At 45.3% G+C, this 288358-nt stretch overlaps 2 protein-coding genes and 1 pseudogene across 3 annotated transcripts; 2 read left to right on the forward strand and 1 right to left on the reverse strand.

Moving 5' to 3' along the window:
* Positions 1–1479: 1479 nt before the first annotated feature.
* LOC138292028 (resistin-like) lies at positions 1480–18882 on the forward strand. Of its 2 annotated transcripts, none has more exons than XM_069230356.1 (4): positions 1480–1580; positions 4223–4348; positions 14686–14763; positions 18138–18882. In XM_069230356.1, exons 2-4 carry the CDS (start codon positions 4228–4230, stop codon positions 18269–18271), a joined length of 333 nt encoding a protein of 110 aa, XP_069086457.1. In that variant the 5' UTR covers positions 1480–1580; positions 4223–4227; the 3' UTR covers positions 18272–18882. The 2 variants fall into 2 exon arrangements, with proteins under 2 accessions (XP_069086457.1, XP_069086456.1); XM_069230355.1 differs by having other exon boundaries at positions 1522–1657.
* A 14666-nt stretch (positions 18883–33548) lies between these two features.
* On the forward strand, positions 33549–154096 carry LOC138292030 (tRNA methyltransferase 10 homolog C-like; annotated as a pseudogene).
* LOC138292031 (resistin-like) lies at positions 71945–131807 on the reverse strand. The gene is made up of 4 exons (XM_069230357.1): positions 131713–131807; positions 125068–125204; positions 115270–115347; positions 71945–72246 (listed from the first exon to the last, which is right to left on the reverse strand). Exons 2-4 carry the CDS (start codon positions 125183–125185, stop codon positions 72113–72115), a joined length of 330 nt encoding a protein of 109 aa, XP_069086458.1. The 5' UTR covers positions 125186–125204; positions 131713–131807; the 3' UTR covers positions 71945–72112.
* Positions 154097–288358: the final 134262 nt, after the last annotated feature.

A 288358-nucleotide genomic window follows, 5' to 3' on the forward strand; every position in this document is an offset into this window, starting at 1 on the left:
CGCTGTACTAAAATGGATTCACTACTTTCTCTCCCCAGCTTATTTCAGATACGTTGTCTTCCCCGTGCCCGCATTTATCTTATACCCAGTCCAACAAGCCAAGAGGTCCGGCCCTGCCTCCAGCCGTTTTATAGATACATATCCAACTCGTAGCAGAAGTGGGCTTTGAGTTTATGAACTATGCTGATGATACACAGATCTTCCGCATGGATAAAACCTTCAAGCCCTCTAGGGATAACTCGTCCTTCTGTGGCTGCATGGTGACCGAGACAATGGTTAAAAAGACGTTCTCATGTACAATTCCACTAAACTTTGATTGTGTTTCCTGCCTATATTCCCTCTAACAGGGAAACTGGGCCCTTCTCCAGAGAATCTAGCTGATGCCGGCCAGATCGGAGTACATCGAAGCATATGTGCTTAAGAAATCCAGCATTGCCACTAAAACATTTATTAAGACTGCACAAAGCTACTGTCGGTTCATGACTAGAAGCCCCGTCAGGGCACACAGTGCGCCTGTCCTGGAGGCTGGAGCAACAGCATTGGTTGCATGTCCTAAAATCTGTTCAAGCCAAGATGTTACATACAGCGAATGAGGGGTGAATGCAAAAGGAATATGGAGGCTCGAACTTTAATAACCACCTGCTCGTCCAGTGCAAATCTGGCCATCGTCCAATGTGGTCACTGCTCACATGGGTGCAAGAGTTATTTCATATTCTATAAACTCAGATTCAGAGATTTTTAATGCACCAAGTAAAATGACACTCTGATGTTCAGGTTCTCGTCCTGCCACATCAAAAAGGCCTTTTTCTAGGGCGAGCATTTGTTGGCAATTTGGTGCCCTTTTGTGGCCACTTTTGGTGGTACAGTAAGGAAGCCGTTTTATTGGTCTTAGTGTACCACCGTGCCCGATTTTCAGGCAGCTCACAAGTGGAACAATTTACCTTTGAATTTACAAATATCTCCTTTTAATTGTTGTTATGCTAACGGTTGAAATCTTGGCTATTTAAGTCAAATGGGCACAGAACTCGGCTGTTATATAAATCAGTTAGCGCCAAGAGGTCGCATTTTGATGTTATATCAGTTTATGAAATAAAGTAACCTGCCCCTTTGTCACCAGGTTATATTTATCCTGCGTTACTACCCTCAGTGCTTATTGGGTAACATGCTGACGCCCTTCATAAAACATCTGAACAAAGTAGATAAACAAACGAATTGGCAATTTCTTGAGGAACAGACAGGGCAGACTGACGCAGTGGCTGCTAACCTGATGTTATCACTCCCACTTTATTCTAAAATATCCCCATACCACCCGATAAACAGGCTCGTTTAAGGCGGTGTAGTAACATTGACCTATTCCCTTACAAAAGGACAAGGGGAAGTGAAGAGTGGCTGTTAGTTTTGGAACATTTTCAAGCATAAGATTACCTGTGTTTTATTAGTGCGTTGAATGTGCTGACTTTAATCTAATACCCGGCTCCTTCCCCCTCCGCCCCACAAGGGCGTACTATTTAAGGAGGAGGCAGAGGCTTGTGGGAGGCAGGAGAGAGCGCACTGAGAGCAGCACGAACCCCCAGCACTGGGTAAGCTTACACTCTGGGAAAGGACTGGCCACAGAGGAGGATGCCTTCTTCAGCCCCGTGGGGTGGTGTGGCCTTTGGTGCGTAAATATTGGAATATAAGACCATTATATTTCGTAGCTGGTTTGTGTTACCTGCTGCTATCCGAGCTACCGCTACAACACAGGGAGCGCCCACACACTATACCTCTTTCTTGGTGGGAGTACTCTTTCAGACTGTGCGGCTCCATGCCCTTCCTGCCTACTCTCTTCAGTCCGTCTGCTGTCTTCCAAGCAGTGGACTGCACAGTCTTGTTCTCTGCTCTTCAGCATCTCTGGAAAGGATCTTTTCTAATTTTAGCTTCATATATCCATTGTCTCTAAGGCTAATTCTTCGTCCTCCCCATTTCCTCTCTTTATGGAGTGCCCTGGCGTCTGTCCTCGCCCCTCTTCTCTTTTCTAACTGCACTTCTCTCCTCCCTGAGATTATCCCTTCTTTCAACCTTTCTCACCCTCTCAAAGCGGATGATGTCCAGCCGTTTATCTCATTTTGCTCTTTCCCACCCATTATTCAGGACACAATTTTCTTCTGTCTGCATTAAACTCCTTGATGGCCTTTCAAGGCACCTTACATTAGCTACGACTGAGACCCTTGTCTCTAATGCAACCTCCTCTCTCCTGCTTTCCCTCTTCTCTTCTTGAATATTTCCTCCTTGACATCAGTCACAGAAGACTTCATTTACACCAGACTGTCTTTTTTCCTCCGTATATTTCTGCTTTCTTCCTCCATCTTTTCACCTTCTGAACTTTACATTTTTCTCTGGGTTCATCTACGGTTGACACTGCAAGGAATGAGACTCTTCATTCTCACTCTGATTCTGTGGCATCTTGACTATTTTCTCACTTCACTGATCCTCCCTCGTGCACACTTTTCAGTGTACCCCCTGAATATCAAAACAACAAAATCGAGAACTGAATCTGAAAAATAAAATAGCGGCAAATAACTAAGGGCTTGATGTAGAGTTTTGCCGTATTAGAGTGCCATTATATCCTATGGAACTTGTAATACAGTGGATGGGATATCTGTGTGACAAAGTAATGCCTCTGCCACTCTAAAGCTAGCCAAAAGTCTAGATTTTCTATACCTAACTCCACATATATGTACCTACAAGGTACATATAGCTTCAAGGCACATAGATGTGTAGTTAGGAAAAGAGAATCTGTACTTCTCCATATTCACCTACTTTTTATTAGGTTGTCCCTTGATATTCTCTCAATATTCTTTTACCACAATATTGTTGGTATTGATATTCAGTAGTACAGCCACACATGGTACTTCTTTTATCTTTCTTCCCTTTGTTCTGCTTTATAGCTCAGGCTGGTTTCCCCACCTTCCTCCTACTACACCCTCCTACTTCAAATCTTTTGCACTTCTTGCTTCTAACCTGTGGAACTCCATCCCTTTGTCTGTACATTCCTCTCCCCGTCCACGTTTTCGGGTCCTCCTTGACGTGTCATCTCCTTCATAACGCTCTCCCCGGCAGTTTTCAGTCTTCCCCTTCGTTTGTTTTTTGTGTACAGCCACTGACATTGATCTGATTCTCAGTAATGCACTGTGACCATCCACTTCCTCCATGTATCCCTACATCCTCCCATTCATCTATCTTATCTTTAAGTCTATCCCTCACTGCCTCCTATCTATCTATCTATCTATCTATCTATCTATCTATCTATCTATCTATCTATCTATCTATCTATCTAGCTATCTATCTATCTATCTATCTCACTTTAAATAGTAATTTATTCTATCTAATCAGCTTCATAATAACCCTAATTTGTACTACTGTCCCTTCGTCGGTATCGTGAAGCTTGCTGTGGTGTAAATGAATTCCACAACTGATCATTGAAAGACTGTCTCTTATTGTGCTGCACTTAAGGTACAGATGGGTGTTTTGTTCCAAATTTATAGCACTGACTGTTTCTCTACACTGGTGCATTAGAGCCCTGTACAGTACAGACACCTGTAATATTGCACTGTTAACCTAGCGTCAGTTTTTTCCTGTTTGCTCACCTTGTCCTTGAGCTGTATAAGTGCACAGCACAGCATCTTGAACTGTGGGACCCCCTCTTCTTCTGACAGTGAGAAACACAAATCAGTGCCCCATCCCGTCTAATACTGGGATCCACAAACATTTATTTGATTCTTTTCCAGTTCTAGGTCCCCCAGGTCTGTAGCTGATTTATTTCAATTATGTGGGGCACCGGATGTGGACACCTTGACATTCCAAATCTGGGTCCCCAAGATGTCCATCCTGGCCTATTCCAGAAGTAGAACCTGTTGACCTGTGCACCATCCCTTTGAAAATGGGGCCCAAACCTATCCTGCTCCAGTGTGTTTGCCTGCAGACATGTCCTCTACCGCATACTTGTTATTTGCCACATTGCCAGGATCTCCAGACCCTCCCTGCACCCTGTCCTGTTTCAGTGCTTTTCCACCAGTTCTGCACCCTAGCCTACCCAGCCATACAGAATTACTTCCTGCAGAGCAGTTGTATTTTATGTTACCTGCAAGTCACACACACTCCCCAGATTTCTGCGGAGAAGGAACACACCATGGGACCTGCAGAGCTCCCTTTTGATCACGGTTTGCAATTTCTTCTTTTGCAGAAACAATGAAGTCAGCCATCTTCCTGGGTGTTGTCCTTCTTCTACTACCTGGCTTCCTGGCAGCCTGTAGTGAATGTTGCTCATTCAAAGACCTCGAGAACTTACAGAGCCTTATAACATCCATGGGTAAGGAAGTGTGAAGCTCAGCTCATCACTGCATTGACTTTATTGAGTGATGTGCAACTAGGGAAGTGGATTTAGAGCAGGGGTCTCCAACCTTTTCCAAATTAAGAGATACATTTGCTCAATGAAAATCGGGCCGAGCTACTAGCATATTTTATCCATGGATGTCACTTAGGAGTCACCAGGGGTCGCAGCTGCAACCCCTGGCTTGGCCCTTGAGACCCCTGGCACTGTCTTGTGACCCCTGGCTTCAGAGGTGGCAAAAGCAATGCCAGAAACACAGTGGTAGCACGCCGTTATGGAAGTTGGCTCGGTCTCCTTTCTCTTTGTTTTCTCTAATTTTTTATGACACTGATAGTGTATAATGTTTAATTAGTCACTACTAGTGTAATAAAAAAATGGAGTACAATTAGCTGGATTGGACCCTCCCTCACAGCTGAGCCAAACAAAAAAGGTGCTTTTAAATGTATGTTGTGCGCGTGCTTGAGGGTGAGTGTGTGTGCAAGTGTGAGTGTGTGTATGTGTAAGCATGTGATTGTGAGAGAAATTGAAAGTCAAAATGGATGTGTGACGTCACTTCTGCTACCCCTGGCATTTTGGTGAATCAACGTTCATGATTTTATCACTGTGAAATAGTGACAACACGTGTTAACATTACACCATGACCACACTAAGCAGTATTATTAGTGGTGACCACCCAAGTATTCCAGACAAAGCACAACATAGCCTCAACATCCACACTGGACAAACCAAGATTCTGAAGTCTAACACAGCCGGCACAACTGTTGTCACTCTGGCAGGTGAAGCAATGGAAGCGGTTGAGGCCTTCACCTACCTGATCAGTGAAATAGACAAGCAGAGTGGCACATATGCCAATGCCATGGCAAGAATCAGCACAGCAAGGGCTGCCTTGGAGGATCTGGAGCTCCAAGGACCTAACTCTGCAAACCAAGATCAGGTTTTTTAACACCAATGTAAAATCAGTCCCTCTGTATGGAGCTGAAACTTGGAGGACAACAGTGACCACCATCAACAAGGTCCAGACCATCAGCAATTCCTGTCTGAGGAAAATCCTCTGACCAAATACCATCAGTAACAATGACCTACGACAGCACACTTTCCAACTCACTGATCATGAACAAATCCTGAAAAGACACTGGGGCTGGATAGGTCACGCCCTCTGCAAGACCTCATCAAACACCACCAGGCAAGCCCTCACCTGGAACTCTCAAGGGAAAAGGAAAAAAGGGAGGTCAAGAAACACTTAGCACAAAGACCACAAGGCTGACTGCAAGGAGATGGGTTACACCTCGAGTCAGATTGAAAGAAAAGTCCAGGACAGAGAAGACTGGAGAGGCATGGTTGATGGCATATACCACAGGAAGACTAACAGGCACATGTACCTAGTAAGTAAGCATTCCAGGCAAGGTTACCAGAAGAAATGGTAGGAAACCTTATCTCAATGTTAAATGTCTCCACTTCACTAGTGAAGTGACTTTCAAATCATCACATGCTCTGCTGCACAAACGATACAGCGAGACCAGTGAGTTCCTTCCAGCTTGAATTGTCACTTGGCTATCAACTTTAAACGCGTTTTAGAACTGCAATATGTTGTCTTCATCAGCATGTTAGTTTTTGAAAATACACATATTTGTTCGATAAAATACCACTTTCTATTTTGGGCATAGAAACTACATTTTCCAGAATAAAAAACTTTTCTGAAAAAACATGATTTTTGCCGTTAAAATATCAGTTTTTATTTTTAGAAAGTACAGAATCCCCAAATATTAGTACTGCCATTTACAAATGCCTCACATGGACAGATTTGCTTAAGGTGCCCAGATATTACAATCATAGGTCAGGGATGTCCATCGTAACACCAAGGATGCCTATGTTTATGCCAATAGTGCACACCATTATACCAGGGCCACCAATGTGCCAAGGCTGGACACTATCATATCCAGTTTGCCCACTGTATACCTATCAAGCCATTGTTACAGAAGGAACAGTCACCATTCTCTCAGGGGTGGCTAAATGTAGGCCAGCCATGCTTTTACTATGTCAGTGATGGTAGCCTGCATGGCACAACTAGACTCAAAAATGCACATAATAGCCAAGGATGACCATTATTATGCCATGGGCATTATTATGCCATGAACGGACATATGTTCACCAGAGATAAAACCCCTTATGACATGGACAAGCACACACATTTGACAGTCCTTGACACTAGACGTAGCCTCCGGGAAACAACACCATTTATTAAGGAAGGAGACAATGTCAGACAGACACACACATAAAAGATTGCAGATTAAGCTATTATCATTTTTTCCTCAGGATTCAAACCCTGCTTCTTGGGCTGATCATGCCCCAATCTAAACAAATTTTCACTCTGGTTCCTGCAGTCCCACACTTTGGTGGGTCAGCACTGATTACTACTATCACTCTTCTTTGATAACACATTGTTCTCATATGTCCTGTGATTGACAGAGCAGGGCTTATAACATGGCCAGTCTCCTTGTGACTTAGAATTAGAGTGGATACAGAGGTTCATGTGGCAGACCCTATAATCCAACACAGTTTGTGTTTGAGTGCTATTAAAAGGCTCTGCTATTTCTTTGGCTGGCTTCCACTCTAAGGGGTTTGAGTGAATGGGGCTGCCTTGTTTTATATGCATAGGTTAGGATTGTCTTCACCTCTGGGAGCTACTTTCAGAGTGCTGGTGAGCTACCAGTAGCTCCTAAGCTACTCGTTGGAGACCCCTGGTTTAGAGTGAGTGAGTACCATTTGTGCATACTTTTAGCACTCCCGTCCCAAACTCCCATTTAATACCCTCATTCAGCCAAGCATCCCAGTCTCTTTAACCTCTAGATCACTGCACCACACCTCTCTTTTTTAGTTAGATACAACATTAATGTTAGCCATTTTATAAAGCTTTCTGGCACTAAGGAAATCCCCCAATGTCGAGATTAGTTATGTCTTATGCCAAAGAGGATATACTTCCCAGGAGTTTTGCACAACACCCTACACTGTCTTCATGCCCCCAAACAAATTACCTGCTCGTTATATCAGTCTGCCTTTTAAACCCCATTGATTTCAATTTTTCAATTTGCGTTTTTGTTTCTGCATGTGTACGACTGTTTACTTGCTAACATTTCAACTTTACATAGTTTGCTTTACCCTGTTAGATAGGTATGGGAAGGAAACATTTTTTTAAATAATAATTGAAGGAACTCTTTTTTTCCTTATTAGGCCACCGCTGTATGCTGCAGTTACACAACATAAAGGCTTCTGTTCTTCCTTGTCTTGATTCCAGCTCATGCCTCTCTCTTCCACCACCCTGCATTACCTCATCTCATTCTTACAGGATCATTTTCATCCCTCCTTACTTACTTTGTCACCAATTTCCTATTCTCCTCCTTCTTTCTCACTTTTTTCCATTTCTCTCTTTTGCTCTGAGTCAAAGTCTCAAGATGAAAAATAAGCCCTGTTTCCCAAAAACAAGAGCCACTGCCCACCATTTGTAGCCACCGGCACACATTATTTTCTGGTTCAGGGCATCTCTCTTCCCTTACACACCTCAATAGGGCCAAGCCTGCTATAAGAATTAGAGGGGGAAAGTGAAAGTTGAACGGGAAAGAGAACCTTCAGAGGAGCCATGAGCACATTGGCTTAGGGCACGAAAATACCAATTTAATTCCAGAACAGTGGTGCAGCAGTTTCAGCACGCAAAGGCTCAAGAATTCTTACTAACCAATGAACAGGAAGAGAAAGCCTGACATGTTCTAACTAGTGCCTTTCTATGACTCATTGCTGACTCCACTGTTGGATACAAGTGGATTCCAAGAGATGGGGACATTTAATGATAAAATGGAAACAAACTTAAAACCTGACATTATGGGAATTGCAGCTGTTCCTAGTCAAACTTTCAATATTCGCCTCAGTGAGCATAGAGTAGGCCGAACTCAGCGGGCACCTTTGAATCTGAAAAGTGCCCATCATCCTCTGGTGCACTGATTGGCACATCTTGAACTAATAAGGGAGAGAAGCTAATTTCTCAGTTGGCCAATACATTTTGAAGTAATTCCGATTTAACTGCCGCTGATCATTAGTGTCAAGGTTTAGAAGCACAGTTAGTTCTTTTAGGATGCACTAACAGTGCTTAATTTGTAAAATATTAAGTGACGGGCCAAACTGTTAAAGGTGAGCATGCTGAATGCCAGAGCTATCTAGTCTTGAGTGCACTACATTCCCCTTTCTTCCACCACCAAACACACACTGCCTCTTTATACCATACTTGCAGCTCTCTTTTCAAACAAACTTTTTTCTTATGTCCTTATTGGAGGCGGCATGTTCTAGCTGGCTGAGGCAAGGGCCAAGCCAGAAAGAATCTACCACTCCCATCAGGGGTGGGTGATTACACTCACTGTACAACCTGCGCTTACCCTTGTGTAGCTTGACACTGAGCAGTCAGGCTTATCAGAGGTGTAATGTGTAAAGGATTGGCATAGCATTTTCACACAATAAATGCACCGAGGGTCACAAAAGGAACTTCCCACGAGGTGTATGTAAATAAAGTTTATTTTCAACACACATTTGTTAACGCCATATAAACATCATGTATCTCAGGGCATAAATCACATTAGGAAATATCACTAGCAGTACACTTTGAGATAGATCCCTCTTTCCCACAGCACCCTCATGCGGTGCAAAGTGTTATCAGTGCAAGACCCATCTAACAGTTATTCAAATTCAATCCCATACAGTTGTAGGATGCAGCTGGGTTCACACGATAGCGGTAATAGGTACACATAGGTAATTATAACATTTTTAAATAGCCTCGTGGTCCACAGGCTGCACGGGTAAAACCAATATCAAACTTAATACAAATTTATCAAGAATCAACGTGTAGGGCAACACCGCCGTGAAGTGTTGTTAGTAGGCAGTCACTCCCACACATTCACTCAGCACTAATTCCCAGTGCTGCAGATATGATGAGGGACACTGATAGCCAGCTGGTCAATCGATTTTCAACTAACCTCGACTACCCCACGGACTGGAGTTGAAGGAAATCTTCCCATACCCGGACACTAGGCCGATCCCGGCTGGAGTTACACTTATTCAGGGCACCGGGTAAAAGCTAGGAGGATGGATAACAGGCAGTTTCAGGTGGCAGTTGACATATGGAGGTTTAAGCACCCCTCAGGAAGTTCAGTCAAGGGTCACCCCACCGTGTCTCCAGGCACTTGCCTAATTCTGTGAAGCTCAAGGGGGAAGGGTCACCACGTCTTAAGACCTACTTCCGATCGCTCTCAGAAGTGTTCTGTAGTCCACTCACTTACTCTTACCACCCAGGCTTGCTCCGTCAGTACAATCTGGTATCAAGGAATTGTCAGGGCTGGATGGGGAAATGGCGGCTGGTCTGGAGGGCACAGAGGGCGGCAAAAGGAGCAATCGATAAGTGAGAGATGAAGCAGAGGAGCCTCTCGGAAGGAGGAGGTGCCCCATAGGACACATGGTGAACAAATTTGCACCCAGGAAATCCAGGCACTCCGGAACACAAATTTGCTACCCTGTGCCTCCCAGGAAATTAGGCACAAGTCTGGTGTACAATGACTTGAGTCACACCAGGCAGCTCCGGTCATACAAACGAAGAGTTACCAATTCCATACCTCCTTGGAAATGAGATACAAGTCTGGTGTGCAATGACTTAAGTCGCACCAGACAATTCTGATCACACACACAGGCCCATGTTCAGGAGTGCCACATGAGGTAGAATGCAGCACTACTACAGGTATGACCCCACCTCCGAGGATCGCGGCCTGTGAGTCAGACACAGCACTCAAAGAGCATGCAGTTGGTGTGTTGCACAAGAAAACTACGGCACAATTGACAAAGTGGGCCATGTGGGAACCCGCAACCTGTGAATTCGCTCACCACCCTCAAGATGATTATGCGTGCCGAGGCCCGACAATGCAAGGCCACACGCCTGGAATGTGTTGGAGTGTAGGTTTTATAATCAAAATTAACATGAAATGTTTGCAAATTAATGTATAATGATGCTGCATAGAAAATGTATTAATGTGCTTTTAACCTACGTGTGTGAGATGTGCCCACGGGGAGTGGCCACCAATGTATGCGATGATAAATGAAATTGACTAATAATGGATTGTTGACGTACTAATGTATGGTTCTGTTTTAGTATTAAGAGTTATATGATGAGGTTTTGCTAAATTAATCACTAGGCCTTAGTTAACATGAGTCGGGGCCTAGCTGCCCAGCCTCATATTAAATGTGTTTTTCTAACGTGCAATGTGGTATCTTGCTGAAGGACATGTAGCCATACTTTTCCAGAAGATGTGTGTAACCGTAGTAAATTCTTTCTCATGAGACTCGACTTGCTCAAGGAGACATTCTTGCCGAAAGCAACAGTGTAAACTTGCAACAGGTACAAGGTCGCCTGAACTGGTATGGACAATGGAACTACTGACTGGGACCGCGAGAATAAAAATTTGTACCTGACATTCTACCTGTTGGAGACGTCAATTACAGGAGCCAATAAACTAAGTGAGAACTGTTCTAAAGTGACAATCCTAATGAGGTGACGAGCTACTTATTGGTTGGAGATAATGATGCACAACAATTTACCCAATTGGAAATTAGGGGACTGTACAACAAGATTGTTATAACCCTGTGTCACAAGGAGAAATCAGCCATTACCAGACTCTTACCCCTATTCTCACCTGTTACTTCGAGTGACGTTTGTCTTTTACTCTTCAAACCATCCTTACCTTTTGTCTTGCCCGATTCATGCTTTTCCTCCTCATGAGGGAAGTGTCCCTTATTGCCTGTCTTGCTGAACTTTGCTGTGTTTCCTGGCTGATGGTGCATCAACTGATGTCCTGAGGACGAAGACTGGCTCTGTATGCTGACCCATTATGGAGGGTAACTATTTAATGATGAAATTGTAATTGTCTGTTTGCCTTTTCTTTCTAGGTACCAACTGCTCTTTTGATAGAGACCATAGTCAGATGTTTTCTAAATTTGTGTTCCTAAATTGTTTTGCATGAAGCCCAACATGCTAATACTAATTTTAGGTTAGTAAGGGGTTCACTGAACGGACGCAAATAGACAAATGACTGAATCTATGCTTTGTTTAATAATGTGCTAATGATGCTCTACTAAGATTAATCCATATTGACGTCATGCTTTGTTCTAATGTTTATGATTTTTGCTTTGATTAAATCTTATTCGAGTTGTCATATTGTTATATTGTTGATGTGTTTTCTGGTTTTGAGACTAATAAACTTACTAGTAGAGTGTAACAAATAGGGAATAAATATCATAAACCTTACTAAATTCTGTGTGGTTATTCATGACTGAAAGGTCATGTTGGGTTTGGATTCTCATTAATGTCATTAACTAATTTGATTGATTTGCTATTGTGATTATTGATGGTGTTATTGATTTATTGATTGAGATGTTGATTAGTTAGCTCGTCCTAAGGTGTCTCCAATCAGGGTCAAAAGATTAATTGGCCTAAAAGTAAATTAGCTAGGACGGGACGCGTTATCAAATGCAGGCAGTTCCTTTAGGGCTCCGCACCAGGCAATTCGGCCTCTAGGCACAACACTTGATTCCACACTCACGCTGCTGCTTCCAGGTGGGATCCACTAGACAATGTAGGCAGTTAAGAGAGCACCGCTCTCCAGGTGTCACAGGTAGAAGGTGTAGATCCCTCGTGGGAGGTCTATGATGTCCCTGAGACTTCCACCAGAGAACAGGGGGCAAGCCATCAATCCCTTGGAGAACACACTTCTGGGTGCCACACAGCAGCAGCCAGTCCCTGTGCACAAATGATTTATCTGGCAGTGTGCAGCACGCAATACAGTATCTCCGGTCCTGCGTCCCCACAAGCGTATATCTAGTTTGTTGCAGTGTGGCACCAGTAGTTATACTTTAGTGTGCCTTTGAAGTCGGGGAGGTTCAGAGGGATCCCCTTTGAGCCACAGATGTCTCCCCAGACATGGGTGTCCTTGTGCACATAGAAGCCTACATTGGCAGGCTGGACACATTTTTAAGAACAACAGAGGTGCCAGTGTGGACTTGTGTAAGAACACCATAGGTGCAACTGCGCACACCTAGGTCTACTATGACAGGTTGGACACATGTTTAAAAACACCATAGGTACCAGTGTGCAAACACAGGCCTGCTATGACAGGCTGGACTCATGCTTAAGAACACCATGGGTGCAAGTGCACACAGACAGGCTTGCTATGACAGGCTCAGCAACCTTGGGAAACAATAGTGGGTACGTTTGCTCACACTGGCCAGCCCCCTCACAGGTAGGAAAGGCACACACACTTTCATACTGTACTTACAGTGGGTAGGTGCCCAGGGCACTAAGGCCACTAAATATAGAATAAGCTAAACCTATAGGAAGAGCCGATCCCCTAGGAAGGGGAAACCCACGTGGGGGTTCTTCCCTACAAGGGCTTGGGACAACCATGTGTACCTGCCCAGTCATTCGTCTACCACCTGCTCCGCCCTTCAGTGGGTGCTCTAGGGATAGCGAAGGGCCCACTCAGGATTATATACAGAGTTAGAAGTACCATCCTGAGCACAAGCACAACTGCACCTCCACAGGTCTGCATTGTCAGACCGGATACATGCTTGACAGCCTATTCTGGTGGTTGGCTCACTCAGTGCAGCATTCTACTAATAGTCAGTGCCGTACCTGCCCCAGGTATGTGGTATACCTTTTTACAGGGCACTGCTGGGTACAGCGCCTGAACCAATCACATAAGCACCCTTTCCTGGCTTGTGTAGGAGGGCTAGAAGCAAAGGTGATGGAGGGTACTGCAGCACCCCCCAAAATAACCATGCTGGAGTTCAGAAGGTGAAGGACGATAAAGATGCCTTTACCTTTAGTATTTACCTTGTCACATTTGTGTCACGTTCAAAGACGAAGGTCAAATGTCAACTATGTCTTCTGATAAATTGCTGATTATTCAGAAACTGGTGTTTATTTTCATTTCTTTGACTGTAAAAATAGAGGACATAGGTGACAGTCTTGCTGGGTCACAGGAAGTGAAATGAAAGACCGTAGGATGTCATTTCAGTTGTTTTGTAACACATAACATAATTTAATTACCTGTAAAATAAAGCACATTGTTTTGCAATTCTGAAGGGTGATGGTTACAAAGACTTTGATAGGCTCACAACAAATCTAGACACTTTAGTTGGTGAAGAACAAATTATAAATATTTGCTGAAACCCGATTCCCACACATTATTGTTTGCATAGTATATAGTTTTACCAGTGAAACTGGCCCTTTCAACAGAAAATGTGCTGTCTTTAAATGGCAGCGCACTACCACAACTGCGCTTCAAAATGCACCATCAACTACATACTACACCCTTACCACTCTTCTACTTAATGGACATTGCTCATTTGCTACACTTGTTTTTTGTGTGATGCTTAGGTTTTTCACAATCCGCAATCCTTATAAATTCAGTGATATAACATTAATGGCAGCACCCCTACTCTGAAAATTGTTCCAGCACCTCACTCATTCACTCTCCCTACAACCACTCTTCAGCATTACTGCTGCCATCCATCCACCCTTAATTCATGCACCCATCCACCCTCACTGCACTCATCCATCCACGTTCACCCAACTCACCCACATATTCCATCATGGATACACCCCATACCATCACTGCTCTCAAACACCCACCATCACTGCACTCAAACCATACACCATCACAGGTTGTTTCCTCCACAAACTCAATCATCCACCATTTTTATACTCACCCATTATACCTCATTATATGCAGCCCTCCATAGTCACACCACTTCTCCATGCTCATACTCACCCCTCATCTTCACTTCACCATCCTTCACACTCGCACATGCTTAATTGATTCAACCCTAGCATTTACGGTATATATTCTTGCACTCCCAGCTCCTTGACCTCCACACCATCAAATTTCCATCTTCTACACACTCCCTAGTACTACACCCTTTCCCGCCATCTCACAACCTATCTTTTCTCCTGCCCACCATTAAATCCCTCTTTACATACATTTGTTCATGTGCACTTCCAGCCCTTGCTTTTGACACTTTATCCCAAATGCACACTGTTCCTGCGCTCTCTACACTCAACACAATTGTACATCACTCTCCTGCACTCACTCTACAGTCCCTCACTTCCATGTTATACACACTGTTCCTGCCCTGCTCCTGCACTCTTGCCAAACTCTCCCATCTCTACTGTTTGCGAAGCGCCAAATATGAACATTTTGTGACTTGGACCCTTTTCATGTTTTGAATTTCAGCTCCTGCCATTTTGAAAGAAGTCAGAACTGAATGCATCGAAATCAGTGCACGCGGTGCTCTGGCGACCTGTCCCTCAGGTGAGAGTCAGCAGCAGTTATATGCCTCACACATGGGGTTGTGCCCAGGTGCCCTTCCATTTCAGTAGGTAAATTAATGGCCTGTAACTCTGGAACACTGACCAGGATCCCAGAGATTTCATGTAGAAAACGAAAGCTACAAAAACATTATGGTATACAGCAGAGTAAACCAATGATGAAGGCTAGCAGAGCTTCTAGCTGAAAAGGTGAGCCGAGGAGGCTAGCCTATAGGATGATTACCAGAAAAGCTAAGCAGAAGAGGCTATCAGATCATTTTAACACTAGAGGTTTCCCGTCTGAGGCTACCAGAGGAGCCGTGCAGAAGAGGCTAGCAGAGCAGACTAGAAGAAGAGGCTGTCAGAGAAGGGTAGCAGAGGACACAGTAGAGCAAGGAAAGCTAGCAGAGGAAGCAAGTGCAGAAGACTAAGGAGCCTAACAGAAGAGGAAAGTACGAAAGACTAATCAGTGTAATACAAAAGGCGAGCAGAGGAAGTTAGCGGCAAAGGCTGGTGGGGTACGCCAGTAGAGATGGAAAGCAAAGGTGCTAACAGGGAAGAAGACTAGCAGACAAAATATCAGGATTACGCTGGTTCTAGGAGAGGCACCTAGCAGAAGAAGCTAGCAATAAAAGCCAGTGCAGGACACAAGCACTGGAGACTAGGAGAGGACAGCCATGCCTAGTAGATGAGGTCAGCAGCAGAGGCTATCTGAGGAGGCTAGTAGGGAGGCTAAGAAGAAAAAGAATCTAGCAGACGAAGCTAATAGAGGGTACTGTCAAGGGCAGCTAAGCACAGGCGACTAGCCCACCATACAGTTCACATAACTATGACTAACACCGCTCTGTTCGCCATCACTTTGGGACCTTTCTCTTGGGGGGCAGGGGATTTCTTGAGTCTCAGTCCTTCATATCTAGGGCGCTCGGCGCAGTCAGGCAGAAGCCAGAAGTCCATCTCACTTGCAGTTTGATAACTTATGGAAAAGGTTGAGGGCTCCGCCACTCCCCAGACGTTTGAGCTTCATTTGCATTATTGGTGGTCTGTGTGAAGTGAACTAATGATGGAATGAATGAGCAAGAACTCAGGACTAACCTGTGCCCCGCTAGATGAAGGCTCTTCGCAGTTGTTCTGGGCTCTCTTTAGTTGTGATTTGTGGGAAATGTTTAAATCACTCTGGCTGATCTCCAACCAACAAGTCACAGAGGTGAATGGCTATATACCTATGTGTCACTCACGTTGCCATGCTTGGTAACAGAGTATTTTTCTTGCTTGGCCAGACCCCGGACTCCAATCAGATGTAAACTTGATGAGCTTTGTATTCTGGTGACCAATAATATGAGACTATTCAGATCTATGGGTACAAGACTCTGTGCCAGTTCTTACCATTACGTTCCACAGCTGTCAAGCTGATGTGTTTCGTATCCTGTGTCAATTCTGAGAGTTCCTCTAGACCTCGGATGACAGGCCCTGTGTTTCTACTCCTGGTGGTAGATTTTTAAGGTCATTCTGAGTTGTTCAGTAAATGTCAAATTGTGAGATACTGTTTGTGTTCCGTATTTGCCATATTAAGTTAACTGTGCTCTGGCCACCGACCTTTCGCAACACAAATTTCTCACGGAATAACCTGGAGGGATTTGAACAGGGAAAACATGTAGTAAAGTAGGAAATATATGCACTTTTCCTGGTTGGTGAGACAGAATAAACATATTATCCCCCCATTCTAACAGTAATAGTCTAAACCAACCGGGTTAAACTGCACAGCATTAAAACCCCAATATGCAGTAAAAGCATTTCACTCAGGCAGCTGGTGATTCTTCTCTCCGGATCTTAATGAGGCGCTGACATCCCTTTGTTAAAGTCTGTGCACCCAGCCAGACCTATATTACTTGATCTTTGATCTTTGGATATCCTCAAGCCTAGGAATCGACAAATATTAATGTGCCACCCATACAAATGCATGCATTCCTAGAGACAAGAGGGTTTTAATCCCTGTATTATTATTCCATCAACCCCTTCATGCTTGTCAACAAAGGACTTTCCATATCTATACTAGTCCCCGGAGTGCATCTACCATTGAAGGTAATAAACTGATATAAATGTGCCAGTCCCCTGAGTCCATCTAACCAGAAGTGAAAGGATCCATAGCCCTGTGCCAGTACCTTGACCTATCCCATGCCATGAGTGACAGACACTGTTTCTGTCGTTATACATGCATCATTGTACATTGAACTATGCTTCCTGTTATAGGCAGATATATGTATATAGGGAGAAAAACACCACAAGATGCAGTTCTATATCAAACCATTTAATATTTCTGCTTCTATGTACAATTAGGTGCCTTATATAGAGGTGTTCATGCCTGTTACTGAAACTTTAGTAAATGTCATGTACATGTATATGTTTGTATAAGTTAATTTCAGTTATTTGATAAAAAGAAAACATATTTGCATACTTCACCACAAGAGACATGTGCACGGCAGACAATGTGAAAATTGCTGCTGCCATGTACATATGGGTATTTGTATGGAGGGATTTAGTCCAGCTGCTAAAGCTTTACCAAATTTCAACTGTATATTTATGTATAAGTTAATTTCCAGTTCCTTATGAAAAATACTCCCTCACCTTTGTCCCATCCATCCTCACTCTGTCTCATCTCAAACCTTTTTGCCAAATTTGAAGTCTCAAACATCCTTCTCAAACTTCCCGCTCCTTTTTAGCCAATTCATCAAACTAACATACCCACATGACCACTACTTACAAAAACAACTCACTTCTTCCCCTCTTTCCATCCGTTCCCATCATTCTATCCCTAACCTAAACTACACTAAACACACAGGAAATCAAGAGCGCAAACCTAACACAGCTAAACTACAAGAAAAAAAGAAAGTGCCTATTACTAATCTACTATCTTTTAAGATCTAATTCTGGGTTCCAGAGTAGCGTGCTACCCACCGCAAAGCTCCTTAATGCCTCATCAGGGGTAGTAAGTGCTATATAAATACAAGTTACAATTTACAGTTACAATTTTCAAGACCAAGAAGTTCTGGAAGTGAAAGGTTCAACATACCTTGATCCCTCTAATCTGAGAGGTGAAATGTTTTGTTTCATTGTGTTAACCTCTGAGCACAGGCAGATGTAAAAGTGTTCAGCTCTCCCGTAAGCCCCTCCACTGAGAGATGCAGGCTCTATACATCCTATGTTCCCTTGAGTCTCTCAGTTGCTCTCTAAGGCTCTTGAGCCATAGGTATGAAATAAAAATGTACCTTTTTATTGAACCACTCATGTGATTCAGCTGTCTGCCCCCTACTTTCCAGCTTTTGAATATATTAAGCACATTGATATTGCCTTGTCTAATCATATTGTCTTTTCTCTCTGCAGGTTACACACCCTATGCATGTGCCTGTGGGATGGGCTGCGGATCCTGGGACATTAGAGACAAACAGACCTGTCACTGCCAGTGCGCTAACATTGACTGGACAAATGCTCACTGCTGCAAGATTGTTGCAAACTAATCCAAACTATCTCTAGATTTCTCAGTTTAGGATGACTTTGGTTTATCACCCTTATACGTTAGCTGAGTAGAATGCATAAATAGAATCTACCAGCAGTAATTGCTGTTATGTTTCTAACTACTGCAGAAAGGAATTGTATTGCTTTTCATTCCGGAGTATGTTTGTATTCCATGCTCTTCAGTCCAAATACTTCATCTTTGGTAAATTGTTTGAATACTTGAAAACATGTGTTCATGCCATTTTACCACCATGGTTAAGGTTAAATGCATAGACTTTAAAAATACATTTCACCCCCTGAATCTTCTACCTTGGTTTGGTCATTGGGAGATATACACTTCCACTTATCTTCATTTGTAGACCTTAAGTGTCAGGCAGCACTAAAAAGGAAAGGCTTTTCCATCTAGCTTGTGTAGTCTCAAAGGCTGTCACTCTAAAAGAATGTAATTTAAACCCCACCCTTCTTATGCATGCCCAATGCCTGTCAATGATGTGTTGTAGGCAATGTTGCATACAAAAATATGTTGCTAAGGACAATTTAGTTAAGTAATTTGCGGGATTTACCTTTCCAGAATTCCATTCTTCTGAATAAAGCCAATCACTTTAATTATCAATGAATTATTATTGTGATTTGGGGACTGAATGTGTGCTTGTCATTGTATGCAGGGTGGAATGTCCACTTTCAAATCAGTGTCATTTAGAGTTTATGAACTTTTGTTATTTTTCAACCCTCATCCTGGTGTTCTGTTCTAATTGTAGCTTTATTTGAAGAACCCTCTCAGTACGCATCCATGTTGCCCCATTGTATATTTTTGTTTTTGAACAGTGACAACAAACTCCAGAACCACATGTGACTAAGGATGCCCTAGACAGAGCTACAATGTTATTTACATGCCTATGTGCTGCAGTTTACATACATATTCATAAACTAACATGCTTCTTACTATTAACTGTAGTGCACTGAAAGAATGATTGAATAAGAAAATAATGTGATGGCTCGATATGGCGATAGTGATGTTTTGGTATTGGAAAAGGGATTTCAAAAAGAAGTTTGCCTGTTGATTGTGAACAACAAGGATAAGCTGAAGAAAGTTCTATTGCTGATGTATCAATCCTGTTCTCTTGTAAGACTTTATTTGGAATCCCTGTATGGGACTGCCCAAAATCTGAATTCATCAGATGTATCTTTGATGTTAAGTGAGCCTCTGCCAAAGGGCTCACTGGACTATATGTCAGAGCCTTGTGAAGCACAGAAGACACAGCTTCCCAAATGAAGATAAACACTCAAAGGTTCAAAGTATCTAGATCATGCAAGTGCTAAAGCTCTCTCTCACAGTGCACAAACAACAACTTCATAAACATGTAAAGAACACCCTGTAGCAGTCCCCAACCTCTTTATGTGTCTATCTCTATTTTCAGGCTATATGGTTGGGACACTGTAACACTTATTATTCCCTACAAACTCTCAATGAGGCCTAAGTAATTAGTACATAAAGTTCATCTGTGACAGCGATTTACAGGCAAAAGTTGAAAGATTTGTTCTGGTGGCCAGTTATTTTTTGAAGAATTACGATAACTAGTTAAGCAGTGTGCAATATTGAGAAATAGCAAAAGACTCAGGCAATCTTGCATCTGGTGGAGATGTCTCAGATTGTATGAGAGAGTTTGGTATTGGATAGTGTTGCTTCAAAAGATGTTTTGGGAAGGACTGGGTGACTTGTCCCAAAAAATGTTTTAGAAAGGACTGGATCAATAACCATGTAGACTAGATGTCAACATGGTTGTTGATTCCACTTACAGAAGAATGGCAGTTGAAATTGTGAAAAATGGTGCAAGAGAAGGTATGACTGCAGTTTGGTAAGGCTGCTTTGGTGTGACTGTGCACCCAAGAGCATTGTAAGTGACAAAGGTGTTCAGGTAATGTCCAGGTGTAGAAAGGGCATCCTGGAAATGTATGGAATCAAGCACACACGTGGCTTAGTATCAGCCCGGTAGAAATGGACTAGCCGAGCATGCAAACAAGGTCAGCAAAGAAGGCCTGTAGCTGAGGCTGGCATGCAGTAGAGGGCTGAACCGAAGGAGGATTATATAAAATAGAACCAACATACAAAACGATTCTGAATACAACTGTGAGACATACTCCATTCTAGTTAACACGAGGGAAGATGCTCATTGCTGCACCAATGTAGAGGAGGGGAAAGGTTAACATTGATCAAAAGAAGTTGTTGAATGCAGTAATTGCCAAACAGCAGGCTACAATGAGTGTGAAGTCCAAAAGACACATGCTTCAATGGATGGTAATGCCTGCTCGAAAATAGAGCAACACTGAGCTCAGTCGGTTTGAGTCTGAGAAGAAAATGATTTTGAGACTTGGCTCTCCTACATGAAGCAATGCTGCAGAAGAGCTTTGAGAAGAATAAGAAGGTTAGGCCTCATTTGCCTGGGTTGGCTTGGCAAAAGCACTCATAGCCAAATTAGTGAAATAATTAATCCTGATATGGAGATAATTGAGATAGAAAATGAAGATTTAGAGTGGGATTTTTTAAGGTATTTACCTAGTTTATTACCATGATACCCTCTCTCTGTCACTGCAGCAATGCACGTAGACTTTCTGCCTCAAGGCCCCCTCTCCAAACAAAAGGAATCAAATGTAAATAGGCTGATGTCCCAATATGAGATATCAAGATCATGCCAAACGGGAAAGCAGCAGGCCCTGACGACCTCTCAAACAAGATGTAGAAGAACATTATAGAAAGTCTAGTCCCCAAACTCACAACTCCTTTTAATAACATTCCGGGTGACCTTGCAGTTCCTGCCATGTTTAAGATGGGGAATCCGGTAATATTCACTAAATCAGATAATGATAAGACCAAGTACACATCCGATTGGTCGGTCAGTCTGCTGAATTCTGACTATAAAGCATAAATAAATATTTTGACAATAGTTGGCACACTTGCTCTCTTCTATAGTCAGGACAAGCAAGCAAACTGGATTTATTCTATGTTGCTTCTAGGCCAGCAACGATCACTGCACAATTGGGGCTATTGACTATGTTGCAACAACCAAATTCAATTTAACCCTTTTAATACTACTTGCAGGGTTTTGCCCCAGGATATTGAATTCAGAATATTGTGGGGTCATAATATCGACACTTAAATGTTGAGGACCAAATATCATGAAGGTAAGGAAATATAGAAAGGTATATATATATATATATATATATATATATATATATATATATATATTTATATGATTTTCTCTCAGGAATCCTGCCCCAATTCACAGTCTTTACTCTCGGGCAAATACAGGAGACAGCATAAACCAGCACAGAAACAAATTGCTATTTCCCAAAAAGTTTTGTATTTTTTTATTTCATACAACAGAAGGCCGCCCGCCAGCCCAGCGGGAAACACCCTTCCACAAGGATGCCGGCTCCGAATGGAGCCGGCGGAGTGGAAGGGGTGCGACGGGTGCAGTTGCACCCGTCGCGATTTTCAGTGTCTGCATCGCAGACACTGAAAATCTTGGTGGGGCCCTGTTACGGGGGCCCCACGACACCCCATACCGCCATCCTGTGCCTGGCGGCCAAAACCGCCAGGGACAGGATGGCGGTATGGGGGTCGGAATCCCCATGGCGGCGCAGCAAGCTGCGCCGCCATGGAGGATTCCCCAGGGCAGCGGAAAACCGGCGGTACACCGCCGGTTTTCCGTTTCTGACCGCGGCTGTACCGCTGCGGTCAGAATGCCCAAGGGAGCACCGCCAGCCTGTTGGCGGTGCTCCCGCGGTCCCCGGCCCTGGTGGTTTTTACCGCCAGGGTCAGAATGACCCTCTTAGTTTCGATAGGAAAGGCATTTTTTTACTTGCCTACCTATATCTTTGGCGCCTGCTGACGAATTTTCACTACATTTTCTAAAAAAAATTGACACTTACGTCAGCTGCTGTCTGGAAAGTTTTGGGGTGATCCGTCATTCGGGGTACGAAAAAAAGAGGGATCCCAAAATGTGTTTTCTCCATTTTAATTCCTATAGGGATTTTGAATAGGAATAGCACCTGAACCACTGGATGGAATTACCCAAAATTTGGCAGAAAGGTAGATCTAGGTCCAGAAAGCAACCTTTTTGTTATTTGGTGTAAATCTGTTCAGTCGGTTTTGAAATATTGAAGAAAAAAGAAATATGGATATATAAGGACACGAAGGCCCCGCAAACGCTCCCGATCTCCTGCTGAGATCTGATTGGTTACCAATACTTCAACAAGTGTTGGCAGCCATTATGGGACAAGGTTTCAGTCGAGTCCCTGTAAAAAATGTAAAAAATAAGAAAAGTAGCCAAGGTAGAGACAACATGACCCCTTAGCTCTGGTTCTAGGGTCCCAGAGGGACCCTCGCAGGACAAAAAAGCATTAAAAAAAAAAAATAATGCTGCAAATTTATGACTGGGTCACGAATTTGTGGGGTTCAGGTCCAGGGGGCATGTCAAAAATAAGGAGGGTGGTGCACAGGGACCCTCTCCTAGGCTTGCTGAAGCCCCAGTGACTGCCACCTCCCCAGGGCCAAACATACAATGAAACGCAGCCCCAGGGAGTCCCTACCCAGGGCTTTAAACTAAAATAAATGCAGGGGACCAAGTGACCCCCGCATCCCCTGAGACCGCCACCCCCGGGCTTTAAAAATAATTAAGGGGGTGGCGTGAAACCCCCCTCACAGCCCTGGGGACTGCCACCTCCCTGGGGCTTGAAACTAAAATGAATGCTGGGGCCATGCAGCCCTGTAGGAGGCTGGCCTGGTTTGTAGTCGGTACCTTGGGTACTTACACCAGGTTCAGTTATCCCTTATTAGCGAAATGTAGTAGTGTTCTAGCAGCTTAGGCTGCTAGAGATAGCTATAGCAGAGCAGCTTAGACTGAACTAGGTGACATACAAAGCTCCTGCAATATCGCTTACAGTTACACAGTACTTATACACAAGTAAAGACAATACTCAGTGTTACTAAAAATAAAGGTATTTATTTGAGTGACACAGTACCAAAAATATCTTAGAGACAATATTCCTTCTGGAGATAAGCATTATACACAATAGATGCACTAGACACCAAAATTAGACAAGTAAATAGTCATAGAACAATGCAAACAGTAGGAAATCCTGTAGTATACAATGGGAGAAAATAGGTCTTTAGGCAACACTAACCATATACTAAGAAAGTGGAATGCGAATCACGAATTCCCCCCTAGACAAGTGTAGTGTGTGCAGAATCGCTGGGAAAGTAAGAATACAGTAAAGATAAGTAAATTACCCCACCCCAGAGCCCAGAAAAGTAGGAGTAAAGTGCTGCAAGTTTCCTTAGGACACTTTACACCTCATTTTTGGGATTTGCAGCAGCCAACCAAGTGTGCAAAAAACAACTGCTGGATTATTGGACCTGAAGACCTGCAAAGGAAGGGGACCAAGTCCAGAAGCCAAAAGAAGTTCCGGAAAGGACAGGAGCCCCTGCCAACCCAGAAGAGGGTGCAAAAGAAGAGTCCCTGGTTAGTCGAAGGCTGCAGAAATGCACCCCAGGAAGATGCTAGTGGGTTGCTGCATGATGCAAAAGATGTTTCACGGCGTGAAGATCATTGCAGATGAGATTTCGTGTTGGAAGGCACCAACAAGCCTTGGCTTTGACAAACGTGCGTTTTGCGTCAAAATGGTACTTGGATCCAGGAGAGACCTAGGGGCATCAACTCTGTGTGAGGAGGAAGAGGGGGCTCTCAGCACTTTAGAGAGCCCTGAGGATGCCAGCCAGCACCCCCAGAAGCTGCAGCATCTGGGTTCAAAGGAGGTGCAAGATGAGTTGATGCAGCACAACAAAAGAAGGTCCCACACCAACGGAAAACAATTCAGCGAGTTGAGGGTCGCAGGATGGAGTGCTGGGGAACTGGGCCAGGCTGTGCACAAAGGAATTTTGCAAAGAGTGCACAGAGATCTCAGGAGGCGAGGAAGACGCAGTACACAGGGGTACCATCGCTTTTGGGGAAGGCACAGTCTTACCTCCTCCAAATTGCGTCAGCAGGACCTCAGGACGGTCTATGTCGAAGATGTCCACCCTTAGTGTCCTTAGGAGTAAGCTTGTCGCTGTGAGAGGAGTCCCAAGGTACTGGTCATCGTCTTGCATGGTGCCTGTTTGGAGCAGGGGAGTGACTCTGTCACTCCATGGGACATTTCTTCAGTCCTTCTGGTGCAGGATGAAGACAGGGAGTCCCCAAAGCGCGCACACAGTGGAAACTGTTGTAGTTGCTGACTGGAGCTGAGGTTGCTGAAGAAAAGTGTCTCTTGTAGACACTTTGTTGCAGTTACAGCGTTTCCTGGAGCAGTCTGCGGTTGATCTGAGGTCAGAAGAGTCTGAAGTTGTTGCAGAGGATTCCTGAAGTAAACTTGCAAGCAGAATCTGAAGAGAACCCACAGGAGAGACCCTAAATAGACCTAGAGGGGGATTGGCTACCTTGTCAGCTAAGGACCTATCAGGAGGGGTCTCTGGTGTCACCTGCTGGCACTGGCCACTCAGAGGCCTCCAGAGTGCCCCCACACCTTGCAAAGCAAGATGGCTGAAGTCTGGGACACACTGGAGGAGCTCTGGGCACCACCCCTGGGGTGGTGATGGACAGGGGAGTGGTCACTACCCTTTCCTTTGTCCAGTTTCGCACCAGAGCAGGGGAGAAGGGGTCCCTGAACCGGTGTAGACTGGTTTATGCAAGGAGGGCACCATCTGTGCCCTTCAAAGCATTTCCAGAGGCTGGGGGAGGCTACTCCTCCCCAGCATGTAGCACCTATTTCCAAAGGGAGAGGGTGTAACACCCGGATCTCAGAGGAAATGTTTGTTCTGCCTTCCTGAAACTGGTCTGCCCAGACCCCAGGAGGGCATAACCCTGTCTGTGAGGTGGCAGCAGCTGTAGCTGCAGTGCAAGCCTCAGAGAGCTGGTTTGGCAGTACTGGGGGTCCATGGTGGAGCCCCCAGGATGCATGGAATTGGCTCCCCAATACCATATTTGGAATGGGGGGGACAGTTCCATGATCTTAGACATGTTACATGGCCATATTCGGAGTTCCCATTGTGAAGCTACTTATAGGTATTGACCTATATGTAGTGCCAGCGTGTAATGGTGTTCCCGCACTCACAAAGTCTGGGAAAATGGCCCTGAACTATGTGGGGGCACCTTTGATAGTGCAAGGGTGCCGTCGCACTTAGTAACTTTGCACCGAACCTTCAGCAAGTGAAGGTTAGACATATAGGTGACCTACAATTTACTTAAGTGCAGTGAAAATGTCTGTGAAAAAACGTGTGCGTTATTTCACGCAGGCTGCAATGGCAGACCTGTGCAAGGGTTTGTCTGAGCTCCGTATGGGTGGCAAAAGAAATGCTGCAGCCCATATGCCCCTAGTGACTTTATATAGCTTAATGATGAAAGAAGCTCTATATAGTAAGGTCAATTCAATGCCCTGGGTACCTAGGTACCATATACTAGGGACTTATAAGGGGGCTCCAGTATGCCAATTGAAATTGGCAAATATAGTCACTGGCCTCCAGTGACAAATTTAAAAGCAGACAGAGCATAAGTACTGAGGTTCTGGTTAGCAGAGCCTCAGTGACACAGTTATGCACTACACAGGCATACACATTAGGCCACAAACTATGAGCACTGGGTTCCTGGCTATCAGGATCCAAGTAAGACAGGCAAAACACACTGACATATAGGTTGTTATCTATGAACACTGGGGTCCTGACTAGCAGAATCCCAGTGACACAGTAAAAACACACTGACAACACTCAAAAGTGGGGTTAACCATACTAGAAAGAGGCTACTTTCCTACAAGTCCCCCGCAGCACTGGGGTGCCACCTCCTCAGGAATTTAAACATAATTAAGGGGGGGGCATGTCATCCCCCGCACAGCCCTGGGGACTGCCACCTCCCTAGGTCTTTAAACATAATTTATAAGAAGGGAGTCCGTCATGGACCCCCTTCACAGGGGGCCACTACCTTCTCAGAGCTAGTTCACGTTGGAGGGGGCCCACATGGCCTCCCTTGAGAAGTCAAAGATGGCCCTGGAGACTGCCATCTCCTAGGGCTGGTTCCTGCTATGTCCTGGGGTGCCCACTCCCAGGACATAGCTGTTTGCTTTTGATTGGTAGGAGCTGAGACCACCCACCAAGCAAAAGCAAACAAAGTAAACTTTCTGCAAGCAGGAGCTGTCAAACAGCTTCTGCTTGCTGAAAGCAGGTTTTTCATCTGTTTCCCTTCATGCAAATAAGTGTGCAGGGAAGCAGATGAAAACATTGCTCCCCTTATTTAAAGCAGCTCCCTGCTTGTGGGAGTGATGGCGGCTCTTGCAGGACGTGGGGAGCTGGTTAGGACCGCGGGAGCCTTGAGGCTCTTCCTGCGGTCCTGTCACTCTCTCTCTATCTTCCATCCCATAATGGGATAGAAGAGAGAGATAGCCATTACAATGGTTTCTCCATGCAATGACTTAGACTAGTAAGATGTTTAGAACAAATGTTATAGTTAACTTTGGATGCAGAGCAGAACATAATCACTTCTGGCCTAATGGTCAAGGGCTTGTGCTGTCACTCAGTAGGCTGAAGGTTCAAATCCTCGTATTGCTTGGCAGTGTTTGTTTATTAACTTGTGTTTTGACTGTTAAGCCTTCCTAGTAATGGAACATTCAATGTTTTTTTTACAATCACATATGTGGATTGACTGTCATTGGTATGTTTGGAAGCATCACAGTAGGGAGTCACATATGGTCTCCAGTTAAGGTCACAGACCCTCACAATGAAAGTTGGGATTCGACTTCAAGTGGGTCCCTGGTCATTTTCCTCCTTTAATTTCTTTTAAACTTCAAAAGTTTAAGGTTCATACTGAAAGGTGATCTAATTCTTTTTACTGACAAATACATTTTTTTTCAATTTGTCCAGAAATATCTAATTCTAAGAGTATCATTCATCAAAAGATAAAAAAAACTCTCTATCTCTTTCCCTCTCTTTCTCTCTCTCTCAATTTCACTCTTTCAATATATTTATCCTTTCTCCTACTCACACACCCACTCAGACTCTTATGCACCCATTTGCAGACCCACTCAGACACTGACACACCCACTCACAGATCCATTCACATGTCACACATCCACTCACAGACCCACTCACATACCCACTGAGACCCTCACGCACCCACTCACGGACCCACTCAGATAGTGACGCACCCACTCACAGACCAACTCACACACTGATACACCCCTTATAGGCCCATTCACATCCACTCACATATTCACTCACATATTCACTCGGACCCTCGCACACCCACTCACAGACTCTCTCAGACCCTCATGGACCCACTCACAGACCCACTCAGACTCTCACGCACCAACTCACAGACTCAGTCAGACACTGATGCACCCACTCACAGACCCCATGAGACACTGACACAGCCACTCATAAACCCACTCAGATGTCACATATCCACTCACAGAACCACTCAGACCCCCACACACCCACACTCAGACACATACTCCCACACACACCTATTTTCACACCCAATGAGACAGACCCTTCAGTCTTGTGCAGCTTGGAGTTGGGTGTTTATAGGAGGTTGGCTACTGGGGTTGCCTGCCGCCAGGCCCTACGGCCATCTCCTGCTGCGCACAGCTGAAGGCTGCATGGCGGAGGTTGGATTGATGTATAGAAATTAAAATTACTTTACATTAAAAAAACATAAAAATTCACTGAAAGAACCAAGGGTTACAGGGACGGTATAGTTAGGAAAATAGAATTTAAAAAAACATGGGAATTCACTTAAAAAAACAAAGGTTACACGGACGTTATAGTTAAACTCACTTAAACATACAAAATCATAGAAATTCAGCTGCCATAGTTTGAGTTATCTCAAGTAACTACGGGCCAGATGTAGCAAAGGTTTTTACCCATTCTGTGTCTATGGGAAAAAGTGTTCGTACATATGGCCCCATAACTCATGGCCGAAAGTAACTATAACTCGCCCCCGCCATGCACTGTTTTTTCGTCAAAAATGTTACTGCAAATATTACATTGATATTATCAAAGATGTCAAGAGTGCTGTAATTTGTGGCGGTAATTAGCAGTGCATGGCAAGGGTGCTAGTTATAGTTATCTTAGGGCATGAGTTATAGTTACTTGAGGTAACCCTAAATATAACAGGTGGATTTATATGGTTTTGTACATTTGAAATGTGAGCCTAACTATAACGTCCCTGGAACCTTTGATTTTTTAAGTGAATTTATAGACATATATTTATATATATATATAATATATATATAGTCCAAGTACTTAGATGTGGAAATAAGGATATTTAAATCTTACTTATAAGCACTAACCATAACAATATTTTGGTCCTCATTTTTTGGTTCTCGTCATTGTGGCCCTGAAATACTTCTGTCCTTGATATTTTGACATACAACCACTCTCAGAGGAGCCTTTTGACGTTGTAACTGGAACACTTTATTTTTCAATCTTAAATGTATGGGGTTTATGGGGTTTTCCTCCCAGTTCACCAGGTTGCTTCTTTCTTTCTAGGAACGTTTTCTTTTGGAGTGTAATGAGAGGCATTATTCAGGGGTACCCATTTTCCCTCAATTTCCTGGTTTTTAAACAGATTCCCTTGCCAGGAAGACCGTGGGCCACTGTGTGGTATAGGGCCTAGCAACATTCCATCGCCACATTAGTGTCATTTTTTTACACTAATGTGGCTTTGGAAGGCCAAAAGATGCTGCTCCATATTTACAAACCGGCACAATGCTTGCATTGTGCCACTTTGTAACCCATTGCGCCACATTATGCCTGCGCCAGGCATAATGTATGCAAGGGGGGCGTCCCGGCTCTAGAGGGGCAATAAAATGCCGCAAAGAAATCTAAGAGATTTGTTTGCATCATTTTTATCTGCATTTTTAACGTCTGCTAAGATCAGGCGTTAAAGGGAGGCTCCTTAATGGGAGGTTCCCATTGTTTTCAATGGGCCTCTGGGTGCTTTGTAGGATTAGCGTCAAAAAATTTTACGCTTATCCTGCAGAGCACTGGACTAGCATAAAAATGCATGTTGCTAGTACCCCTGACTACCGCCATGGTGCGCCGTATTTGAAAAACAGAGCACACATGGTGGCGTTAGGGGGTGCTAAGGGCCGCAAGAAAAGTGGCACTGCACTAGGCGTAGTGCCCCTTTTCATAAATCTGCCCGTATGTGTTTTTAAAAAGGTCAGAGCTCGAGTGTTCGAAGGCCTTTTCCAAATTTGTTCCCACAGAGGCAGAAAACCTAGGATGAAAAAAGTTGCTTATTTCCATTGCGAAAAACTCCATATCTCCCGGACAAGATGGCTAATTCTGACCTTTACGCTCATGCCCAGGAAGGGTTCTGGAACCTCAACAAATACAGGAAAGTGGGAACTTAATACCTTTTTAACTATTTAATAGTGTTAAAGGATCTGACACTTATTTTTAATATTTATAAATAAGAAGTTATTTTGATTTGTATAATGAGACTGGGGAGACTGTCAAACGTTTCGATTTGTTTTCTTTTTACTGCGAATTCAGCAAAGACAACACCTGAAGGTTGTAAGTGCCTTAACTCGTATTGTATTGAAAAATGTATAGAGAAGAGCAGTAGTTGACATGGAAAAGAACCATAGAGGGCAATATCAACTTAGTGGGAGAAGTGAAGAAGAAACATGTAATATCCTTGATGCCAAAAAGGTGCAGATGACAAGATCTAGCAACAGAGAACATTTGAGTGGATTCATTCATGGAAAAATAAAAAAAGAAGCCAAGGTTACGGGCAGCAAAAGACAAGGAAATAGGAACAGAGGAGAACTATAACAAGAGGGGATGGAGACTATGTCAGAGACAGGATATTGGTCTTCTTTAGAGTGAAAACATTGAGCAATTCAGAGTTCCACAACAGACAGTCAAGAAGAGATGCTGGGGTGAGGCAATAAAAGAAGTTAAGCAAGCATTGGCAAAGCCAATATCTCTCGCCTAGGCAATAGTATTTGTTTTGGCAATGTGCTTTAACCATGTTGTACACCAGTATGGCTGCTGTTGAGCATAAAATGTAGTGTTGTTAAGTGATGTAGAGTTGAGTGGAGGTAATTAGAGTGGAGTGGATTAGAGTGGAATGGATGGGATTAGAGTGGACTAGAGTGTAGAGGATTAGAATGCAGTAGATTAGAGTTGATTGGAATGGAGTTGAGTGTATTTGAATGGAATGGACTATGGTGGAATAAATTACAGTGGAGTGGACTACACTGGAGTGGAGTGGATAACAATGGATTCCAGTGCAGTGGATTGGAGTGGATTACAGTGTAGTGAATTACTGTGGATTACTGTAGAGTGGATTGGGGTTGATTAAAGTGGAGTGGATTACAGTACACTGGAGTGGGTTACAGCGGATTACAATGGAGTGGATTACAGTGGAATAGACAACAGTGAATTACAGTAGATTACAGTGAAGGTGAGTGTATTGACGTGGATTAGAGTGGATTACAGTGCATTACAAATGGAGTAGATTTTAGTGGATTATGGTGGGTTACAGTGAAGCGGATTGGAATTGATTACTGCAAAGAGGAATGGATTGCAGTGGATTACAGTGGAGTGGATTGCAGTATATTACAGTGGAGTGAATTGGAGTGGATTACAGTGGAGTGGAATACAATGGAGTGTCTCACCTTGGAGTGGTTTACAGAGGAGTGGTTTACAGTGTATTACAATGCAGTAGATTTTAGTGGATTATGGTGAGTTACAGTGAAGTGGATTGGAATTGACAACTGCAAAGTGGAATGGATTGCAGTGGATTGGAGTGGATTACAGTGGAGTGGATTGCAGTGTATTACAGTGGAGTGGATTACAGTGGAGTGGAATACAATGGAGTGGCTCACATTGGAGTAGTTTACAGAGGAGTGGTTTACAGTGGAAAGAAAGAAAACAATTTAGAAAGTACAAATGGACACATATAAATGCATATTCCCAAAATAAATACAATTTACACCAGCTAAGGCACCCATATGAAATAAACTTAGCGTATGTTTATAAAGGAGACAATAAAAAAAATCTATTGTGTATGTTTAAAAACTACAGCATGAGATGCATGCAGCGCACCATGGTTGCTGCATGAGGACGAGTTGCACCACATCCACGAGCTGCCACAGGGCTAGCCACCTTGCCATGGCGAGCAGAGTGGGGGCGGGAGGGTCAGGAATTAGTGGCTGCAGTTACAGAGCAGTGGGACGGAGTCAGCAGCACCTCCTTTTAGCATTCATTTTTTATTGTGCGAATAAGTAAGTCAATTCACAGCACCACGAGCGTGAGCCCAAAGGAGACATAAGCGAGCTGACGAATGCCATGAGCGTGAAGCAGACACACAAAAGGAAGCAGAAGTTCACTTGAAACGTATCAGCAAAAGTGCAATTATCTATGTAACAGGGTCGATGTCATGCAAAGCGCTTGACTACTGCCCATTGAGATCACGCTGCCTACAAAATAAAAAGAAAAAGTAGTTCAGAGACCATACGGAAAACATGGAGCCTCGTATGTTTTCGGTAGTTGGCTGGTGCGCTCGAAGAGGCCTAAACACCGGAGAAGGCATGACGTATGCATGCCTTTCACTAATGAAATCAAGCGAATTTTAAAAGGCAAGCCCACAAACCAACCAAACTGATGGGCATGGTTAAAAGCCCCCAGAGACATTATAATAGCGACAGAGCGCTTTGCGCGCTCAATCTTAAAAAAGTAGCTTCCATAAACAAAGCTTTGGAAGGGCACGAGCAATTGAGTGATGCTGTGTGGGAGAGTTCAAAACACGAAAAGGAGACAATCTATTGTTTGCTTAGAAGTGACATCGGACACAACAAATTTAAAGCAGTGGTGGGCTGAGAGCCCACTGATGGTAAACAAAATGTCTCAAAGAGAGATAGCATTGCACTTTATAGGCAAGTCCTGAATAGAGAAAAAGATTTGAGAGTCATCTGCATAAATGTGTAAGGTGAAACTGAAAGAAGAGACAATTGAACCAAGAAGTATATAATAAGGGAAAAGAATAAAGGTCCCAAGACTATGCCTGGCAGTACATCATACAGAATGGGATTAGATGAAAGGGCATCGTTTTCTGAAGACTGAGAAGCAAAATAAAGAAGGTTAAGTATGTAACCATTTCCAAGCATTTCCAGCAAGATCCAGATTCAACAGAGTGAATAGGAATAGTATAATCTACAGCAGTGAACCTTAACATCTCATCCATGGACTCCTGGGAATCCGCGACCATACTCAAGGAGTGCAAAGCTGTTTAAAAAAATAAATAATAGCAGATGAATAAAGTATACATGAATAAAAACGCAGAACTAAAAATTACAAATATTAAATGGCTATGTACACGTCAAGGAATTTGAAACTGGATGCTAAAAATTAGGTTGGCGTTCTTTGCAGGAGTAGCACAATTACATCAAATGGAATGTAGTATGAATGAATGGTAACCTCAAATATACCACTGATAAATAGCTACAAAAAGGAAAGCATTGGAGCAAAAAGAGACAAAATTGAATCCTAGTGAACAGCATATCGCTCCCTCTTTTACAAATGAAATTGCATGTTTTAAACACTTCAACCTTCAGATTAACATTTTTATTTTTACATATGAATTTTGCTGAATTAAATAAAATTATTTTTTATAATTTATGTTTTTATTTAATGTGCACATTTTTTTAGGTTTAAAACATAGAAATCGCTTAGCTGGCTGACCCCAGTCTCCAGTAGTGACTCACTGAGGGTCCACAGAAGACAACGATCTGATCTACAGTTTCAAATGTAGCAAAGGAATAGAGCAAAATACAAATAGAAGTATGTTTGTAGTGATAAACTTGAAGTAAATAATTAGCAACAGAGGGAAGTGCTATCTCAGAAGTGAACAAACCAGAGTAAAATCCAGATTGAACAGGGGAGAGAAGATTCTTTGACTGGAAAAAGTGGAAAGTTGAGTTATGACAAAGCATTTAAGAAACTTAGAAAGATGAGAATTTATATCGGTAACATTTTACAAGGTCATTGGCGTCCAATCCAAGGTTTTAGAGAAAAGTAAGAACAGTAGTTATTTTAAAAAAGATGGAAAGATTCCAGATGACAGAGAAGAGAAGAGATGTAAAGTGTCCTGTCCTTTTACACTCTTTTGCGGGGTTTTCTCCCTCACCCAAAATGGCCGCCATCCTTTTCCAATGTCTTAGCGTTTGGTCCTACTTCGCTGTCCTCTGCTCTCCTTTACGTTTTTTCCAACCCCTTTTTAGATTTTGTGACCCTTTCTAACACATATAAGACCTACCCGAAGTACATACTACTGATTTTGCAACACAAGCTTCACCCGGTTACGGCGTTATAGGTAAGATTTAGCACTCCGATTATCTTGATCACCGTAGGTTGTTTTTTATAACTTGTCCCATAGTCCCTTAGTCTCCTCGTCTCTTGTGGGTTCACCTATTTCCATATTACCGGCTACGTTACTTGCCAACAAGCTACTGCAATTATTACTCTGTTTTCGAGTTTACTGCTCGTTATTTAGGCCAGCCTTTTTTTTTTTTTTTTACTTCACCGCTTTTTAATATAGCGTTTATTTCACATTTTCACTTGTGTGTTTTTTCATGTGCGTTATTCCTAGTGTTTTATGCTTTTACACGGACTCTTGTGCCGTGCCTTACTCACTACTACCCCTATAGCCTCTACTTTATGTTTTTATATTAATCTATGCCTCCCCTTGCTTTCAGGACTTTAGCAGGACTTACCTTGGTCCTGTGAAATACATTACTGATTTAATTCTGGACACGACCTTTCACTACCATGTGATTTTTGAATTTAGCCCTTTTTCCCTACACCAACTGGAATCTCAGGTACCTCTACCATACCTTACCCTTCCCTACATCCCCCTTTAGTTTAATTGCCTGCCTTTCATTTACCTGACAGTTTTTTGTCCTTTCTCTCTTACTTTCCAGCAGTACTGTCTGTGCTTACCTCTACTCGATATCTTCCCTAATTTGCATTTATCTTAGGTAGGTCCTAGTCCGTCTGTTTTCCTTACCGTACTCACGCACGAGTACTTTGTTTCACTTGTTATTATTGTGACGGCTTTTACACTAGTTATGGGCACTGTATATGTTTTTTCCAATCTCGGCATACCGCATGCCTACACCTTTGATCTCACAGGCATGTCTCATCCTAATTTATGAAGTGGGGATGTGTGTGTGCAATTCTTTTCTGATGTTTTTTCTTATATTCGACTACTTTGCTTTCAATTCACGATGGTGCTGTCTCTTTTTTAGCTAAAATCTTTGTACTTCCATTGCCATGTCTGTTTACAACTTAATTTTACACTACTTACCTGGATCACTTACCAACACTTTTTGCATATAGTTCTATGTTTTCACTTGACTAGTCGAACAAAATATATATTGTATGTACATCTTTTACAACCTTGAAGAAGTCACGTTGTGACAAAACAAGTGTTGGCTGTGCTTGATGGAGTTGTTATTCTACTCTCAAGACTGTTGTTCCAAATAAAGAAACAGTGATTCACTTTATTTACTGACGGATTCTTCATATATCTTAATTTACTGGTTTACTGCTTTACTATTTTATACTTTGTGTGCTGTGGTCGGCTTTGTCTTTTGTCGCTTGTGTATATGGATACACATCATTTGTGCAAACGGGTAGTGAGGCACTTGATCACTTGCACCATCTGCTACTTCTAAAAAACAGATTCACTTATATCATTTGGTTACCTACAGGAGGTGAAGTACTTTATACCACCACTACCCGTATTAGCTTTGTTCTGGGCTTTTTATGCCATGTGTGGTAACTTGCACTCTTGACCCCATTACTATATTACTTCTTTTGTTTCCTTCACACTATTTCTGTTTGTGTCAGACATGGCTTCCTTTGATGACAATCATGACACTTTGGCAGCTGAGTTATTTTCCAAAAAACCTAGGGCTACCAACCCCAATAGCAATGTGTCGTACAAGAAGGACTTAGAGAAACATTTGTCAGACTCAAAAGATTAAAAAAGCAGGAACTCTCTAGATGGTGGGATGCCACCACACTTAAATGGTATATAGAACTCAAACAAGTCCCCCGGGCCTACGGGTGATTATTTTTCCTTCATTTGATGACCTAGACCCGGACCTCCTAGGGGAATGGGAACACTTGATTTCCTCATCTTCGATTGGAATGATGAACATTCTCATTAGAAATGCGGACAGGAAAACGGACAAACTCCTTCTAGACATTGCCACCTTAGAACAAGAGATCAAAAATTTGAATCTCCCTGAGGCAACTGAAAAAAAACAATATCATTTTGAGAGAAGTACTTAATACCCATCAACTATATATCAAAGATAAAAAAATGAAAGAACTTACTAGGGACGAGAATGACTACTTAAATGGCCGTATTTATACCTTTGCATGCAAATTTGACCAAATAAACAATAATACCAATTTAAGGATGCCTGACACTAACCTTACCAATGTGTCAGCCCCCAGCAGCTTGTCAGATGTTTCCAGCATCTCCAGCAACAATTTGGATTCTCTTTTTGAAGGGACCTCGGTGAACCCACCAACTCCCGGGGTACCCATCCTTCTTCTTTTTTAGAGGAACTAACACGTTACAGAAAGGGTATACGACAGAATTACAACAGACCAAATCCAAGTCCAAACCCACCCGTAGGTGGGGGAAGAAACACAATATTAGACAAAAGGGAGGGTGTGGCAACATGCTCGATCACAAAAAAATCAGAGAACATGAAAAAAAATCAAACTTCATGTGAAATTACAATGGATCATGATACTGTTCAGGTTATCAATCTGTCTACCTTAACCTTGTCTATTGATGAAATAAATGTTTTGAAAAAAGGCTTGGGCTTCGGTCCTGTTTCCCAACCTGACTTTACTGATATACACGTTGTCCTCTTTAAATATGTACTCCATTTGAAACTTAGAAAGTTTTTCTTGGACAAACCAATACGCAACCTAAACTCTGCTTTACCACTTCGCTCATGTAACAGGACAATAAGAGATATACAAGATATCCATATCATTTTGTCCTTGGACCCTTTGACACCTGTAATCCCTAGTTTTGAGGAACTCTTGATCCATTTAGATATTCAGCCTAACCTGAATCTTGACAGTGGTCTTAGACCCAAATCTACCTGCACTCCTAACTTACCACCTGATAACAACATAGATGTCTTCTACCAAGCAGTTAGTGCTGATCTCCTAACACTTGAAGATGAACTCAGGACACACGCTCCCACATACAAAAACAACCTCAGTCAAATGGAACTTAAGGCACTCAAAAAACTCACATCCTGCTCCGACATTGTTATTAGAGAGGCGGACAAAGGGGGAAATGTGGTTGTCATGGACAGCGGACTATATGTTTGAAATTTACAGACAATTGAATGACACATCAGCTTACATACGCCTACCTGACAATCCCCTTCCTAGGATTACTAGTGCAACGAACAACAGACTGACCTATTGGAAAAATCTGTGCCTTCTTTCTGACTATGAATACAGATACATGCACAATAACACACCACAAACACTTTGCATTTATATTTTACCCAAAGTTCACAAACCTGGGATTTTCCCCCCAGGTAGACCTATCATTTCAGGCATTGGTTCACCTACAGAACACATTTCAGAGTACATTGACTCCTTTCTTCAACCATTGGTATGGAATTTACCCTCTTTTATTCAGGACACGAGGGACTTACTCTGCCAACTTGAAGATGAGGATTAGACTGATGATTGTTGTTTTGTTAGCCTAGACGTCAACTCACTTTACACATCCATTCCCTTAGAACGGGGTCTGGAACTTCTAGCAATGGCACTTGCAGATAGAGACGCAACACTTTTCGAACATACTCAAATGTTACTTGACCTCACACGACTAGTTCTAGAAACAATTTTTTCCTTCATGAGCGGCATTGGTACCAACAAAGCCAAGGGGTGGCAATGGGAGCCAAATTCTCACCTTCTTATGCAAACCTTTACATGGGTCAATTTGAAAAACAACATCTCTGGCCTAACTGTCCTACTAAAATTACCCAACACATTCTTTTCTGGGGGAGATATATTGATGACATACTCGCCATCTGGACGGGTAACAGCCAGGACCTTGACACACTGATAGAACATCTTAATTCCAATGACTATAATTTGGTCTTTACACACAAAGCGGACTGTGCCCAAATGGAGTTCCTTGATCTCCTTCTTTATATTTCTAACAACAAGATTGACTCCAAAATATACAGAAAACCTACTGCATGCAATTCTATTCTACATGCACTCAGTGCACATCCCATTGCCCAGATTAGGCCATTCCATTTGGCGAAATGGTAAGCACTCGACGTAATTGTAGTGACAATGATATCTTTACACAGGAGATGAAAATACTAGCTCAACGTTTCCGCAATTGGGGATACCCAGAAGACACATTCTCTACTGCCAGTAAATGTATAGCTTCCAAACAACGGCATTCCCTTCTCATTAAAAAATAAAAAAAACCTAACACCAAGAGAAAAAAGGTTATTTCCTTTGTTACCAGATTCAGTCCTGTTAGCAAATCTCTGTTTCATATATTCAAGAAACATTGGCACCTTTTACTTTTAGACCCTGGGCTAGGGAGTGTTATTGGCAAAACACCCTCAATTATACACAGCAGGGGTCATACCCTGAGAAACATCCGCTGTCCCATCTTTATTTCACCTCTCACTCATACTCATCCTCAAACATGGTTCCCTACCAAACCTGTTGGTTTCCACAAATGTGTCTGTTGCGTCTCATGTCAACTGGCTCTCAACAAAACTTTGACTTTTACATACAACACAGGGGTCACCTACCATGTCAGACATTTCATTAACTGCAACACTAGATACATTGTTTACTGCATTATCTGTGTTTGTGGACTCATTTACGTGGGTAGTACGATTCGCCCTCTGAAAGAACGCATACAAGAACAAATCAGAGCAATCAGAAATCATAATGCTACCTATCCCCTTGCCACACACTTCAACACACTACATGAAGAAATAAACATTCTCAACATCAGATTTCACGGCATCACTCATGTATCCACATCACCCAGGTTGGGGGATAGACCTAAAGAATTACGTAAGTGTGAGGCCAAATGGATACTTAAACTGCGGGCCGTTGAAAAAGGCCTTAATATTGACAGGGAATTACATGTGTTCCTTACCTGACAACTTTCCCCTGTAATATATCTGTGGCCACTTCATACACTGGATCCTTAAATTGTGTACATACTGTTAACACCCTCTTTGTTAATACCCAATTCATTTTAGGAGAATACACATGTATTACATATTTAATATTGTGTAGTAATTTCATTTGTTCAACCGCTTTGTTTAAATGGTATGAGCACTATGCTCACTGCAGACATAGGGGGTTATTCTAACTTTGGAGGAGGTGTTAATCCGTCCCAAAAGTGACGGGAAAGTGACGGATTTACCACCAGCCGTATTACGAGTCCATTATATCCTATGGAACTCGTAATACGGCTGGTGGTATATCCGTCACTTTACTGTCACTTTTGGGACGGATTAACACTCCTCCAAAGTTAGAATAACCCCCTTACTGTTATTTACAATGTTCTTTATGTCCGTATTGTAACACTTGCTGTTGTTAATCAAGTAGTTACAGTACTATCTTACTCTTTGTATAAATGTTTACTATGGTTATCAAGTTTTGTATTAGTTACCCAATCTGATGTACTTACTCCGTGCCCTTTCTTGGACAATGACATTTTATATGTGTACCTGTTATCTACATTACTCTGACTTACTTTACTATGTAGGGCTGATTGTCTCACTAGTAGGTACTTCATCTTATGTACCTATCCTTTGTCACGAACATTTTTGCCACTGGTACTTTTGCTCTCTTGTTCTTATGGATTTCCACTTTTAACATTTCTCTATCCTGTCCTTTTACACTCTTTTGCAGGGTTTTCTCTCTCACCCAAAATGGCCACCATCCTTTTCCAATGTCTTAGCGTTTGGTCCTACTTCGCTGTCCTCTGCTCTCCTTTACGTTCTTTCCAACCCCCTTTTCGATTTGGTGACCCTTTCTAACACATATAAGACCTACACGAGCACTGTGTTGCCACATACTACTGATTTTGCAACACAAGCTTCACCCGGTTACGGCGTTATAGGTAAGATTTAGCACCCTGATTTTCTTGATCACCGCAGCCTATTTTTTATTACTTGTCCCATAGTCCCTTAGTCTCCTCGTCTCTTGCGGGTCCACCTATTTACTTATTACCGGCTACATTACTTGCCAACATGCTTCCACCATTATTACTCTGTTTTCAAGTTTACTGCTCGTTATTTAGGACAGCCTTTTTTATTTTGTTTTTACTTCACCACTTTTCAATATAGCGTTTATTTCACATTTTCACTTGTGTGTTTTTTCATGTGCGTTATTCCTAGCGTTTTATGCTTTTACACAGACTCTCGCGCCGTGCCTTACTCACTACTACCCCTATAGCCTCTACTTTATGTTTTATTTTAAGCTATGCCTCCCCTGGCTTTCAGGACTTTACCAAGACTTGCCATGGTCCTGTGAAATACATTACCGATTTCATTCTGGACACGACCTTTCACTACCATGTGATTTGTGAATTTAGCCCTTTTTCTCTACACCAACTGGAATCTCAGGTAACTCTACCATACCTTACCCTCCCCTACATCCCCCTTTAGTTTAATTGCCTGCCTTTCATTTACCTGACAACTTTTTGTCCTTTCTCTTTTACTTTCCAGCAGTACTGTCTGCGCTTACCTCTACTCGATATCTTCCCTAATTTGCATTTATCATAGGTAGGTCCTAGTCCGTCTGTTTTCCTTACCGTACTCACGCATGAGTACTTTGTTTCACTTCTTATTATTGTGACGGCTTTTACACTAGTTATGGGCACTGTATATATTTTTTCCAATCTCCGCATACCGCATGCCTACACCTTTGATCTCACAGGCATGTCTTATCCTAATTTATGAAGTGGGGATGTGTGTGTGCACTTCTTTTCTGATGTTTTTTCTTATATTCGACTACTTCGCTTTCAATTCGCGATGGTGCTGTCTCTTTTTTCGTAAAAATCTTTGTACTTCCATTGCCATGTCTGTTTACAACTTAATTTTACACTACTTACCTGGATCACTTACCAACACTTTTTGCACATAGTTCAATGTTTTCACTTGACTAGTCGAACAACATATATATTGTATGTACATCTTTTACAGCCTTGAAGAAGTCACGTTGTGACGAAACACGTGTTGGCTGTGCTTGATGGAGTTGTTATTCTACTCTCAAGACTGTTGTTCAAAATAAAGAAACAGTGATTCACTTTATTTACCAACAAATTCTTCATATATCTTAATTTACTGGTTTACTATTTTATACTTTGTGTGCTGTGGTCAGCTTTGTCTTTTGACACTTATCATTGTTTTCTGAATTAATTAGTGATTATAAGAGTATGACCTATTTTGGCATGAAAACTGTAATAATTACTTTTCCACAACTGCAAATATACTTTTTCTATAATTCTTGCAATTTTAAATAAGTTTTTAAGTTGTGAACAGCTTTATACATAGCAGGTTCGACAACAGACAAACTGGAGCCCTGCATTAATCTGTTGGCCTGATCTAGGTGAGAGGTCCTATTTGAAACATACAGATTTAGCAAAGTGCAAGTGTGAAAAATTGATTGAGGTCATTTAAAGTATGTATCCGGACGAGTAACAGTACCCCTGGTCTTTCTTGTATCCAGACCAAAGTTTCCCAGAGTGGAGCTATTATCAGAGTTAACAGAGCGGGGTCAATGTCCACTGTCCACTGTTTTGACGGAGGATAGACCTGTCCACACTGTCCACACTGTCAAACACTGCATTGAAGATCAATCTACGCTTGAGATCAGCCAAAAGTTCTCCTCTAAGCAATGTACTTTAGGTGTTCAGTACTTTTCTGGATGGTGTTATATCAATTTTGGAAACATTCATTCTATTCCCTATTCTTTCTCACTTGGGATTGAATCCCATCCGTTTCTCTAATGTGCCTGTTAAAAAATCTTATATTGTGCCCTAACACTCTATCAAGTGGCTTGGCTTACTCAGTAAGCCATTGTAGTAATTTAGGTCTTTCCTGGTAACTACTGCAGAACACAGGTTCATTCACTTGCCCAACTTGCGTGGCTCAGCACAGATCTCTTTGCTTCACAGTGCCTCGTTTTTCCCTCAATTCCAAATTTGACAGCATGTACAATCCTAAATGATTTAAAAACTCACCTGGAAACTATGAATTTCAATATATATCATGTAATGAATTTCATCAATTTAATGTATTTAAAACATTAATCTAAAATTTGCAATGCAACGGGTCTCGTGTTTGCTCGATTTATAGCTGTTAACATTGTAAATTCCTAACTGGACTTTTCTTGCCACTTTATTACAAAATTAAAAGCAAAAGAATTGACATAAGCAAGCTGATTCAAAGCGGCATGGCCTCCATGCGGATGAGCGAGAATGAGAGACAAAAAAAGAAAAAGAAGCTCACTTGCAGTCAAACTTATTGGCAATTGTGCAATTATCTATGTAACAGGGGCAGTGGAGGGACAATGTAAAGCATTTACCAATGATAACAAAAGACTCTGGACAAGGCGGTAGCTCGCGGGCCCCGGAGGCAGGTGCAGGCCGGATCGGACCTGTCATTGCCAGTGGGCTAACGTAGCCCTAGTTCGAATTCAGGCGGTCACCGAGGGTCAGCAGCCATTGGTTGCTAGGTGATTGGCTTGGGCGCCTGGGCAGGAATCATGGGCAGCCACACCAGTTAAATAACGAGCAGAGCTATCTGATTGCTCTCTTTTCCACTCCTGGCTGCCCTGGTGACTGTGGACGCGCCCCCTCCCCTTCTTTAGACCAGATTTCTTGTTTTTCCACCCTCCCATCCCTGTATTAAGTCCAATGGGGGCAGAGGAGGAGTCATGTTTGGCCACAAAAAACAGGTAGACACCTTGGCATCAAGGATACAAGTGCAGGCGAATTCAGGATGGAATCAATTTTAAGCCTTTAACTGAAGCCGGTCTTTATTGAAAGGCTGTGGACGTCCGCTACTGCGATTGTCCATAGCTGGCCAGGGTACTCCATCACACGGCCCTGGGGATACTGGGGGATGGTGGGCTGCGCCAGGAGACCGAGGCATGGCCCGATTGACAAGGCCCATCTCCCAATGGGTGCCAGGGGGAGTCCCATGTATTGGGTTGCTCTGGCATGGTTGTTTGGGGGACCAGCTGTCATGCTGGCCCAAGCTCCCTCTTTCTTAAGGGGACAAGTGAGTTTGCCTTGTAAAGGACAGTTTATTGAGGGACCAGTAGGGTTTCATCCCAGGTCAAATTCAATGCAATCAGTCAATGACACAAGGGGCCTGGGGAGTGGTTAACCATGACTCCTCATGTATTTGGTATTTGCTGGGAATTGTTCATATATTGGTATTGAATATTTGCTAGGAATTTCATGTATTAGTTATGTACATGTAATAATTACAATGCTATTCTGTACATATTGAAACAACATGAGAAAGAAAATTTGTAGTGTTTATGAGATGTAATAAATACGTCCGGAGAATGTTTTCTTCTCTAACGCAATGATGGCATCTTGTATTGTGTCCTTGCAGAATCAGTCGTGGATGTGTGGATGTTTAATGTTTGAGTGGTTGAGATATGACCGGTCTCGCTGCGGTTTCCCACATGTTGAAAGGCAAGCCCATGAACGAGTGAAAGTGATGGGCGTGCGGTGGGCGTGGTTAAAAGCCCACAGATAGATTACAACACATCAGAGCGCTTGCGCGCTCGACCTAAAAATTATTAAACATTTTTTTCTTTCTATTGTACTTTACACATCATCACACAAATGATTTACAGAACCCTTCTTTCAATGGCTGGGCTTTGCTTCTGTTACCCTATACATTTTGCAACTTCTTCACTTCACCTATACTTCAGCTTTGGAGAGGAGGGCCATCCCCATCTCTTCCTTTGGATGATACTGACCTCCTCTGGCCTTTTAACACAGAGGTCGTCAATTCAGGCAAAAACTCTCCTCTCCTAACACGAATTTTAAATAGGGAAAAGCAAGAGACTGAACACACAGAAAATTGATAAATTAAAGGTCAGCAGCAAGGAGAATAATAAAACAAGCATTAGCAAAACCAATATACTTTAAAAGGAAATCATGTAATTTTATTTATATATTTATCAAATATATGCAGTGGGCATCAAACGTTTAGAAGTAATAAAAGTCAAAATGCCACCATCTAAAGTAGGCATGCAAATATTTGCAAAATATAAAAGTAAAAATTGACCAATTTTGAAAATTCATCATCATCACACACAAGCTTTATTCTGTAATTTTTAACCATCAAAGAAATACAATCACAACAGCTCAAATATAAAGTATACATAGTAAAACCGGAGAAAATAATTTAAAAAGAGGAATTAAAAAACATGTATACTAAAAGTCCTTGCATGCTTCCCCTCAGTGCTATTTAGCCAACTAAACCCATCTCTCTTTCTCGTCCTCATTAGCGTCTAGTAAAAGATCACAGTAATTATAAAAAGTGTTATATATAGCCAAGAAATAAATAAGTTAAAATCTATAATCACTTAAAATAATTTTGGCTTTTTAGATAACGTGTGCTTATATGCCAAGCGGTCACAAGGAACTTGCTAACCGCACAAACTAAAGGGGTAGAAGTGTCCCTCATCATCAGCCTCAAAGCATCTTTGCAGTGTTTCATGCCCATATTCCTACAAGCTGGACGGAGCCACTTCAGCCGAGCAATCCCGTAAGCAGGACAAATAATCTTAATTTCAAAACAAAATGAAAGCAGAGATTGTCCCACCACCCTTTGCACTGATGTGAACTGCTGCATATATGTACAAGCTCCATGGTTAGAGCCTCAGAGCCAATGGCTGGAATGGGCTGACCCATGTGATGGAATGTTTATGTAGTTTTAAGAAAGACTCCAACTTTTTGGTAAAAACTGTGGTTGTATCCCACAACCCTTCATAACCAGAGCAGCAGTAATACGGTAATATCAGATGTACTTTTATCTCAGAATGACTTCCTTTTCCTTTGCGTTCCAATTAACTCAACTGTTGCATGATAAGTAAGTAATGGGCACTGGATGACTGGAGCTCTGATAATAATCCGCTAACCCAGGGGTTACTGGGCGTATACCGCCTCACTGCAGTCAGCACAAGCCTCTACCCTCCCCCAGGGGAAAATTTTACATCTGGGGAGAGGGAAGGAGACAGAAAGGCACAGGATACACCAGTGATCTCTTACATGTCTTGTGAATTGAAACGTGCAAGAGTCTCTCTCTGTTGGTCTTTTAGCAGTGGATTTTCTGTCTAGGTTAGAGATCATCCTTCGGTTGACTGCTTGAGGCAATGCCCATTTAAGAAAAATCCAAGTCAGATGATATTTCATACATATGTTTTGTGTATTGTTGGCAGGAGTTTAAATTAGGAGATTAGGTCTGGTAGAGGGCCAATGTTAAAGAGGAGGTCAAACTGTTAGGCACATTAGTTGCGTATCTAATGGAGAGACCTGGAAGTATAAAGTGAGATAATGATCTGTCTGATAGAAAAGATTAAATCGGCTTCAATTCAGTTCTAATATTGGGAAGTCTCTGTAGAAGCTTGGAATGATGAACAGTTTCAAAGGCATGTTTGTACTCCCATCTAGATATTTGTCTTAAAGGAGATCTTTTAATCTTTTTGTCTAAAACGTCTGTTATTGTCAAGACATTAGAAGGACCTCTTGTTTCAAAACATGTTTGCTTTAGGGAGGGTTTTGCATAAGACATTGCTTTGTAGATAACTATATTCAATGACTTGTTGACAATTCTGGCTGGATTGTCTACAGAGCTATTCAAGAGGACAATGATCTACTGTTCTGCTGGCCTACAAGTGTTTGCAGCATTGATCAAGTATTCTATGGTCAAGAGGTTAAAAATGATCAGTTGCTTTCATGTTTTGCTTTCTGGTGAGCTGAGGTCTGCTACTGGAATTGTGGTTGAGCAGGGGAAAGGCTAGGAGGGAGGCAGACACTGATGGGTGGCAAGTAATTCAGGTGTGCAAGGGTCAGAGGTGAGAAGGCCTTTTGCTGTGTTGCCAAGGAACCAAGATGTTCTAATGCATTACCACTTACTACAGTTGGCTGAGCCTTTTTCTTTTCACTCTTCTGGTGGTACTTTTGTTTATGACCTGGATTACCCTCACCAGGTCTAAAGGCTCCTTCACTGCTCTCCCTATTCAGATTTATTGGCCCATTTGATGGGCTCCTGGCTAATGTCAGCTCTCCAGGCTGCAGCTCAGCTCTCTAAGACATAGGGCATGTTTCCCTGAGCGAATGCAGACATCGGGTCATGTGGTTCATTACCTTTATCCATAAAACATCAGATTTACAGGCATCAACTATACTGTACATGTACAGAGTGAAAAGAACGTAAGAGAAAACATAATATTGCCTGAACATGCTTTTTGGGACACGAATGTCCCTGCAATGTGTACCGCCAGATTGTCCTGTTTGGAGTGGCAAACTGTGATCAACTGGCATCTCAGTTTTTGATTTTGGCACTAGCCTCATGCCAATCTAGCATATGCGCCAAGGCCCATGCTGTCCTTTAATGATACTGAGGTCCTGGACCTGCCCTATGACCTGGGGGGGTCTACCAAGCATGCCCTCATTTCGCTGACCATGGTTTACTGGCCCTATTGCATGTTTAGAATTTACATTGATGGTGCAGCATAGCATTTTCTGTGAATCCATTGTCATGAACTTGTCTCATCTGTGTCAGAGAAATACAGGCCTATCGGCCCCACAAGTGTAAAGTTCTGCTTCAATGCTCTGGCCCTAATCTTTGGGATAACATGCCAAATGTATGTTAAGCATGTTTATGTATTTATTTATGTGTTACATGCAATATGTGCTTGAGACGTGTGCTGCCAAAGCACACAGAGACCTGAGTTGTACTGAAACTGTATCAAAAGGTCTGTATTGAACTGATCACAAGCATTAATGAGCTGGGGTATCTATCGCTGGGACTTGATTTGCGTTGCTCAAATCTCTCTAACCTTACAGAGACATGCTTAGACCGACAAGAAGAGGGAATCCTGGAATATAGGAAAAGGAGAGTGTTATCCCAAGGTGCAGTAGCCCAAGTGGCAGTGTATATTATAGTACCTGCTACCATTACCTAGGGTGGTATTCCATTTTAGGTGTGTGTTTTTAAGTACTCTTTTAATTCAAGTAAAACACTGTGCTGGGCTGACAGGTATTATGCTTATGTGTGACTGAGTTCTGAGATTGTACACCCCCACACTACCTCCCTGAGCCTATGATTAATGGGTAGTATTTGGCCTAGTGTACAGAGCCATAGTTGTGTGGATTACGGAACATCAGAGGCAAAAGACCCTAGCCCGCAAGGCCAGAGCCCCATAGCCCTTGCTTCCTTTATGGCCCCCTGAATGGGGTGTGACAGATGCTCTGATTGAAAGGCTATGTGTTCAAACTGACCAGCTGTGCACTGTATGCCTCCTAACTCACACTATCTATCTATCTATCTATCTATCTATCTATCTATCTATCTATCTATCTATCTATCTATCCAAGTCTTCTCACCCAATTAGATAAGAAATCAAGACGCTAGGCGAATAGTTCCAAAATATATTAAAGCAGAAATAAATGGAATTCCATTTATTTCTGCTTTAATATATTTTGGAACTATTCGCCTAGCGTCTTGATTTCTTATCTAATTGGGTGAGAAGACTTGGACATAATTTATGGGATTCCCGATCCCATATCAAGACCGCCACTTTTGAGCCTTAACAATGAGGGGACCATGGATGCAGCTAGGAAGGATGCAAGATTCTTGATACTAAAGGCATTCAATGAAAACAATGAAAACAAAATGATTTCGAATAAAACTAATTGTTATACAAACCACTTCACTGATTCAGTACTCCAGAACACATGACATAACACCATTCATTATTCTCCAAACGTTAGTGTACTTGATTAGTATCAGAAGAATTTTTGAGCACCTTCAAGGATGTCTTTCAGTACTTCTGAGACTTACTTTTTGGGTCTGGTCTGACAGCGCAGCTGTCACTAGAGCTTGTGTGATCAACAGAAAAATAGCTTTAAGGAACACTACTGAGAGTGTGTGTTGGCTCTGCCCATGTTGTTTACCTTGAATACAGCACTTGATTGCGTAGGCATTTTGTGCTGCTGCCAAACAAGAGTGCTTGCGGCAATGCTATAGGCTCAGGAAGAGTGTTTTCTTGCCTAACATGGCTGAGCAATAAAACGTAATAACCTGGCAATGTGCAAGAGGAAGACTCCTCAATCATGCTCTGATAGTACTGGCTAAGACTATTGCTCTGTTAGCCAGCAGAAGTATGAATGGTAGAAGAATTGGTGAATAGAGCTTGTCATTAAAGGGATTTCCTTCATCCAAAATTGCTGTTGGGTCCAATAGCTTCTTGCCAGCCCCCCCTCCTGCACCAAACCATAGCCTCAGTTTGCTCTCCTAACTGCACTGGCTCCTCTACAAACAACTCCCGCACCAGCCCCAACAACCTCAGCTAGTTCTCTCCAGTAGCAGCTCCTGCAGCACACTTATGCAATTTAATCCTATGGCATATAGATGCTGGCCTACATTGAGGCTTCAAGAACAGCAAAAGCAGGATTTGGTCACAGGTGACCCTGAACCCAATTCCTTCACAGCAGCCTTTCTGAAGGGGAACAAGGATCAGGTACAACACGTACATCTATAGTGTGTGCCCATCCACACCACACCCTTGGGCTGAAGGCCCCACACAATTCTCTCACCAGCCACAGCCTCAGATGCTGTGCTCCCCTTCCTGCAGTGTTCACCTGCTTTTCCCTCCTGTATCACATCCCACTCCCTCCCAGCTGAGCCCCACAACCTGAGTCTGATCTAAACTCCCACACCACACCAGCTCCCACAGACTCTCCCTAATGTACCATCCCACAGCCTCTGTATACTCTTCCCTCTTACACCAGCCTGGTTGAAGATGAAACTGAATAGGCATCTATTACTTCAAGAAGAGCAGAAGGTCTTGTAGGTGCATTTGTAGACATATGTGCATGTTCACAAGTTTTGGGTAGTTTAGCTGTAAGTGCTGGTGACTGAGTGGTGTGCAAGGTAAATGGTGTAAGTACTGAGTGAAATGTGTGTTAATGTTAGTGCAGGGTCAGTGGTGTGGCCATGTGAGAGCAGGGTGACCATTGTGTCCATGGAAGGGGAGGGTGAGCATTGTAATTGATGAGTGGATTGATGCTTGGTAAGCAGGTCTTTGGGAGTAACTTAAACTAGGATTATTGTGCCATCAATCAGAGATATAGATTGAAGAACATACATTACCATGTGATCCTGCATCAAAATGTCAGATTTTGGACATGCCTAAATTTGTTTTTCTATAGGTGGGAGAGCCAATGAAGGCCAGAGTCACATACTGAGCTCTAACTCCGAGAGATGCATTCTTGGAACTCCAACCCACGTCTGCCACACACTTCTTTTGTCAATCACTCAATCCACTATCCCTTCATCTAGCAGCTAACGTGTGCAATGTGAAATCAGGATACCTGGGATAAAACAGTTTACCCACTTGACAAAATTGGCTGACTCTAGACCTTATTTCACTGTGCCTCCTTTTCTTTTATTATCACACTTGTGAGTACCTTAACAAACTTAAGTTTATGACGTATGCTTTACATAAGCCAAAAATGATGCTTCATATGCTAGCAGTCTACACATGATAACTTTCTTGCACCTTGGTTTATTAATAGCATCCTCATCAGAGGCATCAATGTTTTTAGGTTTATGTTTAGAAACTATGAGATAGATTTACTAAAAATTCATGCAAAGCCACACAGCTGCATTGCATGAGAGGGCAGGGCAGTGTCATATTGTTTAAGATATGGCACGTTCTTGGTCTTTCCCTAGCACTGGTGCAACAGTGCAAAGGTATTTGTACCATGTCTAACATAGGTTTTGTACTGGTAGGGCACCATTCCAGTACAAAATACCATACAGAGACAAACTTCTAAACTTTTCCTACTTCGGATGCGTATTGTACAGTGCAACCTACATGCAAAATTAGTTTGGAGAACCTAAAATAATTCTCCTTTTCAACACCTGCCTCAAAGGGCCTTTTTTGGTGCAAAGCCCTCTCTGCTAATACTATAATATAGGGCGTTGCATCAAAAAACATGGAACCATTGGATACCCATGCACTGCTCTCGGAACGCTCCCTTTACAAAAAGTAAAGGAAAGCAGCGCAAAGCGCTGCCTTGTGTTACTTTCAGGCAACTTTCAAAAGATGCAAAGTAAATTCCAAATAAACATTTTACATCAGTGTGTGTTACTTTTGTGACACAAACCTGGCACAGAATGTTAATAAATATGCCCCTAAGATTTCTCATAAAAGACATTTAATGCAGCAGTGAATTCTAGTGTTCTGAATTCAAACACTTTTCAATTAAAGAATATTCTTTTTGAGTTTTGAGGAGTCTTTAGCACATTTTTCCATGACCATTTTTATACCATGCAGAGGGCTTAGTTTGTGTATTGGCGCTTAGAAAGAAACAAGCCATGCCATTTAGGTAGGTCTCTGATCGCCCGCCTGCTTGGGCAGCGATAGCCATTACAAGAGTTGGGAGGCAGGGGGCATAAGAAGTGTAAACACAAACACAAAGGATTGTTAATTGATGTTCCTTTGAAGACGTGTGAAATACTTTGAATGTGTCTGAGGCATCAGCCCCAGCCCAGCCCAAGAAGCGAGTCTGTCTTGGAATCTGATCCTGCAACAGCCCGGGCTGCAGCAGACAACTGGAGTGGCTAAAGCCCTTTCAGCTCAATGGGCGTTGCACGCTTGTGCCAGGTTAATGGGCGGGGGTACAGTGGACGTAGGTAATCTAATTATTAACTTTGGATCCATCTGGGGGTCTGATTTCATTCTGCACGTTCTGTACACGCCCCTTATTCATACACACTCACATAACATGGAATCAAGTCTTATCTTATATCGGCCTCTCGGTTGGCTGCATGTCACCGAGGGCAAGCTGGTTGAGGGCGGGTCTCTATATCTTTCCATAAGGCTCAGGACAGCTCAAAAAACAATAAAAGCATGATCATGCAAGACCTTGCCATCCTACAAATATATCAGGATAGCCAGGGGTAGGTGTCTTTAAAAAACGAGGTTTCACAATCACGCACCTCATGTATAGGTAAATGCAAACACAGATAATTGGGAACCTGAAGCAAAGGACTTGTGGCATTACGACTGACCTTCTGTCAATCCCTTTAATGCTCAACCAGGAATCAACCATTGGCAAAGTCTATAGGTCTCGCCTATGCGAGGTCTATTGGCTTGATCAATGTTTTTTAGGCATGTTGCATAGCAGCGAGGCCACTGTGTAACATAGCTGAAAGTAAGAAAACGAATGCGCTATGACGCAGCCAACACTGGTCACGTTATAGCCCTTTTTTTTTTTTTAAACTTTCAGTTATGTTGCACAGCGGCCCCACTGCTATGCAGTATGGCTAAAAATATTGACAAAGCCAATGGATCTCGTATAGGCGAGAACTATTGGCTTTTTCAATGCTTGTTCAGCTTACCAGATGCTCCAAAGGTCACTGCAGTATTTACTAGGAGGCCGCACCAGGAGAACCAGGACTTCAGAGTAGCACAAGGGAACTAGAGTCTTTCAGTAATGTAGGATTTCATAAAAGTCCAACAGGAGAAACCTTGAGTAGTGGCAAAATTGAGAGACTGAAGGGGAAGAAAATGTGCAGAGAGAGAAGGAGAAAAACAAAAAATGTGCAGGAACTGTTACAGTGAACGAACTAACATGAACAAGAATGATACAACCAAGGTAGTTGCAGCGCAGCATGGTTCTTGTACGTCTGGGGCTTTGTAGGAAACTGGGGTATTATGCAGTGATACTGGTTAGGCTTCACTCTGTGATACTCTCACAACACCCCAAAGATGGTCCTTAGATTCAACATAATAAATTCTTAGCTCAGACCTGGTAGAGTGGCAAAGAGCAGTCAGCCTTTACTAGAGAAAATTGTTAAGCATTTCAGAGTACTAACATGGACACTTAGTAATTGACATGACTCAAAAGAAATCCAACACCAATTTATAATAATAAAGCAGATTTTATATTAATTTTAGACACCAAATGAAGCAAATCAGAAATGTATACCCAGAGTTATGGATTTTCAAGTGTGAAATAAATCGGTACATTTACCAGCTTTCAAACTTTACCATTGTGGCAAATGGGAAAAGTCCCTAGTGACAATCGGTCACATGCAGGGTGAGTTCAAGAGAATCCACTTGGAGTTAAGGTGATGCAGGCCCCAGGCTGCGACAGTCAGACCAATTTTACCTGGCTCATGGGGCTGGGATGCAGAGGTGTCCCGGCTCCCCTTGGTGCTGAACACAGGAACCACGGGTGCTAAAAAAGAAGACTAGTGACACTCGGCCACTTGCAGATTGAGTTCGGGGGAGACCACACAGGTTAAGTTTGCTTGGTACCTTGGACCAGGATTCACCAGGAAGAATAGCTCTACCTACCTTCAGCATCTCAGGAGCAGAGGTGTGCTTGGTAAACCAATGCAACTGCTGCTATGTAGTACTCGAAATTGGAGTAAGGCTGCAGACCTTTTCTGTTTGTTGAGTCCACTCCATTCTGCATCACTAGCGTTCCCTTTTTGTTTGTGCCGGCATTGTTCTATTGTATCTGCCCTGCTGTGGAGCTCAGATTCTTCTTTAGGCAAGGTGCTGAACTGGAGCTGCGGTTCCTGTCTTTACCACTGTGATGATGTGGGTGAGGAAGCAGGTGCAAAAAACTCAACAATGGAGCCACTGGTAACATTGTAGTAGGTGTGTCCTTGGGTTGCAGTGTCGAGTAAAGGTTGTGATGACCAGAATGGCCACCAACAAGCCTTGTCAGTGGTAGGATGGAGAAAAAGATACATAGCCTTCCGGAGTTCCAGTGGAAAATGGTAGCTGGCTGTAACTTAGCAAGGAGTTGGACTACATGCCCCACAATGCACTGGACCAACTGCTCTTGGGTTACTCCTTGGAGGTCCCAATAGCCAGCCCTCCTTCAGTTCCGGTAGGTATGTTTCACCTTTGGTGTGCAGGGGACTAGTGCCACTAGTCCAAGGGAGTCTGGTTTTGCCTGTAGCTCACAAAGGGTTCCCTTTTGCTGGTGGAATCAAACTTTGCTCCAGGACAAGTCGCATTCAAGCAGTTCCAGAAAGGTTGCCACAGGTCCAAGATATCAGGCCTTTGGTTTGTGCAGGTTTCTGTTGTCGTTGATGCGAGTCTCCTTCTGTTCTTTCTTCACAAGTTGTTGCAGATCTGAGGTTCTGGTGCCAGGGGTGCTCCTTAAATACTAGATTTAAAGGTGTTTGGGATGTAGGGGCAGGTCATGAATGGGCTACTAGCCAGGCAGCAAATTGGCCCGTGGGGGACCACATCTGGTGGGTTGTGGTACTTTTTCTACCTATAACTCTCAATTTTACCATGTTTCAGGATGGCAGATGTTTTCCTCAGCTGTACAGACCAGGTAGCCCACCCTAGAGGTGTGACTACCTTTCTGGGGGTGTATGCAATCACACATCTGCCCAGGGGGGTCAGAATCCTGTTTTGGCAGCCGCAGGTGCGAGCCAGAGCACAGGAAAACTGGGGCAACAATGTGGGCATCAACTAAGGTTGCCACCTAGGTACATGCCACATCACACTTGAAATTAGATTTGTGTCAAGAGTGAGAAGGCACGTTGTTTGGTACCAAACGACCCATTTGGCCGTAACATAATGGAGATGACGAACTCAGATTGCCCGGGTGCCAGTCCATGTTATCCTATGAACCACATTTCATTTCTGGTAGCCTTTAATGTAAAAGCCACTAAATGGACATAGAAGATTGCACCTACATTTCCACACTTTTAATATAATGCACTCTGCGCTCTAGGCTCAGGAGGCCTACTTTAGCGGGAACTGACATATATTAAAGATAGTGCTTTGGCTGTGCCAAACATGGTGTGGGCACAGTTGAAGTTGAGCAGCTTACACCACTCCTGCAGTGGCAGACTCGCTGTCAGTAGTTGACTTGGGTCACTCAAGGTGGCACAAACAGTGCTTCAGGACCTGTTGACCCCTTTTAAAGCCATGCCCTAGGCACCACTGGTACAATATAATAGGGACTTATTAAGGGTGTTTAATTGCTTGCCAACTGGGGACACAAATTCACATATACTAATTGAGGGAGAGAGCGGTGGCGGTACTAGGGCCTGATTGGCAGGCTCCAGTGCCTTTTCAGAGTCATAAACCAGCAGCTCGTAGTCCAAATGGGGGTGGAAAGTGGGAGGAAACCTGGTAAAAGTGTGTTTTCCTACAACTTTGAAGTGCCTTGGAAGTGATGAGTAAGATACTCCTGAAGCTGTGATTGGCCTGGCCTAGTACTTGCCTGTAATGCCTTCCTTCGACTCAGCCCCAGTTTCCAAATGTCAATATGTCATCCTTTCCAGCCCTTCCAACTGCTGGAAGTGTTTCTGCGCTACCTCTCTCTTTTAATGTGCTCTCTACCCTGTGGCTCTTCTTTATTGAGCCCTGATAAATACCTAAAAGAAATATAAAACACAGTTGGTTTAAAAACAGTATTGGTCCAAGGTAGTGCTTAATTTGCAATGAAGTAAGATCCAGGGCCCAGTTCAGGACACCACTGCAGCTTGCACCTCTCATCGCCCCTGCCAGCGCTGTCAGTGTCAGTACCAATACAAATACTAACCATGGCACTCCTACAAGTGAGACAATTCAGACTATTCCAGGCCAGCAAAAAACTATTACAAAGAGTGTTATGTATGACTCCCCATTACTCCTCTCTTCCTGCATAGCAGTTGAAAGCAGGGGATACATAGCATAAAACAATAGGTGGGTAAAAAGTGAATTACTGTTTTGTTTTCTCACCTGAGTTTCTGAATGACATCGTGATAAATCAAGCTTTGCTCTCATTGTCCCTTTAATCTCACTCAAAACTCTTCAGTGAAAAACATTTCTTTAATGCACTGGTACCCATGTATAATTCTATATTTATTGTATATTGAATAATTAAATACTCTGTTCAGGGACGTTGTGAATGCCATTCTTTGGCAGCTAAAGTGGGGTTGGAATGCTTGTTGGGCCTCTTCTGTCTGCAGCTCGGCAGAAAAAGACTCATAGTTTATCTGAAATGGTTGGTCGTTAAGTGAGTGAAAGGATGGATAGATGGATGTGTGAATGAAAGGGTGGATGGTTGGGTGAGTGAAAGAATGGGTGTAAGGATGGCTGAGTGAAAGGATGGATGGTTGAGTGATAAAGTGGATGGATGTCTGAAGGGTGGATGGATGGATGGACAGGTGGATAAATGGATGGCTGGAGAGTGAAAGGGAGGATGGATAGACGGAGTGAAAGGGAGAATGGACGGAGAGATGAGCAAAAGGATGGATGGCTGAGTGAAAGAATGGATGGAGTGGTGGATGAGTGAAAGCATAGATGGATGAGTGAAAGGGTAAATGGATAGGTGGATGAATGGGAAGAAGAGTGGATGGCTCAGTAAAAGGGTAAATGGATTAGTGAAAAGTAGGGGGGATGGCTGGATGGATGGATGGACGGAGTAATAGGTTTGATTGATAGGTTTGGTGGCTGGGTTTGGAGATGGTTGGATAGGTTAGGATATGGATGCATGGGTAGATAGACAGTGAGAATGATTAAAGAGTGAATGACGAGTGAAAGAATGAATGGATGACAGAATGTAAAGGTGAAATGGTGGATATCAGTGGGTGGATGGAAGAATGAAAGGATGAATGGATAGATGCATTGATGGTCAAGACAAGAGAGCTCATCTGAGGATGGTTGAAATGACTTGCTTCTCTTATTTGGGGCCCTAAGAACTTTAGTTTAAAGTGGGAGATATTTGAACTTTCTGGGCACTCCTTTGACTGTTGATGGGATCACGTCACTAATCGACAAACAACACCACCATGTGGTAGACTGTTGAGGTGTTGAGAAATAAGTGCTGGTGCCAACCACTTGCTCATATTTAAGCACTGCTCCAGGGTCCTTAGTGTAAGTGCAGTAAAGGAAAAGAGGGGCTTTACCTATTTAGGTGCCATTGTACTCTGGTTGGGTTGGGAACTATAAAGGTTTCTGAGAAAAGAGTCAAGGCTCTGAATTAACTTCGAAGCTGCTCCGGTGCCAGCGAGTCTGGTGTGTGCGAGTGGGCTTTGAGAATTGAGCAGATGCACCTTCACCAGTATTCATAGCAATGAATACAAATAAGAGGGCTGACTGCCCACACCATAATCACAATGGGAATCCATGATATTGTTCCCCTCATCGTCCTTGCTGCTGTACTTCAGAGACAGGACAACATTATTCCTTTGCAAGGGAGAGATATGTATTGAAACAAAATCACCAGGTCCACACTCCCCAGCATCTCCACTGTGGCACAACACACCACATTAGTCAAATGTTCTGCGTTAGTGGTAGAGGCTTCATGAGTGGACAGGCAGGTGTAACACATCCTTAGTGGGTGCTTGGAGACCACCAAATAAGTCCTTGTTGTGGTCTGAGTCATAACTACAATCTCCCCAATCCCTTACTGCAGACTCTTCCCTCCTCCATCTCTCCTTTGTACTCATCCCAAACCTCAGTTTACTGCTATGACCTCCCAAATAACACTTTCTAAACTCTTCCCTCTTTTATCCCTCCATTATCTTATTCAGTCCAACTAACCGACTAACATGTCTACTGCTCAAATTAACTCATATTTCCCTATGCTAATTCAACACTAACCCTTTTGGATTCTGGAGTAGTGGGCTACTCACTGAAAAGCGCTTTGACGCCTTGTCAGGGGTAGTAAGTGCTATATAAATACAATTACAATAAACAGCTTTCTCTGAATTCCCAATGAAGCATTGATGTGCATTGAATAGTTTTCCCTTGGCCCATCTATGTAATCTTGGCATCTATGCAAGGACTCTAATTAATAAGCTGATGCTATTTTTCCACATTGTTTCACACGACCTGAAGGTAGTAGATAAGAGCTAGTGCCAGACAGTGACAACGCAGAGCAGGTAGTGCCATGTTTAAGGTCATGTCATTCCATCAGAAAGAGGCAGGGCACCCTTTGACCACTTTGTGCATTGGTTCCACCTGAGGCCTACTCCCATCTATGAAACCTTAACATCATGTGTGCAAATTTCCTGGGTGAAAGACAGGGCAGAACCTTCAGGCTAGGATTGTAGAGCTCTTGTGGGAACAGACTGTTTTTCACATAAGAGAAATTTGGAACAGGTTACCTTTATAATTTTGCAACAAACGTAGGTTAATCTTCAAAGGTATGGGGATATGTTGACTTGCGAGGTGACATTCCAAGACTCCATAGGGGCCAAATGCAAAGCACACATGAAGTTAGCACTTATTTGTCTTTAGTGCAGTCATGCACCTCCCTTGCTTACTTCACTTGACTCAGAAAGAGTAGAAGTATCCACACTCTTTTAAAGCGACAACTCATTTCTCCAGCAGCACCACCCTGGTCACGCACTAGCATGTGCAAACCCCCTTACACAAACACACAGCATACATGCACGTCCACTGATAGTATCATGTACATGCACAGGTACTTACACCCATTAAAAAGCACAAACACAAACCTGAAAAAAACACTGTCATGCACAAATGTGCGTACATACATGCAAAAACACTCAAGCAGGCACTCCTACTCACACCCACTAACATGCACAGATCCCCACACACATACACTAGTACACATCTTCATACACCCAGACGAACACACTTCACATACATATACACAGACACACTGAAACCTAGGCAAAAAGAGACTCACAAATACATACATACACAAAGCCACATGTCATTTTCAGTTTTCACAACTACGGTTCGTCAATAGCTGGAAAAGGTAGCTAGAACCATTTAGGGTTGGTTTGCCCTATATGGTGATAGCTTCCAGTAGCCACTATGCCATTAGAAAAAATATTCTACATTTACGAAGCAGGTGTCTGCAGAAAACAGGCCACTGAGACTGAGAAGAAAGCCCACTCCAAGACCCCACCCCACCTTTGCACACAGTGACATTTTATTTTTAGAAACTGATTTGTCTGATACCGCCAAGACATGATGAGAGTGTATCTAGGTGTATGCAGATTGAAATCGCAAAAAAGAATGACTATAACAGCACTGAGAGAAGACAGAACTAACAAGCATTGGCAAATCCAACAGGTCGTGCCTATAGAAAAGGTATTGGCTTCGCAATGTGTTTTTGCCATGTTGTACACCATTGTGGCTGCTGTTCAGCATGGCAAAATGTTAGTTGTTTTGACTGTTAGAGTGGAGTGGAGGATTAGTGTCGTAGATTAGATTTGTTGGAGTACAGTGTTATAGAGTGGAGTAGGGGAGTAGAGTGTCATAGAGTTGAGTAGAGGGGAGGAAAGTTAAGTGGTTCAGTGGTAGAGAGTGTCATAGAGTGCAGTGTCGTACAGTGGAGTGGTGCAGAGTGAAGTGGGGTGGTATAGGATGGAGTGGGTTGTAGTGGATTGAGGTAGTGGGCTGGATTGGATTAGAGTGGAGTGGATTGGATTGGGCTAGAGTGATGTGGATTGAGAGGACTGGGTTGGATTGGAGTGGGGTGGACTGAAATGGGGGTTGGGTGGATTGGACTGGGTGAATTGGGGTGGGGTGGATTAGTTTAGATTGGGGTGGGTGGGGTGGCTGGGTTGAACTGGAGTAATAGGACTTGGGTAGGGTGGATTGAATTGGAGTGAGGTGGGTTGGAGTGGGGTGGCTTGGAGTGGAGTGAACTGGAGTTAGGTGGATTAGACTGAACTGGAATGGGGTGGATTGGAGTGGGGTGGATTGGACTAGAGTGGTTTGAATTGACTGGAGTAGGGTGAACTGGACTTGAGTGGGTGGATTGAGGTGGGGTGGATGGAACTAGGGTGGATTGGATTGGGGTAGTGTGGTGTGGATTGGAGAATATTGGACTGGAGTGGACTGGGATAGATTAGAGTGGCGAGGGGTGGATTGGAGTTGAGTGGGCTGGTATGGAGTGAGGTTGACAGGATGTGGTGGATTGGATTGGCATGGGTAGGGTGGATTGGATTGAATTGAATTGGATTGGGTTGGATTAGGGTGGAAATGATTGGGGTAGATTGTATTGGAGTGGGGTGGATTAAAGTGGGGGTAGAATGAAGTGGGTGGACTGACTGGAGTGGGTGTGTTGGAGTGGGATGCGTTGGAGTGGGTGGACTGATTGGAGTGGGATGGATTGGATTTGGTGGACTGGATTAAAGTGGGGTGGACTGTGGTGGATTGCACTGGAGTGTAGTGGGGTGGATTGGAGTGGGGTGCATTGGATTGGTGTGGTGTGAATTTGACTGAAATGAGCTGCATTAAGGTAGTTTGCTGGAAGAGGATGGATTGGATTGGAGCTGGTGGATTAAGATGGGCTGGGTTGGACTGGAGTGGGGTGGATTAAGGTGAATTGGATTGGAACATGATGGATTGGAGGACAGTGGGTGGTTTGGAGTGGGGTGGAGTGGATTTGAGTGGGTGGGTTGGACTGTTTGGGATGGGGTGGATTGGACTGGTGTGAGTAGACTGGACTGGAGTGGGGTGGAATGGACTGGGGTGGGTTGGGCTTGAGTGGGGTCGATTGGACTGGAGTTGGCTGGGTTGGACTGGATTGGAGTGGGATGGGGTGGATTGCAGTGAACTGGATTGGAGTGAGGTGAAGTGGGGTGAGTGTACTGGACTGGTGTGAAGTGGATTGGATTTGAGTAGAGTAGATTGGATTGGATTGGTGTGGGTTAGATTGGATTGGAGTGGGGTGGAGTGTGGTGAATTGGAGTGGGGAGAACTGGGATGTAGTGGGGTGGATTGGAATGTGGTGAGGTGGATTGGTTTGGAGTGGGGCAGTTAGGAGTGGGGTGGATTGGAGTGGGGCACATTATTTGGACTGTAGTGGGGTAGATTGTTTTTGATCCGAATAGGCACATTGCAGTGGGGAAGATTGTTTTGGCTTGAGAAAAAGGACATAAGATTGGAAGAATGTTGGCAAGGAAAGGGACACTAAATTGAATTAGAAGAGATGAGATGGAAGGTTTTAAAGTGATCTGAATTTAAGTGGAAACTGTGGGGATTCTTCCTATGATAGTTAAGATTGATGGACTTATTAAGTGTTACTGATGAAGATGGATATTTAATGTAGTGTGGAGTTTTGCAGGTGTCCCCTGTCGATCAGTCCTGAGGAAGACCATTAATTGGCCCAAGAGCGTGAGCGGGTGGAAACGTCAACGGTGATGCTCTAGCCTGGATTTGGTTTTACTTTTGAAGAGGATTAATTGGGGATATCAATCTGTTCATGAAATAATATTGTGATTCAATGTGGTTGAAGGAGTAACCAACAGGCTGTTTTATGACATATTTTTTAAGTGTATTGTTTTAAATTGTTTAATCAGAATTCGATAATTTCCTATTCTTTCTGAAACACAAGCACTTGATCTTAATTGCACTTGGTTCTGTCCTGTTTCTTCTTTTTTGTGGAGATATGATGGGGGACTGTACAAATTGTATTTATATGAAGAAAACATATATGTGATATTTATAATAAATAAATGTTCCTTGGAATGATTGAATGGTAATCTTGTATGTGTATGTATGAGGGGTGAGGTGACTGCGCTCACAATTTGTTCCTAGAGGTTCATGTTGTTTTTGTAATATTGGATGGGAGTGGGGCAGATTGTTTTGGATTTCAGAGGGGAAGATTTATGTGGGTGGATTGAAGTGGGGCAGATTGTTTTGGATTGAAGTGGGGCAGATTGCTTTGGACTGGAGTGGGGCACACTGCAGTGGCACAGATTGTTTTGGATTGGAGTGGGTGCACATTTTTTGATTTGGAGTGGTGCAAATTGTTTTTATTGGAGTGAGGCAGAATGTTTTTGGATTGGAATGGAGCAGATTGGAGTGGAGCGGATTGTTTTGGATTGGAATGGGACAGATTGGAGTGGGGCAGATTGGAGTAGGGTGGGGGAGATTGTTTTGGATTGGAGTATGGCAGATTGCAGTAGGGTAACAAGTTTAAGCCTGAAATGGAGCAGATTGTTTTAGATTGGCATGGAGTAGATTGAAGTTTGGCAGATTGCTATTGATTGGATTGGAGTGGAGCAGATTGTTTTGGATTGGAATAGGTCAGAATGTTTTGGATTGGAGTGGCGCAGATTGGAGTGTGGCAAAGTGGTTTGGATTTGAGTGGGGCAGATTATATTGGATTGGAGTGGGGTCGATTGGAGTGGGGCAGATTGATTTGGATTGAAGGGTGGCAGATTTGTATGGGGAAGACTGTTTTAAATTGGAGTGGATCAGATTGAAGTGGCGCATATTGAAGTGAGGTAAATTGTTTTGGATTGGGGTGGGTCAGATTGTTTTGGATTGGAGTGGAGCAGATTGTTTTGGATTGGGGTGGGTCAGATTGGAGTGGGACAGATTGTTTTAGATTGCCGTGGGAAAAATGTCTTGGATTGGTATGGGGCAGATCGGAGCAGGGCAGATTGTTTTGGTTTGGAGTGGGTCAGATTGTTTTGGATTGCAGTGGGTCAGATTTGTGTGGGTTTGGTAGATTGGGGTGAATTTGGGTGAGTGGTTTGGATTGGAGTGGGGTGGGGTGGATTGGATTGGTCTGAAGTGGATTGGATTGAGTGGGGTAGATTAGATTAAGTGGGTTGAAGTGGTGTGGGTGAGGTCGGGTGAATTTGACTGGGCAGATTGGATTGGAGTGAGGTGGATTGGAGTGTACTGCATGGTTAGGTTTTAAAGTACTATTTCAGAAATTACACATAAGAAAGAAACAAAGTCACTTTGCAACATTTAGAACATGATAATCGTCATCATTTGAGAACAGTGCCCACGAATAAAAAACCATGTGCTCAAAGTGAGAAAAAAAGTATTGGAAAAATAAAAGAAACAAGGTAATTAAAGAAAATAAAACTTTGCAAGTTTGTTTATCCTGCTGGGCAAGTTTTTGCCAGTGACACACCTTCTGTTTGCAGGACCGTAGAAGTTAAAAAGAGGTACCTCAATCACGTCAGGAGCAGCGGACAGGCACTGATTAAGCTGAATCAATCAGTGCTTGGTCCTTGCTCTAGAGACAGGAACAGAAATCATGCTATGGCTGTAGTGACCAATTCGAAGGCTGGTAAGAGGAGTGCCATGGAAGCCAACAAATGGTAAGCAACAGATGGGCTCTAAGCCCACTGTAAGATTCCAATAGTCTCAAAAAGGCAGTGAATGCACTGTCTAGCCGAGACCTAAAAAGTGCCTAAACATCAGGAGCAAGAGTGCACAAAAGGAATGTCTAGAGTTTCTCAGTCACGAGAGAAGGCTAAAAAAAAAAATTAGATTGACCCACAAACTTTGAATGATTTGTGGAGCAGTGGTGAGTCCTTTTATATCGTTGAGCAAGAAACAGAAAGTATAGTGGCAATCTTTTACTTGTCTCCTAGCAATGGTCATTAATTGCCAGTAGCTACCAGAAGATGGGCTCTGGCACATCAGTAGATTGCGGCATAGAATACATTTGCACAGCTAAGAGCAAACCACCATATTGGCATCTTACAGGAGACTCTGCAGGCACCAAAGACCTCAGTCACCCCTAGCCCACAATATCTGAGAATCACAGCAACAAGGGGGAGGTGCTTTACTGCCCAAGCAGTCCTTGGAAAGAGAGGAACATGTAATGTCAGTGTGCCCTATATGCACTGGAACCCTATTACCTCATAAGAACCCAACATGACGTAAATTCTAAGGGGACGCTACGGGGATGCACCAGACCTGTATTCTGCTCACTGGGGTGCAACAGTAGAGAGGCACATGTGCAAGCAGGTAAGGGGGGGGGAGTACAGAGGTTGGGAGAAAAAGCAGTGGCGAGCAGGAAGGGTAAGCAACAGGTGAGAACAAGTGGAGTGGGGGGAGGAGAAGCACTTGAGCAAGAAAGCAATGCAGGAATAAACAAGGGTAACAGGAATATGGAGGAGGGCGGGAGAAGCACATAGATGACAGACAGCAACATAGAGTGCAGGGAAAGCGAAGTGCATGAGGGAGACAGATGAAAAAGCTTGCACTCTCATGGAACATTTAAATGAAAAGAAAAAAGTAGTGACTGAAAAGCAAACACTGGAAGCACAGAAGAAGGCCAATTGAAAGTGATGGTAAAGAGGCACTATTCTATGGGAATTAAAACACAATATTATCAAGCTGGGACAGGAAAGCCAACCGATGGTAAGCAATTGGCAGCCTCTGTATTTCTTGGTAAGCTCACAATATGTCTTGCAACAGAGTGTGCATGCACCATCTAGTAGGCAGTACCACAGCCTCACTCCTTCCACGGGCGATGAAACAATGAGGTGCATACCTGGGGAAGGCAGGGTGGCTGAAGCAGCTAGACCTTGGATGCCACTAGACCTTGGCTGCCTTTCACCTTGGCTGCTGGCCCTGGCAGCAGGCTTGTGAAATCAGAAGCTAACCCCACTGTTGGTATATTTAGATGGATATTCTGAGTGCTGGGTGCCCTGTCATGCACGCTTTACACATTTTCCTATTGACACGCAAATATTACTAAAACCACAGTGAGTATAAAACTGTTGGCAAACCACCTTAAAAACAGCCCACGCCTCTTGATGTAAAAGTATATTTCTAAACCTGGACCTTGAACACTCATTTAAACAGCTCAGAACTGCTATCCATCTTTAAAAAGCTGATTATAGGCCTCTTATTCTCTGCTTCTTCTAAGTTTTAACATAGAGCTTAGAAGAAAAGGTAGGGTGTTAAAATGACAGGAACGTTATCAACCATGTTAGGAATGTTTATATTGTTTTCGTTGGCCATGTCATGCATTCCAAAAAACAATTTCTCATTCTGTGTGGTTATCGTTCATATTTTATGCATTAGAATTGGATTTTAGAAATAAACATTTTAAACATTTATCCTGTTTTTGTTACTGCTGTTTTCAGTGTCTCATTTGTTTACGAAAGATAGTTTGGGATTCCATTGAGTCCTTGAACTCATCTAGTGAGATTAATCATGAGAAATAAACACTGCCCTCACAGTATTGCTCTGTGGGTGGTGTACAGTTCACAGTCCATCTGTATTCTCTCATTCGCGTTGGTGCATTGAACTAAGTCCTTGCATTAAGGGGTTAGAAATCCAACCCTTGCAGCTCTGGGCGGGGAGCCCTGATTGTGACAGCTCAAATGGCAGGTGTGAATCCTGACGGGGCTAGTTCATCCCTCCATCTTTTTAAATCAATCAATGGAGTGTTTTGTAGGTCGTAATTTATATTCAGTGATTGCGACATTAATCATCATTATGATTTATGGGAGAAAGTACACCTTGCCGTACAGTATCGCTAGGAGTTCCATGGCCACGAAGAGGAACAATGCTAAAGGCTGAGTTCCTTCATAAGTCATGGATTTCCGAGATGACTTGCAATATCCTTTTAAAGTAAAATAGAGGGTATCTTATTTCTTAAAATACATGGTCAGGCATAATCCTTCCCAAAAATCACTTAATCTTTGGTGTCTTGGTTTTTCATATGAAAGAAATAGGATGCAAAACTGAACACACCAAAAACAGCTAGTAATTTCCATCAAAAGGATTATTAGAATCTGTTTAATGTAAATCAGATTAAAAAATCTTGTAGCTCCGAATGCGTGGAAATATGTAGAGTTCCTATCGTTCCTGTAATGACCTACAGCATGGACAAATTAAATATTCTGCCATAAACATAGATATCTCTTTTTTGCTGATCACTTTTTCTTTTTAGAAAACACATAGAAGTAAAAGCCGGGCACTCCTCCCCTCTTTAAACTGCATCTGTAATTCTGTTCCCCAGCTGCCTTTCACCTTGGCTGCTAGCTCTGGCAGCAGGCTTGTGATATCAGAAGCCAACTGTATAAGTTACATTTGAGCAGCTATGTGTTTTCTTTATTACGGGTCTAGTGACATCACAAGTCGCCTGTCATAACGAAATTAGAGATGGGCTTCGATACAGAGTTGCAGTTGCCCATGTATTATAATAATATAAATGGACAAAGTGGAGGACAAGTCTCTCATTTCTCTGAGGAATTAAGAGATTATCAGTTTCACCATCAGCAAATTTCAAACATTCAAGCGATGAGTGCAACCAATAAGTTTCAGACAGACATTCACGCCATCTTGTTCAATTCGATAAGGGAGACCCAATCCAAACAATCATAACTTGCGATAGGTAAGTCTGTTTCATATTACACGTTTAAGGGAATGTGTTGCAAATCGATAATTAAAGCCCTGGCTATGAGGCAAGTTGTAGCTACAAGATCCAAAATGCCTTTCACAATGCATTGACAACCGGAATGTCTTCCTTTCCTCTTAAATGTAGTAATTGTCTCTGCATCGTAAAATAGTCTATTACTAAAACATGTGACTGTAAACATTTGGCAGAAAGTATTGTAAATGTATCAGTTTGTGTGTTGTATCCCTGGCTTTATCGTGGTTGTGAACTCTTAACTCTTAATCGATGCTCAGTTTTTGAATAGCCAACTTCTTTGTTGATACAATGTTAAAAAAAACTCTTCATGGAAAGCTGTTCTCCGGGCCCAAAGTAGCAAGAGCAATCTGGGTGTGCTGTCAAATGGGGTAGACACAGAACTTGTGGCGTACTAAATACTGCAGTACGATTATTAAAGCACTCAGAGGCTGCTGGGCTTAGACTGTGCTCATTGGAGACTTTTATCTACGTGTCCTAGGGTTTATCTTACTATCGGTCCCAATACTGAGCACCAAGCAGTCGTGGCTGGTGACTGAGAAAAGTGGCGGGGAGGGGGGGACAAAAATAAAATATATATGTTTTTTTAAAACCACCTTCTCCGGATGGCTGCACCACCGCTCTCTGCCGCGCTTCAGGCACAGGCTCCCAGCCTGCCCTGCGGCCAATCATGACGCTGCTCAGAGCAGCGTTATGATTGGCTGGTGTGCCCTGGCTGGGCGCTCCAACACAAACTGGGAGCCTGGGCTTGCTCGCTCCAACCTGGCAACAAAGTGCTGGTTTGGAGAGAGCCCTTATGCGCATGTGTGTTTGGTCGGCCAAACATACATGGCCCGCCCCTTTAAAAATAAAATGATAATAAACATTGTTCATTATTGTTTTCTTTTTTAAAGTTTGCAGCACCTGCTGGTGGCAGGGGCGACTTTCCTCTGCCAAATCCGAGGAGTCGTCCCTGGCACCAAGTTACACCTCTTTGGCACTTGACCCTCAGATTATGGGTATACTCCCACACCTTCCAAAGTAGTATGTGATCTGGCCATCTACTTAGATTCTGACCTCTCTGTTGGACACCAGATCTCCGAAGTGGCTAGTCCTGTTTCTGATAACTGAAGATTTTGAAGAAGATACTGCCCTATATTGATACCAACTGCCACGGCTCTGTCAGTATTTGTGTGATTTCACCTGCAATATGTGAACTCTTGCTATCCAGGCTCCCTGAATAAGCTCTAGAGGTGGATTCAATAGGTGCAGAACTCAACACCATGATTTATCAAAGGTATGCATTATCTTGACCACATTTGCCCAGTCTGGAATACCTCCATTGGCTGCCCATTCAGAAAATAGTTCTTTTCAAAGTACTGGTAATAGTCCACAGGTTATTTCATGGATATACATCTCATTTTGTGGGGTCCAAACTTCAGCTCCGTCATCTCCTGTGCACTCTAGACTCCTCTAGTCAGTTTTAATTGGACATTCAAAAAACCAGAACAGTTTAGTTTGCTGATGGGGCAATGGCCATTGGTGACATTTCAAAATGGTGGGTCTTAAAAGGTGTGGTTGAGTGTTATGTCACTAGGGAAGCCTGTTGGGCAACAGGGGAGTTTGAGCCCCCCTCCTAATCTGAGAAAGCAAAGAAAAATGAAATTTAGGGGGGATGAGGAAAGAAATTAGACTTTGATTTTAACCAAACCATAACCACTGGATCTAGCTTGATTTTTATGCATCTTTATTTGCAGGGGGAAATATTATCTGGAATGTAACCCAGATAAGAAAATATAAGGGTTTCAGTTTAATGATAGCCACTGGGCCACTGGGACTCTCAGCACCAATCAAGTCTGAGGGAGTCCGTGAGTGCCAATCTCGTGCATCTAGCTGTGGAAGGACATCCCGTTGTAGGGTATTAGAATTGGGATATAATGTAATTTGACTCAGATGAAGATGAGATGCTCTTTCTTCTAAAAAGGGGACATTTCCCCAAATTGCATGTCACCCCATGCCAAGTTTTGAGGTCAGGGAAATATCTGATGCATGAATTTGTTGTTGTTTCCTGGTGCACTGTGCGTGTTCCTTCACACAAATAATATGGAAATAGAACGTTCGCATACGCCAAATTAAAGCTCCATTAAACATCTACATTTTCAACGTGAAATTCGTAACTACTGTTCATCAAACTTGACACTTGCAAGCACAAGCGATTTCAAGGAGGCTTTTCAAAACGTGGAAAAGGTGAGTCAGAAAGGGAAAGTTATAATTAAGATAAGAATTTAATTTCTTTGTTAAGGTGTGAGATTGTTTAGGTGGAATCATGGACTGCAATCCTCAGCTGCATTAAGTTCAATTCAAATTCTCACAGTAATTTACCCATTGTTCATAGAACCTGTAGTTTATATTTAATTCATAAAACCCTAAGGTGTTGTGTCACCCTTCTTACATTGTTCAATGTAAGGGAATTCATCTCTGTGTTGTGGCGTATGGGTTGAATGGTATCCTGTCATATTTTAATTCTGAACACGCAAATGGAAACTGTAGTTGATGTTTGTGAAATGATTTTATAGCGCATCAATTTTGTGTGAGGGTAGGTGTTTTTTTTTTTTGTGTGCCAGAAAAGTCTGCATAATTTAAATTTATATTACACGCACATGTTGAAGGTCTCAGAGGCACAAACCTTTGCTCAAGCATCGCCTGAGACAGGTTTGAAAGAAATAGTTTCATGGCCTACGTGTTCTTTTAAACCAGTCATCTGAGAGTATTTCATGTGACTTTGAACATGTGAGCAGCGGTTGCTCCTCCGCAGTGGCGGAGAAGCGTTGCCCCACTGGCTCAGAGCCAGTAGTTGAAAAATAAAACAATATTTTATTATCCTTTTATTTTTCAGCTGCTGGCTGAGCCAGCATGTGCAGGGAGGGGCAGTGCTGAGCCAAGGAGTGGGGAGGAGGAGTAGAGTAGTGGTGTGCATTTAACACTTAAGTTCACTAGTCAGTTTGGCTGGCCATTCTAGGCTGACCAAAGAGACAGGCGCAGATGGGTTTCTCCAACCCAGCTGTATTCCACAGACTCCTTGTGCCTGTGTAAGAGGTAAACCAGTCCCCTCAGGCCAATCACCACGCTGCTCTCATGCATGGTAATAGCAGGAGAGCAGCATGGGGATAGCACAGGGAGCCTCTGCTGCTCTCCTAGGAACTGCTGGGACCAGAAAGCAGAGGAGCGCGAGGCGGCAGAAAGCACCAGGAAAGTGTTTTTTTTTTTTTTTTTTAATTATCAAACCCCGCTCCCCCTGCACTTCCCCTGTGCCCTCTCCACCCACCCCACTACTTTAAATTTGTGTTGGTCGCCACTGCATGTGGGGCCGAATTCATAGACAGAAGAGAGCACAAAAATCAACTTCTCGTTAGCTGTAATCATTTTATGAATGAGAAGACTCAAGTAACTGCATTTGTGGTTGCCAGGAATTTACAACCCTATTCATACAGCACTGGGCAAACCTCAGGGCTTATAAGTCAGCCTCAGTAAGTCTTTCTCAGTTAAGCCTCAACTTGTTATGTCTTTTCCACCCATGATTGCCTTATGCGCAATGTGTTGGGTATGAAGAAGGACACAGTAGCAAGGGATAGAAAATGGCCAATGACTGCATTGCTTCAAGTAAAGTCATGCACTGATTGGCCACGTTCTGTGACCCCAAACCATTCCGTCCCTACGCTGTCAAGAGGCTACTAGAACTAGGCCTACTGACATCCTTGAGTCAATACAAACGCTGTTCCCTTGCTGTTTATATTAAAATAACAGTATGAGAGCAGCATTAGGATTGGCTTGAGCAGGAACAACCAGCACTCCTTAGGAGACTGGGTAGGCTGCAACTGTGATCCCCAGCTCACTACCTTTTGCAGGTAGTAGAGACCTCCAGTGTGCATGTCTGGCTGGTCACAGAAATACACCCATCCAACCCGACGTGCACATTTTACTTACGCCCGCAGTAGACCAAGCCTGCTGTGCTCTCAATAATGAATCCCTACCCTGCCTGCATCCTCATGATGATTCTTCACCGGTAGCCTGCCTGCAGGGTGCACTGTAACTCAACCCAGTCAGCCCACGGCTACAAATAAACCAAAATTAACATTATTTAATATTTTTGTATTTTAATTTATATTTTTAATACTGGGACCGGAGGGCAGCAAATACAGATGGTCAACATCCCAACTCTCCCCTTAAGGAATCATCCCTGTGATAGGGCCTATTTAGTAGCAGCAGCTAGGAAATGGAACAAACTTTCAGTTTATCTTCTTTCAATGCCTTCATTGCTCATTTTTCAAAAGACACAGAAAACTTTTCTTTTCACCCTATCTCATTAAACTTTGTCCGAATTTATCTGTTAGATTAAGTTTTGTGGTTTTCACTATAGCACCATGCACCCACAGCCCCACCTCAGTCCTAATGGATTAAACTCTAATAATCATATACCACTTGGCACGCCTTCTATTCCAGGATACCATTAAGCCACCTTTCTACAACTACCTTAATGATTTCCTTATGTTCATTACTGTATAATCCTTCATGGCCAACAATCAATCTTCCTTCTCCAACTCCTTCTCCAATACCAAAGCAATACTACTGACATGTCTGTCTATTAAATAGTTTTTTCATTTACACCATCTTAACACTTTTTAACAAACAAACAGCTTTCAAATTACTTTTTTCCTCAATGAATGCCATGTTGTAGTTGTGCTCCCATACATTTATCAGCCATCTCAAAATCCCAGCAGAAATGCCGCTATATAAAAGTGTAGCTCTTTCCAGGGTGTCCTCGGAAATCATAGATCTGGAGTTTCTTGAAAAAGTGAAAATCCAAACAGTGGGATGTGTACTGAGAGAATATAATCATCATCAATAAATCCCTTGACAGAGCCACGTCTGGCACAGCACACCAGGCCAAGGACTCAACAGTACCAAAAGTTCCCAATCAATACTTGGCACTTCCTTCAGAGTAGACATTCCACTTCACGTACAGTGACAAGTGCTAATTCTGTAACAATGAAATATTAATTATCAGAGGACTCTCTGTTTATTTAGAAAATAGATTTTCAAAAAGAAAAACACAGCAAAGCTCTTAACCAAATTGTCATTAAAAGGGTGTAAACAATGAATGTACTGTTGAACCTGCACAGGTAGGCGAGATGTGACAGGCCTTTCTCTTACAGTTTCAGTTATTTGGTCAGCATACGTAGACATAAGGTCATAGGTTCTGCAGAGCACCCCAAGGTTTCACACTATCCCCTGTCACATTTACTCTCTGCATGTAGCCCCTTGGAGCTCTACTCACAGATAACAACATTACTATACTGATGATATATAACTCTACTTGAAAATCTCTTCTGCTTCAGAAATCCAGTACCTCAAACAATGCCTGCAGCTCCTCCAGACCTGGATGCCCAGGGCCTACCTGAAGTTCAACCCAACCAAGACAGAATTCCAGCTCTTTGCCAAGAACAACAAGAAATAAATAGTACATACTTTGATCAACTACATTAACCTTGAAGGTTTCAGAACCCAACTTTCAACCAATGCCAGGTTTCAAAGCCCACCTTTCACCCAATGTCTTGCCCAATAACTTGGGTTCTCCCTGGACATCAACCTCACTCTCAAGGAACACATTGCAATAAACCAAGATGGCCTGGCTCCAGCTCTTTTTTCCAATGAAAATAAAACCATTTCTTCCAGAAAGTGACTTCAGAACTGCTGATCAGACCCTTGTACTCTTGCATCTGAGTGGTGGCAATGTCCCACTCCACGGCCTTCTATATTCCACGCACTGTTCAAGTAAATCCTACATGATGTAGCATGTCTCACTCAGAGCCTGAAGCAATATGGTCACATCATCCCCATTCTGATGAAATTCCATTGGTTCGCCTTACTGGCCGCACCATCGGTAAAATCAGCGGAATCATTTTCAAAGCCATCATGACCAGTTATCCAATTTATCTTGCAGACAAGCTCATCATCTCTCTTCACTCTCAACACACTTGCAGCCAAGACACAATCAGACTGGAAGAACTGTCAAAAAGGAAAAAGAAGGCAGGAGGGATTTTCAATCTATGCATTCCTGATCTCGATCAACATCCCTTTATCCATCAGGACCACCACAGCACTGCACCAATTTAGGAAAGAGTTGCAGACATAACTCTTTAAAGAAAACTAGATCACAGTGCAGTAACAGTCCACAAACCAGCATCCTCTCCCTCACTTACTGACTGTATGCTTTCCTTCGTGCAAGTAGAGCATCAGACAGAGATGTGGTGGTCTGACATCAGACCAGAAAGTTCCTGTACTCTTTGTCTGAGGAATTGCAAGTGGAGGCACATGACCCCATGTTTGTGGGTGACAATAAAGATGATCAGATCCACATTCAGTGCAGCACTTAGGTTGTATTATTTACTTTCTATTACTATTTTTAATGGTAACTGACTTCTGTTGCAGAGTCTGAATATACTACATTTTGGTCCTAAGGAATGCCACACACACGTCCTAGTAGAGTTTTATACTGGCAGAAACGTGTCACTCTTTTCATAACTGCTGGATTAATGTCACGTCTTTCTCATATTTTAATATACCCTTGGCTACATTTAATAAAGTGTTCTCTTATTCCACCAAGATGTACTTTGAATCTTTGCACCACCTACACTACACTCTACCAGACTTAGCTACACCCTGTTAGCTACGTAGGGCCCTACCTTTAACATAAAACCTGAAAAGTTCCTCACCAACTGGGAGTTGTGGCCCACACCACTGACCTTTGGAATGTGGTATGAGGAGGTACCCAATGATGAAGTATGCTACCTAAGGGTGGGTGAGGGTTTCCATCCTTAATATCAATAGGCATTCTAGTTTTGCAACCTATTCAATGTGACTGCTTCTATAGACGATGCGTTGTTTTGTTGTGCTGTGGCATTGTGATGGGAATCATGCATCTTTCATATCCCATTGGATCCCCTTTGTGACAAGACCCTTTTCAAAAACAGGCACAGAATACTGCTTTAGGTTACCTAAGGGTCAGGAAGGTCACAAGGACAGGAACATTATATTTTCATGTAACTGACAGAGGATGAAATACACGAAAAATCAATAAAACTTTTGAAATTAAGGGCAAGAGATACACATTTTAATTCATAGAAACCACACCGCCTTATAAATCAGTAGATACAAACACCCAAGAAATAAATTGGATACATTAATTCATCCTAATGAGCAAGTTGTGATAAAGTGTAGGTAGCCTAGACAGAGAGGCAGAAAAAGAGATAGGCTGGTTTATTTTGCAACAATCTTGCAGCAGTGAGCATTGGTCCAGTCTATATTATTGCACTGGCAGTGACAGGTCTGTTTGTCTCTGATGTCCCAGGAGCCACAGGCCATCCCACACGCACAGGCGTAAGGAGTGTAATCTGCAGAGAAAAAGGATAAACCTGTTAGAAAAGGCAGTCTGAAAGTGCTCAGGATATCTGCATGTTTGGGAATACAAAAAGAATACTGAATGGCTTAAGTGGAGGGTCACTTAAAAAATACAATATCTTTGAAACCTGCTTTTTTTAAATTAATGTTATGGTAGCAGGCAAGGCAACACTTTTCACCACTAGTGCAAGATACCACCGTTTTTGGTTCAGCAAATCCATATAGAGCCTGCCTCCTAGAGGCTACTTAGGCTCACAGATAAACAAAACAGCAAATCAAAACGGTTATATGATGTTACAATAGATGCCTTTACCATATCGCTTTTACCATGAATGCCTTTAACATGCAGATGCCTTCTACACACATGCCAAATCCTTGCTTGATAAGTATTTTTGAAAGTAAGTAAAATCCCTATATATATATGTGTGTGTATAATTAATATAAGCTCTGCCTTTTTAAATTACTCCTAACTTTCCTTTAACACTACCCACCACTAAACCTTAAAATTACTTATGCCGCCTTTTAAAACTACCCACCTTGAAACTCAAAATGTAATATCTAATTTAAATATTCTTTTTTAGGGGGGGCACCTAAAACCACCCTTTTTAATTTACTGCTAACTTCCCTTTACCACCACCCACCCCTAAGCCCTGAAATTATCTATACTTATCTCAACCACTACCTACCCTTAAACTCTAAAATTAATTCTAACCCCTTTAAGCCCTGTCCACCCCTAAACTCCAAAATTACCCTTAGTACTCTTTACCACTAGCCACCAGTAAAACCTAAACTTAGCCTTACCTCTTTTGTAGAATGCATATATAACCAAACTCACAGTGTACTGCTGGGGGGCTGCAGAACTCCGACAGTGACGAAGGTAGCTCTGCGCCATGAGCTGCTGCAACATGAATTCAGCTTCTTTGCCGCTTTGTAAAAAAAAAAAAAAGTTGTGGCACTCCAGGGGTACAGATTGCAGTCATTCATTCACAAAGCTGAGAACTCGTCAATGCGTTTCGGATTCTGACTGTGCGTTTGTAACAGCAAGTTCTCCGCTTTCTGAATAAATTACTGCAATCTGTCCCCTTGGAGAGCCATGATTTCTTTTTACGAAGTGATACAGAAGCTGAATACATATACAGTATTTATATGTGTGTGTGTACATATATACATATATATATTTATATGGCAGTTGCCACTAGCTGGTTATAGTTAGAACTTAGGCCCAGATGTAGGAACCGTTTTGCATGTCGCAATCTGTGAAAAACGCAGTTTGCGACATGCAAAACGGCCATCGCGATGCTGATTCACATTTTGCGAGTCGGTACCAACTCGCAAAATGTGAATACGACTCGCAAATAGGAAGGGGTGTTCCCTTCCTTTTTGCGACCCGCACAGCAATTCGCAGTTAACACCTACTTGAAGTGGGTGGTAACTCATTCGCAAACGGGAAGGGGTCCCATGGTGAATGTCGCTGAAAATATTTTTTCAGAGCAGGCAGTGGTCCAATGGACCACTGCCTACTCTGAAAAAATTAAACCAAATGGTTGCATTATTTTTTTGAATTGCAACTCGTTTTCCTTTAAGGAAAACGGGCTGCAATAAAAAAATAAAAAAACTGCTTTATTAAAAAAGCAGTCACAGACATGGAGGTCTGCTGTCTCCAGCAGGCCACCATCCCTGTGAGTGCAGGGACTCGCTATGGGGTCGCAAATTGCGACCCACCTCATTAATAGTCATGAGGTGGGTCTTTGCGACCCCATAGCGAGTCGCAGAAGGTGTCTGAGACACCTTTCTGCATACAATTTTGCAAGTTGCAAATTGTTATTCGGTCTGACTCGCAATTTGCAAGTCGCAAAATTTTCTGTTGCTACATCTGGCCCCTAGTTTCTATAGAAAAAGCGTTTATGTTTTGCTAATAACTTTGACCCTGTTTGATGACTCTTCACAAAATTCTCTAAAAAAGGTGTCAAGTTAGGTCTTGTTGCGCAATGAAAGTTTCTGGGTGATCCGTCAAGTGGGGGCCAAGAAAAAGGAGGGTAAATAAAAGTGATTTTCCCATGATAATTCCCACAGGGATTTTAGACACCACTGCAGCCTGAACCGCTGAATGAAATTACACCGAATTTTGGAATTACACCAAATTTGGCAGCAAGGTAGCTCTTGGTCCAGAAAGTGCCTTTGTTTTATTTGGTGTAAATCCATTCAATAGTTTTGGAGCTATTAAAGAAACACCAAATGTGTATATCTAGCGGCGCAAACACTTCAGGAATCCTCCCCATCACGTGGATACATTTGATTGTCTGCCTACACTTCAACCACTGGCAGCCATTTAGAAACTCGGCTTCAGCCGAATCTCAAAAACAAATGTAAAAAAACAGAAAAGGGTGCAGGGCACACTTACCCTAACCACATAGCCTTGGCACAAGTGTCCTTCTGGGGCCACACCAGGGCAAAAAAAAAATATATTTTTAATTTACTGCGAAATTTGCAAATATTCATTAATTTCGCTTTGAATTCAAGAAAAAAAAGAACAAGCAAAGGCTCCCTCACTTGTTGTAATTGTAGCCACCAGGTGGGCAGTGCAGAACGCCCCCCAGGTCCCGGGGACCACCACCTCCCCGAGACTACAAGAATTCAAAACATGGTGGGGGCGTGCAGTCCCCCACTGGACACCGGGAACCACCACCTCCATGTGATTACATGAAAAAAATGGTTATGGGTGCCATGCTGACCCCACACCCCTGGGGGACCACCACCTCCCTGGGGCTGCAATTAAATAAAAAGAGCGAGCCAGCGCAGACCCTCCGGCCCCGGGGACCACCACCTGTCTGAGGCCAATTTGCTTTTTACAAAGAAGGAGGTGACCACCACCCCCCACGGCCAGCTCTTGCTACCTCCTGAGGTGCACGCCCTCAGGAGGTAGCTGTTTGCTTTTGCTTGGTGGGAGCAGTGACAGCTCCGCCTAACAAGCAAAAGCAAACACTCAGCATCCAGCAAGCGGGAGGTGTGAAAATGCTCCTGCTTGATGGAAGCTGCATTTTCATCTCTTTCCCTGCCTGCAGACATGCAGGCAGAGAAAGGGCAGAAACTATTGCTCCTGCACGCAGGGCGTAGCATTTTTAGCAGCTCCCTGCATGTTGGAGCAATGCCGGCTTCTGCAGGAGAAGGGGAGCCGGCTGGGACCGCTGGGGTCTTGATGCTCCTTCGCAGTCCTCTAATCTTCCTTACTTCATTCACATGGCCAAGGCAAAGCAAGGTGTTTTCTATGCATTTCAACCATGAGCAGTTATCTGTAATCTTTGATGGAGGTGTATGCATCCTTGCTTTTTGGAGCGCAATATCTCATGTAGTGTCTGCGAGGACTAGGTTCTTTCTTGCCATCTGCTGCTGAGATGAGAGATTATGGCCCATATTTATACTTTTTTAGCACCACATTTGTACCGCGTTTTGACGCAAAAACGGCGCAAACTTACAAAATACAATGGTATGTTGTAAATTTGCGATGCTTTTGTGTCAAAAAATGTCGCAAATGCAGCCCAAAAAAAGTATAAATATGGGCCTATGTTCAGAACTTTTGAAAACTACAAGTGTGTAAACTTGCATAGAAGACCCACCCATTTGACACCACTCCATATATATTATTGATATGCAGCGAATTCTCTCCATTTTTCCTGAAAGATGGAGAGCTTACTAAAAGGACCCCCGGTGTTTGCATTTCCCACCAATTTTGGAGATGCATTTTTGATGCATAGGAACATGCTCCCATCTCCACCAAAGAAGCAGTTCATGAGTGCTGTGAGGTAGGCTGCAGGGCCTGGCAGCAAGTCAAACCCTGTGGCCAAACCCTGCAGTGCAGCGCTGGGTGGTTATAGGAGATTGGCAGCAGGGCTTGGTCACAGGATAAACCCTGTGGCAAACCCCTGCCACACAAGGCCATACATGGCACAAGGTTGCATGGTTCTAGGGTGTTGGCCACAGGGCTAGGCCAAAAACCGTGCATGGTGGTGGTTGGAATAACAAAGTAATTAAAATTACTTTACATTAAAAAAAACTATAGAAATTCACTGAAAAAAACAAAGGTTAGAGGGACATTATAGTGAGGTTCTGAATTTACTTGCACACAACTATAGAAATTCAGCAGTTATAGTTATGGTTAATTGAAGTAACTATAACTCATGCTCTAAGGCAACCATAACTCGAGTTTCTGCCATACACCGTTTTCTCCTCAATAACTTTACTTCAAATATTAAATTGAGATTATTAATGATGTTATCAGAGATGTTACGAATGTTGTATCATGTGGGGTAATTAGCAGCGCAAGGCGAGGGCACAAGTTATAATTACCTTAGGGCATGAGTTACTTCAGCAAACCATAACTATAACTGCTGAACTTCTTTGGTTTTGTGTATGTAAAATCTGAGCCTAATTGTAACGTCCCTGTAACCTTTGTTTTTTTCAGTGAATATATTCATAAAACCAAAGCAATTTAGCAGTTATAGTTATCTGAGCTAACTAAAAATTATGCCCATGCAATGCACTGCTTATGACCTCACATAGTACATCACTCATGACATGGTCAGTGACATCACTGATGACATCTCAAATGACATCCCTGATTGTAAGTGTTTTGCAAACGTTTCTGAGACTTAAAGATGTATACTAAGCTACTGCATAAGTTAAATTACTATTCTCTCCTTACTACTAATGAGTGATACTATTTTTAACATATGTCATCTGAGTTGATGTGTGACTGTCTATATCAGTATATGAGTGGGTGTCTGAAAGGCTGCATGGGTGAGTGAGTGGCTGCATGGATCTGTCTGTGGGTGAGTGACTGGGTGTATGGCTTTGTGAGTAGGTTTGTGAGTAGTTTTCAGAGTGTGTGCATGGTTGTATGGGTGTGTGAGTGGCTATATGAGTGGTTGTATGAGTGTGTGAGTAGTTGTATGGGTGTTTGAGTGGCTGTGTGAGTGGTTGTATGGGTGTGTGAGTAGGTGTCTGAGTAGCTGTGTGGGTCTGTGAGTGTGTGTGTGAGTGGTTGTATGGGTGTGTGAGTGGTTTTATGGGTGTGAGCCATTTTGGGGGCGTGTGAGTGGTTGTATGCTTGTGTGAGTGATTGTATAGGTCTGAGAGTGGTTGTGTCAGTGGTTGTGTGGGTTTGTGAGTGGGTGTGTGAGTCGTTTTGAAGGTGTATGAGTGGGTTTGTGAGAAGTTGCATGTGCCTGTAAGTAGGTGTGTGGGTGTAGGGGTGTGTGACTGGTTGTGTGAGTAGTTGAATGGATCTATGAGTGGGTGTGTGAGTGGTTCTACTGGTGTGTGACATGTGGATGATGTTATCAGTGATGTCATTTGATATCTCATCAGAGATGTCGTCAGTGATGTCACTGACCATGTCATGAATGATGTAATATGTGAGTTTATAAGAAGAGCATTGCGGGCGTAAGTTATAGTTAGCTCAGGTAACTATAACTGCTGAATTTCTACGGTTTTCTGTGTCCAAAATCTGAGCCTAAACGTAACTCCCATGTAACCTTTGGTTTTTTTCAGTGAATTTCTGAGTTTTTTTTAATTCTATATCCTTACTATAATGTCCCTGTAACCTATGTTTTTTTCCGTGAATTTCTAGTTTTTTTTTTAATGCTATTTCCTAACTATAACGTCCCTGTAGCCTCTGTTTTTTTGTGAATTTTAAAGGTTTTTTAAAAATGTATTTTATTTCCTAACTGAAACCTGTAATCTTTGAGAGTGGGTGTGCGAGTGACTGTATGGGTCTGTGAGTGGTTTTGTGGGTGCGTGAATGGGTGTGTGAGTGGTTGTATGGGTCGGTGAGTGGGAGTGGGAGAGACTGTATAGGTCATTGAGTGGGTGTGTGAGTGGCTGCATGGGTCTATGAGTGGGTGCGTGACTAGCTGTATGGGTTTTTGACTGGGTGTGTGAGTGGCCATATGGGTCTGTGAGTGGGTGTCTGAATGTCTGTATGGGTAATGAGTCGGTTTGTGAGTAGTTTTGAGACTGTGTGAGTGTGTGTGCCCCCCAACAGTAATGTGACACGATGAAAGAAGGACAGAATGCACAAGCTAGTATGATAGCCCTGGTGGTCAGTGTCCCTGCTGCTTAAGTCCGAGTCTGGAATGGCACAACATAGTTAGATGGCCAAACATTGGATACATTTAGTCGTTTTCTTGGGCTGGCACTTATAATGGTTATGTCTACGTACTTGAGTAGACTTTTCACATGTGCCCACCTTGAAGTAACTGTGAACCTACTTGAGTTTCATTTCCTTCCTTTTTTCATTTTTAGACAAAAAACGGGACATTTGTTCACAATGATGACACTCATATATGGGAACAGCTATATTGATGTTCACTTTTTTACCTCAAAAAGTTAGTTATTGTTCTTGAGGTATTAATGTTGCAAGTAGATATGATTAATCTATGTTTGCAGAGTGACATAGGCATAATCAGACCCTTCTTTAGTGTCCATTCTTAGGCGCATTTTTTCTTTTTTCTTTAGGAAGCATGGCGAATTGCCTGGAAGTCCCTTCATAAGAGGAAACAAACCTCCCGACAGGTGGTAAGCCCATGTAAAATAAATATATGTTCTTTCTTGTTGTCCCTCTCAGACGGTTTCTCTCTTATAAACGAACTATATTAAATTCCCTTGCCTTCTTCATTTTTGTACTTATATTTGACTTTTGCACAATATGTAAGGTTTTTTATAAAAAAAAAACAAGAGCAACATTTTTCAATGCTTTTTGTTTTTATTCCAGGCTTCAAAGACGTACAGGACACAATGAATAAGTAAGTGAGTATATCTCACTAGCAGCATACCTGTACGATAATACTCTTGACACTATTTTTTGAACAGAGAAGATCATGTATAGTCCTGAAGAAGCGCCAAGAGATCTGTTAAGACGTAAGTAGGAGCAAAACATGTTGATTCACTTGGCAGTGACAAAAGTAGCACTTCCAATCACTTTTTTGGAAGAGTAAAGGGACATTATTCCCCCTAACTCTCAGTGTTGTTTTTAATCTTGACCAACATCCCCCATCATTAAGTAAAAGGAGTTTTATTTTTTAGGATAGTTGAATCAATTTTATTTCACGTTCACTTTGCACCTTTTTCTTCTCTCCACTGTTTTGACTCAATTCAGAAGTTGGCCTAGTGACCCCTTCGAGGGTCCCGTCAGACATTGCAGTGCCAGTCTGGCGTGGAGCAAGCCTGATGATGATACATGAGGGCCCTTGCTTCTGAAAGGGCTCTTACTTCTGATTTACTTCTATCTCAAACGAAGTTTCTTTGGCACTAATTGTAGTCTTCTTTTGGAACTGTCTACCTTTTTTTGACAATATTGTGATAACAGGGAGGTCATACACTGGACCAATTCAACCTCCTGGTCCCCCCTTTTTTTGTGAGTTTGAGCGCAGCAGGTCAGCTGTGGGATTTTTCTGTAAAAACTGGGCATGAAAAATTTCCAAGGTCTGAGTTATGATGATAATATGGTTGATGCCATCCTCCAGACACCCTCCATTCTGGGAATGGATTTTTCAGGACTAACCAGGACCTAAAAGAAGACTGGGAAAAATGTACTTCCCTTAAGAGAGACTTGATTAAGACAGTTTTACATGGCACGATAATGACAGAATATTTGAGAGCGTATATAGCCCCTAGCGGACTAATCGTTTCAAATGTGCCCAGGATCTTTTTACAAGATCTTTTGTTTAGAACTGATTGGGCACAAATACCTTGGAAGTGTACCAGAGATTGGATGGTACTTATCGTCAACACCTCCAAGAGATTGGCAGAATCGATTACAGTTGAGATCAATATAGCGGGAGTCTACCATAAAAACATTAGTGACGCTGGCTTTTAAAAGTCGAATATCAGAGATAAATACAGAGTTAAATGAAAATAAGGAGTATTTGACACAACAGAAGATCACAAAATTACAGAAAGATATTTCAAGATTCAGTAAATAAAAAATCTATCCATATATTCGAGAAGACTTTGAAGGAGATACAGCATCACGGTCCTCGTAAGAGTCTGTCTCTACAAAGAAAAGTAATCAGAAGTCGAGCATTAGCTACTCTTCCGATGGATGGAGCACTGATGATGGGACACCACAACCATACTACAATTTCCCACATTTCCAAATGCAGCAAGCTCCTATGTGGCAACCACCATACCCTTTTTACCAACCACGCCCTGTGCTACCCTACCCCCCTTTTTTAGGCAGAGGCTGGGGCAGAGGAAGAGGCAGGCGCAGAGGAAGAGGAAGGCACATCCACTGGTCACCACAAGAATCACAGATGGTGACCCGGAGCCAAGGCAAAGTCTCGACAGCGAGAACTTAGTTGTGAATTTATCAATGAGATCTCTTACTAGAGAAGAGAACTTTGTTCTCAATAACGGCTTAGGGTTTGTCCCTACTCCTAAAGACGATCTATTCAGAACAAATTGTGAATTGGCCAATTTCTTCAGAAAAATTAGACAACATTTTTTCTTTCAAGATAAACCAATGGAGTCTCGTTTGGAAGATACTGGCCTAAGAACACCCTCAACTTTCCTTCCACCAGCATCATCGGTTCCATGTGAGGTCATGGCCTTTGAAAAAGTAGTGATGCTAGATGTCCAGAGACTACAAACTAAACGACATTTCAACAACATCACTACAAAAGAGAGATTAGTTTTGAAAACTCTTCGAGAAGATCAGTCAATTATCATAAAACCAGCAGACAAGGGAGGAGCCATAGTGGTTTAAGATGCATCATCTTACAGAACAGAATGATTACGCTTATTAAGTGATTCGACCCACTACACCTCTATTGCACATGATCCAACTGAAAGACTGCAACGTCAGATACGATCCCAGATTCATGAGGCAGTTTAGAACTCATGGATATCACAAAGAGAGGCAGAGTTTTTGGATATCAAAAATCCACGTATCCCATACTTTTATTGTCTACATAAGATCCATAAGAATGTCCGACCACCTCCGGGCCGCCCCATTGTGTCAGCTATAGGGTCATTGCTGGAACCTCTGTCCATCTTTTGCGATGCATTTTTACAGCCAATTGTCAGAAAATCATCCACCTTTTTGAAAGACACCAAAGTGATATTAAATCTGATTGAGTCTATAAATGCAACGGAAACAGTACAGGCTTTGATCACTCTTGATGTCGAATCCCTGTATACAAATATCCCACAACAAGATACTTTACCAGTGCTTTTTATTATGCAATGTGCCACCATTGCATTGACAGAGAACTTCTTTCAATTTGAAGAACAAATATACCATCAGATCCATGGCACATCAATGGGAAGTACTTTCGCTCCAAGTTTGACCTGTCTATATGTTTATAACTTTTAACAACAATTTGTTCTCAATACAACCAATCCTTTTTATGAGAACATCAGAATATGGAAGAGATACATTGACAACATTCTAATTATCTGGCAGGGAGACATCCGACTAGTCTCCTCCCTGACAGATTGGATTAATAATCTGGATCCTTTCTTGAGGTTTACATCTACGGTCTCCACAGAGAGTATTTCATTTCTAGACTTGACAATTTCCATAGTCAGCAGCAAGTTAAAATCATGCACTTATCATAAAGAGACGGATCAAAATAGTTTTCTCTTAAATGATAGCTACCACCCGAAGGCCTTATGAGACAATCTGCCTTTTGGCCAATTCCTGGGATTGTGCTGGAATTGTAGAAGTGTGTCCATTTTTGAACAACAAGCTAATGATTTATCACAAAAACTATTAAAAAGGCATTTTCCCTCTAGAATTATCAATGCAGCAAGAAAACTAGCTTGCACTAATAATAGAGAAACTTTACTTGCGACAAATCCAAAAAATACTGTGTCTCGCATAATCTGTGTGTCAACTTTCTCGCCGATTGCCAATTCTTTGAAAAAGGTGATTAAAAAACATTGGACTATTCTTACCAACGGCGGTACAGACATACCCAGACCACTATTTGCTTTTAGGAGAACATCTAACATTAAGGACTCAGTGGTACACACGAGACCAGTCTCCACCAACAAGACCAGCGATATAAATCGACTGTGGTCTTTACCACCGGTTAAAGAACATTTTCCATGTGGAAACTGCAATGTTTGTCCATTGACCGAACGTATTAAAGTGGTCCCTTTAGAACCTATTGGGCTGTGGCATCTTAATAAACATACTAATTGTAATACTACAAACTGTATCTATATGATCCGCTGTCCATGTGGACTACGCTATATAGGAATGACGTCAAGACCAGTGAAGATCTGGATCAATAATCACAGGAGTAATATCCGATGTGGTCGATTGACAACAAAACTGAGCACTCATTATCTGAATGCAAAACACACACCTGATGACCTGTGGTGGATCGTATTAGAAGTTGTGCAATCACCAACAAGAATACTGTTACTAATCGAACAACGTTGGGTGTTTAGATTGGGCACACACATTGTGGGGCTGAACGATGAGATACCCCGGTTAAGTGTTGCAGGGAGTTATGGAAAATGAGATGACTCACCTAATATAAAAAACTTTTTTATACAGAAATGTTTTCAAAAAAGTTTTTCCTTCAAAAATCCTTTCTAGCTAAATCTAGCAGTCATGTTCAGTATTTATTAGTGACTCTGTTTATCTATAGGTTGCGCAACATCTGTAAATAATTAGAAAATAGAAAATTACTGTCCAATTGGTTCAACTTGTGACTGAAGAACTAGCACCAAAAAAAAAAAAACTTTTTGGAGATGTTATTAGGCGCCCTAATTGCTAGTCTTGAGCCTGACTAATTTCTGAAGCATGTGGAGTTATACTCCAGCAATTTGGGATCTACTATGTAAAAACCAGAATCAACATATTTCCCCCTTTTTTTTATTTTATTTCATATATATAAAAAAAAATCTTCTTTTTCTTTCTCCCTTTTTGTGAAGGGTTATTAAAATATGTTAAACTTTTACTAAAGACAAGCTTCCCACTAAATATAGTGGGTAATCTGTCTTCGGTGTCCACATCTCGGGTGCCATCAGTAAGTTCGGGCATTTGTTAGTCCTTTTTCTGGTTCACCAGCTCATTTAGTCCTTCTTTTGTTTTTGTTCCCCCAAGCTGGTTGGTGATTGGACGGCACATCGGAGCTCGTCCTACATCACCCGGCAACGGTGTCTCCTTCCTAGTTTAGGAGATCCGAGGAATCCCAGACCGAGTCTGGAATGTCACAATATAGTTAGATGGCCAAACCTACTTGACTTTCATTTCCTTCCTTTTTTCATTTTTGGACAAAAAATGCGCCATTTGTTCAAAATGATAATGCCGATTTACACTCATATATGGGAACAGCTATATTGATGTTCACTTTTTTACCTCAAAAAGTTAGTTATTGTTCTTGAGGTGTTAATGTTGCAAGTAGATATGATTAATCTAGGTTTGCAGAGTGATGTAGGAATAATCAGACCTTTCTTTAGTGTCCATTCTTGGGCTAATTTTTTCTTTTTTCCTTAGGAAGCATGGCAAATTGCCTGGAAGTCCCTTTATAAGAGGGAAAAACCTCCACAACAGGTGGTAAGCCCATGTAAAATAAATATACGTTCTTCCTTGTTGTCCCTCTCAGACGGTTTCTCTCTTATAAATGAAATGTATTAAATTCCCTTGCCTTCTTCATTTTTGTGTTTATATTTGACTTTTGCACAATATGCAATGTGTTTTATAAAAAAGACACTAGCAACATTTTTCAATGCTTTTTGTTTTTATTCCAGGCTTCAAAGATGTGCAGGACACAATGAATAAGTAAGTGAGTATTTCTGACTAGCAGCATACCTGTACAATATTACTCTTGTCACTATGTTTTGAACAGAGAAGATTATGGCCCTCATTACAACCCTGGCGGTAAGTGCTGCTTACCGCCGTGCAGTAGACCGCCAACATACCGCTGCCGCCGCGGAATTCCACTACAGCTATTACCACCCACAGCTCGGAATCCGCCATAATCCTGACACCCACACAAGTCCGCCACACCAAAGGTCCGTGATAAACTGACGATACCACAACCGACACCGTCACGCCAACAGGAATACGGCCACACTATCACGACCCACGAATCCACGTGGCGGTCTTTCAACCGCGGTATTCCATTGGCGGTACACACCGCCGCACTCAAAATACACACACATTTACAAAACACAACCACATTGGACAATTCGAAATACACACACCTGACACACATACACACACCACAGACACACACATACACACACAATCCAATATAAAACACACATCACCCACAAACCCTTACTACCAGAATTCTGAAACCACACCAGAGAGAAACACCACCATAAACAACACCAGCATCCACAGACACACAACACCATCACTTACACAACATCCACGCACCTCAAACAACACACAACAACACATCCCCTCACACATCACAACACACACCACCTCACACATCACCCACACCACATCATGGCACCTCAAAGACACCCCAGGTTCTCTGAGGAGGGGATCAGGGTCATGGTGGAGGAAATCATCTGGGTAGAGCCACAGCTATTCGGATCACAGGTGCAGCACACCTCCATTGCAAGAAAGATGGAGCTCTGGTGCAGAATAGTCGACAGGGTCAACGCAGTGGGACAGCACCCCAGAAAACAGGATGACATCAGGGAGAGGTGGAACAACCTATGGGGGAAGGTGCATTCCGTGGTCTCCAGACACCAGATTGCTGTACAGAGGACTGGCGGTGGACCCCCACCTCCTCCCCCACAACTAATAACATGGGAGGAGCAGGTCTTGGCAATACTGCATCCTGAGGGCCTCGCATGAGTAGCAGGAGGACTGGACTCTGGTAAGTCAAAGCTTTACTATTATATCCCCCACCCTACCTGCATGTCATCACATACTCCCACCCTCACCCCCATCACTCCAACACCTCACATATGCCCCACTATCACAATCCACCCATCCCAATACCAAGCCCTCCATGCAACACCAAAGCATGGACACCCATCACCAAAGCATGTCCACTACAGATACCCACACAGACCCCAAACCAAATATCACACAAGGACCAAGACAAGAATGCAAACACTGGACTACGGGTCACTCATCCATTTCACACAAAGACACACACAGATGCAATAATCATGCCTTTATACCCCTGCAGGACCCCAACCCAACGTCACCGGACAGGAGGTACCAGACATATCCAGTCCCCCCACAGAAGAGACCCACTGTGATGACAGCAGCTCTGCACAACTGGATCTAGATGACCAGCCCGGCCCATCAGGGACCTCGGGACAGTCGGTTCCCCTGACACTGGCACAAGCCACCACAGACCCTCCCCCCTCAGGAAACACCTGCACAGCGCCCAGCCAGCGGGCTTATCCCTCTGTCCCCAGGACACATCAATCAGCAGTGTGTCCACCACTACAGGGAACCCAGGCAAACCCACCAACCCAAGAAAATCAGGGACCTGGGGGCAGTGACAGTGGGCACACGGTTCAGGGGACAGAGGCTCAGGAAAACAGGGAAACTGGGAGGACTGCTGTGCGACAGGGGGAGGACAGGCCCAGACAACCCACTCTCCACGAGGCCCTCTCCAACATCATGGGAACTTACCATCATTCCCAGGAAACGATGGCAACGGTACTGGCCAAGTTTCAGAAGACCCAGTGGCTGTAGGAGGAACACTATCTGGGGATCAGGGAGGACCTGAAGTCCATAAACAACACCCTGGTCACCATTGCAGGGACCTTAACACCAGGAGGGACACTGTGGCACACCAAGGGGCCCCTGACACTAGCCTGGATGATGAACAGCCCTCCACCTCCGCCGGTGCTAGTGGACAGGAGGCACCGCCACAGGAACACGACTCCAGCACCCCAGCCCCTGAAGATGGAGAACCACCTCGCAAACGGTCCCTGAGATCCAGGAACAAGACAGATAACATTGCCCTGCCAGGAAGTGAGACCCCCTGAATGTCACCCTTCTGTCCCACGTTGTCACCCTGTCCATCCTTCAACTGCCATTGCTCCACTTCCTATGCCCCTTTGGACAATGCACCTGTGAAACAAATAGACTGGACTCTGCCATGGACATTCCTCCACCATCACCCCTGCCCATTTTACAACCCCCTCCACTTATTTTCACAGAAATAAACACACTTCAATCACAAAACAATCTGGAGTCAGTCTGTGCTTTCACAAACGTGTAATTGCAATAACCATGGAATATAGCAATGTCAATTTAATTGTTCACATACTGATGTAAAACAGCTGTAGGGCTGGAGGAAATATAGCAGAGGGCACAAAGTGGGACCCACATCTGAGAAATGGAAAGGCAAAGTGACAAGTCAGGGTCCATACACTGAGTGAAAATGACAGACTTATGCTAGCTCCAGCAATAGTATGATATGTGGGAGGCAGTGACATCTTTTTACCTGTGTCTCACTGGAAGTATTGCATGATTATGCTGTTTCTGTTGTCAATATTCTCTTCTTCTGCATCCTCTTCTTCACTGTCCACAGGCTCCACAGCTGCCACAAGACCACCAGCTGGCCCATCCTCCTGCAGAAAAGGTACCTGGCGTTGCAAAGCCAGGTTGTGCAGCATACAGCAGGCCACGATGATCTGGCACACCTTCTTTGGTGAGTAGTAGAGAGAACCACCTGTCATATGGAGGGACCGGAACCTGGCCTTCAGGAGGCCGATGGTGCATTCAATCACCCTCCTAGTTTGCCCATGTGTCTCATTGTAGCATTCCTCTGCCCTTGTCCTGGGATTTCTCACTGGGGTCAGTAGCCATGACTGGTTGGGGTAACCAGAGTCCCCTGCAAATGTTGAGAGACAAATTTTAGACAGACACTAACCGTAGGGACAGCCCCATACCCAGACAACTATTCACACTGTATAGGGTCCTTGTCCTCACCTATTAGCCACACACTGTGTCTCTGGAGTTGCCCCATCACATAAGGGATGCTGCTATTCCTCAAAATGTAAGTGTCATGCACTCAGCCAGGAAATTTGGCATTCACATGGGAGATATACTGGTCGGCTAAACACACCATCTGCACATTCATAGAATGGTAGCTCTTCCAGTTTCCCGGAATGTCCCAGGGCATAGAAATCACCTTTCACTGTAGGCAAATCCTCCACCTGAGGGAACACGATGTAGCTGCACATGTGTTTCAGCAGGGCAGACAACACTCTGGACAACATGTTAGAAAACATTGGCTGGGACATCCCTGATGCAATGGCCACTGTTGTTTGAAAGGAACCACTTGCCAGGAAATGGAGTACTGACAGGACCTGCACTAGAGGGGGGATTACTGTGGGACGGCAGATAGCTGACATCAGGTCTGGCTCTAACTGGGCACACAATTCATGGATTGTTGCATGATCAAGTCTGTAGGTGACTATTATGTGTCACGCTTCCATTGTCGACAGGTCCACCAGCGGTCTGTACACCGGAGGATGCCGCCATCTCATCACCTGCCCCATCAGACGTGCCCTATGGACGAGAACAGTGAGCAGAGAGTCAGCCAACACTGAGGTATCACTTGCACACAGTTGTAAATCCGCAATGTGCCTGTTACTGTGTGTATTCAAGGCCTAGATAGGTGTGACGCAGTTAATATTAATGTCATGTGGCCCCTTGAAATGGCAGCTGCCTGACCTGTAAGGTGGGACAAGGGGATATGAGGTAACTGCGCTGGCGTTGTACACGTCGCGGTAGGCGGTTGAAGACCGCAGCGCAATTCAGCATTGGTTAACATTGGACCCTATGGGTCCGAGGAGCCAATGACGATGTATGCCAGAGGCGACGGTACGCACTGCCGCGAACGTGACCACCATTTTCTGTTCACTCACTTGATATCTGAACTTCAACAGGAGAGGACCTACACTGCAAGTGCTGCTGTGACCTCAGTCTGGAAGCGACGATGGATCATGTGTCTGGGGAAAGGGTCCCTGCCTTCACTTCGGAGGAGTTGGAAGAACTAGTGGATGGGGTCCTCCCCCAGTACACACAACTGTACGGTCCTCCAGACAAACAGCTGAGTACACTGTGAGCATGCTGCATGGGCAATGCCTGTTTGGAGTGGTGTGGATGGAAGATAAATAGGGGGGGACTGAGGCCTGCATGTGTGGACGGTGAGTGTATGTGCATCAGGGCAAGGGAGGGAACGTGGGCCAATGAGTATGACGGTCCAGACAGGTAAAGATTTTGCTTTTCCCCTGTACTATTCCTCTAGGTCAGCGCCCATCAAAAGAAGGCTATTTGGCGTGACATCGCCAAGGACGTCCAGACCCTGGGGGTCTACCACAGACAGAGCACCCACTGCTGGAAAAGATGGGAGGACATTCGCCGCTGGAGCAAGAAGACGGCAGACGCCCAGCTGGGGATGGCCTCCCAACGTGGGGGGGTGCCCGTCGCACCATGAACCCCCTGATGTTCTGGATCCTGGCGGTTGCGTATCCGGAGTTGGATGGGCGCTTGAGGGCATCACAGCAGCCACAAGGGGGTGGGTACACTCTCATTCAGCTGACTCTGCACGCATTACGAGGTGTTTGGGTGGGGGAGGTGGGCAGTGGGTTCCCCTAGGCCAGGGCGAGCTTGGTAGGCAAGGTCCCTTGTGAGGCAGGCTCTGTGGCACCCCAACCCCACTAGTGGTTAGTGCCATCTACACCTAGTCAGGCTCCTGTGACATCCAGGCCTTGTACCCCATGGGCATGTAATTAATCTAGGAACAATAAGTGCATGGCGTAGTGCAGAGGGCTGCTGTGTCTGTTGTGTCTGCCAACGGTAGTGGTGTTGCATGCACTGAACAGGTCTTTATCCTGTCCCCCCCCCCCCCTTTTTGTGGGCTCCCTGTTCTTGCGTGCAATAATATCATCAGGCATAGGAGCATTGGCACCGGACCAGGAGGGAGCTGCATCCCACTTGGCCCTGGAGGGCGAAACAACAGAGTCTGAAGCCACCAGTGGGACAGAGGGTGAGGGGAGCTCCACGGTGGGGACAGGAGCAGACAGCAGTGACAGTGACTCCTCCTCTGATGAGAGCTCCCTTGCGGTGGCGGGCCCCTCTGTGCCCCCGCATCAACAGGTACAGCCGCCACCCCCCCCTACCAGCACCGCCCTCCCAGCAGCCCCTCAGCGTGTATCCTGTGCCTGCTCACCCAGAAGGGTGGGCATCTCCTTCGCCCCAGGCACCTCAGGCCCTGCCCCAGTCAGCCCTGCTGCCCTCAGTGAGGAGGATATTAACTTCCTGAGATCCCTCACTGTTGGGCAATCTACCATTCTGAATGCCATTCAGGGTGTTGAGAGGCATTTGCAACAAACAAATGCAAACCTAGAGGGCATTCATTCTTGCCAGGCAGCCCAACAGAGAGCATTTCAGGCTCTGGCCTCAACACTGATGGCAGCCGTTGTCCCTGTGTCCAGCCTCCCCCCTCCAACTTCCTCCACCCAGACCCAATCCCCTGTACCTCAGCCTATCCCAAGCACACCATCAGACCAGCATGCACACACATCAACACAACGGTGGCTCAGGCAAACATAAGCACCACACATCACACAGGCACTCACACAAGCATCATACCCATGCACACATACCAACATCAACTGCCTCCACTGTGTCCCCCTCCTCCACGTCTCCCTCCTCCCTCCCAGTCTCGTCTCCACTCACACCTGCATGCACTACATCCTCAGCCACTATGTCCATCACAAGCACGCCCATCACCACACACCACTTACATGCCATCACCACCCCCACTACCATTCACACATCCCCAGTGTCCTCTCCCTGTGTGTCTGTGATCCCTCCTCCCAAAGTACACAAACGCAGGCACACACCCACCCAACAGCCATCCACTTCACAACAGCCTCCAGCCCATGCACCTTCACCCAAATTCAGCAGACGTACACCTCCTACAACCACTACCTCTACCTGCACTCCCAAACCCCCTCCATCTACCTGTCCCAGTGTGTCTGAAAATCTTCTCTTGGCTAACATTGACCTCTTCCCTACACCTCCCCCCCCGTCCTTCCCCTAGGGCCAGGCTTTCCAGGTCCCAGCCCAGCACCTCAGCCACCACATCCCAAGGCACAGTGGTGCCAGCAACTGCGGGGTCTTGGAGTGTGCCAACCATCAGGACTGCTAGTGTGCCACAGAGCGAGGGCAAGGACATTCCGCCACCTGCCAAGGTGAAAAAGGTGCCCACATCCCAGGGGGAAAAGCTGAAAACACCTGCCACCAGGGGGTCAGGGAAAACGAAAGCGGATAGTGGCAAGACAGTTGCGCCACCATCAAAGGTGGGGAAGGGACAAAAACTGAAGGGCAGGTGAGGAGAGGGCATGGTGGCACCGACTGAGGGACCAGTGTCACACCTTCTGTCCATGTCTACGCCAACCTGTACGGCGGAGAACACCGCCACCTGCACCGCCACCTGCACCACCACCTGCACCACCACAGACCCCGCCGCCAGCATTGCCGCCACAGACCCCGCAGCCAGCACCGCTGCCACAGACCCCGCAGCCAGCACCGCTGCCACAGACCCCGCAGCCAGCACCGCTGCCACAGACCCCGCAGCCAGCACCGCTGCCACAGACCCCGCAGCCAGCACCGCTGCCACAGACCCCGCAGCCAGCACCGCTGCCACAGACCCCGCAGCCAGCACCGCTGCCACAGACCCCGCAGCCAGCACCGCTGCCACAGACCCCGCAGCCAGCACCGCTGCCACAGACCCCGCAGCCAGCACCACCGCCACAGACGCCGCCGCAAGCACCGCTGCCACAGACCCCGCCACCAGCACCGCCGCCACAGATCCCAAAGCCAGCACCGCCGCGACTGACACCGCCGCAAGCACCAGCAGCGGCCCCGCGACATCCTCAGACAGTGCCACAACCGCAGACATGGCTACCATCCCCAGTGGTCGGTCAGCCGAGGCTGGTGGTGAGTTCCAGGACCCTGGGCAGCTTCCATGAAGCATCACTGTCATCACAGTTGTCACCTGCATATGGAATGTGAAGCAGCAACAGTGTGGGGTATGTCTCTGCCTCCATGGCGTATCATGCTACCTGTACCTCTGCAATCTCGTGGCACACACACCCAGGCAAGTGTATTGTTCCGGCCACACTGCACGTGGAGCTCTCTGGGCACCAGGCCCCCTCCAGAACAAGTGGAGAAAGGCATCTACTACCTCAGTCCTTGGCAGGATGAAGCACTCCTGGGCACCAAGCCCCCTCCAGAACTAGTGGAGTATCTCATCCACTACCTCAGTCCTTGGCAGGATGAAGCACTCTGGGCACCAAGCCCCCTCCAGAACCAGTGGAGAAAGGCATCCACTACCTCAGTCCTTGGCAGGATGAAGCACTCTGGGCACCAAGCCCCCTCCAGAACCAGTGGAGAAAGGCATCCACTACCTCAGTCCATGGCAGGATGAAGCACTCTGGGCACCAAGCCCCCTCCAGAACCAGTGGAGAAAGGCATCCACTACCTCAGTCCATGGCAGGATGAAGCACTCTGGGCACCAAGTCCCCTCCAGAACCAGTGGAGAAAGTCATCCACTACCTCAGACCATGGCAGGATGAAGCACTTTGGGCATCAGGCCCCCTCCAGAACCAGTGGAGACTGCTATCCACTTGAGAGACTGTGGCTTTGCACTCCCCAGGATAAAGCAGTGGGCAAATCACCCACTGAAAAGACTTGAGAGACTGTGGCTTTGCACTCCCCAGGATAAAGCAGTGGGCAATCCACCCACTGAAAAGACTTGAGAGACTGTGGCTTTGCACTCCCAGGATAAAGCAGTGGGCAAACCACCCACTGAAAAGACTTGAGAGACTGTGGCTTTGAACTCCCCAGGATAAAGCAATGGGCAAACCACCCACTGAAAAGACTTGGGAGACTGTGGCTTTGCACTCCCCAGGACCAAACTGTGGGCATGGAGCCCCCCCCATGGAGCAGTGGCGTCGTGCGTTCATCAGGCTGAGGTCCCCCCTACCCCTGAGGTGCCTGTATATTTTCTATGTGATGACCCTCCAGTGTTCTCTCCGTTTGGAGTCAGGTATCATGTATGGGCATCGCCCATGCATTTTGGGCCCAGTGGTTCACGGACAATGATTGGTGCACTATCCGGATGTGTGTATTTGGTGTACATAATTGTATATTCTGGATTTTGACTTTTGACTAATGGATTTTTATTGATTACAATTGTTACAATAATTTCCTTTTGTCCTTGCGTTATTCAAGGGGGGTGGGGGTGTATATGTAATGTTGCAGCATGTATTTGTGTGTATGGTGTTGTGGGTGAGGGTGGGGGTGGGGGTGGGGGTGTTGCGTGTTGCATGTGTGTGTCACTCTCTTTTCCCTCCCCCCTCCACTGTGTTGTAGGTGCAGTACTCCCCGTGGTCGTCGCTGCCATCGTTGGAGCTCCTGACAGAGGAGCAGGAAGACCATCGCCGGCAGTATCTGCAATTCGGGCTCCATGGTGTCCTGGTTCCTTGTGGGGTGTGGAGAGGTGAGTGTTTTCCCTTCTGTGTACTGTTTCCCCCGTGTTTTTATTTGCATTGGTTCTGCCCCGGAAAAAGTGGCGGATAGGCGTGTTGTGATAGGGTGGGCGGTACATTGTCTCCCGCCTGTCTGTTGGTGGTGTCCGCCGCGCTGTTTGTTTGTACCGCCGTGGCGGTCGGAGTGTTAAAGTGGCTGTCTATGTTGGCGGTTTCCACCACAGTCGTAATCCCATTTTTTTTTTTCCGCCGGCCTGTTGCCGGTATTACTGCCGCTTTAACACCGACCGCCAGGGTTGTAATGAGGGCCTATGTATAGTCCTGAAGAAGCGCCAAGAGATCTGTTAAGACGTAAATAGGCGCGAAACATGTTGACTCACTTGGCAGTGACAAAAGTAACACTTCCAATCACTTTTTTTGGCAGAGTAAAGGGACATTATTCCCCATAACTCTGTGTTGTTTTTAATCTTGACCAATATCCCCCATCATCAAGTAAAAGGAGGTTTTTTAGGATAGTTGAGTCAATTTTATTTCACTTTGCACCTTTTTCTACTCTCCACTGGTCTGTTCAACTCAATTCAGAAGTTGGCCTAGTGACCCCTTCGAGGGCCCCCTCAGACATTGCAGTGCCAGTCTGGCTTGGAGCAAGCCTGATGATGATACCTGAGGGCCCTTGCTTCTGAAAGGGCTCTTACTTCTGATTAACTTCTATCTCAAAGCAAAGTTTCTTTTGGCACTAATTGTAGCCTTCTTTTGGAACAGTGTACCTTTTTTCGATAATAAGTGGATTTGTAACCTGCAAGTTAAACAAACGAAAGTTATGGAGCCCTCTCGCTCGGGCTTTCATCTCCGTGTGGTGGATAAATAAATGAGTGTTGTTTAGTTGAGGGCAATACTAGTAATTTCAACCTCTGTAGAATATTATTTGTTTTTATGTAGCAGTTTGTGGCACATTCCAGCATTTTTTGTTCCTACGCCAGACTCCATTCCACCAAACATCACCTTCAAGGTATGAAGCGCAGTGTTTTCACTGCTCGGTACAGTATCTTAAAACGCACCTGTAGAGATTGACTGAACACATTCTAGTGTTTCCTCCAGCCATTCTGCTGGGGGCTGGCTACTACACTCACCCCACACCCATCCATCACGGCCATCACCAGTCAGGTGGCACTGCCAATAAAAAGGGATGGGTGAACGTACCCTGAGGCCAGTTATACGAACCCTAGTACTGTGTCTGTGCCACCTTAGGGAGGACTAAGAGCACCGGCTGCCAGTGGCCTCCACCCCCCCAATACCCAAGTGGCAGCGCCCATGGCGATGGAGCCGCACTGATAATCCAGGAGTGGGAGTTGAAGCCTCATCCGAGTGACCCGCGGCAAGCATTCCGCCTACTTGCCTGGCCACAAAGATCGAGGCGCGATGGTGCAGACATGCATCACAAGGAACAGTGAGCAGTATGGCGGCCGCAGCATTAAGAAAGGCTGCTGCGACCGTGAGGAGTGAGGCGCGGCAGTGCTGCCTTGCACCAAAAGAAGTGAGAAGTGCCCAGGGCTGTCTCCTTCCCACCAACCAACAGGCCTACAATAGCCTACAACAAGAGTGCTGATCCCCTCCAGCAAGTGCCTGCCTCCTGACCACGAGGCTGCTTTGGAAGAAAAAGAAAAGAAAAGATGGAGAAAGAAAGAAAACTGCACTTACTTTAAGAGGTGAGCTGCAGCCCCAGCCAGGACTTTCGGCAGATGACGAGCTGCTCTAAGGCAGCATGGCTCCTCACCGGCATCTGTCTTCACCATAGAGGCCCGCAGCCGGAGGAAAGACTGCCTTCGTCTGAAGACAGTTCTGTAAACAGCAACACATCTGGTGGCCAAACAGAGGTACTGCATCCATTTTTATCAAAAATAAAACAAGCTTTAGCCAAGACAAACTGCAGCACCAAGATACTTGCCATGCCAACAGAAGAAGAAGAGCAGCGCCCATTAGACTGTGACTGTGCAGAGGAGAGAGATGGGTGCAACCCTGCACAGCAAAGTCAAAGACTGCAGCTGTTCCAGGGAAGCAGCAAAAGGTGAGAAGGACGCAAGTGCCACATGAGGCACCAGGAGAACATGCATGAACTGTGCAACACCTAGTGGCGGTCTGCTGCCATCACCGCCAGCGGGAAAAGAGTGCCACATGCCGCCAGCAGTGATGGACATCACGTCAAGCCATGAGGATGGGCATGCCAGGCACTAACGAAAGGCACCCATGAAGGAACAGGACAATATCAGAGCCAGCGAACTTGACAACATGGGCAGGAGCCCAAGAGTCAGTGAGCCCTCCAAGAGGGTGACATAATGCCAGGGAAAAGAGGCCAAGCCAGCTGGCCACAGCACAAGGTGCCCATCGTATGCCCATTGTTCAGCAGGTGAGCAGAACTGACCAACCGTGCTAAGCAGACTGAGGTAGGAGCAAGCGCTGCAACAGTGCAGTCTTGAGGCGCAAGAAAGGCGCCCTCCAGCAAAGACGTGGAGGAAGAGAAGAGTGACCCTCCTGTCACAGAGTGGTCCACCAAGAAGATCCCGGAACAGACCAGACCTGCAAGAGGTCTGCGAGAGAGCGGATCAAGTCCTACTGAGAGGACTCAGCCTGCGAGAGGCTGTGACAGAGCAAGATGCACCGGCAGAGGTGCAGCAAAAGGTCCATTTGGCGCAGTATGCGACCTGTGGCACAATGCCACATCGAGAAAGATACAGTAGAGAAGAACTTGGTACGACGCCATGATGTGAATGGGTGAAGAGAGAAAGGGTTTGACAGACTGGTCACACCAAAGATCAACACCACCACAGGTGTGCAATCGAAAGGAGGAGACGAATGGGACTGAGGTCTTGTGCCAGCAGATAAGAGGGCATCCATCACCACAAGACAGCCACCGGGGTGAGCAGACGTCACCAGAGACAGCTCCGCGGGTGTGCCAACCACCAGCATGCGCAAACTGCGTCTAGGCCCCACGCTTCCCAGCTCGACCGTCCTGCCACCTGTCACTGGCTGCTTGATCAAGATGGCATCCCTGTTGCCGACTGCACACGCCAAACAAGAACTGCCAGTGGCCACGAAGTCCCTCAAGTCATCATTTCACCAGAGAAGATACTGCCACCTGTTGATTTTGCACAAGATGTAAACAGATAGTCATCTTTATGAGATGCATCACCCAAACCACCAAAGGAGCACAGCACCACCCGAGTGGAGCCAAAATCAACAACAACATCCAATGTTGACAAGACATCCCCAGCACCATGGGAAGCTGACCATCCGAACACATGCCATGAACCTACGTGAACCGGACATCTGCCAACGGCAGCAGGCCAGACCATTCGGTTCATCCACCCTTGGGGTTGCACGAGGCTATGACGTGGTCCCTTGGCAATCCAGGGGCAAGGGCCTCAAGGGAATTCCAGTGAGAAAGGAATCCCAACACGAGAGAGGTGTCCGAGGCATCTCCATGACTGGCACTGGGATGCACCGGTGTCACAAACGTAGACTGGTCACCCAAAGAATATTGCGCTAAGGCCAGAGTTTCTGAGCCCTGATGGCCTGAGCACACCAACCCTGCGACAACCACCCTTGTAGCTCCATGCGCTACTGGGATGTGGTCCTGTGGGCAGTTCCTCAGCGATGCCTTTGCTTGGCCTGCGATAGGCCCGGCACAGTCCACAAGGTCCTGTGGCAGCCTGCAAAAGGGCCTTGAGGAGACTCCTGTCTGTTGGAGTTCTGGCAGGAGAGGGAAGCCTGCTGCCGCTCTACCAATGGACATAAGGTGCCTCAAGTTCTTCACGCACAACGCTTCTTCATCAAAGGCATCTGCAGTCCTTGGAGTTGTGCCATCCCCAGAGCGGGAATGTCTTCCAGAAAATCATGAAAGTGGACTTCCTACTGCTCCTGATGCACCAGCATCGAACTGTGAAAATAGGTTGACACCGTGAGCCCAGGCAGGACAGGACTGATAGTCCCCAAACAAACTTTGATATTGTGGCAACTGAAGTACCCGGACGTCATTTGCACTCTATTCATGTACAGTGCAGTCTGGTTAAACAACGGAAGGCGTGTCGTGATGCTGAGTGCCCAGCTGCACCTATTCCATGCAGCATGTCCGGCAGACCGTCTAAAGAGACTCAGTGATTGTTTATAGTTCATGTTTTCTTTCCCACAGGTTGGACTTAGTTTCTTTTGACTTTCAGTAAAGTTTGGGCGGGATGTAGGGTCCGGCTGGGCTTATTCTAAGGTTTCCACCAGTCACTCTGCTGAGGGCTGGCTTCCACATTCATCCCACACCCATTCATCACAGGCATCACCAGTCAGGTGACCCTGCCAATTAAAACGGTCGGGTGCACGTGCGCTGAGACCAGTTATACGAACCCAAGCACTGTGTCTGTGTCACCTTATTGCAGCATGAGGGCCTAGGGCCCCCAACACTACAGCACCCTTCTTCCTTCAGCGTAAAAACCCTCGGAATTGACCAGTTGACACGTTTCTTTACTAAATTGTGTTTTTGTTTGTTTGGTATTTATTTTGTTTTCAGAGGGGCACCATTTCACCTGAACATAAGAAGTGTTAACAATAAACTCACAAAAATACGATGTGATGCTGCTTTTGTGAAGTTCTCAAAAATTCTAGCATTCATACATTAAATTAATCGGAGTTTCCTTGAACAGAAATATGCCTTGCTTGGGTAACTATGGTATCTACAACACAGTGGTGATAGGGAAGACAATTTTACAACTTTACTCATATTGCAATCTTTTTATACATTTCCAAAATACAAATCGCTGTTCTTTATATACATAATCAAACTATCACAGTTTATTGATTTAAACAGTACATATTCTAGCCATTTCATTTCCCTTTGGTTTCTTTTAAAAACCTTGGTTGGTCTATTGACAAAGAAGGTAGTAAAAATAACTTCAAACAAGCATTTGAAATGGGTCTTGTATTTGCTCAAGTTAGAACAATGGCGTCGTAAATTCCTAACTGGACTTTTCTTACCGCATAAATTGAAAATGGAAAGTAAAACAGTTGGCAGAAGCGAGCCAATTCAAAGCTCCATAGTCGCCATAAGTGCGGAGGACAGACACAAAAGGAAAAGGCAGTTCGCTTCCAGTCAAATGTATTGGCAAACGCGCAATTTTCCTTGTAACAGGGTCGGTCAATCAATCAATATTTTTAAAGCGCGCTACTCACCCATAGGGTCTCAAGGTGTTATGGGGTATGTCCTCAGGGTTCAGTCGAAGAGCCAGGTCTTCAGTTCTTCCTGAACTGAGGTAGCGATAGGGACTGTCTGAAGTGGAGAGGTAATGTGTTCCAACATTTTGCCACCAGGTAGGAGAATGATCTTCCTCCAGCCGAAGACTTCCTTATGCAGAGTACGGTGGCAAGCGACTGCTGGGAGGAGTGGAGAGGTCTGTCAGGGGAGTAAAAGGTGATGTGATAGTTGAGGTATCTGGGTCCAAGAGTGTGGAGGGTCCTATAAGTGTGTATGAGGAACTTGAAGTTGATCCTCTTCTCAACAGAGAGCTAGTGCAGTTCACTCAGGTGTCCTGTGATGTGTTCTCGGCAGGAGATGTTCAGGATGAGTCTGGCAGAGGCACTCTGGATTTGTTGTAGCTTACCCAGGTTCTTCTTGGTGGCTCCAGCATAGAGGGCGTTGCCGTAGTCAAGTCTGTTTGTGATCAGGGTGTGTGTCATGGTTTTGCGGCAGTCACTTTGGATCCATCTGAAGATCTTCCGTAGGAGTCTGAGGGTGTGGAAACAGGTGGAGACGACAGAGTTGACCCGTCTTGTCATGGTGAGTACTGAGTCAATGATGACGCTGAGGTTGCATGTCCAAGGCGGTAACAAAATCGCCCCAAGGAGGGACAAACGTAAAGCATTTACCAATGATAACAAAGTATTTTTGAAAGGCAAGCCTACAAACGAGTGAAAGTATTGGGTGTGCAGTGGGTGTGGTAAAAAAGGCCCACAAGACTTACAACAGGTCAAAGCGCTTGTGCACTCAACCTAAAAACAAGGCACACACTTTGGTTTAAGTGCACGGGTTACCTTGTAACCTCAACTGAACTTTCCCTCTTGCACACAACAACGGCCGTTTGCCGCAGACAATATGTAAACTTGAGCATCAAAAATGGAAAAATACTCCCCGGGGGCTCCTGCGGGATCACCGTAACATAATTTCCAGCAAGGCAAATATTAGTAAACTTTAAAAAAAAACTGGTGGATTAGGAATAAGCACATCGGCAAAAAAAGGTAACATTCTCAGTTAATTACAGCCTCAAATGAAACATTTGTCATTGTTGTGCAACTTATTTAAAAATATACTTTGTGTTTTTTTTTCATACTCATGAGGATATTATTTATGAGGCCGGGCACAGAGTGCGTTTCTTAAAATTAGCAGCTATTGGCTGTCAATCCCGGCGGCCTCCCCACTGTCTGTGTGATCGCTGATATTGGGCTGCAGTGAATCTGCTTGTCTATACTCAGTGTTCAAGTTTTCTGTTCTCCCCAGTGTTTTCTTTGATCTATTGGTATTTGAGTGTTTGTGTCAATATGTCCCCGTGACCTGGCTCACCTGGTGGCTTTGTAGAAAACAAACACTGGAGTCCATGGTTGTATGTTTTTTTTGCATTCTTGCCTCAAATTTGTAGCAAACATTTCAAAAGAATGGGAACCCTCAGGACTAAGGCTAGGTGGTCAATGCATTCATACCCTGCCCCCTTTTCTTTATTTGTTATCTTTTTGTTTGGGACTTGACTGAGTCCAAGTCATAAAATGTCTGCCAGTACTGCCTGGTTGAAGTGTTAGCAGCAAATCAGATCTATGCACGAGATTGGAAGAATTCACAAATTATTCACGCAACTAGATATACAAATTTGAATTTCCTTTATTATCTCAAAAACTACTTAACAGATTTACACCAGGAGCTACCTTTCTGCCAAATTTGGTGAAATTCCGTCCAGCGGTTCAGGGCGTTCAGGCCGCAGCAGCAGCTCCTCAGTTAGGGGGGAGGAGAGTCGCCCTCCCGCCAGCAGCAGAAGCTGCAAAATCTTCAACAACTGAAATGATAATAAACTATATTATCGTTTTGTTTGTTAAAGGGGTGGGGCCACAGGGTGACGAGCAGTGAGGGGAGTGCACAGTGCACTCCCCTCTAGGAAAGGGGGTGTGCAGCTCCCTCCCCGACCCTTATTTAGCCACAGGGACCACATCCCCAGAGTCAGTTCCTATAAACAAGGGGTTAGGGGCTGTGTGGTCTTGCCTTAAAAAGCTCCAGGGACCCTATCCCTCTGGGCCAAACACAATTAACCAGGGGAGGAGGGCATGCAGCCCCCCCCCCAAGCCTTCCTGGGTCTCAGGTACCCCATCCCTGGGGCCACAATCTAAGGGGAGAGGGCATGCAGCCCCCTCTCCCTGGGCCATATTAGGCCCTGGGGACCTCAGTCCCCAGCTTCAAATATAATTAAAAAAGTTAGAAGGGTCATCTGCCCCCCTTCCCAAGCCATACCATGCCCCAGGGACCACATCCCCAGGGTTGTTTTTTGTTTAAAAGGTGAGAGGGGCTGCATCACACCTCATCCTCAAGCCTTATCAGGCTCTGAGAACTCCCTCCTCCTGGGTAAATGCCAATTAAAAAGGGGAAGTGTTATTCAGATCCTTCCCAGAGCCTTCTTGGGCCCCAGAGACACCATCATCCAGGGCCAAATTTAATTAAAAAAGTGGACGGAGCGTGCAGCCACCCCCCCAAGCCATATTAATCCCCAGGGACACATCCACCTGGGACCAAGTAATTAATAAGTGGAGGGGGCACGCCCCCCCTCCCTCAGCCTCATTAGGCCACTGGGTCTGCATTGTCTGGGGCCAGTTCCTATAAAAGGGGATGGGGTTCTGTGGCTTCCTTCCCCGAGCCTTAAAATGCTCAAGGGACTATGGCCCTCATTCTGACCTTGGCGGTCTTTTCGCAAGACCGCTGAGTTACCGCCGCGGTGAAGACCGCCGACCGCGGCGGTGTGCCGCTGTGCGCATTCTGACCGCTGGGAGCGTTCCGCCGGAAAACCGCCAGCAGCCACACTGGCGGTCGGCGGGAAAGTGGAGACTGGTCAACCTCCACCGCCACGCCAGCAGAACACCGCCCACAGAATTACGACCCACATTTCTGTGTGGCGGTCTTCTGTTGGCGGTCTTCTGTTGGCGGTCACGTCCCTATGGCTCCCGTCGCCTCCCGGAGGACCAACGCACAAGGTAAGTTGATCGTCCGTGAGGGGAGGGGGTGGGGGGGTGTTGTGTGATGTGGGCGTGCATGGGGGTGTGCGTGTGAGTGTGTAGAGGGGTGCTGCTGTGTCTATGGGTAATGTGTGCTGTTCGGCAGGTGCGCATGTCGGCATGTATGTGTGCGGGTATGTGTCCCCGTTGTGTATGTGTGTGTAGGGGGTGTGTATATGTGCATGTTGGGGGTGTGTGCATGTCGGGGTACATGTATGTACATGTCGGGGTGGGGGTGGGGAGGGGGTTCGTACCACCTCTGGGGGGTGGCAGGGGGGTGGAGGGTGTGGGGGGAGGACTCGGGTGGGTAGTGGGGGGTGGGGGAGACCCCTATCAGTGCCAGGGAAGGAATTCCCTGGCCCCGATAGTGCTTACCGCCATGGTTCGCACGGCGGTTCCCGCCCGCAAGAAACCGCGGCGGTAGGCAGGGTCATAATACCCTTGGCGGTCTTGGGACGACCGCGGGGCCGGAGTGCGCAAACTCCAGCCCCGCGGTCATGACCGCCGCGGCGGTCGGAGTGGAGAAGTAGCGGTCGGTCGCGGCGGGGACCGCCGCGGTCAGAATGCCATTTTTAATACCGCCGGTCTGTTCGCGGTCCGACCGCCGTCTCTCCGCCGACCGCCAGGGTCAGAATGAGGGCCTCTATCCCCCGGGCCAAATAGAATTAAACAGGGGAGGAGGGCATGCACTCCCCTCCCCAAGCCTTTTTTGGTCCTAGGTACCCCATCCCTGGGGCCAAAATCTAAGGGAAGAGGGCATGCAACTCTCCTCCTGGGCTATACTAGGCCCTGAGGACCTTATTTCCAGGGCCAAAAATTAATTTAAAAATGGGCAAAGGACCATTTGCCCTGCTCTCTGAGCCTACATATGCCCTGGAGACCACATCCCCAGGGTCGTTTTTTGTTTAAAAGGGGAGAGGGGCTGCACAACACCCCCTCCCCAAGCATTTTCTGGTCCTCAGGACTCTTCCCCCCGGGGCAAAAGCCAATTAAAAAGGGCACAGGTGTACAGCCCCTTCCCAGAGCCTTCTTGAGCCCTGTGGACCCCATCACCCATAGACTAATTTAATTTTAAAAAAGGGGAGGGGGCATGCAGCCCTTCTCCTTCTGTCTATTTAGGCCACTGTGACTCTATCCCTCAGGGCCCTACCTTATTTTAAAGAGGAGAGGGGCTACGCAGTCTCCCTCAAATCCTATTTTAGACCCAGGGCCCTCATCAATTAAAGGTGGGTGCCCACTCGGGGTTGCACCCACCAACCAAAACATTAGGTGCCACAGGGGAAGGTAATTATGCTGCTCCCAAAGGGTGAGAGCAATATGTTTTTTTTATTTCCCTATCCGCATCAGTGCAGGCAGGGGAACAGAAGTCTGGTCCTAGACGCAGGAGCATTTTTAAAGCTGGGAGCAGACTTAGGCCCTCATTATGACATTGGTGGTAAATTCCACTTACCGCTACGCTGACTGCCGCCAACTTAGCCGCTGCAGCGGATATCCATTCACCATATCATGACACACCAATCCGTCAGTATTCAGCCACATACACAAATCCGCCACACCAAAGGTCAGTGAAAAACTGGTGGTATCAAAACCCACACCGTTATGCCAACATAACAATGCCCATCACATTATGACCCACGAGTCACCACAGCAGATATTCAATGGTGGTAAACCATTGGTGGTACACACTGACGCGCTAACAATGGATACCCACATACAAAACAACACTACATTGGACGATTCAAATAACACACACCTGACACCCAGACACACACCACCCCTACACACCCACACCACTATAAAACACACACACACATTACCCACAACGCTTTACCATTTCAAACCAATGCCAGCAGAGAGCCATCAAGATAACTGACACAACTGGAGCCACACACTATTCACACCTATAAACCACTCACGCACCCCACATCACACACCCCAACACATTACCCAACACACCTTCACCTACACACCTCACACAACACCCATGGCACCACAAAGACACCCCCGTTTCACAGAGGAGGAGCTAAGGATCATGGTGGAGGGAATTATCAGGGTAGAGCCACAGTTATTTGGAGCACAGGTGCAGCAGATATCTATAGCTAGGAAGATGGAGCTATGGCGGAGAACCGTGGACCGGGTTAACGCTGTGGGACAGCACCCAAGAACTAGGGATGACATCAGGAAGAGGCGGAATGACCTACAGGGGAAGGTACGTTCCATTGCAGCAAGACACCAGGTCACTGTACAGAGGACTAGCAGTGGACTGCAACCTCCTCCCCCACAACTAACAGTATGGGAGGAGCAAGTCATGGCAATCCTGCATTCTGAGGGCCTGGCCGGAGTAGGAGGAGGACTGGACTCTGGTAAGTCAACTCTCCACTACTATCACCCCACTACCTGCATGCCAACACATACCCCCTCACTCCCATCACTCCACTCCATCCCACACACCCCACTATCACATCTCACTCATCCCAATGCAAAGCCCTGCAAAGTCTACTAATGCATGGACACCACTCACAGCCCTGCATGGACAATCATCACTAAAGCATGCACACCTTAGAGAACTAATCATCCCACCATACACCAACGTACACAAATGAAAGCTGCCAGGGCAAATACAACTAAAAAGGGTAAGCCACAGATGCACAATATGTCAGACACAGAAACCATAACACATCATTTACATCCCCCCAGGTATCCCAGCCAATGTCAGCGGGGAAGAAGTGCCAGCAATATCCAGTCCCCCAACTGGAGAGACCCACAGTGATGACAGCAAGTCTGGTCTTCAAGATCTGGATGACCTACCTGGCCTATCAAGACAGCCAGTTACCCAGGCCCAGTCACACACCACCACAGAGCCTCCCCAATGAGGAAACACTACCACAGCACCCACCCAGCGTACCCACACCTCTGTCCCCAGGACAGATCAATCAGCAGTGTGTCCACCTCTACAGGGAGCCCAGGCCACACCTCATACCCAAGACAATCAGGGACCTGGGGTCAGTGGTAGTGTGTCAGGGGGAGGACAGGCCCAGGGAACTGACTCTCCAAGAGGCATTTGCAGAGATCCTGGGAGCCTATCAACATTCCCAGGAAACAATGGGCCAGATCCTGGACAATGTGCAGGAGAACAGGCAGCTGCAGGAGGGACAGTATCAGGGGATCAGGGAGGACCTACAGGCCATTAACAAAACCCTGATCGCCATAGTAGGGGTGTTGGCAGACATGGCCAACATTATGAGGGAGACAGTTTCACAACAGCGGGCCCCTGCCACTAGCAGAACATCTGAACACCCTTCCACCTCCGCTACCGCTAGCGGACAGGAGGCCCCGCCACAGGACTCACAGGCCACAAGCACCCTCCCCCTGCAGAAGTAGAACCACCCCGCAAATGTTCCCTGTGATCCAGACAGAAGCAGAGACACTTGCCAAGATCCCCGCCAGGAAATGAGACTCTCCTGATTGTCACCCTTGTGTCCCACCCTGTCACCCTGTCCACCTTGAACTGCCATTGCTCCCCTTCCTATGTCCCCTTGGACAATGCAGCTGTGCTACAAACAGACTGGAAAAATACCCTGGACTTTCCTCCATCATCACCCCATCCCATTGCACTTAACCCTCTATATTTTATCACTTCAATAGACTCCCTTTGGGAAAAAAGAAGTTTGGAGTATGTCATGCATATCAAATTTGTATTCATTGAAACAGGTACAAACATTGCAAATCAACTGTACATAAAATGAGCATACATTAATGACCTGTAGCTGGCAGCAGTGATCACACCAGGAATATATGTGAGGTCACCAACATCTGCAAAATTAATTGCCAGAGGGAACAGTAAGTGGGCATAGAAGTGGGAAATATCAGCATGCCTGTGCCACAGAATTCAAACAAATGTCTTTGAAATGTGAAGTAACACGGTTCTACCTGTGTCATTGGAAGTATTGTCTGATCACAGATGTTCTGTTGTCCTCATCCTCTGCCTCCTCATCCTCACTGTCCACAGGGTCCACTGTTGGCACACAGCATCTCCAGCCTCCTCCTCCTTCAGGAATGGGACATGGCATCTGAGGGCCAGGTTATGCAACATGCTGCATGCCACCACTATCTGGTAGACCTTTTTGGGTGAGTAGCACAGGGATCCACCTGTCAGATGGAGGCACTGGAACCTGGCCTTCAGGAGGCCAAAGGTCCTTTCAATTATCCTTCTTGTTCTCCCATGGGCCTCATTATAATGTTCTTCTGCCCTTGTTCTGGCATTCCTCACAGGGGTCAGCAGCCATGCTCAATTGGGGTAACCAGAGTAACCTGAAATATTGAGGGACAATATTTAGCCACACACTATCCCATATGGCCTACACCATACCCATACACCAACATATACTGGGTGGGAACCAGAGCTCACCTATTTGCCACACCCTGTTCCTCTGCAGTTGGGCCATCACATTTGGAATGCTTCTATTCCACAGGACAAAGGCATCATGCACTGACCCAGGATACTTAGCATTGACGTGGGAGATGTACTGGTCTGCAAGACACACCATCTGTACATTCATAGAGTGGAAACTCTTCTGATTCCTGAACACCTGTTCATTCTGGCAGGGGAGTCAAATGCAAAATGTCTTCCATCAATTGCTCCAATTATGTTGGGGATATGTCCCATTGCATAGAACTCGGCCTTCACTGTGGCCAAATCATCAACCTGGGGGAAAACAATGTAGCTGCACATGTGTTTAATCAGGGCAGGCAATGCTCTTGTCAGCACTATTGAGAACATTGGCTGTGACATTCCTGCTGCCAAGCCCACTGTCACTTGGAAAGAACCAGTAGCCAGGAAATGGAGAACTGATAGCACAAGAGGGGGGATCCCAGCAGGGTGACGAATAGCAGATATCAGGTCAGGCTCCAATTGCGCACACAGCTCTGTGATTGTGGCCCTGTCCAGTCTATAGGTGAGGATAATGTGCCTGTCCTCCAGTGTTGCCAAGTCCACCAGGGCTCTGTACATGGGGGTATGTCTCCATCTCCTATTCATCCGCAGTGGTAGGAATCTAAGGGACACAAGAGTAAGGAGCCAGTCACAAACTGAACAATGGAGCTACAACAGAACTTTTCATCCTGTAAACTTGTAGTGGGTCAGTGTGATTCGTCCAGTATGTCCTAATATCACCATGACGCATCATTTTTCCAGGGCCAGACTCCCCCCTGAAATGGCGTCCGCCTTTCCTGTGTGGAGGGACAGGTGGAAGTAAGGTTATTCCACTGACGTTGTGCGCTGTTGCGGGAAGCGGTCAGGAACCGCCGTGCAACTCCTCATTGGTTATAATTGGGCCCTATGGGGTACAGTGGCCAATGGTGAAAGTATGCACCGCAGCAGACGTGACCACCGTTTTCTATCTGATTCCTTACTTGCTATCTGACCTTCCACAGGAGAGGACCTACACTGCATGTGCTGCTGTGATCTGTGTCTGGAACCTACCATGGCCCGTGTGATTAGGGAAAGGGCCCAAGCCTTCACTTCAGAGGAGTTGGAGAGACTAGTGGATGGGGTCATACCCCAGTACGGACTGCTGTATGGGCCTCCAGACCAGCGGGTGAGTACACTGTGGGCACGATGCATGTGGCATGAATGCATGGAGTGGTGTGTGTGAAGGCCTTGAGTAAGGAGGGTGGGTGGATGTCCTCTGGGTGGCATACAGGTTGTGTGCTGGGCCATGTGCATGTAAATGGTGATGGAAACAGGTATGGTGGGCCATATGTTTAACAGGCAGGACTGTTTGTCTATATCTATTTTCCTGTGTGCATTGCCTATGCAGGTCAGCGCCCATCAAGAGAAGTGTATATGGCGTGCTGTCGCCAAGGAGGTGCGAACCCTGGGTGTCTATGGCAGGCGGAGCACCCCCTGTCACAAACGGTGGGGGGCCTGAGACGCTGAGCACGAAAAACAGTGGAGGCCCAGATGAGGATGGCCTCCCAACAAGGAAGGGGTGCCCATCAAATCCTGACCCCCTGATGGCCCGCATACTGGAGGTGGCCTATCCTGAGCTGGATGGGCGCTTGAGGGCATCACAGCAGCCACAAGCGAGTGAGTACAGTGCCCATCATTACAACTTACGCATCGTAGGGTGGTATCCGGGTGGGGGATGTGTGTCAGTGGGTGCCCCTATGCCAGGCCTGACATTGCAGCATAGGACCCCTGGTGGCTAGGGTTCAGAAGGGAAAATCTTGCTACCTAGCTCGTAGGCATCCACTACTGGTCAGGGCTGCGTGGGTCCCAGGTGTGCTGCATTTGGCGGTGTGTGTCCCTCTCCATGCCTTGGCCGCCAACTACTTCTCTGGTAGTGCAATGATATATTACGTAGGGCTGTTCCCTGTGTGTGAGGATGCTGTGTACACCAACTGTGGTGTTGTTGCAGCCATTGACCAAGTGTGTCCTTTGTCTCTTTCCCCGGTTTTGTTTTGTCATCCTGTCCTTATGTGCATTAGCATCATCTGGTGGAGGAGAAGAGGCACCGGCGATGGAGGGAGCTGCATCCCACAGGACCCAGGAGGCAGAGTCCACTGACACTGAGGCACCAGTGGGACGGAGGGCGAAGGGAGAACCATGGCGGAGACTGGAGGGGACAGTTCTGACACAGATACCTCCTCTGTGGAAGCGCACTGGTGGTGGCAGACACTTCTGTGTCCACCCCAGCTACAGTTACAGCCACCACCCCGTACAAGCACCGCCCTCCCAGCAGCCCCTCATTGAGTTGCCCGTGCCTGCTCACACAGGAGGGTGAGCATCTCCTTCGCCACAGGCACCTCAGGCCCTGCCCCAGTGTGCCCTGCTGCCCTGAGTGAGGAGGCTATTGACCTCCTGAGATCCATCTCTGTAGGGCAGTCAACAATTGCGAATGCCATCCAGTGGCTGGCAGCCCAGATGCAACAATCTAATGCATTCCTGGAGGGCATTCACACTGGATTGGCCGCCCACCAGAGATTGATCCAGGCTCTGGCCTCCTCTCTGATGGCAGCCACTGTCCCTGTTTCTACTGTCCCCCCTCCAACTTCTACTTCCCAGTGCCATTGTCCTCAACCCCAACCCATCCCAAGCACACAGGCAGATGAGCATGCACACAAGACAACACACAAGAGTGGCACAGGCAAACACAAGCACCACACTTCATCCCACAGGCACTCACACAAACACCATCCAGTTGCAGACACACAACATCCACTATTTCCACTGTCTCCCCCTCCTCCACCACCTCCCACCCAGTTCTGTCCACACTCACCTCACACCTGCATGCACTATATCATTATCCACTACCAGCATCACCACACCAAGCAGAACACACACCTCACTGGCAGACACCTCCACAACAGCCATGCACACGGCCCCTGTGTCCTCTCCCACTGTGTCTGTCCCCCCTCCTAAAGTACACAAACGCAAGCACTCAGACACCCAACAGCCATCCACCTCACAACAGCAAACAAGCCAAGCACCTGCACCCAAAAGCAGCAGACAGACACTTCAAACAACCACTCCCTCATCCTTCACTCCCATTCCTTCTCCCTCTTCCTGCCCCAATGTCCCTAAAAAACTGTTCCTATCCACCATTGCCCTCTTCCCTCCCTCTCCCCCCAACCTGCACTTATGGGCAGGGTAGGAAGAACTAAGCCAAGCACCTCAACCACACAGTCCACGGGCCCAATCGTCACCACACCCACTTGAGGTGAAAAGGGATCCAGGCCACATGTCATGAAGGTGAAGGAGCCTGCACCAGGCAGCCTAAAGGGAAAGGAGCCTGCCCCAGCAGCCAGGAAGGCCAAGGAGCCTGCACCAGCAGGCAAGAAGGGAAAGGAGCCTGCCCCAGCAGCGAGGAAGACCAAGGAGCATTCACCAGCAGGCAAGAAGGGAAAGGAGCCTGCCCCAGCAGGCAGGAAGACCAAGGAGCCTGCACAAGCAGGCAGGAAGTCCAAGGAACCTGCACCAGCAGGCACGAAGACCAAGGGGCCTGGGCCAGGAACTGTGTCAGAGCCCCCCCCAACAACCATAGTTGTGCAGCCGTCTGAGGTTGCAGGGGATGAGCAGGAGCCACTCCCCACCAGCAGCACCCCCACTATGCAGCCATCCAAGGTTGCAGGGGATAGGCAGGAGCCTCCCCTCACCAGCAGCACCACCACCAGGATCAAGCACAGGGCATGATGCCCCCTCCAGAACCAGTGGTTATGACACTCACCTGAAAGACTGTGGCCTCGCACTCCCCACTTGTTACATCTCCCGGCTGAGGTCCCCCCGTCCTCTGCCCCCCTGAGGTGTCTGTCTATTTACCAAATTATTCCCCTGCAGTGTTCTCTCTGTGTTGACGCAGGTGACATGTGTGGCCTTGGACTTTGCCCTGTGGGCATGTGGCCTACGAACGTTGTGGACTGGGCTGTGTCCCTTTTTCTGTACATATGTATATATATGTGTTATCTTGCCTAACTTAATTTTCATACTGTTTTGATCGCATTACATTCACTTTTGATAATTTGTTTTGTCTTTGCATTATTCAGCCGAGTGACGGGGTAAAATTGTTTTTATAATGCATCTGGTTGTATGTATGGTGTGTGTGTGTGGGGGGGTGTGTGTGTGTCACTCTTTTTCCTCCCCCTTCCCTTGTGTGCTAGGCGTCTGTACTCACTGTCGTCATCTCCGCTGGCGTTGGTATTCGTGGTGGAACAGAACGTAGAAGATCATCGCGAAGACATGCAGTTCAGGTTCCATGGCGGCGTGGTTCTTCCCTGTGTCTCCAATGGTGAGTCCTCTCCCTTCTGAGCTCTGTTTCTGCCAGGCTTTTGATGTCATTGGTACCGCCCCGGAAAAGGTGGCAGTTTGGCATGTCATAATATGGTGGGCGGAACATTGACTTCTGCCTGGCTGTAGGCGGCTATCGATGTGGTGGCTTTTGTTTCTGCCATGGCAGTCGGTATGGTACATTGGCTATCTATCGGAGATCTTTCAGCCATGGTCATAATTTGGTGGTAGTTACCTCCAGCCTGTTGGTGGTATTACCACCACTTTATCACCGACCAACAGGGTCGTAATGAGGCAACAGTGACTTTACTTAGCTGCACATCCCTTCCGTTCTCCTTCAAATCAAGTTACACATGATTGTGGTGCTCAAACACTATAACACATCTGTTGCCAACATGTGTAAACTGGAATTGGAAATCCAAACCAGATAATCGTAAAACAAAATGGAATAGGGCAGCACACCAAGAGGTGGGAATAGAATGATTGAATTGAGAAAAAATGAGGCAAGATGGATAATCAGACTAAAATCTATAGAATTAGGTATGAACATAGATGATTAAATGTACCACTTTCTGTAATTGAATATCATAAAACACAGATGTATGATAGGGTAGATGAAAATATGATTGATACGATCAACAAGTGGAGGCCCATAATAAATATAAGGAATTATACTTGAATGATCGACAGTAATTCGGGATGTTTAGAGTAACTTAAATTTATATAGAGATAATATGATATGTGAAACAAGTTTGAACAATATTATTACTCTCTTATATTGACTGATTAGGGATCTTTGAAGGTTACTATCTCTTTTAGATACACAAGGGTGAATTTCTAACTCATCTTTTCTTTTTCAATTACTAATTATGACTGAGATTAAGTACAACTTAATTCTATATATACTGACCACTATAGAAGGAGTAATTGGTTTCCAGGATATCTAACATAAAGATAAGTAATACTATTTTGAGAAATGGGTGAACATTCCAAAAGGATAGTTGGTGGATACTGTGATTATTATCAGATCTGGCCTTTACAATACAGCGACCGCTTTGAGCGGTAGTACCATTTGATTTTAATTGGGATAGAAGGCACTAAAGGATTATATTAGCTTAAGTTTTAGGGAATAGGTGCAACATGTGGAGGATTGATGTTCTTGTCTCTTTGGCAAGTATGCAGTATAATGGATATTTTCATACCAATCAAATGGATAGATGATCTTGACAATGAGTTTGTGCCTCCAACACGATGGCCACCACTTTGACTCTGAAATTGTTTTTTTTTTTTTTTTTGCTGAATGGAAATTATATGAGTTGTCTTCCAATCGGATGGCACCCCCTTTAAATGGGCTTGATGTATATGATCCGAGTTTTCTTGCGCACATTTAATATACTATGTGGGGTCCCGAGTAGCTTTACGAATACACAGGTAAGAATATTGTTTGAGAATATAAATGGATTGTTTGTGATCGCTTGGATCAAATATCATGGTATGATTTTCAATTTGGATATGAATTTTAAATTTAATTAAATGAAGGTTCTCGATCTTTATCGTACTAATCAAATGGATAAATTATTTTGACAATGAACTTGTGCCTCTTCCAAGAAGGCCATTGCCTTGACGTTAAAATTGTCTGAGATCTTTGTCGAACGGAAATTATTTGAGCTGTGTTCTGATTGGACTGTATACCCTTTAAATGGGTTTGACACAATGGATCCATGTTTGCTTGCATGTACTTTACACACTATGTGGGGTCCTGAATAGAATTGCGAAAACACAGGTAAGAATACCATTAGTGAATATAAATGAATGGGAAAGAGTGTTTATCCTCCTTCCAGTTTGATTAAAGAGTTGCTATTTAAGGCGCAAGTGCATTAATGCGTACTTTACAGGATCGTTCCCAAAATGTTTTTTCTCTTATGATGGGTTTTCTACACTTCTGACTGGGGCTGATAAGACCATTTATGTTTGTTGGTGTGTGTTGGGTACATTAAGTAGCGTTGTTTATACATAGTTACATACCTGTGGATATGTACATCGCCACAGGGATAAGATGATATTGCAACTGTGACACATAGCAGGGACTCATACAGAATATTGATTTATATATATGATCTTGAATGTTTTGGTTTGTGACATCTAAATATATTGGGCCAATTTATATGTGATAGACATGGATAGGCTGAATATATAATGGATGAATGTGTCAGTATAAATTGAGTTAATACTTACAATCTTTAGTACTTCGCTGTAATGTGGACTTGGAATCTTTTTTTCTGTACCATCCAGCTACGCTTAAACAAAGCACTTACAGAGTATTGGTTATTGAAACTTGGGGACTCCATCTTGGATGGCCAGAACTGAACGTCGTGTGTGATTGAAACTTTACATTATAAATTCTGAGAAAATAATTAAAGTTGGTCTACTTGTAGTCTGCGGGCACTCATTTTCTAATGTATATGGATGGAGATATGTGGTCTACTGATGAACTCTCTGCTTCCTTTCTTAATGTTGAATTTTTTGGGACTAAGATGTATTTAGGAACAGGAATAAGGTACACCCAGTACTGGAGTTTGTATTGCATGGGACACTATTTTCTCATTCTAATCTTAATTTCTCACTCCTGTATAATAATAAAGCATGTTTTATGGAATATGGTAATACTGTGGGTTTCTTCTTAAATTCTGTATTTATGTTTGGAACGGATTTTGGGTGTTGGAACACTATTTGTTATGCGGTGTCATTTATAGGTATTTAGAAAATTGTGTTTTTGGAACATATGGTGTTCTTTGGATGATGGCTTAAACAAAGTTTTTTACACTTGGTGTTTTTATCATTGGAATTTTTTGTAATAATTTGAGAATCAATGAATATATAGAACAGATTGTGTAATCAGCCTTAAGAAAGTCCTGGAATGGGACAACACACGTGTCGGCTGAAGTCTACATCTATTTGCTGAAAATATACAAAGATTGAAATATCTGCAATTGCAACCCTTGTTGAATGAGATTTTATGTGAATTTAATTGTTTCTCAAATTGTCCATAATTATGTAAATGTATGAAATTATATAAATCATGAATGTGAATATTTATAAATGTGTTTGCTAATGGAATCAGTAACGATAATAAGTACCAGGACAATATACACCCATATATCTTTCTTTTTTTCATCCTCATGTTAAATCTGTGTAGCTAATGTAATTACTCATGTGATTATTACAAATGGTGTGCTCCACTATTCCGTTTTGTTTTTCATAATGAGGGCCTTAGTGTTTGCTCCGGTTTGGCAGGAGGTTCGAAAATGCTCCTGCAAGATGGGAGCAAAAATATGTTTCCCTACCTGCAGTACTGCGGCAGGGAAACTACTGTGTCCCAGGAGTGGGCTCCCTGGGACACACTAAATGAGCCAGCCCCAGGGGAAGGAGTTCCCTAGACCATTAAAGACTCAGGGAGGGATGGGGGGGGGTCACACCGCCCCCTCCCTTTAAATTTAAGTTATGGCCCTGGGGGATGTGGTACCTAGGGACTTTTTGAGTCCTCCCTCTTCTTAATGAATACATTGGTTCCTAGGTGGGGTCTCTAGAGCTGAAAACGGCTGAGGGAAGGGGGCCACATTCCTCCTCCCTTAAATAATTACATTGAGCGTCGGGAGATGGGGTCCCTGGGACAGAACTAAATGGGCAGGAGAGGGAGGCCTACTGACCCTCTAAACTCACTGTCAGTTCTTAGTTTGGTTTGCCTACAGACAGCTAAACACTGTTTGGTAGGCCAGACCTAAAAATGATATTATTGTAAAAGATATTTTTTTTAAGTGAGGGTTGAAAAAGATTGTTTTGGAAAGCAATGTTATCATACGGAACAACTGGATCATGGATGCAGTAACTGTTGTTTTTAAGAACTGATTCATTGTGGCATTGCCTCAGGGATACAGATCGACTCTGGCTACATAACTCAATAGCTTGGCTCAATGATAATCAGGCACTTCAAAGAATAGAGGTGTCATAGGATTACAAGATGATAAAGAGCATCTCATCTGCACGAATGCATGGAATTGTAGCACTGGTAGAGGAACGTAGATGCCTCTAGACCTTGTTATTTATAGGATTGGCACACCTATTCAGTGTACACCGGGACCTCAGGGTCTCAATGGAGGTATGAGGTTGGAATAAAAACACAGGGACTATCAAGTGCCTGAATGATGGTCTTAAGGCTCTAGCAAAGACATTCAATCCTTTCCGTTTTAGCAATAAGCTGCATTGCGGATGGCACACGAACATATGGACATTCACATCCTTGATGGGATGGCTTGAAGTCTGCCATAGAGACTTAAACATTTCCCATGCTTCAGTTCCAAAAGGGAATCTACATCTAGGGGGCAGAGATATTTCCTGATCCTTGCCCATGCATTCAGCAATTAGCCCAGTTGACTATGAACAGAAACCAGGCGTGAAATGAGTAATCAATCTGCTAAGAAGCTTTTGAGAACCGCAACACTTTTCACACAAGTTACCAATGAAAAAGCAAGATGAACTCTTGGCTTCTGTCTTATTCTATAAAACTTATCCAGAGATCAAGACTTAAGTCCATGAAAGTGATTTTTTTCCCCAAAGGAATGGCCCAAAGATAAGGGCCACTGGAAAGGCACTCGTTATAATCCTGTGGACTGATAGTGAGTGCTACCATCCATGCTACTTACTGAGCTAGCATCCTTTGCAAGTCTACTTCTCTAGCCTTGTCTGCTAGCCTCCTTTACTCGCACGCTCTGCTCTTTTTGTCAGCTAACTCTTGTCTGTTTGCATTCTGCCCCAGCGCACTCTGTAAACCTCTTTAACTAGCCCCCTCTGCTAGCCTCCTCTAGCTGGTTCTTCTCTATTATTATAACCCCACCTGCAAGCCTCCTTTTCTATGCTCCTCTACTAGTCCCATTTCTAGTCACCTCCACTACGCTCTCCTGCTAGGATATTTTACTAGCCTTATCTTGCAGTGTCTCTACTAGATCCCTCTTCTGGCCACCTTTTCTAGCCTTCTCTGCAAAACTGCTCTTTTAGCCTTCACTGCTGACTTCCTCTGCAATCCACCTCTGCTCTACTATTTACCTTCTTCTTAAATGGTAGCTTTAGTGCTAGCGTATTCGGCAACATTTGTATTCTAACTTCCTCTGCTAGCCTTCCTTACCAGCCTCCTCTGCTAGCCTTACTTACCAGCCTCCTCTGCTAGCCTCTTCTGAGAGAAGAGGCTGGAACTAATAGGCTGAGGAGGAATGCCGCCTTCTCTAGGAGTAAGTACTGTTATTGTCAACAGGAAAGCCCTGGGATCTTGGTCAGGATGCTAGTGTTCTGGGCCATTAGTGTACTCTGTGAAGTGGAAGGACCCAGGGGTACAACCCCGGCATGTGGCAAGTAAATGCTTCAGAAACAAAGTGTGACTTCTCACCTGAAGGGCAGGATGCCAGGGCTCCACGGGCATTGACTTCCATACATTCTGTTTTGGCTTGTTCCAAAACGGTAGACGCTAAAATTAAACACATGATACACATTTGAATCGCAGAAGATCATCTTTAACTCTGCAGAGCAAAGTGGATAGGTGAGGGTGAGGGGGCAGTGTAGGAAACATTCAGGAAGAGTGCATATAGGTGGTGATCGGGCGGAAGTGTGAGAAGATGTGTACAGGATCAAGGGTGTATTTAAGGATATTTAAGGAGAGTGCAGGACAACCCATCTGTGTACCAGGGACGGACCTTCAGTGTGTGTGCTGGGGGTCAGTGCCCCGCCAGACAAGTACGAGGGAGAGGGGGGCTGAAAGGTTGGTCTGCTGCTCTCCCACTGGTGAGTCTGGCACCATTAAATCAGTGGTGCGTTGAACAGGCATGCATTGGAATGTGAGAGTGAGGTGATATATTTCGTCCCAGACCCACACGTCCAGTGTGTGTGTGTGTGTGTGTGGGCGCGCGCGCGCGCGCGCACAAGAAGCAGCAAATAAGTCAGGCAGTCACTGACTAACATGTCAATATATTTGCCTGAGCATATATTTGAGTACAACGTTGCGGATCTTGCCTCTCCCTCTTCTCATTGGCTGACATCTTTACATGGCAGCCAATGAGTGGAGAAGACGGGATCAGGGAGGGGCTGAGTACGAATAATCCATTGCCTGCCTCTCCTCACACTGCCGGCTACGGGAATACATGTGGGAAGCATGCGTGCAGGTGTTTGAGTGAGGATTTGTGAAACTGTGTGTGAGAATGAGCATGGACTAACATATCTGCCTGCCCGGCAGCTCGCTGGATAGCCCCAGGCTAAGGAAATATAGGAGACTAGGAAGGCCTTAATTACATTCGGCAGGGGGTGGGGGGTATACTTGGCGTTACACCTCTGCTCCCTGTAGGTGCACTTTTCTGTTTTTTTATATATGTTTAAGATTACTGTATAGTTGTGGAAGTGGGCATAGGAGCTGGTGATAGCGCAACAGTGCACTTTTCTCCGGCATGTCATGTCCTAGACATAATGCATCTATTATGGGCAGTCCTTGAGACAATCTGGCTGACACAGACATAGTACTGGTCAATCAATTACATCCTTTGACCATTCATTGCGACATTCCGCTATGGCAGGCATGCTAGGGATTCATCCATGACATCCATCCTATAAAATCAACTATTTTGTCAACATTTTCACGGTGTTTGGGAGAAGGTGAACCTTACCTTCCCTGTGGCGGGTTAGGCTTGCCTGGCATATAACAAACAAAAGTATTAGAATATTTCATAATTCAATATTGCCCTTTCTGAAGCTTTGTTTAAAAAAAAAAAAAAAAATTGGGAAAATGATTCTGTACAATGCACCATTCGTCCCTGTGGCTTTCTAAATGCCCCCTCCCTAATTTGGTCCCACCTACTTTCAAAGTTCCCCAGCTATCACTGGTGTGTAGGAGCCGAACATAGTCCGCCTGCCGGAAACAGTTTAAAGGTGGTATGTCTGCTGCACAAGTACTAGATGTAGTGGGGAAGGAGTAAACTGAAGATATTTTTTTGGCTGAGGATGGAAATCTGATGATGTGCACTGCCGCAGGCATGCTTGAGTACGTGCAGGGGGTGTTGATGTGTGTGCATGGTATGGCAAGGTGCGTGAGAGTAGTGATGTTGCATCACTGAGTGCAATGTAGTCGGATGATTGAGTACAGGGCCGGTAAAGAGTGAATGCAGCATGGATGAAGAAAGGGTGGGGGGGGGGGGGGGGGGTAAAGGCCTGCATGGACAAGGTACGAGTGGATGAACGAAGGAAGATAGATAATTTAAGGGTTAAAACACGGAGGGTAACGTATGTGCATTGCGCGTGGAGTGCTGACTGCTGTGAGCCTGGTGTTTTATGAGAAAGATGTGGCAAAAGCTGTTGTTGAGATGAACGATGCCTTAATGTGTAATTTGCATTTGTAAAGTGCTAGCAATAGGATAGTATGTACTTGTACTGTCTGCATGAGGGTGGCCAGCTTAGATATCTGCGGACCGGACCCATTTCATGATACCCATAAACGATCTGCATAAAATAAATGTGCATGCAATGAATCTAAATCGAAAATGTGTACATGATCAGTAATTATCCTACGAATCTTGAAAGGACTCGGTCCCTAGGGACCCATGTTGGAATAATTGACAGCCAAGATGTGCCAGCAAAGAATATGTTGGTAAGTTTGCCTTGGGTATCTGCCAGTTATCCAAATGGAATTAAAACTGGTGTTTGACAAAATGTATAAACCATAAAGTGTGTAGTATTCGCCAATGGAAATGCTCTTTGGTGCAACAGTGTTGTGTGGAAAGCGGCTTGCAATGCCAGCATAGAGCTGAAACCTTTCTGCACTTCCTTATTCTGAAATCAGCTGTAGAGCAGGTCACAACGGAGCAGCCAAGGCCCCTTCCAGTTGGACAGAGCAGAATCAATGTGTTGACACACTTGCAACGCCTCCATCTAATGGGTGGACGTAGTTCTTATGCTGAGGGGTTGAGGGGTTGTTGTCTCATCAGTGAAATCTTCATCCGAGAAATGTAATGACCACTATTGAAATAAGCCGGACCTACGAGGTGGTTATTTCTGTATTCACCGTGACTGGTGTGATGGAGAGAGTGGACCTTCACTGTGGTTGATGAGTGGAAAGGTAGGATCTTTAGTTACTACTGCTTTAAAGGTTGTTGATACTAATGCTGTAGAGGAATAGCCTAACATTCCCCCTGTTTACTCCTCCTCGTCATGGTCCTCAACTATGTGGTTTAACACTCCCAAGAAATACTTAAGAACAAGCAAATAGTTTAATATGCATTTAACTTCACATCTCCTCCAGTCAAGGAATGAAATGGCAGTCAGCCAAAATACTTTCTGTAAAAGTCTTGTTTCTGCAGGGAATGTTGAGATTTGTATCTTTCGACAATATCTCCCTCCCTAGCACTGTCGGTGACTTGGTCTATGTATAGAGTCCTACAACTCCGGCTCTTGGATGTGGGTATTCTGTCCACGAAAGTCTTAAATGTGCTAACACAACTGCACCTTTACCACATTCACCTCCCCCACCCAGCCCTATGTGGTCGCCGCAACCATACACTACTTTTTATGTGAGGGTCCGGGCACTTGCATACAGCTATGAGCTGCAGCAGAGCTGGCGTATTGTTGGGGAAAACATTTCTGAGAGTGGGGCCTGGAAGTTACCATGCCTTGGGCACTTTTTGCCCAATCATCAGTCTATAGAGGTGAACGCATTCATCAGGAAAGTTTCTCTTTCAGTGTTTTTTTTAATGGTGACCTGCACCAAATTCCACCTAAAAGCTCTCGTCCTGTATGTCTTGGAGAATTTGCTTTCAGCATCTCAGAATAACAATTGCCTCATCCCAGTGCCTCCTTTCTTGAGGATGCTTCTCTTGTGGTGGCTAGTGAAATCTGATTTCTGTGAGAGTCAGAACTCAACTTTCCTCATACTCTAAGCACGAAATGGATCCGAGAAACAGCAAATGTGGGGCCACACTGGTGTTCATCCAGTGGACTGGCACATCTTCAAACTTAGGGAGCTGAAGACAGTTTGGATGGCAACGCAGTCCTGTCCTGTGCAGAGCCAGATGAAGAACCTTCTTGCTCAAACGGGCAACCAGGTGAAAAATTCATACATCAATTAGAAAGGCACAAGATGAGTGACCTGTGTGGATACTCATTTGCATTCCATTTTAGCTTCTAATCTCTTTGAGAATGTAAAAGGCAGATGATATGAATTGAATGTTTCTATCCTCGGTCGACTTCCATCTCCATCAGTAGAGCAAGAGACTGCTTGGGTTCAATGGATGGATAGATGCCTCCAGCCTTGACATTCCACTGTCTGGATTTTGCTTAAGAACAGTGCTTGATTTGTAAAAGAATAAGTTCAAGCATCCAATGTTTTGCAGAGAAGCGTGCAACAGTGAATACCAGGAATGCTGAATACCAAAGCTGTGTAGTACTGATTCCACCCCATGCCTCTTTCATCCACCATCAGGCACTCTGCTGGTTTTTCTCCCTCTCAGATTCTTTTTCATCATGGAGCTGGGGATGTTAATTCAGTGGGGGTTCCTTACAGTTGTCTAGCCACCCTTAAACCTAACGCTTGGTGCATAAAAACCTCATTGGAAGACTTTTTACTTCTAATGTGAGGCTTGCTATCTTTCTCCTCCTGTGTGTGACTATTTGAGTATTATGGACCTTAACTGAGGTTGGCTTGAGTTAGGCTCCACCAAGTCTTTGTGTGCCCTGCTGATAGCCCTCGAGTTGTTAACAGAGCATCCGTGGTGTTTGTTCTCTACGGAATGGCTCGTCTCTTGTCTAATGAACAGTTGTGAGTTGGACTCTCCAAGGTCTTGTCCAGTGATTCCTTATTTAGATCCTTCAATGTGTTTTTTTCTGGGCCTGATTAGTGCTCACTTTGAGGCACTGCAGGAGGGTTGTCTTAAATTGCTGCCTTTCTGGTGACCTTAAATTCACCCAAATACCCAGGTAAGCTTGGAGCCTCTCTGTGTTGGGAACCTTATTTGGGGATCCCCAGTGAAGGGCTGGTGCGCTGGCTTTCCACCTTTCGGTGTCCGGTCTCTGCCGTTTTACCTCCCACAGCATATACTGATGCCTATTCTAGCTCCGAAGAGCTCTTTACGGTGTACTTGGCTTTGAGCGAAGCATTCTGTAAGAGAATACTCTTTTTCTCACAGTCTGGGTCTTATAGGTGGCAACCTTTCAATGTCCATAATCACTGGCTTGCCCGTTCAGCAGCTGTTGTGACCTTTGCTGGTTCTGAGGTTCTGTTCAGCGCAGTTCCACCAGGGGGTGGTAGGTAGCTACTTGGGCATCTCATCACACCTATGGTTCACATCATAAATTGGATGTGTCTGCTGCTTCCTCTGGGACTGCTTTAGACTTATAATGGCTTTCTCTTCATCTGCGTGGGTAGTTTATTTTTTTGAGAGCCTGAAATTATGATGTTGTTCTCTGACCTGTATGAAACATTTTGTGAGCTGCAAAGCATTTCTTGGCTTTGTGTGTCTGTGTTATCTAGACACCGACTTTCTGCATCCTTTACCCTCATTATTGAGGGCTGTGAGGAGGATGAGTGGAGGATGGGTTAATAGTCAGCTTACAGACTGGTAATTTTCACTGCACCAAGTGCAGCCCTTGCTCATCTGAGTCCTGTGATGCTCTTACCAAACTAGGGGTCATATGTACGAACACATTTTCCCATTGACACAGAATGGGAAAAACCCTTTGCTACATCTGGCCCTAGGAGAGGTCGTGTGTCCAGAGGTCATATCTTAGGGGTTTGTTATGGACAAGAAGTATGATGGGCGGAAGTCCCTGCTAATGGCAGGCTATAGGAAGCTGGATCTCTATATAGTGTACTAAAGAGAAGTACACTGTGCAGAGAATCCAGTGGATCCCCAAAGTTGTGCAGAGGCAGAAATCGATAGGTCTAGAGCTCTATTTGTGGTAGTGTGGGCGAGCAGCTAGGCTTATCAAGGAGTTGTGTTAAGCATGTGTTGTACTCACAGAGGCAGTAAATGAGACACACACTCAAAGAATAAACCCAAGACAAATTTAGAAAAATAGCAGTTGCTTTTATATATGCTTTGAGCCAACAAATTTGTTATAAGGTAAGCAGCTTTTAAATTAAAGATACTTTGCTGTTTCAAAAATCAACAGTGCAATTTTCAGAGTTCTTCAATGTTAACCTATAGGGGGAAAACAATGATGCAGGTAAGTACGTGACTTACGGTCCCAGTCTTCAGGGCATTAGGCTAGCACCTGGCAAGGTTCAGGTCGGTACCAAGGGTGCACCCACAGCGACACAGGGCGGCTGGGTGCAGAGGTCAAAGTTGGAGTTGGTGCCCAATGTTAATCAATGGAGGCTGGGGGGGGGGGATATAATATGCTGCTCATAGATAAGTGCCAGCAGTGGCAGAGATTGGTCTTTGGGGGTTGAGGTGAGCACCGGGGGTGAGGGGGGTTGGTACAAGTCAGAACCAAACTTACACCATCAGGGGTGGCTGGGTGCAGAGTGACAACACAGCGTCAGGCAGCAAATGTTATCTAATGAGACGGGGATATCTGTGCAGGCAGGTCGTGGTCACGGGTAGCTCTCAAATTTAGGCTGCAGGCGTTGCTGGGGAGTCCAGCAGCGGTCAGCCCATGGTGGACTCTTGGTTGGAAGCTCTGGGGAACCTTCACTGGACATGTCTGGTTCTTCTTAAGTTGCAGGAATCTGATTCTGAGGTTTAGAGTTACCCCCTAAATACTGAATTTAGGGGCATTACAGGGAGTGCCAGGTGGTAGCCTATCGCCTACTCACCTTTAGGGTGACTACACTCTTTCTATGACCAATTCCTTTGGGACGTGGCATACCCCTAACCCTCTTGGCCTAATTCCTTCCATTCAAGATGGAGGAATTTAAAAAGTAGTGTCCCACTTCAGATCGTCCACCACAGGGGTGGGACTGGCATGGAGTGGATACTACTACTAATTTACTCAATTTTCCCGCCAGTCCTGCCACCAAAAGTGGGGTCTGGAACTGGGGGTCGACCTCCTCCACCATTTGGTGAATCCTGGCTCGCATTTCAAAGGTGGCAAGACCTTTGAAACTCCCAGCCGTGGAATGTCTATTCTGCCTGGGAGAGGAGGTCACACCTCTGTCCTAGCAGGCCTTTGTTCTGAGCCCTCAAGAGCATTGGTTCTCACCTCAGGGGGCCAGAACTTTCTCTAAGATGGCTGTACTGGTTTTGACCAGTCAGTGCCCACGTTAGGAGTTTTGCAGGGGGCCCCCCTAAGTTGCCCCCAGAGTGCATGTATTAATAAATCCATCACTGGATTCTGTGCTGGAGCTCTCAGTGGCCTTCCTTTAGCACCCCATGCCCTAGATAAAAGGGGACCATTTAATAGGGATTTACAGTAGCAACTAAAGGTTTGCCAATTGGAAAAACTACTGTGCAGTTTTGAAGAAAGAGATCTGGCACTGATGACCTGTTTAGCAGGGATCCAGTGCACTTTCTGTCAAAACTGCACCAGAATTCAGGTAAAATGTTGGGGGATGACCATATCAAAATAGGCACTTTCCTACGTGAGGTGGAGTTTCGTTTGTTTTAAACTACCTGCTTGTCATTGAACCTGTGTTGGAAGTTATTGAGGACTGTGATGAGGAAGATTAGATTTTGGTGTAATGAAGTTTACCAGTAAGTAACCTGGGCATTACCTCTGTGCAGTTACCGCTATTTGATTTATATATTTTATTATACTTATTTAATTGTTGAGTGCTAACATTCTCCAGGAGGCATAATGGCGCTGGAAACCTGCAAAAAGCAGATTACTAACCATGTACATTATCAGGCCATCAATAAGGAAAATAACTAACAGTATGGGATACTCTTTCAAAATGTGATGGGAATCCCATCCACCATATTACAATTGTCATAGGCTAAAATGCAGTTGTAATACTGTGAACGGCCACCTGTTCTCTAAAAAAGATCTCCGTTTGCAAAGCCTTCCTGAAATGGAAAAGGGAAGTTTGAGATTGTCAAGACAGCATTCCAGTGTTGTGCAGCAGCTACCGTGAAGACCTTCCCTCCAATGCAGCTGTGGCACACCATGGCAACAGACACTAAGAAAGGGTAGTTGACCAAAGACTCCAATTTTGAGGTAAAGGTGCGATATCAGAACTGAAAAGAGACCTGTGAGCTGATGAAAGAAATTTAAACAAAACTGTTTGTTTGGGAGCCAATGAGGTATACCAAGAGCCAATGAAATAGAGGTGCATCTCGTAAGGTTGTGACTAACCTTTGATTGAAAATCAAGTTAGATGGCCTTACAATAATACAACCGTACAGAAATTAAAGCATTAAGAATCTGATTTTTGTGGGGAAAAAAGAAAATACACGAATCATCCTTTTTATGGTGTTTGTATATGGTGTGTGAACATGATTACAATAACTCGAAGCTCCTTCTCTTGTGCTATGCTGAAGAGTGAGAATGCCAGCTGTTGGCACTCGTGATCTATAGAGAGATTTGGTATGGAGCACCACAAGCTAGGGTAAGGTGGCAGCGCTAGGTACCAAGTGAAGGTATGAACATCTCCACCCAGTAGAGGAAACGTGGGTGCTTTTGGTTCACAATAATGGTTGAGTGCAGTAAATATGGATGGGTGAATGTAGTGTGTATGAATGTGTGAGTATGCATGGATGAGGCCGGGCGCATGGGTGGGTGATTGCAGTGAGTGTGGATGGGTACTTACAGTCAGTGTTGATGCAGAGGTACAGTGAATGTGAATGAGTAGGTGTAGTGAGAGTGGATGATGAGTGGAGGAACAGTGACTGTTGGAATGCAGTGAGGGTGAATGAGTGAATGTGGATAGTTGGGTGCAATAAGTGTGGATAGGTGAGCCCAGAGAGTCTGAAGCGTCGGGGTAGTGATGGTTTCGGTGGATGCAGTGGCAATGAACGAGTAAGTGCAGGTTGTATGTGGGTGGGTTAGTGCACTGGGTGTTGAGGAGTGAGGGAAGTGATGGTTGGGTGGATGCATGGACAAGGTGCACGTGTCATCCAAATGAATGAGTAGATTCAGTGTGTGTGGATGAGGGAGTGCAGTTCATTTAGTTGGGCATGTGCAGTGAGGGTGCATGGGTGAGGGTGGATAAGTTCAGTCCAAGAGAAGAGTGGGTGCACAGATGGTGTAAAATGGGTCATGTGAAGATCAATTGGTGGCTTTAGTGAGTGTGGCTAAGTGAGGGCCGTGAAGGTGAATGGGTGAATACAGTGAGTGTAGCTGGTTAGTGCATTTAAGGTCAGTTAACAGAGTGGTAATTTTAGCAGTGTCTGTTATCAAGCTTGTTCTACCTGTGCGGGACATTAGGCGTGTTTATATTGCTTCAGGTGTTCAATAAGTGTCTGGTATAGTGGTAAAAGGTCATCCATACTTTCTCCAGAGGTGAGGCCACGGAGGGCCCATGGCTCGGAGATCACTGTGTGCATCATGCTAAGAATTTTGTTACAAGTACATGTTCAAGATGTGTCTCTCTGGAACCCTTAGGGAAACTATTAGGAATGCAGGTTGATACGGGCCTCTCGGGGCACCAACTAGCCATGAGGTATGAGGATTGAGGAGGTGATACAGGACTGAGCGCTTTACAAATGCTAACAGAAACAATTTGTGATTAGATTGAATGGAGTTAAAGTCCACGCCCCATGCAAACTGAATGTGGGAGGAGAAAAGCTGGTTGGGGGGAAGGAGACAGAGCAAGGTGTGGTTGAAAGGCCCTGGGAAGTATGTTGGACACATGACACACAATGGCAGGAATAGTGAAGAATTACTAATATCAGTGGAGGATGTTCTGGGTTCCACACTGTTTTGAAAATGGCTAATGATTGTTTGTTAGGTGAAAAGTGACATCAGAGTAGAGATGGTTAGTCTAGTTTCTGTGCGATTAGGCAAGTTGTAGGTCAGCAGCCCTATGGGTGAGAACCATGGGCTGCTGCTACGATGTGCTACACAATCATAAGTAAGTAAAGAAAGGAGTGGCGTCACCAAAGACTTGAAAGTTGAAAACTCTGAACTGCTCCGCTAAATTTGGTTAATGAAGGGAAATAAAGCGGTAGGGCTCATAGACAAGTGCAGGAATAGAACTCACAGCCGCTCCTTCGCTCGCTTATTCACTCACTGAAGTTGATGCATAGATGTAGAGAAGTTGACATTTCCTTACCCATAGATTTCATGAGGCTACTTAGTGACATGAGGTCACTGAGTGTGCAAGAATCCGAAGAGGCGGCGAGAAAGCCAGGCAGAAGAAGGACAACGCTTAGGAAGTGGGCCACCATCATATTTCAAGAAGTTTTGTTTCTGCAAGAGAAGAATAGGAAACGTGTGATCAAAAGTCAATTCAGCCTTGTATTGCGACAGGATACATCAGGTGGCTGTAAAAGTGGATAGGGCGGAAGTAGGCCTGTAGGAATCTAGCCCTAGAATAGATTGAGATGCAGGCGTCAGGAGTCCCAGCACTGGAATGCGATGGGGTGCAGCCTTGTGATCCTTCCACTAAAAAGGAAAGGGATGCAGCCCTGGGGGATCGTGCTGTTGGATGGTATGGGTAAAGACATCGGACCCTTTCACTGGATGGGGATGAAGTGCAGGGTTGGGGGCCTTTCACTGCAACAAGGCGAGATGCAGGTTCACATCTAGTTGTCCTAGTGCAGTACAGTGGGTGGACATGTCAGGGGGTCCTAGCAGCGGAGTCGGATATTGTGCAAGTCTATGCGCTCTAGCTTTGGAACTGCATGAGGTGAAGGACTGGGAACCCTAGCACTGCAGTGGTGACCTTAGTACTGGAACAAGCAGGTCTGGTGGCCCTAGTAGTAGAAAGTGATGATGCAGATATGAATGTTCTGTTACTGGAATAGGATGGGGAGCAAGTCTGCTAAAACTAACAGTGAAAAGGTCTGATGTGCTGGTGTGAGTGTTTAAGTAATGGAACAGGAGCCATTCTGGGTCCTTTGTACCCTAAATGGAGGCTGCAGGTCTGTGGCTCCTGGTGCCAGAATTATCATGTCCCCATCTGGATTTTTTTTTACTTATACCAGATAGGGATTTAGGACTTTGACTGTAATGGTCCAGGAGTTTATACTGACATGGGCCCTTGTCACTGGGTTTCCTAATTTCTAGTGAGCGGGTACATGTTAGGTTTCGGATAGAAGGGAAAAGCTACAAAGGTAAATACTTTACATGGACCAAAAGACTGGTGTGGGGAAAAAGGCTGGTGATAAAATGAAGGAAAAACATCTTGGCCCACCCACAATTCCAGAATGATGGGCACCAGGACTGAAATAGTAGTGTATGTAGGAGGCTGGACTGGCTTGTAGTGAGTACCAAGGGGTACTTGCACCTTGCACCTTGCACCAGGCCCAGTTATCCCTTATTAGTGTATAGGGTGTCTAGCAGCTTATGCTGATAGATAATGGTAGCTTAGCAGAGCAGCTTAGGCTGAACTAGGAGACGTGTGAAGCTACTACAGTACCACAAGTGTCACTTGCACAATATCATAAGAAAACACAATACACAGTTATACTAAAAATAAAGGTACTTTATTTTTATGACAATATGCCAAAGTATCTTAGAGTGTACCCTCAGTGAGAGGATAGGAAATATACACAAGATATATGTACACAATACCAAAAATATGCAGTATAGTCTTAGAAAACAGTGCAAACAATGTATAGTTACAATAGGATGCAATGGGGACACATAGGGATAGGGTCAACACAAACCATATACTCCAAAAGTGGAATGCGAACCACGAATGGACCCCAAACCTATGTGACCTTGTAGAGGGTCGCTGGGACTATTAGAAAATAGTGAGAGTTAGAAAAATAACCCTCCCCAAGACCCTGAAAAGTGAGTGCAAAGTGCACTAAAGTTCCCCTAAGGACAAAGAAGTCGTGTTAGAGGAATAATGCAGGAAAGACACAAACCAACAATGCAACAACGATGGATTTCCAATCTAGGGTACCTGTGGAACAAGGGGACCAAGTCCAAAAGTCACAAGCAAGTCGGAGATGGGCAGATGCCCAGGAAATGCCAGCTGTGGGTGCAAAGAAGCTTCTACTGGACAGAAGAAGCTGAGGTTTCTGCAGGAACGAAAAGGGCTAGAGACTTCCCCTTTGGTGGACGGATCCCACTCGCCGTGGAGAGTCGTGCAAAAGTGTTTTCCCACCGAAAGAATGCCAACAAGTCTTGCTAGCTGCAAATCGTGTGGTTAGTGTTTTTGGACGCTGCTGTTGCCCAGGAGGGGACCAGGATTTCGCAAATTGGACCAGGAGGTAGAGGAGACGTCGAGCAAGACAAGGAGCCCTCTTAGCAGCAGGTAGCACCCAGAGAAGTGCCAGAAACAGGCACTACAAGGATGCATGAAACAGTGCTCACCCGAAGTCGCACAAAGGAGTCTCACGTCGCCGGAGACCAACTTAGAAAGTCGTGCAATGCAGGTTAGAGTGCCGTGGACCCAGGCTTGGCTGTGCACAAAGGATTTCCGCCGGAAGTGCACAGGGGCCGGAGTAGCTGCAAAAGTCGCGGTTCCCAGCAATGCAGTCTAGCGAGGTGAGGCAAGGACTTACCTCCACCAAATTTGGACTGAAGAGTCACTGGACTGTAGGGGTCACTTGGACAGAGTTGCTGGATTCGTGGGACCTCGCTCGTCGTGCTGAGAGGAGACCCAAGGGACCGGTAATGCAGCTTTTTGGGGCCTGCGGTTGCAGGGGGAAGATTCCGTCGACCCACGGGAGATTTCTTCGGAGCTTCTAGTGCAGAGAGGAGGCAGACTACCCCCACAGCATGCACCACCAGGAAAACAGTCGAGAAGGCGGCAGGATCAGCGTTACAGAGTTGCAGTAGTCGTCTTTGCTACTATGTTGCAGGTTTGCAGGCTTTCAGCAGTCGATTCCTTGGCAGAAGGTGAAGAGAGAGATGCAGAGGAACTCGGATGAGCTCTTGCATTCGTTATCTAAAGTTTCCCCAGAGACAGAGACCCTAAATAGCCAGAAAAGAGGGTTCGGCTACCTAGGAGAGAGTATAGGCTAGCAACACCTGAAGGAGCCTATCACAAGGAGTCTCTGACGTCACCTGGTGGCACTGGCCACTCAGAGCAGTCCAGTGTGCCAGCAGCACCTCTGTTTCCAAGATGGCAGAGGTCTGGAGCACACTGGAGGAGCTCTGGACACCTCCCAGGGGAGGTGCAGGTCAGGGGAGTGGTCACTCCCCTTTCCTTTGTCCAGTTTCGCGCCAGAGCAGGGCTAAGGGGTCCCCTGAACCGGTGTAGACTGGCTTATGCAGAATTGGGCACATCTGTGCCCAAGAAAGCATTTCCAGAGGCTGGGGGAGGCTACTCCTCCCCTGCCTTCACACCATTTTCCAAAGGGAGAGGGTGTAACACCCTCTCTCAGAGGAAGTCCTTTGTTCTGCCATCCTGGGCCAGGCCTGGCTGGACCCCAGGAGGGCAGATGCCTGTCTGAGGGGTTGGCAGCAGCAGCAGCTGCAGTGAAACCCCAGGAAGGGCAGTTTGGCAGTACCAGGGTCTGTGCTACAGACCACTGGGATCATGGGATTGTGCCAACTATGCCAGGATGACATAGAGGGGGCAATTCCATGATCATAGACATGTTACATGGCCATATTCGGAGTTACCATTGTGAAGCTACATATAAGTAGTGACCTATATGTAGTGCACACGTGTAATGGTGTCCCCGCACTCACAAAGTCCGGGGAATTGGCGCTGAACAATGTGGGGGCACCTTGGCTAGTGCCAGGGTGCCCTCACACTAAGTAACTTTGCACCTAACCCTTACCAGGTAAAGGTTAGACATATAGGTGACTTATAAGTTACTTAAGTGCAGTGTAAAATGGCTGTGAAATAACGTGGACGTTATTTCATTCAGGCTGCAGTGGCAGGCCTGTGTAAGAATTGGCAAAAGAAATGCTGCAGCCCATAGGGATCTCCTGGAACCCCAATACCCTGGGTACCTCAGTACCACATACTAGGGAATTATAAGGGTGTTCCAGTAAGCCAATGTAAATTGGTAAAATTGGTCACTAGCCTGTCAGTGACAATTTGAAAGAAATGAGAGAGCATAACCACTGAGGTTCTGATTAGCAGAGCCTCAGTGAGACAGTTAGTTACTACACAGGTAACACATTCAGGCACACTTATGAGCACTGGGGCCCTGGAGAACAGGGTCCCAGTGACACATACAACTAAAACAACATATATACAGTGAAAAATGGGGGTAACATGCCAGGCAAGATGGTACTTTCCTACAGTGTACACGAAAGTTCACTGGTGAAATGCACTGGCTAACCTGTGTCCCCATTTACAGTGCAAGAAAGCTGTAGACTGTGTGTGTTAATATGACAATGAGGTAGCTAGAGAAATAGAGGCTTTACTTTGGCTTAGATGTAGCTGTAGCAATACTATAGCTTCACCAGTACTTAAAAGGCAGACAATTATTCTTATCTGGAAAGGCTTTCTTGGTCGAAGATCATATGCTTTACCTTTTCAACGACAGTACTACAAAGTATCTTTCGAGATATTACAAAATGGATGCAACCACTTTGGGTACAAATCACTGCATCAGTGGTGGAAAAACAGCAAAATCTTCTGTACTTTGGATGCCAGTACATTGCACTCTATCAGTACTGGAATAGAAATAGAATCACCTACTGATTTAGGTGTGCTAAGAATAATGCAGCGTGGCACGACAGTGTGCAGCATTGTACTGCACAGAAGTCAGTAATGGTGCAGTGCTTACTTACCAGCTGTTATGCACTTTCAGATCAAAAGCAACAGCATCAAGCAGCAAATGGGGGTAAAAAGTGTGTGTGTGTGTGTGTGTGTGTGAGTGGGACCGGGACCGGCAAAGAAGCCAAGTTTGCTACACCATGTATGAGCTAAATGTGCTGTGTTTCTGTGACACCAGACACAAATTAGTGTTGCACCATGGCACAACTGCCAGCAAGCGCTGTCATGCTGCGTTTTGTACCCGGGACACATATATGCAGTATGCAGGGGTGCTAGAACAATTTTTATGGAGGGGTACTGCCTTCTGCTTTATGTCACTGAAGTCTTAGGGAGGATGGAATACTCATGCATCACACAAAGCGCAAGTGTAGCATATGAGCACTGCACATTCAGCGGGAGAGAGAAAGGGAAGCAGTATGTGGCAATTGGTGCATTTTGGGGCATACTGTTCCGAATGTGTGATTAAAGCTAGACTGTTAGGATGCTGCCATTTACAAAAAATCACATTTTCCATTGAATGAATACTGAGGGGCATATTTATACTATGTTTGCGCCAATTTTTTCTAATTTTTTTACCCACATTTGGCGCAAAATGAACTCCATATTTATATTTAGAAATTTTTGGGATGAGTGCACCTACCTTGAGGCAATGAGATGCAAGGTAGGCGTTCCCATCTAAAAAATTGTGCTGTATTTTGTAAGTTTGTGCTGCATTTGCATCAAAAAATGACGTGAATGTGGCGCAAAAAAGTACAAATATGAGCCTAAATTTGCCACATGGCATTGAGCAAAGGAGAAAACACATCAGTTACTGCGTTGACACGCTTTAGTCAGCCTTAGGTGACACACAGCCTTACAGAGGCGCGTGTGCGCTGTCTGGGATGGGAGTTCAATAGGGAGCCTAGGACTACATAAACACAGCAGGATCCTACTAACTGAGGGGCAGATTTATGGAAAGTGGTGCTGCACCGAGTGCAGCACCACTTTAGCTGCACCCCTTAGAAGCCCCCTACCGCCACCATGTGTGCGCCATATTTAAAATACGGCACACCATGGCGCAGGGTAGGTGGCAATAGCGTAATTTTTCATGACGTTATAGATGTACTCTGAAGGAGCAGCGCCAAAATGTTGGTGCTACTCCTGCAGAGTACATAGGGGCCCATTCTAAAGAATGGAAGCCCCCTTTTAACTCCTGCTCTTGAGCAGGCGTTAAAAGTGCCATACAAAATGGCACAAAGAAATCTCATAGATTTCTTTGCGCCATTTTTCTGGCTCCTCTAACGGGGGATCACTCCCTTTGCATACATTATGCCTGGCGTAGGCATAATGTAGTGCAAAGGGTTACAGAGTGGAGCAATGCAGGCATTGCGCCACTCTGTAAATAAGGTGCGGGGATTTCACCCTCGTTGGGCCACATTAACGTAAAAAATAATGACCTTAAGGTGGCACAAGGTGGCGCCAGGGCATTATAAATATGCCCCTGAATGTGTGCTGTGAAGGTCAGCACACATTCAATACGTGTTATTTTAGGTTTTTTAAGAAGTTAAGTAATTTCTCTTTGTTAGTGCCAGCTTCAAGGCAGTGTTAGACTTTGATACAAAGCCCAGTCCGGATCTCCCAGCAGATCTGGCTTTGCATTAAAAAGCATGGGTGTTTGTGCTGTAACGCCCCAATAACGCCCCACGACGATAAGCTGCGCAAACCAATTTTTGAACTGAAGAAAGAGCAACTTTTCAATGGAAAACACCTTTCGTGCTGGACCGTAAATACCAGTGCCTTGTTTTTTTGCTGCTCTGCATCTCTTTGGAATGGCGAACGCCTCAGTAAACGTGGGCCACAGTGCCTTAGGTGTACCCAGTCATTCGTTCAGGAATTGCATTGGAATAGCATAGAATGCCCTAGCCGTACCCGTGCTGTACGCAGTATGTATGAATTGGACCAGAGTACTGAAAAAACGCTGCTAACAAAAGTACTCTCCTAGGAGTAGTAGGGCTGAGAGTAAGCTGAGCTGCATCAGTTCTCTCAAAGTTCTGCGGCTATTCCCTCTCTATAGCAGCAGCTTACCTGGTGTTGGCGACGCGTGCAGTCAGTCTACCCTCTCCTGCCCACAGACCACTGCCTCCTCTTATAAATAGTTCTGGGGGTGGGGGTGGCTGCTTGATGTATTTTCTGTCATGAGTTGTTTTTTCAATACACGCATTCCATTCTTTTACACAATGTCCACTCGAAATTCCAAAAAGATAACAGCGGCTTACAAGGCCAAGAGATTTCCTGGACTGAGTTCGAGTACGTGGGTGGCGGTGTGCATGCAGTACTTCAAGATGTTCCACCTTACAAGTGAAATAATGGTAGGATATCAACAATTATGGCACAAATGGTAACCTTACACCACCCCCGCACACCAGCTACGTCCACTGAGCCTTCTCTAGGTCACAGTCCAAGCCTACAGGTGTCTGCAGTTGCAAACGTCATCTGTTGATTGCTATAGATTGAACTCTCTCCTCCTCTCGGCTACAGCAGAGTAAATAATGCCAGCGCCCCTCACTGGAACGTGTTTTCATTTTTTGCAGAGATGTGGGAGGGGTGCTTATACCCTAACCCAGGGGGCTGAACAGTTGGATTGGTTTAATCAGCTGCCTTGCTTGGGTGCAAAGGAAGGCAAGGCATTCATTCTCCAGGATTCAGTGCGCCAGTCAATGTATTTCCAGGAGAGGCTGATGTCCATCGGCCCCTGTTAACTTGGGGTCCCTGTGTCGGGACAGAAGTTGTAATAATTTTTTTTGACTGTCATGGAAAATCATGGAGGTCCGGCTACCCCTCCAGTGTTTTCAGTTGGGTGAATAACGCTGGGGGTCTCTAAAAGGGGTGTGGCCAAAAAGCATATCTAGGAGTACTTACAAGATGTGTGTATTTTGTAATTAAGGAGGTGGCCAAAAATATGTAAATTAAAATCCAGTGTTTCACACAGCATAATACTTGACCAGCATTTGGTGGCTGTCTCTAAGTTTCTTGCTGTAACAAAAATTTGTATTGTTTTTCACAAGGTTTAAACAAGTACCCCACCACCTATGCATGGGTAATAACATTTAGCATTCTAAAATAGACTATCTTTGTGCAGTAGCAAAAGAAGGATAAAAAGGGAAAAGTACAAAAGATCTTCTGTGGGAAAAGAAAAGAGAAGGAAAAAAAAAAAAAAAACCCTGTAAAGATCAAGTTCAAATCGTGCAACTCTTCCATCCCACTGTTAAGGGTAACAATAGTGAAGAGAAGTAGTAGCATAAAGTGAGTATGGTACATGTCAAAAGCTGTAGGCAATCAAGCAATTACTCAGTTAAAGTCTCCCTTGTTGATTCACCTGTTCATGCGTGTACATGAACATCATACGACTAACCATGGGCGTAGGAAGTGTGGGGGACGCGGGGGATGTATCTCCCCCAGATTTTGGATGGTGGGGGACACGGGGGACGAAGGTGGGGGGGACAAGGGGACAAAATAATTTCCCCTTTTACATCTATTATCAGAGGGCCATTAGCGCACAAAAGCGCTACTTATAATAATCCTGTACTGACCATCCTCCAATCTGATGGTAACAGAATGAAGGTGAGTCAGGAGGCCCCCTGCGCACTCTGCCTTTTGTTTGTCCTGTTCACAGCTGTGGGCATTAAGGGTGCTGATAAGAACAAAGGGCACGAGGAGGAGAAGAGTTTTGGATGATTACTGTCTGCATCACCTGCCGCCTTGAAGAGGGGCACTGCAGGACGCCTTCAAGAGGAGCTGCAAAACAATGAGGAAGATATAAAGAGGAAACAGAGTCCCACTCAGCCTGATGGCTGCAGGCTAGAAAGGAGACTCTGTGAAATACAATATTTGTATTTGACTATGATCACACCAGTTGGTGAAACAGTGAAGTCACAATTGGGCCCGAATTTTACCTTTTTACACACCAATTTAGCTATTAGAAGGGTATATTTTTCTAAGATTTATGTTTAATGCTTTTTTATCTAGATAATGAAGGGCTTGATTATAGCATGGCTAACAGGGAGAAGCCATATTTCATTTTGGGCCATTATGCCTAGCATTATTATTTATGTTGTTGTTATCGTTGCATACTTCAACATATTGAAGTATATTATCTTTTCTCTATCTTTTCTTCACTGTACTCTGAAACAATCTACCCTATGCCACTGCACCCTACACCAGTTTTCTCCACTCTGTGCTACTCTACGCCACTGCAATCTATGCTGTACCACTCCACTCTACTCTGCAGCACTCTACACTACGCCACTGCAATCTATGCTATTCTACTCTAACCATTGTACACTACACCCCTGCACTCTGCCAGTGCACTCTTCACCACTTTACTCAAAACCAATGCACTCTATGCCACTGCACTCTATGGCAATCTACTCTGCACCACAGCACTCTATTCCACTGCTTTCAATGCCACTGTACTCTGCGCCACAGCACTCTAGGCGACTGCCCTCTATGCCACTCTACAATACACCAGTGTACTCTGCGACCCTCTAATCTGCAACATTGCACTCTGCCACTGAACTCCACACCACTGTACTCTGGACTACTGCATTCAATGCCACTGTATTCTGTCCCACTGCACTCTTTTCTGCACCACGGCACTCGAATTTACTCTACTCTACATCACTCCACTGTAGGCACTTCACTCTACTTTGAAATCATCTCCTCTATGCCACTGCAATCTACGCAACTCCACTCTATGCTATGCCAGTCTAATCTACTCTGCACCACTCCAATGTACCCTGCGCCACTCCAATCTGCTCTGCACCGCTCTATGCTACTGCACTCTACATCACTATGCTCCACTCTGCAACAATCTACTCTTCACCACTATACTGCACTCTGCCGCAATCTATTCTATGCCACGGCACTCTATGCAACTCTATTCTACTCTGCACCACTGTACTCTAAGCCACTCTTCTCTACTCTGCATCACTCTACATCACTGAACTCTACACCAATGCATTCTATGCCACTCTACTCTACACCACTGCCCTTTATGACACTCTACTCTGCAACACTGCATTCTGCCACTGAACTATACTCCTCTCTACTCTGCACCACGGCTCTCTACTCTGCACTGCTCAGCTATATGCCACTCTACTGCACTCTACACCAACGTACTATATGCCACTACACTCTATGCCACTCTACTCTGCATCACTGCACTCCACCACTGCACTCTACACCAGTCTACTCTACTTTGCACCACTCCACTCTACCATGCACAGCATCACTCTATGACACATCACTCTGAACCACTGCAATCTATGTTGTGCCACTCCACTCTGCTCCCCTCTACTCTTCACCACTCTACGCTACTGCACTGTATGCTAAACCAGTGCAGTCTTCGTCAATGCACTCTACACCACTTTACTCAAAACCAATGCACTCGATACCACCACACTCTACACCAATCTACTTTGCACCACTGTACTCTATGCCACTTCACTCTGGACCACCCAACTCCACTCTATGACACTTAACTCTGATATTACACTCCATGATACTAGACTCTGAAACTCTATTCCATTAAACTCTAACACTTTCTCCACTCTGTAACTCCCTACACAACTCCCTATACGCCACTCCATTCCACTTTACTCCACTCTATGCCACTCCACCCCACTCTATGCCATTTCAATCTACAATACTCTACTCAATGCCACTGCACAACCCTCTATGCCACTCCACTATACAACAATATACTATGCTCAACAACACTCTACCCAACTTTCTCTATGCTAGTTCACGTTACTTTATTTCACTCTACTCCAGTTCACTCTTATTTATGTCTTTGCACTCTACAACACTCTGCCACTCCACTTTGACACTCTATTACACTGTGACACTACTCCACTCTACTAATACTTTATGGCATTGGCGCTTGATTAGAGATTCAGATCTCCATTGATTGCCTTGTCACTCATATGAAACGTGAGTCAGATTTATCTTCACCATTTTGGTTACAAGCACTCTGTAACCCTTTTAACTCAAGCTTAACGAAGGCATAGGATGATCCTGATACTTGTCTAGGGGATTGAAATATCGTCGGCCAAAGTACCTTGACTTGAATTTGTGATATTGTACATAAGTTGGCATAAGCATAGGTACTATGAGCTAATGACTTCTTGATTCACTATTTGAGTAATTCATGTAAAAGTCGGTTTATAAAAGCTTGTAAATCATTATTGTAGATGCTAACCTTGTAGGAAAGTAGCCTCTTTCTAGCTTGGTTACCCCCACATTTGGCTTGTTTGCCAGTGTGTTTGAGTGTGTCTACTGGGATCATGCTAATCAGGACCCCAGTAGTTATGCTCTCTCCCTTAAATTATAGTTGTTGCATACTGGTAACCCAGTATTTCACCCAAGATTGGCATACTGGTGCCCCCTTATAAGTCCCTATTATATGGTACTTGGGTACCCAGAGCATTGGGGTTCCAGGGGTTCCCTATGGGCTGCAGCATTTCTTTTGCCACCCATAGGGAGCCCATGCAAAGGCTTCTGCAGGACTGCCATTGCAGCCTGCGTGAAAAGGTGCATGCACCCTTTCACTGCCAGTTACACTGCACCAGGTCACTTATAAGTCACCCCTATAGCAGGCCCTCCATCCCTGAGTGCAGGGTGCAGAGTACCTGTGTGTGAGGGCACCCCTGCACTAGCAGAAGTGTCCCCACCATCTCCAGGACCATTTTCCCAGATTTCAGGAGTGTGGGGATGCCATTTTACACGTGTACTGGAAATAGGTCACTCCCTGTTCCCAGCTACATAATGGTAACTCCGAACATAGGTATGTTTGGTATCAAACATGTTGGAATCATACCCCAAGGCTTTTGCAAGCATTGGTTGTATGATTTCATGCACTCTGTGGGGCTCCTTAGAGGACCCCCAGTATTGCCATTCCAGCCTTCTGAGGTTTTCCAGGCAGCCCCAGCTGCTGCCACCTCTCAGACTGGTTTCTACCCTCCTGTTGCTTGAGAAGCTCAAGCCCAGGAAGGCAGAACAAAGGATTTCCTTTGGGGGAGGGGTGTTACACCCTCTCCCTTTGGAAATAGGTTTGGAAGGGGTAGCTTCCTTCCCCAGGCCACTGGAAATGCTTTGAAGGGCAAATTTGGTGCCCTCCTTACATAATCCAGTCTACACCAGTTCAGGTTCCCCCAGTCCCTGCTCTGGCACGAAACTGGACAAAGGAAGGGGAGTGACCACTTCCCTGTCCATCAGCACCCCAGGTGTGGTGCTCAGAGCTCCTCCAGAGGGTCCCTGGGTTTTGCCATCTTAGATTCCAAGTTGGCAGCGAACTCTGGGAGCATCTGAGTGGCCAGTGCCAGCAGGTGGTATCAGAGCAGTTCCCTGATAGGTGCTTACCTGTTTAGCTGACTAATCCCCCTTTCAGGGCTATTTATGGTCTCTCCTTTGGGAGGTTCTTCAAATTCAAATTGCAAGACTCCAGCAGGAATCCTCTGCATCCTTTACTTCACGTTCTCACTGAAGAAACTGCATCTGGACCCTCCAGGAACTCCACAAACTGCAACAACGAAGCAAAGACAACTTCTTCAACATTGTAACTTCAGCTCCTGCTAGCAACTGCAACTGTTTCCCGGTCGTGCATCCTCAGAGGACAGCCTGTCTTCAGTCTGCACCAGAAGAATGAACGAATCTCCCTTGGAGTGAAGGAGTCACTCCCCTGCTTCAGCAGGCACCTCTCTACAACGATGACCATCTGCATGGGTCCCCTCTCCTGACGAGTTGCATGCATCCTGCATCACGGGTGGTAGACTGAAGTGGTCCCGATGGTCCTGACTGTCCAACTTTGGTGGAGGTAAGAGCTTGCCTTCTCACGCAAGACAGTACCCCGTGCACCATGTGTTTTTCAGTTGCCAAGGCGTGTGGCATCCTTCTATGAAATCCTTTGTGCACAATGTAGCTCCGGCCCCCAGCACTCCTTCCTGAGATGCACAGCTTCCTGAGTGGTTCTCTGGCGGCGTGGGATCCTTTGTTTTTGTGCTGCATGGGCCTCCTTTTGCAACTCCTTTGTCCCAGTGCTGGAGGACTTCTGTGTGCGTTGGCTGGTATTCTGTGGGCTCTCTGAGTTGCTGAGAGCCCCCTCTGAGTCCTCCTCCTGGGTAGAGTCCACCAGGTCCCTCCTGGTCCCGGGCACTGCCATTTTCCGCTAACCATGAGCTTTGCCCGTGCCAAGGCTTGTTGGTGGAATCCAGCGATGCAAACCAGACTGCAATCATCCATTCGGTGTGGGATATCATCTGCGCCAACCACGAACCTGCATCCATCTTCTTGGGTGCAGTACTGACTGTTGTTCTTCACCAGTGGTTCTTCTTTTGCACCTTGATTCGGGTTAGCAGGGGCTCCTGTCCTCTCTGGACTCTTCTGTGCTTCTTGGACTTAGTCCCATTCTTCCACAGGTCTTTAGGTCCAGGAATCCACCCTTTGTGTCTTGAAGTATCTTCTGGTCCTTGCATTATCGTCTTTCTCGTGTTCTTGTGTGTTCTAGGAAAGTTACTGTGCTTTACTCCTGCTTTCCTGGGCTCTGAGGTGGGTTCTATTACTTACCTTTGGTGTTGTCTAATACTCCCAGCGCCCCTCTACACACCACACTTGCCTAGGTGGGAAACCGACATTCCATAGTACATAGTTTGTGTTTCCCCTAGGCCCATTTCTAACCATTATGATTTTCACTAATTGCACTGTTTTCTATCTGTTTTTATTGCTATTGCTGCATACTAGTGTATATAATTGGTGTATTACTTACCTCCTAAGGGAGTATAGTCTCTATGGTATTTTTGGCATTTGTGTCACTAAAATAAAGTACCTTTATTTTTGTAACACTGAGTATTTTCTTTCATGTGTGTGAGTACTGTGTGACTACAGTGGTATTGCATGAGCTTTGCATGTCTCCTAGATAAGCCTTGGCTACAGCCACCCCTAGAGAGCCTGGCGTCTAGACACTGCCTACATTTCACTAATAAGGGATAACTGGACGTGGTATAAGGTGTACGTACCATAGGTACCCACTACAAACCAGGCCAGCCTCCTCCAAACCACTGTACTATATAGGTTACTTTTAAAATTTTTCTTGTACTTGGTGACATTGGGTCATCCAGATAACTTGTGTAATGCCCGAATACCAGTCTTTCTCGATTTCCCCTGTTGATGTTTTCCCACTACATTTGATCTTTTATATTTTGATTGAATAAATGCATAAAACATTCCATTTGCATACTACTTTAATATCATTGTTTATGGGAGTGGTGTTGCATTTTTTCAAGGGACCCCTGTTCCTTTAAAGTTAAGTTTACTGCTCCATTCTAGGACACTCTACATAATCCATGATACTATGCCACACCAGTCGATGACACATCATTCTCCTTTATGCCATTAACTTTGGGCCATGCTGAATAGTAGTCTCACTAGTGTACAGCATGGCTAAAACACATTGGCAAAGGCAATAGAACTTGCATAGGCGAGATGTATTGGCTTTGCCAATGCTTTTTTTCTAAGGTATGAACTTTAAGATGACTTGCAATATTCTTATGTACACAGGGGGTATTTGACCCCATATAATACATGGTCACGCCACCAACTTTCCCACAAACCACTTAAAATCTTAGTGCATAGCTTGTCATTCCAAGCTATTAAAGTAGAGCAGAAGAAAGAAAAGCAGCATTCCATTTTTTGCTTTAAACAGCTTTATTAATTATGCTCTGTGACCTGTTCTACCTTCTACCTTGGCTGCTAGCTCTGGCAGAAGGCATTGTGACGTCAGAGCTCGACTGTAATAACCTTGTAATAGTCCTTTTCTGATGTCTTTTCTTTATAATCAGTGAATGTCTTTTCTTTACACGCTGTGACCTGGTGCATCACAAACAGCCGTTTCTAAAGAAATTAGTGACTGCAGTTTATACAAAGATTAGGGAATCCATGTTTATATTGACTGTAACTCCAAGAGCGTCTTTAGTTGAAATGCTCCTAGTTATGACTGATGTGGAGCTGAGCTGCCCAAGATCACACACAGGAGTAGAAGTGTTATTAGAACTATGGTTTCCTAGCACAGTTTACAACTGTTGTACTTAATAGCTTTTGATCTCTCCAGTGCAGTTCCAATTGGCATGAGGCGAACGACATGATGGGTTTGGGGCGCAAAGGGTATGTTCTTCCTTTTTACCCTCCTACCTTGATTTGCTTGGTGCATGAAGATGCAAGGTTAACCAACATGTTATTTTCACATTTGAGCTAATTACTTTGTGAATATAAATAACAATAAAAGATACTTTCAGACTGTGAAAACATGCCTTCCTTTCTCCCTATTTCACTTCCAATATATATGATTGTGTATATTTATCGGAGCCTGCAGTTCATAAACAACGAGCGATTTGTATAGGGTTGATTGAAAGTCCCCAAGGCTGTCCCCCCCCAGAACTTTATTGTCTCCCACGCCCCTGCGACTAACATTGACATTTCCATCATCGCAGTGCAGTCCTAAGTATGGCAGTGTAACTCTGAGTATGTAGGCGATGGGTGGTAAGTTCCTCACTGAGTCTGTGGTCAGCTTATCATGCCAGTCAAACTGACGCTGGGGTAGAATCATCCTATCATGGAGGCGGTGACCGCCTATACACTTAACCAACTATGGTTGTCTATAAATTAAGGAATGATCCCCATAGTTCCTAAAACGTCTGCAGTTGATCATTAAGTGTGCACATAATTTCTTAATACAAGGGCATAGCGTGCAGGACTGCCACCCATATGTGGTGGGAGGAGGGAGTAGCAGTTTTCCAGTCACCCAGGATCTCCACTTCCTCCACTGCCAGAGCCATCAAGAGCCATCTATTGGCATGGTGGGGCATTAGGAGGCTTGAGGTGTCATGCAACAAGGTTAGCCAGTTTATCAATAGTGTCAACACCCCTCACTTGTTTTTCGATTAGGTCTCAGACTGAGCGCCAATAGTGAAAGAGAGACGGGCATTCCCACAGGGCATGCGCTATCTCACAGTTTAACATAAGGAGCTTAGGAGCATGTGTACCTCATAGTGCTTGGCCGGTGACCAGTGCCATTTATGAAGGATCTTGAATAACTACATTTTAACCTGGCGTCACGTAATGTTATATCATGATCCTCCAGAAGTGCAAGCTACTCATCGTTTGGTATGGAGAGGTGTAATCTGGTTTCCCACCCTTGGCGTATGTTCTGTGCACTCGGTTGAGAGAAGAGAATGTCAATAAGTTTAGAATATAGCCACAACACAGTTACCTTCAAGTTTTTCCATGTCATAATGTAACGTAGTATCAGATCAGCCTCCAAGGTGTAGGGTGCTCTACCCATGTTAGTGGGTAGACTGTGGAGGATTTAAAGATATTTCCAGTAATGCGAGGGTGGAAGCGCATATTCACTCAGAAAGAAGGCGAAAGGGAGGAAGTTGCCCTCATGTACCCGGTGTTCTGTGGTCTATGAGTTTTTTGTTATTTGATCCAGACATATCACACAACGAGCATGCGCCTAAAACAAGCCAAACCTATTGTCTTTGCCTAAGCTCGTATACCGGATCAGATAAGTATCAACAATGATTTTTTTTGCACCTACATAGAAAATATTCTGAAAATATGTGACTGTGAATTAAAAATGACTAAGATCAGTGGAAGGGTTTAGTGTTCTTTGGAGTGTCTCAGTCACTCCTGTTCTCACCTTCAGACCACTTTCCTCTTTGGTCTGTTAGTCACATAAGCCTCTTTTCTCTGCATTGCCATCTGTGTATCTCATGCCATCTCCTTCCATTTTATTACTTACTTTGTACTCTGCCCTTCTTCTTTTACTTTCCTGCATCACCCGCCCGTCACCATTCCTGGTCTCTTTCTCTCACACACAGACACACACACCTACCCACACACACACACACACTCTTTGTTTTCAAGTTGACAGACATAAAGTCAACAGGTAAAGAGAATGCACTCTTTGGTCTTGTCACAAAATACAGAGGCCGAGACAATGTGAGTATTTTATTTAGCTTTCTAAAACAACGGAAATAATTTACAAAGGAAAAGTGAAGAAACTCTCATTGACACTGTAAGGACAAGACGGGAACAGAGGTTGCCACATGTCCTCCCTATATACACAGACAGAAGCATGTCAGTTAAACAACATTTATATTGTATGCAGGCATACATGTATGCTTTAATAAGCATGTTGCACCATATGCAAATAGATTGTTTTGGACACTTAAACGTATTGTTCCCTGACTTAATAGATTTCATTTATAATTGAAGAATAAAGCCTTCGCATTTATGGCAAGCAGATCACTTGCAGCACATAACCTTTGCCCCTCACCATCCCTCGTGCTTTTACTGCTGGGAGCAGGAGAACCATTGAGCATGCCCAACTCTCACCTTCTCCTTTGCGCACTGATTCAGGTGCAGAAGGATCCAAAGACGACTACTTCCCCGACGCATCTCTCCCACAGTAAGGTCCTCCCTCAATGCATGGCCTTCTGCTGCCCATGATTTACCTGTTCTATGAGGTAGGTTTGCATTTTTACTGCTTTACCTTTTTTGTGTGAGTTGTATTCAGTGTGTGATGGAAATGTGCACACTGTAAGAAAGTGGGTTATTTATTTGGGAAGGAGTATCCTTACTAACCTGATGAACAGGCTGAAAGATAGGTCTCAGCACGAGTCTCAGAAACTCTACTCAACTCCTGTCAACTATAACACAAGCAGGACACAGTTGCCTAAAATAACTTTGTTAATTTATAGCAGTACCAACAAGTCAAGAAAACAACACAATAAGGAAAGATAGTACTGTCCCCAATCCTGAAAAGGTACACACTGAAGTTTCTGCCGTCAACTCCACATTGCCCAGAGTCAGCGAAAGGTGCCTTTTGGCCAGCTGAATTTTCTTATCAATGTCCTGCGCTACTCACTCAAGAAAGCCATCCAATGTAGTTCTGTTGCTGCTACCATTGGGTCTGAGTACGTCTAATTCACGTTTCACCATACTGCTGCTGAAACCAGGCAATTCAATCAGGTAATCAGAAATTATCAAATAAATCCAGTCACTACAAGCGGCCCAATAGAGAGCCCCTGATACCGCCCAGGTTACTCATTAAGAGGTAAGAAGCAGGGGGAAGCCCCTTACTGTTGGACAGGTTATAATCCCAGGTCAATCATCTACAGGGGGCAGTGAGTGAAACAAATGGACATCAGTAACAGTTCCAAGATGCAGGTGGAGTTAACTGTGAATGTGTTTCTAAAGTAGCTCAAAATGCCAGACACTGGACCCAGTTGCAATATTTTGTAACTAGTGAAAAGAAAAATTCAATAAGGAATTGTCTCTCATCTGGGTTGTTGATGCCTAGCTTTAATTTACTAGTGATACCGATTCACCTTAGAGAAGTTAAAATAGGATTACGATTTCTCTAGTGCAGCTTAAAATCTTGCATCGGATATATTATACTAGAGTTCAGATACATAGACTTCGGAGAACAATCATTCGATAGTTGGGTGCCACACCAAGAGCGATATCAGACAATGCTGGACTACACCGACACCTTCGATTTACACAGAATGGAACCACAACTTGGACTTGTGCATGGCAGTGGAAGGATAATATGCACAGACAGAGGTTGTCTGAAAAAGTGCCAAAGGATTTGCAGTGCCTGGATTGAATAGCATGAACTAACACAGTATTGGAGAAAGATATGCATGTATTATGATGACCGCTGTACATAGACTGTATAGTGTGATCATAATATATGCTGTAGAGACGCTCTTAGGCGGGACCTCAGTCCATGACACATGTGCCATTCTACAGTCCTTAAATGTTCATATTGCAGATTTTCAAAGCCCTGCTTATAAAAAATTTGCTGAACAATCTTAATGGTGTTGAAACAAAAACAAGTACAATTTATCTATGTCCACTCTTAAATGTAGTACCTCTACAGTGTATCATTCCACTGATGTGGCCTGAAGCGCTCTTTTGGGCAGTCTGGGTAGGGTAAGAGTCTACCCAGTTTGTTGAACATGATTGGGAAACTGTAGCTTTATAGTGTGACCTATGTGGGAATTGTTTAGGTGAAGGGACTCTTCCCTAGTCACTGCACTCCACTTGGAGCTGGACTCAGGCATGAATTGAAGCAAAGATGTGGGAGGCAGATAGGGCTGCACTTGTGGATAATAGGCCATATTTCCCTTGTCTGGTGTAGGGGGACAGTAGCCTTTTGGGTGATCCTAAGCATGTGACAAGTCACTGGAAACAGAAAAGCCTTTAACTGGAGGTTGTTTTGAAGTGTCCTTATTCTTGAAGTCAGAGTTCATGGGCTTACTTTGCAACCCTACATGCCTACGAGGCCCAGGATAATTATACTATAATGTAACAGATGTCCTGTGGGACCCGTTCATTGACATACTTCTTTGTGTAATTCTGAGGTATTATCGATACAGTGTTCATCAACCCCTTCCCCGCCACGGACATAATGGTTAAGTCCAGTGGCACAGAGCTCAGGCGCCATGGACGTAACCATTATGTCCTGTTACCGGCCCTCAGGGTAAGCGCTAGCACTCCCACCGAGGAATTCCCACCCACACCCCCCAGGCCTTCCCCTTCTACCCCAAACACCCCTCCTCAGCTCCCCAGTGATGTCTAATGCCAGTGCGCTGACCTCATCCAAGGCCGCCCCTATCGCACTGGAAGCTTAGCTTCCAGCACGATCGGAAGAGAAATGCTTGCATTTCTCTTCCGATCGGGGAGTGGGGGACGGCAGGGAGGCAGCAAATGGGGGAAAAAAGGCCTTTCCTTTCCTTTGATGTTTTTCTGAGCATTTCTGCGGCTCGATCGCATAGCGATCGGGCTGCAGAAATAATTACTGGACACCAGGGATTTTCTTTGTTGACATGTATACAATGAAGGGAAGCGACCCCTTAAGCAAGGGTCTCTCCCCAGGGGGACAATTTTTTATTAGGCCATTTCTGTCCCCATTGGGGACAGATCGGCCTATTTTAATTAGGCAGATCTGCCCGGGGTGGTGGGGTGGGGGGGGGGGGGGTCATGGAGCCACTAGACACCAGGGATTTGTTTTATTGTTTTTACAGATGGGGAGCGACCCCCTTAGGCAAGGGTCGCTTCCCTGGGTGGCAAATTTATTTTAGGCCTAATTCTATTTAGCCGATCTGGCTCCAGGGGGTGCAGAAACCACTTGGGCACCAGGGATTGGTGTGTATGTGTGTTTTTGTTTGGGGGGCAGCCCCTTGGACAATGTTCACTCCCCATGGGGACACATTACTATTGCCCATGTCTGGCCCCTTGGGGCAGATCAGCTTATTTTTGTAAGGCCCATCTGTCCCCAAAGGGGGCTGAAAGCCCACCAGACACCAGGGAAGAATGTTTTTTAAAAAAAAGAGGGTGGGGGTATGGCCATGCCCCCTCCCCAAATAAATGGGGACAAAGGTGTTCTGCCTATGGGGCAATTACCCCCGATCCATTCGCCAGCGGTGGGGAGGGGCAGAAAGCCTGCTAGATGCCAGGGAATTTAAAAAAACAAATTGTGGGGTGGTGACTTCCAACCAGAAAGGGCATGGTTATGCCCCCACCCCAACTGAAGGGGATAACAGTCTTTCAGCTCTCCCCCGCACACTAAAAGATCTTATCCCAATGCCAAGCAAGAGGGCATTTGATTATTTCAGGTTTGGTCTACATTTGGGCCATGAGATCTTGTCTAACTCTCAAAATCGTCCCACTAGGAATGGTGAGGGCTGCACTTTTTAGACTTTGGGATGCTGCCATGTAAAAAAAATCTACGAGATCTAGACACATCTGAAAACTAAACATCTGGGTGAGTCCAGGGTGGTATGCTTCACATGCACACCACACCATTTTCTTACCCACAATGCTCTGCAAACCTCCAACTTTGCTTGAAATCACACATTTTCCCCACATTTTTGTGATGGAACCTTTCGAAATCTGCAGGAATCCACAAAATTCCTACCACCCAGCATTGTCACATCTATACCGATAAAAAAAATTCTGTCCCACTTGTCAGCCTAAAAACGTTAATTTTTTCACACAGCCCTTTTGGCCCGGCTTTGAGTCCCCCTCAATTTTTACATGTTTTTGGCTCTTCCCTGTCACAGGCACTTGGCCCAACTACAAAAGTGAGGTATTATTTTTATCAGGAGACTGAGGGGAACGTTTGGTGGTGGGGAATTTGTGCCGGTGCGGTGATCCCACACAGAAATGTAAGAGAAATGTGATTTTGTTTTGTGTGCTTTCTTTAGCTAAATTTGAGGTTTGCTGAGGATTCTGGGTATGAAAACACTGGGGGATCCATGCAAGTCACACCTTCCTGGACTTCCTTGGGTGTCTAGTTTTCAGAAATGTCTGGGTTTGGTAGGTTTCCCTAGATGGCTGCTGAGCCCAGGACCAAAAACGCAGGTGCCCTCCCCCCTCCCCCCCCCCCCCACACACACAGAAACAGGTAGTTTTGTATTTGATCATTGTGATGTGTCCACATAGTGTTTTGGGGCATTTCCTGTTGCGGGCACTAAGCCTACCCACCCAAGTGAGGTACCATTTTTATCAGTAGACATGGGAGATGCTTTGTGGCTTCCCTCAGATTCCAGAACTTTGCAGCACCGAAATGTGAGGAAATGTTTTATTTTATTTGTAATTTCTTTTGCCAAATTTTGAGGTTTGCTAAGGATTTGGGGTAACAGCACCTGGTGAAAGTGCCACAAGTTACCCCATCCTGGGTTCCCCTAGGTGTCTAGATTTCAGAAATGTACAGGTTTGATAGGTTTTCCTAGGTGCCAGCCAACCTAGAGGCCAAAAGTCACAGCTAGGCACTTTGCAAAAAAACAGGTCAGCTTTCTTTGGGAAAATGTGATGTGTCCATGGTGTATTTTGGTTTTATCAGGAGACTTAGGGGGAATTGCTGGGTGGAAGGACATTTGTGGCTCCTCTCAGATTCCAGAACCTTCCGTCACTGAAATGTGAGGAAAAAGTGTTTTTTTTGCCAAAATTTTGAGGTTTGCAAAGGATTCTGGGTAACAGAACTTGGTGATAGCCCCACAACTCACCCCATCCTGGGTTCCCCAATGTGTCTAGTTGTCAAGAAACGCACAGGTTTGGTAGGTGTCCCTATGTGCCGGCTAAGCTAGAGGCAAAAATCCACAGCTAGGCACTTTCCAAAAAACACATCAGATTTCAATGGGAAAATGTTATGTGTCTATGTTGCATTTCCTGTTGTGGGCACTAGGCCTACCCACACAAGTGAGGTACCATTTTTATCGGGAGACTTGGGGGAACACAGAATAGTGGAACAATTGTTATTGCCCCTTGTCTTTCTACATTTTTTCCTTCCAAATATACAACAGTGTGTAAAAAAAATACGTCTATTTGAGAAATGCCCTGTAATTCACACGCTAGTATGGGGACCTAGGAATTCAGAGATGTGCAAATAACCACTGCTTCTAAAAACCTTACATTGTGCCCATTTTGGAAATACAAAGGTTTCCTTGATACCTTTTTTTCACTCTTTATATTTCACCAAAAGAATTGCTCTATATCCGGTACACAATGAAAACCCATTGCAAGGTGCAGCTCCTTTATTGGCTCTGGGTACCTAGGGTTCTTGATGAACCTACAAGCCCTATATATCCCCACAACCCGAAGAGTCGGGCAGACGTAACGATGTATTGCTTTCAAAAATCTGCCATAGCTGGAAAAAGTTCTTGAAGAAAACGTCGACAGAAATTAAACTTTTTTTTTACCTCAATTTCAATATTTTTTTATTTTAGCTGTTACTTTCTGTAGGAAAACCTTAAAGGATCTACATAATTGACCCCTTCCTGAATTCAAACTTTTGTCTACTTTTCAGGAATGTATAGCTGTGCAGGATCCAACATTTGTTTCACACCCATTTCTGTCACTAACAGGAAGGAGGCTGAAAGCACAAAAAATAGTAAAAATGGGGTATGTCCACTAAAATGCCACAATTGTGTTGAAAAATTGGGTTCTCTGATTCAAGTCTGCCTGCTACTGAAAGCTGGGAAGATGTTGATCTTAGCACTGCAAGCCATTTGTTGATGCCATTTTCATGGGAAAAACCACAAGCTTTCTTCTGCAGCCCTTTTTTCCCATTTTATTTTCTAAACAGAGTTTTAGCTGGCAGCAAACACATTTTTGTGTAATTGAGAAGTGTAATGGAAACAAAGATTTTTAATTGAATTAGAACAAATCCAAGCATTTACTTGGTGATTTGTAAATGATAAATATTTTCAGAAACCAGATTTCCAAAACCAGATTTATTATGCTATATAGTTTATCATTGGAATGTATGTCATTGGGAAATTTTGTGCCCATCTCAATGGAAAACTTGCTGACTGAAAATGACAGTACGCTACCACATCATGCTTTTAGTAATATGTTTATTAAAAGCGAAACGTTTCTGAACATGAACTGACCAACATTCCTGCTCCTGCCGGATGTCAGTAGTGAACTAAGAGCCTAGTCAGAGATCATGTGTACCCTATGTGTGGGCCAGATCTTATTTTTTTTATACATGATGCAAAAGTTCAGTTTACTAAATCAAACAAAAACGTTTATTTGTACAGCAGATACACTGAATTCACATATTTGAAGGTGCTGTCATATGTGGTAAAGAAGAAAAAAGTGGCTCGGTGAAATAAAATATTTGCCCAGGATCACATAATTTGAGACAAGTTTATGGATCAAGCGACCTAAAGGTCGGTCAGGTAGATTATTCAAGTCATTAGAAATGCGGTTCTGGTAGCATTTTAATGATTTTTCGAGGCCTGTTCAGAGAGACTTGAATGATGTATGAGGAGTCTTAAGAATGCCTTTTCTCCATTCTCACATTGCTTCACTAGATGGTGTGTTGGTGAATACAGTCTTCCTAAAACTCAGTCCAAACAAAGCAAATTTTGGTGGTGGGTTCCTAAAGAGACCTTTCAGAAGCAATGGTGCCACACTGGCTTTACCCTCTCACCGACCGTCTCTAAAGTGAAGAATCTAGCTGCCATCATAGATGAACTGCCTCTGGACGATCCAAGCTCTAATGTGTTAAAGGTGGTCTTCTGCTATCTGCATGTGTTGAAAAGACTATTGACCATATTGTAGTCTAATCAAAATTACAGGCAATCATAGTAACCCAGATTGAATATGCCAATGGCCTGTATGTACGTTGCCTTAAATGTCGGCCAACAGAACTTCAGCAGCAGCAGAATGCAGCTTCTCAATCAATACTTGCACTTAGGTGGCTGAGTGATTGATGTTCAAGTTCTGTATGGTGCATAGGTCGATGCAGTAACAAGGCTTGTTATTTCTCCAAACATGATTCCTGCCATAGCTAGCAAACCAGTCTCCAGTTCGTGCAGCTGCGCTATGTTGTAGTTCCATAGACGTAGCACAAATTGAGCATTCTTTGTTCAGGCAGCCAGTGTGGGGCCCATTTTCCACCCTAGCCCTGATCCCACAAAAGGCAGGATAACCAATGAGGCATTAGATGAGGATAAAAACCTTGCTTTTCCTGAAATTGTGTGCATAAGCAGCAGTCCCTTCATTTCAAGAGTCCATTCTCGGCGAACACTACATTGTATAAATACTGTAAACTAATCCCACCGCCCCTTTTGTTCCCTATGTTTCATTTGTATTTACTACATTACTACATTCATCGTGATATTCTATATATTTTAATCCGAGTTAAATTAAGTCCTCTCCTCTGCCTTTAAAATACATTTTATTGGTAGGTAACTGCCAAAGGGTGTAAGTCCATTCAGTACATCCTGTACCATTCACTATGAAGTTGGAGTGTTTTGACCAGTAAATGATCTGTTTGGGGAAAAATAATTTTAGGATTATTGTTTAGGGACATTTATTAAACAAGCCATGTAGAAGATGTTGATACTGTGTTTACGAAGTGTAAGTAGGAAACAGTTTTCTTGCCGATGGCTAAAGTGCAAGAGCTACCGTAAAGTGTTCATGGTTGTATGTCCTTTTCCTTTGATCACAGTCGCCCACGTCTTGCAACACACAAAAAAGTACAGTATTCATAAAGAGTTTGAGGAATGGGACAATGACCATTACAGTACAATTTGCCCTCTTGTTAGTGGGAATGAATTGGGTAGTTGAAACTTTCTCAGGACTGTTCTGGACTTTTTGCCCTTGGTCTGAGCATACTGCTGGGGCAGGACTGCGTCCTCCAGCAGGCTTTGTGGTGACACCTGTGGCCCAGAAGGAGGGGGTTGATGCTGGGTGCTATAAAAGCACTCTTCTTCACAGTGGCACAAGATGCGCTGTTATGGACTATTTTGGCTGTGGTCTGAGCATCCTGCTGGGGTGGGACTGTGTCCCCGTGCAGGCTTTATGGTAACACCTGTGGCCCAGAAGGAGGAGGCTGATATTGTGCGCTATAAAAGTACTCTTGATCACTGTAGTGTGGGAATCGCTGTTCTGGACTTTTTGCACGTTGTCGGAGCATCCTGCTTGGAAGTGACTAAGTCCTCCAGTAGACTTTGTGGTGACACCTGTGGCCCAGAAGGAGGGGGGGGGGACTGAGGCTGTATCCTATAAAAGTGCCCTTCATCACTGCCGGGCAAAAACCGGGCCAGTCTGTGCCCATTCACACCCATCCGCAGATGACCAAGGCTGGGCTGGGCTACCCTCTTGACACATGACTCTAGTTTTGGACTAACTTGGTGAGTTGTTGCCTTTATTTACTCTTTCAGCCCTTAATATGGGTAAACGGCATGTAAACCCACAAGAATTGACACCATACTGGAACGTGCCATCGGGGTCTTGTCTAACGAAACTGCCCTAACTGAGCGCAGGTCATTGCTTGGCCAGGTGAACTGTACTGGTGGGGGGATTTGGGGAGGCAGGGCAGGGGGGCAAGTCGCTCTGAAGTGGTTCAAAATTATATTTTGAGACGAGATCACTTGAGGCGATACTGGAGATATAGTAGCCCCTTGCAACCTTGCCTACTTAGACAAATAATATGAATGCCACTGCCAGTATTGGTTTCCCTTTGACACTTGCGAGGCCTAATAGCCCTGCTTCCCCTTCCAAACCGACCAGTAAGAGGAAGAAATCAAGTGCCATTGTTACTAGGGTAAAAGTGAGCTTGGCTGCTCTGGACATGGAAGGGAGATGACCCTGCCGCATCTGGGCCCAGTGGATCCTGAGGAAGTGCTCAATAGACTTTCAGTTATCATCGAATCTCATTTATGATCCATTAAAGTCGAGTAGCGTTGAAGCTCAAATCTCAAAACTTAATTAATACCGAGGCTAATTGCACTGCATGTTCAGACTTGTTGCTGAAGTAAAGCCCAAGGGGAGTAGAACTGAAAATCAGCTGCAAGACCAAGTAACCTTGCAGTCTGTAACTTACCTCATTGCCTGTTTTGCAGGGAGATACGGGACACTTGGGAATATCCAGGATAAAGAATAATAGTCCTGTATAACCATTCCCCCTTGTGCTTTGCAGTTTTATTGATAAAACTATATAGTTTATTAACGATAATCTGTGAAAATTGGGTTTCAGAAAACATTTATCCTTTGCACATCACTAAGTAAAGTGTTCTGACTTTTTTTTCCCATCCTAATAAAATATTTTTTTAGCATACAGAAGTACAAAAATGGTCTTTCACAGCTACTGAAATACATTTTGAAATGTTTGCAAAGTTAAGTTAGTGATATAAATGTTGTGTGTTAGGAAAAAACAGATACCAAAAGCCTTTCATTTCACATAGGTCAAAGAGTACACCTTTCAAAATCCTGGAACTCTGCAGTCACAAGGAAAAGTATTTGAATTGCAAGAATATAAACTAACTTTTGACCTCTGTCTCTGAACACAGACAAGAATAAGATTTAAAGGCATCTTAATTGCTAATTCGGTTGCTGACAGAACAGAACACCTGTTCCTTGTCCACTCCCAGAGCATAAAATAAAACTCGCCATTGCGAGTGGTCCAGTAGATTTTTCAAGCCCTGCTTATGGTAGTGATCTATGGGGATATAAAGACTGCAGAGGTATCCAATTGGCGGAAAATAATTTTGCAAGAAGATTGTTGTCAGTACCCCTGTCCATGGCTACTTGTATAACTCATGATCATGAAGAACTGGGGTTGAAATATAGCTCTGATAGGTTGACACTCTCTCCTCTAGTTAGAACGTTCAAAATCTTGGCAAGCACGGAGTAAGATGTGAACCAGGCAATCATTTGAGGTTGTCTTTCTTTGGATAAAGGTGATATTGTTCCGTGGCTTGATGATATAAGACACTCCCTGGAGAAACTGGACCCAGCCCTATTTGGGGTTTCAGAAAAAAATCACTGGAAAGATTTGCCCTTGATTTAAAAAAAAAAAACACTTTTTAAATGCAAAAGCCGACAAAGGGCCTAGAGAATTGTTGAATCCTTTTCATAGCACATACGTTCTACTGAAAGCTGATATATCTGTGGAGACATTTGAATTTGGTTACATCTTCCCAACATTGCTTCCTGTTTACACGCTTTAGATAGAATCTTAGCAGAGCCACAGGGCAAACATAATGTGGAAGACCTGGGGCCCTGTTTGTGTTACAACTTCTCGCCCCAAGACTGTGCATTTTATTGTGCTTTGCGATCATTACAGTAATTTGCGACATCGTTATATTCTGCCCTTGCTCAGAGAAAAGGGTTTTTGGCAAGTAAGACCAGCCTTGATTTATCTACAAATGCTGTTGTGCCCTTTACTCATTTTTGATAAAGCAAGCTTTCTGGCAGGCGCTCTTAGAAGTAGAATAAGTCACCGGAAATGATGAAGTTTATTTTTGTATCTTGATACTAATAAAATGTTTAACGGCAAATGGATATTTTAGCCTATTTTTGTGTTTGAAAGTCATATGCTTTTATGGTTTCATCAACCGAATAAAGTATTTTGATGGTGGTTTGTGTTTTTTAGAATTGATGCAGCTTTGATTTCACATTTTCTGCAGCTTTGAGTATTAATTTATTTTTTGTTTTTGCTTTTTCGATTTTGGCAGGAATCTTCGTTGTATGCCACATTGTCCTTCACAATGACACTCCTGAGCACACTTTTGAGGACAATAATTCAGGGTGCTGCTCTTTCTCCCATGATGCACGATGGAACAAGGAAGGGTTTTCTTGCTAAACTGACACATCAACAAACCACGGGTCGAACTTTGTGTTTCTCTCTTAGCCTAATGAAAGAAGAAACCAAGACACACCTCCTTCAGGACCTGGACCTAGATGGATGGAAGACTTTGGCGAAATCCGACCCTTCTGATGATGATGGCGAAATACATCTAGAGCAGAAAGAAGGCCCTTTGAACACTATGAGAGAGTTGGTAGAGATGTGGAGGTTAGCAGGCAAAATGGTCCCAGAGAATATCAGTGAAGAGCAGTTGAGAATACTTATGGAACTGCCCACAAAATCCTCAAGGAAGACATTTTTAAAACACTTATCAATCAAGGAAAGTCATAAGAAATCCAGGAAGGAAAAGTGGAAGGAAATAAGGAAAGAAGAATCCGAACACCCAATAGAAAAAGAAGATGAAACTGACGTCAGAAACACCTATTTCTTGCAGTTCTGGCATAAAAATATAGATAACCCGTACAATAGCAAGGCGGCCCAGGCTATGATTTTTGGCCAGCCATTAATATTTTACATGCCTACAGTAGCTACATGTCGCAAAGGGAACTGGAGAACACTGTGAATCAGTTAATGGAAAATGAAGGCTGGAACAGGAGGTCACCTGACCCTTTGCATATTCATTTCTGCAATCTTCAGAGAGATGGGTCTTATCATAAAGAGTTAGTAAAACGTTACCACGGTGCTTGGGAAAGATTGTTTTTGACTAGTACAGAGAAGTCGTACATTGATATTTTTTCCTGCACATGAACTTGTTTATTTGACTGCTGACTCTCCCAATGTAATGAAGGCATTTGAGCATGATGAAGTTTACATAATTGGCTCTTTGGTGGACAAGAGTCAGCAGACTGTGCTATCGTTGGCAAATGCAAAGCGTTTAAAACTTGGAACTCTTAGACTTCAACGTGAAAAGTGCCTGCAGCGGGAAGTTGTTCACTCCGGACCAGATGATTTGCATTTTGTTGACTCTAAAGGACACTGGGGACTGGAAAAAGGCTTTAGAGTTTGTCCCAAAAAGAAAGCATGATGGCTTTGTAGATCCTTCAAAATAACAAGGCAAACAACCCGTTCTAAAAAGAAAGAAAGGTTATGACTTTGGCACTAGTAGCAAAAAGGTTTCAAAGTCCGCTGCAAAGGATGCAACGTTGAAAACTACACAAAAGAAATGGTGGGAAGAATACGACAATTAAATCAATTTAAGGGAATTTTATGTCTTCAAATAAAACATTTCTATGGGCATCATCATTGATTTGAGAACTGATAACGCATCCCGCCTTAGGTAATTTACTTAGTCTGGGACTCGTTTTAGGCCAATGAATCTTTTGACCCTGTTTGGAGACACCTTAAGACGAGATAACTAATCAACATGTCAATCAATAGATCAATAACCCCATCAATACTCACAATAGAAAATCAATCAATTGGTTAGTGACATTACTAAGAATCAGAACACACCATGACTTTACAGTCATGAATAACCACACAGAATTTAATAAGATTTACAATATTTATTCCCTATTCGTTACACTCTACTAGTAAGTTTATTAGTCTCAATACCAGAAAACACATCAGTAATGTCACAATATAGCAACTCGAATAAGATTTCATCAAAGCAAAGATCATGAACATTAGAACAAAGCACGACGTCAACATAAATCAACTTTAGCAGAGTATCATTAGCGCATCATTCAACAAAGCATAGATTCAGTCATTTGTCTATTTGCGTCCGTTTAGTGACCCCCTTAACTAACCTCAAATTAGCATTAGCATGTTGGGCTTCATGCAAAACAATTTAGCAACACAAATTTAGAAAACGTCTAACTATGGTCTCTATCAAAAGAAGCAGTTGATACCTAGAAAGAAAAGGCAAACAGACAATTACAATTTCATCATTATATAGTTACCCTCCGTAATGGGTAAGCATACAGGGTCAGCCTTCGTCCTCAGGACATCAGTCGATTCGCCATCAGCCAGGATAAGCAGCAAAGTTCAGCAAGACTAGGTAATAAGGGACACTTCCCTCATAAGGAGGAAAAGTATAAATCAGGCAAAGCAAGGATAAGGATGGTTTGAAGAGTAAGAGACAAAGATATCTCGAAATAACAGATAAGGACAGGGGCAGAAGTCTGGTAATGGCCGATTTCTCCTTGTGACACAGTGTTATATCAATCTGGGTGTACAGTCTCCTAATTTCCAATTGGGCAAAATTTGGTGCATCATTATCTCCATCCAATAATTGACTCGTCACCTCACTAGGATTTTCACTTTAGAACAGTTCTCACGTAGTTTATAGGCTCCTGTAATTGACGTCTCTAACGGGTAGAATGTCAGGTGCAAACTTTTATTCTTGCGGTCTCAGTCAGTAGTCCCATTGTCTTTACCAGTTCAGACGACCTTGTACCTGTTGCAGGGTTACACTGTTGCATTCAACAAGAATGTCTCCTTGAGCAAGTCGAGTCTCATGAGAAAGAATCTACTACGGTTACACAAGTCTTCTAGCTTCTGGAAAAGTATGGCTTCATGTCCTTCAGCAAGTCAGCACATTACACGTTAGAAAAACACTTTTAATATGAGACCAGGCAGTTAGGCCCCGACTCAGGCTAACTAAGGCCTAGTGATTAATTTAGCAAAACCTTAACATTTAGGCGGTCATTCTGACCTTGGCGGACGGCGGAGGCCGTCCGCCAAGGTACCGCCGTCAGAACACCGCACCGCGGTCGAAAGACCGCGGCGGTGATTCTGACATTTGCCCTGGGCTGGCGGGCGGCCGCCAAAAGGCCACCCGCCAGCCCAGGGCAAATCAACCTTCCCACTAGGATGCCGGCTCAGAATTGAGCCGGCGGAGTGGGAAGGTGCGACGGGTGCAGTTGCACCCGTCGCGTATTTCAGTGTCTGCTGGGCAGACACTGAAATACTTTTTGGGGCCCTCTTACGGGGGCCCCTGCCGTGCCCATGCCATTGGCATGGGCACGGCAGGGGCCCCCAGGGGCCCCGCGGCACCCCCTACCGCCATCCTGTTCATGGCGGGAGAGCCGCCATGAACAGGATGGCGGTAGGGGGTGTCTGAATCCCCATGGCGGCGGAGCACGCTCCGCCGCCATGGAGGATTCAGACGGGCAGCGGAAAGTCGGCGGTAGCCCGCCGGCTTTCCGCTTCTGGCCGCGGCTGTACCGCCACGGTCAGAATGCCCGGCGGAGCACCGCCAGCCTGTTGGCGGTGCTACCGCCGACCTCCGCCCTGGCGGTAATTACCGCCAGGGTCAGAATGACCCCCTTAATTCTTAATACTAACACAAAATCACACATTAGTACATTAATAATCCATTATTAGTCAATTTCATTTATCATCGTATACATTGGTGGAAATTCCCTGTGGGCACATTTCAAACGCGTACATAAGACACATTAATACATTTCTATGCAGCATCAGTGTACATTAATTTGCAAGCTTTTCATGTTAATTTTGATTATAAAAGCTACACTCCAACAATCCCTCCTCTGATGACACTTGTCATCACACAAATCCTTTCCTTTACAATTCATTCATTTTCTTATCTCCTTCATCTCTATTTCTTCCCCTGATTTTGTCTTTTCATATTTTGCCCTGAACAATTTTTCCCTTTTCTTTTCTTCCCTCTGTGCATTGCGTTTTGCCAAATTCGCCCCGGTCCTTTTACTAATTTTGCATGATAACCATAGCCCAAACAAACAAACCAAAACAATTATTATCCCCTGCATTAATTTTCCCAGTAACCCATGCCAAAGATTACTAAACCAGCTTTCCAACTTTGCAAGTTCTTTCCCAACCTTCTCCCAAACATCTGGTTCTTTCAGTTCCTTCAAATCTGCACTATCTCTTGTTAGGTTAGTAAGCATGCTTCTAATCTCATTACTATTGTCGGGTATATAGGCACAGCAGTGTCGCTCATTAAGCATCTTACAGACTCCGCCATTTTTCGCTAAAAGAATGTCTAAAGCAAGCCTATTTTGAAGAGTCATAGCCCTCTCCGCAGCAAGTTCAGTATCCATCAGGAGTATAGCCCCTGTGAAGTTTGTCAACATGTTATCCACAATAGTAGACAACTTTCGAATCTTTACGGAGTTCAAAATAACCCCTACTGAAGGAATTATTGCTCCAAATATGTCTCTTACTACACCAGCAGCAGTTTCTCTCTTTTGTCTAGTACGAAGTAATTCAGTTCACTTTCGGGAATTTCTTTAGATAATCTAGTTGATAGATCTTTGGGAAAACTATTCCCAAATAACATGTCCCATACCATCCCTTTGGAAGACGGTAATAAGCATTAAGTCCACAAATAAAATAGACCCCTGGGATTGCTTGATCCATTCCATTTAACATGAATGTCCATTTACTCTGAGACAAAAACACATGCTTACATTCACTCGTTCCTACAAACACATTGTCATAATATGACTTTAATCGCGTAATGTAGAGCCTACCTACATGTTGTGCATCTAAAGATAATTCCCCCTGCTCTCTAACCCCATTGTAATTTCCACTATTTATAAGGGAACGTTGCTGCAAGCCTTTTTGCTAATTTCCCCTTTAAAACCCTCCTTCTATCTTCAGTATGATCTAAAAAACTTTTCTCTACATGTGTAAGCAAGCATGTCAAATTGTTGTGGTGTGCATAGAATGTACTAATTGTCATTCTAGGCTCAAAGAATCCCTTAATCAGCTTTATAGCATAATATTTAGCTACACTATTCAAATCCTCTATAATAGGCACAAAAGAGAATACAAGATCATAGTTCGAGTAAAAATATTGCACTTCTTCTTGGTTATAGAAACGTGTTAGTAGCAGACTACAATTTATCCTGTAGGTTAGTGACAAGCTGTGATATGTAACCCCCTCTTGTACTGAAACAGGAATTTGTGTACACACATAACAGGCTTTAGCATCCATAGTATCAACACACTCACTCAGCAAGCGATAGAAAACATTAGTAGACAGTTCCCCTTTCGAGTTAGTTTCTTCATGCAGATACTTCGTATCCTGCTCAAACCTCTCCCACGGTGTTAGTGTAGCAGTCTCAGAAACTGTAGCATTGTTAGCTTCATTCTCATCCACCAAACGCATCTCCACAAACAAAGTTATGATGAATATCATGCATACGACACCCAAAGCAACACCCAAATATTTACAACGCCTACTCCCCTCAATGTCATCTCCCTTGTTAGGCATGATCTGTAAAGAATCAGAAAGTAAAGTGCTACAAGTGTAAACAACTAATTTGAGGATGGTTAATAACTCTTCTTCTTTTATTTTTTTTCTCTTTCAGCAAAGCTAAGCAAAAGCCTTCCTCCAGCAAATATTTGCAGCTTTCTCATTCACTCCCAGGATCTTTGTCAAATCAGGTTAGCAGCTTGTCACAATCAGTTTTCAAAAGTCAATTCAGGTTAACAATGTCACATCCGGTAATTTATCAGTCTCTTCTCTCAGGTTTCCCTTTATTCAATTTCAGCTTAACACAGTCTCCTTTCATTTGTGGCCAATTTCAAGCACCATAATATTGACCTGGAACTTCTCGATCAAAACAGAATGCCAAGAACTCTTGTTGCCACTCAGCTGAAGTTGCATAAGCCCATTCAGGACCTGCCTATTATCTGTTTTCTATTCTCTTTCTTTTCAACTTGCAGTCACCCTGCAATTCTCCTTCACTCAGATCTTCTTTCATTGTGGTATAGACCTCTTCCTCTATTGTTTTATTGATGACCACTTTCCCTTTTGCAGTTTGTGACTCTGGCCACTTATCTCCTCTCAGTGCCCTTTTACTATTCGGCTTTTCAGGTTGCTGTTCAATGCCCTCCTCTTGTACTATGGTGTTTTCTCTTGCTGGACCTGCAAGCGGCTCAGGAAGAGTCTGAACACTTTGACTTTCTTCCGCCTCAACTCCTTCGCCTGCTGGGTCTGTCAGGGGCTCAACCTCAAACCCGTATCCGTCTGCTTCTGGGAGGACCTCTCTTTGAATCGGTCCTCCTGGTGCCTCAGTTGAGATAGGCTCACCGTCACCCTTCTGGATCTCGTTTGCTGTTTGAGTGACCAAGCCATCCTCAACGGGCTCTCCTCCAGTCTCAGTTCCCCTATGGTTGCTCTCCAGCCCTGAGACTTCCTTCTCAGCAGCTGTTATTTTTGACAAATCAAGTTCCTCATCAGTTGGACATGTCACCTTCTTTGTGTGACTGGCATGGATCCAGTTTGGAATTCCCGCACATTTCACAGCAGTAGTAGTTGTCTGTATCACTTGATATGGCCCCTTCCAACATGGCTCCAGACACAACTTCCTCACATGTTTCTTGACAACAACCCAGTCACCAGCTTTCAGGTTGTGACCTGGATCATTTATCTCTGGCAGTGTGGTTGCTTCCACCTGGTGAGAGAAAGAGCGGACCACGTCAGCCAGACCCTTACAGTAGCCCAACACCATATCATCCGTGATATTCACAAGAGCATTTGCAGGCACTGCGGGCAATCTCATAGCTCGGCCCATGAGAATTTCATGACGAGAGAGTCCTGTTTTCTTTTTCAGTGTAGTTCTCATTGACGTTAGCACTAAGGGCAATGCATCTGGCCATTTCAAATTTGTAGATGCGCACATTTTTGCCATTCTCGACTTCAAGGTAACATTCATTTGCTCCACTAGTCCTGAGGCTTCAGGACGGTAGCTACAATGTAACTTCTGTTCAATGTTCAATGCTGCACACAAGAGCTTAACCACCTCATTGTTGAAGTGACTTCCTCTATCTGATTCTAAAGAGATCGGGAACCCGAAACGTGGTACCAATTCCCTAAGCAGCAACTTCGCTGCTGTGAGACTGTTATTCCTACGTGTAGGGTAAGCTTCAATCCAGTGACTAAAGATGTACACAATCACCAACATATATCTCAAAACTCCACACACTGGCATCTCAATAAAATCCAATTGCATTCTGCTAAATGGAGCTCCAGCTCTCCCAATGTGGCTCAAATTCACCACGGACCCTTCCCCCCATTCTTCTGCTGACATATGATGCACCTGTGACAAATTACTTCTGCAGCTTGTCTGAATTTTGGATTGAACCAATCAATTTTGAACAACCTGATTATGGCGTCCCTCCCAATATGTGTTTGACCATGGTAAAACCTTGCAAACTGTGACAAAAGACTGTTTTGCAAAACCATTTTCCCCTCATCTGAAACCCACAAATCATCAGGTCTTTGTACACATTGTATTTTGAGCCAAGAGAATTTCTCTTCTCTGCTGGCACGTCCCTGCAGCAATTTTAATTGTTCCATCGTGTCAACCACCCTCAATGCGTAACCTGTGCATGTCTCATTTTCAGTTTCAGGTAACAATTCCCACTGATCTTTGAACGATATACAGTTCAATGCACAAAACCTTGCTACTTGATCTGCATATCAGTTTCCCATTGACACAAAGTCTTGCGATTTCACATGAGCACTGCATTTCACCACGGCAATTTCAAGAGGTAACTGAATCGCATGCAATAACTCCTTAATTCTTTCACCATTTTTCACTGGAGAACCAGAAGAGGTCATGAAACCCCTCTGTGACCATAGCTGGCCAAAATCATGGAAAATTCCAAATCCGTACCTGCTGTCAGTATAGATAGTGACCTTCAATTTGTCAGCGGCATGGCATGCCCTAGTAAGAGCAACCGATTCAGCCACTTGAGCGGAATATACTCTTTCAAACCAAGATGCTTCTAAGATACCAGTGATCGTACACACAGTGTATCCGACTCTCAGTACTCCCACTGAGTCTCTCAGGCATGAACCATCAACAAAGATAATGTAATCATTTTCTTCCAGTTGGGTATCTTTAATGTCGGGTCTCGGTTTGGTGCACAGTTCTGTTACCTCAAGACAATCATGTTCTACCTCCTCAGCATCATCAACATTTTTATTCTCATTAGGAAGCAAAGTTGCCGGGTTTAACACAGTACAGCGTTTTAATGACACATTCGGTGACCCCAATATAATCGTCTCATACTTTGTCAGACAGGCATTTGTCATATGCTGCTTCTTAGATCGGGTGAGGAGTATTTCGACTGAGTGTGGGACCATTACTGTCAAAGGATGTCCCATCACTATGCCTTCACACTGAGTAAGGCTTTGACCAACTGCTGCGACTGCACGCAGACAACCCGGTAAGGCTGCTGCAACTGGGTCCAAAGTAGCTGAAGAATATGCTACTGGGCGGTTTGCACCTTCATGGACCTGTGTCAGGATGGACAAAGAACATGCATCACATTCATGACAAAACAGGACAAAAGGCTTTGTGTAGTTAGGCATACCTAAAGCTGGAGCCCTGCACATACACTCCCTCAGTTCAATGAATGCCCTCATCTCTTTCTCAGACATAGTTAGGGTAATCCGGGCCATCCTTAACCTCCTTAACGGTCAACCTCACCAATGGCTTAGAGATAATTGAGAAGTTTGGAATCCACTGGCGGCAGTAGCCCACCATTCCCAAAAACATCCTAACATCTCTCTTGGATGCCGGGGGATTCATCTGCAATATGGCTGTCACTCTTTCTTTAGATATTCTCCTCGACCCTTTCTCACTCAGATGGCCTAAGTACTTCACTTCTTTCTGACAGTACTGCAGCTTCTTTGGGGACACTTTGCCCCTCATTCTGATTCTGGCGGGCGGCGGAGGCCGCCCGCCAGAATTCAGCCCTCCATAATACCGCTCTGCGGTCAAAAGACCGCGGAGGGTATTATGAGTTTTTCCCTGGGCTGGCGGGCGGTCTCCAAAAGACCGCCCGCCAGCCCAGGGAAAAACTCCCTTCCCACGAGGATGCCGGCTCGTAATCGAGCCGGCGGAGTGGGAAGGTGCGACGGGTGCTGTTGCACCCGTCGCGTATTTCACTGTCTGCCAAGCAGACAGTGAAATACTTGTAGGGGCCCTCTTACGGGGGCCCCTGCAGTGCCCATGCCATTGGCATGGGCACTGCAGGGACCCCCAGGGGCCCCGCGACTCCCCCTCCCGCCATCCGGTTCCCGGCGGGAGAACCGCCAGGAACTGGATGGCAGGAGGGGGAGTCGGAATCCCCAAGCCGGCGCAGCAAGCTGCGCCGGCTTGGAGGATTCCTGGGGGCAGTGGAAAACCGGCGGGAGACCGCCGGTTTTCCCGTTCTGACCGCGGCCAAAGCACCGCGGTCAGAATGACCAAGGGAGCACCGCCGGCCTGTCGGCGGTGCTCCCGCCCCCGTTGGCCCTGGCGGATTGTATCCGCCAGGGTCAGAATGAGGGCCTTTATGTCCATTCTTTCCCAAGTGATTCAGTGAGGCAATAGTATCATACCTGCAAACATCTTTCATTTTGGACGCAATCAACAAATCATCTATATACTGCACTAGAGTCGAATTAAAAGACAATTCCAATGGTTCCAAATCCTTCATCAATATCTGATTGAAGATGGAAGGAGATTCCGAAAACCCTTGAGGAATTCGACACCAACTGTAAACCTTGTCCAAGAATTTGAAACTGAAGAGAAATTGGCTGTCCTCATGAAGAGGCACAGAAAAGAACGCTTGAGACAAGTCCACGACTGTGAACCATTCTGCATCACATGGAACATTGAACATGATCACGACTGGATTTGGCACTATTGGGCAACATTTTACCACTATCTCACTCATTTTCCACAGATCTTGGACAATTCGAACTTTCCCACAGGGCTTTCTCAATCCCATTATTGGTGAATTACATGGGCTGTTCATCACTTCTTTCAGGACCCCTTGCTTCACAAAGCCTGCAATTATCTGCGTCACCTGTATAAGGACATCTTGTGCCATGTGGTACTGCGGTACCTGGGGAAACACGGCATTTGGCTTCACATCTACTTTGACTGGTTCTGCTCCTTTTATCAGTCCCACTTCTTTTCCTGCCAAGTCCCACACCTTCTCGGGAACTGTTCCCTGTAATTCGGTTGGCAAATCGGTCACTGTAAACAGCAGGAAAAAGCTTATCAAAGGGTACTCCTCATCTGTGGTCTCTTTCTCAGGCTCTGAGATCTGACCATCATCTCCTTCGTCATCACTGTTTGTCTTTACCTCAATTCCTTCATTGGAAAAGGTGATTGAACACCTCGTTTTACACAGCAAGTCTCTTCCCAGTAGGGACACGGGACTCGAATCACAGACTACAAACCTGTGCAATCCCTGGAAGGTTCCAATCTCAATTTGGACCGGATCTGTAATCAGATTAGTCAGGAGCTGATTTGCTACTCCTACCACCTTTATCGTGCGCCCTGAAAGAGGCAATTTCGGAACCTCTGCACTTCTGACTGTAGAGCGTGTAGCTCCTGTGTCAACCAAGAATGAAACCTTGTGACCCATTACCTTCCCCTGCACATAAGGTCCCCTCTGATCTACTTCTAGGGACACTGCAAGCCTGCACTCCTCACTGTGAGCAGTCATCCGACCATTCATCATTTATTCCATTTTCACCACACAATTTGAACTGTTGTACTGCAATATTTTGACTCATTGTTTGACCTGTGACCTGTTGAGGAAGCATCAACTGTTGCTGTCCCATTGGAGGTAGAGGCAACTGCATTTGCTGTCTAGGTACCACAGGAATCTGCTGTTGCACTTGCTGCACCTGCACCGGTTGTACACGTGGCATTTGCACTTGTTGCATGGGTTGGAGACCCTGCATCTGAATCATGTTATTCTGGAAGTTCGGATTAGGACCCCTCATTCTTGGACCCTTCATATTTTGAAATGCACCAACATCATTGCTTTGTTGAACAACACCATCCTGCACCATCATCGGGCATTCCTGCTTCCAGTGTCCCATGCCCCCGCACGCATGGCATGGTGACATCTTTTTTTATCCCTTGTACGTCATTCTGAACCACAACAGTATTCAAATCTGGACCACGGTTCATAAAACCTCCTCGACCTCTGCCTCTCGCTTGCGTCTGAAACATTCAGTTTCCTTGCTGTTGCTGCACCATCTGCTGCACTCCATTTCCCTGCATCCCTGCTTGAGCTGCCTTAATTTGCATCACCATCACTTTCTCCTTCAACTTTCTCTGCTTCAATTCAATCTCGTCACTACAGTATTTCGCATACTGCAACACTTCATCAATCGGCTTCGCTTGCCAACAGATCAAATGATTCTTAATCATCTGGCTAATCTCTGGCCTCAATCCCTCAACAAACCTAAACACAAGGTGATTCATGTCTTTCGGTTCTATGACCTCCGGTCCACTGTAGTGCTTGAACGCCTTTAGCAACCTCTCATAGTAAGCATGTATTGACTCTTTGCCTTCTTGTGCTGTTTGATCAATTTTCTGCCAATCAGTAACTTTCGGTGACACCTTCTGCTTCAAAAACTCAATCACTTTATAGTAGTACTTTATCACCTCAGGAGACGGTGCTCCTGTAGCCCTGTCCCTTGCCGGTTCCACTGTCGGCTAATCCACACTTCTCTTACACTCAAGCCACAAATCAGCTGGAACTATAATCTCAAAAAGTCTTCCCAAAGACATTTTGTAAGCTTCACAAACCTGTCCGTTTGCTGATACCATTCTATCGGCTTTTCCCTCACCTGGGATAGTCATTTGTCAATGACAAAATGTCACCTCTAGACCACGGTACATGAACTAGAACCCCTCCAGCTGTTTCTCTCATCGGTAACATCTTTATTGTTCCCGTATCTGGCACAGCTTTCGCCTGCTGCTGTTCCAAGCAGTCACGTTTCCTTTTATCTCTCTTCTTCGGCCATCTGCCTTCCCACTTTTCTAATGCTCCCCAAACTTGAGCACTCTGTAATATTTCTTTAAGGTGTGCCTTCATTCCACTAGATCTCATGTGATCAAAATCTTTAGGATCGAAGTCTAACCTGTAACGCCTCTTGAGATGCTTAGTATTGTCTAAGTCTATGCCATATTTGTCTGCCAAATTTGCTAACCTCTGTTGCACCTTACTCACTTCTTTGGTTATTTTCGGGCACAAATACCTCAGTTCTGCTTCAGTGTATGATTCAAATCTGTTCACTCCCATGCTTCCTTCAACTAACTCAGCTGCTTCCATGCCCAATCTCACAAAATTCAGGTTTTCCTCTCTCTCCGACCGCTCTGCTGGTGCAGGAGCAGTTTGTGGAGTGTTAAGCTTGTCTAACCATTCGTTCAGTTGTTGCGCAGTCAAACCTTGCAACAAGATATTTCCAGCGTGCACCATCGGCGTTTGTGAAGTATTTGCACTCAGTACCTGTGGAGTCAGTAGACCCAAACCTGCTTGTCTCATTGTCTTCAAAGGAACCCCAATCGGACTGAAGTCCAACAAGGATCTAGACCTCTCCGCTGTCTGTTCTCCCGGTGTCATCCCTTGGGAGCTTCCTGCAAACCCTCCTCTTATCACCTCTTGAGTCATTACCCCTTGATCGCATACACTAGGCTTTGCCTGCGCATACAGTGGTACTGGCGGATCAACCGTAAGTGGCAAAGATATAGCAGCTGGTGCTTGTCCGTTTCCCAATCCCGGTGGAGCACTAACTCCCATAGCTTGATTCATTACAGGTGCTATGACTGACTGCAGTCCTGTGACCGAAGTATAATTTGGAACCACCTGTTGCTGAGGCAGCAAATGTGGAGTTGGATCAATCTGCACTAACTTTGATCTTGTGTATGCTGGATCAGGTGGCACCATCAAATTCGTAGTCATCTCTAATACTGAGACATCAGGGTAGAGCCTCTGAACTGGCGGTGGCTGCAACTGTGTCTGCATCTATGGTGCAGTGGATACGATCAGGGTCTATGGGGTAACATTCGCCTACTCTGTATACACGGTTCCCTGATTCTGTGTCGGATTTACAGGACATGCACTAGTACTCAGTCTATTGTCTTTTATGGCTTATGGTGGTGGTCGATCATGTAACAACTGATTGAGAAACTCATCGTCATCTGAATCATCTGCATCTGCCCAAGACTTCTGAGTCTCCTTTTGCTTGTTAGAGCCCTTGTCTGTTTTACAAGTGGCCTTTCTTCCCTTTGTTTTGGCTTGTTGAGTTATTGGCGGAAACATTCTGACTCCGTCTATTATTTCCCTTCTCCACATCCTAGTCTCACTATCCCATCTAGCCTCCGCTAGTGTCTTTTCTGCTTTCCTCATTCTCCTCTTGAATTTCTGTTGCCTCTGTCGTATGGCCATTAATTCCCAAATCGCTAACGCCTCAAACTGAGCTGGTCTTGGAGGCGGTTTCTGCTCATTTAGCGCTTTCCGCAAATTTTCTAGAACACCTATGTTAAAAGTTCCATTCTCTGGAAACGCCAAACACCCTTCCTTCTCTCTCTGTTACTTTGCACCAATGCTTTAGCCAAAGACTCCCTTCTCCTCCATTACGGCATAAGCCAGAGTATCCTCTGGCGGTGTAGGCTCCCCCCCACTCGCTGTAATGTACACATCTACCCTCAAAGCACCCTTTAAAGCCTTGAAAAACTTCATTTTTTGCGTCTTTTATTTTGTTTAGGATTGAATCAGAAAGTGACTTTAATTCCCAGAACACTCTTCGCCTAGCTTCTCAACCAATTGCTTCTCACGGACGGCTGCCAATCCGTGCGCGACCCTTCTCACTAACCAACCTATCCCAGCGCGGATCCAATGACGTCACACTCACACACTGCGGCTGACAAAGACTTGCGGCTTGTCTTCCTCACTCTCTTTTCACTCAAAATTAATGCAATATATTGTGAGCACTCCAACAACAAAACTCAAATTTGACGGTTTACTACAGGAAGGGTAACACAATCGCTCCAGAACTTTACAGAGATTTCACTTGAAGCCTCAGCTGCTACTCTCTCCTTCTCAGATCCTGCACTCGCAAGCAGAATTCAACCCGCAAATTCTACTCTCGACTTGTCAATGGTTCGCCCTAGTGCACTTTAGAACTTACCAAATCTCCATTGAAGTTTTCACTCACACACTTTGACTCAAAATTGACTTGTCAACCACGCCCGATTGACCTATTAAACCACGCAAATTACAACATAAACCAAGTGTCTCATATACTTAACAGTATACTCCGGAGTCTTAGAACGTGCCGGGTCCGTACATCATCAACAACCACGTGGACAATTTTTTAGCACAAAGCGCCACACTCACATGAAGTTTGCTGACTTCCCTACTCTCATAGAGCGGAGTGCGCCCACTCCTACTAAAACATTACCTGGCCTAAATTCTCGCAAACCTTCACAAAATCACATGTGATATGCATAAGCTGGGCAAGCGCAAATTCTACGTCACGCATACCCAACTCACTTCGGCAAGTTCCGAGATCCCGGTAAAGTCATTTGGGACTTAGGGGTACATCATACCTCCAATTTGCATTATTTCAAAAACAATTCTAAAACAATGGTCCCTCGTCCTAGGGCGCCAAAGGGCCTAGACCATCCTCTGCTACCAGAACTGATAACGTGTCCCGCCTTAGGTAATTTACTTATTCTGGGACTCGTTTTAGGCCAATGAATCTTTTGACCCTGATTGGAGACACCTTAAGACGAGATAACTAATCAACATGTCAATCAATAGATCAATAACTCCATCAATACTCACAATAGAAAATCAATCAATTAGTTAGTGACATTACTAAGAATCAGAACACACCATAACTTTACAGTCATGAATAACCACACAGAATTTAATAAGATTTACAATATTTATTCCCTATTTGTTACACTCTACTAGTACGTTTATTAGTCTCAATACCAGAAAACACATCCGTAATGTCACAATATGGCTTTTCAAATAAGATTTCATCAAAGCAAAGATCATGAACATTAGAACAAAGCACAACGTCAACATGAATCAACTTTTACAGAGTATCATTAGCACATTATTCAACAAAGCATAGATTCAGTCATTTGTCTATTTGCGTCCGTTTAGTGACCCCCATAACTAACCTCATATTAGCATTAGCATGTTGGGGCTTCATGCAAAACAATTTAGCAACACAAATTTAGAAAACGTCTAACTATGGTCTCTATCAAAAGAAGCAGTTGGTACCTAGAAAGAAAAGGCAAACAGACAATTACAATTTCATCATTATATAGTTACCCTCCGTAATGGGTAAGCATACAGGGTCAGCCTTCGTCCTCAGGACATCAGTCGATTCGCCATCAGCCAGGATAAGCAGCAAAGTTCAGCAAGACTAGGTAATAAGGGACACTTCCCTCATAAGGAGGAAAAGTATAAATCAGGCAAAGCAAGGATAAGGATGGTTTGAAGAGTAAGAGACAAAGGTGTCTCGAAATAACAGATAAGGACAGGGGCAGAAGTCCGGTAATGGCCGATTTCCCCTTGTGACACGGTGTTATATCAATCTGGGTGTACAGTCTCCTAATTTCCAACTGGGCAAAATTTGGTGCATCATTATCTCCATCCACCTCACTAGGATTTTCACTTTAGAACAGTTCTCACATAGTTTATTGGCTCCTGTAATTGACGTCTCCAACGGGTAGAATTCCAGATACAAACTTTTATTCTCGCGGTCTCAGTCAGTAGTCCCATTGTCTTTACCAGTTTAGTCGACCTTGTACCTGTTGCAGGGTTACACTGTTGCATTCAACAAGGATGTCTCCTTGAGCAAGTCGAGTATCATGAGAAAGAATCTACTACGGTTACACACATCTTCTAGCTTCTGGAAAAGTACGGCATCATGTCCTTCAGCAAGTCAGCACATTAAACGTTAGAAAAACACTTTTAATATGAGGCCAGGCAGCTAGGCCCGACTCAGGCTAACTAAGGCCTAGTGATTAATTTAGCAAAACCTTAACATATAATTCTTAATACTAACACAAAATCACACATTAGTACATTAATAATCCATTATTAGTCAATTTCATTTATCATCGTATACAATGGTGGCCACTCCCCGTGGGCACATTTCAAATGCATACATAAGACACATTAATACATTTCTATGCAGCATCAGTGTACATTAATTTGCAAGCTTTTCATGTTAATTTTATAAAAGCTACACTCCAACAATAATCAGCACGCGTGAAAACCTAATTGGGGGTAGAAGCATTCAAAATAAAGTCACAAGGTGTATGGGAGCAGGCTATATATGATACTTGCATTGTGAGGGCACAGTGGTTGTTTGTGCTTTGACAAAAAGAAACCTAGCTGTTAGCATTTTGATCGGACCTGTTCCAAGTAATCTAAGTAAATCCGCCCAAGTCACCTGGCTACCATAAACCTCAAATATTTGTCATTTCGAAATTCCCTTAAAACAATGAAGTTAGTAATAAAAATGTTTTGCAGACATTTGTTACGTGGCAAGATTAAGGTTCTTTGTACTTCTACTGCCAAACTTTGATAGAAGTAGACTCTATGATTTTTACATTCGTTTTCTCATAGTAACAGTTTTCAAATATATTTTTCTACTCTACAAGCCTATTATTCCTGTCCTTATCCAGTCATAGTTCCAAATTGTATTCTTGTTGAGAATTGTTTGTCACCTTTCATGTGTACTGATATGACAACCACTGGCTTGTTCTCCATTTTGATGGAAAGGCCCCATTTATTGTGTACCACACAGGTTAATGCTGCATTACTTGCCATGCTTGCTCTCCCTCCTCTAAATTTCCCTTTCACCTGTTTTAGGGGTTTTCGCTGCATCTAAGCATAATCTAATGAGTGCTAAATGAAGTAGTCTGATAACCAAATGCACAAAAGTCATCTAAACAAGGGCCTGGTTATTTAGTAGAAAATGAACTGTAATGCTTTTCTGCTGTGACCACCTCTTCAGCACTGTACTTTATGCTGTACTCATATGTTCTCCACCACTGATAATTAGCATCATCTTGATTCATATGTATTGCTTAGAATGCTTTCTTGAGAAGTGAAAAAGATAAAAACCTTTGTAGCTGTGGTTGATTAAAGCACCTCTACAAAGTTATTTAAAAAAGAGAGCACCTGGACTGCCCATTTCTGTATGTACTGTTGTGGCATTCCTGTACTCTACTTGGTATTTGCCTTTACCTTATCTATGACTATCCCTTGGAATCACAGCTGAATTACATTTTCATTGAATCATTTACATAATATAGATATACAAAATTAGCAAAGATGAAATTATTGTTAAATATTATGCATAGGTTGTCATAAATTGCTTGAAGTCAACATGGTATCAAGATATTTGTTTACTAATTTTTCAAATAAGTAAACATCTATTGTGGCTAAACTTTTGTATTGAATTTTAGAGTTACTTATTTGATTGCATCATCTGATAGCTGGCTAAAGTAACACTGAACCGTTACAACAGATTCCACTTATAATTTCCCCCACTTCTACTTTACCAACCATGAAATATTCTAAAGTGGTAATTGCCTTGTGTGTTGTCGTGCAGAGACTACCACTTTCAATGATCTAATTATGGTAATTGTGTTTGATGTAGCCGGATAGTTTTCAGCATGTCTTCTATCTGATCTCAGATGATAGTTGGTGAGTAGTGCCTAGTCATTCTCATAACGTTCCACTTTGCTTCCCAGGGACCTGGTGAGTTGGGAATCCCTACCTTTCCCCAGAGACATGTTAGCCTAACTTGCAGCACATAGAGCCAGGGACAGTTGTCTACTCTTTAATGAGTGTAATGGGAATGCCGGCCTGTTAGCAACTCCTTGAAGTATGTAAGCCAGAATTCTAGGGGCCACGGTCTGAAACACAGTATCAGTCGCATCCAAAACCTCTACTCAGAATTGATGGAGTCTTGAACAATGCCATAGTAGATTTACCAATGTTCTAGTCCCCCCACAACCTCAACAACATAAGTTCAATTGGTGCTTGTTCCACTCATGATGTTTAAGTGGTGCATAATAACAGTATAGAACTAGCTTGAAAATGTGCTCCTGTGTGAGTATGTTCCTCACCAAATTATGGCGGTCATTACAACATTGGTGGTAAAAGCCGCTTAACACCGTGCAGAAGACCGCCAACACACCGCCGTGGCCGCGGAAATCCGCCACAGCTATTATGACCCACAGCACGGAATCCGCCAAAATTCAGACAACCACACAAGTCTGCCACACCAAAGGTCAGTGATAAACTGGCGAAAACAAATCCTCCACCGTCAGGCCAACAGAAATACACCCATACTATCATGACACACGAATCCACGCAGCGGTCTTTCAACCGCGGTATTCCATTGGCGGTACACACCGCTGCGCTCAAAATACACACACATATACAAAACACAGCCACATTGGACAATTCCAAATACACACACCTGATACACATACACACAACACTACCACACACCCATTACAATATAAAACACACACCCACATCACCCACAAACCCCTATGACCAGAATTACCGAGAGAAGGCCAGAGAGAGACACTACAAACTACTACCAAGCATCCACCGGCACACAATACCATCACCCACATAACTTCCACGCATGTCACACAACACACCACTACACATCAGCACACTTATCACCACACACACCACCCCACACATCACCCACACCACCCCATGGCACGGCAAAGACACCCCAGGTTCTCTGAGGAGGAGCTCAGGGTCATGGTGGAGGAAATCGTCCGGGTAGAGCCACAGCTATTCGGATCACAGGTGCAGCACGGCGAAGAATAGTGGACAGGGTCAAGGCAGTGGGACAGCACTCAAGAAATCGGAATGACATCAGGAAGAGGTAGAACGACCCACGGGGGAAGGTGCGTTCCGTGGTCTCTAGACACCACCTTGCGGTTCAGTGGACTGGTGGCGGACCCCCACCTCCTCCCCCACAACTAACAACAATGGAGGAGCAGGTCTTGGCGATTCTGCATCCTGAGGGCCTCGCAGGAGTAGATGGAGGAATGGACTCTGGTAAGGCAAAGCTTTACTAAGACATCCCCCACCCTACCTACATGCCATCACATACCCCCACCCTCAACCCTATCACTCCAACTCCTCACAAATGTCCCAATATCACAAACCACCCATCCCAACACCAAACCCTGCATGCAACAACAAAGCATGGACAACCAACACCAAAGCATGGCCACTGCACATACCCATATACCCCCCCTAAACCACCATCACACACGGTCCCACACAGGAATACAAGCACTGGGGTACACGGTCACTCACCCATTGCACACCATGCCACACACAAATGTAATAAACATCCTTTTATTCCCCTGCAAGACCCCTAACCAACGTCACCGGACAGGAGGGTCCACACATGTCCACACCACCAACAGAAGAGGCCCACAGTGATGACAGCACCTCTGTCCAACTGGATCTAGATGACCAGCCCGGCCCATCAGGGACCTTTGGACAGTCGTGTCCCCTCACACAGTCACAGGCCACTACAGAGCTTCCTCCCTCTGGAAACACCAGCACAGCACCCACCCAGCGGGCCCATACCTCTGTCCCCAGGACACGTCAATCAGCAGTGTGTCCACCACTACACGGAACCCAGGCTAACCCACCACCCCAACAACAACAGGGACCTGGGGGCAGTGGTAGTGGGCACCGGGCTAGGGGACGGAGGCCGAGGAACACAGGGGAACTGGGAGGGCTGCTGTGCGACAGGGGGAGGACAGGCCAAGGGAACCCACTCTCCACGAGGCCCTCTCCTCCATCATGGGAGCCTACCACCACTCCCAGGAGACAATGGCAACGGTACTGGCCAAGTTTCAGGAGACCCAGTGCCTGCAGGAGGAACAGTATTTGGGCTTCAGGGAGGAACTCAGAACCATTAATTCCACCCTGGGCACCATCGTAGGGGTGCTGAAGGAAGTACTCAACACCAGGAGGGACACTGTGGCCCCTGACACTAACATGGACGATGAACTGCCCACCACCTCCGCCGGCGCTAGTGGACAGGACGCCCCGCCACAGGACCACCACACCAGCACCCCACCCACTGCAGAGGGAGAACCACCCTGCAAACGGTCCCTGAGATCCAGGACAAAGACAGAGAACGATGCCAAGACCCCCGCCAAGAAATGAGACTACCCTGAATGTCATCTTTCTGTCTCACTTTGTCACCCTGTCCATCCTCAAATGCACCTGTGAGACTAATAGACTGGACTCTGCCATTGACATTCCTCCACCATCACCCCTCACCATTTCACAACCCCCTCCAATATTGAGCACTTAAGTAAACACCCTTGAAACAATCTGGAGTCAGTCTGTGATTTCAAAATGGTGTATTAGCAATTACAGTGACAAAATGCTCTTTCAATTGTAATGTCAACATACCTATGTCACACAGCTCTAGTCCATGAGGAAACAAAGCAGATGTCACACAGTGGGACCCGCATCTGTGAACTCGTAAGGGAAAGTGACAACTCAGTAACCATACAGTGGGTGAAAACGACAGACAGTAGAGAGGTAGTAGTGGTAAAGTACATGTAGTAGGCAGGTCTGTACTCTTACCTGTGTCTCACTGGAAATATTGCAGGATCACCGAGTTCCTGTTGTCCATGTCCTCTTCTTCTGCTTCCTTGTCTTCACTGTCCGCAGGCTCCACAGCTGCAACAACACCGCTATCTGGACCATCCTCCTGCAGAAAAGGCACCTGTCGTCGCAAAGCTAAGTTGTGAAGCATACAGCAGCCCACAATGATCTGGCACACCTTCTTTGGTGAGTAGACTATGGAGGCACCTGAACCTGGCCTTCAGGAGGCCGAAGGTCCGTTCTAGAATCTGCCGAGTTCGCCCATGGGCCTCATTGTAGCGTTCCTCAGGCCTTGCCCTGGGATCAGTAGCCATGACAGGGTGGGGTAACCAGAGTCACCTGCAAATGGCGAGGGACAACTGTTAGACACACACTAACCTGTAGGGATCTCCCCAGACCCAGACAACCATTCCCACTGTCTTGCTTCCAGGTGCTCACCTAGTAGCCAAACACTGTGCCTCTGGAGTTGCCCCATCACATAAGGGATGCTGCTATTCCAAAGGATGTAAGCGTCATGCACTGAGCCAGGGAATTTGGCGTTCACATGGGAGATGTACTGGTCTGCCAAACACACCATTGGCACATTCATGGAATGATAACTCTTCCTGTTTCGGTACACCTGTTCACTCCTGCGGGGGCGGTACCAAAGCCACATGTGTCCCATCAATGGCACCAATGATATTGGGGATATGTCACAGGGTATAGAAGTCACCTTTCACTGTAGGCAAATCCTTCACCTGAGGGAAAACGATGTAGCTCTGCATGTGTTTCAGCAGGGCAGACAACACTCTGGACAACACGTTGGAAAACGTAGGCTGGGACATCCCTGATGCTATGGCCACTGTTGTTTGAAATGACCCACTTGCAAGGAAATGGAGTACTGACAGCACCTGACTTGAGGGGGGATTCCTGTGGGATGGCGGATAGCTGACATCAGGTCTGGCTCCAACTGGGTACACAGTTCCTGGATTGTGGCACGGTCAAGGATGAAGGTGATGATCACATGTCTTTCCTCCATTATCGACAGGTCCACCAGCGGTCTGTACACTGGAGGATGCCGCCATCTCCTCACATGTCCCAGCGGACGGTGCCTATGAAGGACAACAGCGAGCACAGAGTCAACCAACTCAGAGGTACGTACCCACAGCTTACACAGAACACGAATCATAATCCGAAAAGTGGCTTCTATGTGTGTTGAGGCTAGGCCTAGGTATGTGTGACGCAGTTAAAAATTAAGCCATGTGGGCCCCTGAAATTGCAGCTGCCTGACCTCTAAATTTGGACAATGGGATGTGAAGTAACTCTGCTGGCGTTGTACACCGTCATGGTAGGCGGTCGAAGACCGCAGCGGAATGCTGCATTGGTTAACATTGGACCCTATGGGTCCCAGGAGCCAATGACGATGTACGCCGCCGGTGACGGTACGCACCGCCGTAGACGTGACCGCCATTTTCTATCTGTTCAATCACTCGATACATGATCTTCGACAGGAGAGGACCTACACTGCAAGTGCTGCTGGGACCTCGGTCTGGAAGAGACAATGGCTCGAGTGTCTGGTGAAAGGGCTCCTGCCTTCACATCGGAGGAGTTGGAGAAACTCGTGGATGCAGTCCTCCCCCAGTACACGCTACTCCAAACAGGTAAGTACACTGGGAGCATGCTGTATGGGCTATGCCTGTGTGGAGTGGGGTGGATGAAAGATGGGGGGGGTTGAGGCGTGCATTAAACGACGATGAATGCATGTGCCACATGGCAAGGGTAGGGATGGGGCCAATGACTGTGACGGTGCAGTTGGTAATAAAATTTCTCTTCCCCCTGTACAATTCCTGTAGGTCAGCGCCCACTAGAAAAAAGATATTTGGCGTGCCATCGCCAAGGACGTCCGGACCCTGGGGGTCTATCACAGACAGAGCACCCACTGCTGGAAAATATGGGAGGACATTTGCCGCTGGAGCAAGAAAACGGCGGAGGCTCAGCTGGGGATGGCCTCCCAACGTGAGAGGGGTGCCCGTCACACCATGACCCCCCTGATGTTCAGGATCCTGGCGGTGGCGTACCCGGAGTTAGATGGGCGCTTGAGGGCATCACAGCAGCCACAAGGGGGTGAGTACACTCTCATCCTGCTGATTTTGCGCGCAGTGGAGGTGTCTGGGTGGGGGAGGTGGGCTGTGGTTTTCCCTAGGCCAGGGCGAGTTTAGTAGGCAAGGTCCCTCCGTAAGGCAGGCCATGTGGCACCCCACCCCACCTCTGTAGAGTGCCAAGTACACCTAGTCATGCCCCTATGTCATCCATGTGTGCAGATGTCATCCATAGCCTTGTAGGCCATGTCCCAGGGATTGAACATTGGAGCCCAAGAGCGCGGCGTAGTGCAGGGGGCTTCTGTGTCTGTCGTGTCCGCCAACGGTAGCGGTAATGCATGCACTCAACACGCTTTCTTCTGTCTCCCCCCCTTTTTGTGGTCTCCCTGTTCTTGTGTGCATTAGCATCATCAGGCGGAGGAGCAGTGGCACCAGAGCAGGAGGGAGCTGCATCCCACATGGCCCTGGAGGGCGACACTATGGACTAGGAGTTCACCAGTGGGACGGAGGGCGAGGGGATATCCACGGCGGGGACAGGAGCTGACACCAGTGACACGGACTCCTCCTCTGATGGGAGCTTCCTTGTGGTGGTGGCAATATCTGTGCCCCCGCATCTACAGGTACAGCCACCACCCCCCATACCCGCACCGCCCTCCCAGCAGCCCCTCAGCCTTTGCCCTGTGCCCGCTCACCCAGGAGGTTGGGCATCACCTTCGGCCCAGGCACCTCAGGCCCTGTCCCAGTCACCCCTGCTGCCCTCAGTGAGGAGGCCATTGACCTACTCAGGTCCCTCACTGTTGGGCAGTCTACCATTTTGAATGCCATCCAGGGTGTAGAATGGCAGTTGCAACTAACAAATGCATTCCTGGAGGGCATGCATTCTGGTCAGACGGCCCTTCACCGAGCTTTCAGACTCTGGCCTCAGCACTGATGGCAGCCATTGTCCCCGTCTCTAGCCTCCCCCCTCCAACTTCCTCCACCCAGACCCAATCCCCTGTACCCCAGCCTATCCCAAGCACCCCCTCAGACCAGCATGCACACACGTCAATACACAAGGGAAGCTCTGGCAAACATAAGCACCACACATCCCACAGGCACTCATGCACGCATCACACACATGCAGAAACACCAACATCCACTGCCTCCACTGTGTCCCCCTCCTCCTCATCTCCCTCCTCCCTCCCAGTCTCGTCTACACTCACACCTGCATGCACTACATCTACAGCCACTACTGCCATCACCAGCACACCCACCACTACACCCCGCTCACGTGCACTCACCACCCCCACTACCATTCACAAGTCCCCTGTGTACTCTCCCAGTGTGTCTGTGATGCCACCTCCCAAGATACACAAACGCAGGCACACACCCACCCAACAGCCATCCACCTCACGACAGCCTCCAGCGCATGCACCTTCACCCAAAGTCACCAAACAAACACCTCCTACAACCACAACCTCTTCCTCCACTCCCAAACCCCCTCCAGATACCCGTCCCAGTGTCTCCCAAAAACTTTACCTGTCCAACCTTGACCTCTTTCCCACACCTCCCCCAACCCGTCCATCTCCTAGGGCCCGACTCTCCAGGTCCCAACCTAGCACCTCAGCCACATCAACTCCGGGACCAGTGCTGCCTGTAGTCACCGGAATCTGGAGTGCACCGGCCACCAGGGCAGCCCGTGTGGCACGGAGCCACAGCAAGGACAGTCCCCTACCTGTCAAGCATTAAAAGTTGGCCAGTGCCCGGCGGGAGAGGGCGAAGACTCCAGCCACCAAAGCCGCTCCCAGGGGTCCCGGTGGGAGTGTGGAGTCAGCTGCAACACCTTCCAAGGTGGGAAAGGGCCACAAGAAACCCGGCAAGTCTGGGAAGAGCAGCACGGCGGAGAGGACTGCCATCATCCCCGCTGCCCAGGAGGCCACCACCATCATCCCTGCTGCCCAGGAGGCCACCGCCATAATCCCTGCTGCCCAGGAGGCCACCGCCATCATCCCCATTGCCCAGGAGGCCACCGCCAGCATCTGCCCTGCTGCCCAGGAGGCCACCCCCATCATCCCCACTGCCCAGGAGGCCACCCCCATCATCCCCTCTGCCCAGGAGGCCACCCCCATCATCCCCTCTGCCCAGGAGGCCACCGCCATCATCCCCACTGCCCAGGAGGCCACCGCCATCATCCCTGTTGCCCAGGAGGCCACCGCCAGCACAAGCCCCGCTGGGCTAGAGAGGACCGCCAGCACAAGCCCCACTGAGCTAGAGAGAACCGCCAGCACAAGCCCCGCTGGGCTAGAGATGACCGCCAGCACAAGCCCCGCTGGGCTAGAGAGGACCACCAGCAGCTGAGTCACTGCAAAGGAGCCCGCCGCCACAAGCACTGCTGAACAGGGCACCTCTGCCTAAACCACAGCTGAACAGGGCACCGCCGCTTCAAGCACCGCTGCCAAGGACACCGCCGCCGCAAGCACCGCTGAACAGGGCACCGCCGCCTCAAGCACTGCTGGCCCATGAGCGCCAAGGGCACTGACGCAACAGAGTCCGTCACGAGCAGGATGAAGCACTCTGGGCACCATGCCCCCTCCAGAACCAGTGGAGATTCACATCCACTACCTCTGTCCTTATCAGGATGAAGCACTCTGGGCACAATGCCCCCTCCAGAACCAGTGGAGATTCACATCCACTACCTCTGTCCTTGGCAGGATGAAGTACTCTGGGCACAATGCCCCCTCCAGAACCAGTGGAGACTGTCATCCACTACCTCTGTCCTTAGCAGGACGAAGCACTCTGGGCACAATGCCCCCTCCAGAACCAGTGGAGATTCACATCCACTACCTCTGTCCTTAGCAGGATGAAACACTCTGGGCACAATGCCCCCTCCAGAAGCAGTGGAGACTGTCATCCACTACCTCGGTCCTTAGCAGGATGAAGCACTCTGGGCACAATGCCCCCTCCAGAACCAGTGGAGACTGTCATCCACTTGAGAGACTCTGGCTTTGCACTCCCCAGGATGGAACAGTGGGCAGCCCACCCACTGTAGAGACTTGAGAGACTGTGGCTTTGCACTACCCAGGATGGAACAGTGGGCCCCCCACCCACTGTAGAGACTTGAGAGACTGTCGCTTTGCATTCCCCAGGATGGAACAGTCGGCATGTGGCCCTCTCGTGGATTTGGCATTGTGCACTCAACTGGCTGAGGTGCCCCCCTTTCCCTCCCCCTGAGGTGCCTGTTTTCTTGCTCTCTGATGCCCCTGCAGAGTTCTCTCTGTCATGGTCGGGGATCTTGTGTGGGCCTCGCCCATACTGTGTGGGCCCAGTGTTCCACGGAGTTCATTGGAGCACTACCTGGACTACTAAGCTTGGTGTATATGTTGTTTATAGTGTATATATACATATTTTTGCGTACTTGATTTTAATATATTACAATGGTTACACTCATTTTCTTTTGTCTTTGCATTCTTCGGGGGGGATTGGGAGGTGTACCTGTAATGTATCATGCAGTATTAATATGTGTGTTGTAGTGGGTGGGGGTGGGTGTGGGGGTGTTGTGTGTTGCGTGTGTGTCCCTGTTTTTTCCCTCCCCTGTGTCGTAGGTGCAGTACTCACCGTTGTCTTCGCCGCCTGCGTTCGTGCTCGTGGTAGAGGAGCAGGAAGATTAGGGCTGGCAGGATCTGCAGCTCTGGTTCCATGGAGTCCGAGTTCCTCGTGGGGTGTGTAGAGGTGAGCGTTTTCCCTTTGAAGTCCTGTTTCTGCCATGTTTTTGTCCGCGGGGAATCCGCCCCGGAAAAGGTGGCGGATTGGTAGGTTGTGATACAGTGGGCGGTACTTTGTCTTCCGCCTGTCTGTTGGTGGTGTCCGCCGTGCTGTATTTTTCTACCGCCGTGGCGGTCGGAGTGTTAAAGTGGCTGTCTTTGTTGGCGGTTTCCGCCACAGTCGTAATTCCAATTTCTTTACCGCCAGCCTGTTGGCGGTCTTACCGCTGCTTTAACAGCGTCCGCCAGGGTTGTAATGACCACCTATGTGCCCTAGTGTAATTCATGTTTTCCCATTCTTTTTGTATGGGTGATTGCCCTAACTCATTCCTCCACCTTTTTTTGTTCCAATGTTGTCTCTGTGGTTTTGGGGGTTTGAATAATGTGTATAATTCAGAAATCAAATTTATGTCCTGACTTTAGTACTGAGCCACCTCTCATATTCATTAGGTTATCTACTAACTATAGGTTAAACGGATTGGTGCGATGTCCAATGCCTAATCTGATAGTAATGTTATACCTTAGTCTCAGGAATGTTAAATCCATTCTTGAGAGCCTCAAAGAGTTAACATTTGTACCGTTTTATAGGACTCCCACTCTGCTATATCTCTGGGATACCCACACAAATAGATTTTCTTCCAGGACAAGTCTAAAAGATGAATTTCACACAAATGGTGAGTATCATGAGGGGAATGTGATCAAGTTTGATCTGCAAGCTGCTCTCTCTCCCGATTTTCTAGAGTGGTCCTGGTGACAGATGAGAAGTATAGTACAGGGGTAGAGGAAGACATTGAAATAAATAAAAGGTCTTGAGTATAGTGGATATTTTCTGCTATCTGTCCAAAACACGAAAGACTCTTAATATTCCAGGAGGAGCCCACAGTTGACTGTTCAGTTGCTACACCATAGAGGTAATCTAAATCTCTGAATATGTTTTTGCTTCACTATGCTATTGAAAGTTAAACCTTAATTTTAGTGTAGAGAGTCCGTTTTGCTGAGGCACACATTTTTATTTCTGAAAGTTGAACCTGATATCTGGCTGTAGGCCTCTAAATCACCCTTTAAGTGGGAAGATAGAACTGAGAGGTTTGTAAATGCTTCCAACACGTCCCCTGCAGACATTGTCAATTTATAATTGCCTCATCCAGTTTTCACTCTGTTAATAACTGGGCTCATAAGGATCTGTCTCAGAAAGGGTTCTGTTGCGAGGACAAAAAATAAAAGCAAAAGAGGATGCCCTTGTCTCGTTCCCCTATAGATTTGATTGATGGCATTTGGGTTGATGGGGGAGGGATCCATATTTACCCTTACTGTGACCTTGGGCAGCCATGACCTATCCTATGAATTTCATCCTACAGTAAGTTCTTGCTGCTGTTCCTACCAAGAAACAAATGAACATTGGACTCTATTTAAAATCTTTTTCTGTGTCTAACAATAGCAAGACAACGTCATTTCAGATTATGTGGATATTGTCTAATATGTGTAAGATGTAAACACAGATGTAAGAAACATGTTCCTCTCTTGATCTATTTCATCTCTGCTAATTGTAGTGAGAAAACTAAGCTGAAGATACTGAAGGAAAGCTTGACGGGGTAGCCTCTTCTCACAACACAGATGTTCAAATGGAATGTTACGCCACCTCCCCATTGTACGCCCTAAATTCATAAGGTTACAATGTCTCCAGCAAAATATATATCTATGGTTTAACAAAGTTGGGCGATTAGGGTTATGACCAATTAATCTATACTGATGATATTTAGTAATACATACAATTTGAATGGTACATCAGGGCTTTCAATATCCCTAGATATTTGTTTACCAACTCCTCTCAACCTTAGAAAAATAACCCATTGTTTTATGTACTTCTGCTGCCACACCTGTAAGAATCATCATCAATAACTCTTTAACTACAAGAACTTTTCCTGAAGATCTGAAAAAGGCATACATAAGTCAGTTATTAAAGAAAACAAACCAGACCAGTTACAAGTGGACCTTTCCTGGGCAAACCAATGGAAAGAGCAATATTTGCCCAGATGTCACAATTCATTGAAGACAACTCCATATTTTGAGACTACTAAACTGGATTCCGCCCAGGAAGAGGCACTGAATCGGCACTCATTGCAATCTGGGATGATCTTAAAAACACAGTCAACCCCAATGAAGTTGCTGCACTACTTCTCTTGGACCTCTCAGCTGCCTTAGATACTTTTGACCATGACACCCTAATTCAAAGACTCCTCGAAGCCGGCTCTCGACTGGATTACATCCTATCTTCAAAACAGAACTAAAATGATCTATTCTCCCCCTGCTCATCCAAACCCTACCTCACAAAAGCAGGGGTCCCCCAAGGATCAATCGTCTCACCTCTGCTTTCCAACATCTACATGGTGTCATTACCAGAATTGATCAATGATTTTTAACTCGCATGCAACAACTATGGAGATGACACACAAACACTACTTAAATTGGAATGCCACAAAGATCAGTGGATGACTTGGAGCCATCTCAAACTAAATGCTTCCAAAATGGAAATACTCACATATGACGACTGTGCGCCTGGCCTGACTACCTGGGACCACCTTGTCAAGTATCCAAGGAAGTTAAAAACGTTGGGATTACCATGGCCTCCAAGTTAACAATGAATGCCCATGTGAACAAATTAGCGCGATCAAGCTTCATCACCTTGAAGACTCTGCAACGCATTTTCCCCCACCTTGGATTTCTACTCAAAGTGCAGGCAAGGTATTCAGAGCTCAGCTGCCAGGTTACTATTACATGTAAAGCCACACATCCACATCTCCCTGCCTTGAGAGCACTACACTACTTACTGTTTGCCAGAAGATCCACCTTCAAGCTGCTTTTTATCACCCACTAAGCTATACATGTAACAGGACCACTTTTCATCAGAAACAAATTAACCAAATACAGTCAACAAAGAAACCTCCGCTCAAGATTGGCACCCCCCTGAAAACACCACCACACTGCCTGTGATAAATATTTATAATCTCATTGTGTGTGTATATATATATATATATATACATATATATATAAATATATTTCTACTACAACGTTTCAGCTAAACAATCCTGTACTACCTGAGGAAGGCGGAAGCTGAAACGTTGTAGTAGAAATATATTTTTGTTCTTTAGTGAGATCATCTGTTTGAGTCACTTCTTTCTTGGATATTAAATTTTCTTGTGGCTCATTGTATCCTTTGGGATCCAGATTTTTGCCCTGGCTGGCTGTTGTTTTCTTGTGATCCTGCATCTTCCAGTATATATATATATATATATATATATATATATATATATATATATATATATATATATATATATACTTCTTCTGGTGGATACAGTAGCTCCCTGTGGATTCCTCACCTTATGAATTCTCCCAGTGCGCCAGCAGTCGATGGAAATTTTCTTCCCAGCTCTTCAAGTCGACGAGTACATCACGATTGCACGGCTCCACACACGACTCCTTCTGAAGTCATTGTGGCAATAAGAAGTCCTCGCCGGCGTGCTGACATCAGTTTCACCATTATTTACATGCCTTCGACGTGAACAGGTGAATACCGACCTCACAAGAACAATATATGCCAATCCAAATCCAAATATAAACCACAATATCTGTTTATATAGAAACACCAAAAACATATATATACATTTATAATAATAATAAAAGAAGTCTTGGTTTGGCCTGACAGGCAACGGGGAGGTGAGTGGGACTGTGAGGAATCCACAGGGAGCTACTGTATTCACCAGAAAAAGCATCACCAAAGGTAAGTAACTTGTTCTTCTGATGGATACAACTACCTGTGGATTCCTCACTGTATGAATATAATCCCAAAGCAGTACCGCACTCGGAGGTGGGTGCCTGACCAGTCACACCAAGAAATCCTACAACACAGAACGTGCAAAATAGCCGTCCCTCCTAAGATCCGAGTCCAAGCAATAATGCTTTGGGAAAGTGTGGAGGGAAGCCCAAGTAGCGGCCTTACAAATTTCAGCAACTGGGACACACCTAGCCAAGGCCGAAGTAGCAGACATAGCCCTGGTGGAATGGGCCCTAATACCTTCAGGAGGAACCTCCTTTGCCAGTGAATAACAAATCTTTATGCAAAGAATGACCCACCTGGAAAGGGTTCTCTTGTGGGCGGCTTTGCCCTTCATCTAGCCCACATATCCAACAAAGAGTTGATCATCAATAGGAAAGTCTTTTGTCCTTTCAATGTAAAAACTCAAAGCCCTTCTTGGATCTAGGTGATGAAGGATGGGGAGGAGGGTAAAAGGAAGGTAGTGTTATAGATTCCCCCATATGAAAGGGAGTGACACCCTTAGGAAGGAAATCCGCTCTGGTTGTCAGCACCACCTTGTCAGCATGAAAGGATGTAAAAGGAGGTTTCACACTAAGAGCCTGGAGCTCACTCACACACCTAGAAGACGTGATAGTTATGAGGAAAACTGTTTTCAAAACTAAAAATCTCAACTGGCAAGAATGCATAGGCTCAAACAGTAAACCCATTAAAAAAGTAAGAACCAAATTCAAATCCCACTGAGACATGAGAAACGGAGTGGGAGGAAACTTGTTAATCAGGCCTCTCAAGAACCTAATAACTATAGGAAACTTAAATAAGGAAGGCTGATCAGGAAGGCACAGAAAGGCCGGCAGCGCCGATAAATAACCCTTCACAGTCACAACTGCACATCCCTGCTGTGCCAAGGAAAGGGCAAAAAGCAAAACATCAGACAAATGGGCCTTCAAGGAATCAATTTGCTTCTCTCCACACCAAGCAACAAATTTTTCTCATCTGTTAGCATTGACAGTCTTGGTGGAGTGTCGCCTGGCCGATAAGATAACATCCACCACTTCTGGAGGGAGAGAAAAGGAACTCAGATTGCCCCGTTCACTCTCCAGGCATGTAGGTGCAGGCTCTGGAGGTGGGGGTGTAGAACCTGCCCCTGCGACTGCGAGATGAGGTCTGCCCTGTGAGGGAGACAGAGCAGAGGGCACAGTGGGAGTTGGAGAAGGTCTGTGTACCACACCCTTCTTGGCCAATCCAGAGCTATTAAAATGACTTGAGCCTGATCTTGAAGAATCTTCCTGAGAGCCAGAGGAATCAAGGGTATGGGGGGAAACGAGTAAAGTAACTGGTCACACCAAGACACCTGAAACGCGTTCCCCAACACTCCCTGCATCGGATACTATAGGCTGCAGAACGACGGGCAGTGCGTGTTCTCACGAGTGGCAAACAGGTCTATCTGTGGAAAACCCCACATCTGGAAGATTTGAAAAACCAGGTCCGGATGGGGATGCCACTTGTGATCGGCCGAGAAATGCTGACTGAGACTGTCTGCACGTACGTTGAGAACTCCGGCCAGATGGTTTGCTACTATGCAAATCCGATGGCCCTGTGCCCAGGACCAGAGCCACAGAGCCTCTCTGCAGAGAAGATACGACCCTACTCCACCCTGCTTGTTGATGTACCACATCGCGATAGTGTTGTCTGTCAAGACTTGAACTGACAGACCACGAAGTGACGGGGGAAAGGCCTTGAGAGCCAGAAGTATTGCCCGTAACTCCAACAGATTGATGTGAAACATCTGTTCTACTGGAGACCAAAGACCTTTGATCTCCAGATCCCCCAGATGAGCTCCCCACCCCAGAGTGGAAACATCCGTTATGACTGTGGCCACCAGAGGTGGGAGGCAAAAGTGCCCTGGGGAAAGGTTGCCGTCCACAGCCCACCATCACAGAGCCGCTGCAGCATCTCTGGAGATCGTTATTGACTCCTCAAGATCCCCTTTGTGTTGAAACCACTGCTTGCGGAGCAACACTGGAGACCCCTCATGTGCCAACGTGCATGAGTGACCATCAGAATGCAAGAAGTGAACAGACTGAGCAGACGTAGGACCTTGAGGACCGGAACAGCCGCTCCCTTTTAAAACATTGGAATCAACACCTGAATGTCCTGAATCCGCTGAGGCGGATGACAGGCCCGACTCAATTTTGTATCCAGTACTGCCCCTATGAACAGGAGGCGCTAAGAGGGCTCCAGGTGAGACTTGGACACGTTTACCGTAAAACCCAGGTTGAACAACAACCGTGTCGTCATTTGTAAGTGATGCAGCACAAGCTCTGGGGACTTGGCTTTTACCAGCCAATTGTCCAAGTAAGGGAATACAGATACTACCTTCCTTCTGAGGTCTGCTGCAACCACCGCCATCCCCTTCGTGAAGACCCGAGGTGTGGAAGTAAGACCAAACGGAAGGACTGCATACTGGTGGTGTTGCGACCCTACCACGAACCGGAGATACTTCCTGTGTGACTTCAGAATGGGGATATGAAAAAAAGCATCCTGCAAGTCGATAGATACCATCCAGTCTTCCTTGTTCAATGCCAGAAGCACCTATGCTAGAGTCAGCATTTTGAATTTCTCCTGTTTGCGAAACCAATTCAAAATCCTCAGGTCCAGTATAGGCCTCAATCGACCATCCTTCTTTGGAATCAGAGAATATCTTGAATAGCATCCCTGATCCCTTTCCTGCTCTGGAACCAACTCCACTGCACCCTTTAACAAAAGGACTTGCACCTCCTGCTGAAGCAACAGGAGATGATCTTCCGAGCAAAACAAATTGACTTGGAGGGATGGGAGGGGGAAACTCCCGAAAAGGAAGGACGTAACCTTTCCCCACAATATTTAGCACCCAGGAGTCCATGTGACTAACTCCAACTCGTGGAGAAAATGAAATAGCCTGCCCCTATGGGAGAAGCATGATCCAAGATGGAGAGAAAACTAGGGCTGTTTTTCTTGTTGGGTTCCCCTAGAGGAAGAGGATGATGCAGGAGGCTGCCGGGTGGCTCCTCGTGTTCTAACCATCCACCGCCCTCTAAAAGACCTATAGAGAGGGTTGGCAGGCTGCTGCATACTGGACTGTGGCCTTCCACGAAAAGAGGACCCGCAGCCATACCCCCTGAACCTCCAAAAAGATTTAAAGGGTTTGGACGCTGAAGCATGTAGCCCCAAGGATCTTGCAGTAGCCCTGCTGTCTTTAAAATGTTCCAAAGCAGAGTCGGCCTTGGACCCAAACAACTTCTTACCATCAAACAGAAGGTCCAACAAAGTTGTTTGAACATCTGTGGAAAAACCAGAAGACCTAAGCCACGCATGCCTCCTGGTCGCCACTGAAGTGCCCATTTCCCTGGCCACTGACTCAGCCGCCGCTTGAGTGTCCAAAAGGTGCTCATCAAACTGCCCCTGCAAATCATGAGGCAAGCTCGGCACCATAGCTCTTGCCTTGTCCATCAGGGCATGAACCCTCTCCAGCACACAGGTAGCATTGACCGACTTAAAGGCCATACTGCATGAGGAGAAACCTTTCTTGGCTGCTTGCGCCATCCTCTTAGACTCCCTATCCGATGGAGTAGCAGGAATCGAGCCAGGTGCGGATCTGGCAGAACAAGATGCTTGAACCACCAAGCTCTCAGGAGTTGGATGTTGAGAAAAAATTGAGGATCCCCAGGAGCAACTCTGTACCTCGTAGCTACAGTCCAGGAAACCGCTGGAGTCGTGACAGGTTTCCTCCAAATGTCTAAAATGGGCTCAGTAAGGGCATCATTATAAGGGAGTAGGAGCTCTGCAGACATAGAGGAAGGATGCAACACCTCAGTCAAGATGTTTGTCTTCTACTCTGATGCTGGTAACGGAAGTTGCAAGAATTCAGCTGCCTTCCTTATAACACTATGATAAGATGCTGCCTCCTCTGTGAAATTGCCCGGGGACGAAAGATCCCACTCAGGGGATGTATCTAGTCCACTTGCAGAGTCAAGACCCTGAAATTCCCCCATAGGAATCGCCCCTTCCTCCAACAGCTGTTGCTGATATTCCTGCTCCTCCAATAGCCCCAAGGCTGTCCTCCTTGACCTAAGTCTGGCCTCCAATCTTGGTGCCAACAGATAATTAGCCGACGTTGATGATGCTGGTTCAAAGGCAGGTGGATGCTCTGGCAGAGGAGATGGAGGAGATATACTGCGTCCTGATCGGGATCCATCCGGCGCCTGTATCGGCGCCGTCGGCAACATGATCTGGTACAACAACGTCATTGGCGCCGAACCAGCTCCTTCAGCTGGATGGAACGGTACAAACTGAGCCTGTTTGTACTGCGCTTGCGAACCCAAAGAGAAAGCTAATGGACCCGTGGTACCAGCCAGTGCACCAGCAGGGGCCATGGCCTTGTTGAAAATGCTAAATATAGCATTATGGAAAACACGCTGGATCCGCTCCCAGAGTCGGGAAGGCAGGAAACCTCTGCTCATCTTGAGGCGATTGGGTCGGATCCGAAACTTGCGCCACTGACTCCTGAGCTAACACAGGTGAAAAGTGAATCAGAGGCCTCGCTGGGAAGTCGACGACCTGAATCAACGACAGCGCTGGAGAAGCTGGTGGACTCTGAGGAGTGATCATTGGACCGACCTCCCACACCGTATGGCGTCGTTTCGGAGGGGACCGAGACCGATCTCTTAAAGAAGGGCATTGAGAATTGTGCCGGCACCATTTCTTATGCGATCTCGAGGACTTATGTGAGGAAGAGTCCTTCGCCTTAGATCTTCGATGAACCTTGTATCCCCCTCTTAGCTTTTGCCAAGAAGAGCTTAGCCTCTCTCTCTTTTAAGGCCTTCGGGTTCATCTGCTGGCAGGACACGCACCCCTCCACGTCGTGGTCCGAGCTTAGGCACCACAGGCAGTCCTCATGAGGATTTGCGACTGACATTCGACCCCTGAACTCATGACAAGGTTTAAAACTAGATTAATTTGGTGGAGAAATTTTAACTAGTACAACAAGAACACCTTCGAAACAGTAGATGTTTGAGAGCCAGGAAAAAACTGTTAGCATTGAAGGCGCGGAAAAAAGGGAACTGATGTCAGCACATCCGTGAGGACTTCTTATTGCCTTGATGATGTCAGACAGAGTCGCGTGGGGAGCTGTGCAATTGTGTGACGTTCTCGACGACGTGAAGAGCTGGGAAGAAAATTTCTGTTGAATGCTGGTGCATTGGGAGAATTCATAAGGTAAGGAATCCACAGGTAGTTGTATCCATCAGAAGTATAGTTACTATTTCAAACATACTGTTTAAGCCTGTTTAACAAATTTATATTTACTCATGGTTAAATATATATAAATGTATATTCTATGCTTAACCTGCTCATAGGTCATTGCATAGCTCCTAGATAAGTTGTTTTATTAGATACTTATGAATCCCTGCTTTCGTTTTTATATCACAATGAGCAAATATTATCTTATCTATTTAACAGCAAGCATTTTGCTATTGAAAAATTGAGGAAAGATAAATGAATGTTAGAAAAGTACACTTATTAACATCAAATGTTACAAATCTTGAAAGTCTGTGTTTGTACAATACAACTTTACTTCTCATATTGTTATACCCATTATTATATTATATATTATATTATATTATTATCGTTGGAGAAAAGGAGACATTGATTTTGAATTTCGCATTAGGCTTCTGGAAACTGGTGTGAATGAAAGCTTTCATCATGGGCCCTATGTGGATCTTATCAAGACCCCTATAGAGGTAACCTCAGTTGACTTTGTCAAACGCCTTCTCAGCTTTGAGAGAAAGATCCGTTGGTAGCTTCTGCCATTCAGCCACCACCATAAGAGCCACCACCAATTGTGTATTATCGTTTGCTTGCCGGTTGCAGATGAAGCCAGATTAGGTTGGTGCAACAAGGGAAGAACAGACGTGGTGAGGGGGGCTGGGAGGATTGAAGCATTTTAACGTCACAATTTAGCAGTGCTATGGGCCTATCAGAGGAGCATTGTGTGGTGAGTTTACCTGGCTTTAGGAGGAAAGTAATAGGGGATTCCAACATGGTATCAGTAACCTCCCCGGAAACCAAAAAAAGAATAGAACACTTTCACCAAGGGTTCAATTGAGATGCGTAAGCTTTATAAAATGTGGCTCAGTATCCACAGGGCCAGGTGCCTTGCATGAGCCACTGCTTCTGGAAAATGGAATCGCCATACACCAAAAGCTGGTGATACCCAATATTACCTAAGAATAGCAAATCCTTTGGATTTTAAAAACCTTAAAAGAAATGAACATAAAACAGATACATTCAATCAATTCTTTCTCTTTACAACTAATTATAACTAAACATGGACTCATCCTCCTGTACTCTAAAGAATCTATATGGAGTTTAAAAATTACATGAAAACTTTTCAGATCTTGGCATTTCTCCCCTGTTGGGTCGTGTTGCCAAATCACTGGGTTACATCATAGACCAAAATATGTGCTAATGACATCCGACATCTCCAGATTTACTAAATCAGCCATCATCCAACTCTTTCTCCAAGGCACCATTCCTCAAACAGACTTCAGAGTAGTTGTTCAGGTTTTGGTCCTCTTGCAGCTTAATAATGGTAATGTGAGGCTAAATGGTCTCCCCTCGAATGCCCTAGGTCCCCCGATAGCTACCCTCCATGCTGCAGCTTTTCTGGTAAAAAGGAACAAGGAGATCAGAGTACATCACATCTCATTCTGTAGGCCTCCCGGGAGCACAGAATCTATGCCTAAGTGTTATGTATCAGCCACTAAAAACTCACATTAGACATGTGGAATATCACAAGAGATGAAGTGCTAGAAGCAAATCTTGCATATTCATTGAAATCCCAAATACGAAAAAGTCTAAAACACAGAACCGATTCTTCTTCTGTGAAGCCCCTAGACTCTGAAAATGCTTACCAGAAAATTTCTGGGCTAACAAAAACCTATTCCTTTCTTAAAGACATTCAAACGTACCTATTCAGAGGGTCTAACTGACAGACTCATTCATTTCCAAGAGTTAATGTGATCTGAGTTTTCAGGATGTTATATTGAAATTTCCGGTTTTACATAGTGTTTTTATTGCCCCTTAGCTACACATGTTCTTCATAAATGCATCTTCTAAATAAATAAATAAAAACATACATGCTCTTCATTCTGTAATTATGGGTATCCTGTGAATCTTTCCCTATAAGAGTGGGGAAATCCTCAGTCAGTCAAGACAACTGGCATCTCCTGTGACTGAAAGTAAATAACACCACTATATCATGTATCCTTAACACGCGAATTTGCCCAGTTTCCACTGAAAAACTCCCAAAATAAAGAAATAAAGATGTTGAAATCATTGTGCCTTATTGATGGTACCTCGGGATTACTGAGCAATCTCAAATATGTACTGTCTATTTAATAACTGTATAATATGCATAGGAAATATGATTTTGAGGGGAACATTAAACAATGTTAATTGCCTTCACTTGATGCAAACTTGTTTTAAATGGTAGAACTCTATAGGCCAAATTTAACTTCCTAAATATGACCTGAAACTGTAGGTCAAGGAAACCTGTGGCTGGAGACTGAAGGTTTGTTAGACACACCCACTCCTCTATGATGTAATAAACGTGTCACGTGCTGTCACTTGCTGATTATGATGTAATGGCTGCCCATGAGGGTATTCAGGCTACCTGACCGATCATTGCGCCTGGTAACAGGAGTGAGCTGGTTATCGTTCAGCTTGTCTTTGAAAACCAAGAGAAAATCTATTAGATTTTACCAAATCTCGTTTATTATATAATATATATTATAATTTATATCATATTTATATATCATAGTTGTATATACTTGTTTCTGTACTGCTGAATCCCGTTTGAAAAGCTGTCCAGCGTACAGTTAATCTTTGCCACTTTCGGAAGGAGGTCCTCTTCTTCCTACATCTGATGATGGACAGGTAGGTCTAAGACAAAAGTAGGGTAAATGCTTCTATTTTACTTTTTCATTCTTCCTAATTGAATGTGGACTATGTATTCTGTGACTGTATTTGGGAGCTATATTAATATTGAACGCATTCATTTGCACGTCTTTTTGAGCAGTTTTCTATGATTAACTGGGTATGCTGATGCAACCCTTCTATCTTAAAAATGTTACCCCTTGCTTGGATGCCTTTCATGAATACTGTGTGTAGACTTTTATTCCTTATACACGTTTTATATTCCCAGACTAACAGCTAGACCAAGGTCAACATTTGTTTTCATAGCAAACTCTCTGATGGAAGTATGTGATTTTTGTAGCCCTTCACTGAGCCACTCTAAATTTTAAATTGGACTATCAGCACTTTCAAGAGAATCTATCGAATTACTGTCTTAATTTAGCCATAAATATAATTCACTGTGTCATCTGTGGACTGCCCGGTTAAATGTAATTTAATTTCTCCAGGGAAAAGAACAATTTCTAGGGGAAAATTCAGTTTCCCATAATTCTGGCAGTCGCATATAAAGTCCATTGGTTACCAAGTTCAAGGGAGACCAAATTCCTGTTCTGGCCGGTTGGTGAAGAGCACAGGGACCTAATTGTAGGTGGGTGTTCAAGGGTCATCTTTTTGGGCCAACAGTCCTTTATGCTCTGGTTTCTTAGCAGGCTGCTTATTACATCAGAACTAGGTGGAACTTCTTTTCTGAAACAGGCACAACCAATAATTTTTAAGAACATAGGCCCTCATTTTGAGACTGGCAGTCCTTAAACCGCCAGACTGGCGGTGGCGGTCTTACCGCCGCCGGGTTGGCGGAAAAGACCGCCATATTACGACTTTGGTGGTTTGGCTGAAGCCAAACTGCCGAAATGATGCCTATATCGCCAGGGAGGTGGGACCACCCAGCTGGAGGTGAGCACTCAGACATACACATTGCCTGGCATGCATGCACTCAGACATAGTCATTCACGTGCATGCACGCACTCAGACATACACCCTCTTCCCCTCACCACATTAACACAAACATACACGCACTCACCGACACACACACACAACACCACCCCCACTCGGCATACACACACACAGACAACCCCTTCCCCTCCGCATTACACACGCAGACACTACTCACATTCACACAGCACCCCCCCTCCGATGAACAACTTACTTTCTTTTGGCGAGGTGTCTGTCCAGGAGGGGATAGGTCCCTGCGCTTTCCACCTCCGTGCAGAAAACCACCAGGCCGTATTACGGGTCATAACACGGTGGGCGGAGTCCTGTTGACATGGCAGTGCTATTGGTGGAAAATGCCTCTATTATGTCTTCGCCCAGGCCGACGGTGACGGATTTCTGCCCAAAGTCAGGTGGAAATCGGCACAATGTCGTATTAGGGTGGTCTTTTGGCGCCCGCTGCTTCATCGGTCTTACAAAAAGACACCAAACTCGAAATGAGCACCATAGAGTATCTTAGTCAGACATAGCACTCTTCATTCTGGGATGGGTAAAGCTAAGTAGCAGAGGCATGCTTGTATAAATGCACCACAAGCACCTTTCTATTGTCTGATCATTGCAATGGATAGTACACTGATAGCTGTGGAAACGGTCCTCTATTCCTACACCAAAGTTGCAGGCCACTACTACTAAACAAACCCACCTGGGCCCATTTTATCGGTACCTCTGGTGCAGTATAATGCAATGGTTGCATGTCTTTGAGCTCTGAGGTGTGATACTTTCATACTTTAATTGACCTTTCTGTAGGGTTACCTGCCCATTACTAACGCTGCATAAAAAATTATTGTCCAGAGGGATGGTGAACTGTTTGCAGATTATGGTGTCTCTCTGGCAGCTGGAGGACTGTGAAAAACTGTGGAGCCAGGTAGAAGACTGGTGAACTTCTCTGCCACCCTGCCTGCCCACTAAGTAATTCAGAGGTAGTAGCTGACGTGGAGTCAGTTTCGCTAAGTGCGGCAAGTGCACATTGCAAAGGCTATTTTGCTCTTGGGCAGGGTGAGATGCTGAGTGTGCCTTGCTGTTAGTTTTGTGAAAGAAGGTAACATTTGGGCCCGGGTTTGCTATGATTTTGCATTGTGGTTGCATCACTTTTGTGGTGCAGCCCCGGCACAAAATCATTTTTGGCATTTACTAAGCCACATAGCACTGACTTGTGTTGTTCTGCATGGGGTAGGCATTAAATGGGTGTAACATGGGCTGTCCCATGCATTGATCCATGTGTTTTGATGCAAGATTTACAAAGACTTGCCAAAATGGTGCACCTATCCAGCAAAGAGGTAACAAAGGGAAATATCTTTATTTCTCCTGTAAGTTGCCTTTCCGTGTGTGGTAGAAGAAGAATCCTCTAAGGATTGTTTTTGTGCAGTAAGGCACTCCTTCCTGCACAAAAACAATACTCATCATAATGCTGGCACCCTTGCAGCATAGTGCAAGGGTACCTGTGTTGGAACTAGGCAGCACACAGTGCACCAGCACATGGAGAGAACAGAAATTCTCCATACCGTTGTAAAAATGGAGCATTTCTCCTTTCTCCCTATCTTGTAGTGCAGCACAGCAAGTTCCTTGGGGGAGTTACATTGCGTCAAATAATAGTAAATGTGCCCCTCGGTCTGTAATAATTTCATCATTCACGACAGATTAATACTAAGGATTTTGAAGGCCCCACGCAAGAAATATTTTGGAGTCCTTGTTTAGAAGAACGTTGAATTTTTTTACCCATTTTCTACTAATTCCAGCCTGTGACATTGAACAATATAGACTTACACATTAAAGACTGGGATAGAGAAATAGTCAGACTTGAGATAGAGGAAAAAGTTTACTTTTCCAGGGAACCCTTAGAAGTTGGGGGCTTTGAGCAATTGTCCACTTTGCCCGTGATCTGAAATGTCTCTTATAATCAGAACATACACAACACAAGTCTGTAACTGTAATAGAGGTGAATCTCAAAATAGAAGGATGCTGATAACAGTTCAGTGCTCCCCTGGACAGTGTCTCATTTCACATTTCTTTGGAAATACGAGACACATGGGAGAAACATCATCTTAGTTCTTGTCAAGATCCTGCTAAGCTTGTCATCCTTGCTCTACTCGTACACACTGACCCTGGTGACTGATTCTGATGCAGAGTAAGTGTCTGAGGTATTCTCATCTTCAGATTACAATCCATTGCAAATGCAAATGAGTAGGAACCTATATCATTAACAAATACATTTGTTCATTGCCACAATATTGGCTCTTTCCTCTCTTTCATTGCCTCAATGGCTGGTTCTCTCACTTCCATCCTGAGTGCCTTGGGTGGTCTGTTATCATGCCTGGATGTACAGATTACCATCTTGGGGAGGATTGCAGGGTCAATGGCAGATTTATTGTATCAGTTGTACAACATACCTTGCTTGGTGTCATCGCATTGCAAACAATGTGGTAAATCGAAGGCCTGTAAAAAGAATAGGGAAGGGTCAGATTTCCGCCAGGCATGCAGAGTATAAAACAGAGTTAAACTGGCCTTTGCTGAAGTCAACAGAAAGCCTGTAAAATCTTTATCTTTAGATAAGTACCAATACAATGGAGACTCTCAAAGAAACCAACATCCAATGGTAATTTGTGGTGATGTGACAGCAATGGAGGATTATGTATTCAACCATCAATGGAATGAGAGAAGCAATCTGGACCAAAGCCCACAATTAAATACATCACACGCCCAGGCATGTGGGCAAGAGCTATCAGTGCACAGGAGCATTAGTTCTTGAAGGAGCCACATTTAGATACATCACAGAGTAAGACACGTGGGCAAGAGTTACCAGTGCACAGTTATAGTTCTAGAAACGGGTCACAAAGTCAGCAATATGAACTAATTTTCACCCTACTTATATTCTAGGAGGAATTCAAGTTATCTTAAACGGCTCTAACATCCTATTGTTTCAGAACATACCTTCATTAAAACACAAAATCGGAGGCCATTACCAGAATATGCTTTGCCACCATTAAAAACTCATCAGAGATAAAGGGGGTTATTCTAACTTTGGAGGAGTGTTAATCCGTCCCAAAAGTGACGGTAAAGTGACGGATATACCACCAGCTGTATTACGAGTTCCATAGGATATAATGGACTCGTAATACGGCTGGTGGTAAATCCGTCACTTTTCCGTCACTTTTGGGACGGATTAACACCTCCTCCAAAGTTAGAATAACCCCCAAAGTGGACAATCATGTCCTGGCATTCAGAAGTGAAGAGAAACCAGGTTCTCACCTAAATACAGACTTTCTCCCAATGGGGAAATGACATCACGCTTGTGGAGCCAGAAAAATGTCCACTAGTATTCCTCACCCCAAGAAGGATAGGTGAAAGCAACATAGGAAGAAACAGCATCCTCAAAGGTGCCATCTGCCCACCAAATGCAAATTAAAAAGCATTGTAAATTGAGGACACCCAAGTACGAATTCGTCTCAACTGTAAGTAACAAGGAAAGTAATTGTGTCTAAGCCAAAACATAGGAATCGAAAAGTGGCGGTGGGGGTTTGAGAATGGAAATGGCTGACTCCCACGCTTTCTTCAAAGAACCAGTACTTTACCTAGCAACAGCCCACACAACAACAGGGAATTTAAAGTATGGCACACAAATTACACTAATGTCATGGAATGTGTCAGGGCGGAAAGAAATCATTCAGCAAAGAGACTGTAGACGTCTTTAAGGCAGCAGGGGACATTATAGTTGTACAAGAAAGTCGAGCACGGGATCACTACCCATTTAAATTGGCCAGAGTACGTCTTTTGGAAACCATAGCTTGAAATGTTGGGTTTTGTTCCACAACTTTCATGCTTGCGTTTATGGCAGTGGAGACATAAATCGATAATCCTCCTGATAGTCTCCTTTATGGGTTATGTTTTTCAGCTGGATAGTTGTTTCTTCATAACCATCAAAGGGAAGGGGGCATCAGGAGGATTATTATTTTTGTCTCCACAGCCGTAAACACAAGCATGAAAGTTGTGGAACAAAACTGAACATTTCAAGCCATAATTTTAAACCAGGTAATATGGACAATTTAAATAACTCAATACTCATTATTAACGTCTACCTGTATTTGCATGAAAAGTCTCAAGAAGACATACTAGGAAACTTTTGCAGGTCATTGGAGTAATTTCTCTGCAGCTTTTCAATTTATGAGATTCTGCTAGCAGGTGATTTTAACATTAAAAAAATATGGCTCGAACTTTACCCAATCAAGGTCACGGAGGCTCATGCAAAAAAAACCTTACAAGCTGCAAGTACATCCTTCAGGCATTTCCCATCAGCACATCGATGCTGGGAACAACATAGGCGCAAGCTGCTACAGTACACCCAGAGTGGATCAATATTAGATTGCACATTTTGAAAACAAAACCCTCAGTGAGTGTTAAAGACAATTGGTCATCTCTCAGAGACAAGAATGTGACCATGGCGCCTTGATTGCCAGCCTCTAAAATAAATATGAAGAAGGAACTAATTTTCCATCAGTTGGCACCTCAGATGTTTCCGAGACTAGTGGATCGATCAAGAGGCTAAAATGGTGCAAGATAGCCAAAGAGGCGCGTAAATGCTGGCAACTGGAGATAATAGAGGTGCATTTACTTCTTAAATTCGAGAAAGGAATGTACTCTATAACGAGATGGCCAGAAGTAATCACCTCTATACATAATTCACTGGGGTTGATAAACGTAAATAAAAAGATAAGTATTGGATGTATGAGACCAAAACCTTGGTATAATCGCCTGCTACAAAAAGCAAAGCAGATCTAAGGAAAGCATAAGAGTGATCACTCAAATGAGTAAGTGAAATGCAGATTAGCGGAGATAAGGTATTCCATCAGAAATCTCTCTGGGAGGCTAAGGCAAAGTATTATGCAGAGCAGCGGTGCCAACTAGATGCATTATTAGGGCGCAGTAACCAGCCCAAATTTTGGTACTATGAAAATAGTCTACAGAAAGCAACAGTATAATAAGGGGATTTCGTACTGCAAAGAAATGGTTAGCACATGTAAAAAAACAAATACACTATGTAAAAGGTGGATCCTAAAGACACCTAATAAGCGGTTTGACAGTAACCCGAATGGAGGAGCACATTAACCCGACTCTAGTTAAACACTTAATGGATACAATGCTAGGAGAGGGCTCGGCATGCCCAAATGGATTTCCAGGCTCACTATTTAGAGCAGATATAGGCCCTGATTCTAACCCCGGCGGTCTTCGACCGCCGGGGCGAGGGTCGGCGGGAGCACCGCCGACAGGCCGGCGGTGCCCCGCAGGGCATTCTGACCGCGGCGCTTTGGCCGCGGTCAGAAAGGGTAAACCGGCGGTCTCCCGCCGGTTTACCGCTGCCCTTAGAATCCCCCATGGCGGCGCAGCTTGCTGCGCCGCCATGGGGGATTCTGACACCCCCTACCGCCATCCTGTTCCTGGCGGTTCGCCCGCCAGGAACAGGATGGCGGTAGGGGGTGACGCGGGGCCCCTGCCGTGCCCATGCCAATGGCATGGGCACGGCAGGGGCCCCCGTAAGAGGGCCCCGCAAAGTATTTCAGTGTCTGCCTTGCAGACACTGAAATACGCGACGGGTGCCACTGCACCCGTCGCACCTTCCCACTCCGCCGGCTCGATTACGAGCCGGCATCCTCGTGGGAAGGGAGTTTTTCCCTGGGCTGGCGGGCGGTCTTTTGGAGACCGCCCGCCAGCCCAGGGAAAAACTCATAATACCCTCCGCGGTCTTCTGACCGCGGAGCGGTATAATGGGGGCGGAATTCCGGCGGGCGGCCTCCGCCGCCCGCCGGAATCAGAATCACCCCCATAGACTTTAAGTCCTGGTATTTAACACTGTTGTATCAAACCTCTTTCACATACGAGCAGGTTCTTCAATCTTGGTGCAGAGCTATACTGCATCCAATACATAAGAAGGGGCATGCCAAGAACCCCGCAAACTATAGACTGATAGCCTTATTAGATGTAGAGGCAAAAGCATATGCAGGAGGTCTTCTGAAGGAGTTAGAAGAATGGGCAGAAAAAGCAAACTTAATACCCTACTAGCGAACTTGGTTCAGATAAAAAGCTTCAACCATGAACAATATTGTCACACTCTTGTATCTGGCCCAACAATCAAACTGCTCTTTCCATCCAGAAGTCTTTGCTTGTTTTGTAGACTACTCTACAGCCTTTGACGGAGTAGACAGACAAATACCATGGAGGAAGCTTGCCGACTGAGATGTTTCCCATGTACTACTTCAAGCAATAATCGTACTTTACTTGGGCACTTCGGTACGAGTTGAACAGGGTGAAAGAAACAAGGTATTTGAAAAGATCTTCACAAATCCAGGCATCAAACAAGGCTACTTCCTGGTAACCTAATTTCCCCAAAGAATATGTACGTATACAGTTCCGATTTTACAATATGCAGAAGTGTCTAGGCATATTAGATCAAACGAAAATAGGGCCTGAGCGATCTTTGGACAAGCTCCATAAATACAATCTGAACAAATTGGTGGCAAATGCAAGCAAAACTAAAATAATGGACTTTGGAACATTTAAAGGGAAAATCAAAGACAGTCTAAAAATTAGGTGTAGCTAAGATTAATTATTCCACAACATAGAACTATTTGCTAGTTTGACTAGCGGATACAAGTAAATCATTAGCCCACAAAACTACAGTGGAAAAAAGGCCGTGATATAGCATTTTTGCTATGCCGACTAAATCCGAAGTTATATAGTCCATGAGCAGAAGCCATTATAACAGTAATAAAGGCCAAATTGGTTCCAACAGTCTTGAACTGTCAACAAACCTTCTCGTCCAAAATGGATTCCATCTTGGATGAGCTGCAATATATTACCTATAGAAGGATATTCCAACTAGGTCAATACAACCGATGGGCCCTAAAATTGATTGGAATGTGGGCTACTAAAACGAGATTTGGTATGCAAGGTGCAATTTCTCAGATAGTCCATGCCAAAAGGGGGAACCTAAAAATAGTACTGCAAGAGATCTATGACATAACAGATAATGAATGAGCCAAATACATAGACACAGCGAGTAACGACTTAGAACTTAATTTAGAGACTTTAAGGTCAACCAGTCTTTCTTATTCAGCCTTGAAATATTCATTGAAAAAGCAGGTTATGGCGTTATCAAGAATATCCGATTCAAAATCTTTGAAAGTCCTTGACAACTTTAAACCCATCATGCCATTTAACGAAACACCACATTTACAACAATACTTGAAAGATGCACTGAGCTAGGCATCTAGGAGAAATATCGTGCTCCGAGATTTCTTCACCCCACCTATCGAGGACATCACATTTTACTGGATATATGTGGTTAACCCCATCCCAAAATGTAGGTTCTGCAGCAATAAAAAATATTCCTTTATGCCTTTACTCTGCTGTTGCCCGGAATTTGGATCTGTTTGGTGTACAATGGTGAAACTAATCTTCTTACAGAATGTTATATGCTCTTGCAAGGAGGCATTAGCACTCTGTTTTAACTTAGCTGATATAATGGTTTTGACTGGATTTGGGAAATAATTTCAAATTGTTTTGAGAAAATTTTAAACTTGGAATAAACCAACCAAGGCGACATAATTACTTGTCTGAACTATTACTGCTCACAATGTAATTGCTGCGAGATTATGGTTGTTCAATATTTTTACTAACTGAACCCTGACTGCTTCCAATTCATTGTCTTGCCCTGCTCACAAAAATGTCTGGATGCAAAAATTACACATACATGGATCTTACAAGCAGAAGTGCGGCAGGCTCATTTTAAAATGTTAAAATGAACTGTGTGCATTTTACTTGGTTTTTTTTACTGATATTGTTACATTTGTGAAGATTTTAATTAATTAATTATAGGCACAATACATAAAAAATAAAAATTAAAAAAAACTGTGCAAATTATAGGACTGGGATATTTTCCATATTGAAAATGTATGCAGCTGGGAGAAAGCAATAAACTTCAGATAACAGTCTAGGTTTTTGCTCCACTATACGTCTCTCAGGGGTGAACGATGTATTATACCATAATAATCTTCTGCCACTAATAAAGGCACTTCGATGAGGCGAATGGCTAACGTCAGCAGATATCGTTTTTGTCAACTTTGACGCGACAAAGAGGGACTGCTAAAAGATCCTGAAAACTACACTGAGCGCACCATTGTTGAGTGGGGCCATATTCTTTAACATAGTAATAATAGTATGGGTTCCTCCACTGTAGTCAACTAATAGTTTACTCAGATGTTGAATGAGATGTGCTGCCTGACCAATAGGAAACCATCACCCTCAAAAAGAACTTCGGGATGCTAAAGGAAAACACAAGGAGACATGAGAATGAAAATTGGATGCTAGGGAGAGATCGATTCACAATTAGGTGAGTGCTGAGGGGAAATAGTTGTTATCAGGAATGATGCATGTACATTTAAGCGAGGCAAATAACCCGGGGGTAATGGTGTAGAGAGAATGGATAGCTACGGACAGCTGGTCCATTTTTCGATGGTAGTGGCGGGAATGCTCGTTCACAGGACGATCAGGAATGAATGGCTGTGAACCAGCTTGTGTTAGAAACCAAAAGGGAGAATCAAGGAAAAACACATTTATGAGTTTTTTCAATGTAGATACTTGAAGTAATAGTAATATTTCGATGATTGCTGCAGGTAAAAATAGCAGGATAAAGGAAAGTAAATGTAGAGGAGTAAACAACAGTACACTTTTGTGGATTTTGCCCATTTTAGATTTTTTACTACTTTATCTATACGACTATGTTCAGAAATGTAAGATATATGGACTGAGTGAAAAGGTTTCATGACAGGAAACTATTGACGTCTACAATGGCAGGGGCACTAAGTGTTCCTATCGGCCAGATTGCAGTTTTGCTCACTAAGAGGCAAATACATTATTCTCTACATCTGATAGAGACTTCTAGTTGCAGATTCCTTACCTTAGAATTTCCCCCAGGTATCAGACTGGATCTGGAGATTTTTCTTCAAGCAATACCCTTGCACATCGGTAGGTGGTGTTGGCCAACTCCGCGGGTGTCGTTGGCTTCCTATTCACGTTATGACGTCGGGAGTAGTATATAGATGCCGCCTTTTTGCAGTGACGTCAGTTCTTTTCTTTCCGCGCTATGCGCTGATTTGGAGAAGAGCTACCCTGGTCTGTTTTGGACCGACTTCAACCGTTTTGTTGAGTTTTTGAGTGAGATATTTGGTGTGTCAAGGATGTACCCAAAGACCGGTTTCAAGCCGTGTGAGGACTGTCACCGCACGATGTCGGTGATGGATACTCATCGGGTTTGTCTGTGGTGTCTTGAGCGTGACCATGACCCGAAGTCATGCTCCGAGTGCTGGGCCATGCACCCGAAGGCCTTGAGGGAGTGGTCCCTAAAGCTAATGGCGGCCCGGCACTCGACTCCGCATAACTTATGGTCTCGATTGAGAAGAAGGCATTGCGACCGTTTGCGGAGCCATCATCACTCGTCTTCTTCTAACTCCTCGGGTGAAGGTAAGAAGAAGAAGAAGTCGAAGAGATCCCGTCGCTCTCCGACTTTGTCTCGTTGCACGGCTGACGTGACGAGGGAAGAGCGTCGAAGCTCAAGGACTCCATCCCCAGAGCCTGCGTCTGGGTTGGCTCTGCACTTCACCGAATTTCCCGGAGCGACCCCCGCCCAGCTTAAAGAATTTTATGAGGCCATGCGCCTCATCTTTGGGTGGACAGACCCCGATTCGGCGCCTTTGGGCCCAAGGTGTTTGGTTGAGGGGTGTTTGGCTCCGGCCTCCAAGGTCACCTCCAGATCCATCGGTCGCAGCCTTGGTACCTTCCCCGGCGCTGCGTCGATTTTCAACGCTCCCGACGTTGGTATTGCCCACTATCAACGTCAACCCGAACCCTATCCCCGACGACTCGGAGTCGGAGCGGCGTCGGCCGACACCGCCTTTGTCTTTGATGGGGCCTATATACCCTTATGAATACCAGGATGACCCATTTTAGGACTGTGCTCAGGAACTGGGTGATGCCAGTGGTTTGGATACTTCTCCTGATGCTGGCATGCTGTCTCCTCCTACTGTGGTTACGGGGGGAGGGAGCGACTTATGGTATGGTGGTCAGTAGGGCAGTTTAGGTCCTTGGCCTTGAGCTTCCTACTGTAGACGTCAGGTCTAATCTCCTGACGGAGGTGCTTCAGCCTGGGGCTTCTTTTTCAGAACCCCATTTGCCATTCAATGAAGCCCTCACCGATGTCCTTTTGGGTACTTGCTCCAAACCCAACATAGGGGCTCCTGTAAATAGGACTATTGCACGCGGTCATCGGCCTGCTCCGAACAACCCTACATTCCTGTCCCAACACCCCATGCCGGAGAGTCTTGTCATCCAGGCTTCCTCTTCTTCAGGCGAATTCCCTTCCGCACCTCCAGACAAGGAATCAAAAAGACTGGAACAGTTTGGTAAGAAGTTGTTTTCTTCCTCTAGTCTCCTGCTGTGATCTATGAACACCACATGCCTTTTGGGCCGCTATACCCACTCTTTGTGGGATGCGGTTGCACAAGTCCTGCCGCAGATACCGGAGGAGGCCCGTGCTATTGTCTCCCAAGCTGTGAATGATGGTAGAGATGCAGCAAAGTTCACAATCTGTTGTGGGCTGGACACGACTGACTCTCTAGGCAGATAGGTTGCTATGAAGGTGGCCTTGAGACACCACTCCTGGTTGCGTACTTCTGGTTTTTCTGGGGATATCCAACAGTCACTCATGGACATGCCCTTTGATGGCTCCCATCTCCTTGGAGACAAAGCAGGCTTGGCCTTGGAGAGATTCAAGGATTCCCGGGCTATGGCTTGGTCCCTCGGTCTTTCTTCTGCCCCTCGCCCCCCACAGTCCACTTTTTTCCCCTTTCGTGGCCACAGAAGGGTCTCCCTGTCGCATCCTCCACCCAGCCACCGTGCCACCCATGCTGTCCAGCCTCTGCGTGGCCGGGGACGTGGAATCCCACATGGGCGTGGGACAGGGAACCAGAGGTCTGCCCAGTCCACCTCTGCCCCCGCTGCAGCCTCTAAACCCTCCTAGTCCATCCCCTCACTCCCATCCAGTAGGCGGCAGGATTCGCCATCACCTGACCCACTGGGAATACATTACTACGGACAGGTGGGTTTTGCAGATTGTTCGAAAGGGCTACTCCCTCCCTTTTGAATCTGCTTCACCAGCCATGCCACCATCCTTCAGTCACCTTCCAGAGGATCATTTGGCACTTCTCCACCAGGAAGTCACAGCTCTCTTGGCCCAGGTAGCTATAGAAAAGGTCCCTGTGCCTGAAGTAGGTTGTGGTTGTTATTCCTGCTACTTTCTGGTGCCGAAAAAGGACAAGGTCTTATGTCCTCACCTAGACCTTCTGGACCTGAACTACTTCCTCAAAAAGGAGAAATTCAAAATTCTCACCCTGGCTCAGGTTCTGTCTGCCTTGGACCCAGAAGACTGGATGGTAGTGTTGGACTTGCAGGACACTTATTTCCACATCCCCATCCTGCCTGCCCACAGACGTTACCTATGATTCGTGGTAGGTCACGAGCACTTTCAGTTTATCGAGCTCCCCTTCGGCCTTACCAGCACCCCTCAGGTCTTCACAAAAGTGATGGTGGCGGTTGCAGCTCATCTGCGCAGGTTAGGGGTGTCAGTATTCCCCTACCTCAACCACTGGTTGTTGAAGGCAGACTCGCCCCAGAAAGTAGTCTCCCACCATCAGACTACCGCAAACCTCCTGCACACGCTGGGGTTCACTATAAACGTGGCGAAGTCACACCTGACTCCCTCTCAGACCCTCCCTTTCATCTGAGTTGTTCTGGACACAGTGCAGTTTCTGGCTTATCCTCCCGAAAAGCGAGTCCAAGACATTCAGGCTATGATTCTGATTTTTCAGCCTCGTTCTTGGGTTTCAGTGAGACTGACTCTGAGGCTGCTGGGCCTTATGGCCTCCTGCATCCTGCTAGTAACACATGCCAGGTGGAATATGCAGGCTCTGCAGTGGGCCCTGAAGTTATAGTGGGCGCAGGATCAGGGAAATCTCTCAGACATGGTCCAGATCTCGGAGTGTACTGCAAAAGACCTGCAGTGGTGACTTTTCAAATCCACATTGGGTCCACGGCAGATCACTCTCCCTTCCCCAACTAGATCTCTCTTTAGTGATAGATGCGCCACTTCTGCTTTGGCAGCCACATGGGAGAGGCGGAGATCAGAGGCCTCTGGTCTCCGGTGGAGTCTGGGCTCCATATAAATCTTCTGGAGCTCCGGGCGATAAGGCTTGCGTTAAAAGCATTTCTTCCCTCTCTCAAAGGGAAAGTCATGCAGGTGTTCACGGACAATCCTACCACCATGTGGTACTGCAACAAACAGGGCGGAGTAGGATCCTGGACCCTTTGTCAGGAGGCACTACGCCTCTGGACATGGCTAGAACATCAGGGCATTACCCTGATGGTTCAACATCTGGTGGGTTCCCTCAATGCCAGAGCGGACAAACTCAGCCCTCGATGCACAGCCGATCACGAATGGCATCTCCATCCGGAGGTGGCGCAAGGTCTCTTTCAGCAGTGGGGAGAGCCTTGGTTAGATTTGTTCGCCTCTGCAGAGAATGCACAATGTCAGGTGCTTTGCGCGTTGGAGATTCCAAGGCGTCACTCGCCGGGAGATGCTTTTCATCTCGAGTGGAACTCCGGCCTCCGTTACGCCTTTCCACCTATACCACTTCTGCCCAGAGTTCTCAAGAAGATCAGGAACGACCGGGCCCAAGTCATCTTGGTGGCTCCGGGCTGGGCACGGAGAGTCTGGTATCCAGAGCTATTGAGCATGTCCATCATTCCTCTACTCAGACTGCCTCTTCGGGTGGATCTTCGGTCGCAGCGACAGGGGACTGTTCTTCACCCAAACCTGTCCAACCTCTGACTTCATTAGTGGAGATTGAGTGGCGATAGTTGACAACTTTTGATCTTCCACCCAAAGTCTGCAATGTTATCTTGCCAGCCAGGCGTCCCTCAACCAAAACTGTGTATGCCTGATGTTGGAATAAATTTGTGGCATGGTGTACCAACAAATCTGTTGATCTAATCCCTGCCCCTCTATCTAAGGTTCTTCTGTTCATTCTTTCTTTGGCCCAGCAGGGCTCTGCTTTGGGCTCCCTTTAAGGGTATTTTTCTGCCATTTCAGCCTTCCTTAGGTTACCTGATCAGTCCTCACTTTTTAAATCTCCTATTGTGAGTAGATTCCTACAAGGACTTGCCCATTTATTTCCTCCCACTCGATTTATCATGCCTCAGTGGGACCTCAATCTTGTCCTTACTTATTTGATGTGTACTCCCTTCGAGCTGATGCATTATTGTCCCTTGTGGCTCCTCACCTTCAAAACTGTCTTTCTTGTTGGTATAGCCTCTGCTGGCAGTGTGAGTGAGCTTCAAGCCCTTTTCATCTAAAGCTCAATACTTGTCTGTGCACCCTGACAAAGTGCTGTTGCGAAAAGAGCATTGGCGTTCTATCTTAATAGTACTAAAGATTTCCGGGTGGATGACAAACTCTTTGTTGGGTATATGGGTGTGAAAAAAGGGAAGGCAGTGCAAAAGCGTACTATCTCTCGATGAGTGCTTCTCTGCATCAAAATGTGCTATGCTTTGGCCAAGAAGCAACCCCTTGAGGACTTGCGTGCTCATTCCACCAGAGCAACTGCTACTTCCACTGTGTTAGCACGCAGAGTTCCTGTCCTGGATATCTGTCAGGCAGCTACGTGGGCGTCCCTGCACACGTTTGCTAAACACCACTGCCTGGACAGTCAGGTCCATTGGGACGGCTAATTTGGTCATTCTGTCCTGCAGGACTTCCTAGTATGATCTTAGTTCACAGCCCACCACCGAGGATGGCATTGCTTGGGTATCCATTCTAAGGTAAGGAATCTGCAACTAGAAGTCTCTATCAGATGTACAAGTTACTTACCTTCGGTAACAAAATATCTGTAGAGACATATTCTAGTTGCAGATTCCTTACCGCCCACCCATGCTCCCCGCTTGCGAACTGATTTGTAGGGACAGAGGTTCCCCTTTCAGGTCCTGAGCTCTGGCGCACCAATGTCAGTGTTCCTAGCGGCTCTGCGCTTTGGCGTGGAAAGTCATTAAAAGAAACTGATGTCACTGCGTGAAGGCGGCGTCTATATACTACTCCAGACGTCATCACGGTGACTACGACACAAACAACGCCTGCAGAGTTGACCAGCGCCACCTACAGATACGCAAGGGTATTGCTCAAAGAAAAATCACCTGATCCAGTCTGACGCCTGGGGGAAATTCTAAGGTAAGGAATCTGCAACTAGAATATGTCTCTACCACATAATTCGTTACCGAAGGTAAGTAACTTGTACTTTATTAGCAAAGCTCTTCTGATTGTGAGGGACAAGTGGAGATGGCAAATCCGCATATCGTGTAGTGATAAACTTCTCACTTTGGTCGTAATCACTTATTCTCACTCTCAAAACCAGTTTGTGTCGGCTCTTTGAAAGGCACCTTCTGGGATGGAGAAAGGTCACTCTGTGTGACTTTGTAGAGCATGCCACCTGTCCTGAGATCATCACAGCAAAATACAGTGTTTTGACTCCCACCTCAGTAGAGGTTTGTTGGCACACTGTGTGCAACATACTTCCGGACATGAGTCTACTGTCAACTCGCTAGGCTGTAGAGGACTGACAGTGGTGACGGTGATACTGATTTTAGTTCGTAGGACAGGGCTTTTTATCTGCGGTCTGCTAGGAAGAGGGTCTGCTACCATCTCATTTTTTTAATTGTGAGCCAGTACTTCCAACCAGGTCAATTTTCAGTTTGTGAGTGAAAGGACTATCATGTGGGAGTGTTGGAGTGTATGTTTCTCACATGTTTGGGTGAAACATACGTAGTTCATGGCCATAGTTGCACCGGCTTTCACTTTGAGTGTGCTCTAATACAGTGGTACCAAAGCTGGAAGGGCACAGAGTGAGAGCCCAGACATCTGATGTGAATTTAATGGTCCTTTCATATATTCTTGGATATTTGTAGTGGTTCAGACCAGAAAGTGTTTAGGAGAGAAGACAGTAGGTCCCTTTGAATTCAGGGAGGTTACCCTGTTCTTTCCTAGCACTACTACCAGTTAACAAGTTGGTGAGTGAGAGAGATTGTGAGACTTTAGTGCCTTTGCACTGGTTTTCTTTTGAGAAGAGACTCCCAGCTCCACCCTCCTTCCAAGCTCACACTTTTGAAAGAGACCATGACTGGACCAGTCTGTGAGGAAACTTCTTAGATACAGAACTCCACAGAACCATTCATAGAACTGCAGAGAATTAAACTACTGGAATAAACAAAATCTGTCTGCAGCTTACTTATTAAAATGAGACATAAACTTCCAGTCACTGTGCCAAGATTTCCTTACCAGAAATCTGCAGGGCCTCACACTAGTGGTGACCAGGAGAATCTTGTGAACTCCAGGCTGAGGCAAAAATGGGCAACTTCCCTTGCTAGGCTCGATACAAGAACCTTTTGAAGATCCAACTTGCCAGCCAAGACGGAATGCCTGTATCAAACTTTGAAGTAAAGAACTCACTGACTGCTCACAAGGGGCATTGAAGGTGTCTTTGCACAAAAACGATGCTGCTCTGAAGAAGCAAGATTACAAGGGGTTCAGGATCTGACCTGGTGGGCCATTAACACTACTGTGACACAGAGTGCACAAGACATACAGAAGATGATCTGGGCTCGGACGTGTTTACCCAGTGGTAGCCAAAGTGCCCCCTGTAATCAAGGGTGTCCTGGATCTCAACCAAAAGCGAGGTCCATTTGAAAGAGTAGCACCAAGACCCTGATTTATACTTTTTTGTGCTGCATTAGCGTCATGTTTTGACGCGAAAGTGGCACAAAATTACAAAATACAATTGTATTTTGTAAGTTTACTCCACTTTTGCATCAAAACATGACGCTAATGTGGCGCAAAAAAGGTATAAACCAGGGCCCAAGTGCTGAAGCACTATGATAAGGAATGACTGCTGGACGTGGTGAGGCTTCGTAAGAATCCATAAGTGTAAAGAAAAAGTCAAGGCCAGCTGGATGAGAGCCGCTGTTGTGACTAGGGTTGGGAACTTGTTTGTCTGAATGGGGTTCTTTTGAAATTGGCTTAAGGATCACTCTAGTGGCAAATCCCATTGCCTCCTGTGCACTATTAAAACACAAGCGCTGGTGTTGACATCTGGAAGGTTGTTGGCACCAGCAGTCTTCACATACATCAGTGGCTGGAAAGGAGTTAGAGTCTCTCTGCAGGGTGGACCATTCATTTTATAGTGGCTGGATAAGGCTTGCTCCCACAGACACCACCATAATGGCACAGCCTGTTGAAGAGACGTCATAAAGTTACCTGAACAGCAGGTACAGAACTTGACCCCAGAAGGGCAGGGAGAGATCAGAAGGGAATAACCAGTATCTGTGTGATCATATCCTTGACACCCCCTCATAGGACTACGGCCCAAGAAATTTTACTTTCAAAGAGTGTCACTATAATCTTTGTGAGTACTTTTACCATTAGTACCAACAAATGTCCATTGTTTATTAAGGGTAGTAAAGGTAGTGAGTAGGTTTGTATCTAACCTTTTTGTGTGATAAACCAATGTACAGGCTGGAAAACAACTTACTAGCTGTTATTTGCTGTTTGTTGTGTTGTGAATCGATGACCTCACACCACCTCCCTGAGCAAGCCTTTGACTGCTAGTCCATCATGCACTGAGAGTTAAGTGCAAAAGAGGTGTACTTGAGCCCAAAGTACAGTTATAACTGGCCCTAAACAGTGGACACCAGTGATAACTGGCCCTGAATCTTACAGTCTGGAAAGTGAAGCCCTGATTGTCCTGGGACTCCTGAAAAAGTTCCCACATCACTGTTGCTTTCATGTGTTTTTGAATTTCCTATAGAGTTCCTCAAACAGCTGCACACTCTCCTATACAAGCTTAACTGTGATCATTGCCTGAAGACACACAGGAATACATTTTTTTTCCCAAACTTTTCTTTGCCATAATAAGAAAAACAACACAATAAAAATAATAATCATAAGAGGTATATCCACAAAATGATTAATATATTAAGAGTTATCCAGGGCTTGAGCGTGTAATGAAGCTATTTGTAAAATTGGGACAGATGGAGTTGAAATTCATCTTGAAGGGTGGGAAAGGATTTAAATAAAGCCCCATCAAGAACGTCTCCTGATCTAGAGATACCTATTAGGTCCCAGTAATAGAACACCTGCAATCCAGCCACCTAATGAAGGACTGTTTTCTCAGTGCGATGGTTCTCCCATCCCATGGATCTATTCACCATCCTCCACATCTCCACTACCATTCCGGTTGTCGGGGGCAGAGCTTGAGGGATCAGACCTGCATAGAGCAGATGTAGCTGTAGGTCTGTGAGCCACTTCCCAATCCTCGGATATATAGGCAGGATCAGAAAAGCCCAAAAATGACCATTCATTGAGGACAGTGTTCTGCGCTACCCTTTCAGTAGGATCTCACATATGGAGTGGCAATGTCACCATCAAAAATGAACTTATAGCACTTAGAAAGGGCAATATGCGCCGGCCTCAAAGCCCACAGCAAGCCCCGCAATAAGGATTCAACTTGGAAGAAAAAGGAAAGTGGCCTGGGGAATGGGAAGTTTTGGAGCTGATACAAAAGCCGGGGGAGGGCCACCATTTTAAAGATGGCTGATCTGGCCAGAAGAGAGTAGGGCAATGCTGCCCAGTGTTTTAAATCGTCCATCAGCCGATCCAACTGTGGGTGTATGTTAGAAGTCCATGCTCAGGCCTCGTCTATGGTGATAAAGACTCCCAGATATTGGAACTCCTGGGGGAGGATCTGAAGTCCTGAGGCCCAAAACAAACCCTCCATGCTCACTCACTGGGTACACTGAGGACTTACTAGGATGAACCCGCAGTTCAGAGAACCTCCTGAAAAAATCAAGGATCTGGGCTGCCCACTGTCCTGATTCCTGAGGATCTGTGAAAAAGATGATATGTTATCAGCATTTAATGCTCTCCTCTCCTCCATCCCGGACCCCACTCAAACCTGCGTAACTGAACGTCATTTAGAATCCAGCTCACTAGAGGATTGATGGATAAAGCAAATAGGAGCGGGGTGAGGAGGCAGCCCTGACGCATTCCACACTCCACCTGAAAGGGGGCGGAAGTGGCCTTACCTATCCTGACCTGTGCGAACAGGTCCATGTACAAGAGTTTCACATAACTAATTGAATGGGGGCTGATGTTTAATCTAATCACGAGGGAGAACAACAAGTACCAAGAGGTGGAACTGAAAGAATTGCAAAAGTCTACTAGTAAAAGTGCACTTTCGGCATCATGAGTCTGTGAAAGAGCTATGGCATTCCACATCCACCATATGTTGTGCCTCAAAGTGCGGCCATGAATAAAGTCCCATTGATTGGGGTGAACTAGAGTAGATATGACTGTTAATAGTCTATTGGCTAGCACCTTGGCACACACCTTGTCCTCTATGTTCAAGAACAAGATCGGGCAGTATGACTTGGAACTCTCCAAAGGCTGTAGAGGTTTGAGTATAATTATAATGTCTGCTGTTCTAAGGGGCAGGGGTAACAGTTTGTCTTTCAGGGCCTCCTGGAACAACCCCAACAAATGGGTGCCAGTGAGTGCCTAAGTGCTGTTAAAAGATTCAGCCAGAATGCCATCTGGACATGGCACCCTCCCAGGCCATAGTTGCATCAGGGCCGCCCCTAATTCCTCCAGCGTAATGTCTGTCTCCAAAGTCTCCCTGTCCTGCAAGGAGAGAGTTTGGGTGGAGAGGTCTCAGATGAACTACTCCACTTTGAGGGAACTCTCAGCGGCCATGGGGGGAGTAAATCTCCTGATAGTAGTTAGCAAAGGCCTTGCCAATCAGCTGGTCACTGGTGAAAGTCTCCCTGGGCACTAATGACATCAGGGTTTCCTGAGAGAGCAGTGGAGCAAAGCTTGCAGAGGGATTTGCTAGATTTATGGCCCCACTTATAAATGCAACTCTGGTCCATTGTCCTGGTTGTGATGAGCTTCCTCCCTCTGTGTTTGGAGTAGAATATGAAGTGTGGAGTGAGTCATGGAGAAACGCTGGATCAGAAGAGGCAAGATATTGGGCCTCCAGTTCAATAATTCTTGCCTCCAACTCTTCTATCTCGAACTGTGTGCAGCACCAGTGACCCTCATGAAAACTGTCAATGAAAATCCTCATGGTAGCCTTCCAGTCTTCCCACAAAACACCAGGGAAGGGAACCAAATTGTGGAGTTGTTTTAAACTGGGTGTCCATCAGAGTCCAGTTACTCCGTCTCTTAATGAGGGGGGCCCATCCCCTCTCACCTCTCCCACCTCCAACTGAAACTCCGCTTGGGAGTGATCTGACAAATCCCGAGGTCCAATGTGTACCACGTTGATGTTATACCCTAGAGCCCTGGGGAGGAGGAAATAGTCCAGGCAAGAAAAGGTCTTATGGACCCGAGAAGAATGTGTACCCCTGTTCTGTGGGGTGACAAACCTGCTAAGCATCTATTAAACTTATGTTGTAGATAAAATGAGTTACAGGTGTCTGTGTCAAGAACACTTCAAGACCCCAGTACAACTGGTCCAGCTGGGATGAGACCACGCATTTCATGTCCCCGCCAAGCACTCAGGGCCCCACAGGGAACGCCACCACCACGGCACGTATGGAAGTGTTAAAGTGCCTCTGTTAGCGGATTGCAAATACATTGACAAGGAAGAAGGTTCTGCTTTTGAGAAGACCAGAGATCGTGATGTGTCAGCCCTGGGCATCATGCCAGATCTGGAAATGATGATACAGGACATGCCTTCTGATAAATGTACTTACACACCTGGATCCCCTGTGAAATCCAGAATGGAACACCAGGTCAAATCCTAGTCAGGCCAAGAAAGGGTATTTGCTACCCAGTAAGAGGATTTCTGGCAAGAGCAGGAAGTCAGATCTGGCCTTTCAAGCAGCTCCCAAGACAGCAGCTCACTTGTTCTTGTCAAGCAAACCATTGACATTTCAGGTGAGCATCTGCAAGGACCCGGACCATTCATCTACAGATAGGTCATCCACCTTTGGGAATAGCAAGTAAGCCCGACATTGGGACTGGGGAGTGAGCATGGCAGCGGAGTGTGGCAGTGGTGTGTGCCGGCAGTGGTGCAAAGGAGAAAAGAAAAAAAGAGGAAAAACCCATAATCAAAGGCAAAACATAGATCAGAAAAGTAGACCCTCCATCCCTCCAACCCCCCTCTTGTTCTTTGAAAACTAGAAGTACCAATCAAAGCACGAACATCAGGATGCCGCCAACAGAGCACACTGGAGAGAGAGTCCCTCTCTGACTGTCACACAAAACTAAACCCAACTAAATCCCCACCCATAAACTGGGGAGCATGAGTAGGTAGCCCGCAGACAAACCCATTCGGCCAACCCCGCATCCAATAAACACAATTGTAAAGAAAAACAGTACTAACGCATTACTGAACATCGTACACATAAGGCAAGTGGGTAGGCAAGATGGCTTAGTAGCAGCCTAGAAGAAAAAACAACTGTTATTCACCAATCGTCATCACCATCATCTGTGCAAATGAAAGTGGCGCACGAGACAACAGGCATCAACAAGACACAGTGACTGGCAAGTGTACAGAGCTGGGTGGGCCCGAGTCTGAATCGGATTCTGGCACCAGGGACGAACAACCGGCTGTTCCAACCCCATCCTGATGAGCCTGGGTGACCATTGTCTTAAATCGATGGGAGTCACGCTTATAGCACAGCTGCAGGTGGTGAGACTGCAATCTTCTTTTCTCCAGAGAAGTATCCAGATTTGCGAGAACCTCCACCCTAGATGGGCAGCTCCCTGATCCATACAAAGCCTCTCTTCCAATCACTCCCAGGCCGCCCTGGACATAAAAAAATTAAGATTTACACCCAAACAGTGCTTTGAAGCGCACCGGGAAGAGTTAATGTATTGCACTCCCAAGGCCGTGAGTTCTTGTTTCACACCCTGAAAGGAGCAACGTTGGTATTGGACATGCAGAGTGTAGTCTGGGAACATCATAACCCTGATGGAATCACAGAGTAAGGAGTCACACAAGTGGGAAACCCAGAGGATGGTGTCTCGGTCAGCGAAGTTCAATAAGTGGGCAATGATGGGCCTCGATGGGGTCATTGGCAAGGGTTTTGCGACCAGAGACCTATGGGCATGGCTCACAATGGGACACTGCGTCCGGGGGTAATCATGACTAAGGCCAATATATAGGTGGTAATGTTTAGGTTCTCCACTCCCTCCAGAAAGCCTACAATATGAATATTGTTTCTTCAAGAGCACCCATTTGTATCCTGCATCCATGCCTCCATCAGGGCCACCGTGTGGTGCAAAATCATCACTTCAGATTGGCAGGACTGAAGGGAACCCTCTGTGATGGATAGCCGGGTCACGTGGTCAGCCACCTTATCCACCATATTGCGCAGGTCCTGGCGGATCAGGGAGAGATCAAACCAGAGTTCCACAATCTTCCCCTACACATATGCTCAAAGGTCCATGATTGCCTGTAAGATAGGGGAGTAATCTGGGGTTGGGGGAGACACCACCTGGGCATAAGCAGAGAGAGGTGGGGGCTCAGCAAAAGACGTGGGCTTAGTATACATGTCAATTCTGCCCTGCACAGAGGGCTAGGGTGGTTTGTCCTTCCACATAATTAAGAGTGCTACAGGAGGGCCAGCTTCCACATATCAAAGGGGCAGGAGCAGACGGAGGCTTCAGGGGCTTCCCTTCAAGGATGAGCTAGGATCCAACAAGGCCTTTATTAAATGTGCAGCACCCTGGCCACCGTGAGGGTTACAGACAGCAAAGGAGCCGCAGTGGAGGCGCTCCACAGAGTGATGACCTTATCCACCACCTTCTGGTATCTCCCCACTGCTTCGTCCATGTAATATACCTCCACCGGCCCAATATGGCCCCTGAGTTCACTGTATGTAGATGGGAGGGAAATGAAGGGCCAAGATCCTCCCATGTCACCCAGCAGGGTCAACACCCGATGGAAGGCAGGCCAGCGTCAATCACCCATTAAGCACCAAGGCAAGTCCAAAAACGGAGGACCTCCGCAATGCAGCCCGAAAATAGCCTCTGGATATTCTGCAGCACCTCAGGCCCAGTCATTTCACGGCCCAGAGGGTGGAATATTGCAGGAGTGCAGAGGAGATTGCCATCCCTCCATGCCTCCCCACAAAGAGAAAGTCCCAATATGGCTCCAGTAGTGAGAAGGTGAACAGGGGAGAGGGAGACCTGTGTTAGAATATCAGTGCCCTGGGGCAGGGAGGCCAAGGGAGGCACACAACAGAAGGATAAAACATTCCAGTAGTGCTGAGTGATCTGTACGTGCTTTCCTTCATGGTCCAATCTGTCTGCTGCATCACACCCCTGCAGCTCTGTCTCCTGTCCCAATAGTCAACTGCGGCCCAATACAAACGCCAATCCCTGGGAGTGGCTCTACATGGGCCGGAGCTGAAGGGGAAGTGATTGGGGGAGGAGGGCAGGCACAGTGAAGGCAGCGGAGGTCTGTTGCCATCATGGTCTGACTCAAATGCTGAGCGCTGGTGACGGCCTCCACAAGCCACTGCAGTTGCCAGATGTCTCTGGACAAACAGCAGTGCCCAACAAATCCTGGGCTGCAGCCTGCTCAAGCAGCCACCCACTCCACACTCACCTCGGTGAAGGGCTTCGAAAGAGTGGCAGGGTGAGTCCACATGCACTGCCTGCGGGAGAGCTGCAACTCAACCCCGGTGCAGCAACTCTGCTCGTGGGCCCCATCAGCAACCACAAGGATGTGAGTCCCTGAGCGCGGGCCAGACTGGTGGTCCTCCGCTCATCTGTCACTCTGGGGACAGAAACAGGTGGCAGGCACTGTCCCACAAGGTGCACATTTGCTCTGTGCTCAGCTCAGCATGATTTCCTTCAGATTTAAAATGTGCTCACCACAGGGCAGTCGGAGCTCATTTAAGGAGCGACCGCCATGTTTCGTTGTCAGGAATACATTGTTTTTAACCATTTTGCTTCTATTTATTTAGAAATATATAGAGTGTTTTAAGGACGTTTGAATTTGAAGTAGTCAACTACACACAAGCAACTTATATGAAATCCACTGTTACATTCTTTTTCCTAGAGTCTATTCTACTATATTTCCATTCTGAAGCATTCATTGCTATTTTGTAACTTATCCTTTTATCCATCCTCCCATATCTTTTCAGATTCCTCTGCTGCCCCTTTGCTGATGCATGCTGCAATTTCCTCCCATAGACCATCTTTGATGCTTCTTTTCTATCTTTTAGCTGATGTAGGAAGCTGTCTCTGTATATACTATATCAAAATGAGATATAGTGTGCACAGAGTCTAGGGGTTCCCCAGAGGCTTAACTGAAGCTAAAGTTATAATATTAATACTAATGCTCTTTTTTGTGGTCGAGCTGTTCGGCTTATCAGAGGGTAGTGCAAAGCATTTGTTGTACACACACACACACAGTCAATAAATGAGGCACACACTCACTGGCTAACTCCAGGCCAATGTGTTTATATTGGAAAAATAGAATTTGTTACTTTAGTTCCAGAGTCACAAGGATCTTGATGCAGGTAAGTACATTTGCAAGTATGTAGCAATAGCGCTTTGTTTCGAATTGGCAAAGAAAATGATTTACAGGCAAGTAACACTTTTCACTTTTAAAAATTGACGGTAATTTTCAGAACAGTCCTGGGAGGGGCTTGGGGGAGTGTTAGTGCAGTTTTGAAGTAAGTACTCAACTTACAGTTCCAGTCTCTGGGGGTTAGGAAGTCCACTGGTCAGGGTTCAGGATGACCCTAAACTTACACCATCAGCAACACTGGGCTAGTCAGGTGCAGACGTCAAATTTGAAGGTAGATTTAAAATGGGATCCTATAAAGACTGGGGACACACGGGAAACAGATCTGCTTTACATTTGCACATCTTCAATAGTGAGCTCTGTATGTCATGTGCCTAGGAAAGTTTACATTGACACACACAGCTTTCCCAGTGAGCGTTGTATGTACTTTGCCCAGGTAGGTTTACATTCACACACAAGGCACTGTATGTGCTGTGCCCAGATATTTGTACATTCACACACAAGGCACTGTGTGTGCTGTGCCCAGATATTTGTACATTCACACACAAGGCACTGTGTGTGCTATGTACAGGTAGATCTATATTGGCATACACATCTTTTCTGGTGAGATCCATGCGTACTCTGCCCAGGTGGTACCACGTTGACAAGCAACTTATGTGTGTGGTATGTGCTGTGACAAAATATTTTTCATTGGCATGCACATAAGTTAACTCTGTATGTATTGTGTCCAGATAGTTTCTCATTTGCATTCATGTATCCTCAAATGTGAAGTGTGTATGTTGCCCAGAACATTTCTCATTGGCATGCACACATTTTCTAGTATGTGTAATATGAACTGTGTCCATATAGCCTCACAGTGACACGCACACGTTTCTTGTGGTTGTACTGTGCCCAGATAGTATTTCATTGTCATACACATCTCCTAGAATGTGTTTTATGAACTGTGCCTTGATAGTGTCTTGGTAACATGTATGTCGCCTTGTATATGCAACATGTCCTGTGACTAGATTGTTTCACATTGGCATGCACGTCTTCTAATCTGTGTCATACCACCTGTACTTAGATAATTGCACGTTGGTGTGGACTTGTCTTCAGATATGTGTAATTCTCTGGCCAAATAGTTTCACATGGGCATGTATGTTTGTGCTTTCCAAGTGAGTTCTGTGTCCAAAAGGTTGTACATTGGCATACCCAGGTCTTAAAGAGTTCCACTTGGTGTGCACGTCATCTAGTATGTTTTGTATATTCCGTACTCTGGGAGTTCCACATTGGAATGCACGCCTCCTAGCACGTGTAACGTGTACTATGTATTGCACCAGCTAGTTTCTCTTTGTCGTGCACACCTCCTAGTATGTGTACCGTGTAGTATGTTCTGCGCCAGCCAGCTTCTCCTTGACATGCACACCTCCTAGTTTATGTAGTGTGTAGTATGCACTACACCAGCCAGTTTCTCTTCCAGACAGCTTTATCATTGAAGGGCCTGTGTTTGTTAGCGCTGCATGCCCGGCACCCTGCCACTCTAATAAACCTCATGACACTGTGTCAGTCCTTTACACAACACATGATTCTTTTTCTTTGAAGAGTGTAGCCCCCTCCCCCGGCCACATTTCCAGTTCACGAACCACTTAAGGAGCAGTGCAGGGGAGGTTCTAAAAATGTCTTCTGAAGTCGCACGTTGTAGGCTGTGTGGTAGTGTGTGGTGGAGCAGATGGTGATCAGGCCAGCTACGATGTATCAGACAAAAGTACACAATCCTGCAGTTCACGCTAATGAGCTTTCCTGAGGAAAGTCATGGGGCAGCCATGGGAATGGAAAGGTAGGAACTGGGGTAATGTTAAACTAGATGTTCAGCATAAAAAAGAACACTAGACAAACTCCCTATGTGTTGCCGATACGGCTCCTTTCCATACGGATAAAACACAAATCACCTCCCTACCAAACACTTTAACAGCATGCCCTTGTTTTCTGACACACCATCCCTCCTGCACCCCTTTGGCTTCCCTTAATATTTGGCCCAGGAAATTTGGTGCTGTGGCCTCCGGCCTTATGCCCTGCTGGGGAGGCTGCAGTTGGCCATATGTAAGTGGCAGGACTGTCTCTCCTTTTTCCTAGAGTCCTTCCTAGAGGCAGCTGCAGTTTGACCTCAGTTTAGTATATGGCACAGTTGCCTCTCCCATTGTACTTCCCAGTGCCTAATTTATAAAAGAAAGCTTGCCGGTGCCCAAAGCTCTGCTCAGAAACCTGTGGCGGGTGCAATTAAACATCAGCGCACTAAATACCAACTTTGGTAGTCTTATATCTACCTCAGGCCTCTTTAATCGACCACCAGACACTCCCTGCCCTGTTTTCCCACACTTGCCTGTTCCTGCTTTCCCCTTTGCGATTTTTGTCCCATTTTCTCACTCTTGCCTGTTCCTGCCTTCCACTTTTGTGTTCTTTTTGCTGTCTTTCTCTTCCGCCTTTCCCATCTGTTTGTTTTTTTCCTGCCTTGTCCTTGATGTCGAAAAACAAGTGCTGGACCCCAAAAATTAGTGCTGGTGGCTCCACCAGGAACCTCCTGCTCAAATGAAGTAGTGTTTTTTCCTAGAAGGGGTAGCTATAGTTGGAGCATGGCTTACTATGTTGCAGATTTGCCTCTTCCATAGTCCTTCCTACAGAGGTTGCTGCAGTTGCAGCATAGCTCCGTATGTTGTAGAATTGCCTCTTATATAGTCATTCCTATAAAGGTTGATGTCGTCAAAGCATAGCTCAGAATGTGACAGAGTTGCCTGTCCCAGCATCTGTCCTATATGGGTGGCTATAGTTGGAGCATAGCTCAATATGTGGCAGAGTTGCCTGTCCCAGCGACCATCCTATAGGGGTGGCTGTAGTTGAAGCATTCCTCAGTATGTGGCAGAGTTGCCTGTCTCAGCATCCTTCCTATAAAATTGGCTATAGTTAGAGCATAGTTCAGTGTGTGGCAGAGTTGCCTCTCCTAGCATCCTTTCTAGAGAGGTAGTCATAGATGGAGCATAGCTCAGGAAGAGTTGCCTTTCCTAGATTTCTTCCTATATAGGTGGCTATAATTGGAGCAGAGCTCAGTATGTGGCAGAGGTGCTTCTCCCAGCGACCATCCTATAGGGGTGGCTGTAGTTTGAATATAGCTGAGTATGAGGCAGAGTTGCTTCTCTCAGTGTCCTTTCTATAGAGATGGCTGTAATCATAGTATAGCTCAATATGTGGCAGAGGTGCCTCTCCCAGCATCCTTTCTATAGAGATGGCTATTGTTGGAGCAGAGCTCAGTATGTGGCAGAGTTGCCGTTCCCAGCATCCTTTCTATAGGAGTGGCTATAGTTGGAGCAGAGCTCAGTATGTGGTAGAGTTGCCTCTCCTAGTGTCCCTTCCAGGGGTAGATGCAGTCAGTTCTTTGCTTAGGGTATTGCTACCAGAGACTTACATAGAGTGATCACATTTTGGCTGTGGCTCAGCATGTGACAGGGATGTTCAACCCTCCTCATGAGAGTCTTTGCCAGGAATGGATTCAGTTGAGCATTGGCTCAGTAGGGGCGGAAGTAACCTCATGGCTGAGTTTATGCGAGAAATACCTCTCCAGTGTCACCCTAGGGCTGGTTGCAGTTCCATTATGCTCAGTATGTGGCAGAGTTGCTACTCCCAGCGTCTTTCCAATAAAGGTATCTGCAGTTGAAGCCTGACTCAGTATGTGGCAGAGTTGCTTCTCTCCCAGCGTCCTTCCTATAGGCGTGGCTATAGTTGAAGCATAGGTCAGTATGTGGCAGAGTTGCTTCTTCCACAGTCCTTCCTATAGTAGCTGTTGCAGTAGGAGCATAGCTCAGTATGTGGAAGAGTGGCGCCACCAGGGATCCAGGTGAGTCCACTCCCTAGAGGCAATCTGCCCACCACAGTGTTCGGTGTGGACCCTCAGGCTGGCTCCAGTTATATCCTCACCACAATACACAGCGTTTCATCGCTGGTATTGTTAAAGCAAGATATAACTTGTATTTTTACAGCAGGCTGTCTTGTGCCTTGTGTTGTTTACTTTTAGGTGTACTTCTTCTGTGGGCTTCTAGCTATTTCATTTGTTAGTTTCAGTGTCATTTAAAAATCTTTGCTTGCCAGTCATGCCTCTTTATCCCTCCTTCTGTGTGGGAGCAGTGAACAACTATATACTGTATAATTATGCTTTCTCCTGTTTATCTGGTCTGTAGGGGACTTTTTTTTACTTTGTTTCCTGTCCAGGTAAGCCTTCCTTTTAATTTGCAGAGCATTCTTCCTCTGAGCTTAGTTGTAAACAATGCTATCCACCAGGATGTTATCCTGGTCACATTTGGCCTTTGTGGGCTCCCCGTACCCTCTCTCAGCTGTCTGGCTCCCGCCCTTCCTTGGCTTGTATTTTCTTTATCAAGTGTGCCTGACTGTGTGCTGAGAGCAAGGGCAGAGGATTGCTTCTAATTGCTTACAGCCTGGGCACCCAGCTCTACCAGGGCTCTGCAATCCTCAGGGACAGTGCCCAATTCTGCTCCTTACTGGGATCCCACTCGCGGCTCCATCAGTGCACCTCAGTTCACTCACTCCAACCCCTCAGCCGTGCCAGTGCCAGGAACCCCACACATGCTGTCTGCCAGAGCACCTCAGTTCTTGCAGTCACTACACTTTGCTGCTCCAGTACTAGGACCTCTGGCGCAGATCCATTAGCGCACCTCAGTTCACAAACTCCAAGCCCTCAGCCGTGCCAGAACCCCACACAGGCTGTCTGCCAGAGCACTTCAGTTCTTACAGTCAGTACACTGCTGTTCCAGTACTAGGGCCTCGGGCACAGCTCCATCAGTACACCTCAGTTCTACCCCCGCAAAGTCACTTCCTTTCCCATACTGGGACCCTGCTCACGTACAGTTCCATTACAGCAACTCAAATTTAATATTCAGTCCCACTGCCAAGCCAATACTGGACCCAAAAGAGCAATACACAGCTCAGCCAGTGCACCCCAAGTCTAACATCCAACACCACTGTTGATGGGAACCACCACAACTCTGCCAGAATCCATCAATTCTAACATTCAGTACACATTTCTTCTCAGTAGTAAGGCCCACACACTCGCTCTTCAGGACTCCTCACTTCTGTGGTTCAGAGGTAATGCCACTCCCATACTGGGCCTCAATCACAGCTTCACCTAGACACCTCCAGGCTAACACCTGGCAACACTGTTTACTCTCAACTGTTTATTTCTACTCCTCTCCCTTTTTGTTTTATTTCCCTCTTCCTATTGCTACCTCCTCTTTTCTTTCTTTCACAATCTCCCTTGTTTCTCAATTTTCAATTTTCTCTTTCTTTTCACACTTCTTTCATTATTTTTCCTCCTTATCTTTCGTTCGCTAGCTTCCTTCCCTTTTTTCTTTTGTCTCACACATTTTCTCTATTTCTTCTCTTGGTTGTGTTTTCATTTTCTCGTTCTTTCTTTCCCTTCTTTCTTTTATTTATTTGCGACCCCTTGTCTTTCTTCCTTCTGTCTCTTGAATTCCTTTTGTTCTCTTTTTCTGCCCCATCCGCTTTCTCTCCTGAGGTCTAGTTATCAATGGAGCAACCAGGTGCATTGGAACCGGGGCCCAGAGCCCTATGGACTTCACTCAGCTCTAATTACTGCTGTATTTTCCTACCGAAATTGCAGTCAACCTTTTTCATTTCTTACTCCAGGGCTCATGACACTGTTACTACTTAACTTGTCGTCTCCATCTTTACTCCCGACTCCCTCTTTCATTTCGCCCTCCAATCCATCCCAAATTATATTTTTGTTATGGTGTTTTGAGCACTACATTCTAATGCCAAAGTTTATTTCTGATAAAGGTTTATATGAAAATTGTATATGTTTTAATATAGAGTAAGAAGGTAAATAGAAGTGCTTTAGTTAAATGCTGGGCCACTGAAATTATGTGCAGGAAAAGACAGAATTATGAGGCAGGATTTATTAATTTATGTGGCAAGAAAAGTCCAGCTATGAATTTACAATGCCAATAGCTCTAACTCAAGAAAATGCAAGACCTATTGCATTGCAAATGCTTGTCTTTATTGCTTTCATCCGGCTCCCTTTAAGCAGGTATTGCCACTGTCACATCCCTTTGTACGTTCAGCTCCCAAAGCCTTTGATTTGCCGCTGGGTGGTGTCCATTATGCTACACTGTGGAATGTTCAGTCAGGGCCTCCTGTGTTAAATATGCACCTGAAGTTTTCAACCAGCCTCTTTTGTGTGATGCACAAAGCGAATATGAAAACAGCATTATAAAAAAACAAGAGGTCTGACTTTTTATAATCAAAGATGCGTATTCATTGATTGGGAAGTTTGTATATGTATTTGTATGTGTGGTTGAGAGTAAGAAGATGAGAGAATGAGTCAATTGGTCTAAGGATGGAGGAATCTAGAGTGAGTGCCTATATAGACTAATAGGTGAGCTGTGAACAAATAGATGGATGAATGAGTGCACAGAAACCTTTAACTGACAAATGACATTCATGAGAAAGTAATTTGTGATATGAAGATGGCAATCGTTTTACTGAAACAGTGATTAGTTTAACCTTAATCTCCATATTTATTTTTTAGTGGTGCTATATACATTTAAAACTCGATGACAAACAATAATTTAAAACTGAACCCAAATAAATCAGAGATTCTGCTTGAGAAAGCCGATTTGCTACTCTAGAGTCTGTCCCGTTTGGCCCACGGCTAAAATAGAGACAAAAAGAGGCATTATGATTCCCACTGATCTCAAGCTAAATGCTTAAATAGCTTTAATGTTCAAGTCCTGCTGTTTTTGTCTGGTACAACCACACCATGTGCTCTCATTCCTATCTTTTCCCCACCAAGTTGAAGTAATTAACTGCCTCACCTTGTTCAGCATAAACTACGAAAACAGCATCCACCTGGGCCTTCAGAATGATGTGGTTGCAGACTGCTTCTGAAACCCAGACGTTCTGATAACATAGGGTATCCGTGGATCATTTGCACTGGCTCCCATTGAAGAAACGACCAAATTTTAAGTCCTGTCACTTGCACACACAAACATCTATGGTAATGAATGTACGTTTATTAGGTGAAAAATATGCAAGTACCCAACCTAAAGAGCTTTGTACTTTTTTATAGGCCATCTTCTAATTGTCAGTTATTGCTTGCTTGCTATGCAAGTGGATCATTAGCAACCAAGCTACCAAGCTTCTACCTTGGGGTATCAGCTTCTCTAAAATCTTTGACTACTCTCACATTATGAGTTCCTTAAGGACATCGATACCAGTCTCCTCGTGTCACAGGGACTCGTGGAGAACTATTATATTGTCTGTTCAATGAGCTAATAAACATGGATGGTGGCAAGAGGTACTCTCAAACAAGATATTCCTATGTTGGCAGAAGGATTTCAGGAAGTCATTGTAAGATTTCCTCTCTAACATTTTAGCATGTTATGTTATGTATACAGACCTGGAGTGTTTGCATATACCTGAAAAGTCTCCATATTTTCCATCTATGAGTTTTAACTCTTACTTTAGTGAGTCACACGCTGGGCAATTTTCAATTTCTTAGCAGTCCAGCAGTTCTGGAGGCTCTGCACAAAGCGTACTTTAAATCACAATTTTTCTATTGTTTTGGAGTATCTGTGTGAGGGTGATCTAAAATATGAGGCAGAGAATAGAGAGAAAATAAGTCTTGGCATAGTGAGGGGAACTCTACAGCTAATTAGTTCTTTGGTGTTTATGGGTGTATGTGGTTATTTGGTCTAGGCCTTCTCCTTGGAGTTCATAAAAGGCTGCACAATCAGTGCAGAAAAGAGGGGACAAGGATGCATGGCCCTGGATGCACCCATTTGAGTAGAAGATGAAACAAGAAGGTTTTTGGGCCGAAACCACAGATAAAGGGCATGTAAGATTCAGGAAGGCCGAATGCAAAAGAGCCTGGAAAAGCACCACAGTGGATGGAACAGGTTGCAGATACAATGGATAGTGTTGATGCAGCCAACCAGTGGCAAGCAGGATGGTACAAAAGCTAGGCCATCCCCCAGGTGAAATGCCGGTGTCACTTGAGGTTTCCAGCATTAGAAAGAAACCGGAAGAAAGATGCAGGATGATAACATTCAAGAAACGGTGGATAGGCTGAGCTTGACAGAAGAAGTTAGAAACTTGAAACCTTTACTGCAGCTTCTTCTTTGCTTGTGTTTGATTGAGACATGTTGTTAATGTGAGAAAGGGGTAATCTCCGTTTAACCACGACACTCCAAGATGTCACACTCTTGAGTCCATGCGTAAAGGCTGCCGCAAATCACCTTTTACTGTTTGGGTTTTTGGTGAGGTGCTGCTTGCGAGCCAGGAGGGTTGGGACAACAGTTGCGACTTGTAGGATTGGCATAGTCTCCTACAAGCATTAGTACTGTCATCCTTAAACCAGCAGACTTACCTAGACCAAGAGTCAAACTACGACTATGATTTCCTTGATGACTGGCTGTTGAAGGCGGGCTCACCACAAGTAGTCGTCAACCACTTCCAGACAATGGCAAACCTCATAAGATCTTTGGGGTTCACTATGAACATGACACAGTCACATCTGGCTCCTTTGCAAGATTCCCCTGTTCATTGGAGACCTTTTGGACATGGTACAATTTTGCGTTTTTCTCCCTAGATTGGCGAGTCAATGACCTTTGGGCTATGATACCAGTCTTTCACCCTCTATCCTGGATCTCAGTGACAATGCCTCTGAAGCTGCTGGGATAACTGGCCTCCTTCATCCTGCATTCCAGGTGGCATATGCAGGTCTTGCCGTGGATGGGATCTGAAGTCCCAGTGGGCACAGCACCAGAGCAAGCTTACAGATTCTGTCCAGATTTCAGAGGAGGATACAAAAGACCCCATTGGTGGGTGTCGGACCATGATTAGGTCAGTGGTAGACTTCTCTACTTGCCCCATCCAGAGTTGACAATGGTGACAGATGCATCACTTCTAAGTAGTACTGGACATCTGGGCCAAATGGAGATCAGAGGACTGGTCTCTGGCTGAGAACTGACTGCACATCAATCTGTTGGGGGTGATTTACTTGGTGCTGAAGGCAGTGGCGGCCGGCAGCTTTAGGAGGGAGAGGGGCGGGCGGGAAGCACACACACACTCATTCTTTCACACACACATGCATGCACGCACCACATCCATTTACAACACTCATAACATTCAAACATGCACGCATGCACCAAACATTAATTTTAAAAGATCACACACACACACACACACACACTCATTCTTTCACACACATACGCATGCACATCCATTAACAACACTCATAACATTCAAACATGCACACACTCACCAAACATTCATTTTAAAAGATCACACACACAAACACACATTTACCTTCAGCCTTGGAGGTCCCAGGAGGGTTGGGACTGCTGCCTTCCTCCCAATGAGGGATGGCAGCAGTCCCAGCCTCATCACAGAGTGGGATGGGGTCAGTGAGACTGCTGAACCCACCCCACTCTGTGACGAAGTGTCACTGATTGACACTCGCCCTGGGCACTACAGGGCTTAAACCTGAAGCGCCCAGGTCGAAGTCAATGGGTGATGCTTTCTTCGTCACCCAGGGGAGGGACTCAAGGTGCCTTTGCTGAGCCGAGGAGGTCATGCCCATAGGAGCTGTGACCTCCTCAGCCCAGCAAAGTTCAGCTCAGGCAGCCAGGAGTCTGCACAAATCGATCATGTCTGCTCCTGGCTGCCTGACCAGAACATGAAGAGTGTCTGTCAGGCTGACCTTTGTTCAGCCTGACAGACACTGTTCATGACGGGCAAAAGGTGGGGGGGTGTGGCCCCTCCGCCCTAAAGGATGGGCTACGCCTGGATGAAGGACTCACAAACTCCAGTGCCAAAGCCTAACGGATCACAAATGGCAGTTACATCTGGAGGTGGCACAGGGCATTTTCCACAAACTGAGATACCCGGACATGATCATTTCACTACTGCAGAGAATGTGCAATGTCAACAATTTTGCATGCTGAATTTTCCAAAATGGCTCTGATTCGAGATGTATTCCAACTAGAGTGGAGCACAAGTCTCCTGTGTGCCTTTCCACCGCTATCTCTACTGCCCTGAGTTCTAAAGAATATCGGAAATAAACAGGGCCCTAGTCATACTGATGATAGGGGATTGGGCAAAGAGGTTTTGGTACCCAGAACACTTGGGAAAGAGCATTTGTCCTCCAATCAGAATGTTACTTTGGGAGGATCTTCTATTGCAGAAGTAGGGCAGGTTTCTGCACCTCCTTGCTTGGAGATTGACTGGCAACAGTTAACTGCCTTCGACTCCCTGCTGGAGTCGTAGATGTTATCTTGGCAGCACGTTGTCCCTTGGACAAATCAGTATATGGCAGCCATTGGGACATGTTTGTGGCTAGGTGTGGCACCTGCCATATCGACCCACTGTACTCCAAACTATGAGTACAGTTAAAGGATATTTGTTAAATATTTTGCCTTTTTTGTGGTTACTGAATCTGCCTTTTGTATTGAAATCAGCTGTTGTGATGTGTTTCATAAAAGAATTACAGTATCTCTTTCCACCTACTCCTTTTGTAATGCCACACTGGGACTTGAATTTCGTTTTCACATTCATAATGTGTACCCCCATTTGAGTCACTACACAACTGTCCATTGTGGCCCTTCTCTCGGAAGGCGGACACTTTCATCAACATACTATTGGATTGCTGTGTGAGCGAGCTATAGGCCCTCTGTGAAAACCCGACACATACTTCATTAGGACAAGCTGTTATTGAGGACCCAAGCTTCCTTTCTTTTTTTCCCAAAAGCAGTCACTCAATTTCATGTCAGATAGGCTATTACCCTTTCAGTATTCTTCACTACGCCTCATCCCTCTAAGGAGGAAGAGAGACTGCCTTATTTGTATTGTAAAAGAGCCATGACTTTCAAAATGATCGCTCCAAAGAACATCGGATGGACAATCAGCTCTTTTTTGGATTCTCTGAGAGGAAGAAAGCCAAGGAGTGCAAAAATAAACTATCTCCCACTGGATAATCCTCTGCATCAGAATTTACTATGCACTGGCTAAGAAGCAGCCTCCAGAATGCTTGTGGGCTCATCCACCAGAGCCACGGCTGCTACCACTGTGTTCGGCATGTGGAATCCATGTTCTGGATATTTGCCAGGATGCTACATTGGCGTCAGTCCTAATATTCACAAAGCACTGTTGTACGGACATCTATGTCCCTCGACGGGGGGTGCTTTGTCCACTCAGTTTCAGGACTTTGATCTGAGGCAGTTCAAGCTACCTGCTTTGGTATCTATTTAAAAGGTGAGGAATCTGCAGTTAGAAGTATCCATCAAAACAACTAGTTAGTTACCTTTGGTAACACTCTTTCTAATTGAAACTTTCTAACCACAAATTCCTCACCTGCCTTCTCATCTCACTGTTCTGTGAAATTGAATCTATCCCTTAAAAAGCTCCCAAGTTTAGAAATCTGCACACTGGTCAAGCTGGTCTTGGGGTCTGCATTTGGGGGCAGGTATAGCCCAAAAAGCAACTAACCTCAGCAAGCATGCATGGCATTTATATGCGACTCAGCACATCACTTCCAGAGCGCAACAATGTCAGCGTTGAGACACACGGCCACACCTACCAGCATGTAGGACTACTGCTTAAAAATGTCAGGATACAATCTGACATTTTGGGAATATTCAAAAGATTTGGAAACTGTGATTAGATAGAGTATCCACAGAAGATAAGTGACTTGTTCTTTAGAAACACGCCCAACCTGTTAATGTCTCTCCCACAGACCCACTGACCTTGCAGCAGTGTAACTGATATGTGGTGTATGATGCCCCAATCTAATGAATTTTCAGAGCTGCCCCTGATTTGTGAATGATGTTACAAAACCCCTACTGGCCTGGAAGATGTGCTCTGGAATGTGGCAACTCAGTTCTAACTCATGTCAGAGGTGCACCTCGCCTGTGACTGATTCTTATCTGATCCTATAAACTTTAAGAGACGCACATTTTGCACGCGAGGTAATCCACCCAGCCCTTCAGGCTTTCTAAATTAACACCTTACATCTATCCAGCCTATTAGATTCCAACAGGCACTGGTTTGTCAGAAATTATTATTCTTCCCTACCGACGATAATTCCATTCAACAATATTTGCCTACCGAGTTCACTTCGGAGCTTTACTAATTCCTAGGAATGATGCATTATGCACATTAGGGCTCATATATTGTTGAATTTAAGATGGGTATCTGTCACTATCCTGCGAGGGGTGTGGTGTTGCTGTCAAAGAAAAAATAGATTGTTCAACCAAATTCTAAAGTGAAAATCCTTGTCCAGCACTGGTGTCTATGCTGAAAGTATTTTCCCCGAGTCAATAAACGAAAAGGCAGCAGGACAAAAAAAAACCTTCCCCTATTTGTAAATTCATGTCTGTAAAAACAGAACTCTGTATGAAATGTATGGAAGTTAGAAACAATCAATGGCTGTAACATGACATTCGCCACAACCAGTGGCTTGAGGGAGAACGCCTCAACCTACAAAGCACCCCTCTGTACAACATGTGTAAGTTCTGCGAGAAAGTTAAAACTGTCTCTGCCTGAATTAAAAAGGAAGGGAATGTCGTGATGAGCCATTGTTTTCACTGCCTTTTGTATTTTGTTTACCATTTCTTTTCTTTTTCAGTTCGTAAGTCAGGCTAGCTAGAAATGATTGTCACCCATAATACTGTGTGTCTGTTTGTGTAGCCCATTAAAAGATGTGTAGGCCCTCCAGAGCAAATCCTACTTTTCCCAATTTCTCCAAATGTTAAGACCAATTCTGTGGTTTCTGACACAGCAGACTTTTATTCTTTTCTCAAACTTTTATTAATTTGATCACCGTTTTCCTATTGTTGGATGTAGGGTACTTTACAATCTACATTGGGATATGGGGTAGAGTACCATTGTGTGGAACATAGCTGCCTATGAAAAAAAGGGCAGTGAACCCAAATGTTTGGGCGTTTTTGTTTTCCTATTTGTAACAATGTTCACACTGTTACTCTTCTTTATTTAAAACATATTTCTCATTGAAAAGCAAAACAACACAACCACCATGAGCCTTGCTTGAGAAAGCGCACATCATAAAATCTTACAGGTAAAAAATCCAGCTAGGAATCCTGCTGCTGCAAAAGGAAGCAAAACTTAGGGACAAAAAAATCGGAATCTATGTGAGCGGAGAAGGTAATGAAAACAAAATAGAGCACACGAGCATTGAGACTAATAAGTCGCTTACCAAGGTTTCCTTTTATATGGTTTAAGCAGGAAATAACACCACAGGAAATAGGAGAACACCGTCTTGGACTAGGATTTATTTAATGCTTGCCACACATTTTTCATCAAAATGGAGTTTCTTCAAGGCGCCAAGACATACAATGTAACATCTCTGGAAGAAACCATGGCCCATATATATACTTTTTGATGCAGATTTGCGTCAAAAAGTATAAAGCCGGCTAGTGCCAATCCAACGCGCGAGCCGGGCGTCATATTTATGGACTAAGAGTAGCCGGCGCGGCAGCCTGGTTAGCGTCAAAATAAATGACTTTACCCATGCAGCGGAGGCATAGGGAAGACTGGGGGTTGTGCGTCAAAGAATGGTGCAAGTCAGGTTAGAGTCCAAAATAGTGACTCTAACTGACTAGTGTCATTTTTTTATGCACAACCCCCATGGAAATGACTCATGTCTTAGGAAAGACAGGAGTCATGCCGCCCCTGTCCAATGGTACTTTGGTCCCCTGGGCATGGCCACTGGGCACAGTGGCATGTAGGGGGGCCCAAGTTAGGCCCCCCCTATGCCACTTCTACGTAAATAAAAAAATACTTACCTCTACTTACTGTAGATGGGTCCCCCCATCCATGGGTGTCCTACAGGGGTGGGCGAGGGTAGCAGTGGGTGTCCCTGGGAGCAGGGAAGGTCCCCTGTGGTCAGCTTCCATGGTCAGAGACCATGGAAATTAGCCCACAGGTCCTTTAATGCCTGCCATGACCCAGGCATTAAACAATTACTCTTAACCTGTTTAGAGTCATTTTTTAAGGCACTCCCCCTCCTGTGTATCATTTTTGCATGGGAGTATAAATAAGGCGCAAATTACTTTTAGTTATTTTTTGCCCAGGAATGCCTACCTTGTATGTCATTAACGCAAAGTAGGTTTCCACGGTTAAAAAAACCCCAGCGGCAAAGAACCAGAGAACATGGCATGTATACATCTATGGGTGAGATATGCCCTATGCAAAAACAGTAAAACTGAAAAGGGTTGAATCTAGCATTTCAGGGCAGCATGGGAGGAGACAGTCCTCCAGGCCAAGGCACCAAATGAGGGGCCTAAATCGTCCTCCCAACACTGGTGCAGCTGTGACAAGTCTGGTTGTGCTCCCTCCATCAAAGCCCTTTTAGGAAGCGTAACTGTCCTCTTTCTCCCTGTTATGTGGACCAGATAATGCAGGCACTCATGTTCCGGAGGTCCCACGGAACCCAGCCTCCACCACTCACGGAACCTTCCCATGTAGCAGGAAGTGACCCACCAGAATGTCATACATTTCCCTCAGGTCCAGGAAGGAAATAGCCTCACCCCCACAAATATCACCCAGTATAGTAGCCTCACTGCTGTCCACTTTTGTAGGACAGCCCAAACCCCCAGATGTTGCCAGTGCCAAGTGATAGACAAGGGAAGCTCACAAGTGTACTGGACCCTGGTGTGCATTCTCTGTAACACACTTGATCACACATATCATGCCATCCTAATCTGCACATTTCTGTTGTGAACCATTGAGGCAGGGGCAGGTTTTCAAAGAATTCTTGTCAAGAGCTTTAGAAGGCAACCCATGTTCCCGATGACCCACTGCACCCCAAAGCACTGCCACTGAGCAAACCATTGTAACTGGGTGGCTAAATAATGAAGCTCAAAGTCTGGTGCTGCTATTCCATCCTCACCAACTGGCAGATGTAATTTCCGCAACATTATCCAACGCCTCAAGGACCCCCAGTGTAAGGTAAGATGAATGCTGCCCAATAGAGTAAGGGTACTTCAAAAGGCCAGACCGTTGCAAGGCATTAGCAACCTGAACAAACTTACCCTCGTAGAGCGATTCTGCAGATCGATAAACATCTACTCCCAAGTACAGCATATTCCTGGGTATGTGCACGTTTATAATTTAATTATATGTATGCATCTAGATATGTGTATTTCTTTGTACAAATATGGATATCTATGGTTTTAAAATATATAGATACTGTTTATGTCTACTTAACAAATGTATATATTATGGTCAAATATATGTATAGGTATATACATATATATTATTCTATGTTTAACATGTTTATAGGTCATTGCATAGTTTTTTATATAAGTTGTTGTTAAATAGATGGATGTGGGTCTATGTTTTATTTATCTATCACAATATGTAAGAATTATAACTTTTTATTTACCTGCTCTTCACTATTAGAAAATTGAGAAAAGATAAAAGAATAAATAAAAAAGTTATTAAACAAATCACAAATTATCTTCAAGTACTGCAAAACTTGAAAGTCTCTGTTTATACAATACAACTTTAAATCTCAACATGCTATCTTCTTTAAACATGTATACCCTTTATTTGAAGTCATGTATCTGTATATTTATTACTTTACTCCTACTGTAGAAGAGAAAAAAACACTTTCTCCAATGCACTACTCTGTCTCACCTAGTACCTCTCTCTATCTATCCTTTCCCTCCACTTTCTGACTCATCCCAGATCTCATTCTACTACTATGATCTCCAAACTAACCATTGCTAGACTCTTCCCTCCTCTGTTCCTCTTTTGACTTACCTCAAACCTCATTTTACTCTCACAAACAACCCTTTCTAAATTCTTCACTCATGTATCCTTCCTTTGACTCATCCCACACCTCATTTTACTTCTATGATCTCCCTAATCTCTTTCTACAGACTCTTCCCTCCTCAGCCGCTCCTTTTACTCATCCCAAACCTCATCGAACTACTATGATCTGACAAGTTACACGTTCTAGACTCTTTACTCTTTTATCCCTCCATTATTCTATTCAGTACAACTAACAGACTCACATGCCCACTGCTCAAATTAACTCATATTTCCATATACTAATCCACAACTAATCCTTTTGGGTTCTGGAGTAATGTGCTACTCGCCAAAAAGCGCTTTGATGCCCACTTTCTTTAAAACCTAAATAAGATTCTTAACAGATGTATTTGTCATAGTAAAACTTCATAGATTAAATATAAAATAATACAAGTCACTAAATTAGAAGGGGGGTTTGGTATTCCGGACTTTCAGAAATATCATTTTATTTTATTTAGCTATATAAGCTGTCTATTGGTTTTCAAACCCAGAACATAATTTAATACCATGATTAAACTGAATACACCTGCTTTCTGTTAGACTAAATGGATTGGTGCTGGTATATTTCACATCTCAGATATCTTCCAAAGTAATATGTTTTTTTATATGCATACTAAAATTCATATTCCAGCCTAAGAATATCACAAATGTTATGTTAAAATATGCAACATAGTTCTTAATGCTTAGAAATGTTCTATTCTGCACCCTCAATGTTTCAGACTGACATCCAATAATTCTTTCACTATATTTCTAATCCGTGAATTTTGGAACTATATTTTGCATACTAATTAAATGATGCAAAAGTGGGAAAAAATGATTTGTAATGTTTTTAGTTGGCTACCACATTCTATTTGTCAGTCTAAGTGGTTCATATTAAATCATTGTTATTAGTCTCTGGTTCAGTTACATAATACAAAAATACGTGGCAAATGAGTTTGCTGGCACTGTAATAAGAAACACAGTACATTGAAGCAAATGTTATTTGATTGTCCAAACATTTTAAACTGTTGATCCAATATTTAGGATAAAGTTTCATATATTTTACAAATTTATATTTGTTGGACTTTTTTGCTTATGCAGGGTCATCCCCAATCTTTTTGCCTCCTGCCTCCTATTTTTTCTGACCTGTTGCTGTTGGCTTTTGAACTCTGAGCACTTTACCACTGCGAACCAATGCTAAAGTGCTTATGCTCTCTGTGTAAAATTGTATGTAATTGGTTTATCCATGATTGGCATATTTGAGGTACTAGTAAGTCCCTAGTAAAGTGCACCAGAGGTGCCAGGGCCTGTAAGTAAAATGCTACTAGTGGGCCTGCAGCACTGGTTGTGCCACCCACCTAAGTAGCTCTGTAATCATGTCTCAGACCTGCCACTGCAGTGTCTGTGTGTGCAGTTTTAACTGTAAATTCGACTTGGCAAGTGTACACACTTGCCAGGCCTAAACCTTCCCTTTTCTTACATGTGAGGCACCCCTAAGGTAGGCCCTAGGTAGCCCCAAGGGCAGGGTGCAGTGTATGGTTAAGGTAGGACAGATAGGGGGTGATTCTGACTTCGGCGGGCGGCGGATGCCGCCAGCCAAAGTTCCCCAGCCAGAATACCGCTGCGCGGTCAAAAGACCGCCGCGGTAATTCTGAGTTTCCCGCTGGGTAGGCGGGCGACCGCCCGCCCAGCGGGAAACCCCCTTCCACGAGGATGCCGGCTCCGATTGGAGCCGGCGGAGTGGAAAGGGTGCGACGGTTGCAGGTGCACACGTTGCGATTTTCAGTGTCTGCTATGCAGACACTGAAAATCTTTGTGGGGCCCTGTTAGGGGGCCCCTGCAGTGCCCATGCCAGCGGCATGGGCACTGCAGGGGCCCCCAGGGGCCCCACAACACCCGTTACCGCCATCCTGTGGAACAGGATGGCGGTTAGGGGGTCGGAATCCCCATGGCGGATCCCCTGGGGCAGCGGGAAACCGGCGGGACACCACCCGTTTCCCGTTTCTGACCGCGGCTGTACCGCCGCAGTCAGAATGCCCATGGAAGCACCGCCAGCCTGTTGGCGGTGCTTCCGCGGTCGGTGGCCCTGGTGGTCGGTGACCGCCAGGGTCAGAATGACCCCCATAGTAATGTGTTTTATATGTCCTGGCAGTGAAATATGGCTAAATTCGTTTTTCACTGTTGCAAGGCCTGTCCCTCTCATAGGTTAACATGGGGGCTACCTTTAAATCTGATTAAAGTGTAGATTCCCTTTGTGAGCGGATAGACATGTGGAGTTTGGGGTGTCTGAGCTCACAATTTAAAAATACATCTTTTAGTAAAGTTGATTTTAAGATTGTGCGTTTAAAAATGCCACTTTAAGAAAGTGAGCATTTTCTTGCTTATACCAGTTATGTGACTGCCTGTTTGTGAATTCCTTGTCTGGGTCAGTTTGGCAGTTGGGCTGGTTGCACCTCACACTAGACAGTGACACAAAGGGAGCTGGGGTGTAGCCTGCATATCCAGATGAGCCATCTGTGCTAGGAGGGATGGGAGGAGTGGTCACTCACACCTGAAAGGGCTGTGCCTGCCCTCACACAATGCAGTCTCCAGCCCCCTGGTGAGTGTCTGGGGCCTGGCCTGGGCAAGGCAGGATTTCACATTCCAAAGAGACTTTACTTTGAAGTAGGCCTACTTCAAAGGAGAAATTGGGTATAAAAAGGACACCAAAAACCACAGACTTTAGAAACACTTCTGGAACCAAGAGGAATATCTGCCTGGAGAAGAGCTGAATAGCGGAGGAAGAGGTGCTGCCCTGCCTGTGACTGTGCTTTGTGGAGCTGTCCTGCAGTTGCTGCTTCTGCCAGTGTAAGAGGGCAAAGACTGGACTTTGTGTGCCTTCCATCTTGAGAAGAAATCTCCAAGGGATTGATCTAGAGCTTGCCTTCTGTTGTTTGAAGTCTCAGGGACAGCAAAGACTTCTCTCTGCCAGCACCTGGAGTCTCTGGAGAGACTCCTACTCTGCCCTGTGGTGCCCATCCAGTTCCTGGGACCCTGAAAGGAGAAGCTGGCAGCCTAAAGACAAGAAAATCCATGCACAGAGAGCTGTGCGGGGAAAATTTTGACGCAACTCTGATCTGCGGCTGAAAAAACTCCACGCCGTCGGCTCCACAGCTGAGAAAACGACGCTCGCAGGAAACGCGACCGAAGAATCGATGCACGGAGCAGGAGAAACGACGCGCAGCTTCACTGACGGAGGCTGGGAGATCACAACCTGCTCTGCGGGTATTTCAGATCATCGTGCTGCTGGATTTCCAACTCACGTACCGCCGTGCAGAGTTATTTTTGACGCACAACAGGTACAAGTAAAATGTTTAAAACTACTTAAAGACTCTTTTTGCTTTTTTATTGATAACTTGACATGTGTATGGTGGATTTTTTGTCGTTTTGGTCTTGTTTTGTTTAGATAAATATTTCCTATTTTTCTAAATCTGTGTTGTATCATTTTGTAGTTTTTTCATTAAGTTACTGTGTGTGTTGGTACAAATACTTTACACCTAGCACTCTGAAGTTAAGCCTACTGCTCTGCCAAGCTATCAAGGGGGTAATCAGGGGTTAGCTGAGGGTGATTCTCTTTTACCCTGACTAGAGTGAGGGTCCTTGCTTGAACAGGGGGTAACCTGACTGTCAACCAAAGACCCCATTTCTAACAATATTCCTCTTTCTTATGGATTGTTATAGATAAGCCCTCTACTCTTGTGGCCCCATTATCGTATATGGATATGAAATTATTTTGGCCCTCATTACGACCTTGGCGGGCGGCTGAAGCCCCGCCGCGGCCATTTGGAGATCCCCATTGGAGAAACCTAGTTTCCGTCCGCCGGCCCAGCAGGGATCTCGGCCGCAACACAGGAGGGAGCCGGCTGTGTTGCGTCTGTGCGACGGGTGCAGTTGCACCCGTCGCGCTTTTCACTGTCTGCTATGCAGACAGTGAAAAGCTGCACAGGCCCTGTCAGGGGGCCCCTGCACTGCCCATGCCAGTGGCATGGGCAGTGCAGGGGCCCCCAGGGGCCCTGCAACTTCCCGTACCGCCAGCCTTTTCCTGGCGGTTCTAACTGGCAGGAAAAGGCTGGCGGTAGGGGGACTTGTAATCCCCTGGGCAGCGCTGCTAGCAGCGCTGCCCTGGCGGATTACTACCGCCGGGGCCATTGTGGCGGGAAACCGCCGCCCCGGCGGTGTGACTGCCGCCCTTCCTCTGCAGTCGTAATGACCTGGGAAGCACCGCCAGCCTGTTGGCGGTGCTTCCGTCATTACAGCCCTGGCGGTCTTGTACCGCCAGGGTTGTAATGACCCCCTTTATCTTCTTATCTCCTCTGCTATCTAATCTCTTATCATGAATTTGGAATCTGCTAACCTTTTATCGACACAGGCCTGGTGGTATTTGAATTTATATATGTGGAACTGAATAAAACACTATTTTAACAAAAACAATCTCACCTTCAAAGCAATCTTTAATCTGGAATGCCATAGAAGAATATATAACTACTTATTATTAGATATAATTACCTATAATTATGTTAGTTAATGTGTCCCTGTATATATGGTTTTTTCTTATAATTTATGCTTGTTTAAGCTTTTATAAGGTTAATATGTATTTACTGTTTATTCTTTCATCCAATATGTGTTGTATTAGTCCCAATGTACAACCTATTTTTACTGTTATTTTTTGTGTTTACTTGTTCTTGTTAAAAAAATTCAATAACATATTTCAAACATAAACATAGAACAGGAGGATAGACAGTCTTGTGTACATTGCAAATATTTTCAAAAGGATGCTAAATGATCCAACTGTAGTGATTCTTAAATCCATGTAATACAATTACATTTGCAGTATGCAGTGGAATACTGTCTTTCCTAGTCATCAGGTTGTAATAGCTCACTGTGAACCCTTACTTCCATCACATAACAATCTCAATAGAGTAAGAATTCCATTCACACATTTAAAAGATAATTTAAACATTGTTTGTTTAGTAGCTTTGTAGTATGATTACATGTCTAATGACCTCAATACAAGTAGCCAGGTATATGGGGAAGGAGTTGTTTATACCACTTCCCCAGAGTTAACTTCAGGTATGTGGAATTAACAGTGATTATGCTTGTTTAAGCTTTTATACTGTTAATATGTATTTACCTTGTATTCTTTCAGCCTATATGTGCTATATTAGTCCCAATGCACAACCTATTTTTGCTGTTATTTTTTGAGTTTACTTGTTCTTGTTATAAAATTCTATAAAATATTTCAAACATAAACATAGAACACGAGGATAGACACTCTTGTGTACTTTGTACATTTTTTCAAAGGGATGCTAAATTCTCCAACTGTAGTGATTCTTAAATCCATGTAATACACTTACATTTGCAGTGGACTGGTCACCAGGTTACAATAGCTCATTGTGTGAACCCTTATTTCCATCACATAACAATCTTGGCAGAGTAAGAATTCCAGTCACAAATTTAAAAGATAATGTAAAACTTGTTTGTTTAGTAGCTTTGTAGTATGGTTACATGTCTAAGGATCTTAATACAAGTAGAAGGAGTTGTTTATACCACATCCCCAGAGGTAACTTCAGGTATGTGGAATAAACAGTGATTACGTGCTAAACCCTTTTGAGATTATCTGCAAATATGAGGAATTACTGCCAAGAAAGACACGTTCAGTAGTTTATTTTGTAGTGGGTCCTAACATTGGTGTGTATGCTAAATATTAAAGTCAGAATATCAAGAGTACTAAATATAGAGGAAGGAAAGCAGGGATGCCCCTTATTTGCCTTAACAGTAGAATCTCTGGCCTGTGCGGTAAGGATGCACTCTGAAGTGGGTGGTTTCTAAATCTAACACCTGACGAGATAGAGGAAAAAATATTGTATGCGGATGACATACTCCTATACATAACAGTCCCGGTAACCAGTATCACTAGCCTGATACTTTTCCAGATACTAGATGGATATGGGTCCCATTCGGGATATAGAACAAATCAGTGCTCTATACTCCTCAAGGCATGCAAGACCGCCTGTCACTCCCGCAGGGTCTACGCATGGCTGACGAAGGGTTTAAGTACTTGGGAATTTTTATAATAGCACAAGAGGGGCTCTGCTCCAGCCATAATGTTGAAAGGGCGCTGTCAATCTTTTGGGCTGACGTTGAAAGATGGAGGGGACTTCCTCTCTCCCTGATGGGGCAAACGACCCTCTTTAAAATGATAAAAATTGTTCTATGTGTTACAGAACACATTTTTCCAGTTTTTTTAGATGTTATCCAATTAATCACCATGATTAATGGGGATTTGAGGACTTTGCTGTGGGATGTGGGCCACCGTAGGATATCCCTCAGAACTCTACAATGATCCCAATACTATGGGGGGGCTTGTGCTCCCAGATATTGAGGGATACTATTTGGTGGCTCACCTGATCAATATCAATTACTGAATCTTTACTCCCCTGGATCACACAATGTTTAGGCTCAAGCGTGCCATGGTAGAAAATAGATCATACAAACATTACCTCTATGGAGGGAGGGGAACCCAAAGTTTGCCTCCAGTCACAAATGTTGCTTTGATGGCTTGGGATAGGGCCACAAAGATGCTGGGATGGGAGCATATGATCAACAGAGAAACACCCTTATGGAAAGGGACATGGTTGTGGTAAATAGCAATTGTAATTTCCCTGTCCCTATCCCCAACCACCCCCGCCCCTCCCCTTGTTTAAAGGTACTACATTTCTGCAGGGAGAGCGACCTTAGGAGTTTACAACACTAATAGCTCTAACTCGAGCAAATGCAAGACCCATTCAATTGCAAATGCGTGTGTTACATTGAGGCTCCTGCACTTTGTCTCTCACCATTTTTTGATTATTGATATTGAAGTTGGGGGTTATTTGTTTTTTGTAATTGATTTCCTCTGTTCAATTGCCTGGTGTAGATTTGTACACTGGTAATGAAAGAGTCTGGAGTAACTGTTAAATACGAGGATGATATCACCGATCCAGAAGCGGTCAGAATAGAAATTACTAAGGGAAATTGTCCTAAAGCATAGTCATGAACGGTTTGCAAGGAATGCTTTAAAATTCTGACACACCATAGTTAGTGTGTCGGATAACCTAATGGACCTTCAAAGAGGAGTATGGGGGGTATTTTTTTCTTGAACGCTGAAATTACTCCTAACAAGAGGTGCTATCACCTTTTTTCAGCTAAGCAAGGACTGCCTGAAACCCTTGACCCCGTAAATTTTCCATATTGAAACTTAAGCCGCCATTCACTCAGCGTTGTGCTCATGTAGCAGCAGATGTCAGCCAGCAGTGTTCATCCCAGGCATCAGAGGTCACCCCATTGAGCTGGAAGCACAGCCGTCCCTAAAGATATGTAGGGCTCCTCTTTGTATCGTATTTATAGTTTAAGATGTTTATGTCTGCCATGTTTCTTTATTTTGTTTTAGCTCGTTTTTTCACGCTTATTTTGTTCAGCAAAAAATGAAGCCACTGCTAATATCTTTTCAACATTTTTATATTTGTTGAAGAATTCTGGATAGAAATTACATATGCATTACTAGAAGCTCACATTTCAAGATATTGACCTTTTATATTTCTGGAGTGATGCTTGCTCGTGGAACAAAGGACACCCATTGACTGGAAGGAATGCAGTGTTTAGGGCTCTTCTGGCTTGGACAGACCGCTATGTTGGTAATTTATAAGAAAATGTAGTTTTATTTTAAATGTCCGTGATGTAGAGGTGGAACCTGTACCAGCGGTGATGTCGAGGTTTCAATAATCCGATTGTTTGAACTACTAAACATGATTTGCTGTACCTGGGATAGTGATTAGACAATCATCGATTTCTGAGGTCTACATAGATTTTATCTTCGTATACTGTATTTTTGAAAGCTTTATTGGTTAGCGTCATTGCCTCAATTTTAACTCTAATGGCCATTAGAAGCTAGTACAGGGACTTTTGCTGCAAATATTGTTGCTTAGATGTCAAGGCACAAATAAAGACTGTTTGCATACTTGAGGCATGATAGCAGTCTTGACATAATCCTCAGAGGGCAGCCACTGTATAGGTGTTATATTGGCTTGGGGAATGCCTGAGAAGTGTGATACTGGCTTCTATTGTGTTGAAATAACACTGAGAAACTTGCCTTTTAGTGGTGCAATGGGTCATTGTCCTAGCACCTGAGGCCAGTTAGAGAGGTTCTAGTTTTATGGATGTGACTAACTTTTTTTCAGGGGATTCATCTTTTTTATAGCGTGCAAGCGCATTGACCTGTTCATTACATATTGTTAGCTTTTAACCACGCCCACCAACCACGCCCACCACACACCCATCACTTTCACTCGTTCGTGGGCTTGCCTTTCAAAAATCCTTTATCATCATTGGCAAATGCTTTACATTTGTCCCTCCTTGGGGCGGTTTTGTTACTGCCTTGCAGACTGCCCCTGTTATATGAATAATTGCATGATTGCCTATACGTTTGACTGCGAGTAAACTTCTTTTTCTGTCTCTCCTTCGTGCTCATGCTGGCCATGGTGCTTTGAATCGGCTCCCTTTTGTCAGCTGTTTTACTTTTCAGGTTCAATTTATGTGGCAAGAAAAGTCTAGTTAGGAATTTACAACGCTAATAGCTCTAACTCAAGCAAATGCAGGACCCGTTGCATTGCAAATGCTAGTTTATGCTTCTGCAGGAGTACAGTTAATTAACCCATTGCTTACCAGTAATATTCATTACCCTGATTCACAATCCTCTTTGTCCTGGTCCTGACTAGGTGAGGCATTCCTGCCTCTGACTTTCTTTTACCATGCAATAAGGATCTCTGCTCCTGATACAAAAGTCTCTCTTCTACTGTACTGTACTATAATAGATGTACTTATAAAACACATGACCACCCATAGGTATTCCAGCGCTAGTTGATTGAAACTGCAACACAGATCACCCTGGAAATCATAATGGGGATAGTTCTTAAACAGCCAGATCTTCAGAAGTTTTCAGAGGGGCAGCTTGTCCTTAAGGCAGGGGGAGGGAGTTCCAGAGTTTGGCAACACTAAAACTAAAGGACTGTCCCGCACTTCTGGCTTTTCTAATTGGGGGAATAACTGCTGGATGTGCATTGGTGGATCTTAATGCCATTTTGGGGTGTAGGGGGTGACAAACTGGCGTAAAATGGGAGGTCCTTCTCAACAAAGGGCTCTATGTGCAGTGCATTGAGCCTTGAATTCAATTCATTGGGCATCTGGGAGCTAATGGAGATCTGTCAGACCTTGTCTGGCAGAAGTTTGTCTGGGGATCCCTAGCAACATGGGTTTCACTGCATTTTGTATGACCAGTCATTTTCAGATAACTGCCTTGGGTGCACCCGGAAGAGCAAGCTGCCGCAGTCCAAGCCGGATAGAATCAGTGCCTGGACTACCAGCCTCCTTGGCGTCTGGGGGAGCAGGTGAAGTATTTTACGTAACATATGTAGGATTCCATATGAAGTTGGCTGAGAGTTTGGTGGCCTGAGTTTCCATTGAAAGAATTATATCCAACCATACTTCCAAATTTGTTATAACTGTTTGGAGGCGGGGGTGGACCAAGGTGTTCTGGACAAACCCTGCTCATTGTGGATGTGGATTGCTCCCAAGAATCATAATTTTAGTCTTGGATCCATTCAGCCTAAGACATGATTTATTCTTCCAGCTGGCTACTAACTCCAGACAAGGGGGCTGCAGGGTCCAGGTCGGGGTGAGCAAAAATACCAGCTGAGTATCATCCTCATTGGAAACTATGGAGATCCTGAAGGGAGTCACGAGGTTTGTTAGTGGTTGCATGTACAGATTATAAAGAGTGCAACTCATAGGTACCCCTGCGGAACTCGACAGTTGAAAGGAAGTGCAAGATTTATCAAACGCCTGAAAGGATCTGTCCTTCAGAAAGGAGCTGAGCCAGTCCAGAGCTTTCCTTGACACTCTGGCCATGTTGATCCTTTTAAGGAGGATATCAGGCCTTACAGTATAAAAGGCAGAACTTAGGTCACAAAGTATTATGGCTGACGTGCTTTCTTTGTCTAGTCTCCGTTTTGCATCCTTCACTACCACTAGGAGGGCTGTTTTGGTACAGCACTTAGACCAAAAACCTGTTTGAGTGGAGTGAAAGTGGTTGTTGTTCTCAATAAATTCTGGAAAATAACTATTGCCGTGTTTTTCTAACACCTTGCTAAAGAACGGAAAGAGTGAGATTGTACGAAAATTAGCCAGACATGTGGAGTCTACGTTGGACTTTTTGAGGCTAGCATTAACCATGGCATGTTTCCACACCAAGGGTACTGTGCCCGTCCCCAGGGACAGATTAACCATGTCAAGTAAAGAAGAGAAAATTATTTCTGCTCTGCGGGAAAAGATCTTGGAGGGGCAGGGTCGAGTGGGGATCCAGATTTGATTTTACTAAAGAGGGTGGTGACATTATCATACACTAATGGAGGAAATTCTGAAAGGTAGGTAGAGCTACTGTCCAGGCAATTGCAAAGGAAGTTAGGGTCTCCCTTGGTCTCTTGGAAGGGGAGGTAGAGGTCTGTTGTTTTATTAAGGAAATAGGAGGCCAGAAATTATGGAAATAGGAGGCCAGATCATTGCACCTGGCATTAGAGAGTTCAGTGGGTAGGACGGTGGGTGTGGGTTCTAGCAATGTTTGGGTGATTTTAAACATCTCTCTATGGAAGTTTGCTGCAGCGTTAATTCTATTTTTGTAGCAGGAAGCCTCAGCAGTTTTTATTTCTGTATGGTAAGCCCTTACTGTTTCCCGGTATTTTGTTTTGTTTTGATCTCCGTAGCCCTTCCTCCATTCCTACTCTGCAATCTTGCACTTTTTTTGAGTGCTCTTACGCGGAGTGTGTACCAGGGGCAGACTTACTTTTGTTTTCCAGAGTCAAAGTTTTCCTACACATTATTTGATCTAAAGAGTGGATAATCCACTCTGCAATCGTGCAGGTTGTAGCCCACGCAGGGTATGGTTTGACTAAGAACGCAGTTCCAGTCTTCTAAGTTTACCTGGAACAAGCAATTGTCTTTCCATGCAAATGGTTTGGGGGCGTAGATGGGCAGGGGATAGTGAGGTCTTTTGGGATCAGGAAGTGGTTGGCCCAAATAGTGGGTACTGGGTCCAATACCTGGAACTGGGGTTGTTGGTGAAAATGGGATCTAACATATGACCCTCACATAAGCAGGCCCTTGTACTCTTTGAGTGAGATGATTTGCGGCAAGATCTTGTCGGAAGTCGGGTATTGGTGGGATCATCAAGATGTAAATTAAAGTCTCATAGAACCGTGAGATGGGGTTTCCTGATTGCTAGGCTGGTAAGGCTTTCTGGTAAAATCTGAATGAATTGGCCAGCAGGGCCTGGGGGTCTGTAAATTAAGACTCCGGAGATTGTGCGTGCAGTGGACAGGGAAATGGTGAATGTCATACTTTTACAATTGGGAAGTGAAAGGGGTTAAGTTATACAAGTAAAAGTTGCTTTTGATATGATTGTAAGACCTCCTCCCTTCCTATCTTTTCTGTCTCGACGAGTAATATAGCAGTCAGGGGATAAGTCCTGGGCAATATCTGGTTCGGACTCCTCATGCAGCCAGGTTTCGGTCAGGAAGATCACGTCAGGTTTTTCTACCTCCATGATAACAAAGTAGAAGAGTTTCACTCCCCCAACCCATCTCCTGTATTTCACATGACTTCTTCAGAGATACAAGTACGGGAGAGAGGGATGTGAACTGCGCTGAGAAGAACTACAATTCTTTGTAATGAAGGTTATCAGTAAGAAATTGGTTCAATACTCCTTCATCTCTGCCCTCTTCATCCCTGCCCTGACTAGATGAGGATATGTGAAGATCCATGAAGCTGTACCGACAATCAACTCATGCTTATTACATATTTTATTAATACAATAATAACCTCATTGCTGTTTTCAAAACATGGAAGCAAGATTACAGTTAAGTTTATCATTGAAGTCCAGTCTAAAATAATGTACAAATGTAAATGACAATTACCATGTAGTGGCCGTACATATCTCTTATAGAGACGAGCATCCTCCTCCCAACTTCCAGCTCTGTCCAGGATGCTCAGACCGACCTTATGCACATCCCCTAATGGATGCTGGAGGAGATTTGTATGATTGAGAAATTACAAGCTTGACATTATCACCTGTAGTTTGGGAGGATGACTTCTTACCCCTGTTTATGGACCCACCGGAAATAAATAAAAAGTAGATGACCTGAACTCTTTGGTGTGAACCAGGTGGATACTTATGGCATAACAGTGTTCCAGGGATGAAGGAATTTGAGAGCCTGTCTGTGAATGAAAGACCAGCAAGATGATTTCCTGGGATAGATGAAACCAGGAGTTCACCCTGGGAATAAATTTGGGATCTAAGTTGAGAACTATCCTATCTCAGAAAAAAACAGAAATAAGGATAGGGTATGACTAGTAATGCTCCCAACTCCCCTAGTCTTGCTGATGTAATGGGAATAGGGAAAGCTCTCTTCAAAGAGAGTGAGCCTAGTTCCACATCTTCTAAAGGTTCAATGGGGGCCTGCCATAGCCCGTTAAGTACTATAGCTAAGTCCCAAAATGGAATATGACTTTTTATTTAATCTAAAACTCTTCAAAAGTCATAAAAACAACAAAGAGATATCCAAACAGTCCCAGCACACATGAATATGTTTAATGGTTGCCCACTGGGCAGACAGGGTTGAAGGTGTCAACACTTTCAAAAAGCCATCTCAAAAGAACTCTAGCATTTGAAATGAATGTTAGGTTAGAGGGTCACAATCCTTTGAAAATTATCCATTTTTGGAAAGGCCACCGTGTTTTCTATACCAGTTTAAGGTTGAAGGATTCCTAGAAGAATAGATATTCTTGACAAACTATTTGAACACCCCAGTTGACATAAACCTAACCTCTCAGGTTACAGGCCATCAATCATAATTTGTAGCTGGATTGATGTCAGGAGAGGTAACTGAACAGTTTTCATCTGTGGTATAGGTGAAGATAATCCCCCCGGGTTAGAGACATCAGGACAGAAATCCAGGGCTGCTACTAGAATCAACAATGTTCTTTCTTCCCAAATTTTACAAAGCACCCTCAGGAAGAGAAAAACTGGTGGGAAGGCTTAGAGAATTCCCTTTGGCCATGGCACTGAGAGAACATCTATCACTTAAGCTTGCAAAACCATGTCTCCGTGCAGAACACCGTATGATGCAGAAATCTGATTGAATTCCTAGGCAGACAGATGATACATTACGTAAGAATTCGACCTTGGATGTGCACCACAGTTAAAGTGAAAATGTCATAATCCACCCAAGTGAATATCTGTGTGCTAACAGATCCTATTAGGTATTCAAATAGGCTCTCATCATTCAAATGTCTGTTCTAGACACTATGTTGGATTCTTTTAACTAGGAGTGTAAGTTTGCAGAGCCTTCCAGACTGCTGCAAACTCTCTTTAGAAGGAGGAATGCATTCTCTCTTCCCTCAACTATTGTCTCTTTAGTTCTTGATCCACAAGGGTTGCTTCCCAGTCTCTTATGCTTGCATCAGTAATCATCTGCACTGGAAGAAGAAGATGAAGAGGAACTCGTCTTGAAAGGTTGTTTTCTACCAACCACCATTGCTATGCCTGTTAATTTTGAGGCGTCCCCTAGATCTGGCATTCAAACTCCTGGAAACTCAGGGACCAAAGTTTAAGGGGGTGAATCTCGAAGGCTTAAGGGTGGAAACACGCCCATGGAACTACTTCTGTAGATGAGGTAATCTGACTCTTAATCTTCAACCAATCCCTAGAAGACACTGAGGGGGTCATTCTGACTCCCGCCGGGCGCGGTCACCGCGCGCCCGGCGGGAGCCGCCAAAATACCGTACCGCGGTCGGAAGACCGCGGTGGGTATTTTGAGGTTTCCCCTGGGCTGGCGGGCGGCCTCCAAAAGGCCGCCCGCCAGCCCAGGGGAAACCGTCCTTCCCACGATGAAGCCGGCTCGTAATCGAGCCGGCGGAGTGGGAAGGTGCGACGGGTGCTGTTGCACCCGTCGCGTATTTCACTGTCTGCCAAGCAGACAGTGAAATACTCGTAGGGGCCCCCAGGGGCCCCGCGACCCCCCCTACCGCTATCCGGTTCCCGGCGGGCGGACCGCCGGGAACTGGATGGCGGTAGGGGGGGTCGGAATCCCCTCGGCGGCGCAGCTAGCTGCGCCGCCTTGGAGGATTCAAAGGGGCGGCGGTACACTGGCGGGAGACCGCCAGTGTTGCCGGTCTGACCGCGGCTTTACCGCCGCGGTCAGAATGCCCTGCGGGGCACCGCCGGCCTGTCGGCGGTGCTCCCGCCAACCCTGGCCCCGGCGGTCTAAGACCGCCAGGGTCAGAATGACCCCCTGAGTGTTGAGGTTGTATTGTATAAAGAGTATTCCGTTGTGAGGCAGGAAGAATCGACCCCTCTGTATATTGAGCGGGCTCTGAAGAATGCTTTAATTTGCAAAGGAGGAAGCTGGGTCTTCTGAAGGTTGATTATGAAACCCAAGTCATGCAACACTCAGGTCATTTTTCTCACAGCTTCTTCAGCCTTTAGAAGTGAAAAGGCACAAAACAACCAGCCATCAAGATGTCGGAAGATTGACAAACCAAGTAATTGAAGATGAGCAAGGACAGGCTCCAGTACCTTAGTAAAAACTCTGGGAGAGGTTGCCAGGGCAAATAATAGAGCTTGGGAATTGCAGATGCTGGTTTCCTACTCCGAAACATAGAAATGCTTGACTCTCTGTGTGGACAGGGACATGAAGTTGGCAGAAAGTCACCTTCGGATATCAGAGGTGTGATCGATTGTAGAGATATCATGTGCAGTTTCTACACTAACATATATTTGTTCAGTGCTTTCAGGTTCAATACTTCCAGAAACCTGCTACCTACTTTTGGCACTGAAAAGAAATTAGAATAGAACTCTGTATTTTTTTCATGTTCCGGAACCGCAACTACTGATCGTTCCTCTAAGAGTGCTTGGATACTTAGAAGCATAGAGTGTCTTTTTAGTTTTTTTGTTTTTTGTTAAGAACATAGCAAGGAATCCCTGCATTTGAGACCTGTGGGAGAGAGAGGTATCAAATATCCCTCCTTGATGATCTTGAGAACCCATGTGTCTATAACATGATTTTCCCACTGATGAAAAACATCCTTAGCTGGATTAGTTTTTTGAAACTTTAAGGAGTAAGTGGTCGGGGTTTACTTCAGAATGCAGCACTCTTGAGCCTGGCCATGAAAGGCCAGTTTGTCTGTGGCTTCTGAAGCTGATGTTTCAACAAAAAATACTTCTTCCAAGTGACTTTTGTAAAGGACTCGTATCTTTTTCTCCTCAGCTGCTTTTTGGACCACACTGCCCAGTCCCAAAGCAAATATTTTCCATCCTGTAAATGGCAGTTTTTGAATTAACGCCTTTTGAGCCCAAATGTCACATCTGATAGGAATTGTGAGAGGAGTTCCATCTCAGACAAAATGACTGTAGGATCATCCTTCTCCTGTAGACAGTCAAACAAGTGCAGAAAATCTTCAAGGAGCACTTACACAGCAAATGCCACATATATGTTGGTTTGCAAAATCAAATGTATCGAATGACCTAAGAGTAGCCTCCTCCTTTCTATCCACTACCTTGCAGAAGATTCCTCTGAATTTAGTGAAGAGGTGGAAGCCATGATGCTAAAAAGGTGTTATCTTTGAGATTTTGAGAAGACTGCTCTCAAAAGTTTTCAGGGCGTACCTCTTTTTTGGGAAATGAGGAATTTGTAACTTATCTGTATCCTTCCATCCTTTCAACAGTAGGTCAAATCATCCAGCCAACCAACATTATATTAAGTGTAAAAATCTTCTTGATGCTGAGGTTTCTCATTGCAACCTAGCGTCTCCCTTATGTGTTCCAAGAGATCACGGAGCTGGGTGCTTTGGATGTACTTTCCCTATTCATCAAGGTTTTCTTTCACATTGTCTGAGTTCAGAGAGAGAGACGTATCTACAGCTTTCTTGATGAGGCTCAGTGGGTTTGCTCTAGAGATATCCAGGACCTCTTTCTCCTCCTCAACAGGCAGGACATTATGCTCCTTTGAAGAAGCTTTTCCTCCCTCCATGACTGACTGAAGGAAAGAGTAGTACCAGCTAGTAGCAACGTCTCTTCAATAGGAGAACCCAAATTTGTAATATCACCACGCAAGACGTCAATCATAAAAACTGAACTCCTTTGCCTCCTCTGTGCCCGATACGCAAACCTGCACCAGCGAGGGGCTGGGACACCAATCAGGCTCTCAAACGGCCTGGCCACCGGCACTATCAGAAGCTCCCAAGCCCAGCATATGATCAGGGAGTGCGTCAGCAGTTGGAGAAGAAAATCTGACTCAAGGATGTTGATCTGCTTTTCTGGGTAGAGCTTAGCACATTATACATAATAGAAATTACATTGTTTGAACGTAGAAAGAATACAGAAGGTGTGAGGGACACAGGGACTCTCTTCTACTCCATAATCATGGAAGCAGATGACAGACTTTTGAATCAAGATCAATGATCCTTACTGCATGGTATAAGTCTGTTTGAGGCAGGAATAATTCACCTAGCCAGGACTGGGAACAGGAGGATAGAGATGAGGGGGTGATGCTTTTTTAAATTTTATATTTTCTTTTATTGGCATGTAAGTCAGAAAAACAGTACAACTGTTACAACAGCTCGACATAAAATGGGGAAGGGTACTCGGGTTGGGAGGGGGGAATTGCCAGGGAAGGGGAGGGAGGAAAGGGGGGGGAGGCGGGAAGCACTGTATCAGAGTATTGCAAGGCATAATGACAATGTTACTTAAGATCCATCTACATTTAGTTTAGACAAAGTGACCAGAGCACCAGGTCTGTATGCAAGACATACTAGGGCACAGCATTGCCTTATCCCTCTTTGACTAGATAATTAAGCTTTTAAGATCCAGAGTGTAAGAGCTTATCCCCAGAATTTGCCTTTCCCGATGGAGATGTGGGGGAGTCCCTTTGATGCAGGAAAGATAGGAAGGGTTCCCATAAGTGCTTCGGGTAGGATCGCAAGGGCATATGTTCCCAGAAGTGAGACAGCTGCTCCTGACAGCATGTTGCATCTTGTAACCAAACCTTTACAGTGTGAGCAGGCCATCGGCCCCAGTGCATGGACACTCTGTGCTTGCCAGGAGAAGGAGCACAGTAGTGAGTCGGCAGTCGCAATCTGGTGCTTCCTTGACATAGCCCAGGAGACCAACCAGAGGACGGCGTGGGGGAAGGTGCCCAGTGATAGTGTGAAAGGTTGAGAACACCCCCTCCTAAATCTTTGCCACTCTTGGACATTCCCATGCAAGGTGTATGAAGGAGTCTTGTGGCGAAGAACACCTTAGGCAGTCTTTATCATCAGCAAGCCCCATTCTTAAAAGCTGTATTGTGATGAGGTGCTGTCAGTGTAAATACTTGAAGTGCACGAATCACAGTCTGGAATTGGGTGAGACAGTCTCTGTCTGATGGCAGCAGAAAGACTATTGGGTGTCTACAATGGGGGATCTGTGTGCATCTCTCATGTTGTGCATGGCGATGCTGTTATGATCGACGCTGAGGTCTGCATGATAGAATATAGGCAGGTAACAAGTTTACCTAGTGATGGATTTGGGGGCATATGCTCCAGAGCCTGGAGTGTCAGAGGGGGAGCTGGGAATGTGTTGTGTAATGCATGGCAGGTGGCACTAAGTTGATAGTATAGGAATATTTCTAGGGCATTGAGATGTAAATTTGTGGAGACCTCAAATAGTGGTATAAAATGGTCCTCTGGGTACAGGTCAGAGAAGGTTGTGAGGTCTTGCCCATGTGCACTCGTCCTGACACCCACATCTGGCAAGGGAGGTAACTGAGGGTTATGTCGAAGAGGTATAGAGGGAGCGCATAGGCAAGGGAGCCCAGCGCACCTCCTCATGCCATCCCACGCCCAACGCATGCACTCCAACATGACTATCTCCATCCTCTGCACGTTATAGGGTAAACAGAGCAGGAGCGGCTCCTCCATTAGGGCGGAAGAGCATCACCTCCCCTCAGAGTGCATGTGAGTTTGGTCGGCCGTCTCGGGCCGGCCAAACAAACATACGCAATATGCTCTCTCCAGCCGGCACTGTGTTACTGGGCTAGAGAAAGCAGGCACAGCTCCCAGTCTGCCTGGGAGCGCCCTGGCTGGGCACCCCCAAACAATCCTGACACTGCTCTGAGCAGCATCAGGATTGACTGCAAGGAAGGCTGGGTGGCTGTGCCTGCCTGCAGCAGAGGAGACAGAGGAGCGGAGTGGCCCGGCAGCGTGGAGGTGTTTTAAAAAAAAAAAAGTGATGTTTATTGCTTACAGATGGTTATGGTTACATCGTCCTCATACATTGAAACCCCGACCCCTTAGCTATAAAACCAAGGCCTCGGTAGGCATGATGTTGCCTAAGTCGCGCCACCAGAGGCTCCATCGCCACAGCAAATTGAATTGGCGACAATGAACAGCCCTGGCGTGCTCCATGAGTAATCAGAAATGAGTCTGATATACTGTTGAGCCGTACTCGGGCATAAAAAAAGTAATGTTTATTGCTTACAGATGTTTATGGTTATATCGTCCTCATACATTGAAACCCCCGACCCCTTAGCTATAAAACCAAGGCCTCGGTAGGCATGATGTTGCCTAAGTCGCGCCACCAGAGGCTCCAACGCCACAGCAAATTGAATTGGCGTCAATGAACAGCCCTGGAATGCTCCATGAGTAATCAGAAATGAGTCTGACATACTGTTGAGCCGTACTCGGGCAGTGGGTAAGGTGTAGAGGAGATGTATCTGGTAAAGGAATCGAGAACTTAGACCAAGATGTGTGAGAAGTGGAAAGAGGTAGAACCTCTCAAGAGAGTCGAACACCTTTATGGCATCAAGTAGGGTGCCTACTGCTGGAATCTGGGGGTCTAGACGGTGCATGACCCCTAAGATAGTGTGGATGTTATGTGATGTTGAGTGGCCTGGGGTGAACCCAGACTGGTCAGGTCTCACAATCCTGGGCAACAGGGGAAGCCAGCGGTTTGCTGAGATATTTGCAAAGATCTTGTTATCTACATTTATCACGGAAAGTGGCCGGTAAGAATCGCAATGGCAGGCATGTTTATCTGACTTGAGAAGCATCACAATGACCGTCTATCTGAGGGATGGTAGGAAAGAACCTTGATCAAGAGATTCCTAAAACAGTGCTTTATAGAGGCAGGTGAGTAAGCCATCCAGACCCGGTGCCTTGTCACTTAGAAGACTTTGGATGACCTGTATAATTTCTTTCAGTATGATAGGTAAATCCAAGTAGGCCTGATGGACCCAGTCTAGCCATAAGAGTTGGATAGTGTCCAGATAAGTAAGTAGTTCACCCTTGACATGTACTGGGGTAGCGGTATAAAGTTTAGAGTAGAAGGAGGTCATTGTTTCCAAAAGCCCCTGGGGCTGGATTAAAGGTCTAGGTTATGATCTAGCAATTCTCCCACATAGGTGGAGGCCCGAGGGTTGCGGAGCATACCTGCTGGGGCTCTACGTGGGTGACCACCCTCCCCATATTGGTGGGCCTGTGCGTGGCCGTCCAAGTATTTAGTCTCTCGGATAGCCTCTTCAAAGAACTCTGTCAGTTTATCCAGAATAGCAGCCATAGTAGCTGTACTGTTAGAGCAGAAGTACTCCAGCTAAAGGGCATGAATGTTGTGTTCTAATTGCATAAACCTCCCGTGTAGGGCCTTCAGGATATCCAATTATTTTGCAATGCATGTACTGCAGATGTCCCCTCAAGGCTTCCCACAGTGTGGATGGAGAACTTTTGAACCCTTATTATGTACTAGGTACTCCACAGTCTCTTTGTGGGTAGCTGTACTGTTAGAGCAGAAGTACTCCAGCTAAAGGGCATGAATGTTGTTTTCTAATTGCATAAACCTTCCCTGTAGGGCCTTCAGGATATCCAATTATTTTGCAATGCATGTACTGTAGATGTCCCCTCAAGGCTTCCCACAGTGTGGACGGAGAACTTTTGGAACCCTTATTATGTGCAAGGTACTCCACAATCTCTTTGTGGGCCTCCTTGCAGAATGCTGTATCTTGTAATGCCCAGGCTGCAAGTGCAAATTGAAGGCAGAGGGGATGGTCTGGGGGATTAGTAACTCCAGCAGGACAGGGGCAGGAACTGAAGGGTGCGAAGTAGATGTGTTACTTTTGTGACTCAATTCTGGACTTCTCTGGAAATCAGCCAGTAATCTATTCTGAACCATGCTTTATAAAAGACTGTGACACAGGTACCCTCTGCTCTATTAGCATGTGTGTGTTTCACCAAATGTCTTGAATGATCGTGTGAAGTGTCACTGCAGCATTTGGACGTGGAAGTCTAGAGACCCCCATTGGTCCAGCCAATCGTCCAGTATCACGTTGAAGTTGCCGCCCCACAATATTGCTCGAGGGCCGAGGCTAGTTATGGACCTCCATTTTTCTGAGAAGAACTCTGGGTAATCAATGTTGAGGCCATAAACAGGGGCCAGTATAGCGGGTTGTCTAGGTAGGGTGCCAGCAAGAAGAACATAGCCACCACCCTCATTGATGAGGGCACGTCTCAATTGCCAATGAAAGCCTTTGCGTAGGAGGCTAGCTATGCCTCTGATATAGCTATAGGACAGGGAGGTATAAGACTCTCTGCCCCATCATTTTGGAGACCGTTTTAATCTGTTTCTGTGATTTAAATTGTGTTTAGAAACTGTCTGCCCCCCACCCCTGTTTTGCTGCCTTTAAAAAAGCCAAATTTCAGCGTGTGCGACCAGCAGTATTCCAGTGTTTGTTTTTAAACAATCTCTCCCTTACCTGGAAAGTAGACTCTGCTAGCTTGGAAGTGTGGATTCAGCCTGTCTGTATCCAAGGAATTTCTGAATAGAGCAACAGCTGCCTCCTCCCTGCCCACAGGGACTGGACTCCGCTGACTGGCTCTCTGAATCCCTGTTGAACCTGAGCCCTCCCCCCCCCACCTGCTCTGGCCCCTTAAGTTTGTGGAGGGAAGCCCAAGACAGCCACCTCCATTTTGTGAGCCTCAGCATCTTCCCTGTGTCCTAATACAGCCCAGTGTTCAAGGATTGCAAAAAGACCCAGTTAAGGAGCCCCCAGATTTTCTGGGTAAATAGTATTATTTGTTCAAAAGTGTTTATTTCAGCTACCTGTGTCTGTTTTATTTTGGACTCTCTGCGTTTCAGACAGCCTGGCCTTTTTAAAGTGGTGTTTTTTTTTATTCATTTTTGCCGTGACTGTGTGAATTACCTTGCTAGTTTGTGGCACATGACTTCATAAACTCCCCACCCCTTTTTTTCTAAGTAAAAAGGCTATATACATCTTGCAGAGTGTGTTTTTTGGAGACTGTTTTAATCTGTTTACGTGATTTAAATTGTGTTTAGAAACTGTCTGCCCCCCTGTTTTGTTGCCTTTAAAAAAGCCAATCTCTCCCTTACCTGGAAAGTAGACTCCGCTAGCTTGGAAGTGTGGATTCAGCCTTTCTGTATCCAAGGAGTTTCTGAATAGAGCAGCAGCTGCCTCCTCCCTGCCCACAGGGACTGGACTTCAGTTAACTTGATCCTTATATAAGTTCCTATTGGTTGTTGCACATGTTGTTGTGATAGGTTGTTGGGAGCTGGTCTTTCCATTGGTTGCTGGCTCCAGGGCTGGGGTTATGATTGGTGGATAGGGCTGGGAATCTGATTGGCTGTTGGTTCTAGGGCTGTGTCTGATTGGCTGTTGGTTCTAGGGCTGTGATTGGTGGATAGGGCTGGGATTCTGATTGGCTGTTGGTTCTAGGGCTGTGATTGGTGGATTGGGCAGGGATTCTGATTGGCTGTTGTTTCAAGGGCTGTGATTGGTGGATAGGGCTGGGATTCTGAGTGGCTGTTGTTTCAAGTTCTGTGATTGGTGGATAGGGCTGGGATTCGGATTGGCTGTTGTTTCAAGGGCTGTGATTGGTGGATAGGGCTGGGTTTCTGATTGGCTGTTGTTTCAAGGGCTGTGATTAGTGGATAGGGATGGGTTTCTAATTGGTTGCTTGGTCTAGGGCTGGGGATGTGATTGGTGGTCAGGATTAGGGGTATGATTGGTGATTAGGGATAGGTCTCCCATTCGTTGTTTGAATTAGGGTTAGAAATTGGATTGGTTAGGGTTAGAACTAGGTTTCTAATGGCCAGTAGGGCTATTTAAGCCTCGAACTCAGGGCGTCTCAACTAAGGGCGGAGAGGACAAGGGCAGTTGCCTGTTTGGGCCTATTCGGGACTGGTAGGACCTAGGACCAGAAATGCTGCCCAATTCACTATTGACCAGGATTGATATCAGTCCCTACACATCCATCAACATGCAAACACATTATCTGCAAAGACATCCAACTCATGCATCACAAACTGACCACAGACAGATTGCAATGTCCCATCACCCAACACAATACCCCTTATACAACACATATACACATATCCTCCACAACTACAACAGTCAAACACCTTCATTCTCACAGCAACGTTTCAAGTTCTGTGATTGGTGGATAAGGCTGGGATTCGGATTGGCTGTTGTTTCAAGGGCTGTGATTGGTGGATAGGGCTGGGTTTCTGATTGGCTGTTGTTTCAAGGGCTGTGATTAGTGGATAGGGATGGGTTTCTAATTGGTTGCTTGGTCTAGGGCTGGGGATGTGATTGGTGGTCAGGATTAGGGGTATGATTGGTGATTAGGGCTAGGTCTCCCATTCGTTGTTTGAATTAGGGTTAGAAATTGGATTGGTTAGGGTTAGAACTAGGTTTCTAATGGCCAGTAGGGCTATTTAAGCCTCGAACTCAGGGCGTCTCAACTAAGGGCGGAGAGGACAAGGGCAGTTGCCTGTTTGGGCCTGTTCGGGACTGGTAGGACCTAGGACCAGAAATGCTGCCCAATTCACTATTGACCAGGATTGATATCAGTCCCTACACATCCATCAACATGCAAACACATTATCTGCAAAGACATCCAACTCATGCATCACAAACTGACCGCAGACAGATTGCAATGTCCCATCACCCAACACAATACCCCTTATACAACACATATACACATATCCTCCACAACTACAACAGTCAAACACCTTCATTCTCACAGCAACAACTACTCTGTCCACTCCCACTAACACAACCTGCCATCACTCACACAACACAAAACTACAGTATACATTTCTCTCAGTCTCAGCCTTCCAGATACACACTCTCTGCTCATACTAACCAACAACACTATCCGCTGTTTGCTCCACACAGACCACCTTTCATTGTAACAATGTCAAAACTCAGACTTCCAACACACCATCTACAAACACCCTTCCCCTCTCTTCACCAATTACACACAACCATACAATCCCCACACTTCACTCCACCACACATATTACCTCTTCCAGTCATCACAACTAACACTAACTCCCCTGAAACACATCCATCACCTCTTACACACCTCGTACATTAATCTCCAAGACACATCAACACCCCATCTAACACTCTAATTCCACTCTCCAGCACTATTTCACCTACAAATCCCTCACCAAAAACAACTACACCAATATCCCCTCTCACTATTCCACAAAAACAGTACAGACCACACACATCAGCACATCAAAGCAATACAAACTTTCATTACACTTATCGTCACACCCACTCCCACCCTCAGGACTACACAAAGAATACAAATCCCATCCTGTCTTTACCCCTACTTTCTCACTCTTCACAAACACCTACCAAAAGCACCCCAACCAAGCAACTTTCATTCACTCGCCTCTCCTCCATTGCACAATCTAGAGCCTTACATCATGATCCACATGCTCCTCTACCACCCCTAACCCATACTCCATCCACACTAAACAGATGCAAACAAAATAAACAACATGCCACTCTTAGCAACCTTGCATCCCCTTGTCTATTACATAATAAGACTACCCTACAAAAAAACAGTACACTCTTCATGTCTCTCTCAGCCACCAAGTCCACCACCCACACACACATACCCAACAAAATGCCTCCTCAACCTGCTGGAAGAGGAACACTATATTGAAAGGCAAGACTATTGTGAGCCTCAAACAGTTATCACAACTAGCAACACTCCTGCTTCAAGCTCACATTATACTACTTACCCTTCTCCTAAATAAAACATCACTACCACGAACAAACCTTTTCTAAACTGCCAGCTCATAAATGCTCGATCACTCTCAAAAAACAAGCACCACATCTACGACCTGCTCACAGACACACAACCTGACTTACTATTCATAATGGAATCCTGGTTGGGAGATGACATGGCCCCAGTGTTGCATGAAGCCGTTCCTCCGGGCTATCAAACCATCACACAAAACCGTATAGGCAAGAGAGGAGGTGGACTAGCTATTATATTCAAACAGGCAATGAACCTCAGTAAAACAGACATCTCCATACAAGGTTATGAAGCCCTCCTCACCAGATGCCACCCTACTCCAACTTCCTCCTGTAACTTTCTCCTCCTTTACAGACTTCCATCTAACAACTGAACATTCCCAGATGCTTTTCTAGCTACAGTCTCAAACCTTATTACACTATACTCCAACCTATGCATTCTTGGGGATTTAAACATTTGGTTTGACAAACCCAATATGCCCCATCCAAAAGCTATCACCACTGGCCTAGTCGCATTGAACCTACATCAGATTGTACACAATCCCACACAGATCGCCGGACACATCCTAGATGTCACTTTTGCTAAGCCTGAACTAGTTACCGTTCATAGCATCACGCCAATCACTTGGTCAGATCACCATTTGATCACTTTCCGACATAAAACTCCACAAATAAACACACCCCAACTACTTACATACATGTACCTATCGACCATGGAACAAACTCAATTTGGATGACTTAGAAACACAACAAACAGCCAACACAGATCTAGATACAATTAATTCTGTGCCAAAACTTTATGAGTGGCTACTGGAAGCTTTTGATATCCTAATACCACTCAGAAAAACTAAACACGACAAAAGAAAACCAACACCTTGGAGAAACACAGAACTTAAAAAGATAAAGCAACAAATCAGAAAGTTGCAGCGGACCTGGCTCAAAACAAACAACAGTCAAGACAAACTGCAGCTACACAAACTTAACAGAATATACAAATCATCAATCAAAAAGGCTAAAAAAAGGTACTGCTCAGACAGAATCAAAATGCTCAATCTACAACCAAGGAATTTTATAAAATTCTCAATGAATTTCAAAAACCTACATGCATGGAAGTAAGTCATCCCACTTCTCAAGATTTCACAAACAAATTGGCAACTCACTACACAACCAAGGCAGACACATTGGACTCCTATTTAAAACAGAAGAAAACCATCAACACCAGCCCCTTTCCTAAAATACCCTCTAAAAATAAACCAACCCAGCCTCTACAGTCCTTCCAACAAATATCCCATGGTGAATTTATGGATTTGGTCAAACAAGCAGACCTTCTGGTTGCCCTTCTGACTCTTGCCAACCACAAATCTTCAAGAACATTCTTCTGTCTACTTCTGCTGCCACACCTGTAACAAGAAACATCAACAACTCTTTAACTACAGGAACTTTTCCTATAGACTTGTAAAAGGCATACATACAACCGTTATGAAAGAAAACAAACCTAGATCTGCAAGACCCCAACAACTACAGACCAATCACAAATGGACCTTTCCTGGGCAAATTGATAGAAAGAGCAGCATTCGCCCAGATGTCACGATTCATTGAAGACAATTCTATACTTTCAGACTTCCAAACTGGATTCTGCACAGGAAGAGGCACGGAATCAGCCCTCCTAGCAATCTGGGATGATCTTAAAAACACAGTTGACCGCAATGGAGTTGCTGCACTACTTCTCTTGGACCTCTTGGCTGCCTTTGATACGGTTGACCATGACACCCTAATTCAAAGACTCCATGAAGCCGGCATACAAGGGACTGCTCTCGACTGGATTACTTCCTATCTTCAAAAAAGATCTAATATCATCTACTCGCCCCCATTCTCGTCCAAACCCTACCTCACAGAAGCAGGGGTCCCCCAAGGATCAATCATCTCACCTTTGCTTTTCAACATCTACATGATATCATTACCAGAACTGATCAATGATTTCCATCTCACATGCTACAACTATGCAGATGACACACAAATACTACTTAAATTGGAATGTCCCAAAAACATCAAAAACTCAGAAATCTTCAGTTGCCTCAGATCCATTGATCAGTGGATGACCTGGAGCCATCTCAAACTAAATACGTCCAAAACAGAAATACTCATATGTGGTGACTGGAAAAGTTATGACCCTCTGTGCGTCTGGCCTGACGATCTTGGACCACCTCCTCAATTATCCAAGGAAGTTTAAAACCTTGGAATCCCCATGGATTCCAAGTTAACTATGAATGACCAAGTGGACAAATTAGCACGAACAAGCTTCATCACCTTGAAGACTCTACAACGCATCTTCCCCCACCTCAGATTTCCACACAAGGTGCAAGCTACTATCTCGCTTGTACTATCCAAACTGGATTATGCCAATGGCCTCTAACATGGATCATCTCTATCTATTATGAAAAAACTACAACGTATTCAGAACTCCGCAGCCAGGCTACTATTACATGTAAAGCCGCAAGCCCACATCTCCCCTGCCTTGAGAGCACTACACTGGTTACCCGTTGCCAGAAGATCCACTTTCAAGCTGCTTTGTATCACCCACAAAGCTATACATGGCACAGGACCGCTTTTTATCAGAAACAAAATAACCAAATACATCCAACAAAGAAACCTCCGCTCAAGATTGGCACCCCGCCTTAGAAAACCACCATACAAGAAAAAGACTATAGGTGGTACATCCTTCTCCGTTCAAGCAGCCAAACTATGGAATTCATTACCTCCAACTATAAGAGCCAAAGATAACTTTCTTGTCTTCAGAAAACTAGTCAAGAGTTGTCTCTTTCCTTCACAACCACCTTAATCAAACAACTATGGACTCCATTGGCCTATGTTGATAAATATTTTTTTTGATTATGTGTCTATTTCTAGTTATGTATAGTTCTTTTGAAAATATGTATCGCTACTATGTCATAACAATAAAATACACACACACTCTTCAAACCTGTTTGACTAAGTATATTTACCCATGGTTCTAATTATATATTGTATGTACACATATGTGTGCATGTGTGTGTGTATTCATGTGTGTTTGTATATGTGTGTGTATATATCTATATATATATATGTATATATGTATATATATATATATATATGTATGTATGTATGTGTGTATGTTGTTCTGTGCTTGGCATGTTCGTGGGTCATTGCATGGCTCCTGGTTGGGTTGTTATACTAGTTATCTATGAAACCCTGCTCTCATCTTATCACACTTATCTACCCATCATCATATGTCATGTCTCTATCAATCTATCCTCCATTCCCACTCTGACTCATCCCAAATCCATTCTACTACTTTCATCTCCTAAATAACTCTGCCTAACCTCTTCCCTCCGCTTCCACATCTAACTCACCAAACCTCACTCTACTACCCTGACCTCCCAAACAACCCTACTAAATTCTCCCTCATTTATCTCACCCTGCTACTTGCTCTCCCTAACCCTTCCCTCTTCCAGCCCCCTTTACTCATCCCAAGCCTTTGGGATGAGTAAATGAGGGATATACTCCTAACTAACACTTCTGGATTTCTTTCCTCCTCCACCCCTCCATTACTCCAGTCAATCTAACTAACAAACTCTCATATCCGCGGCTCAAATTAACTCATAATAATACTAAAACTGTACTCATATTTCCCGATACTAATCCATCACTAATTCTTGTTGGGTTCTGGAGTAGCGTGCTACTCACCGAAAAGCGCTTCAACGCCTCGTCAGGGGTGGTAAGCGCTATATAAATACTATTACAATACAATTACAATCTGGCATGCAGCAGTGGGGCATAGGATTGTGTTAAGTGGAGCTCCTGGAGAAAACAGACATCTACCTGTTGTCTGATTTGGTGTGCATGTACTAAGCAAGCTTTCCTGTGGTCATTAAGCCTGCAGATGTTCCAGGTGAGACATTTGGTTGATGTCATGGTGCTATGAGATAAATACAAATGGGGGATGTAAAGGAATGCGATGGTGTGGACAATGTCTAGAGAGGTAGGAACGATTGAGCAGACTGTGTCAGGGACCTGGAAAATAAAAATAAACAACAACAAACAACAGATAAATCTAGCAACCCCATCCCACACCCTTCCCACTCCAACCCCAAAACTTGGTTGAGTAAGACACCCCCTCCCCACATCCCAACACCCCACTATAAATGTAACAGAGAGTCTGGAAAACATCCCTGGAAGTGGAGAAGAGCCAGGTGAATGACTCAGCCAATTTCTGGAAGGGTGACCAAATGGGCGTCAAGCACCCAAGGATCTGACAGCGGACTCTCCATGAATAGTTTGCAAACTAGTGGTCGTGGTAGGTCCCTGGGGGGGCTGCTGCCAGCCATGATCCATATCCATGCTAATCCAGGAATTATGCCAGTCAGCCCGATCACACCTGTGCTGTAGAGGAAATCCCCTGACATACACTGGTAGGCCAGTCTATTAGTCATTGTTGCTGAGGGGATTCTCTCCAGAGCTGTGTAGTGAACATCTGTAAGTCAGCGTTTTTACGGTGATGTGCTTAGCACATTTTTTAAAGGCTGATTTAGCATTGGTGAAGAAGTGAGGCTTTCCTTCAAAAGGGATGCGAGGTTTGGAGGGGTCAAGATGAGCATATGGAATTTCAGATTTTTGATGAGTCTCTTGGCTGGTAAGAATTCCTGCCGAGTGGCCTGTACAGACAGAGTGAAGTCTGGATAGAACAAAAGTTTGTTCCCCTGTAAGTGGACTGTCCGGCACTCATGGGCAAGCGGCAGAACAACGTTCTGATCCCTATAGTTTAGAAGTCATGCAACAATGGGTCGAGCCAGGGCACTGGGGGTGAGGGAGGGTAGCCAACAGAGCGATGTGCCCTCTGCACTATAAAGAACTGGGGACAGAGCCTCCCCGAAATGTTCGCACACCAAGGACTCCACAAAGTCCTCCATTTTATTGATAGCAGTGGTTTCCAGGACTCCAGTAATCCTAAGGTTATTTTGACATGAAATCACTTCCAAATCTTCATTTTTAGCCTTGATGAGGTTGAGGATCTCATCCACTCGCAAAAGACGTTCCTTGGAATCAGCCTGGGTGTCATCCGTATCAGAAACTCAGTTTTCTAAATGGTCCAGCCTGTCTTCATGCTTGTCTACACGTTGCTTCATGTGATCCAGACAACTAGTAAGGATATCCAACTTTGTGTCAATAGCTTTTAGGTTGATTTTTACATCGACTAGGAGTCCCTTGAGGTCTATATAATGTTGGGCGTTCTCCACCAGAACGGTCGGAGGAATCATCTGGCAGTATCCCCTCCTCAGCCTGGAATTGCTAGGGCCAGCAAGGTCCAGAGCATGCCCCGCAGTCGTCAAGGAACAGGCCAGATGGAGGAGAAATTAGTATGCACCTACCAGGATCTTGGAACTCGCAGGGCCAGGTCGTCTGGCATTAATATTAACTGGTGCAGTCTGGGCTTCACTGTCTGCTCACGCCAGGGGGCAGTCTCTCAGGCAGAACCAAATCACATGTACAAGGGGGTGGGGGCATCCCAAGCCACTTCCAGCCACCGCCCGTGTCTTGAGGAGTAAGTGCAGTCCCAACTAAGCCACCAGCTTCAGCTGGTGAAGCTCCAATTGTAGGGATGCACGGCCCAATAGATCACACACCACCCCGGGGCTGTGGATGCCAAGAGAGTGGCAGATCAGTGAGGGCAGAGCGGTGACCACCCCTCTCCTCCTAGTCACCACTGCAAAGCGGGAAGACTGGATGGTCCTGGCCCTCCACCAAGGGCCCAGGCCTCGCAGTGCAGCCTGGTCCTCGGTGCCCTCAGTCCCAGACACGGACTCAGGCTGCAAACGGATTAGGTCAGCAATAAGCGTGCCATATAACTGGATCTGTGTAGGATTTTTATTTCGGCTGCCAGAGCCCTCTAGTGAGCGGCTATGTTGCGGCCCCCTAGGCTCCGTCCCTCTGGAGGTAATGCTTTATTTCAGAAAGTACTGCTTTGAAACAGTGACCAAGGTATTCCTCTTTCTGATTTTAAGCTGTTTTATCTGAAAATAAGGCAGTAACTGAGAAATATCACATTAAACAAAGGCAATTGTAACTATGTGTCAATTAATTAGAATATAACACATCTTATTACATTGCTTTATGGTTTTGTATACTAGTAAAATAATTTGAATAAATAAATACACTAATTTAGTACATTGCATTAAAAGAGAAGAAAACATTATCATATGGTAGGGAATAAGCATTTATTCAAGCCCATTCAGCAAAACAACATGGATCATATCATGATGGGCTTATCTTGTGCAGTGCATAGCAGAGCAATTTAACCAGCCAATTCTTTGAGTAAGGGCTTGCTTTAGATTTTGGTGGGCCAATTATTGTTTGTTGGGATGATGGGGGACTTTAATTCTATCATCCCGTGGATGCTCCACTCTACAAATTTACAGATGACCAGTGGCCCTATGGTGATTTCTGTACATTTCATGGAACCAGTGTCACAGTACAAACAATGTACTAAATGTTTGATGTATGGTCAATGTCGGTTTTGACTGCAGTACATTAAACGTTTGACATGTTTTTGTTTTTGAAAAACAAACTCACAAAGTTGGAGTTTGTTTTGGAAGAACAAAAAAATAATGACCCCAACACCTTGGGAGTTTTTTCTCCTATAGTGTAGGGATCAATATTATTTTTTCCAGGTCCTCCTCACTGCCAGCTTTTTCCAGGTTGTGACCGATGGGAAAAAAAAGCCTTTATACCATCCACCCTAAATTGGGTGACCAGAGTAATGTCCTTGCCATTGCGGTGCTGGAAGAAATATTTAATCGATGGACCCAACTGGGCCTCCGTCCATAAAATACTAAAGGTCAGGCTGTCTCTAAATAAGGTGGGTGGACCAAGGGTATGGTGGGCAGGATGTTCTGTTGCATCTGTGACTAGAGAGAGGTAAATGCATCAAGAGGTAGCAGTAGAAAAAACTTGAGAAAAAAATAAAGAGAGACAAAGGGAAAAAATGAGAAGGGGTAGAGAAAACGCATCTGGTAAAACAGTGAGGGAAGGGAGAAAGGTAGCAAGACAGTTGAACGGCAGAAAGAAAAATGTGGTGAAAAAAAGAAAATAAGAATCTGAGAGACATTTATAAAATGGAAAAAGAGGTGAATTGTATGAAAAGGCAAAGAGTTGTGAGATAGAAAGATGGAATGGCAGATGGAGCTATAAAAAAAGTGGTTGAGAAAGAAAGTTGAGGTGGATGGATAGTTGAGATAGAGAAGGAGGCCAAGAGACAGACAGGTGTTTGTGTGAGAGAGAAAGTGAGAGTAGTTCAATCAATCAATCAATCACGATAGAGGGAAGAGAAATACAGGGAAGTCAGATGGAAAAAGAGCAATGAGGTACAAAGAAAGGGATGAGGTTACTTGCAAGGACTTGGGTGAACTGTGGTCCGTGGGTACTTTGTGAGAAATGAAGGAGTACATGTGTGAGGGTAATGTTCCTCAGCCATTCCCTGCTCTTTCTGCTCCTCCCCAGTCACCTCTATCACACCAAATGATAGCTGGATAGCAGTTTTAGGTTGAGAGTAAGCGTTTGACTTCTTGTATACTTTTAGTATACTTCTTATGGCTCAAAGCGATTCAATTTGTTGGTTTCAGCGTCCTTTAAACATTCTTGCTTGCTAGTGGTCAGTTCTGCCTTTTTCTCCCTCCTTTTTCTGTTTCAGAGCCGTGACCAACTACTGTATTATTCCACTTTGATTTCTTTATCTGTTGCTGTGACAGGCTATTTTTGTTATTTCTTTGGTGCTTCCCTTTCACTGTGGCTGTTTTCGGCTGGTAGCTGCCTGCGTTTAATTGCTGCATTCGGTTCCTCCCATCTCCTCCCATATAGCTGACATTTGTCTTGGCTTTATTCCAGTGCTGTCCTCCTTTACCTCTGGCTCTTAAAATAAGCTAATTTTACAAAAGAAACACCCAGTTCATTGCTCATGAAGGCCACAATATGCCCTTTCTGGCAAAATGTAGCTAAACCTAGAAGCAATGATGTGAAAATTGCTTAGCCTCGCATCGCATCTCGAGTGTCTCTCTCTCCATGGTCCCTCCCTTCCAGCACTCACGACATCGCACACAGAGCATTGCTTAGCTCCTTTATTGGGTCCATACATCTTCTCAGGCTGCTTTGCTTACTGAAATGTTAGACAAGAATGTTTGCAAGACTTTTCATCCTGTTAAAATAAAAAGAAAATACTTTTCCAGCCTTATTTGCAATTTCTGTTCAAACGTTTAGACAATGTGAGGTAGTTCAGTCATCTTCTCCTCTCTCCTCAAGGGCTTGTGATTTCTGATGTCAGTAGCCACCAGTGGCCACCAAAACATGGCAGGAAAAGATTAAGTTATGAGACAGGATTGACCAATTTATGTGACAGGAAAAATCCAGTTCAGAAATTTACAATGCCAATAGCTCTAAATTAAAAAAATGCTAGACCTTTTGCATTGCAAATGATTGTTTTGTGTTCTGAACTGATGGGAGTGCAGGATTAGGGTCATCCGTGCTAGTGTGAGTGCTTGCTAGAGCCAGGGGCGAGTACAGTAATGTGTTGCTGGGATTCAGAACCCGAAGGAGGGTCACGCTTGTTTGTAAATATCTGTAGATTATCCTACAGCACTGGTTCACAACCTTTTGAATTCTGTAGACCCACACCTTATCATTACTTGAACCCGGGAACCCCCACTGAATCATTATTGGAATCTGGGGACCCGCCATTACTGAGAGCTAGGGACCAAATCTGTAAATATGATTTAATTTTCTAAGCAGTCGTGGACCCCCTTTGGAGGCTTTGCAGACCCAGGGGTACCCGGACTACAGGTTGGGAACCACTGTCCTACAGTACAGTAGGTGACTTCCCTTGGTGTCAGCAAAAAAATTACTGTTATATTAATAGACAAGTGGAGTCTTAATCAGGCATTAACACAATATTCTATCCATGCACCATAGGTTTTGTGGTGTTTTCTTAAGCAGCCAAGCACATTGTAAATATTTTTTAAAGCATTCCACAACTATCCTATCCTGCTTTCCATTTAACAAGGCTAGGAGCTTCTACTTCCAGTGCTAGGCAATAACTCACATGGCGACTACTAGACCATGCTCACGAATTACAGTTTACACCTTTTGGTAATCAGGGTCATCCAGAATGTTAAAAAGAGCCTGCATGGAGGGTAGAGTAATTTGCTAACTTGTAAAAAACAATAAGACCCTCACTCCTGATTCCCAATAACCTTTAATGACTCTAAAGTTCCATACAGTGTGAAGGAAATCCTAGGCCTTATTGTGGCATCTTAGGGATGTAAAGAAGAAATCTCTGTCCATATGCCAGAGCCTTGCTGTAGTAAATTATATAGTGAAGATAAATAATTTCAATATCAGGAAGAGAATGCTGTTCCCCAGGTGCCATCATCGTCAAGTGCCATTACTTGTCCTCCATGGAGCCGAGATCTACTTCCAAAGCTTTACTCAGGGTACCAAATATATTGGGTGTGTGCTTGACCAGGAATTTATTAATTTGTGAGATTCCTTTCTAGTAATCCAGACCCTGTAGGTTTTGCTTCTAGCGAGGTAAGCTTGAAATGTTTCTAGTTTTGACAGGCAGAGTGACAGTGCATGATGGAGTTATACTGGAAGAACAAAGAATATCAGAGCCCAAATCCTTCCTTTAAATTTGTGAAGAGCTTCAGGTAATCGTGTGAGACAACTGCAATCGATATATAGACACAAAACATCGCACCCTCAAACTTCCTTAGTGCAGTGACCTGTGTCAAGAGTCCCCCCTCCTAGAGGAAAATCTCCTTTGTAAGTGTCCAGGATAAACATATCTTGTTAAGGGTTCCCCTGATGCAACACCACTTCCCTGGTACCGGGAAGGACCCCCACTGATAATTTCGCTCTATACAGAAAGTGAATAGATGTGTTTCTGAACAACATCCATATTTCAGTCCTATAGACTGGAGGTGACCTAGAGTCGAAAATGCCTTCATTAATAACCACCAGCTGGGATGCTGGAGAGTAGGCCAGTAAATCTGCTGTTCCTGTGATTCCATCAAATGCCAATTAGCAGCATTTGGCCAGTACCACTCTGGAGAATCAATTGTTCTAGAGGATGACTCTGGTCACTAATATAAGAGGTTTTGAGAAATGAGACAAGGTTTTATTGTGGATGCGTCATATCCTTTGAAAGAACCATCATTTTATTTTGACCATTTGCCCCTCCACCCACCTGGGACAGGGAACCAGCGCTCATTGGAGGATGTCCTTTTTCATTGTCTCCAATGGTGGGGTAATGTTGCTTGACCATTGTTGTTGCTGATGTAAATTGCAAGGTACCTTAAGACTTCTGTCAGAAAGTACAAAAAGAGATAAGTGTGAGATCCAGTCTCCTCTCTGGGTACGCCAACACAGTTTACAGTAGACATTGACTAGTGTACCCTCAAATCTGCTTGACATGTGATCCAGATTGGTTCAGTTGGCTGAAATAATTCTGAGATATACAAGGTTTTCTAAATCTGGTGGTCAGATGAAAACCCTGTCCCACTCATCGTCTGGGAACCATTCCATCAGATGTTCTGTTGTGAGTACAAAAAGTAATGGTAATAATGGACATCCATTTGGTTTGTTGCAGTGAACTGGGAAAAATCCAAAAGTGGGTTTCCACCCTTATTTTAGCCCTAGGTGTGGTGTACAACGGATGAGTGTATCAGAGGAAAACCAGGCCCAGGTTATTTTTATGAAGATTTTGCATATAAAATCCAATTGTCAAATTCCTTTTGAAGTTTATTAGTAGGATCCTAAGTTAAGTATTTTTTCAGTCGGCTAATGCATTGTTTATGTCTCTTATACTGTGTCGATCTACGTGGCAGAAAACCACTGCAGTTGGGGGTTTGACAGGTTATGAATAAGTCTTGTTAGTAAATTTGCCAATATTTTGGCGAGTATTTTTGACTCCATATTAATGGGAGAAATAAATCTGTAGAAATCACAAGCATCACTCACTGCCCAAGTTTGGGATAGTTATTATAAGCCTCCCTTCACTCATGTGGCAGGGACCAGACCTTTTTTGAGGTAGAATACATTTTCATCAAGTGTGGAACCAGAAGACCTGAGTAAAGCTCAAAAAGTTCCCCCACTAATCTGTTGGGCCTTGCGGTTTTACCATACAGTAACTCCCCCAATGCAGCTGAGACCTCTCCTACTGTAAAATAATTAGTAAAGCGGTCTCCTTCCTCCTGCAAGGCTGTTTACATGAAGTATTCTGATAAAAGGAACTAGGGTCTCCACAAGGAGTTTTGACTCGGGTCATACAAATCCTGATAGAACCTTACAAACTCTGTAGCAATCTATGCCAGTTCCAATAGTATATTGCATTCCACGTCCCTAATATTTGTGACATTAATAATTTGCTCTTCCCCTTAAGACAATAAAGTAATTTCCCTGCTTCATTACCTTGGTTGTAAATCCAACTTTGAAAGGTCTTTTTGGTCTTGTCAATTAGGAGATGATGGTGCCTCAATTTGGAGGTCTCAATCTCCAATGGAAGTGCACTGTGGCATTTCTATGATATCTTTCCTCCAGGTCTCGAATCTGTAACTCAGCTGTATCTCATTTGCCTGAATTGCTTGACTTTAGCAATGTATCCTATTGCTTGATCTCTTACTAGTAGTTTAACCACTTCAGTGTGGAGGAGGAGTCATTCACTTCCTCTTTATCAGTGCGGAGGACATTAGCGTCTCATCCGTCCACTTAAGCAAGAAAATTATTCTGGTGCTCACACCAGGAGAATGTTCTGTTTTTAAAAATAATCTCGAGTCGTGAGGGAAGAGAACCCTTTTGTTGTACAAGATTTTTTCTTTTTTAATCAGTAAGGTGCCTCATGTACACTGATGTAGGATATTGGTGCACTATGTAGTGAGACTGAGTAAGTCTCACTATGCAGTACCCATACAATACCCCAAACTGGGTTCTTTGGGATCACACTAATAAATCACTAGCTTGGTCCTGGTAATGTAGCAAAAGGCAGTCAGGCTTTACTAGACAAACGTGTTAAGCATTTCAGAGCACCAACATGGACGATAAGTAAATGACAGAACTCAAAAGAAATCCAACACCAATTTATGAAAATAGAGCAGTTTTATATTAATTTAAACACCAAAATTAAATGAATCAGATGCATAAAACTGGAGTTATGGATTTTTGACTGAAAAATAAATCAGTACTGCGCAAGCTGTCAAACTTTACCATTGTGGCCAAGGGAGAAATACACTAGCAACACTTGGTCATTTGCAAAGTGAGTTCAGAGGAACCCACTAGAAGCTACGGTGATGCAGGTCCTAGGACCAAGTTTGGACAGTCAGACCAATTTTACCTGGCTCGTGGGACCCAGGTGGTGCAGTGGGGTCCTGGCTACCCTTGGTGCTAAACATGGGAGGCACGGGTGCTGAAAAATCACCCTTATGACACTCGGTCAATTGCAGGTCGCATTTGCGGGAGCGCCTTGGAGGTTAAGCTAGTGTGGGCTCTGGACTAGGATTCACTAGGCAGAACAACTCTTCCCAGCTGGTGCAGAGGTGTGCTTGACTTTCCTTGGTGCTGACTGGAAGCTGCTGGTGCTGATTTTACTAGTGAGACAGTCCTGAGAAGAAACAAATGCAAAACCTCGGCAACAGAGCCACTAGATTCGATGGTTGCAGTTGCAGTGGTGTTCCCTTGTGGTGCAACATCGAACAAAGGGGTCAGTAGCCAGACTGGCCATGAACATACCTTGGCAGCGGCAAACACAGCATTTGGATACTTCGATGTTCTGGTGCTGGGGGGGAGCGCTAGTCAACTGAGACTTCCTGGAGGTCAGGACTATGTTTCCTAGAAGCCACTAGACCATTTACTTTTGAGTGATCCCTCGGCAGCTCTGATGGCATTTAACTTCTTGATTCCGGGAGTGCAGTTTCTACCTGCAGGCTGCAGGAGACTCGTACTTCTAGCCCGAAGGAGTTCTGGTGACACCTCTTAGTTGCAGGGGGATTCTCCTTTCTTTTAGAACCGTTCTCTGGTCTGGGACGAGTCATAGTCGTGCAGGTGCAGGGTGGCTCCCACAGGTGGACCGTTTTGCATCCTTTTCTTTCTGGAATCCTGGAGATGCAGACACTGGTCTCTTCTTTGTTGTTGGTTGCAGTTTAAAGCAGATCTGAGGATTTGGTGTCATGAATGCCCCTTAAATCCTAGATTTAGGCGTGTATGGGTTTAGGGACATGTGGTCAATGGGCTACTAGTCCCTGCAGCTAATCTGCCCATGCGGTAACAAAATCTGGGGGTGTGTGTTACCTTTCCTACCCAGAACCCTCTATTTTGCCACTTTTCAACATGGCAAAGCCCATCCTCGGCTGTACAGATTAGGTAGTCACCCTTAGGGGTGTGTCTAACCTTCTGGGGTTGTACACCTCCTGAGTACCTAATTTTCTGAGCTGCCCAGGTGTAAATGTGTCTGACGACAAGGGGATCTCTTTGACCTCATCTGGGGGACAGCCTGCTTGCATAGCAGAGGTGGTGTGCCCTTTGAAGCTCCCCACCTTGATGTGCCACTTCACCAGCCTTCCTGTCAGGAAGGGAGGTGACACCTCCCATCCAGGCATGCCTTTGTTTCTGACTCTTGGGAGTGATCACACTTCTTTGCAGGGGGTCATAATGCTGTCTTGGTGGCAGCAGCTGCAGGCTGGGGATGTTGGGGCAACCAGGTGGGCAACCTCTGAGGTAGCCACTTTGGTGTATATCACATTAACTCTGACTTTGGATTCGAGTCAGGTCTAATGAGTCATGCTTTTCAATTGCAAACATGCCATATTTCAGTGAGACCATGATGTAGTTGGAATCCGTGGGAGTGCCCAGGTGCAAACTCATGTTAACTCTTGGACCCTAGACCCCTTAAAGTAGCCTTTAATTGAAAGGCTACTATAGGGACATATATGCTTCCACTTTTATCCGGAAACTATTAGTATATTGCACCTGGCCTCCAGTGCTTAGGAGACCGACCTTAGGGGTGACTGGCATATATTAAAAGAAGTGGCTTGACCTTGCGACACATGGTGTGGGCAAAGTCATGTTCAAGCGGTTTACGGTGCTCCTCCAGTCTGCAGGGGTAGGCCTTCTCACATCTGTTTGCTTGGATCACTCAGGATGGCAAATTCAGCGCTTCAGGGCCTTTAACATCCATGCCCTGGGTACTACTGGTACCACATACTATGGACCTATAAGGGGGTTAAAGTCCTTGCCAATCGGAGATATCAATTTACATATATCAAATTTAGGGAAAGAGCAATGGCGCTGGGGTTTGGTTAGCACGCTCCAGTGCTCTTTCAGAGTCATAACCAACAGCAATGGGGCAAAAAGTGTGGGGGTGACTATAGAAAAAGGGCTCTTTCCTAAAACTGATAATGAAAGTGCAAGCAGCTGGCGTCTTTAAGCTCTGACTGTTTTCACTGTATTTGGTATTTGGGGGTATAGCTCAGCCCTGAGCATTTACAACATAACAGGATCACCTGGAAAGGGGAGACTATTCGCTTTCCTGTGGTACCTAGCACTAGTGTCTCCCTCCTTGGTGATCACCATTGTAGGGTGATCGCCAAGCAGGGATTAACCAAATAGGTATCAGGAATGGCTTCTGGGGAGAAGTGACTCCCAGTCATGGCCAAATGCTTTCTCCCCGCAGATAAATAAGAAATTGCACTAGAACCAACATATTTTAAAACAAAACAGAAAAGAATGCAGTTGAGGCTCGTAGCAGGCCTGATTAACTACCCCTTAAGCATCCTAAAGAAGCACGCAGAAAGGCCTCTAGATGCCAGGGTTTCGTTTAAAAAATGGGGTACATCTAAAGGCCCTAATAGTATTTTCACACAACCTGCTCTTTGTACTGATAAAAATTAAATGTGGTGGGGGGCCTTTCTGCCCCCCGGCCCCTAGAAGTAAATTGTGGAATTTGCCTATGAACTGCCCTCCCCTGGTTTGGGTGGTGGGGATGGAGCAAACCCACTTGACACTAGAGTTGTTTTTTGTAACTAAAACATATGGTGGTGCCTGGCCCTTCCTAGCAGAAAGCCCACTTAATGCCCAAACTATATTTTATTTGAATTACAATAGGCTGGGACAGGCTTATTCTGGCCTAGGGGCGTAGCACCATTCCAACTGTCATTCTCCCTTGCTAGGGGCCAGAGAATGAATACTGCCGGGTGTCACTTTATGGGTAAGCAAAGATGGGGTTAACCCAATTGTGTCTCCCCTAGGGGGATGAAAAACTGTTGTCCAGGGATGAATGATGCAGTGCAATTCCAGGATGGGCAAGCACAGCCCCCCATTCTATTTCTCATCTTATTATCAGATGGTCGGGGGCCTATCTGAACCCCCTGCCTTTGGGAAGGGCAGGTTAGTGGTGAATGCCCAATCTGCCCACCAAGGTATCCAGAGTATAGGGGAGAAAGTGAGAAGAAGAATGGGTTGTAGTTCTAGGCCATTTTGTCATCAGACCCATTCTTATCTCTGCCCGCGGATAAAGGCAGAATAGGGTACCTGGTAGAAACTTCTAGCTGCAGATTCCTTACATTTGAATTTCTCATGCGTCAGACTGGTTCTAGAAACTTTTGCGCAAGCAGTACCACTGTGCTTTGTCTGGTGGCTTCGTTCAGTTCCACGAGGTGTCGTCATTGGTGCTGGAAGTGATGTTGCGGTCACCTTTATAGGCGCCGCCCAGGTCTATGGACATCAGGTTGTTTCTTTCCACGCCAGTTAGAGCTGATCCGGAGAAGAGTTACCCTCCTGTCTCTTTTTGACTTGCTTTTTTTACATTTTATTGAATATTTTTTCAGTATGTCGAGATGTCATCTAGAAAGGTAGGGTTTAATCCATGTGGTGCCTGTCACTGTGCCATGTTGGTTACGGATGACACCTTGTGTGCTTGTGGTGTATCCAGTGTGACCATGACTCGAAGCCACCTAGCATGACTCCTAGGAGATTTCAGTCCTGATCAAGAAGAAAGTTCTGGGACCTTTCTAGGAGCCCCAAGTCCTCTTAATCACACTCAAGGTCATCGGGACACTTGTGGAAGAGGCACAAGAAGAAGAAGATGAAGTCGAAATGGACTTCAACTTCACCTTAAAAATTGAAGCAAGCTTCAAAACGGACCCCTTCAATCCAGCTGTCCTGAAGCCACCTATTTCATCATATATTAACCCACAGTAAGTTGTGTCGACGTTTCGACCCCACAAGGAGAACCAATCATAAATGGGTCATCATCAGGACAGAAATTACATTTTCAGGTAGCACTCTAAAAACACAAGATGTTTCAACTTAAATATGACTTTCTTTTCATTGTCCTACTTGCTGTATGTACCCCCAAATCCAAGGGCATGTCCCCTTATATTGCGAAATATCAATATCCAATTCTCCACGATGTTGATACTCCTCGTCACATCCCAAGTCAATTATCTTCCTATGACAGAGTAAATCATGCAAACCATTTCATCATCGGGGATAAACACCAACTCGTATCTTTTGACAAAGGTGCCAGGTGGCTTCAGGACACCTGGATTGAAGGGGTCCATTTTGAAGCTTGCTTCAATTTTTAACAACAATTTTATACATATTATATATATCACTTGGCACAAACTTGTCAAGTTATTCACGTTCACTGCACCATCACCATAGGAGCACCTGAATTGACTGACTAATGATTGTATTGTGTGAAATATTATTCAAATGAAAGGAATATGTTTTAGATCAACCTTGTTGATAAAAGAAAACATTCTTGCAGTGGAGGTTAAGGGTTACACTTTCTAAAAACGGCATTTCTAAAATAGTAATATTAAATCCAACTTCACCAGTCAGCAGGATTTACCATTCTGTCCATACTAAATATGACCCTGTTACTCCATTCAGATCAGAATCTACCACTCAAACAGTAATTGAGGGCAGCCCTAATGCTATCCTATGAAAGAAGCAGGCCTCACAGCAGTGTAAAACAAATTTAGGAGTTTTATACTACCAGGACATATAGAACAAACATGTTAATGTCCTGCCTTTTACCTATATATCACCCTGCCCTATGGGCTACCTAGGGCCTACCTTAGTGGTGACTTATATGTAGAAAAGGGGGAGTTTAAGGCTTGGCAATTACTTTTAAATGCCAAGTTGAAGTGGAAATTAAATTGCAGATGCAGGCCTTGTAGGGGCAGGCCTGAGACATGGTTTAGGGCTCCCTATGAGGGTGGCACAACCAGTGCTGCAGGTCCACTAGTAGTATTTATTTTACAGGCCCTAGGCATGTGTAGTGCACTTTGCTAGGGACTTACAAGCAAATTACATATGCCAATTGGGTTTGAGCCAATGTCACCATGTTTTAGGGAGAGAGCATATGCACTTTAGCACTGATTAGCAGTGGTAAAGTGTGTAGAGTCCTAAAGCCAGCAAAAAATGTGGTCAGAAAAAGAGAAGGAGGAAGGCAAACAGTTTGGGGGTGACCCTGCAAAAAGGCTATTTCCAACAATATAATTTTGCATTTCCTAATTAGCGATTTCATTGGAGTCACTATTTAGGAAATGCAAAAATGCAAAAGTGCATCTTGATACATCTGGCTCATTATGTACTGTTTGGTCAGGGTTCAAGCAAAATTGTACTCAGTACCCGGCTTTGGGCAAAACAGCAGACATTATGTACAATTGGGTCAACAGTCATGCAAATAGAAAATACATTTCATTATTTACCTAGCTCTTGGTTAAAAAGTAGGAATTGTATACTATTTGTCCAGTGACCTTGAAAATAGCAAATACATTTGACTATTTTCCCAGCAGCTGGCTAAACAGCATTTTTGCCAATGGCCTTGCAAATACTAAAGAGATTTCACTATTTACCCAGCTGCTGGCTAAATAACAGACATGTTGTACCATTTGGCTGGTAGCCTGGCAATTAGAAAAGAAAACTTTATTCACCTGATGTTTGGCTAAATAGCAGATAGTACCCACAAATGCACCTGCAGTTTTGCAACTAGCAAAGAAACTACACTGTTTACTCAGTTGCTGTCTAAACATTTTACATTTTGTGTTATTATGTTTTATTCAGATTTCAACAGGCACTTACTATAATGTAGAACCGGAAACAAGAAGTGAACATTATTGGCATCCACCTCCTTATGCAATTTGGAGTCCTATTGTATTATTATTTTAATATTCATTCGGCATGTGGACATTTACAATCTTCTGTGGTTGGATGTAATCACAGGAATGGTGGTCTGCAAGGGGAAGCACAACACCATACTTGTGACTGCATTTGAAAACAGAAAGCATCTTTTTTAAAAGCAGCCCAAGTTCATTAATGGAACCAGTGCTGTTTAAAAAAAAGTTTTCAGGTTCGGAAAATATCATGGGTAGAAGGCCTTTTCCCACCTTAGGCTGCCAACATAAATCCTAAAGGGAAAGGGGTCACCTTCCCCATTTGCAAGTTTGTTACCACCCCAACGTTTGTGTCAGTGGCTTATCACTGGTCTGCAACTACAATTGTGGTCATAAACTGTCAATATTTGGTTTTCCAAATGGGAATTAGGAGATGGGGTGACCCTTTCATGGCTCCCTCCTATTTTCAATTTGGAAACCATTCCAAAAGTCCTTTTACAAGTCAAAATAATTTTCCAACTTGTAAAAGGTTCTTGTCCTTAATGATAAGCACCTTAGTGGTTGTAAACCTTGTGGTTTGGCACCATGAATCCCTTAATGCTAAATTTGTCTTAGATGCAGACACTAACTCATAGGTCTAAAGGTCTCAAATGTTGTTTGTTTCCAAGTTACTTTGACAGACATGGTCCTAAATACTACTCCATCATGGACCAAGATATAGCGATTTGGACTATCTTTAAGGAGCTGTCTCAGGGTACACAAATGCTTCTACTTCTTAAGTTTAATAGCAGATGAGGCTAATAATAATAAAAAAAAAACCTTTGCCAGACTAGGTGCAGCTGTTTACTCTTCTGCAGCTATGTACTCGCTCTTCCTCCCAAAGTGATGAGATTGTACCAGGGCCAGATATAGGATTACCAAAAGTGTTATCTGAACCTCTTTTTCTGCAGCAAATGAGTGCATTATAGAGTTATTAATTCTGGTTCTGTTCTATTAAATCAAACTAAAATATCTGAAAACAATGATTTGTGAAAGCAACAGCCAGAACTAGAAAAGTTGTGTCCGAGTGACACAGTGCCATCGGATAGTTAGGGCAATCTTATCAAAATAGAAACAACTACGTAGGGCTCTTATGAAGTCACCAACATAGTATAACATAAAGACTTCATTCAAACATCATGACAAAAGCAATAACAAATATAGGCCTGAGTTAGTGTTTAGGGACAATGATAACTCTGACGGGACAGTAGAGGACAGTACCTCCATCATCCTGCGGGACCTGCCCCCACCAAATTGACAGGTGTCCCCCGGTCCTCCAGACAGCTCTCTACCTTTACAGAAACTGCTGTGACGATTCCTCTCCATGAATGGAATGTTTGACAGACAGTACCATTAGACATGACGCCCATTCAGGCAAACCTTTCAAAAGGTTTTTTCCAAAAACAAACTCCCAAAGCAGAAGTGCCCCCACATGGTGGGACTATTCTACCAGGTTGTAGGAATCATTATTTTTTCCCTACCAATTACAGTCAGGATTTATCCTAGGTATAAAGTCCTTCATGTGATGGTCCCTACTCCATAGAGCAGTTGGAAAATGTATTTTGTCAACAGAGCCAAAGTGTGAAGGAATCAGACTGTAATTAAGTGAACTGAATATCACTGGAATATTAATGAATATTTCCAGGAAGTGAGATAAAGACATCTAGGCATCAAAGACACAGAACAAAATAAACGGATAGAAATTGTATTCATTGACTTTATTATAAATATTGTAGGAAATAAGATTGAATAAACAGAGATTTTTGTTGCTTTTATTCTTGTGACCTATGAATGGATACGTCCATAGTTCTACTGTTATACTTAGTCTCCTGATAGTATTTAGACAGAATATCGGAAACAGAAATATAGTGACCAAAATATTGTGTCAAGAATATCAAGGACACATATATTGTGAAGGTACGTTTCTATAGGTAAGCAAAGTTTTACTATATGTAATTAACTCCAGATATATGTATCTTCAAGGTACATAGATGTGTAGTTAAAAATAGTATATCTTTACTTGCCTTTACGTACCTAGTTTTTTGATATTTTGGGCCTCGGTATTTTGACACAATATTTCTGTTGCCGATATTCTGTCAGTGATCCCCCCTGACAGTGGATATAGATCACCTGTTGAGGTTTTAGAACTGATTTGGGGTGATTCTCTTTCAAATGTCATTCTCTGGCTGTAGCTCAGACCTAGCCTTTGTGCTTGATGATGACTCTCATAGCTGTAGCAATGGTGCTGGCTCCAAGCAAAAGTATCCAAAACAAGGATACAATGAAGCACAAGATCTCGGCACCTGACTGCCATCAGCCTTCCTGACCAGCCATCATATACAGACAAAAGGGCAGGCCATGCTTAGAAACCTCTGACCTACCCCTCACTTTTACCATCTACTCTATGGCATCATTCAGAAAGAACTAATCAGCAGCCCTTTGCTAAAAAGCACCACACAGAATTTCTGTGGGTAGACTTTTCTCCATGCTCCTTTGCTTCAAGTCTGGGACGCAAGCCACAGGGATACAGTAAATACACTTCCACCGTCTAGAGATGATGTATCTACTCTACATCATGTGCCATGCTAAACCAGGGGCCATCCTAAATATACAACAATGGTCCCAACACTTAGGCCCTCATTACAACATTGGCGGTAAAAGGCGGTTACCACCGTGCAGAAGACCGCCAACACACCGCCGCCCACACAAGTCCGCCACACCAAAGGTCAGTGATAAACTGGTGAAAACAAAACCACCACCGTCATGCCAACAGAAATACGCCCACACTATCGCGACCCACGAATCCACGCGGCGGTCTTTCAACCACGGTATTCCATTGGTGGTACACACCGCCACGCTCAAAATACACACACATTTACAAAACACAGCCACATTGGACAATTCCAAATACACACACCTGATACACATACACACACCACTCCAACACACCCAATACAATATAAAACACACACCCACATCACCCACAAACCCCTACTACCAAAAATTCCGAAAGAAGGCCAGAGACAGACAGCACCAGCAAGAACAACAGCATCCACAGGCACACAACACCATCACCCACAGAACTTCCACGCACCTCACACAACACACCACTATATATCAGCACACTTATCACCACACACTCCACCCCACACTACACCACCCCATGGCATGGCAAAGACACCCCAGGTTCTCGGAGGAGGAGCTCGGGTCGTGGTGGAGGAAATCGTCCGGGTAGAGCCACAGCTATTCGGATCACAGGTGCAGCACACCTCCATTGCAAGGAAGATGGAGCTATGGCGAAGAATTGTGGACAGGGTGAATGCAGTGGGAAAGCACCCAAGAAATCGGGAGAACATCAGGAAGAGGTGGAACGACCTAGGGGGGAAGGTGCGTTCCGTGGTCTCAAGACACCACCTGGCGGTTCAGCGGACTGGCGGCGGACCCCCACCTCCTCCCCCACAACTAACAACATGGGAGGAGCAGGTCTTGGCGATTCTGCATCCAGAGGGCCTCGCAGGGGTAGGTGGAGGAATGGACTCTGGTGAGTCAAATCTTAACTATTACAGCCCCCAACCTACCTGCATGCCAGCACATACCCCCACCCTCACCCCCATCACTCTAACTCCTCACAAATGTCCCTACATCACAGACCACACATCCTAACACCAAGCCCTGCATGCAACAACAAAGCATGGACACCCATCACCAAAGCATGCCCACTGCACATACCCATACAACCCCCTAAACCATCATCATACAAGGTCCCACACAGGAATGCAAGCACTGGGGTACACGGTCATCAACCCATTGCACACCATGGCACACACAGATGTAATAACCATCCTTTTATACCCCTGCAGGACCCCTACCCAACGTCACCGGACAGGAGGGTCCACACATGTCCACACCACCAACAGAAGAGGCCCACAGTGATGACAGCACCTCTATCCAACTGGATCTAGATGACCAGCTCGGACCATCGGGGACCTCTGGACAGTCGGTTCCCCTGACACAGTCAAAGGCCACTACAAACCTTCCCCCCTCTGGAAACACCAGCACAGCACCCACCCAGCGGGCCCATACCTCTGTCCCCAGGACACGTCAATCAGCAGTGTGTCCACCACTACAGGGAACCCAGGCTAACCCACCACCCCAACAACAACAGGTACCTGGGGGCAGTGGCAGTGGGCACACGGTCCAGGGAACGGAGGCCCAGGAACACAGGGGAACTGGGAGGGCTGCTGTGCGACAGGGGGCAGACAGGCCAAGGGAACCCACTCTCCACGAGGCCCTCTCCTCTATCATGGGAGCCTACCACCACTCCCAGTAGACGATGGCAACGGTACTGGCCAAGATCCCAGCGCCTGCAGGAGGAACGGTATATGGGCTTCAGGGAGGAACTCAGAACCATCAGCTCCACCCTGGGCACCATTGTAGGTGTGCTGAAGGTACTCATGAACACCAGGAGGGACACTGTGGCACTACAAGCGGCGCCTGACACTAGCATGGACGATGAACTGCCCACCACCTCTGCTAGTGGACAGGACGCCCGCCACAGGACCACCACACCAGCACCCCACCCCCTGCAGAGTGAGAACCACCCCGCAAACGGTCCCTGAGATCCAGGACAAAGACAGAGCACGATGCCAAGACCCCCGCCAAGAAATGAGACCACCCTGATTGTCATCCTTTTGTCCCACTTTGTCACCCTGTCCATACTTAAACTGCCCCAGCTCCACTTCCTATGCCCATATGGGCAATGCACCTGTGAGACTAATAGACTGGCCTCTGCCATGGACATTCCTCCGCCATCACCCCTCACCATTTTACTACCCCTCCAAAATTGAGCACTTAAATAAACACACTTAAAGCACAAAACAATCTGGAGTCTGTGATTTTGAAATAGTGTATTAGCAATTACAGTGACAAAATGATATTACAATTGTAATGTCAACATACCTATGTCACACAGCTCTAGTCCATGAGGAATCTAAGCAGATGTCACACAGTGGGACCCACATCTGTGAAATCGTAAGGGAAGGTGACAACTCAGTGCCAACACACTGGGTGAAAAGGACAGACAGTAGAGAGGTAGTAGTGTTAAAGTACATGTAGTAGGCAGGTTTGTACTCTTTCTTACCTGTGTCTCACTGGAAATATTGCTGGATCACTGAGTCCCTGTTGTTCATGTCTTCTTCCTCTGCTTCCTCGTCTTCATTGTCCACAGGCTCCACAGCTGCCCCAACACTGCCATCTGGACCATCCTCCTGCAGAAAAGGCACCTGTCATCGCAAAGCCAAGTTGTGAAGCATACAGCAGGCCACGATGATCTGGCACACCTTCTTTGGTGAGTAGAATAGGGATCCACCTGTCATATGGAGGCACTGGAACCTGGCCTTCAGAAGGCCGACGGTCCGCTCGGTCACCCACTCAGTTCTCCCATGGGCCTCATTGTTGCGTTCCTCTGCCCTTGTCCTGGGATTCCTCACTGGGGTCAGTAGCCATGACAGGTTGGGGTAACTAGAGTCACCTGCAAATGGCGAGGGACAACTGTTAGACACGCACTAACCTGTAGGGATATCCCCAGACAACCATTCCCACTGTCTTGTTCCCAGGTGCTCACCTAATAGCCACACACGGTGCCTCTGGAGTTGCCCCATCACATAACGGATGCTGCTATTCCGCAGGATGTAGGCGTCATGCACTGAGCCAGGGAACATGGCATTCACATGGGAGATGTACTGGTCGGCCAAACACACCATCTGCACATTCGTGGAATGATAATTCTTCCGGTTTCTGTACACCTGTTCACTCCTGTGGGGGGGGGGGGAACCAAAGCCACATGGATCCCATCAGTGGCACCTATGATGTTGGGGGATATGTCCCAAGGCATAGAAATCACCTTTCACTGTAGGCAAATCCTCCACCTGAGGGAAAACGATGTAGCTCTGCATGTTTCAGAAGGGCAGACAACACTCTGGACAACACGTTGGAAAACATAGGCTGGGAAATCCCTGATGCTATGGCCACTGTTGTTTGAAATGACCCACTTGCAAGGAAATGGAGCATTGACAGCACCTGCACATGAGGGGGATTCCTGTTGGCTGGTGGATTGCTGACATCAGGTCTGGCTCCAACTGGGTACACAGTTTCTGGATTGTGGCACGGTCAAGCCTGTATGTGATAATCGCATGTCGCTCCTCCATTGTCGACAGGTCCACTAACGGTCGGTACACCGGAGGATGCTGCCATCTCCTCACATGTCCCAGCGGACGGTGCCTATGAAGGACAACAGCGAGCACAGAGTCAAACAACTGAGAGGTACGTACCCACAGTTTACACAGAACACCATTCATACTCAAAAGGTGGCCTATATGTGTGTTGAGTCTAGGCCTAGGTATGTGTGACGCAGTTGAAAATAAATCCATGTGGGCCCCTGAAATGGCAGCTGCCTGACCTCTAAAGTGGGACAATGGGATGTGAGGTAACTGCGCTGGCGTTGTACACCGTCACGGTAGGCGGTCAAAGACAGCGGCGCAATGCTGCATTGGTTAGCATTGGACCCTATGGGTCCCAGGAGCCAATGACGATGTACACCGGCGGTGAGGGTACGCACCACCGCGGACGTGACCGCCATTTTCTATCTGTTCAATCACTCGATACCTGATCTTCTACAGGAGAGGACCTACACTTCAAGTGCTGTTGTGACCTTGGTTTGGAAGAGACAGTGGCTCGAGTGTCTGGGGAAAGGGCCCCTGCCTTCACATCGGAGGAGTTGGAGAAACTCGTGGACAGGGTCCTCCCCCAGTACATCCTACTCTACGGTCCTCCAGACAAAGAGGTAAGTACACTGGGAGCATGCTGTATGGGCTATGCCTGTGTGGAGAGGGCTGGATGTAAGAAGGAAGGGGGGAGAGTGAGGCGTGCATGAAACGACAGTGAATGCATGTGCCACATGGCAAGGGTAGGGATGGGGGCCAATCACTTTGACGGTGCAGTTGGTAATAACATACTCTTCCCCCTCTCCATTTCATGTATGTCAGCGCCCAGCAGAAAAAACATATTTGGCATGCCATCGCCAAGGACGTCCGGACCCTGGGAGTCTACCCAAGACGGAGCACCCACTGCCGGAAAAGATGGGAGGACATTCGCCGCTGGAGCAAGAAGACGGCAGAGGCTCAGCTGGGGATGGTCTCCCAACGTGGGAGGGGTGCCCGTCGCACCATGACCCCCCTGATGTTCAGGATCCTAGCGGTGGCCTACCCGGAGTTGGATGGGCGCTTGAGGGCATCACAGCAAACACAAGGGGGTGAGTACACTCTCATTCTGCTGACTTTGCGCGTATTGGAGGGGTCTGGGTGGGGGATGTGGGCTGTGGGTTTCCCTAGGCCAGGGCGAGTTCCGTAGGCAAGGTCCCTCCATAAGGCAGGCCATGTGGCTCCCCACCCCACCTCTGTAGAGTGCCAAGTACACCTAGTTATGCCCCTGTGTCATCTATGTGTGCAGATGTCGTCCATAGCCTTGTAGGCCATATCCCAGGAATTGAACAGTGGAGCCCAAGAGCGCGGCGTGGTGCAGCGGGCTTCTGTGTCTGTCGTGTCTGCCAACGGTAGCGGTAATGCATGCATTCAACATGTCTTTCTTCTGTCGCCCCCCCTTTTTGTGGTCTCCCAGTTCTTGTGTGCATTAGCATCATCAGGCGGAGGAGCAGTGGCACCGGAGCACCAGGGGGCTGCATCCCACATGGCCATGAAGGGCCACACTACGGACTCGGACTTCACCAGTGGGACGGAGGGCGAGGGGAGCTCCACGGTGGGGACAGGAGCTGAGACCAGTGACACGGACTCGTCCTCTGATGGGAGCTCCCTTGTGGTGGCGGCAACATCTGTGCCCCCCCCATCTACAGGTACAGCCACCACCCCCCCTTCCAGCACCTGCCTTCCCAGCAGCCCCTCAGCCTTCGCCCCATGCCCGCTCACCCGGGAGGGTGGGCATCACCTTTGCCCCAGGCACCTCAGCCCCTGCCCCAGTCACCCCTACTGCCCTCAGTGAGGAGGCCATTGTCCTCCTCAGGTCCCTCACTGTTGGGCAGTCTACCATTTTGAATGCCATCCAGGGTGTAGAAAGGCAGTTGCAACAAACAAATGCATTCCTGGAGGGCATTCATTCTGGTCAGGTGGCCCTTCAGCGAGCTTTTCAGACTCTGGCTTCACCACTGATGGCAGCCATTGTCCCTGTGTCTAGCCTCCAACTTCCTCCACCCCGACCCAATCCCCTGTACCTCAGCCGATCCCAAGCACACCTACAGACCAGCATGCACACACCTCAACACACAAGGGAAGCTCAGGCAAACATAAGCACCACACATCCCACAGGCACTCACGCAAGCATCACACCCATGCAGACACACCAACATCCACTGCCTCCACTGTGTCCCCCTCCTCCTCGTCTTCCTCCTCCCTCCCTGTCTCGTCTACACTTACACCTGCATGCACTACCTCTACAGCCACTACGTCCCTCTCCAGCACACCCACCACCACACCCCGCTCACGTGCAGTCACCACCCCCACTACCATTCACACGTCCCCTGTGTCCTCTCCCCGTATGTCTGTGACTCCCCGTCCCAAGATACACAAACGCAGGCACACACCCACCCAGCAACCATCCACCTCACGACAGCCTCCAGCGCATGCACCTTCACCCAAAGTCAGCAAACAAACACCTCCTACAACCACCACCTCTTCCTCCACTCCCAAACCCCCTCCAGCTACCCCCGTCCCAGTGTGTCAAAAAAACTTTTCCTGTCCAACCTTGACCTCTTTCCCACACCTCCTCCACCCCGTCCGTCTCCTAGGTCCCGAACTAGCACCTCAGCCACAACATCTCAGGGACCAGTGGTGCCTGCAGTCACCGGAATCTGGAGTGCACCAGCCACCATGGCAGCCAGTGTGGCACGGAGCCACAGCACAGACAGTCCCCCACCTGTGAAGCATCAGAAGTTGGACAGTGCCCGGCGGGAGAGGGTGAAAACTCCAGTCACCAAAGCCGCTCCTAGGGGTTCCGGTGGGAGTGTGGACTCAGCTGTGACACCCTCCAAGGTGGGGAAGGGTCACACGAAACCAGGAAAGTCTGGGAAGAGAAGCACGGCGGAGAAGACCGCCATCATCCCCGCTGCCCAGGAGGCCACCTCCAGCACCAGCCCAGCTGCCCAGGACAGGACCGCCAGCACAAGCCCAGCTTCCCAGGACAGGACCACCAGCACAAGCCCAGCTGCCCAGGACAGGACCGCCCGCACAAGCCCAGCTGCCCAGGACAGGACCACCAGCACGAGCCCAGCTGCCCAGGACAGGACAGCCAGCACAAGCCCACTTGCCCAGGACAGGATCGCCAGCACAAGCCCACCTGCCCAGGACAGGATCGCCAGCACAAGCCCAGCTGCCCAGGACAGGACCGCCAGCACAAACTCACCTACCCAGGACAGGACCACCAGCACAAGCCCACCTGCCCAGGAGGCCACCGCCTGCACAAGCCCAGCTGCCCAGGACAGGACCGCCAGCACAAGCCTAGCTGCCCAAGACAGGACCGCCAGCACAAGCCCACCTGCCCAGGAGGCGCCCGCCAGCACAAGCCCAGCTGCCCAGGACAGGACCGCCAGCACAAGCCCACCTGCCCAGGACAGGACTGCCAGCACAAGCCCAGCTGCCCAGGACAGGACTTCCAGCACAAGCCCAGCTGCCCAGGACAGGCCCGCCAGCACAAGCCCACCTGCCCAGGAGGCCACCGCCAGCAAAAGCCCCGCTGGGCCATGAAGAACCGCCAGCAGCTGAGTCCCTGCAATGGAGACCGCCGCCTCAAGCATCGCTGCACAGGGCACCGCCATCTCAAGCACCGCTGAACAGGGCACCACCATCTCAAGCACCGCTGAACAGGGCACCCGCCGTCTCAAGCACTGCTGCACAGGGCACCGCCGTCTCAAGCACCGCCGGCCCATGAGCGGCAAGGGCACTGACGCAACTGAGTCCGTCACGGGGTGAATGATGCACTCTGGGCACAATGCCCCCTCCAGAACCAGTGGAGACTGTCATCCACTACCTCTGTCCTTAGCAGGATGAAGCACTCTGGGCACAAAGCCCCCTCCAGAACCAGTGGAGACTGTCATCCACTACCTCTGTCCTTAGCAGGATGAAGCAGTCTGGGCACCATGCCCCCTCCAGAACCAGTGGAGTATCACATCCACTACCTCTGTCCTTGGCAGGATGAAGCACTCTGGGCACAAAGCCTCCTCCAGAACCAGTGGAGTATCACATCCACCACCTCTGTCCTTAGCAGGATGAAGCACTCTGGGCACAAAGCCCCCTGCAGAACCAGTGGAGTATCACATCCACTACCTCTGTCCTTAGCAGGATGAAGCACTCTGGGCACAAAGCCCTCTCCAGAACCAGTGGAGACTGTCATCCACTACCTCTGTCCTAAGCAGGATGAAGCACTCTGGGCACAAAGCCCCCTCCAGAACCAGTGGAGTATCACATCCACTACCTCTGTCCTTGGCAGGATGAAGCACTCTGGGCACCATGCCCCCTCCAGAACCAGTGGAGACTGTCATCCACTACCTCTGTCCTTAGTAGGATGAAGCACTCTGGGCACAAAGCCCCCTCCAGAACCAGTGGAGTATCACATCCACTACCTCTGTCCTTAGCAGGATGAAGCACTCTGGGCACAAAGCCCCCTCCAGAACCAGTGGAGACTGTCATCCGCTACCTCTGTCCTTAGCAGGATGAAGCACTCTGGGCACAAAGACCCCTCCAGAACCAGTGGAGACTGTCATCCACTACCTCTGTCCTTAGCAGAATGAAGCACTGTGGGCACAAATCCCCCTTCAGAACCAGTGGAGTATCACATCCACTACCTCTGTCCTTGGCAGGATGAAGCACTCTGGGCACAAGGCCCCCTCCAGAACCAGTGGAGACTGTCATCCACTTGAGAGACTGTGGCTTTGTACTCCCCAGGATTGAACAGTGGGCAAACCACCCACTGGAGAGACTTGTGAGACTGTGGCTTTGCACTCCCCAGGTAGAACAGTGGGCAACCCACCCACTGGAGAGACTTGTGAGACTGTGGCTTTGCACTCCCCAGGATTGAACAGTGGGCAAACCACCCACTGGAGAGACTTGTGAGACTGTGGCTTTGCACTCCCCAGGATTGAACAGTGGGCAACCCACCCACTGTAGAGACTTGAGAGACTGTGGCTTTGCACTCCCCAGGTAGAACAGTGGGCAAACCACCCACTGGAGAGACTTGTGAGACTGGCTTTGCACTCCCAGGATTGAACAGTGGGCAATCCACCCACTGTAGGGACTTGAGAGACTGTGGCTTTGCACACCCCAGGATTGAACAGTGGGCAAACCACCCACTGCAGAGACTTGAGAGACTGTGGCTTTGCACTCCCCAGGATTGAACAGTGGGCATGTGGCCCCCTTATGGATTTGGCGTTGTGCACTCAAGCGGCTGTAGTGAACCCCCTTCCCTCCCCCTGTGGTGCCTGTTTAGTTGCTCTCTGATGCCCTGCAGTGTTCTCTCCGTCATGGTCGGGGATCTTGTGTGGGCCTCGCCCATACCGTGTGGTCCCAGTGTTCCACGGACTTTATTAGAGTACTACCTGGACTACTATGCTTGGTATATATTTTGTACATGGTGTATATATATGTTTCTGCCTACTTGCTTTTAATATATTACAATGGTTACACTCATGTTCTATTGTCTTTGCATTCTTCCAGGGAGCTTGGGGGGTGTAACTGTGATGTATTGATATGCATTAGTGTGTGTGTTGTGGTGGGTGAGGGTGGGGGTGTTGCATGTTGCGTGTCCCTGTTTTTTCCCTCTCCCTCCCCTGTGTCATAGGTGCAGTACTCACTGTGGTCTTCGCCGCCGGCGTTCGTGCTCCTAGTAGAGGAGCAGGAAGACTATTGCAGGTAGAATTTGGAGTTCCGGATCCATGGCGTCCTAGTGGGGTGTGTAGAGGTGAGAGTTTTTCCTTGGGGATTCCTGTTTCCACTGTGTTGCGGATTGGCCTGTCATAATAGTGTGGGCGGTACATTGTCTCCCGCCTGTCTGTTGGCGGTGACCGCCGCGCTGTTTGTTTGTACAGCCGTGGCAGTCAGAGTGTTAAAGTGGCTGTCATTGTTGGCGGTTTCCGCCACTGTCGTAATTGCAATTTTTTTACCGCCGGCCTGTTGGTGGTCTTACCGCTGCTTTAACACCGACCGCCAGGGTTGTAATGACCACCTTAGACTTTCACAGCACACGGACTCTTACTACTGCACACTTTCTACATATCCAGAGCGCATGTATGGACATGGAAAGTTTGCACAAATATCTGGGAGTCACATAGACTATTCTTCAGGTCTTGACACTCTGGGCCTGATTTATGAAAAGTTAGCGCCGCCTTTACGTCATTGTTTGACACAAAAGGGGCGCAAACTTACAAAATAAAACTATAGTTTGTACGTTTGCACTGCTTTTGCATCAAACAATGATGTAAAGGCCGTTCTAGCTTTTTATAAATCAGGCCTTCTGTGTCTCTTTATTGGCCTTCTAAATACTTCTGTTACATATATATCTCCACCACACTTTATCTAGCCCACAAAGTTATGCAGACCACTGGTCTGCTGTTGAAGTTATCACTGCTGGCCTTGGTTCCCAATGCTATCGCAGCTGGCATTCAGAGTCCTATGTTAATCGGAATATCTCTGTGGGCCACCTGACACAATCTATCTGGAGCCTTAGTTGCCCCCAGTTCTGCTCTTCGGAGCCTTCTTAAGATTATGAGCTACCCTTTGCTGATTGCAATAGCCCTTGGACCCCCTTCGTCAGCATTAACCACTTTTGCTGACTTCAGCCCACTGTGTTTCTCAAACCCTTTTTGCCATCCTTCACAGACCACAGTCATATTCACCCATCCAGTTTTAGACTCCTCTCCCAGGTTTCAGTTCCAATGCCATCTGATCCACCTTCAGTAAACTGTGCCCACATCAGACAGTGTCTGCTTTCACTGAGTGGTCAGACTGGAGCAGTCCTGGCTTTTTAGTATTTTGAAGGCTATGATTTTTCAGCACATACTTACTACATCTATTAGAGGGCTGGAAAAATGCGGGCTTCTAGGGGTTGACAGCAGAAGAAGCAAGAATAAGAACTGTTTACATAAGTGCTATCCTTATGCATGTAGCCTAGAATCACATAGGTCTTCTTCTGCCCCTAGCCTTCTTCCTTCTACTCCAGGTCCTTCTTTACCTTCTGGTGTTGGGGGTCCTCCTGGTCCTGTTCCACGTCTTCCTTTTCTGAGTTGTTGTAGTCCTCCTAGTCCTATTGTGGCCATGGTATGACTAGTTCTCATCACCCTGGTATTGGTTTAGCCCTTCTTGGGTCTACCTAACCCTGCTGTCCTGGTTCTCCTAGCTCTAGCACTGGTAGCCAACCTGGTCTGTGTCATCCTGATTCGCCTTGTTCTAGTCCCTGTCCTCAAGGTCCACCTAGTACTTCAATCACTGGTCATTTTGGCCCTGATCTATTACATTTGTCCTCTTGGTTCTTGTTTTGCTAGTCCCCCTGAACCTCACTAGCTTAGCCCTGATACACCAGTTCCTGGTCCTCCTGGTCTAATTGATACTTTAAGTCTAGTCCCCTTGGTTGTGGCTCCACTGGTCCTCCTAGCCCTCTTCTTGGTCCTGCTTATTTTGATCCTTCTAGTCCAGCTAAACCTTCCCAATTTGATCTTTGGTCCTAATGGCCATAGTCTACCTGTTCCTGATCTGATTAGTTCTCCTGGTCCTCCTCCATCTTGTCATGATATTCTTGGCTCCCGTCTTCTTGTCATCATAGTTCTGTGTTAACTTGTAAACTTGTAAACTTAGGGGCATATTTACTATTTTTTACGCAAAGCCGGACAGCAAGCAAAGTTGCTGTGCTGCATTGCATGAAAGAGAGACAGCAAAAATACAAAAAAAAAAAAATGGGACATTTCTGGTGTCTACTAGTGCACACTGTGTGTTGCCTAGTGCCAATGCAGGCCCCCTTGCCCCATGATGCAAGGGTACCTGCATTACAGGCAGGATTGTTTTTGTGCAGGAAGGTAAAAGCATTCTGCAACAAAAACAATCCTTAACAACATTTTCTGCATTCTACCCATACTTCAGAATGCAGGATGCATAGAAAGAGGAAGAAATGAGAAGAAATAAGATATATCCAACAACAACAAATTGTTCTGGGAATTGCTAGGTAAGCGAGAGAAAGAGGGCAGGTTTGGTGTAAGAAGCCATATACAGCCAGAAAGATGGGTCGAGCATTTTTTAGGCCTATATGGAAAAATTGAGACCCCTACGATCTTAGCCACAGGGGAAGCAGGTCAAGACAT

This window comes from Pleurodeles waltl, chromosome 4_2 (genome assembly GCF_031143425.1).
Source record: "Pleurodeles waltl isolate 20211129_DDA chromosome 4_2, aPleWal1.hap1.20221129, whole genome shotgun sequence".
Taxonomy (NCBI): Eukaryota; Metazoa; Chordata; class Amphibia; order Caudata; family Salamandridae; genus Pleurodeles; species Pleurodeles waltl.

What these genes read in the sequence shown, in the direction of transcription:
- LOC138292028 (XM_069230355.1), top strand. Translation starts at nt 1,621, where the DNA reads ATGCCTTCTTCAGCCCCGTGGGGTGGTGTGGCCTTTG. An exon ending in GTGGGGTGGTGTGGCCTTTG is followed by an intron (nt 1,658 to 4,222) that starts GTGCGTAAATAT and finishes CTTCTTTTGCAG; the next exon opens with AAACAATGAAGTCAGCCATC. An exon ending in GAGCCTTATAACATCCATGG is followed by an intron (nt 4,349 to 14,685) that starts GTAAGGAAGTGT and finishes TTTGAATTTCAG; the next exon opens with CTCCTGCCATTTTGAAAGAA.
- LOC138292031 (XM_069230357.1), bottom strand. Translation starts at nt 125,185, where the DNA reads ATGATGGTGGCCCACTTCCTAAGCGTTGTCCTTCTTCTGCCTGGCTTT. An exon ending in TAGCCTCATGAAATCTATGG is followed by an intron (nt 115,348 to 125,067) that starts GTAAGGAAATGT and finishes GTTTAATTTTAG; the next exon opens with CGTCTACCGTTTTGGAACAA. An exon ending in CCTGGCATCCTGCCCTTCAG is followed by an intron (nt 72,247 to 115,269) that starts GTGAGAAGTCAC and finishes TTTTCTCTGCAG; the next exon opens with ATTACACTCCTTACGCCTGT.